Source organism: Castor canadensis, chromosome 1 (genome assembly GCF_047511655.1).
Source record: "Castor canadensis chromosome 1, mCasCan1.hap1v2, whole genome shotgun sequence".
In the NCBI taxonomy this organism is placed as follows: Eukaryota; Metazoa; Chordata; class Mammalia; order Rodentia; family Castoridae; genus Castor; species Castor canadensis.
In genome coordinates, this window is record NC_133386.1 from 151,131,805 (window position 1) to 151,420,162 (window position 288,358).

The window sequence follows — 288,358 nt, forward strand, 5'->3', positions numbered from 1 at the left end:
CTGGTCCTCAGCTAGCTTATCTATAAAATGAGAATTAATAGTACCTACCTCATAGGGTGGCTGTGGGAATTAAATGAAGCAATATAAGGAAAGTACTTAGAACAGTGTCTGGCATTTTTTGTGCTTTGATTTATATTTCAATGGTAATAAACATAGGTCATGAATATGAATCAGAAGGAATTTGGGTCCTGGCTGTACTTTCTCTTGGCTCTGTGACTACAGGCAAGTCATAACATCCCTGCATCTCTACTGGGTAGTAATTACTACTTTACACAGGTGCTGTGAGGATTGAGATGGAAAATGCAAATTGCCAAGTGCTCAGTATGGATGCAATATATGGTAGCCATTGTCATTTTAACAGGGGGCAGCTACTGTTCCTGTCCCCAGATCCTGGGGCTGAGCAGGTCAGGGGCTCTAATCTCAGGTCCTACCCATTGCCCAATGAAGAGTGGCTGAGAAGAAAGACAATGTATGGCACAGTGGTGTGGAGAGATGATGATGAGCCAGTTGCCATTTGTCTGCAGGTCTAAGCAGGTACCCTGGGCTGAATGAGAACCAGCTGCTTTCTAGGGGCTTATGTAGGTGGATCACCAGGAACACAAGATGTCGGTAACTAACAGACCACTTGGTATTATATCTGTAGCAGGGTCCTAGGAAGCTAAGTAGCTAGCCAAGCAGCCTTTCCCAATGAAAACGCTTTTAAGATGAGTATAAAAAAACATGCATGTAGATGGGAGGAGTTGGAGAGAACACTGGTCAGGAAGTTATACATGTCATGAAGAGCTTTGAATCCCAGGCCAGGGAATGTTTCCTCATTGTAATAAGCAATGAGGAGACATTGTGTTGCCAGGTGTATTGGGCCAGCCAAATACTGATTCAAAAGTCCTACTCACTGGCTGGCTGGCACTGCCATCAGACTTTATCTGGTGCTTTCAGGAAATGATATTTAGAGAGAGCTATACCCACGGCAGTTTAAATATCACATTAATTTTGAATTTTCTAATATATTTAAAAAAAACAGTGCCAAGGTGGCTGGCATTATTACTGTGAACCTCACTGTATTACTTATTATTGCATATGAACTAGAGATAAAATTCACTTGTACTTGACTGTGATGGACACAGACACAGAGAAAACTGTATAGAAGTAAACAGAGATACACATAAATGAGTACAAGCAGACTGGGAAAATCTGAATAAAATCCGTGGGTGTCTTATCAATGCCAGCATCCTGATTGTGATGTGGTTTTGGAAGACAAGGAGTGGGGGAAAATTGGGCAAAGTGAACAAAGGATCTCTCTGTGTTACTTTTTACAACTGCATGCGACTCTTCCACCTCGACACAAATTTAAATACAAAATGCGTAGTCAAAGTTATGTTTCCCAGAAAATCACGCTGAAGTGAGTGACATTAGCCTTTCTAAGTTATTCATATTCAGGGATTCCTTGGGCACAAAACAGGCGCCATTGTTTATCCCAAAGCCCCTAATGAAAAGACAGCAAAGCGCCTGGAAGGAACTAAGTCCACTTGTGCAGAAATTGCTTTGCCACTGTCAGTGACACTACAGATGGTAATTACCCAAACCTTTAAGTAGTTCTGTCCATTTTACCCTTGTATTCAGATTTACCTAAGCAGCGGCGTCACTACCTCCAAAGGTAGGATTAAAATGATCCTGTTAATGAAATGAACTTTCTTTATGAAAGAGCTGGCGTGAAGTTGCCGGACGCGTTTTACAGCTGAGGAAGTTTTTGCCGGATCCATTTACATCTCAAATGTACTACCCGCAGGGAGGAGTGAATTTAATTTTCTGGAGTGACTTGAAGACCGTGCCGGCAGGAGGATAGTTACGAACCCTCGCTATCGTAGGTAAAGGTTTCACTTCCAGACAGCAGGACAGACTTCCACTTGCGCGAGAGCCGCGAACTTTTACAAAGTGAAATGGCGAGAAGGAAGAAATGGCAGGCTGGGAATGTGGCCCAGAGTAGGCGTCCACCGCACTCGGGAACAACCACCTGAATTTCCAGAAAACAAACTTCTCTCCCCAAACTTGCAGACTTCCTCGGGTCCCGGAGCGCTCAGCGAGGCCGCCGGAGCTTCTGCATCCAGGATCAGGGAAACTGAGTCACAGCAGGCGGGCCCGGGTCCTGGCGCCCACTCCCCGGAGGGGAAACCCGGAGCTTTGCGCTCGTCCACAGGAACCTCCAAGCAGTCCAGCTCCCGGTCGTCCGCCCCGCCCCGCCCCTGCCCGGGACAAAGCCCGGAGCCCGCGCCGGGAGAGGGAGGGCGGTGCCCGCGCGAGCCCCGCCCCCGTGGGCGCCAGACTCCACCCCGCCGCCCCTCTGAGGGCGGGGGAGGACTCTGCGCCCCAACAGCAAGGCGCCCGGGCTGGGCCCGCCCCGAATCCCCATGACGTCACCGGAGGCGGCAGGCCCCGCCCCCGGCCCCGGGCGGCAGGCCGCATGACGTCACCGAGGCCCCACCCCTCCGGAGCGAGTTCGGTCCTGGCGTTCATTTCATTCCTGTCCTCATTCCGAACATTCTTAGCATCGCTCGCGCCGCGCCGCGCCGCCCGAGCCGAGCCGAGCCTCTGCAGCCGCCGCCGCGGCCCCGCCGCCCGCCGCGGGCGCCCACCAAACACTTTGCAGACTCGCTTCCACCCTGCGGGCCAGTCCGCGCGGCGGGGCCCGGGCCCAGGGCGGCCGCGTCCGGGGACAGGCCATGCAGTGACGCCCCCCCCAATCCCGTCCACCTTTGCCCGGAGCGCGGGCAGTAGCCCAGCGCGCCCAGCCGGCCCCCGGGGCAGGAGCGGTGCTAGGCAGGGGTGGGGTGGCCCAGCCCGGGGACCAGGAGCCAGGGAGGGAGCCGGGCACCGAGAGAGGGCGGGGGAAGCGGCGCCGAAGTTTGCCTCGTACTCGCCGGGCGCTGCGTCGGCTCCAGTGGCCGAGGTAAGTTGGCGCGCGGGGCGGATGCAGGGCTGCGGGGGGCGACGGGCGACATGGGGCCGCTCTTTCTCTGCGGGCTGTGCTTTGTGTGCTGCGGGCGGGCGAGCTCCGGAGGGCTGCCGCTGCCCGGCCCCCCATCCGCCTCTCCGCGCCCCTGCGCCGCCGCGCAAGTTGCTGGGACGCCAAGTTGGGCCGCGCGCTGGAGCCCGCGCGGCAACAGGCGGCTCTCGGCGGCAGCCCTGGAGGCGCCCGGCCCGCCGCGCCGCGCCCCCCGCGCGCCCCTCTCCCGCCGCCGGCACGCGCACCCACGCGCACACGCACACATCCTCGGGCGCTTTTCGCCGTGTGCACGGGGGAGCCAGAAGTTCGGTGCGGGCCGGGAGAGCCGCCGCCGCCGCGGAGCCCCGAACCGGGAGCCCAGAGCCGACCCGATTCCCCCCAGCCCCCACCTCCATTCCTTGGAGCCGCGCCCCCCCCACCCCCCGAAGCCCGCCCGGGGTCCCCGCCGACTTGTGCTGCGGGCGGGGGTCTCGCTCCTTCCCAAAGATGAAAAGAGGGCTCGGTCGTCTTTGCCGCTTCTCCAGGACTGTTGCTGCCGCTGCCGCCGCCGCCGCCGCCGCTTCATTGCACATTCAAGTGGAAAATTTTCAGGAGTCAGCAGAAACATTGTGTCCAAAAAAGACTGAGTCGCAGTTACCACCAAACCCAGGAGGAGACTCTCCCTGGAAAACTTCCCTTCGGTAGGAAATACTGGGGGATTTGTTTGTTTATTGGAAGAGAAATGATCCCCAGGAGGGAAGAAAATCTGAGTACACTTTTAGTCTTTGTTCGTACCAGCAACACTTGTTTTCAAAAGTCCAGAGACCCGTTTTAAAGAAAGTTCAACTTCTGTGAGTTTCCTTTTTTACAAACGTATTTTCTAAAAATCATAACATTTTTAAGGAGTCGAAACAATGAGACGCTCGCTCAGCTCGCTTACCTTCTTCCCACGAAAATAAAACCCAGATTAGAAATTTCCTTCATTTTTTTATTTGTCTTTCTTTTTAAAGATTTATTTAAAGTTGGATGGTGTCACTGTATAAAAATATTTATGAAACAATGAAATACCAGCCACCAGCTTTTCTCAGGAGGCTTGTTAACTTCTTAGAAGCAAGTGGCTGCCTGTGATTTGTAGAAATGAAAATTGACCTCAGTGAGCACTGGAAACTTAGAGACAGATGATATTCCAGGAACTGAGAACCTAAAAAGGCCGGGTTTAAAAACAGTGTCTTGGAAGGAGCCCAGGTTCTGGGACCGAAAGGTCTATCAGATTTCAAAATAGTGAAAAAAATATTTAAAATACTACAGATACTGCAAAGCAGCAAACTATCAGTTCAGGACAACCAACCACATGTTTCCTCTCTGCCTATGCCTGGGTTGTTTTTGGAAGTTTAGGATGTCTGATCGCTTAGGGTGTGTTGAGTACCTGTTGGTAGTTACTAGAGTGGACAGAGCCCTCCCTTTGGGAAGATAGGACCCACCGGGAGCTACTGGTCTCTCTTGACAGGGTCCTGTGAGACTGGGGATGGGGAATAGTCTTCAGGCTTTGCTTTTATCCTTGCACTGTTGGGTTTGTGCCTTTTTGTAAATAGCAGATGTTTGGGCCCAAGCACATTTGAATGCTTACAAGGGCCAGACTTAGATCCAACTTTGGTAGGAATCTTTCCTCTTTAGAAGGAAATAGTAACTAATTACAGAGTGACTTAAGAAAGACAAATGCATTTAGTTGAACCTTTATCAATGCCGAGATTTTGAATTGTTGATTATTTTAGGGGGGAAAGGAGTATTTTTCTAATCTCACTATTTCCATAAATGGTCATAGATATTTTTGTTTAGTATTTCTTTGTATGTGCAACTCTGTGTTGAACTCTCAGGTTTCAGGTTTTAAAGAGAGTTTACAATTCTTTTATTTGTTGTTGGATAAAAAATGAACTTGATAAGCTATATCTATTACTGGGTTTTGCTGATGTGCCAAGTAGACCATTTTATTTTTACTGTAATGGTTAAGTATTGTTTGATACGCAATTTTAGGGGAAATATTAGAATGCTTTTTTTAAAAACAAATTTGGAACAAAAACCAATGTGACACTTTACCTTGACAAAAGAGATTTAAAAAAAAATGATAGGAAAGAATCTTTGTGTAAATTCCTCCTCTGTATGATCCTTTATAAAATAAACTCCAGGGAAGGTGCTTGAGAGAAATTGAAGTTTTTTTGTTTTTTTTTTTTTAATTTCCCAAAACAAAAACCAGGGCTCACCAGGACATTTAGTTAATGAAATTTAATTTAAAGAGCAAGGATATCCTAGCTTAGTTTGAGCCAGACTGAAGTGAGTCTCAACTGAGAAGTGCTTTCTTGCAGTGTGGTACAAAGTATGTCAAACACCATCCCCCTCCGCCCCCTCAGCAAACTAATGACAAGGGAGGGTGGACTCCAGGGCCTTCTAGGGGCAGTCAACTTCTTCCTTCCTCCTCCTTTTCTTTCCTCTGGCTCTTCATTTGCTGTATGCAGCAGAAATTATATATTCATAGACTTTAGGTTTGGAAAACTGGTGTCTCCATTTATTGAGGAAGCGAACAAATAAGCCATAAGGAAGAATATGTTCAAGTTTTTTTTCCTGCTTGAGTTCTAGCAATTTATAAACAGTTTGAAGTTTGCTGGTTCTGAAAATACAAAGCAGCAAGTAGAAGAGAGCATTTCTTAATGGGAAAATTTAGTAGAAATCTACTTGTAGTGTCTTCAGTGTCTAGACCATATTCAGCATACTTCCAGTGCAGAAGTATGTAACATGAACAGTTTAGAGAATGTAGATCCCAAATGCTAGATAGGTCTCTAAGACAGGAGCTGTACCATTAACAGCATTAGAAGGTTGCTTGCTTTAGAAATGGATTGATCTCTCCTACAGGGCCGTTGTGCAAGAGCTCACGCATCTGTGGGATTACTTTCCCTCTAATCTCACATGTTATTATGTGTTAATTGTGAACATAATTATACTGCTTGCAAATGGAAGTTGTGATGTCTTATCACTCAGAAGGTCAGAGCAAATAACTGTATGAAGTGGTGGATTTAAGAACGACCATATTCATACCTAGATAGTAGGTCCATAGCACTCAAGCTTTCATTTTTGGCACTTTTGTTCTGTTTCCAATAAAGAGATTGTGAAAGGAGAAAAAAACAAAAACAAAATACATAGGTTCGTGTTTCTGAGTGAAAGTTGTGTTGAATCTGTCCAATGATAAAACTTTTAGGGTCTGTTTTCTTCAAAGGCTTAAAAATACTGGCCAGCTAAGTGTCCGGCTTTCTTTCAAAAGCTACAAGAAAATCATCCACCCTTTCCGTTAATCAGTGTGGGCATTACAGCTTCTCTTTGGAGTTCAGTGACTGGAATTGCAGACTGCTAATGTCCTATTTCTGAACTCAGCAAGAAAAATATATTGTAAGCTTATCTCCCTTTGACAAACTTAGGCGCTGCTGCTGACTGCTTGGGGACTGAGGATGACTGTCATAATCTCTTAGAGCTGCATGGTACTATTTCTTGTTTTATCTGCAGAAGGTACAAAATCACCTTGTCATATTTAAATTAGGTTCTAAATTGTGTTTGAACAATACCAGGGGTAATATTTTATTCTTTCCTATTCATGAAGGTGATAGAATCGAGCAATTCAGGACTATGCTAGCACTTCATGTTTCATGGTTGGGCTTTTTGACAGCTACCTAATTTAGACCCTGTTGTATTACAACTGTAATAGAGATGCTCTGGATCTATTCTCTTCTGGGATAGTATGCATAATGGTAAGATATTTGGATCTAAATTTTTGGAGTGTTTTTGTGGAGGTTTTAATTCTGTTTTGTTGCAGAGCTGTGAGCTATTGAGAGTCCTCAGTCTGTAATACAGTCTTTATAAGCATCCTTGACTCTGTTCCATATTTGAATTTGGGATTGAAATTCAACCATTTCTTCAGAAAAGTTCAGGCTTTGTAGTGGTGCAGTATAGGAGGATTTTGAAATATGTATTTTTATTTTAGTCCAAGCAAATGGGATGCCCTGGTGAGGGGTAGGGCTGGGTGTCAGGTCACTGTTTCCTTCAGGGTTGGTTACTCTCTGCTCTGAAGTTCTCCTTTTGTTCACTGACTTTTGCATAGTTGGGAGGACTCTTGAAGAATGGTTTCCATAGTCTGGGAGTCTTGGCTAACTGAAATGCACTGGTCTCTCTGATTGGGTAACGGGGGTGGGGGGGGTGTTCTTCCAGAGGCTGTTTTTTCTATTTTTGTGGTAGGCCCAGGGAAGGCTGTGATCCCTCTCACCCCCATTTAAAACCAGTATTTTCTCTCCCGATGCAATGTTTGCTGCATTGTACCATGATTCACATTAGTTTTTCAGGCTCTGTCCTAGGATTTCATTAGCATTTCTAATTGGAAAGGACAGGGCCCTAGAAAGTAAGTTTAGAAATAAAAGCTAACTTACTGCTGAACAAACTAAGCATCCTCATCTCCAGTGGGAAATTCTGGTTGCTGTTAGGCATCTGACAGGTATATGTAAGGTGGCTGCAACACTGTAGGCTGGAGTATACAGCAATGTATCAGTTTTTACCGATATGTAAACTGAAAACTGCTGCTAATGGTGGGAAATGTTAATTATGTGAGAACATATTGAACTTATATTCTCTGGCATGAACTTTTTAAAAAAATGCATCAACTGTGCTTTTTTTTTTTAATAGGCACAGCTTTCTAATTATCATAATTCAGTGCAGCTCTGCTCTTGGATGGAGTTCAAGTGCAATCTCAATTTAACTTGAAAGGAGATTTTTAAAAATTTAAAAAAAAAAAACCTGAGCATGTTTAAGAAAATTTGAGAAGTTCATCCAAGAATGTTGTCTGCTTAGGTGTGGGTAAATTGGGAGAATGAAACGAGTGACTTTCTGTAATAGTTTCATAGATCTGAAAATTAAGGAAGACACTGTTTGCTTTCTTTTTTGCTTTGTATCCAAACCTGCATCTTGTGCATTTTTGGCATAACCTGATACTACAGCTACTAAGCTCTCTTTGAAAACTGTTGTCTTTTCTTTAATAGATAGCAAACTAGACAAATGAATATTTTATTACCATCTGCAAAGACAGGAAAGTCTTTAAGAGACTAGAAAGAAATGTAGAATTCTTATGAATTCATTTGGCAGAAATCACTGTTAGTCTTTTACACCAAACCAGCCATTACAGGATGATTGCTCTCTGTGTTTTTCTTGGCACCTTGACTTGATGGCATTTTCTAAAGGTGGTCTTCTTTGACAACATTCATCCCAGTGCCCCATATCCTTTATAATTTTTTTAAGATGTAATGTCTTTTCAAAGAAAAAAGAAGTTAATGAAGCCCAAGCGCCAGATCTTCTGGGAATCGATTGTAATTATAAGAACAACTTAGATGGACCCTTCGACTTTCGTCCAGTGTGACTCCTACTGCCAAAATGGAAAGATCCTGCAGAAACCATATGACTTCATTTGCTCTGGCACTTAAGAACAGAATTCACTTCCATGGTAGTGAAATAAAAGGAGCCAAGTGTTTTAAATAGCCACTCCCCGAGGCCCGCCCGCCCGAGTGTTTTGAGAAAAGCACATTGTCTGCTTGCTTCTCCAGCCAGGAGCCTGCCTGGCCCGCCCTCCCCCACCAGGCAGCTCCATTTCTGAAGTTGATAATCTGGTTTTCACCTGATCTGTCCCTATACACACGCACACATGCAGTGTGCATGCATGCCTTCTACAGGTAACAGATTTTTGATGTTGAATGTATTTCTCACCCACACATGCATATTTCCTCCTGGGATGGAGGAAGCACAAAGCTAATGGCACAAAATAAAATGTAAACATAGTAGCCACCCCACATGCCCCCGATGCTGGGCTTCTGTCCGATGGTGCTTTCTGGGTAGGCGTGCCTATTGTTGTGGCAGCAACAGGCAGCAGAAGTTGGGCTACCATATGGCGGATGTGGGCCTCAGATAAGCTGTCTGGTAATTTAGCTTATCAATAGCATTTTGATATGCTTGGTTTTCAGATCACCCATCACTGGGACTGGGAGGGTGTGCTGGGGTGGGGGTGGTTAACTGATTCCATAGCCATTGTGAGCTTATGCTTCCTTTGGAGGAATCTCTTTCAGTCCTTCTGTCTTTTTCATCTCAAAGCCTTTGGGAGACAATGGTGGTTAGCCTCAGCAAGGGATGTAAGTCCCATCCTGAAGTCCTCAGGTAGCACTGACAAAAACTTAGAAAACAACCTACTTGCATTTCCTATTGGCGGAGGCAAGAAATTCCCTTAACCCCAAGTATGTTTTTGCTTTACATACTGAAGAGATACGATCATTGTTGTTCTTTCTTATTTTGATAAAAGGTTTCTAATTTTGTTATCTCCCTAATTTACTTTAACCTGTAAATTTCAGCTTAATTATAAAACGCAAAAAACGATAAACATGCATTTAACTTGAAATCTAAGGGAGTGTCATCTGTGATTTGGAGACAAGAAGGGGAATTGTGGGAAATACTTCTAGAATACCAGGCAGGTGTCCAGTGAAACTGAACCCAAATCAAAATCTCTCCCATCGAGGATGAATTGACAGAGGGATAGTACATGAAAGTTTGGTGATGTACATGACCATGTGTGCATCAGCCAGGAGAATCTCGTATAGCAAATACTGTGTTCCAGGCAAGTGAGACTGTCCCTCTCCCAGTACCTCCTCTCTTTACAGGCCCTCTCACCTCTTCTCACATTTTGATATTTGGGTTTGTAACTTAGGGTACGCTGGTCCATTTACATGGCTAATTCAGGATGGTTCTGCTTCATACCCAGGTTAGCCTCTTTCTACTCCTGCTGCCTACACCCTGGGTGCCACCTGTAGAGACGTGTGTGTGTGTGTGTGTGTGTGTGTGCGCGCGCGCCTGTGTGTGCGTGCATGCGCACAGTGTCAGTGTCTCCGAGTTACTGAAAGGCTCATGATAGCATCTTCTGGAGGGAACATTCATTGCTGTAGAGGTCCATTCTGATTTTTATACTCTGATCAATTCAGGTTAAATGTGGCCACCTTTCTGAACTGAATATAATTTTTCAGTTATTTGTGAGGCAGTGTACCTAGGAACTTAGATGGAATCTTTGTGGAATTCACTAAGATAGTCTTGGTCAGTTTAAAAAATTAGGCTGAATAAAAATAAAGTCTAATCTTTCTGAGTAGGAGAAGTGGTAAAATGAGGCAAAACTGGCTTTTCTGTGCCTTATCTGTTATCTGTCCTATGGGAGTACACCAGTTCCAGATGTGATCGAAGCAGGGGTTCAGGTACAAAGTTCATTATGGCTACTTCAGAGGAAATGCAAGTAGGCTGGTTTCTGTTTTTCTGTCAGTGTTACCTAAGCAGGACTTCAGGATGGGGCTAACATCCCTTGCTGAGTAGTGGGGTGCTTCTAGAGGCTCCTCAGGTACATTCTCTGGACACTGGTGAATGACGGGGTGGAGGGTAAGCCAGACAGCATTGTGGAACACAGCTGTGCATAAATCACCGTATTTGGCTTTTCATTTTTCACTTTTGTTTCCCTTCCCCTTGGGCCCTTTGGAATCCAGATGTGCCTGGTTTTTGTAGAGCTGCTGCTTGCCATTGGACATTTAAACATTTACAGGTGCTACTGTGTGCCAGGGATTTGGGGATCAGAAAGAGGTGGTCAGTGAATGACAACTCATAATCCCCTCCCCCTTATGAAGTTTACTGTTCAACAGTTTAGCAGGGAAAGATGCAGTGAGATCAGGATGCAGTGAGAACGTTAGGTATTGTATTTCATGAGTTTTAAAGAGCAGTGTTTCTTTGGTACTGGAGATGGAACCCAGGACCTTGGTGTGCTAAGCACACATTCTACCATTGAGCTATAGCCCCAGCCCAAGGGGTACTTTTTGTTGTTGTTTGTTCTTTTTTACAGTCCTAGGGCCTCAGAATGCTTGACAAGGGTTCTACCAATGAGCCACACCCCCAGCCCTAAGGGGCACAGTTTTTGTTTTTGTTTTGTTTTCTTTGGTGGTGCTAGAGGTTGAACTCAGGGCCTTGTACTTGCTAGGCAGGCACTCTACCACTTGAGCCATGTCTTCAGTCATTTTTGCTTTTATTGTTTGAATAGAGTCTTGATTTTTTGCCTGGGCCAGCCTGGACCATGATCCTCCTATTTATGCTTCTCTTATAGCTGGGATGACAGGTGTGTGCCACCGTGCCCAGCTTTTTATTGGTTGAGATGGTGGTCTTTTGAACTTTTTGCCCAGGCCAGTCCTACTCTTTGCCTCCTGAGTAGCTAGGATTATAGACTTGAGCCACCATACCCAACCAGGAGCACAGTTTTGCATACTTGAATATTTTTGAAACTGGGATGAGTGGGACAATCATGGTTGGCCAGGTAGGGATCATGACCTTTGATGTAGTTGCATCAAACCCTGTAGAATGAATCCAGTGGAGAGGAAGAAAACTCAAAAGTGAGTAGTGAGTATTTCTAAGAATGAGCCTGTCACCCACAGTGATATTGTCTGGAAAAAACATAGATATTAATCACTCTGAGAAGTTATTTTAAATATATCTTTTACTTTGCTTGTATTTTCCTTATGTATGCACAATATTGATACAGGAGAAGGTTTTAGCATATATAGAATACTAATCCTAAGTTATAAAGAAAAAGTCCAACATATATGATACTAAATATAAATGATAAGGAAGCTTTCTGGCATCATTTGTTTCACAACAGGCTTTTTAGAACTAAAACCAAGCTGCATCTTAAAGTCAAGTGGTATCTTAGGGCTGGTGAATTGTTGATAAAACATGTTTTTATCTATAGCCAAAAAGATCTGGGAGATCATACATTATAATGGCAGCCGCTTTGAGGGAGAGAGATGGTGTATTGCGGGGGGAGTCATTCATTTTTTACATGTTTGCATTTTTAGGAATATGTACTTATAGGATATCAGAATAGAGGGGATTGCTACTCAGTGGAGTAAGTGCTCATGATCTAGCCAGAGACTTGTGCTTCTCAGGAGTAGGGTTGAGGAAAACTTTGCAGAGGAGGTGGTGTTTGAATTAGACCTGGAGGGAAGAGGGAGGCTTTTGTCAGATGCCATTTGGGGAGTCAAGTGAAGCTAAGTTGTTAAATCAACCCAGTGAGATGCTCCCCTGAGTAATGAACTCAACCATCAAATGTTGATAAAGGAGGTTTATTATTAATGGACTAGCATAGATTCGATACTTGGCTATGAACAATTAATCGAAAGGAACAAAAGGGAGGGAGGGAAATGATTGCCATGAAGGGTGGATGTGTGCTGATTTTGGTTTGGACAAAGAAGACAGGATAACGTGAGTTTGGAAACACAGACTTGAAGTTGGTTTCACCTTGGCTCCATCTTGGCTAATGTGGTCTTGGACAGATTATTTCGTTTGAGCTTCAGTGTGACCATCTGGTCTATTTCTATAGACTGTCCACTAGATATATTGAACACCTGCTGGACATGTGTAAGTGTAAAGTAAGTGTAAGTAATCAGTAAAACATTACTTTGCATACCAGATCTTTAAGAATATCCCACCAGGTCAGCCTGCACCCTGGAGGAATACCCAAGGCTGAGACAGGTCCTCAGAATTGCCCATCAACTCTGACCTCAGAAAAATGGATTGACATCCAGGAGAAGCTGAGGCAGTCCTATGAAGCCCTTGACCACTCATTGCTTGGAAACACTCATCCCTTCTTCAGTAAGTGGAGGAAATCCATCAGTAAATACATAATATTTGAGAATATTCCTTGCCAAATGGTAGTAATGCATTAATGGAAATGCTTTAAAAAGTAGGTAGTGTGTTGTTACTCTCCAAAAGAAAACCCTTTCCTTTGCTTCTTGCTTATATGCCCTGCTACTCACGTTGGGGTTGGCTTCTGTCCAGAAAACCCTGCTGGGGTTCTTAGGGCACTCAGCTTCAGATGACAAAGAAGTAAGCACCTTACTCCTGTCTTCCTGCCTCTTTTGCTCTTAATTCTCACTTAAGACAGTCTGCAGATTGTCTCTGCCTTCTGTTTCCTCATCTGGAAAACCAGATGAGAGGTTGGAGTAGAATATACGTTAGGTAAGTTTAGTGGGAGCTGCGGCAACTCCCAGGCCTTCCTGTGCCTCTAGGGACTCTGGATTCTCCAGGTAAATCTTTGTCACTCTCATGAGACTTCCTTTGTTTGGGACTTAAACATACAATTCATATGATAGTTTCAGCGAGTGTGTGAATGAGTACTAGCTTCACTTCCACCCATGTATTTGCATATTTAAGAGGGTGTTTGTTAGCCTAAGTGGAGTGTATGTATAACTCTGGGTATTTCCTGGGTAAGTGAGCTGAATCCCAAGGAAACTGGAGGGTAGAAACTTGAGTTTTCAAAGTCAGCTGCTCTAAATTGGTCTTGCTCTGCTCTGATTCTCAGCTATACTGCAGGGTGTGTCTATGTCCCTTTGCTGTCAGTCATGGGTCACTCCTGGTGACCAGTTTGAGCAGTTAGAATTTCCTTTTGTGAGCCTGAGCCAGGGACCACCTGCGTTTTATTGACGTTTTCCTGCTGTCTCTTAAGCAGTGTGTATAGAAGGTATGTTAGTTAATGTCGTTTCCCAGTCTTACTTTAGAAAGTGAAAACTAAAGATTGTTGAGGCAGGAGAGTGATCCAGTTGGAAAGAGGCTTTTAGAAGCCAGCAGACTGACAGCTGACGAAAGATTGAAAAACATTGATTCACTCTGTGAATCTACTGACAGCCATGGCAGTGTATACTTTAAAAGGGAGAGTTTTATGGTATGTGAATTATATCTCATAAAAAAAACAAAACAAAACAAAAAAACACTGAATCTAGTTATTACACTGACCCGCACCTGCTGTTCTCACAGTGGTGTTTCCAGTGCTGTATGTGTGTACTTTTTTGGTGGTCAGGACTGATGTTTAGACTTAATGAAAAGAGCTTACATTTCTATTGGTGTGCTGGTTTTAGTGAGGAGACAGGAAGGCCACAGTGTTTCTCTCAAGGGTGCCCATTAAAAGAATTTAAAATGGAAGATCTTTTGCTAAGTTTCAGTAGTGTGAGTGCCTAGAAAGCATGAGGCCCTGAGGTCCAACCCCAGTACTGCTTAAAAAAAAAAAAAATTATTGTAAGTGACTTTCTCTCTCTGATGAATGCTGGTGGTGCTAGTCATGCTTATGGCCTGTACTTGAAGCAATCCCAGAATGAAACCAGGAAGGATAGACTAAGGGTTGATAAAGAGACACCTGGAAGATACATGGGGGCCACAAGCCAGACATGGTACCTGATTTATAAATGGAGTTACAATGGGGGAAAAGGGAACCTCAAGTCATTTTAATTGATACCTCAAGTTTCAGACTCTGCTCTGCCCAGTTTTTTCTTAATTTTATTGTGGACTTTCTTGGTCCTCCTTTGTCCTCCCACCAGATCCTGACTGCCTTCCTCATAATAACTTTGTGGTGTTCTCCATGTCCTCTCTGAAGGTTGTCCTTCCTTGTTTCTGGAAGCTGTAAACCTGTTTATCTGTTACAGCCCTGCTTTATGCTGCATATCTTAGCATTATCCTTCATGGCAGCCTCTTTACTTTCACAATACCCCAGTTTGAAGGATGCACTGTGTGGCTATTCTGATAGAAAACTGGTCTGCTCCCTTTCATCAAGCAGAATGAAGAGGGGATCCCAGCAAGAGGCCTTTGTGGTGTTGGGCTCCCGGTGGCTCACACCTGTAATCCTAGCTACTCAGGAGGCAGAGATAAGGAGGATCTCAACTCAAGCCAGCCGGGCAAGTAGTTTGCAAGACCCTATCTCGAAAAAAATCTGTCACAAAGTGTTGGTGGAGTGGTTCAAGGTGTAGAACCTGAGTTCAAGCCCCACTACCGCAATAAAAGAAAGGACAGCCTGGGCAAATAATTTGCAAGACCCCATCTCCAAAATAACCATAGCAAAATGGACTGGAGGTGTAGCTCAAGGATAGAGTGCCTGCTTTGTAAGCAAAAACTCGAAAAGTTCAAACACCAGTCCCACCAAAAAAAAAAAAAAAAAAAAAAAAAAGAAGTGGGAGAGAGATTTCAGAAAACATTTCTTACAAAACTGGGCTGGATTCAGTCAAATTGTTTTAGACCTGAGTTATTCTGTGTATTGATTCATACATATTTAAATGAAAAAAGCTTTTCATCATTCATAGGAGTGATTCAGCCTTGGTTCATTTCCTTCCAGACCAACCAGGTTTAATTTAGAAGAGTTTTTCACAGTGGAATTCAGAAAAGCTTGTGTCGTGAGACATTTGGGGATTTCATACTCTCTATCTCAGAACCGTGGTGTTGGTGCAGGAGTGGAGCAAGGGTTCTTAGATTTCAAACTCACCTGCCTTTGGTCTTTAGGAGACTGCACTCATGTCTTACACTGTGCCTACCTGTATAAAGTAGGGTAAATCTGTGGGATCTTATACATTTTAAAAGAAATTTTAGTACTTTGCCCCCAAACCAAGAGGTATTATGAGGACGCTGCTCAATTCTTGGTGGTTGTTTTGATGATGCCAGCATTTATTTAGTTATTTTATCTGTGCTTTAGGCAGCAATAACTTTGTACGGTACAGGGATTGTTCCGTCCATTCTACTGTCTTTCAGGTCCCACTGAAACAATAGCATCTGGACTTTGCCTTTGAAATGTCCAGGGAACATTTGCCTGGGAATCTTGTCCTTGTTGGGGCTATTGATGGGGAAAAGGCATTTCAAGTTTCTCCAGGTCCTGGGGTCCTGGTCACTCCATTTCTGCTGGTGTGGTAGGAAGGCCTGGCTGGGAGGTTCTGCCATGGTTCTCCTGTGATTTTGGGCAAAAGATTTTTTTTTAATGTTTGCGGTGCTGGGGATTAAGGGACCTCACTTCTGCTCTACCACTGAACTGTACCTGGCACAAGTCTTCATGTCTTCCCTTCCTGAGATGCTGCTGGTCTACTTGTCCCTGGAGCTGCTTTTGTGCTGTGCGTTGGATTAAAGAGATAAAGTGGGTGAGCCTAGCAGCTCTTAGGCAGAAAGGTCCTGGAAAACAGGGCTGTTATCTGAGTCATCCAGTCAGTAACCCCCTTGCTCCTTTCCCACAGCTGGATTTTGTGGAGGAAGATTCCATGGCTCTGCTTTTAGTCTTGCTAGTTCTTAGGCCTCTGTGGGAGAATTTGGATGGGAAGGGAAGGCTGACAACCTAGGTTCTGTCTTAAGCCAGTTCTTAAGTATTAATTCCTTTAAACTGAGGGGATCCATTTGTAATTGAGGAAAGTGAAGCATAGAGAGGTTTAGTAACCTGCCCAAGGTCACACAACATTTGAAGCCAGTTCCTAGATCTAAGACTCCTCAGCCATCAGAATAACAAAGAGCTGCTTATTAAATCACCTATCAGGTTTTATTGTGACATTTGAATGAGTTAAGATAAATGATGATGACAGAGGTAGACTTTTCTCTTAGTGGATTTGCCCTGGAAGGGGCGGGGAGCATAATACTTTGTTTTGTTATCTTAGCAGCCCTTTTTCCTTTGTCTTCAATACAAATGTGGCTAAGATCTTAAAAAGTTGGGTGTGACCCAGTGGAGCCTTTCATTTGTCTTGTAGGGAAAGGGCAAAGGTCAACTCTCCCTTCTGGTTTCAGTCCTCGAGGCCTCTGGCAACCCAGTACCCTCACTCCCTGACTGCTTTTGCTGTGGCTGGGTTAATATATCTGTCCTATAAGTGTGTGTGGGGAGTATGGGGGCTGATGTGGTTTGGAAGCTGGAACCAGACCTGCCAGTCTATCTGGTTTTGCTTTGGAATGTGCTTTGTTGGCAGTCAGTCAGTGTAAGTTAGCCCCCTCCACTACCCTGAAGGCCTGGATATGGAAATGGCCTTATGCTAGGGGTAGAGTTCAGGCAGATAACCTTAACTTCACTCTTTGATAATGGGAGTGCTTAGGAACCTTTGGGATGGGGTTCCCTCCTCCCCACCCTGGTGGTGGACTGGAAAATTTGTTTTACCTGTGAGATGTGAAGGGCAGCCCCAGTGGAAGAAGAGTGGAGCTCTGAAAAAGATGGACTTTGAAGTGGACTGGATAATAGTGTTGATACCCATCTTTGACACCTTGGTTGGCTTTTGGTTCAGACTGTCTTCCTTCTGTGCCCCTCCCGCCCCCCCTAGTTCTGGTGAGGGTGGGGTCCCTGATTGCTAATTGCTGGAACTCCTTTCTTGTCCACCTCCTAGCTCTCTTATGTTTCTTTTATTCTTTTTAGGCGCTTCTGCTCTTGGTCATGTTGGTGTTGCCTTGGTTCTGTTGTGTTCTCTCTAGTCTTGGTGTGTTTAGCAAAGTAGCCTGAAAAGCATGGCTTTGAAGTCTGGTTCTGGTTCCAGTCTCAGTTTTGCTTTTTGACTGTGTGATCTTAGGGAAGGCATTTAATCTCTCTGGGTCTCTGTTTCCTCATCTGCAAAGTGGGAAAAATAATACTTCTGGTGTGACTTCCAGTGAAATGTAGTGACAGGCCCTTGATGGTTCCTCCAACCTGTTCAGAAATGTCCTTTTTCCTCTGTCCCGTTCTCAGTCCCAACTGTAGTGGAGCAGTCTGACAGCAGAGTGCCTCCTTATCTTCCTTTAGGTTTAATGTTAAGCTTTCCCAGCTCCCCGTCATGCTGGAGTTCCTGCCCTATTGTTTTTCTCTCCCTCTTTCTTCAGGAAGGTTCTCTTTTGCTTTCATATTTTCTATTGCCCACCCCTCATCTCACCACTTTGAGATCTTACCAATTCTCCCCTGCAGTTCCTCCCTAGGTCTCACCAAAAACAGCCATCAGAAAGGGACCATCTTTCCATTCTGCTCTCTAACACTGGATTGAAGCTCTTGGTTTGTAGCGTTTCTGGCACTCTTGAGTTGTTAGGATTTTGAAAAGGCATGACTCATTAAGCTTATAGATTTGCGGAAGTACATATCCTTCCTTTACTTACCTGTTTGATTAATCTTTGTGAACTTTAGTTTCCTTACCTGTAAAATGGACATAGTAAGTTAGTGTTCTTGTGAGTGATAGTTGTGGTAAATGAGGGTTGGCACAATGACTGGCAGAGAAGCTGGTGTCTCATAAATGTTAGCTGCTCGTTATAACAGGATTGTGATTGCCTTCACCCAGCGGCTAAGAATTACTGCCACGTTCCTCTTCCCCTTCTAGCCTTCTCTTGAAGGAGGGGACAAGAACACTCTTTTTATTTTAATATGTTTAGATTTACCTTATTTGGAATTTCTAAGTGAAAAAGTTTAGTATAGAGTATAGTAGAGGGCAGTGAGCCCCCTGTACCTGTTACCACTCAGTATATCCATCCATTTCCAGCTCATCTTGTTTCTTCCAAACCTCTACCTCCTTTCCTTCCAGACTGTCTTGAAGCAGTTCTGGATGGCATACCATTTCATCTGTGAAGTTTCAGAATGTGTTTTAAAAAACAACTTATTAAAAAACAACTACATATCATCATACCAACACTTGACTAATAAACACCACCTTACTATCAGATTAAGTCACTGTTCAGAAGATTTCCTCGATGGTCTCATAAATGTTTTATAGTTGGTTTGTTCAAATAAGATTTAAACAAGATCAACAGGTTATGCTTACTTGCTGTGTTTCTTTTAAGTCTTTAAAGTCTGTCTTCCTCCTTTCCCCTCTTTGTAATTGATTTGTTAGAAAAGTTCCAATTTTTTTTTGTACAGTTGTAGCTCCATGGTACTGCTTATCATGTTCTGCTATCCCTATAATTCCAGCAAATGGGAATTTACATCTAAAAGCATCTACTTCAGGTTTGTTTTTTTGCTTATTTTGACAGGAAGCACACAAGCAAGGTCCTGAATTCAAACCCCAGTACCACCACCACAAAGGAAAAATAAAAAAAAAGTACATAATGTCCATCATGTCTCTTTTTTGATGGAGGAGGTTGGGATTTTCTGCTGGTGTTGTTTCATGTGGGCTTTGCACACTGATGATATTATAGTTCTCTCTTTTTCCTTCTTTCTTCATTAACCAAAAAACTTTTATACAGAGAAACTCTCTCTCACCAACTATTTGGTGGCAGGGCATGGAAAGGTGCTAGGAAAATGCTTTACCATTGTGCTGTATCCCCAGCTGGTTTTCTTACTTACCATTATGCAATCATGGATTTTAAATTACTGGATGTGTTTGAATCCATTCTAGTTCCTCTTCATGTTCATGCTCAAATGGTCTCATCCTTGGCCAATCGCAGATTCTATAGTTGCTCCTGTGTCCTTTTGATGTGACCCAAATAGTCTTTGATAATTTCTTGTTGCTCAGTCTTGTTGCTCAGTCTCTTGTATATTCTGAGACTTAGGATGAACCATTTCTTCAGTTTTGGTAGGAAATGGTATTTTGATGCTACTGTGTGTGTGTGTGTGTGTGTGTTAGGTCTCTGCCTCCCATCCCTCCATCAGTGGATGAATCCCCTGCTGTTCACATTACCCTTTCCTCCCTTAAGAAAAACCCAAACTGAAGAATTACTCAGTGGAGTAATTCTTTGTGATAGGACTCTCCCTTTCAAGGCTAAAACTCTTTTTAATTTAGATTTCAGATACTGCCTTAACCTATCTGATAGTTTGTTCCACCTCCTGTCTACACAGCCAGGAGGTAAGACATGCCTTATCTCATTACAGCACTGGGCCATGCAGACTGCAGACTTTATTTTGATATTACTGGGGCCATTTATACACATGCATTTCAGAAAGTACTGGTTGAATGATGTTGTGTTCTTTCTTCTCTTCCTAAGTGTTTAAAATAGAATGCATTTAATGTTTCAGACATTTAAAGAATTTGTTACTAATCCATTATTTTTCTAAGCTAGAAAATGTAGTTTTAGGCATATTTATGCATTGGAGTTGTAGATGGAACACAGCTATTGTTTTGCTGCTGTGGGAATAGTACAGTAAGCCTGTAAGTCTAAAATGAGTGTTTTTTTTTTGTTTAACAAGTCTGCTATTAAACTTATTTTTAGTAATTCCTGTCTTTGCTTCTTGGAAATTGTTTTATGCCTGTGTTGGTACATCACAGAATATGCACTTAGGGGGAGAAAGGAAGAAAGAGGCTCATTTTAAAGACAAGCAATACCACCCTGTTCAGATCTCTTCAGAAGTTCTGTTCAGGCCTGGAGTTTAGCTAAAGTAATACTTTTTTGTTTTGTTGGTGAAACAAAGCTGTATGCATTCACAGTGCAGCCAACACAGCCTCAGAGCAGCATGCGTGAATAGTCCCGAATTTAGCATCGTTCCCCAACACCACTGAGAGATTAACCAAAGTCCTGGTCTGTGAAATTTTGGATACACTTTTAATGCCCCTCGCCCCCACCTTGGCCTTTTTTTTTTTTTTTGAAGACTACAATGTTCATTTAATGGTTCCTCTGTATTAAGGAGAGTACAGTATTGTAGGGGTTTGTTCCCTCCCCTTTTCCCCATGGGCACTAAGACAAGGGTGAAGAGTCCTGTAATTCATAAGCTAGGCCTCTGTGCCCCGAGGTAAACTCGGTTTCACAAAGGGAATTTTCATTATGGTCCTGTGGCTCCCTAACACAGTGGAGACTTCAGGAGGCAAGCGGTAAAAGCTACCAAAGAAAAATCTGGACTGGAGCCACTGACGTCATGTCAGTAAATCTGTTGGAGGAGCCCAGCCGTGCAGCGCCTGCCAGCCAGCCCCTGCACTTTGGCCTTGCCTGGTCAACTGTTCTTACTGCTTCCCCCCCCTCACCAAGTCCAGCCTGGGTTCTTGTTTTCTTTTTTCCTCTGTGAACTGGGCTTGCCTTGAAGCCTGTAAATGCTTTGTGGGGGCAGCCAGAGGTACTGGGCCATTTCAGAGAGCTTTTCTTTTCTTTCTTTCCCTTTCCTTACTTTTCTTTTCCCTCACTCCTTTCTTTCTGTTCCTTCCTTTCCCTTCTTCTTTCCTTTCTTTTCTTTCGTGGTACTGGGGTTTGAACTCAGGGCCTTGCACTTGCTAAGCAGGCACTCTACGATTTTGAGCCATCTGACTGGCCTGAGCTTTGTTCTTAAGTACTGGGCTCTGTGTGTGTGTGCTGCATGTATACCTGATTCCTGTGCATGTATGTGGTGGGAGAAAGCAAAGACAAGTCAGCATGTGAGTAGAAATACAGAGTTGCAGTCTCCTGCAGAGGAGGATTTAAGAGAAGGAGTTCTAGTAGGAGTCCTTTACCACCCGTTACTCGTTGGTCAGCTTAACTTGTGCTCGACTGGGTTTGCACTTGCAAACCCAGCCCAGAGGCACGTGCCTCTGTACATCTTGGGTATTTGGAGTCACCATCCCAGATGGGCCTGAATTAAAATATTGCTGTGCTAAGTCTATTTTTACATCTAGGGGAATGACATCTAAAAATAAACCTTATCCCACCTGTTGTCCTCTTTGGGGAACTTTGGAGGCTGTCAAGTCACAGCCCAAGGATTAAGCTTTGATCCCAGCTTCCCGTGTGATGTCCACATTCCACTTTCCCTGCATGCTGTTTTCATTGTTTCAGTAATTTGTTATCCTTCTGTTTATCCTGCTGTGAATATTCATTTGCACATATGAGTGAAGTTAGGTTCACCTTGGTTTTGAAGTTCCCCATTCTTAGGGTCAGAGACATATTAAAAGCAGTATCTTATCCATGAATCATGGGATGAGTCAGTTCCTGAAACCACTACAAGCTTCATAGTTCTTGGCTATAAGCAAAAGCAGGAAATCCAGGCTTCAATAACTTCCTTTCCCAGTCTTGGCTGTAGCTGCCTTGGTGGGTAGGTTCTGCTGCCTGCCTTTATAAGCAGTAGGAAGATGTGTGTCTGAGGAACAAAGGCTCTCGAGTCAATTTACTGAAACTGTTTATAATTTGTGGTCTTGATCTGAATGTCAGGCTGCCTTGGCACACCCTGGGCTGATCTGCAGCCCTCCCTGCATAACTCAGCTGGGAAAGGCAGAGGCTGAGTCCTGGGAATTGCTGCCCCCCCCCCATGTGGCAAGTGGGGCTTTAGTATTCCAGGGAGCACTAACACTTGGGGGCACGCAGGCAGATACTAGGCAGAAGGCTCTGGATTCCAGATGTAGAGCTAAAGTGTTGACTATTTTTGTTTGTTCTTCTAGTTGAGAGAGAGAGAGAGAGAAGAGAGAGAAACTAAAGAGCACACTTGTCAGCAGGCAGCCTGTCCAAGCTATGGTCTGTTTCTTGCTTTTCCTTGCAATCTACTTCCTTATACACAGGGTCTTCTGGGTTGCTGTTGTTCCTTGTGTAGTGTTTCAGTCAGTCTTCCTGACTTCAAAATCAAATGGAGTTTTGTTAAGTTGAACTGTTCATTAAATATTTTAAAGAGTAAGGGAGAAACACAAAGTGGTTGTCTCCCAATGTAATGGATCTGCTGAGACTTGTATTTATTTTTCTGCTTTATGAGTAGCACTCACTCTGTCTATGTTCCCAAATCAGGGTAGACTCGGCTTCATGGGTAACTGTTGTTTTCATGTGTTAAAATTTATGAATTTTCTCCATCTTAAAAAAAAAAAAACTTGAGTGACACATTTCCCTTTATCAACTCTAATGTTCTTTTCCTATGGTAATTGATGTTATCTGTGGGATTTTGAAGAAATGGGACTGAAATGAGACCTCTCCTCCCCTGTTTTTCACTAGCATTTTTATGGAGTCACTCTTGGAAGTTGTGATAGAATTCTAAAAATAAGTAGGTAGACGAGCCTGTGAAAAGCCACTGGGAAAGGAGGAAGAAAACTGAGAAGATGCCTAGCTGTATATTGATGCTGTCTTTCATTGGAACTTATTTCCAACTCATAGCTGGCAATAACTCAGAAAGGTCAAATACTATTTCAGCTGTTGTAAAGAAGAAAATAAAAGCAGATGCAGAAGCTTGCCTGGTTTTTTAATGACATCTGGCCAATTCAGCGCACAATTGGGCTAAGGCCACTTTGTTCTTACCTGTCACTTGTGTTTTGCGGAGGGGGAGGGTAATTTTCTGTTCACCTTCAGTCCAGATTAAAAGGTTCTGATGAGCTATTGAGAAAGATGGGCTCATTTGATTTTAAAGGTTGACTGGGAGTCATAGTTTCTGATCTTGGCTTTTCAGATTTCAGGCTGGTACAAAACCTCTTACTGTTCTTAGGTGAGTTTGTTTGGAAATCACTGTGAAAATATATTCCTTTTATTGACTGGGAAGAGTCACTGTCTAAACTTGAAAGAGATTTTTCCTTATGTTGCTGAGAGGAGCAAATCCAATTATTTTTATTTGTCTTGCATTGATCTGAGAGTTAACTTCTTTTTTATGTAGATTCCAGGCTGGGATTGGTGACTGAGTCTTGAATTGCTTACCAGGACCTAGTTGTGGGGCTGGGGTAGGGATTGATTCATTAATTAAAATCAATGTAAATGGATTTGTTAGCCTCCTGTAACAGATTATCTTATTAGCAACCACACAGGGCAGTCCGTGACCTGTGAGGAATGTGTTTGTTGCTTTAGGTGAAATAGACCTGACTGATGGACTCTTTGGGGTGATTTTATGAAAACCCAGTGGCGTTTTTAAGGAATGGTTCTCACTTAACCTTTACACTGAACAGATTCTTCTTATGAATGGAAAGTTACTTTATTTCCTGAGTGCCCCAGAATGGCTGAGTTATGCTTGCATTTTGAGTGTTTCTTGTGTGTGTCTCCATTTGGATTCAGGCTTTCCAGGACTTTTCATCGGATTAGCTGGGTTCTGCTTCTTCCCAAGCAAGATTCCTGCTGAGAACCTTTTTCTAAAGAGGAAAAAGAAGAACCAGAAATAAATTCCTATTTGATAACAAATGCTTCCCCCCACACCCCCAGCGCAGATCCAAGCATCCAACAAGCAGGCTACAAAGCTGTTTATCTGTTACTTGAAGGTCTCGATGTACAGCTGTGTTTCTTGGAGTGATGATAAGGCAACAGGATGAGAACTTGTGGCTTTAAGAAAGGTCGGAGTTCATTCAGCTGCTGTCATTTATATTGTTATTTTTTGTAATCATACCAGACGGGTAGAGGCTTTCAATTGTAAGACCAGCTTCCCCACCTTTTCTCTGATGTTTGGATCAAAGGGGCACATCTGACCCAAGGTGAATTAAGCCTTGCCTCCTGAGCATTTGGGGATTAAGGCAGCCATCCAGTTTCTTTGATGCTACACTGTATGTAGTTCAGGGAGACACTAATGGAGGAGTAGATGTTTGACCCATGGCTACAGAGAAGCTTGGGTGACATGGGAATCGTCTCATTTCTGTTGGGTTTTCATTTCCTGATTTCATCTCAGGAGGACTGGTTGCAGTTCCTAGTTTGGGGTCTCTGCTAGACCCTTGTTCTTAGGTTAGTGGGAGTGGATTTCTGTTAATTGAAGCCAAGTGGTCTCTGGTCAATTAACCTGCTGGAGAATAAGCCTTGTAAAGTGGACCCTGTTCTCCAGTAGGTATTGGGACAAGAGGGCATCGTTTTGGCGCCTGAAGTGTCAAGGTGACTGGAGGTTCACACTTGCCCTGTGTGTCACACTGGACCATCCCAAGGCCTAACTTCATCCTCTCTGTTGTGCCTGGTGTGTCTTTTGGGTTTAGGCTATGTAGTGCTAGGTTCAGGTGTGTGTGGCAGGTGAGGAATTTTCCCAGTCATGCCTGGGGCACTGATGAGTTCTGATTGGCTGAGCACCTGGATACAGGCAAGCCAGGTGTGTCATTAGACCTGAGTGTCCTGCCTGGTCACTTCTTTCCCTCCCGTCTGTGAGCAATGTGGAAGGCATGTTCTTGGTGGCAAGTGCTTCCTGATAATGATAAATCTCATAAATACATAGTGCACATGGCAAAGCTTCATCTGTCAGGGGATATTGGAAACTCAGTGGACTCAATAGCAAATGCCTCTTTCTAGGCCAATAAGATGGTGCTTACAGGGGCCAGAAGGAAAATGCCTGCGTCCTTCACTGATTCTCAGGTCAGGGTGGGATGGCAGTAAAAATAAGTGGGGAAGAAGACTTAGAGGAGACTTTGAAATAATAGAGTAAAAATTACTGCCCCCCCCCCCCCCGCCCACAGATATGAGGATCGAACCCAGGTCCTTGCCCATACTCAGCAAGAGCTCTACCACTTGGCTACACCCCAGGACCTTAAAAATTATTTCAGAGATAGATGTCTGGTTTTTTTGAAAACCCTTCGTGCACCTTAGTGTGTGTGTGTGTGTGTGTGTGTGTGTGTGTGTGTGTGTACAATCTATTTCTTGGTATCTTGCAAATTTGAAACTTTGGTTTAGGCTTGAGATGACATGCTTTACTTCTGGGGCTTATAAAGTTTAGTTTGTATATTTAGAAAGTAGAAATATGGAGGGTTTTTTTCCTTTAAATTGAGAGGGGCACAGGAAGGGGGGGTGTAGAGTTATTGGGACATAGACATGAGGGGTTCAGACATTGGTTTCTCAGTATCATATGTTTAATGAAATGTACCTGATGTTTGTGCAGTGCTTTGCAGTGTGCGTAGCTTTGTCAGTGGGCCAACTTCTTGGCTCCTTGAAGCCCTGAGGTGTTTGTAAGGGAGGAAGTAGACTCTGCAAGCCTAGAATACTTGCCCAGGGCCACACAGTCCACGAGTGAGGCTTAACTGAAATGCTGCTTTCCAGGCTCCTGTCCTTTGCTCTGCTGTCTCCTTTTGCTGACTTCTCTTGGTGGTGATAGGGGGGAGGGAGGTAGAGGGTGACATGGGGTGGGAGACAGGGCAGGTGGGATCCTGTTGAGGGTAAAGGAATAGCTTCAAACCACCAGTTCAGATGGGTCTCTCAGAGCATAGAAAGAGCTGGAAGGGACTCAGGGGATGTCCACTGCTTTTCATATCAGGCTGAACATATTTGTCACTCAGTAATTATTAAAAAAAAAAAAAAGTGCTGATTCCTACTGTTCCCTCTGGATCTTCTAAATTGGAATCTCCCACGGTGGAGACTGAGTGGTCTGAGACCTTACCAGGTGATTCATAGGAGGTGTCGTGTCTGACTCTCAATTTTAGACATAGGAAAATTCCTATATAGGACAGTGGTATAGGATGTAGCTTCTGGACATGTTCCAAGAGTTGGTTAGAAATACAGAATTAGCCTCCATCCTAGGTCTTCTGAATTAGAATCTGCATTTAACAGGATTCTTGGTGGTAGGTATGCACATTAAAATTTGAGAATACAATGATAAGGATATCTCAGGGAATCTTCTTGTGGAGTGGGTGTAAGGTTTGCACATATTCTTTCCAGGTGTGTTGTTGTCTTCTATATGACTTATTCCTGCAGAAATTAATTAAATCAGATTTGTCATTTCTTCACTTAATGGTTTCTAGATTTTCCATTTGTATACTTAAGACTTTCCTACTTTGAAATTGAACAGATGTCTTCTTTAAAAATAAAATCATAATATACTTTATTTAGTTGGATATGTCTATAATTTGTTTGGAGTGCAATACAGAGTGAGGTAGGGATTGAGGGCTGGTCACTTGCCCTAACATAATTCATCTTTTCTCATTGACTTCTGTATGGATCTATACACTAAAATTCAGGTATGTTCCATCATCTACCTGTTGCATTACTTACTGTTGATCTAATTTTTTTTTTTTTTTGGTATTGGCATTTTAACTCAGACCCTTATGCTTACTAGTTAGGTGTTCCGCTCCAGCCCTTTCTGTTTTTTTTCTTTTTTTTTTTTTGAGATAGGGTTCTGCTGTATGCCTAGGCTTGCCTAGACCACAATCTTCTTTTTTATGTTTCCCAAGTAGCTGGAATGACAGGTACATGTCACCACACCCCAGCTCTTACTGGTTGAGATGGGGGTCTCGTGAACTTGTTCATCTGGGAACTGCAATCATCTCGATCTCTGCCTCCTGCATAGCAAGGATTATAGGCTTCAACTACTGTGTCCAGCAATAACGTATCTTACTACCTAACACACTACTCACTTCTCATTACTCTTGAACATTTCCCCTTGGCCTTTATCTCAGTTTGTTTATTTAAAGAATTCTAGAAACAGTTTATCTGGTTAAAAAGATTCCAGACATTTTTCTTTTAGGGTTTGCATTAAGTTTATAGAGTAGTCTTACTCTAATTTTTCATGTTTTTGCTTTTTCTAAAATTATATATGCTAATACTTCAGAACTTTTTTCAGTAACACACCATCCTTTGTATAATAATTATTTTGAAAATTATATCTTTCGGGGTTGGGTATTGTGGCGTTTGCTTGTAATCCCATCTATTCAGGAGGCAGAGATGAGGACAATTGCAGATTGAGGCCAGCCATGGCAAAAAATTAGCAAGCGGGGCATGGTGGTAGCTTCTGTAATCCTGCTACGTGGGAGGCATGTAGTGGGATCACAGTCCACCTACCACTGTAGGTAGGTGGATCACAGTCCAAGGCTAGCCCCAGGCAAAAACAGGAACCCCTATCTGAAAAATAACTAAAAGCAAAAAAAGGGTAGGGGGTATGGCTCAGGTGGTAATTTCAGGGGTTTCAGTCCATGACGGGCTGGCTGCATTGCTTCTGGGCCGTAGTGAGGCAGAACCTCATGGCAGAAGGGCATTGGACTCACCTCATGGTGGTCATGACGCAGAGAAAGACAGAGGGGCCTAGGACAAGATGTCCCTGGTGGACAGGCCATCAGTGATCTACTTCCTTCAACTTGGCCCCATCCTTGAAAGTTTCTGTCACCTCCTACTTATGCCATTAAATTATGAATCCATCCATAAATTAATTCATTGAGTAGGTCAGAGCCCTCATGATCCAATTAGCATTCAACAATTGGATCCACCAGCTTGGGACCAAGCCTTTACCAGATGAGCCTTTTGGGGAGACAATTCATATCCAGTCTGTAACACTGGAGGCATTTTGAAGTTGGAAGTATGACAAAGTGGTGTGGATTCATTGTGAAGAGTGGAGTTTGATGGCCCAGTACACACCTGGTCTGCAGGTACTTGGGGAAACAGTGCTTGATTATCAAGTCCTGTCACTTTGAGGTTTAGAACATCTCCTTTTTTAAATTGCTCTGCGTTCATTTTGGTGTTTTTTTTAATTAGAGAAAAATAAAATATTTCTGCAAAGTAGTTGGTGTCTTTTTTTTTTTTCTTTTCTGTATGTAGAGCTCCCTTAGAAAAATTCATACCACCTACTTAAGCATCTTCATTTTAGGTACAGATATCAAACCTATGAGCTCCTTATGGTCAGGAGAATAATATCTTCATTCATTTTTATAACTGTGACATATGGGTTCAAAAATGTTTCAGTAGTGAAAGAAACCAAACTAGAAATACATAGTATATTTGAAATTATACGCAATGGTGATATTATATCTGTGAGCTGCAATAGAAATAAGTTTTACACATAGTTTCTACTAACATTCTTAAAAGTCACATTGATTGTAGAAGCTTTTCCTCCAGTACTGGGAGAATCTCTAGAAAGTGTGCTTCTTGACTCTCATTTGTTTTCCCTTACTCTGGAAGGAGAAATGTAGGCTATTTGGATGGAACTGACTAGTCATTTATAATATTGTTGCCTTTTCTCTTTAACTTTCGATTTCAGCTGTGTATCAAAACTCTAAGACCACTTGAGGCCTTTAATACATTCAGTGCTAAGGAGTTTGGCTTCAAAGATTATAAGTAGTGTAGTTGATTGTTTTTTCAATAAAAATTATTTTGCGGTCAGTCACCATGGCTTGTCTGCAGGATTTTGTCTCCTTGCTCCATTTGAGGTTCTAGAAGAGAGATAGATTATCTTGGGCAAGACAAAGCAGGCATCACCTAGGCCCTAGCACAGGCCTGCCTGTAGTTCACCTTTTGAGCAAAACCATAGTGGTCCTTCTCTGGGACCCTGTTGTCCCACCTTTTCATTCTTTATATGTACAGTGTACAGTATTTGGAGAGTGTAAGGCTGTTAGTGTTTTCTTTAATAAAACTGCGTTTATCCTTGTGTGGACAGATTGTGTTCTTAGAGTCTAAATTCTTAGAGAACAGTGGGAACTGTTGACTTAGATATTTTTTCTTTCTTTAAATAAAGGCTTCCTCTGATTTATTAGCTTTAAAAACTATTGAAAGTCAGCCAAAAAAGTTGGTTGAAGGGAGCAAGTAGTTTTCTGGAGTGGCTTGAATTTTAGTATTTTGAGGGTTGATAAGGGTTCCAGAAACCGTAGCAAACAAGACCAAAACCAAGACGCCAAGCCTAAAGTCAGTCTTTACACTGATCTTATGAAGTGGAGTTTTGGGAAACTAAACAGGGTGACCTTGAGTAAATAAGGGTTGCTTGGTTGAAGTCTCTGAGTGAATGTCATAGTTAAGTAAGCAGAGTAGTCATGTCTGTGGATTCTTACTGTCTTTGGGTTCCATAAGATGGTATGATTTTTTTATTTTATTTTTTTGGTGATACTGAGGTTTGAACTCAGGACTTGGTGCTTGCAAAGCAGGTGCTGCACCGCTTGAGCCACATTTCTGACTGTTTTGATCTGCTTATATTGGAGATGGGGTCTTGCAAACTGTTTGTCTGGTCTGTCCTTAAACTGCAGTCCTTCCAATCTCAGCCTCCCAAGTAGCTAGGATTACAGGCATGAGCCACTAGCACCAGTCATGGTGCATAGCTTTCATTCTGTTCCAGGGTCCTAGCTGGGTGGTGGGAATTCAGAGAAGAAAGAGAACTTTACTACCTCTCGGCTAGTCCAGGGAACTTCAAGGAACTCCAGGCATCAGTGCAACAGAGTGGTATTAAAAGCAGGAACTATTCTAGGTCATGGTGGTGAGCAATCTGATGTAGTAAGGGATGTGACAGGGAAGGTGTGGGATCTGCTGGAGAAGAGACTTGGGGCTAGAGGGTCCTGAATTCTTTCTGATGCTAAAATAAAGAAAATTTACATAGGAGAATGTAAACTTCTGTTCATCTACATGACATAAAAATGATGGATTTCTGTATGATATCCTATCTTACCAATGAAAAACTAAAGCAGAAGATGTAAACAGACATTTGGTACAGTTGAGGGCAAACTGCTGGAGGGCTGCCTGCTGTAGCACGGTAGACCAGTTGTCTTGACCCTGTCCCCCAGCTCCCTCTGGCTGGCTCCAGATTCCTCCTTTTGATCTGTTCTCAGGCTTTATGACTTTATGACTGGAGTGCTGGAGGAGACTGAGCCAACTGATGTTATTTTTCTGTGTACTTCCTTTATCCATGCTGTGCCCTGTGATGGTGATGTCCCTGCCAGCACTGGGGGGTTGCCTCTAGAACCAGACCCCCTGTATGTTCTCCCCCAGTGCTGTGGTGGCCTCAGGTGTCAGTGGTACTAGGTTGGTACCAGCCTGCAGCTGTGCAGGGTGAGGGTATGGGAAGTACACACTGGTGTTACTTCTGGGCCACATCATGAGCAAGGTGAAGTGGAGTTTTCTCTCTTTCTGTGGGTTCATTCTCTAGTTCCTCCTCACAACTCCCTCATCTACCTCATGGCTTCCATCTATAGAGTGTATCATGGCCAATTTGAGCATTACAACTGTGCCAAGAGCAGAAGGGCAAGGCTTGTTAGCTCTGTTTTAGAGATGGAGGAACTGAGGCGCAGGGAAATGCGCCCAGATTTGTAAGGAATAGAGACCAGCAAGGAGTTGCTGAGTCTTTTTTTGAAGTGCTTTTGTGGCAGGGTAGCCCTTCCTAGAATATCGTGTTTCTCTCCCAGGCTACAGGCCTTGGGGAAACTTCCATGTTGTGCTTCAAATCAATCTTCTTTCCATTCTGTGTGAATCCAACACTATCCTTCCCTTATGTATTACTCCAGTAGCTTCTAAATAATCACCAATGCCATTGTGACTCTACTGTGTGTCATTTGGTTAAGTAAATTGCTGTATCATCACTGTTATTATCTGATAATACTTACATTGCCATTCTGTGGACTGGCATTATACTTATTGCTTTGCAATTCATTTAGTTTTCACAGTAGCACATAAAGTAAGTAGTATTATCCTCCTCATTCAATAAAGAAGCAACAGGAGACATAAAGAAATTAAGTACCATGTCCAAAGTTATACAGCTATTAGTGGTTGGAACTGGGTTTCAAGCCCAAGCCAACTGACCCTGGGGTTAGCGCTCTTAGCTACTACACTTTGTCCTGGGATTTGCGTGTTGCAAGGCCTCTACTTTCTGCTTCATCACCTGGCCAGAGGCCCCCACAGTGTGATCTCAGTACAGCTTTCTAGCTTAGTGCTCCAGAAAGTCTTCCTCCCATAAACTGGGTTCTCATCATTTCTCAAATGTGCTGCCCCACTCATGGCATTCTCTCTGCCCAGAAGACTTCCTTTAGCAGAAAATGAAGGCTTTGGTTCTCTACTGTACACCAAAGATACACATGACATTGGGCAAGTTACTCATCTTCGTTGAGCTAGGCTTCCCTGTCCAGTTACTGGGGATGGTGGTATCTAGCACACTGTCATGAGATTTGAGTGATGCAAATGCTCAAAAGAGGACTATCCTGTCCATTTGTTTTTCCTGTCTTTTTCTAGAACAGCCTTCTTCTACAGGTCTTCTCCAGGCCTCCTCTGTTACCAGAGGAGCCTTTACTTCCTGTGGTCTGGAAGTGACTCAATGACACTTTCACCATTGAGCATATTTTACTATTCTTTGTTGTTGTCCTGCTTTCTCCTGAACTGTAAGCACTTTCAGGGAAACGGCTGTGGTATGCACATCTTTTTATTCTCCACAGTGCTTTGTATATGATATACATTAAGAATATATTCATGGAATGATCTGGGGGCCTCTGTAATTCAGTTCCTGATCCCTTGAAGAACTCTGTGAGTGGCACCCAGCCAAAGTGGATCTGCAAGATCAGCCGTCTGTTGTTTGACTGGGGTTCTACTTTTTATTTTCTGCTCTCACTCTTGTTAAAGCATAGACTCAAGCATCTTCTAAGGGAATTGCCTAAAATCCCAATTGCGCTGGTAGTAGATTGACCCTGGATATGCTTTTTAAAAAATTGCATGAGTTTTAGAACATGGACAAAGTTATGTTAAGGGAACCTGACTCCTGCCAAGTTAGAAGCATGCATTATGTTTTTCTTCTTTTATGGCCAAGTTGGCACTGTGCTTTGTTGGCTTTGAGAGATCTCCTCCCCTCCCTGTACCTAGCCTAGAGGAAGATGACATGCATACTGGGTAAGCCTGCCAGGCACAGGGAAGATGTGTCATGGCCACCCAGTTTGGCACATGGAACTTGCTGGAGAAGTCACTGTTTCCCCTCTGAGAAGGTACAGACAATTAAGTGTTGGAGGCGAGGTAACTTGAATCATTAAGTATACAGATGAGAAAGGCTTTGTACCCTCCTGGCTTCTAGCCAGCCATTGTCCCCAATATTCTTCCATCTCCCCATACTCAGCCATCCTTTCCTTCCTCACATGGTCGCTTCCACTTGGGATCTCACTCATGACATCTCTTAAGCACCGTCTAGCTCTCCATTTTCTCAAGTGAGGTACATACATCACTTCGCACAAGCCCTTATAGCTCCAACAGCATCAGGTAGCTAAGCCTTTCTTCCATTCCCATGGTCCTCTGTACTGCGACTTTGCATTAACATCACCTACTCCTTTCTGTGTGCTAGATTTACCCCTTTCTCTCCCTCTGTGCCCTATGAGTGCAAGAACTGGATCTTATCTTTGTATCCTGCCTAGAACACAAAAGCTCAAAGTCTGCTTGCACAAGTCAGAGAATTTAGATGTGATAATTGCTTACACTTAACCCAGTGCTGTACAGTTTTATTAACAGAAATGAGTCCTAGTTCTGGTATTGCTCACTAATTTTGGTTATCTTCAAGTTACCTTTATGGGCATTGCAGCTCTCTCAAAAAAGAAAACACAATTAAATTTATGCTAATGAAAAAATTGCTCTGTGGATGGCCAGCCATGGAGAATTTTGGAATGAATGACTAGATTTAACGAATGAATGGGAAGAGTCTCCATCCTCTGGGAAGGAAAGAGGGAGGAATAGACTTCATGCTGGTTTTCAACTAATTTTGTTGCCTGGCTTGAAGGGGTGAATGAGGAGCTATGCTCTTCTCTCTGGGAGTCCACATTTCTTACTAATCATTTCTGCCTTGGAGAACCAACATGTCTTATACCTTCTCACATTTTCCAAGACCACATGTTTTTACCTGTTCTTCAGAATCCTAGAATTCTGCCACCAAGTTTCAGTCTAACATGAAAAATGCTCTTCTGGTGTCACAGTCCTCACTTCAAAGTGTGCTGTAAAAATAGGTGGTGTCATTGTAAAGTGATTCATTGCAGAAAAGAACCCTGAGTATTCACTCTGGTGAATGAAAGCCCCATGCTGGATCAGCAAACATGAGTAAAAGGAGTTCTTTGAAATGCTTGACACATACATAATGAAGAACATTTTGTCTGCTATCATGAGAATAGTGGCAGGAAATAGCTCATATACCAGCTCTTACCAAAAGGTGTGTGTTGTGTATATGAGTTCTGCTTGTTACATAGATACCATTTGAGAATGGTGCCATGTATATAATATATAAAGTGTATACTGCACTAAGATATCTTGATATGGATAATCATTGCTCTGAGTTTACTTTTTCATACCACAGTTTGTTGGCCAAAGGTTGAACTACAATTTTGTTTTTTGGCTTTGTTTTTTGAGGCAGGGTCTCACTGTGTAGCCCAGGCTGGCATGGAACCCTCAGTCCTCCATCCTCAGCCTCCTGAGTGCTGAGATTACAGGCATGTGCCTCCATGCTTGGCTTTGAGCTACAAGTATTTCAAATGAGGTGGTGAGTCACGTTTTTCTAGCATTGGCTTACACTGAAACTTCATTGTTCTGAAACTCTCAAATATAACATGGTTCCCCTCATCTGTGTGTCTTGTAGAATTGTTAAAAATAAACTGAATAAATTCCATTAGGCAATACAGGCTGTGTTCTTGCTATGCTTACAAGGGCTGATAGAGTATCAGTGATGAAATTGAAAGTTTGAACTTAATGTGCAAAACAAATTGGACTGTTTTGAAATTTTGAATGAATATCTGTCAGAGCCTGGTACCAAGTACCCGGGGACAGTTAGAGCTGACTTCATCGACCATTGAATTATGTTTTAAGTTGCATTTCAACAGTATTTTACTTCAGAAATGAAAGCTTCAACTGACTAAGGAAGCCACTCTTCAACTTCTCAGTTGAACATTTCCTAACAAGAAATATTACTCAACTTGAAAATAAAAATTTCCTGCTACCCTGCCTTTGAAAGGTTTTTGGGTTAGTTTAATTAAACAGATTCTTGAGGCTATAAGTGAAAGGTTAGTTCAATAGATACATTTGCAGCTATTTATGAGCAAATAAGGACTTTGTATTATTATGTGCACAAAACAGGATTATATTAGAAGGTACGTTTCTGATTTAATCTATGTTTGTAAGAACGGTTTTGTGTTTATAGTAAGTAGGAACTATCCGTTGTGTGTTTTGGAGTTATGTGTAAGGTTTCCTCTGACAGAGGAGGATACTGCTGCTACACTTGTTTAAAAGCTCTTGCCCTCAGTACTTATAACTGGCTGTGGACATCTTGCCTGCCGCCTGCTGTGGTTGAATTAGAAACTTGTCAGTGAATGTCCCTCTTACCTGACTCTTTGTAGGACTCCCAAGGTCTTCTGTTGTGGTTGGATGTGTCCTGCTAGGATTCATGAGCATTCTAAGGTTGAGTGGGAGGGTCACCTGGCATGCTGGTAATTGTAGTATCTTTTGTCCTCCATTTTTCACTGATGGGAAAACCCAACTGAGAGAGGGTAATTGATTGACCCAAGGTTATCTCTTGACATTGACTCTATTGCTCTTTTTATCTCTTCCTCCTCCTTCTCTTTCTTCTCTTCTTTTTCTTCCTGACTGGCCCAGGGTCATCACCTCTTGACATCGACTTTAATACTGTTTTCTTTTCTTTTCTCTTCTCCTTCCTTCTCTTCTTGTCTGGCCCAAGGGTCATCTGTTGATACTGATTCTAGCACTCTTTTCTCCTCCTCATCCTTCTTAATCATCTTCCTCATCCTCTTATTCCCCCCGCCCTCCCCCGTAGTTCAGGCTGACCTTAAACTGGTGATTTTCCTGCCTCAGCCTAGAATTATGGTGTGTATCACCATTCATGCTTGGCCACTACCACTCTGTAACATGCTGTGGTACACACTTGTATGTTAAATCACTGTGCCTACGAAGAGAGTTCTGATTTGGAACTCTCTCCAAATTGATGGTCAGTTGGAGATTTCCCAGAAAGCGTAAGCAAGGAAAGAAGTACCTCATGTCACTTTAAAAAAAATCATCTTAAGGCACATATTCAGATTTAACAATGACTCCTGGTCAGGCATATTGGGCTGGTAATCTCCTCTGTTATTTCCCAGGTTTGAATGTACCAACTTCCCTCCATTCCCCTCCTCCTGCTCCTCACCTCTTTCTCCATCACAGTTCCTTCATTGGTGCTAGACACAGAGGTATCTTTATAGGGGCAGTTTTCCTGCTTACTGGCTATGTGGCCTTGGGCAAGTTACCTAAACTATGAGGGCTCAGTTGGTAAAACATAGTAATAATGTACTTATCTCAAAGGTTGCTTTGAAGATGAAGTTAAATAATTAGTATAAAGTAGTGGCATATTGGCTGGATCAGATTAAGTGCTAAAATGTTATCACACCACCACCATTTTTTCTGTCCTTGGGAAATAACCTTAATCACTGGAGAGTATTAGGAAAAAAGTAAAAGGAGAGACCAGGTTTTTACTAATGTGAGAATAATCTAGTATGATTGGGGTTGATAAGCAAGCATTATGGGGCAATTTGGAATTCACAACAATTGAGAAACATACTGTGGGAAAACTTAATAGCATTGAACTTGAACTGACAAAAACTAGAATCAAGTTGGACCTAAGGTGAACTGGAAAGGTTCTCGGTTTTCTGTCTAGTTGAAGGATTGTTTAGTTGGAGGCCAAGTACTTCTTGGGGGTAGGGGAGGAGGAGCTGTGCAATGGATGTGAAGGCTTTCCAGCCCATGTGGATACCAACCACTGTCTGCAGGCTCGTTTAATGTAGTATCCGTTGTCTACAGTTACGTGTATTTTAGATGTTCTCAAATGTCTAAAATGCAAGTTCCCTCAAGCATTAATGAAAGTCCTATTAGATTATTCCTTAGACATTGGATACTAAAAGTAGGACTGCTTTTAAGAGGGTGGACTGTAGAATGTTTTGGTAGTAAAAGAAGTTCCCAAATTAGAGAAAGTCTGGGACCATATGTTGTACCTAACAAAACCAGAAGGCTGAGCCTGGCAGCCTTCTAATGCATGCAGTATACCAGAGGGTACAACCCAGCTCAAACAGGTTTTGCAATAAGGAGATCTTTTTGTCTCATAGGACTAGAAAATCCAGTGGTCTGGTGGTCCTAGAGTCAGATCAGCAGTTCAGTGACCTTACCAAAGACCTGGTTCTTCCCATTTTTCCTTTCTTGTCCTTTGCATGCCAACTCCCTCCTGGAAATGACTGCAGCAGTTCCAGGTATCACATCACCACACAGATGCCTAAAAATATTTGTTTCCAACCTTTCTTTACTCAGAAAGGAAATCTTTCCAGTTTCTGGCCTTCCTCTCAGGCCTCACTGGACAGTAAGACTTAGATGAAATGCTAATTCCTAGGTGAAACAACAGCCCATTGAATGAAATTATGCATTTAGAGTCAGGGATCCTGTGGTAAGGGGGAACACATAGACTTGAATTTATGCAAGAAAGGTGGAGTGGAAGATTAGGGTAGGCAACAGTGTTGTCGTGGGCAAGAACCTAGGAAGCTGTCAGACCAGCACAGGTAGCATCCATTAAAAAACAACTAGGAAATTCTATTCAGGACTGTTCTTCAGCCCCTCTTTGATCAAAAGACAAAAGCCTCCAAGTGGCTGATCCATGGAGGTCCTGGAAGCAGGAAGAAAGAAGCAAGAGCGTCTGGAGAGTGAGATGCCACAACCACACCCATATTGCCGTCCCTAGTGACTCTGGGCCCAGTCAGCCTCCAGATGCTGCTCTGGGAAGAAAAATGACTACCTACTTTTGGCATTTTTTTTTTTTTTTTTAGTGCTGGGGATCAAACCCAGGGCCTTGCATATTTTAGGCAAGTGTTGTGCCATAGAACTTCATCCCTAGCCCTTTCAGCCTTTTTACTGGCATGGGAGGGAAAGATGCAACAGAGAATGGACAGGCATGTGCTCATCCGTCTTCCTTCCACTTGTTTGTTCATTCCTGCAGTGGTTTTCCAGAGCTGCCATAACAAAACAGCACAGATTGGTCTGCTTAAACAACACACACTTATTTTCTCACAGTTTAGGAGGCTGGAAACCAAGATTCAGGTGTCAGTACATCAGGGTTTCTGCCCAGGCTTCGTGGTTTGCAGATGGCCATCTCCTTGCTGTGTCTTCACATGGCCTTTCCTTTATGTGTGCCTCTGTTGTCTCCTCATGTCCAAATTTCCTCTTATAAGAACATTATGATATTTTCATACATGTATATAATGTACTTTGGTCATATTTGTACCCCTCCATCACCTTTTCAAAAAGTCTCTGTTGTCATATCTTAAGGTGTTGGCAGCTAGAGCTTCAGTGTGTTTTTTGTTTTGTTTTTTTTTTTTTAATGGGGGACACAGTTCAGCCCATAGCTATCCCATAGTATTATTTAATGAGTGTCAGTAGGCGTCAGGCACTGTACTAGGCACTAGGGATATAGCTGTGGTTAAAACAGATAAAAAAAAAAAAGTACTGCCCTGTGGAGCTGACTGCCAGTAGTAGTAGTCCTAGTTGTCCTCAGTCCCTGCCTTTGGTTTCTGTTCAGGACCATTTAACAGTATGATCACAGACCCTCCTTCCCAGACTTCTCCACAAGACACAAACCCCAGGGCTGGAAATGCCTGTGGTCTACGGTTACCAGCAGAATAGGTCTCAGGGAGGGGAGATCCCAGCTTAGAGAGGTTTCTTGAGAGGTCAGAGAATGAAGTGAGGACTGGGAGGAGAGGTGTGTATGCCTTGGCAGGGACAGGAGAGGGAGGGGATAGTGTCTTTTTGGTTATGGATGGGTGCTGTGCTCCTACAGAAGGCAGCCCTCACACTAAAGAGCCTGGGGAGCTGCACGGGAGGCAGACCTGGCTGCTAGAGGCTAGATCATGCTTGTGTGTTACCAGAAAGGGCTCTCAGTGATTTGGGTTCTAGGTAGGCTTGCCAGGTAAAATACAGGATGCCTAGTTAAATTTAAATATCCGATAAACTCTCTTAATGTATGTTCCATGATTTGAATTTCACAGAAGCAATGCTCGGATCAAATTTTTGCTAAAATTCAGTTTTATCTGACATTCTGCTTCAGTGGGCATCCTGTATTTTCATTTACTAAATCTGGCAACTCCAACTCTAGGGGTTCCCAGAGTAACAGAGATGGCGAGGAGGATGGGGAAAGCAGAACAAAGATAATCCCAAATCATTAAAAAAATAAAATCTTGGTAAAAAATATTGTGCTCACTTTATCATCCCACCAGTTCATCCTCCCTCCCAAACTGTACTGTCATTTGTCATTTTATATTAAGAAACCTCCAAAGGGATCATAGCCTGGCGACTTAGGGTGGACTTCCTGTCCTTCTTTGTCTCTTTGTCTGCTTCTGGCTGAGGACCAGAAGGAGGGGAGCAGGCTGAACTCTGGTGAAAACTCCAGCTAATTCTCTCTGCCCTGTCCTCACTTTTGGTTGCATTGGAGCCACAGGAAAGCAGAATGACTAGGTCTCTGTCCAGCTCATACTTGCTCCTAGGAAAGGTAGATTAAAAAAGACAGCAGTCTGCAAGAGAGAACGAGGCCAAGCATGAAGAGGGGCTCCTGCAGCTGCCCCTTTCCTGCTGATGTGTCTTCCTTTCCCATGCTGAGGGCCAGCTGTTGAGCTTCTGAATCCCTGTACTAGAATCATGTATTGAGAAGTAGTAACCATTTGTATTTTCCTCCTGCACTTCTTTACGATTTTGTCAAGGTTTTGATCCCAGTAGAGCTGTGGCACTGGCTTGTAAGTCAGGGGTCAATAAACTTGAAAAGCCAGATAGTAAATATTTTTGACTTTGCTGGCCATATGGTCTCTACCACCACTGGCCAGCTCTGCTGAGACAGAGTGAAAGCACCCATAGACAACATGCAAACCCATGGCTGTGGCTGTATCCCAAGAAGAATTTATTATGGACACTGCCATGGGAGTTCTAAGTAATTTATTCTTTTGATTATTTTCAACCATTTAAAAAATGGTAAAAAGCATTCTTCCTTCACGGACCATACAAAAACAGATGGTGGACCAGATTTGGCCTGTGAGCCATAGTTGCCAACCCTCTTCTAAGTCATCAGCAGAGAACGTTACAGACCAGAAGTCTGGCTCTCAGTTCCCCACTTATGGGCTGAATGGCTTCTTGCCCTGAGGTCATAGCATTTAGCATTGGTGACCAACTGGGCCAGGATCTTAAGCAGTGTGCTTAACCTTTCAGCTGTCCACAATGCAGGTACAAGTTCACATCCCATAGTTTCTGTACAAAAAAGGTTCGTGTGTGGATCTGTAAATCTTTAGAGAATGAGCCATTAATGGTCCAATCTGATCATACAGTCAGTGTTACAATGAATGTAGTTATAATGATCATGGACTACAATATCCAGAGTAATTTCAGGCTAATAAATAAGTAACCACCAGAATTGAATGTGGTCCAATTGTGTGCCTCTGGTGTAATGCTGCTTTATACAAGTACCGTGTGCTTGCCTGGTATTGTGTGTGTCTAAATGAAAAGATCAGATTAGCGTTGACTTTCTGTCATCAGATGGGGTCTAGCTGTACCTGAAACATGGGATTCGAGGCAAAGCCTTTCATTCCTGAGTATCATGATGAATGGTGGCTTTGCGCTTCATAGATAGAAGATGTGCTGGGCAAGGTGGACAATGGAATTACACCTCCACAGAAATCACTCCTGGACAGAGAATCAAGTTTGCGTGTGTACCCTGTAGCATTCGTTCTTGCCGAATGCTGGGAGATGGGTGGTTATTAGGTTATATCAAAGTAGTGTTTGCCATAATATGCGATCCTCCTTCAGTAACCCAATAATGGAAGGGGGAGGGAGGGAGAGAGCAGAGGAAGGAAGGTGGTGACCTGCTTATTTCTAAAGTGGGAGCCATCTGGATGTCAAGAAAGCATGGGGTAGTGTGAACAGTAGGCTGTCGGGCTTCTGCACCCTCATCCCATCCTTGCTGGGACCTCTAGTGAGGCAGTACAGCTCAGTGGCTCTGCTGCGTGACTCCAGGCCCACCAGCTCTCTCTGCCTTTGGGCAAATTACTAAACCTTATTATTTGCAGAAGTGTCCAATACAGTATGTGTGAAGTATGTGAAGTGCTCAGATCTGTGTCAGCCCATGAATCTTTATTGTGGCGGTGGTGGTGAAGATAAAGGAGGAAGCAGCGGCTTCCTTTCCTCCTGACCTCTGCTGTGAGGCAGGTAAGTACAGCTCTGATAGTAATAAAACAAAATGTGCCTGGAGCCCTGTCCCCTGTCCCTTCTCATACACTGCCCTTTCTCCCCTGGGGAAAGGTATGTCCTAAGTGTTCTTTGCGAGTAGTGACTCATGGAGGTTGCTTGGACCTCTGCTCCAAGGTTCACAGGTTCTGGGACTTTTAGCAAGTTCTTAACCTCTCAGAGCATGAACTAGAGACCACCAGGTGTTGTCCCCCCACCACAGGACTGTATTAGGGGCGTGCCAGAAGAAGGTGGAAGAGTTTGGGAGGGTGGAAAGTTGCTCCTCAGAGGGAGGTGTTATTGCTGCTGTTATCATCACCTTTCTCACTGTTCTCATGCATTCCCTTGGTCCCCTGCTTTCCCCTACCTCCTTTGGGGCCAGGATTGCATGTTTATGAAATTGTGGGTTTTTTTTTTCCTGCAAAGATGTTGATGCATCCTCCACCTTATTTTGGATAGAATTATTGGCATAATTGAAGTTGTGTAAGAAGAGCATTTTGGTTTTAAGTGAGGGTATCATCAGCCCCACTCTTGTCTTATCCCTTTAGGGCCTCAAGTATAGTCCAAGGTTGGTCTGTGTTCAGATGACCTTTTTATGTTAGTTTTTCTGTGACCTCCTCCCCTCAATTTCATAAAATTCCATCAATCTCCATTCTAGTGTGAACTTTTTAAAGTATCTTCTTTTACTTTGCCTGGACTGAATAGTGTAAAGTTGGCTTTCTTGTGCTTTACCTGTGTCATCCCAACAACTTCCATAAGTGAGGCTCTAGCTCTGAAGAACTCTAAAAGACTTTGTGGGGGGAGGGGGCACATGTCTTCCGAATAGCACTTCTTAATGTGGTTCTAGCTGGCATTTCCATGGCCTGGGAAGCTGTCTCTTTGATGGTGGCATTTCCAAGAATCAGGACAGGATTTATTCCTGGTCTAGGTCACCCCGGAGCCTCCTCCTCAGGATGTCACCGAGACTGGGAGCCTCTGTTGAGCTCACCCTGACCAGAGTCAGACAACAGAGCAGTTTGGGGGCATGAGAGAGGATGCCTGGGTATCTTTGAGTCTGCCCAGAGGATGAGGGACTGCGGTAATAACATACTGTAGAGGAATGTCCTTAATCCACAGTGGTAGGTGGGGAAAGTATCCCGCACACTCATTTTAAGGGTGGGGGGGAGGTGAGAGGCTGTCCTCTGAGCTCCCTGAGAGGGAGATGCATTGGTCTGGAGCCTCTTTGAGTGTGAACAGCAGCAGTCCCATTGACACTGTGTGCCCCTCAATCTCTTAGATGCTCTGCTACTTGTTTAATTCCAGGTGACTCTTGGCATATCTCCTCTCTTCCCATTTTTCCCTTCCAGTGTTTTTTTTTGGTCAAAAGGTGAGGCTAAGGACCAGGATTTTTTTGCACTGAAAAAGGCAAGTTGTGGTGAGATAAACCTTAGCAGTCTTTTCAGAATTTGGTCTGGGAGAAGTTGTGAGTTGGGGAAAGGGTAGCAGTATTGATTCAAACTGCAGTGAGCTTTCCCAGCTCTACCAATCTAAGCTAAGAGCTCTGAGAGTCTATGGCTTAGACATTGTGCTTTGGGAAAGAAACACGGAGGACACAGCCTCCCAAAAGAGGGGAGGGACAGAGTAGGAGGAACAAATGCCAGCAGCATGGTCTATGGTGAACATTCAAACTCTTCCACCTTGAAAGCCAGGCTATGTCCCATGTATGTGATAGGCCATGTTTTCCCTATTTGTAAACTTCTTGAGGGCATGACTGAGTTTTGTATCCCCAGGGTCTACTGCTCTGGATATAGTTGCTGGAGTGGTTTGAAAGATGTCTTTTCTTGGATTGGAAAGGACCTTAGAAATCTGACTTCCTTATTTTGTAGGGGCACAGCCAGGTTGTGACCTTGAGATCTCATAGTCAGTAGTTGGCGCTCAAGCCCCAAGCTCCGTCTAGCGAGGGCGTGTCTCACCTCATCACATTGCTCTTCCCCTTATCAGCTGTGACATACTTAATTTCTAATTAGGTTACCTATGGATCAATTGGCATTGAATGTTAACTCTTAAGTTCCTAAGGACAGGAATAGGTACTTATTTTAGGGGAGAGGTTTTTTTTTTGTCTTTTCTTTTTTGGTGCTGGGATCGAACCCAGGGCCTCCCACATGCTAGGCAAGCGCTGTACCACCGAGCTACATCCCAGCCCAAACGTTTTGCTTTTTTTTTAATAGCAGTGCTGGGGATCAAACCCGGGCCCTAACACATGCTAGGCAAGCACTCTACCACTAAGCTACATCTCAGCCCGGTACTTATTAAAAAAAAAAAAAAGTCCATGACCTGTATTAATTCATGAAACTTTTTATAAGGAATGGGAAAAAATTAGTGGAGATGCAGACCATATAGATGGTCTGTGTACCTGTGAATGGGGGGAACTTGCAGAAATACTATTTAATGCAACTTTACTGTGTGCCAGACCCCATGGTAAGGCCTTTGAATGCAGTAATTTATCTAATTTTCAGAACACCTCTATGGATGAACATGATTGTAGTTGAAGAAATTGAGGCTTGGGAATGAAGTTCTCAAAGCAAATGACTTAAGGCTGGATTTGAACCCAGTTCAGTTTGATTTCAAGTTGATTTTGGACTACACTGTGAAGTACTCCTGTGAAGTGCCCAGTAATTATAGTTAGAACTCTACAAAGTGCCTTTTTGTTTTTTTAAATGAAGGTCTCACTGTGTGGCCCAGGCTGGCCTTGAACTCATGCGCCTCCTGAATTGTTGGGATTGCAGGTGTTCACCATGCCCCCCTTTAAAGTGCATTTGATTTTGTAGTGTTTGCTGCTGATGATTCAGGGAGCAGCATTACCATTACTGCTTTGAGAATGAGATAATGGGTCCTGAGGTGGCAAGCTGAGGCTCTCTCCCAACAGCCACAGGATAAGGGGATAGTCCTTAGCAAGTGTGCCCTGCTGTCTGAGCGGTCAGTCCAGGAGCCTCTCTGTCACACTTAACTCACCCAGCACCATCCACCTTGTGTACTGCAGGGTTCCTTTTGGATTGTGTATCCTCTTTGGGTTAGACTTCACTTTCCTTTATTCCCTTATTTTTCCTCTTATGCTGCTCGGTATTTAGTTGGGCTGTAGAGAATGTGGTTTTGAGTCCCAGTGCCCTTACTTGCTGACTGTGTGCTAGGCTGTCCCTGTAATCCTGGTTGTTAGTAGCTCATCTCTGCTTTTGTGTACTTGTGAGGTTTCCTTAAAGACATGTGAGTGGTGCATGGTGGATGCCAAGGGAAGAAACTTCCTTTTTGCTCTCTTGTGCCTTTCTCCTGTAGGAGCAGAAGCTTTTTATTGCTGAGGTGATGGCTCAGCATACCCTCATTTTTTCTGGCTCTTGCTAGTGCCTGCTGTTGTTGTATTCAACTATTCTTTACCTGGGCACAGTATTCCTACCACCTCTTTCAGCGGTTACATCTGCACACCCTCCCCGCACATCCTGAGCTTGCCCTGTAGAGGGAAAGACAGGCAAATCAGCAAACAGGCAAACAAACCCTAAATGCAGTTGAACACAGGTGCTACCTGCCAGCCCACTTGCTTACTCACTTAGTCCCCTCCCACTCACCCACTCACTTGGCCCTCTTACTCACTGACTTGCCCATTCTTTCCCCAAGCATTTTTGAACACCTGTTATGTTCTAGCTCTATGCTGAGCATGGGGCATGTGGAATTGGATAATGTTTTTAACCCAGGAATTATTTTATCAGGAAAAAAAAAAAACGGCTGGAAAACATGCATTCTTCCATTTTAAACATTTTTAACTCTTTGGGGTTAAATGTTCATTTGAGGAAGTACAAGCTAAGTAAACCCTCTTTTCCTCATCCAGTTTGGGGAGGGTTGGGAGGTGACATAGGAGTTGGAGTATTTGGACTTGGATGATTCCTAGACCAGAGTTTCTCTGCTATCCCTGCTCATTTGAGCTGCCAGGGAGAGAGACTTCATGTGCTCAGATTCGAGTCTCACTGTCAGATGCTCTGATCCACTTCATTTGCATTGGGACCTGTCATTTGAGCTTTAACCTGGCCCATAGGTCAGTTGTATGGAGGTGGTCATTTGGCCACATGTGGATGAAACATTGTCAGACCCATAGTGCTGGAAGAAGTTAGGCTTCTTACTTTTATTGAGGAGGAAACTATTTCCCAGAGAAGGGAGAGGCCTTGGAATTAGAAACTGCAGTGGTCAGGATGGACCAGGGCTTTGGAGTGGAAGAGCTTGAGAGTCTCATCCTGTCTCCACCATCCTGTAGCTTAATGCGGTAGCTTTGGAGGGGTTGCTGCCGTCTCAAGCCACTCCTTCCTCCTTCAGCCTTCTTGCTGTGATTCGATGTGGCTGGAGGGACCATCAAAGATAGGATAGAGGCTCTGGTTGTATGCCAAAAAATACCATATTGGTTTCCCAAATTCTTGGTTCAGTCTTTGAATGTGAGTTGAGCAGTTGCATATACACCCTGTGATTTCTTTACTTCATAAAAATATAACCAGAAGAAAGGAAATCAAGCAAAAGTTCACCCACAAGGTCAGTACCCTAAAAGAACTGTTTTCATTTTAACTTTTAGCTCCGTCTGTGTGCAGGCATATTTCTGTAGAGCTGTAATCATATATAGACTCAATTTTGTGTTCTGCTCTTTTTGTAAACCTTAAGTAAATGCTTTCCAAATGGTTACATAGTCTTCAAGATGATTTTTAATAGTCTTACACTCTATCATCCCACAGGCTGGATTTACTTAACCATTCATCTGTTATTGGACATTTAGATTTTTTCCCCTGAAGTTTTGTGCTACTATAAATAATACTTTCAGATACGCCACATACGACTTCATCCTTATTGTAGATTATTTTCTTAGGTGAATTCCCAGATTTCTGGGTTAAAGGGTGCAAATAATTTTTTGCTTCTTAATGGATATTGCTAAATTGCTTTCCAAGAGAGTTGTACCATAGTTTACAATATCACCAGCAGGTACCAGTTTCTTGACCTACATTAGATACTGTAATTTTTACAAAGACTTGACTGAATAAGGTGTATCATTGTTAAATTGATCTTTCTTGGATGATGGAAAGGTTGCATATGGCTTTATTCTTTTTATTTTATTTTATTTTTTGCTTTTTATAGGCAGTGTAGATGGTTGAGGTCAGATTTTTTGTGTGTGTAGTATATTTTAGATTCTTGGAAAAACCAGCCTGGTGTTGGTGGCTCACGCCTAGCTACTCAGGAGGCAGAGATCAGAAGAATCATGTTTCAAAGTTAGCCCGGGCAAATAGTCTGCAAGACTATCTCAAAAAAAACCCATCACAAAAAAAAAAGGGCTGGTGGAGTGGCTCAAGGTGTAGGCCCTGAGTTCAGGCCACAGTACCGCAAAACAAATAATAAACAAAGGCAAACCCAGAGCCCATTAGTGTAATAAATATTTTGGACATATTTTATGGCTGAATTAACTGTTCATGATTTTAACTTCCTTATAGGTCACCAGTTAATACGATGATATTTGGAGAGTAGAGGGTCTTTTCCTCCTCTCCTTTTTAGATTCCTCTTTGTTCTTTTATTCCACCCCACACACCCATTTCCTGTCTCCCTCCTCCCCTATGCACATTGTTTTTGTCTCTTTGGAGATAAAACATAAAAGGATCAGCTTTTAGTCATGCTCCTCCAACTTATAAAAGGCAGGTTTCCTAAATTATGTAGCAGGGAGTGAGGATGGAGAAAATCACAGCATTGTAACAAATTGCTTGGGACTGTGTTGCAAAAGCAAACATCTCCCATGAAATCTTAGGAAGGTGTGTTTGAGGGTGTAATCTTAGCTAGTGGTGTAGGGGAGGCCAACTTGTTTTTCAAGTTGGTCTTGAATAACTCTGTTCTTTCTGGAATGTTCAACATCCTCAGAATGACAGCGTCTGCTTGATGACAAACCTCTCACTCTGCTGTGCATACCGTAGCCCCAGAACTGGTTTCTTCATTTGCTTGGGGTAGATGATGGAAACGCCCTGCCTTTGCAGCAGCAAAGCAGTATTTGATGGGCGGCTGTTGTTCCCCAGGCTCTCAGTGGTGATGTCAGATGCAGGTCTGGTCTCACAGTGGCCCCTGATGTTACATCTGCTCTCTCCCCAACAAGGACCCAGGCTCCCTTGTGTGTAGGTGCTCTTCTTGAGTGAAACTGGCTGGGTGGGCGCCTGTTAAGAGAATCCAAAGTTGGCAGAATGGCTGTGTCTATGTACAGGAGAGAGTGGCGGCAGCTCTGTTACAGTTTAATTTGTTAATGAAACAAGACGGAGCCCATTTTTCCCTCCTGCAACACCTCGGCTGTTTGAGATGAGGCACAATTAATTTATTTGTGCTGTCTGTGGAGGCGTATGCCAGCTAATGCAGTGCAAGAGCTTTTATCTTTACGTTTGTAATGAAGAGGGGCAGGCTGCTGGCAAATTGACAAGGATTACTGATGACTCATTCTCTGTCTGCAAATGCTTTCTTCCGAAATAATAAAATGTGTGCACGTGAGCACACGCAAGTCTAGTTCCTGTTTGAAATGGGCAGAGCTAGTTTGGGAAATTTCAGGGGCCTCTGAACATGCAGGAGGAAGAAAGGAGGAAAAGGCGGGAAGCTCCTTCCCTCCCTGACCTGGCCTGTCCTGGCCTGACTGGACTGGCCTGACCTAGGGCAGGAACTCTGAGCTCCCAGCCTCACCTCCCCTCTCTTCACAAGGCTGGCTCCTTTGTGCTCTTCCTTTGTGTTCCAAACAGCAGCCTTGCCTCACAGCCACCTGACACCCCATGCTGGTTCACCTGGAGAGGCCAGCCCTTCCTCTTGTCTGCTCCCTGAGCAGTGTCCTGCTGGCTCTGTGTTGTTCCGCAGTGCATTCTGGGTGTGTTTGGTCACATGGGGTTCTTCTGGCCTGTTTGTTTGTTCTCCAGGCCTGGGCCTTGGTAGTGGCTGTGGTTGTGAGTTGCTCTGTCACTCCACTTTGTCATGCCTCAGAAGAAGTAGTTTTCTTAGTAACTAACGTGCTTTTGGCCTTTTACAATTTATAAGGTATGTAGGCATTAAAACAGCGTGTGAGTTGGATATTGTGCTTTCCCCATTCTAGAGATGAGAGTATGGAGGTCCATATGGGTTAAATAACATATCCATGATTGCTTGGAGAGGTGGTGGTGATGAAAACTCAGACTTTGGGGACCAAAACTCGGTCTTTTCATGACATTCATTAAGAATACAGCAAAAAATCCTCCTCCTAAGAAATATTTGAATAGATAGCCATATAAGCTCAAGAATTACATGAGAGGATAGGTATATTTCTGTAGTTCAGTAGGCTAGCAGAAAGTCATAGGATACTTTCTGGGGACTTAAAAGCAAAAAAGTCTGCCTTGGCCCAGAGAAATAAACTGTAGTCTAACTAAAGTTTTTTTTCCTAGGACAGGATATTAGTAGAGCTGGTTTTATAGGAGGGCTAAGTGTAAATGTCCAGTGTGACTGGTCACTTGGTATAAATAGTATGAACCACTTTTTATATATCCCAATTCTCAGAGCCATAGAGATTCTACAGATGAGGAAACTGTGGCTTAGTTAGAGACACTTTGTGTTGGGAGGAATTCCATTCATTTATGCATCTCATGTATCTAACAAATAATTATTGATCCAGTGCTGGGTGGAAGACAGGATTTGCGCTGTGAATGGAGCACATAGGCCTGTCTCCAAGGAACATATAATAAGTTGCAGATAATACGCCCAAGCAGGCACAACAAGCATGTCTCAAGGGCAGTGATGAGTGAAGTCAAGATGTGTTGGAGCACATAACTGGGGGGAGGTAGTGTGGAAGGGCTTCCTTGAAGCAGTGGTACCTACCACGATTGAAGGATGTTACTGAGAAGTTACATCAACTGAAAACTTGGACCGCTTAATTCTCAAATGCAGCTGAACCACTACCACTAACACTTTCAGTGCACTGTGTGCACTGAAATAGTGGTATTAGCCTTGTGAAACTCAAGTGTGTGTGAGCGAGTAGTGTACACTATAGGCCCAGGCTGTGAAGTTCGGGAACCACCAGCCCTGGGTGCTGCTGGGCACTCTGAAGGTGAGATGCACTGTGAATGAACAGTGGCCACCGGAATTTGAAGACTTGGTATGGGGAGGGGGTGCAAAATACCCCAGTAACAGTTTTATGTTATTACAGGTCAAAATGATGATTTTTGGAGATGTTGGACTAATAGAAGAAGTGTGGAAGTTCATTTCACCTGTTTAGTCATGCCTTTTAAGATGAGACTACTAGAAAATGTAAAATGATGTACGTGGCTTGTGAGTTTCTGTGGATGGTGAAGCTGGGTGGAGAGAGTGACCCAGGAGCAGAGGTAGGGTTGGTGGTGAAAGAGACAGGTTCTTATATGAACAGGTGTCAGTTGGTCCTGGGGCATGATATGGGAAGCCTCTCTTCCTTGTCTCTAATGTGACCCTATCACCTAGCACCTACCTTGCAGCTGGGTTGAGAATAAAATTAGAATGCCTATGAAAAAACATTTTTTAAAAATGCAGACTATAAATTGTTGTGACCCACTAAGAGCCATGGTTCTCTTTGTAGTAAAAACACAATACATACCATCCTGGATGCTGATAGTGCCACAGTCAGACAAGAAACTTGGTCCATTGCAGAGCCAGAGACTGGTGTGTGGGAATTGCCTTCAGTGCACAATGAATTACAGACTGGGGGTGGGTCTGTGTGAGATGCTGTGGATAAGAAAATTCCTTTTCTGTTGCACTTGGCTTGCTCTGCTCCAGGAATTCCCTCACTCCTTATAGTGAAGTTCGTATCCAAGCTTTCATAATTCTTGTTCCTTGTTTTGTTTGTCTCAAAAGGCCAATAAGAATATCCATTCTTTTTGTCTTCAAGTATTTCACATTGTCTTCCTGAAACCCATTAAATGTGTGATAAATGAATTGCTATTCTGTTGCTATTTCCTGAAAACCTGTATGGATCAGGGATCTTTTGAGCTGCAGGGATGCTATGGTGAGCAGGACCCAGCTCCTACTCTCAAGGTGCTCTCTGCAGGGAGTACAGTGTGGCCAGGCCAAGGTAGGGGGATAGAGAGCATTCCTGATCGCTAAATTCCACAATTCAAAGAATGACTTGATTGAAAACAGCAAAGGAGAGCGCTAAGGGACAGCTGGGACAGTTATAGCTGCCTGAAGTACACTTTCTCGTCATTCCCTTTTGGAGAATGAGACTAAGGGGCTGTGTTTTTACCTCATATCCTACCAGCTCCTGGGGTCCAGCACCGTGGCAGAGTGCAGTATTCATATTGCACCTGTCTATGAATTACACTTTCCTTGCCAGTTGACCTACCTCAGAGGTGGAGCAAAGAGCCCTTTCTGATCAGAGCTGCTCAGAGAACTAGGGGGCAGAGGCAGTTTGGCAGGGCTGAGCTCGGGGTATTTGAGGGCCATGAGGTAGCTGTGACCTGGGAGAGACGGCAGGCGGTCAGACAGTCATTTCAGTGGGAGATAGCATCTGATACTTATTCCTTCAGGGTAGTCTTGTAATAGCGGCAGATAAATAAGCTGCCTCCAGTGTGTTCCCAGAATATCTCCATCTGCAAAATGTCTTTGAGGGGATGTTTGACTTGCAAGCATGTGGTTGATAAAATAAATACATTTAAAAAATGTAAACCTCTTCATGAGAGGTTTTAGTCTCTTCTGTCCCCAGGGAGAAATAAGGCCCTTGGTTAACCTCTTTCCTTTCCTAAGTGGAGAATTCTTGCCATGCTTTAAAAGAAGAAGCATTTTTGGAATGTAGCACCTGCAGAAATAGAAAGGGGCTCTGCTCAAACCATTGGGCCTGGCTATTGTGTGGGTGGTGTCTCTGGAAGTTTTGTGAAGAGGTATCAGCTCTGACACCTGCAAAGCATTTGAGGCTTTGGAATTCAGAGGCACTTAAGTTGTTTTTAACTGAATTCTGAGAGCAGGCAGTCACAATGTGAGTGATTCTAACATTGAGGGAGCCTTACCATTTAGTGGTACTGGGTATAACGTGGGAACTGAATATATAGTTCTTGAATGGGTGATGACTGAATCAGTGGCTGAATGAACCAATGAGACCCTCTTCTGAACTTTCAGTTAGTATTGGGGTTTCCAGGATGACAGGCAGCAGCCACACCACCTGATTAGTACATGTGCATCAGCTGGGTGTCTTGTTAAACTGTACATTCTGATTCAGTGGGTTTGGAGCAGGGTCTAAGAATCTGTTTCTAAGAAGCTCCAGGTAGTACCAGTAGTGCTGGTCCATAGGCTATACCTTAAGTTGCAGGGTTTGTTCTATTAGGATTGAGTCTTGATTAAGTGCCTAGTGTGCACTACAGATTGTGGATGAAGGCCTTGATCCTCCTGAAAATTTGTACTTGTGGTGAAAAAAATCAAGACTCATCCTTGTAAACTGGAGAAAAGCCATTTGTTCCTGTACTGCGTGATAGGATAAGTGATCAAGGTATGCTGAGGGGTAAAGAGCCTTTTCATGGAGGTGGCGCCTGAGCACAGTGTAAAAGCGTGGGATCTTGGAATCAGTTGTATCCTGCTCCAACCCAGAGGGATCCCCGAGCTTTGCTGGTAGTTAGCTTTCCAATTTCTGCTTAAATGCTCTTGCACTAGAGAATGTACTGGCTCCCTCTTTCCCAACTCATGTTGTCTTTTGACATACCCTGAGAAAGGGTTTTCCTACATGAGTAATGCTGTGCTGAGTTGCCTGGACCTCCATCTGCTGCAGATTCATGGTGCAGTATTGTCAGTGGCTCTGCAATGTCTTGCATGAAGGCAGTTGGTTTTAACTTTGTATTACTCAGGGTAAGTGGGTTCAGCATATTTGACTACCACTTTCCTTCTGTTTTATTAATAAATATTGGGAAACCTGTAGTTAGTAGCTCATCGTGTTAAGTCAAAATAGAACTCATTTACTGCTGATAAAACATTAAGTGAACCATTCACCATGCAGGGCTGCATACAAAGAAATAAACCATCTCTTGCTTGGATAGTACTTTATTGTTTGGATAAAGCACCCTCATAAGTTTTGTCTTAAGGTATCAGCAGAATCTTCTAGGATTGTAGAAGTTTTAGTGCCATTTAAAGTTGAGGAAACTGGGGCTCCTAGAAATTAAGTAATGTATCCAGATTATATTCTTTGTATGGATGCCACTGGGATTTGAAACTAGATTTTCAGTTGAGTTTTCTTCAAATACTACTCCATTTGACCCTGACTTAGTTTGGGAGCCGAAAGGGAACTCCTAAAAGCTTGATCCAGGATTTAAAGTTATATGAGAGAAATGGGGAGTGGGTTCTGGAGCAGGGATGGAGGCTCCAGCAGGGTGAAGGGACTGGAGTGTGTAGGTTACAGGGAACCTCAAAGGTCTTTTAAGAGATGTTGCTCTGTAGTGTGTGACAACATGGAGATCTCTCCTACAGTGCATTCCTAAATAGTTTTAATGCATCCCAGAAGCACAACTCTTTTGGCAGGAAGCATGCTACAACAAAGAGCTGTGTATTTCAATTATAATATATATGCATGCTCTTAGCAAGCAGACTGTCCTTGACTCTTTACCTGTTAATCCTAAACCTTTCCTTCCTTCCTCTGGAGCCACATAGCACAAGCTTAATTTCTCTTGTCATACACTAGCCTATTTAGGTTTTTTCCTTTTGAAAAATCTTAATTATTCTTTCCAGATTTGTAATATATGTTCATTATGAAACACTGAAAAACACAGAGAAGAAAAATGAAAATTTAAAACTCTAATTTCACCACTCATAGATAACTAATATTGGTAAGTTTCACACCATATAGTTTTCCAGACCATTTGAAATACAGCTTTTGATATGTGTGTATGTTATTGCTGTTGTGTTTTCTAAAAGCAAAGTGAATCATACTATTTGGGAAATAGTGTGTAATTTTTTGTAAATATTTTATTAATAGCTTTCATATTGATAAATGTTTATAATATTTAAATTAATCACATCATTTCATAATAGGAAATGTAATTTATTCCTTTTGTTGGATATTTGCCTGTTCCCTCCCATTTTTGTCAATTATAAACCATGCTGTAGTAAATATCCTTGTAGGCTAATCTCTGCCTTATAGTTCAGGTAAATTATATTTCTGTTATCTAGTGGTAGACATGGAATAGTAAAACCAGAGATTAGGTGGAAGTGAACTCTTAAGTTACTCATTCTCCAGCATCATCAGCCCCATTCTTCTTCAGATGTGGCTTTATCCATGAATCTGTTTGTTCCCAGTTTTGACCATCCATCCCTCTGCAGTCTCTGGACCCAGATTTGAGTTACTTTCCTTACTCTGAATGCCACATTTCTAATCAGGACACGATGATATGATACTGTGTTAGTGTTTATAGCAGCTTCATCATACTGAGTCATTGAACTTGTGAACGACGAATCCCTTTAAGACTTTCTCATGTGAGCTGCTCCATCCTGTACTTATGAGTTGATTTTTTTTTTTTATTTAAGTGCATGATTTGACATTCATCCTTATTAAATTTCTACCTTGTTGAAGTCAGCTGGTCATTATGTCCTTTGAGATAGTATCAGGAACAGACTTCTGTCATCCTTCATAGTCATAGTTCCTTCCAACTCCCAACCACTGGCAAATTCCAGTTTCAAATGATTCAGCAAGTCCCAGCAACCATTATGTCTCTGTCTTCCCTACTAGATTGTGAATTAGTTCAGGATTGAAACTATATCCTTTTATTTCTCTTTAAAACCCAGTCCCTACTTTATTTTATCACACGACTTGGTCCCCAGGAAATGTTGCTATGTGGGTATTTGTTTTGATTTAACTTTAAGAATGAAGGCTTGGTGGTGTTTGGTACCAGAGTGGATAAAGAATACATGGTGCATGCTTATAATTCCAGCTCTTGGGGGGTTGAGGCAGTTGGATTGTGAGTTTGGGGCCAGCATGGGCTATGTAGTGAGAATTTGTCTCAAAAACAAAAACAAAACAATATAGAGAAGTTTAGGCTTGTCTGGATGAGGCACTTACAGTAAGAATGAAGAGACAGCGTTTTGGCCTGACCTTGGGTAATAGGTGTAGTACTGTATTAAGAGGAATTTAAAGCCTCCTGTGATGGCACTCAGGGTTGACTGGGTATTAGTTAATTCTTGAGATGACTCTTTCAATGAGGGCAGTAGAGGACTCCTCAGGGCACATGGGTGAATGTCCAAGGCAGTGAAGAATTGAGTTGGGTCAAAGTGAATGGTAGGTGAGATGATATTTGCTAGAATTGATGACCAGAAGCCAGCTTCCCAACCTTTGAGAATTGTGTTCAATAGTGGTCACATACAATCATCTTATGTGAATCTGTTCTCTGAGATGTAGAACAGATATTACCCTTTCTTTTTCTTTTTACATTCATTGACCTTAAGGCTTGCAAAGTTAAGACCTACTCATGGTTGATCACTCTTAGACCAGAGTTTGAACTGCAGCCCAGGACCCAGCTCCTTCTCACTTTACCAGTACTTGTAAATCATACCCACTTCTGGGTCTGCTGTGGGCCCCATCAGTGTTTTTGAGTCTCAGGTCCCTTACCTGTAAAAAGAGAAACACCATGCCCTTTACTTTCTGGGATTGTGGAACATGCTTAAGGCAGCATGTTAGAAGTCAGCTCTGTGCACCAGGCTTCAGACACAGCTGTTTATAATTCAATGGCAGTGATCTTTTCTGTATTTCCTACGGTTTGAGTAAGGATTTGCTTAATGGTTGAGGCTGCCCAGAAAATTCACAAGCAGGTGTGTGTCTTGCATTCACAGTTATCCCTTGTCACCTCAGCATTACCTGTGTGGAGCTGCTTCATGTTATGTTTGCCCTAAGTCAAACTTGCTGGAAGTTGTTTGTGGCTTTTTAACCCTGGCAGCTTGCTGCACTGTAGGGTTCCACTATGGAGGAGCCTAGTCTATGCAGCTTTTTTGTATCCTTCTTACTGTTTGTTCAGTAATCCGAGGAAAGAAAAGGAAACATTTTGCTCAGTAGCAAAACCAAAAATTTCTCTTCTGTGAAACATAAGTCAAAGGTATATGTGTATATGGCAGAAATGTGTAGAAGAAGAAATGCTAAACATGTACCAGCTGCTCTGAAGATGGAATTGGTGAAGAAAAGCAGTTACTACCAGTATCTTTGGAGCCGACCTCTAAGTATCGATAAAAATTTAGCAGCTCTAAAGATTGTTTTCTAATTTTAGCCCAAAAAATAGATGACTGACAATGGATCAAACTATAATTTAAGCTTCCGTTTTGCAAAGAAGAAAATATTCCCTTGACCTTAAGAGAATTTGAAGAGGTGATATGTTTAAGCCCCTGCACTCCTGGCACCTGAGTTAGCCCCAGGCTGTCAGAAGATGGGAGGGACATGTGGATTCTGGAAATCTCCCTCATAAATAAATCCCTTTTTCTCTAATAGAGGAGATGGCAGGAACAGGTTAGAAAAGTTTGTGTTTTGGCATTTTCTGTGCTGGCCTGGCAGCACTCAGCTCCCCTCTTTTCCCCACTGTTTATTAAAGGTGATAGGTATGGAGCCAGTTCCTGTGGACACATCACTGTAAACCCAGGGTGCTACCTTCATGGAGCTGGGCATTGGAAAGGTTGAGTCATTGATAGACAGTTTCCAGGGTGTGCTGGTGCAAGGCTATGATGCCATGGGGGCGTGCAGCAGGTCTGTCCAGACAGACTCGGGTATCCTGGAAGGCTCCATGGAAGAGGGGATATCTGTGTTGGGATGGGACAGCTCTTGGAGAGATGCATGCTATGACTGTGTTTGTGCAAGGCATCTCTTAAATGTTATGTGTTGAGAGTTGTTTGGATTCTACTGTCTGTATCATTTGAGTTGATCTGGTTTCTTGGCTTTGAGGTCCTATTTTTGTCTATCAATCAATCTGTCTTTTTAATTGTGGTACAGTAACACATCTTAACTATTTTTAAGTGTATAGTTAAGTGGCATTGAGTATGTTGACATTGTTTTGCTATCGTCACCACCATCCATCCTCAGAATGCTTCAACTTTATACTCAGCCCTTGGCAACCACTATTCTGCTTTCTGTCTCTAGCTTGATTTCTCTGGGTACCTCAGATGAGTGGAGTCATACAGTGTTTGTCCTTTAATGCCTGGCTTATTGCACTTACCATTTTTTCTTCATCTGTGTTGCAGCGTGTGTCAGAATTGCCTTCCTTTTCAAGGCTGAATTATATTCAAGGTCGTATTTTATTTTAACCCTAAGTATATGTGAAATACTCACCAACCAACGCATTCAGTAGCTCCCTAGTCTTTGTGTTGAGAAGTCATTCATGCATTTGTCCCTCTCTGCCTCTCTTACTGATTACATGTCAGGTTCCAAACAGAGTCTGGTTGATGAAGATACAAGGAATACCTATGTCTATTCCCCACCCCAAACTCTGCCTGTGAAAGATAGAGGCTGCCAATTATTAAACACTAATAGTCAAAGAGTGGTTGTATGTATAAAGGTCTGTGGAACTTTAGAGGAAACACACACAGATGCAACATGGAGAGCCAGGGAGGCTTTACCAAAAAGGTAGCAATTGAATTGGCCTGGGCAGTATGTATAGGAACTTTATACATGGTGGAAGGGGAGTGGGAAGGTATTTCAGAAAAGACAGCAGCATAGCATGGCTGGGAGTCCTGTCCACACATACAACAGCCTACTGTGGTAGTTACCAGTTTAAACTTCCATCCCACTGTCATCTTCAAATGCTGGCTCTGTCTCCTACCTGAGCAATTTATTTTCTTTTTCCGTGTCTTAGTTTCCTCATCTCTAAAGTGTTAATAATGACAAAACTTTTCTCATAGGATCATGATGGAGACTAAATGAGTTCAGACACAGAGTATTAAGGGTCAGGTATAGAATGTAGATTCTTTTAAGTGTTAGCTTCTGTAATTATTGCTACTGTAGTGTGTGTGTGTGTGTGAGACATCAAGTCCTTTGTTCTACCTAGACTATAATGTGTGTGTGTGTGTAAAAGTTGTGTGTGTGATTAGATATAAAGTTAGATTGGCTGGGTGGATCCTGGAGATGGGAAGAATTCAAGCATTCACTTATCTCTGACTGCTGAGCTTTCTTCTTGTATTCATGTGTTCAAATAGCTCAACTTACATCTGACATTTATTTAAATCTTCTTTAAAATATTTTGGAGTCTTGCTTAAAACTTGCAGAAGCAGTGCTTGTTAGCGTGCTCAAGCCCCTGGGTTTGATCCCCGCACTGCCAGAGTTAAAAAAAAAAACAACAAAAAAAAATCCAGTTGGTCATGGTGGTGCATGCCTGTAATTCTAGCATTTGGGAGGCTGAGGCAGGAGGATCATGAGTTCATGTTCAGCCTAGACTTCATAGGAACACCTTGTCTCAATCCAACCAGTCAGTCAACCAACCAACCAACCAACCAACCAAATAAACAAAACCCAACAACATTTTAAAAACAACAGAATGAGAAAAAAGCATGAGACATAAACCTGTAATGTCACTGCCCTAACATAAAATTATTTCCTTTTTATTTTAAATTTATGTAGCTATATGCATAAAATTAAAGTTTTGATCACTTTTAGGTAATTTTGTTTTGCTTTTTTTTTTGTAACAAAACAATTCTTTGAAAAATTTCCCTCATGTTTCAATTTATTCTTTTAAATTATTCTTGTGAGTGAATGCCCTGTTTTCTTTTATATTCATGTATGGTGATGTCTTAGTCATTCTCTTAGTCATAGTATTCTAGATGATTCTGCAATGCATATCTTTATGCTCATAATTTTTTTCTTCCATGGAATTTTCTCTTTTTTGGTAAATGCCTAGGGTTAGGGTACAGGATTGAAGCCTTTTGGGACTCTCAGTAAGTATAGCTAGTTGGATGTTCACGTTGACTCCATATGGCATGTTCAGTGCTGCAGACAAAGTTATTGTCCTTAAAGGTTTCCTGATTAGGACGTTTAAAGCAAGTTCGCCTAATTTGCCATTTTTTCCCTCCTGGTGAAGATGCACAGTTAGCCTCCTGCTTATTCTGTTTCTGGTTGTATTCTTCATGTTTCGAGTCAGTATAAATTTGAATGGTTTGATTACCACAAAATACTGGTTTTGTGTGGGAGAAAAGTCCAGGTGCAGGAAATTAAAGACAGAGCAGAAACGATTTCCCTACCCTGCAGTAGGGGATCTCCTGACTTTGGGGTTCTGGAGAAGCAGAAAGAAGCACCAGCTCATTTGCCTTGTGCCAGCTCTGCCAGGATTATAGCTGCCAGTCTGGACTTGGAATAGCCTTGCTTTTGGCTGCCTTTAAAAAATTTTTTTACTGTTTTTCAGTTGCCTCTTTTGGAGAGCAGAAGAATAGTGTGGTAGTTGGTGGTGTCAGCTCTAATGAATGGTGTGCTTACTTCGTTCCCAGGGTCTCACATGCTCCTTGTGTTCTACAGATGCCTAGTGCAGGGCAAGCACACAGTGGGTAGTTTTTCTTGATCATAGATTAGAGGGTGGAATGTACCTTCTCTGATATCCTTCACCCCCTCTAGGCCTCTCTACAACATCTTGTTCAGAGAGCTCATAGTTGTTTATTAAGAGTGCCTCTAGTCATGGGAGGTTTTACTACCTCAACATACAGTTAGACCTTTGTCTCATGGTGAGATGGACTACAGTGTCAATTTCAACTTGATCTGATGAGCAATATGATTTTTGACAAATCACTTAATTTCTTTTTAATTTTATTTGAAAGACAGGTTTTTTTTCTATGTAGCCCAGACTGGCGTGAATCTTGACCTCCTGCTTTAGCCACCTTGAGTGCTGGTATTGCAGCTGTGTGTTACCAGGCCTGGGAATGTTTTTAAACTTCATTTTCTGAATAGTGGAGGTAGTAATAGTATATCTTCAACTCATAGTTATAATGAAGATTAAATATAATAAAAGTAAAGTGCGGGAATTTGATAAAAGTTAAACTCATAGAACAGGGAATAGAATGGTGGTTATCCAGGGCTTGAGGTGTAGACAGACAGGCTGGGAGAGGGATATAGCATTCCTGCAAGGCAGGAGGATTAAGTTTGGGTGATCTGTTGGACAACTTGATGACAATTAAGAATAGGTGTATTTCAAAATAAATAAAAGACAGGTTTTTAAATGTTCTCACCACAAAGAAATGGCCAATATTTGAGGTGATCCATATGTTAATTAGTCTGATTGGATCATTCTACAATGTATACATGTATTGAAAGGTGTACATATATACATTGTACCCCCATAATGATTACTGAAAAATAAAACATTACAAGGCCTAACTTCTGCTCCTTACATTGGTAAGGTGTTGAATATAAGTTGGCTGTGACTATTTATTTTATTAACAACTACAGGGTATTTCTGTAAGCTTTCACCATCATATTTGATTTCACAAACCAACACATCTTTTGATCTATCACTTAGAGTCTTTCTGATTTGGCACAGAAGCTGTAGTTTGGCTCTGAATTTGGAGTATATTCTCCAGCAATGGAGATGTGAGTGGGTATTGTCTTTGAGCTTATTCCAGCTTGGGCCATGACCCAACTGCTGGGCTGGGCAGGGCAGGGCTGTACTGCGTGCAGGTTAGCACCTTCTCGGTTTTCAAAGTCTGATTATACAGGCCCCTTGTTTGTCCCTCTCCCTTTCTTGGCTCATTTTCCTGCCTTGGCATCCTCTGTGATATGATAGACAAAAACATTTGGAGGAAATGAAACTCTGTCCACATACTAGTTATCTGTTCCCTTCCACGGAAATAAGTTAGCGTAGCACAGAGCTAATGGGAGACGTCATGCTGCCCAGCAGTCTGCCCGACCCCCGACAGCGCTCAGTGAATTGGCTTCTCTGATGTTGCAGAAGCCAGTAAGGAGAATGGCTGGGACCTAAGGATGGGGTACCCGACTCTTCTACTCATCCCTAGACGAGTATTTTTTGCTTTAACTTGCTGAGAATATAGTTTGCAGTCTGATTTAACTCTCCTGTGATTTAAGCAAATAGCTTTTATCCTTGGTTTGTCAGTGTCATTGAAAGCTCAGTGGTCATGATTTTTATGATTATAAAGTTCATCTTTTTGTCTAGCCGAACTCGTGCTTCATAGAGAATAACTTAGGTGAAGGGCCCTCAGCTAGGCATGTTGGTAAGTCTTCCTAATAATTACCAGTTTACTTTTATTATTTTTTGAATCAGGTTTCGCAGTGTAACCCAGGCTGTCCTCGAACTTGGCAATTCTTCTGCCTAAGCATTCTGAGTGCTGGAATTATATGCTTGATGCACCATGCCTAGTATTCGATTTTGTTTTTAAAAATAAAATATTAGTAAATTTAAGAAACCATGTTGAAGTGATGCTAATTAAATTTTAAAAGTGGTCTCTGAGGAGTTGGTTGCCTCGGAGGTTACCGCAACTTAAAAAGCACATTTGGGTTAAAAATTGCCTGTGGAAAGAGATGATATTTAAACTATTCAGTAATCAATCTGGAAAGGCACTAGCATAGTAGAAACCACTGGAGGCCCTGTGTGTAAGACCCTTGTTGAATGGGGGGGGGGAGGGAGGTCCTGGGGCACTGGGAGAGAGAGGCAAGCGCCTTCGGGGGACTTTGGCTCTGGCTCTTTACCTGCCCTGTGGAAGTATTGCAGTATTGTGAACAACTACTAAGGCTGTACCTGTTTGGTATGCATGGAGTTGGTGCAGGAGAGCACCACATTGTCCTTAGCGGGTGGTCAGGAGTGCTGATGGAGTTCTTGCTTGTTTCTTTTCTACCTCACTACTGAGTGGACTTGTGTTATGCTGGGCCTGATTGTCTTCCCACGGGTGCTTAGAATTTAGGACTGTCTATTTAGAAAGGTCTGAGACAGGAAGTACTTAATGTAAATACTGTGTGACAGACAGAGTATCTTTTTGGGGTCTCCAGTTCATACCACCGATCTTCAAATTGTTTGTCCTTAGGAAATGAATGCAAGGATGTTTGCCACAAGGAAAAGTTGGGCAAAATCTAAATGTCCAACCATGGGGAAGCAGTAAAGAAATCTTTTATCCATGACTTTGAACATTATACATCTCTTAAAATCATGGGTGTAAAGAAAATTTCAGGACTCAGGAAAATCCTAAGTATGAAATGTTAGGTAGGCAATTAGCTACCCCCCCCCCCCAAAAAAAAAAAGGTGAAGAATCGTAAGTTATTAATGTAAGAAAGCACATCACAGTGCATGGTCAGCACTGGTTAGTATTTGGTGGTGGAATATGGTGATGTTTATTTTCTCCTGTGAATGTTTCTCTGTGTTCCATGTGTTTTTGTCATCTATGGGCATTAACTTTATAATGAGACGTGTTCCAGAAGTACTGTATTTGAAAAATGCAATGAAATGTTTTAAAAATTATTTTACAGCTTATAAGCAAATATGTTGAATTTAAACTTAGAGAAGCACACGTGGAGGTTCTGTTTATCACCTGTAAGGGAAGCTGCTGACTCAGTGGGATAAAAATAAGAGCCTAGGTCAGCTACCCAGTGCTGCCATCCGGCTCTCGGCTCTCCCAGGCCCCCAGACGGCCAGGCTTCCGAGAGGCCCTAATGGGCTTGTTGAAAGGCTCCACTTGGCTTCTTATTAATGTCCCTCTCTGAGCAGTGCTCTGTTCTGCTGGCTAACCTTGTCAGAAGGTTACCCGCAGCTCTCCAGGGCTTGGCTAATTTTAAACCTGGTCGGCCTGTGCGGTGGCATTGCACTGCAGAGACACGAACAAGCTCCCTGGGAGACATGGCTGAGGGAAGATGAGTCCACGGTTTTTTCTCATCCTCGTGTAAGTGACCAGGCACCCTGAACAAGCAAAGAAAGCTGGGATAATAATGAGAGCTTTTATGGTAAAAACCAGGATTATTAAAGATCTTTTAGCAATGTCAATGCCAGTTGATAATTGCACGGTATGATGTGCCCTGCATGAAGTGTGCTAATTCTGACCACATTAGGAGTAGCGAGGTGAATGAGTTCCTGTCTTCTAGGAGCTGGACTTTGCCTGTTTTTAAAGACAGGATGAAACTGCAGTGAATGTCACTATGTACATGGTATTCTTCTAAACTCTGCTGGTAATAGGGTCCTCTGTGAAGTTTCTTACAGATTTCATTGGAAGAGGAGTCTTTCTTAAAAGCTAAAGCAACCAAACAACCAACAAAACAAAACAAAAAATCCCTGCCTGTCTGCATGTTTGCTGCTGGTCTGGTTGCCACTAAAATTATCAGTGTAAAGCCTTTTTTATTATTTTTTTTTTTTGGCAGTTGTACTGGCATTTGAAATGAGGGCCTCGCGCTTGCTAGGCAGGCACTGTATCAAGTGTAAAGCCTTTTTTGAACATCTGTAGTAGATAGATTTTTAATCAGAATAGTATTGTTCCCTAGAATGCTTTTCACCTTGATCTTTTAGAATAAAACATAAATCAATAGCTATCAAATAGCATGGCATTGGGGAACCTTTCCTTCATCAAAATTAACTTAAAAAAACAAACCTGAGCAAATCCATTTTTTCCTGGTCAGATTTATTTGAGGTAGGGAGGCAGGGAGGCCTGCTTGCTTTTCCACACCTTCAGGTTGGGAGTCTAATGTGCTTATTAGAATTAGTTCAGTCTTTCCCCTGCTAAGACATTCACAGCTTCTTTCACACCTGTGGGTTTACAGTGGGAAACTTCGTCTACCTTGTGGATGGCTTGGTCTTGGGATTTATCTGCCTGGCCTGAGGAAGAACATTTTTTTCTTGTACCCGGGTCTCTACCCACCCACTTATAAAACAGTCGCTAGGAGCAAATTAAAGAGGCACTGTATGTGGAGTAAACCAAGATGAAAGAACAATGGCTGGACAATCAATAACCTGCTAACTCCCCACCATGATTAAAGTTAACTTTATTTGAAATAGCCAGGCTGGGCCAGACCACATCAAGCCTGCAACCTTTCTGCACAAGGATAGCACGGGAGGGAACTTTGATTTCATTTTAGGACAAAAAAGAACAGTGAATAAATGCTTTTTATTAGCATTTTCTTTCTTGAAGGTCTGCCTCTCCTTCAATAGACTTAATTAGCTCTGTCATGTTGAATTTAGTTTTGAGAAAATTAAAGCTGAGTAATACCAGGAATTTGTAGAATGGGATACTTGTTAAAACTGTCTTTGACCCAAATCTGACGTTTATACTTAGTATTAAATATGTAAGCTAAAGAAAACCCATCTCCAGTATGCCCTACAAAAGTGTTCTAAAAAGCACATTCAAAGTGGTGAAGTACAAAATAAATACAAGTTACTCTGGGCATTAGTCAAGTGAGTAATTGTAGTGGTGATGCTAAGAGTATAGTTGTGAATTTGAAGTACATTTCTTAAAATCCAGATTGTCTTTTACTCCTATTTAAATGTCTGCCTCTCTTCTCTGGGGCTTCTCTTTCTCACCTCCTGGACACCTCCCTCTTGCACTTGGCACCTGGTGTAGGCAGGCCAGGCCTACTGTTATTTTTGTGGTAACCTGATACTTGGCCATTGTGGGGCGGGGGTGAGGGGCCCAGGCCCTTGGAGGTGAACTGGGCCCAGCTGTAAAGGCTGTTCCCCTGCTGAGCAGCTGCTGAGGCTGGGCTGGGGACCTGGCAGGCTGTGGGACAGCCTGCTGTGGGGTCATCAGTGAAGACCCCAGTTCAAGGCTCAGCAGGTGGCCAGCCCTACGCTTAGGTGGGGGGGTGGGGGCGGGGTCAGTCTGAGATTCAGCAGAAACAGAGTTTGTTATTGAGGCTAGAGGCCGGCTAGTTAGAGTTGAGTTTTTGGAAACCAGAGGAATAGTTCCAAGCCAGTAAATTTTTTTATTTCTCTCTGTGGGTCTATTCAGGGTATGCCTGAGGGGGCCCTTGAAATTGGCCACCTCTTATTTCTCTCTTTTTCTTCCTTTCTCCCTCTCCTCACTCCCCCCGCCCCAGGCTATCCTAGAATGATACGTGATCTACCCTAGATGATCTATGATGGGTAGATCATCTGCCTATGCCTCCTGAGTGCTTGGATTATAGGAGTGTACTACCATGCCTGGCTTGATTTCTTAAGAGACATAAAAATGGTATTAATATTTTTTATTTAAATAAACAAGTTATTGGGGTGGGGTACAGAAATGGATGGGCAGAGTTTCTGCCTTCTGAAAATTGATGTATAGCAGGAAAGAAGACAGATACTTAGGCAGCAATCATTAGCTATAGTTACATGTATTTGTTCAATAATTAGTTGAGAACCTGCATTTTGTCGGGCATCTGTGCACACACACTAATCTGTATGCATTCAGCTACAATAAGGTATAAAATGATGTTAATGACATACCCCATTAATACTTTACCTGATCATCTCATTTAATCTTTACAATTTTGGATTCAAAGACAAGGAAACACAGCTAGTATGTGGAGAACTTAAAATTCAAACTCTTTGGGATTCCAAAACCCTACTTACTCTGATATGTTTATTTACTCTGCCATGTGGGTCTCCATATGCACAGTGTGATCCCTGCACCTGCAGGAATGTCGACCGAGGACAGCATTTAGCAAATATTTAGGAAATATTTTAGGAGCTCCAACAACCTGTCAGGGATTGAGAGGCGTGGAACGTAGAAATGCCGAGGAGCTCACTGATGAGCAGGGAGACAGTATCTTAGGAGAAATTAGAACGGAATATACCAAGTATGTTGGTGGAAGTGTGTTTGAGATGCTTTGAACACAGCTGTGAATGCTTCTAAGGCTTCCCAGAGGATGAGTTTGGTGGTTTTGGTCTTGAAAGGATCAGTGGACACTCAGTAGACAGACTACCAGTGGAGAAGCATCTGAAAGTCCCAGGCAGCAGGTAGCTTGCTACATGTAGGCACCCTGGAGTGGGAATGTGGCTGGAATGTAGGGTTCCTGGACAAGTGGCTGCACAAGCAGGCTGAGATCAGGTATTAGGGGCCAGTTACAGATCGTGTGCAGTTGAGTTCTAAAGCTAGGGGTTTGCTGAAAGATTTTAAATGAATGCATGACAGAAGTCCTGTTTGCATTTAGGAAAACCTATCTGTCTATGGGATAGGATAGGAGAATTTTACTAAAAATACTTGTTTTGGGGATTCCAGTTCAGTTCTAATGGCATTGTTGGGTCTGGAAACCTAAGGCAGATGAATGGGTATCCCATCCTCCGTGGAGAGCCGTATCATTCCTGCATCCTGAGGAGTTAGAGGCCTGCATTCCTGCACCCTGAGAGGGAGTTGTAAACTGCATTTCTGCATCCTAAAGAAAGATGCAGGGTCTGACAGATCTGCCACAGGGCTGATGAGCAAAATGCTCTCAAGATTGTTTCCCCTCCCCCAATAAAGGTGTGAACCAAACCAGTTCACCTAAGAAAGCCCTCGCATCCATGGCCAATGAGAAAAACCCACATAACTCAGAGCTGGGACGTCCATAAAAACCCCAGCCTTCATCTGAGCAGCGAGTTACCGGCTTCCAGGCTGTCCTAAGCTGTAGCCTTTCCTTTCTCTCTAATAAATCCTACATTATGTACTGGCTTTGGCTCATCATTCAGCTGCCTCACGAGCCAGTTCCCTGGCCTGTGAAGGCAAGAACCCTCGACACTGGCATGTAACAGCACTGAAACTGGGTACCTGTGTTTTGAAGAAGTTGCCTGTGTCATCCTCATGCCACCTAGGCTTGGATGCTGATAGTACCAGGTTGCTGTTGGTGATAGTAGAGGAGGCATGGCACAGCCCAGCTAATAGAGAGCTGGTTCTTTCCTTGAGAGCAAAGTTAATGGGATGGAGAGGAGTGGAGGGAATACAGGGAATACAGCTGGGAGATGGAGGCCAAAACCTGGACTGCTTGCCCGACAGGTTTTCTGAGAAGTACAGTCTTTGAGAGCAGTTGTGGGATTAGGTTCTTTCTTCCAGGGATTGAGAACTCCTTTTTTGGGTTTTCATGAGCAAGTTTACCAATAGAACCAAGAAGTGTCTCGGAGGGTGTCAGTGCCCAGATGCCAAGTCTCCATGAAGGTAGGTGAGGGTTTCCTCTTGGCTCTCAGGTCACATGCTCTATTTAGAATCATATTAGACAGTTGGACTGAGAGGGGAGAAGGTAGTCAGCTCTGGCAAATTTCCTTGAGAGGGAGGGCTTTGGTGGCCTTTTACAGGTGTAATTGGAAGTGGATTACATTTTAATTCAGTGTTAGGCATTGAGGGTTCATCTTTGTTCTTCTACAAGAATTACCAGAAGCTGTGGGAGGGAGTGAACCTGGAAGAAAATATGTATCCCCACCCTGTTTTTTCTAAACAGACTCCTGTGCATGTGTGCATGTGTGGGGGAGCTGCAGAGATGTGACTCCAGTCAAAACATGGCGCTTGCACTTTTTGCTTGGTACAGCTGGGGCATGGGGGTCTGAGGTGAGGGATGAGTCTGATGGATGAAGCTGGCCCTCTTTCAGAGCACCCTGGGTGGTGGAAGTCAAGGCAAGAGAACTCAGGCCTTATGTCAGAAGTGGGTGCATTGATGTGTGTGTCCCTCAGCCCCTCTGTCCCTACCTCTCTGCTAGGGGGAGTGCCCCACTGCATACCCTTGGCAGCGCTTGTGGTCTACTCAGAGCAGCTCTGTGCCTGTAGTCGGTGCTCATGGAATATTTGTTCACTTTGATGAGTGGTTTATTGTCCTAAGGGGGGGTCAGTAGTCTTATTCTGCCTCAGCCAGTCTCCAACCAGAATGCCAAGATTATTTCTCCTGCTGAATTTGAACCTGGTGTAAACCAATGACCAGCTTTACATTTGCGGGGCAGGGCTTGGTGTGAGGGTAGGATTTTAATTAGCCCAAGCATTGGCATGTCTCTCAATGTGAGACCTATTTTACAGCTGCTCCATCACTGGCCTCTCATGTGGAGGGTGAGGACTTAGTTCATAGGGAGCGCATGGACAAGCGGCACTATATATTTTTTGTTAATTCCTGCCTTATCTTGTGTTGACATTAGCTGACCTTTGCATACTGGCCATATGCAGACCTGTATACCTCTACAAGCACATTAGCCTAGGGCCATACTGGGCTTGGGCATGACTTCCTTGTCAGTTCACAGCCTCTCTTTAGAGACCAGGGAAATAAATAGACTGAGTACTTGAAGACAAAGTCTGATGAGCATTTATTGGAAGAGCTGAGTGACTGGGCAATGAGCAGAGTTAATCCCATGGCGCTGAACTGTTTAAACAGGCACACCTGTATAAACTGTCACTGGCTCTGAATTGTCATTGTCATGCTTTTGTAAATTTGGAAGGCTTAAGGGATGTGACACATTTTAATACTTGAATTTATCTAGAGAACTATTGTAGCCTTGGATCACACTGAAAATGCTTTTGATTTAAAAATTCTGATTCCATATTTATAAAATGACTTTAGTCTACACACACACACACACACACACACACACACTGTATACATGTGCATTCAGAAATTGTTCATGCAGTCCTGTGTTCTTGGTGTTTTCCGCAGCCTCTACTTATGGGCTTTGAGGCCCCTTGCGGTCCTGCCCAGCTTACTTGTTCAGCCTGTACCAGCCTTCCTGCTTCCACGCCTGGCCGTTTCTTTACCTCATTAAGACTTTTTTGAACAGACTTCCTGTGTTCATCTGATCAACACCTCTAAGGTCCTGTTCAACTGTCAGTATCACCTCACATGCTCCCTCATTGACCCCGGGGACAGAATAGAGTCCCATTTCTATGTTCCAACAGTGCTTGTGTATTCCTTTTTTGCAGCCTGTGACATCTTGTAGTCACCTGTTTGTTAGTGTTTTACTTATTCACTCATTATTTTAGGGATCATTCAGTCATCATTTTGGGAGGACAATTAGCTTGTGCTGGGCATTCTGTTGAATATAAGGATAGAAAAATCACTAAAGGTATGGACTAAATCCTTATAGATCTCACAAACTGATGAGGGTGACAAACACATGGACACATCATTCCCATGTGGTGAATATGTACTGACCAGTCAATGTACCACCTGTGGGAACATAGGAGGCAGGAACAGGTCAGGCCCAGCTTCCAGTGGGTGGGGGTTGTTGAAGTTTTGAAGGATAATTAATGTAGCTATGTGTCTCTTGTGAGATAGGTGCTTGCTGTGGGCAGGACTGTAACATATTTATCTTCTTCCCTAGTTCTTGGCACATTGATGGAGAATTGGGGGGGGGGAGAGTATGCAATAAGTGCTTTTACCACATTAAATTGAAACAGATAACTGAAATAATTTCCCTTTTGTGTTTATATAAAATTTCAGAATGGATTTTAAGGCAGTTTGCAAGACTGCATAATACCAAAATTAAAAGTGGGGAAAAGAAAAGAAATGACAGGGGTAGAGGTGAGGACCTAAGTTGATTTAGGGAGGAAACCAAACTTGCAGAGCCAGATGACCTCTGACCCTTCTCCAAGGAGCTTGCCAGTGTGGCTCAATCAACTGTAGCAGCCAGTGAGTAAAGTTAAGGCTGGTTTGTTGACTGCAAGGTAGAAAACACAGACTGTTTTGTTTGTTAATAGAACTTTCTCTTGAGATCTTTGAAAAGAGCAAAGATGTGATGAATAATGTCCTCAGCAACCTTGGAGTAAACCCAGTGACTAATTTCGTAGGTGATATCTTTTGCTAACCCTCACTATACTGATGACAGCACAAAAAAGGTATAATTCAGTAAAGGCAGATTTATTCACACTCCTGGAATAAACTTTCTCTAGAGTGACTATAGAATCAGAGGTACTAAAGTAACTAGGGTTTTCCTTTTTTTTTTTTTTCTTTTGAGACAAGGTCTTGCTTGCTATTGTAGTCTAGGCTTCCCTGGAGCTCACAGTGCCCCCAAGTACTGGGATTACAGGTATTTGCTACCACACCTGGGTTTTTTTTTCCCCAAAATTTTTATTGAAGTGCAACTAAAACGGAGACAAGTGCATCATCATTATTGAGTCCCTGTATTTTCCCACTGGGAACATACTTGCATCAGAGCTGCTTACCTGTGTCAACATGACACAAAGCCTTCTCATGCTGCTTTCCTGCCAACACTGTCCACTGCCAGAGGGGGATCACCATCCCAACCTCTAGTAATACAGGTTCATTTTGTTAGTGTTTGAACTTGGCATGGATGGGAGCAGAGTATCTTCTTTTGTATCTGGTTATGTTGCTTGACATTACCTGTGTTGAGTTCACCCATGTTGCTGCTTAACAATCCTAACTCATTTATTCTCATTGCTGTGCAATAGCAATGTCCCATAGAACTTTCTGTGGTGATGAAAATGCTTTCTGTCTGTGCCTTACAATACTGCAGCCACTAGCTATGTGAGCTATTGAGTTCATGAAATGTGGCTATGTGATTTACCTTTGTTTAATCTTAGTAATTTACATTTAAATTTGCATGCGACTAATGCCTACTGTATTGGACACTGAAATTGGATATAGCATACTATTTTATGAATATGCTGCAGTTTATACATATTATTTTTTAATAAAAATTTGGGTGCTAGTGGTTATTACAAGTAATGAAGATGGGAACATTTCTGTACTTGTCTTTTGGTGAACATGAGGATGCATCTCTTTGGGGTACATATATAGGCTTGTCAGAAAGTGTGCATATAGTTCATTTTAGTACACAGATACTGCCAGAGTTTCCAGAATATGTGTACCGAGTTATACTCTCACCAGCTGTCTCTGAGGGTCTAGACATTCCGCAACCTTAGCAACACTTGGCATTAGTAGTTTTTTATTTTTAGCTGTTGTGGTGTCACATGTTTTAATTTGCATTTAATTGATAACCAGGTATCTTGAGCACCTTTTTGTTGGCTATTTGGTTATCTTTTGTAAAATACACTTTTTACCTTTTTTTCTATTGTTATCTTATTTCTTACTGTTTTGTGGGAGTTTCTTATGCATTAAAAGATATGAATCTTTGTTGAATAACTGTTTACAAGTTCTTTTTTTTTAATGGCTCCTTGAGCTAAAGGAACTTTGTAACTGTAATATATGCCATTTTGTCATTTTTTTTCTTTTGAGATGGACGTCTCACTATATTGCTGAGGCTGGCCTCGAATTCCTGGGCTCAAACCATTCTCCTGCCTTAGCCTCCCAAGTAGTGGGGACCAGGCATACCTTACCATGTCTGGCTATGTTTTGCTTTTTAAAGTAATACTTGTCTATATGAAGGTCATATAGATGATTCTACTGAGCTTGCTTCTAAGTTATTTATTATTTTGCCTTTTATATTTAGACTGAAAATCCATTGGGAACAACTGTAGAGTATGGTGTGAGGTAGGTGTCAAAAGTTTTTTTTTTTTTTTCCATATGATTATCATTTAACCTGACTCATTTGTTGAAAAGACCGTCTTTTACAGAGCAATGCAGTGTTACCTTTTTTTTTTTATAAATCAAGTGAATGTATATATATATGAGTTTGTTTATGGACTCTAAACTCATTGGCCTATTTTGTGTATCTTTATGCCAATACTATACTATTAATGAATAATTTTTGCAACTTTTAATTTTTTTTCTTTTTGGAAGCATGGTCTTGCTGTGTAGCCCAGGCTGGCCTTAAACTCATGTTCTTTCTGCCTCAGCTCCTGAGTATTACAGACGGGTGCCACCATGCCTGGCTTGCAGTGACTTTTAATATGGGACACTATAAGCCATTCAGCTTTGGTTTTCTTCTTCAATATTGCATAAGAGCTGAAATTATTCCAGTAGGTTAGTTTTACCTGTTGCTTCATCTTGTCCCATTTTTATTTGGTGTCCTAATGTTATGTGATACTGTCCTAAGTTGTAGAGATCACACAGGTTCAGTTTCTGCTCCCTAGGACTTTTATGATCATGTTTTGGGATTCAAAAAATATCCATGTATGATTTGGGTTGACTGTAAGAATATATGCTCAGATCCATTAGAAATGGGTAAAGGAAGATAGGCCATATCTAATACAAACACAATAAAGTGATAGTCCAATTTCTGATGATTGAGTGGATAGGAAGGAAAAAAAATATATTGTGATGAATACTGTTCTTGACTGCTTCAGATTGACAAGAAAGAGGGTTTTTTTTGTTTTGTTTTTTGTCTTTCTTTTTTTTTTTTTTCCTTCTGGGCATGTTGCAGCCCAGCATGTTGCCTGGGGCAAATGCTGATAAAATTCATAGGATCTTTTCTCTAAGTGCCTATGTTCACATACCATCTTGATTCAAGTTTTCCTTGTTGACTGGCTTATGATCCAAAGAGAAATGAACTGTGGATTTACTTTTTAACTCTCTCTCCCTCCAGCATGACTCTTAATAATCCAGGATAGATTGAGGCATAGTCAGGAAGAGAGAAACATCCTAAATCAGAAGCTGGAGAAGACGACCCGGGACCAGTTTTGTACATACGACAGGAGGGCCATTTCTGATGCAACACAGTGGAATTCTAGATCATACAAGGGGGCCACAACTTGCAGGTCAGCTGCTGGGCCCTGGATTGAGCCCAGAGCTAACATATTATTAAGTTGGCTGGTAGCAGACTATATAACATTGGGTGGGTCTCCATTGGCCTTTTGTCAGTAGGGGTGACTCCCTGGGCATTCACCATGGACTTACCACCCAGGAGCCAGCCCACAGATGATATGGGGCTCCTTTGCAGGCATTCCCTCAGCCATGTGGCTGAGGTGGACCCTCCAGAAATGGTTGTTACAGGATTTGACCATAGTATATATTTTTTCTGGCATGTTAATGTCTTTTAAAGTATTAATTTTCTACCTTTTCTTTTCTATCTTTTTTTGAGACTGGGTCTTACTAAGTTGCCCAGGCTGGCCTCCAAGTCAATAATCATTTTCTTTTTTTTGCAGTACAGTGCTTCATGCTTGCTAGGCAGGTGCTCTACCACTTGAGCCATTCCACCAGTCCCTCAGTAATCTTCTTGCCTCAGCCTTCCAAGTAGCTAGGATTATAGGCCTTACTTTTAAGTTATAATTTATAGTCTCTGTCATTTTAAATACTAACATCCTGATAATCTGATGGTGAACCATACCTACTGAGAAAATGACGTTATGCATGGGTTTGTGACTAAGGAGTATTACCTTCCTGGTGTTTGGTTTTTTATTTTTTTGTCTTTTTTATTTTGGTGCTGGGATTGAACCCAGGGCCTCGAGCATATTAGGCAAGAGCTGTACCACCGAGATACGTCCCAGCCCTGTTTCTTTATTTTTAGTAAGAAGTATGGTTGCTTGGTCTACCTGAAACATTTGTCCACTCTTTAGGCCTATTGGAATGGGGGAGCTAATCTTGGAGTTTTCTTTGACTGTTTCTTTTGGGAATGGCTTACTAATTTTCCTTTTGAAATACTGACAACTCCTTGACTTATTCTCTTGGAGCTGAAAAGAAGCTTCTGTTTCTGGGATTGAAATGTGTTTCCCCAGGTTAGTGGACCACCTCCTAGGTATCCATGGTGGTGGTGGGAGACAGGAGGAGACATGATTTCTATTTTTAGTGGCTAATAGATTCATTGCTGGGATGGGGAAGGTAGTTTCCCTAAAGGCTGGAACACGGAGTGGTCTCTTCAGAGCTGCATAGCATGAAATCAATCAGAGCTTTTCTTGAGCTGACACCTGGGCATGTACTTAGGGCTGATGGAGCGGAGAATTAATCAGGGAATCTCAGGATAGTGATGTTAAGTCCTCTAATGGGGTGCTCAGGATCAGAGGCCTGGCAAAGAGGTATTGGCTTGTTGATGGGATTCTGTTGATACAGAAGTGATTTTTGAAAATGAGAAGGAGTAATTATCCACACCTCCCCGCTGAAAGTAGGGGGAAACCCGGAGTATACCATACCAGGGCTCACTGGCTGCTGCTGGCTGCATGGTAGATGTTGCCTCAGTTCTCTGTATCTGAATTCCCTGGGAGTTCTGCTGTTTGACAATGATAAATGTTTGTAGTTCCATCTTTTTCCGTTTGTTTGTTTTGGTGGGACTGGGATTTGAACTCAGGGCTTCACGCTTGCAAAGCAAGTGCTTTACCACTTGAGCCAAACCTCCAGTCCTGTAGTTCCATCTTACTGGTGGTTGCTGGTAAAATCCAGGCTGCTGTCCTCACCTGTATTACTCAGGCCACTTGTTAGCAAGATTGGCTAATGTCTGAAATGGTAGAAAAATAATTAAATGCTCCACTTTACATATGCAAAAGCAATTAACCATCATTAATGCCTGACATTCCTCCCAGCTGCCCAGGGAGGTGAGTCAGTATCATCACTATTCATTAGGAATTCATTAGATTGTGCTTGATGATGTCAGTTGTGGACCAGAGCTGGGAATTCAGCGCTGCCTTCCTCCCACTGTGTAGTGAGGATGTAATGTGAATCTGATATTCATGTAGAATGTGCGCTCCATCTGAAAAAGTGACTCCTGGATTCAGATTCTGCGAAGTGTGTGACTTTGGGCACCTTATTTAGATTGCTGGGCCTCCTAAGGTGGGGAGACTACTCAAGAGGGTAGTACAGTGATTAAATAATGGATCCAATGGGCAAAAGCTTCTATTACTGTGCCTAAAACCTGGCTCACTAGAAGGATGTGGAATTTGGATTTGAGGGACCAGGTCACATAAGAAGTAAAGATTCTTTCCTCCCTGGTCTTTCTGTTGGATGGTAGCTTTTCTCTTATGAGAAAAAATTGGGCTTTCACTAAGATCACAGTGACTTCAAACCATCCAGTGCTTGCTGGAGTTGTGTACTCTACTTCTCCAACTCTGTGACTCTTTCTTTAAACTCTGCAGTGGCTCCCACCATGCCTGCTCCTGCCACCTCCTGAGCTAGTAGAGATCTTTGTTCTTAGCTCTCCTTCCGCTTCCATTCGCTGTAAGTTGTTTCTTCCACTCACCTACTCCTTCAGATTTGCAATACCGGTAATTTTTAAACCCTTTGAATATCTTCCATGGTCACTTGTGTTACTGCTGGTCTTTACATTCTTCATCGTGTTGCCTCTCTTCTAACTTTCTTCTGGTTCTCTTCTTCCTTAGTAGTCAAAGAAAAGGGAAATAGAGAAGGTAAAATAGTCTCCTTAAAATGGGGTTTGCTTGTGATAAAAGAAGTTTATATATTAGAGGGCCCAAAACTTATTTGTCCCTCTAGCCCAGAGCAAATATTAGTTGTTAGCCATAACCTTTGATGTGGAAGGAATTGAACCAGAGAGTCTGTTCTTCATTATCTATCCTGTGCCCGGGTTAAATCTGTCCTCTTGCAAATTCTTAGTGTAGTCATTTCTTTTCTTTTTTTTCTTTGTGGTGCTGGGAATCAAACTCAGGGCTTTGAGCATGCAAGGCAAGTGCTTCATCACTGAGCTCCATCTAGACCTGTGGTTATTTCTTTTAAGGTTCTTACTATTCATGGGAACTTTGGCCAGAGTCATCATGAAGGATGGCAAAGTAGTAGAAATGCTTCCCCTTTTCATGGACGGTTTGGATGATAAGCTGAGTCATGTTGTCAAAGCAGGTTCCTGTCATCTGGTTGATGCTTCATCCTTCCTTTATTGAATATTTGTTGTCAGGTACTGTGCTGGCACTGGAGATGGATGCTGTGATGAGTGTAGTAGTCCCAGCCCTCCAGGACAGCAGGATACGGGAGAAGGGTTCAGTAACAAACTAATTTGCTGGGGTCTATTTTAGGTAGAGTTTATGTGAACACAAGATGGCGGGTGGCCGAGTTGGCCTCCGTCAGGGGTAACAATTGAAATAATTGAAACATGTGTCATGTGGTCCTGTGTTACTCAGGTACAAACCTAGTCCTAACTCCCAGGCCTGCTCCTTTCCTGGTGCCTCATGGACTTGAAGACACTGGCACAAACAAGTTGTAGGGATTTTTTTGTGACTCTCATGTTTAGTGGCATTTCATTAATCATGAGGGTTAGTTAAAAAACAACCTTTTCATTTAAGAGCCTTAAGTAACTGGGAAGTGGGTGAGGTGCTTACATTATGGGTGCCTCACAGGAATTTGGGTGAAGGGAACACTGTGTCCTGCGCACCCCCATGTCTCATCTTGCCCCTTCTGATGCACTTGTAGGGTGGAGGTGGTGTCAGAAGCACCTGCATTCCCCTCCCCCACCTCCAGGCTTTCAGAACAAATGTGTGAGTCCAGTTTACCTAGGATAGCATTTGCTGTGTTCTGGTGATTCTTCTAGAAGATCTGTCAGGGAAGTGTGGCTGTTGGGGTAGTTAACAGGATATTTGAATCTCTGGTAATAGCTGTTTTTGGAGTTTCTTGTAGTGTGGCTGGGAAGAGTTTCAGGAGCTTTGAGGAAAGTGCTAATGATGGGAACTGAGGCACTTGGGGCTACATAATGTACATGTAGTTTTCAGTAAGCACGCCTTCCCATCTGCTCTCTTTCCTCGGTGGTATTCTGTGGAAAAGGTTATCACACTGAGCCAGCCTGCCCAGAAGAACATGAAAACTGTGAAAAAGTGTGGCTTTAGGTGAAGAAAAAAAGCATTTGTTACCAATTTAAATTTTTCATTTACTCTTCTGAATACTTTTAATTTTTTCAGTGCTGGGGAGTGAACCCAGGGCCTCTTGCATGCTAGGCAAGCACACTACTACTTGAGCTCCCCTGGCCCCCAGCCCTTTTACTTTTGTTTTGTTTCATTTTGTTTCTTGGTGGTGGAACTGGGGTTTGAACTCAGGGCCTCATGCTTGCTAGGCAGGTGCTCTACCACTTAAGTCGCTCTGCCAGTCTATTTTGTTCTTTAGCTAGGGTTACTATCTTTGCTCAGGCTGGCCTCAAACTCTTCTTGCTCCTTCTACCTCTACCTCCTGATTACAGGCATGTGCCAGTACCACACCTGACTCATCTCATGAATCTTTATGGCGACTCTGTGAGTATCTCTCCATTCCTTAATAGTTTTTCTATATTAGGATTGAGTTTAATTCCTTATCTCCATTTTATAAGTGAAGATTTGAACTCTCGAGAGATTAGCTACTTCAGTTTGAGCTCCATGTTTTGTTGGTGAGCCAAGTTTGGAACCCAAATCAGTTTGAATCTTTTTATTTCTTTAAAGCTTTTGAGATAGGGTCTCACTATGTAACCCTGGCTTGTCTTGAACTTGCTATGTAGCTCAGGCTGGCCTTGAATTCACAATCCTCCTGCCTCAACTTCCTGAGCGTTGGGATTATAGTACGCTCTATCATGCCCAGCCCCAATTTGAATCTTAATACCACACACACACACACACACACACACACACAACACACACACAACACACACACACATATACACATAACACACACACACCACACACACACCACACACACACACGCACAACACACAACACACATGCACAACACACATGCACACACAACACACACAACACACAACACACACATGCACACACACAACACGCACGCACACACAACACGCACACACACCACACACACGCACACACACACACCACACACACAACACACAACACACGCATACACACACACAACACACACACGCACACACTTTTTCATTGTCATTGACTGAACTGAGGGACAGTGGATTTCCACACTAAAATGATGTGTGGGAAGATGAAGGCATCAGTTCTGCAGGTACAGATATTCTGCACATAATCTATTTGTTGAAATTTTTTTTGAGACAGGATCTTGCTATGTAGCCCAAGTTGGCCTCAAACTTGCAATCCTGCTTCAGCCTCCCCAAGGCTGGGATTATAGGGCTGTTCCACCATGTGCAGCTTGATTAGATCTTAATGTATTAATAAGCAGGTTTGCTGTACATTCAAAGTCAAAGTAGATTGAGTGGTAGTTAATCAGTTCCACACATTTTTCAGATATTCCTACTAAAATGGCCGATCCACTCAGAACCACTAGCTACAAGGACTGTTTCCAGGATGAGGTGGATTTTGAGCTGAGGAATGCAATGCCAGAATGGTTATTTTGGTATCCAGTATGGGGAGCTTTTCTCGGCCAACCCCAGTCTTGTGACTGGAAACTCTGCCCATCGAGGACTTCATCTTACAATTGGTTGTAAAATTAAGACCTGACTAGCTCTGTGGATTATGTATTTGGTGGTTTTGGGACTATCTGCTTGGCCACGTCCAGAGGACGTGCTGTGAGCTCTACTTGAGCAAATTGCAAGAGCCTGGACACAGACTTTTCCATTTGCAGTAAATGAATCAAACAGTGTCTGCTTCCTGAGTGGATGGGTAAGTTAATGTTTCCTAGTGTTGCATTTCTGAACAACCAAGGACTTTTGAGTTTTAGTCCTGGAAGTAACTCAAGAGAGGTTGTCTGCAAGACTCTGCTGCTTATCTTCTGAGTCTGTCCACCTCAGTGAACAGTTAGGTCAGCTAGCAGAGAGGCTTCCTTTATAGTGAGTTGGAGTCTTTAGAACCTCCACAGGATGGGTCTTCCCCTTCTCCAAGGGCAGACAATTCTTCAGAGGTCAGTGTCTGAGGACATTAAGCTTGGCAGTTAAGATTCAGAAGGAGCTAGCCAGGTGGCAGAGGCTGGGAAGGATCAACCTGGGCAAAGTTAGCAAGACCCTATCTCAAAAACAAAAACCGTGGGGGGAGAGGGGGAGTAATGACCCAAACATTGTATCCACATATGAATAAAAAAAAACCAACCAAAAAAAGAACTGGAGGCATGGCTTAAGTAGTAGAGGCTGTGTTCAATCTGCAGTACTGATACCATACCTCCTCCGAAGAGAAAAAACAAGGAAAGATTCATAAGGATATTACCAGCTTTGGGCCATGGGCTAAGGTGAAAAATAATGAAATTTAATGGAATAAATGTAAACTCCTGCTTTCAGTTCTGAAACCAGTTTCGTAAGAGACAGGATTTGGGGTTAGCCCCTGAGAGAGGGGATCTTGGAGGTTTTAGGGATCATAAGTCCAACCCAGGGTGCTATTTGTTGAGGATCACAGACACACACTGGGCAGAGTCATGATGGTGTCTAGTCTGAAAGCCCATCAGGAGCCTGAGGGTCATTCCTGTGATGCGTACATGGGTGTTTTGCGGGAGAACCTTGGGGATGGATGGGTAGAAGTTAAGTTAGGAAATGAGCATTAGCCTAATGGGTGGAATTCAACATGCAGTACTGAGGAGGTGGTGGGGTTTCATTGGTGAGGTTCAGGTGTAGGCTGTGTGACCAGCTGTTGAGACATTGTAGAGGGGACTTCAGACATTGGAGGAGGGTTTTGGTATGTTTTGATCTGGAGACTGTCTTTCAGTTGTATGGTAATGTTCTTTGAAGGCAAAGGTCCCGACCCTTCAGCTTGCCCTCACTATCCCAATTTCATTCCTCAGCTGTGCTGGTTGAGTACTAGCACATCTACTGCATATCTTACAGCATGGTTCCCTAGGGTTAATTCATTCTGCTGTGAGCTGCCCAGAGCTCAAGGCCTGACCCATTGTTCTGTGTGTATGTGTGTGTTGTGTTTATTTCTCGTTTTACTTGAAAGGAGGGTAAGAAGGGAGAAGTTGGGCTAGCCATTGCCAAAGAGTTTCCTCTCCTCATTTCTTTAAGAAGTGTCTGTGGTGCTCAAACAGATTCTAGGGTGATGTGCAGTTCAGCTTGATTTTTATAGGACTCTTAGATCCCAAAATGTAATAGTTTGAGAATTCAAAAGGCCCACACTGCAGGCATTGCAGAGTTCATCTGGGGGTCAATCACAAAACCCTTTCTTGTGGCATAATTTATACTTTAACATTTGGCAGTTTTTGCAGTCCTGTGTAGACAGACGTACGTGTGCTGATAAGGGGTGGTAAATACTTTGCTGACAAGGTCTTTGATGGCTTAGTGGGAGCATTGAAAGACAATCTTTATTTCTGTTATTTATTTGTTACTGTTATTTATACTATTTATTTGTTTACTATTATTGCTAACATTTTAAAATGTTGCCAAATCAAAAAACCTGTCAAGGTGAGAAGCCAAAGGCACCCATTAGTTAGACCATTAATTTTGCAGTATTCGCGTGCCTCACCTGGGATCTGTTGCAATCCACAGGTTGGGGAATTCAGGGGAAGGGGATGTGGTTGAAAGAGGGAAGGAGAGCAGACAGGCTGCTTGCTGTCAGCTGAAGGCCCTGGAATGTGGACTAGTCCACCAGAACCTGCTTTCCTCCTGTTGCCTCTGTTAGAATATTGCAGGAACTTGAGGGGGTGGGAAGGGGAGGAACAGCTGTAACCCCGGGAATCCTTCCTACTCAGGCCCTGTGCTCCCCATTTCCATCAATCCCCAGGGGCAGTTCTTCTCCCTCTTTTTAGAGGATTTGAATTAATAATCTGATGTCTTTTCTACAAAGGAGTATTGATATGTTAGTGTGCAGACAGCAGGGAGTACTGGATTAGACAATTTTCACATTGGTGTTATGCCAGTGTGACATTTGTTTCGAAAGCTTGTCCTTTTGTGACTATAGGTTACATGTGTAATGTAAGGAGAATATATTTTTGAGGAAGATTTCTTTCTGTTCTGAAATCTTTAGTGCTACAGAAAAATACTCCTTCACAGTTTTTCATGTGATCAGGAGTGGAGAGCCGGCTAGGTGACAAAGTGCCTCATGTAGATGGAGAACATTTCCTCAAGTGTGCCAGGCACTGGTGGTAGGTATTGTAGAAAGGACCACAACCGGGACAACGTGGTTCTTCCTTCAAGGTTGCAGTTTAGGAGAGTGGCCAAGTGACCTGACAACATCGGGTGAAGAGCCTCAAAGATCAATGCAGGAGATAGGTCCTGGTTTGCTGGCACTGCTGACTAAGTAGGATGAGTAATTGTGATAACAAAGTGTATCTTTTCCCTCCTTCCTCATTCCTGCCACAATCTCCCCCACCCCCTTTTTCACTTTTTGGTGGTATTGGGATTTGAGGTCAGGACCTTGCTTGCTACGCAAGTGCTCTACCATTTGAGCCATGCCTCCATCCCCTGCCACTCTTGTGTCTTGGGGATCTCATATTGGGACAGTTTGACATTTCACTTAAGATGCCAGTTGCTACAGTGAGGCCGACATCTTTCATTTTGCTTTATTTTCTGCTATGGAGATTTGACTGTCATTGAGCAAAGCGCCTCCAGTAGAGAGTAGGCACTGGTGTGTGGTTGTTGGATGAATCCCCACAAGCTTGCAACTCTGAGTGAGTACTGTTCTTGGGAAAATTTCCTCTCACTGGTGAAGACTGCTGTTGCATTTCTGTAGGAGTGCTTAATATGGTACTTAGAGATCAAAAGCCACATGGATCTCAGAATTCCATATTCTCAGCCAGGAGTTATTCTCTTAATGAAGCTATGACTGAAGAATTTGCAGTAGAGCTAGTAAGAAAGTATGTTTGTGGTTACCCTGTTCTTATACTATTTTGTGATTTCTCTTTTAGGTTTATTTTCTTGAAAAGGCTCCAGGCTTTGGCTTGGAAAATCCAACCGCCAAAATTGAGCCCAGCAGTTGGAGCGGCAGCGAGAGCCCTGCCGAAAACATGGAAAGGATGAGTGACTCTGCAGATAAGCCGATTGACAATGATGCAGAAGGGGTCTGGAGCCCCGACATTGAGCAGAGCTTTCAGGAGGCGCTGGCTATCTACCCGCCATGTGGGAGGAGGAAAATCATCTTATCAGACGAAGGCAAAATGTATGGTAAGTGGCCTGGAATGTTCCTTTGAAATACTACAACCTGCTGTGGTGGCAGGGGATGGATTTAATTGGCTTTGTAGTGATATCCATTTATTGTGCTGTGTTGGATTGGATGATCTTGGTGGAATTATACTTGTTCTTCCAAGGAACCAAATGTGAACTAAAGAGTAGCGTCAATAAAGGACCACCAGGAAATCATTCCCTGAGATTTTCTTCGACGTGGCCAGTAGTGTTCCAGCAACTCTCGGGGCCCAGGTGGGGTACAGTGGTCTCAGTGTATGTGCAGGCAGCACATAGTGGGGATGAGTCCTTCAGCACTTACATTCTGAATAAAGGCAGCACTGCCACTTGGCTCCAGGTAATTGGTGCCATGGAGGAGTGGGGCCTGCTGCTGCCAAACCTTGATCCCTCCCACCCCCAGGAAGAGCTCCCAGTCTAGATATTTATATGAAATTCTAGTCTTTTAAAAACACTTAGCACATTTTCTTTTTAGGGGCAATACTGGGAGTTTGTCAGGGTGTTGTGCTTGCTTGACAGGTTCTCTACCACTTGAGCTGCTCTGGTAGCCTCACATTTTTTTTTTCTTTTTAATTTAAACGATCCTGTACAAGACAAATAAAACACGTGTATCTTCATCAGCATCCTGAATGGCGTCTGCAGCTTTGCTTCCAGTTTGTGATTGAATAACCATTAGAGGCATTACCCTTTCCAACAGGATATTCTCTCCAGCCTCCTCTCCTGTAGGCAGGTGCCTTGCCGTGTGTTTGAAGGAAGCTCCGAAAGTACGAGGAGGGTGAGGCCAGTTCACCAGATGGCCTAGGATGCCAAAGGCAGCAGCAGCAAGTGTCCATCCACTGGTCTGACTAGTCTGAGGCTGGCTCGCTGGGTTGGGGCATTCCCTCTTCCTTCTATAAATGCTTCCACCTGCAGACCAACTCTTTTTGGCTGTTTACCTTTTGGGAAACAGATGGCAGGTGGTTGCTTGTACATACTGCTTGTCTAATTGGGCACATTGAGTTGACAAGAGTTTGCACTGCAGCGGAGTCTGAAGAGATGGAAACAAATAACCTAAACTCAGAGAACTGGCTCAGCAACTACCTGAGGTTGTTAACTTATCGTGGGACTGATTTACTTCTAAGTAGTTCCAACTCTTTTCCATAATAGGGTGTTGTACCTTTAATCCTGTGCTTCTCCATCAGGGAACCGTAGGAGTCTGCAGCTCAAACTAGCACAGGCTGCTGAGGAGAAAGCAGATGGTGGTGCAGCTGCCACCAGCTGTGCCCCCGCCTGCCTCCCCCTCCAACTTGGATGATGTAATGGAAACAAGGACAGTTTTGCTTTCTGTAGCCTTGGAGCCTCTCAGCCTGTCATACATAGGAGAGAGGGAAAACCCAATCCTCATGCATTTGTTTTAGGCCCTTGTAAAATATTTTGTAGCCAGAGAAGCTTCTTTGTATCTAGTGAAATGGAGTCAAGATGAAACACCTCAGCTGCTGTGGGTAGACAGTTTCAGGGCCTCCTGGTGTTCTGTGCTCCTTTCTCCTCTTTGGACTCTGCTTCGTCTGCCTGCCTGTTTGGCTTTGGGACATTACCTTGTACAACTCCCACTTGTTTACCCAGAAATTGTTTTAATCTAAAATAGTGTCATAAGATTGGAAATCCTGGTTGGGAATAACTTCTGTACTCACCAAGATCACCAGGAATGGCACTGCCCCTTGTGGAATGAGGTTTCAGCACTGGAAACAGAATTCAGAGCAAAAGTTAATTTCTGTGAACTCCAGTTTTGTTTTGTTCTCCATTAAGATTTTTCCTTTTAGATAGCTGTGGTAGGTTTAACCAATTTGCCTGAAATGCAATCTTAAAATATTTTTATGTGAAAATAATTGTATGAGAGTTCTTGTTGGGAATTAGGTCTTAGAGGCAGCAGGCTAGGAAATTGAATGGTGAAAAACTTTGGGTTTGAGTTTTCTATCAACAATGAACTTAAACAGTTTTACCCTTGGTCTCGGTCTCAGTGTTTCCCTCCATAAAAAAGATTGTAAAGTAGATGATATCTGTGGATTCTTAGGATTTTTCCTCATTTGATGCTGTGATTGCAGTATTTGTAACTCAGCAAGATAATCAATTATTGGCAGATATGGTGCTGGTTGTGGGAACATGTCTTTAGCACCCGGAATAACTCGGATTCTGAGTGCTTCCTGAGTATACAGTTCTTGGGGTATGGATCCTTTTTCCTCAAGTCAGCACTACATTTGCTGTCTGTATTGATGGCTAGCCTGATTTAGAAATGAGAAAATCCTTTTGAACAGGCACCTTTAGGAATTGTAACTCACCTGGAAAGAATAGTCTTAACTGGTTTTGGGTTTTCAGCAGCCTGAAAGATTTTGTTTCTTGATTAGAGTGCAAGAGATAGGTTTGTTGTGCTGGCCTTGTAGATAGATGCCCCTAGCTCCCTGGAGAGAAAACATTCCCACTCAACTCCCTCCGTTTGGTCAACTTGGTAGAGCTTCTGTTGCTACCTTGAAGGAAAACATGGTAGTCAGCTGGGTTCTGGGAGGTAGAGACTGGCCCCCTTCAGAAGAATTGCCTTATGTATCTGGAAGTTGCCTCTACCCTGCCTTGGGCTCTGAGGATGGGAGAAAGTTGATCTGAGGGCCTCCACAGTGAGGCTCCAGCTACTTGGGGGGTGGTGTCATGTGAGCAGCATGGGGCCAAAGCTACTGTTCCTTGGCTTCTGGCCTGTTCCCCATCTTTCATACATGAATCAGGACACAAACCAGACCAGGACTCAGCAGTTCTTAAGATCTTAAGCGCATACTTTTTCCTCTAAGGGTTTTGAAAATGAAAATATTACAAGCATTTGGGATTCCATGCAGAAAAATAAAAATAATTTAATGTCCAAGTGAAATATCAAGTGTTTTTTCCTTGAAGGGGTTATTCTGATATTTCTGAGCATTTGTAGAGTGCTTTGTGATGTCACTAATCCTGAGCCATTGGAGAAGCAAGGTCAAGTGATTTATTTTGGTAATGAAATTTCCTTCGTGGTTGGCAGTAGAGCAAATGCAATCTCGAAAAAAATGGAAAGCTCTCTTTATGATGAGGTTTTGTCCATTGGAGGAGATGGCTTAATTCTCTCTTTCTGTTATGTTGGTCTTCAGGGCAGCTGAGACTTTATGCAGCTGATCTCTTTGTGGATAGGTTCCTTCTTCCTTGGCTCCCCACTGTGTAACAGTGTTCTTGCGACTGTTAGGAGTGTTTGATTTTGTCCCTAACAGCACGTATGCTTGTGTTCCTGTGCTTTCTCTCTTTCTCCTTCTTCTTGTCATCTCCTTTCATTTCTTATCTTATTTTTACATAGCTGGGTGTTTCTTTTTCTAGTAGACAGTGGGGGAGGAGATGGCAGGAGGACAAGATGAGAGGGAAGTTCTTAGTCAACAAACTTCTCTGAAATTGGATTTCAGGGAGTAGGCCATAGTTGAAAACAAGACAAAACAAAGCAGTGGATCATGGGAATACCTGTATCTGCTTCTTTTGTAGCTGAAGACTCCAGTTTTGCAAAGTGGTCAGATGTCCCCCTAAATCAAACTAAGGTTGGGATAGAAACATGTTCTCACTGATTGTTGGCCCTAGGGACAAATGTAGGACTTTACAGTTTGGACTTTGTAATTTATATGAATCCTGGCCCTGCACTCCTTGACCTCAGGCTTTGGGCAAGCTGTCTTTCCCCTCTGTGTCTCAATTTCCTCAGCTGTAAAGGAGGGTTAAATAAATTCTACTTCATAGTATTGTTAGAATAAGTAAATGAAGTAATTGTGATCTGGGATTCCCGTCGTGTGTGAGCAGCATCTGTATACACTGAGACCTACATAAGTATTTATGAACTGAAAATAAAGATGCGCTCTCTGCCTTCTATTGTTCTAAAGGCTTTACGTGCAATTTCCAGTTATGCTCTTGACAGTGCTCTGCAGTTAGTATTATGATCCCCATTTACAGATGAAGAGGCTGAGGGGTAAGATGGCTTGCACTTGGCCAGTGTAGATGTAGTAGCTAGAAAGTTTCAAATCTAGGTCTGTTTGACTATAACACCTTGGGCTCTTTCCACTGTGCATTTTTGTTCCTTCGTGATAGAGATCATTGCACATTAATCCAGCAAATCAGTATTGAACACCAGCTGTATTGCAGCTCCATACATGGGGTTGTCAGGGAGACAGCAATGAACTAGACATAGTCCCTGCCCTCATGGAGCTGTCACAGGTTCATTTGCAAGGAACTGACCTGAGGTCAGGGCTGGGTGCCAAAGATTTCTTGGAAGCCTGAGGTCTCTTTGAAGATGGTCACCTTCCACTTAGCCTTTTGAAGCCTGTTCTTGGCTACCAAAGTCCAGGACACCTGGCCTAATGCTGGCAGGAAGAAAGCATCTTAAATAACACAGCAGGGAGGGTCCAGATCACAAGGCTGGCCCTGATGGTGGCCAGGAAGATGTCTGGAAGGTTCTAGTGCCCTAGGACCCTACAAGCAGTCTGGGTAGAACAGTTGCTAGGCAGTGACTTCTCCCTTTTTGAGTAGATGCCGTTGCGGAGGGCGGTCCTTACTTAAGACAGCTATGGGGAGGAATCCTTTCTTACTGTGTTGCCAGGCTTACTGGTCAGTCCTTTAGAGCTGGATTGTGAGGACAGATAAGGTGAGGAGGGAGGTGTCTCTGGGCCGGCCCTCCCCAGTTACTGACCTGTGCCCTGCCATCCTGGAGCAGGCCTTCAGCTTGCCCCTTCAGTTGCCTCATAGCAACACAAGAACTGGAGTAGAACTGACCAAGGGGCAGCAGAATGAGAGTGCACACAGCAAACACAAGTGTGTGTCGTTTAGCTAGTGCAGCCAGAGAGCCTGATGTTGCTGGTCCCTAGGATCCTCCTGACCCTGTGAGGTGGTGCAGTACTGGCCTTCCAGAAGAGAGGCACTCACTCTCACAACACCTCTTTGAGGATTAGAAGGGTGGTTGTGTCTTTGGAGCCCCCAGAGGCCCTAGTGCAGAAAATGACTGTGGAATGAGCCCTGCAGTCTCTAAACTTTGGGAGAGTGACTTTTGGGGCCCAAGCTATTCTTCATAGTTCTCCATTTGAACATCTCATGGCATCTTCAACTTCCTCTCTCTTTCTGACTTGTTGTTTCAAGTTGATTGGTTAGAAATATGAAACACAAAGAGCTTTGCTTCTATAACAAGCTGGAAGTGGGGACCCTGTCTATACCCCACAGGCTCAATTGCAGGGCCTGTTGAATATGTGCACACATGACACAAATTACTGGTTAAAATGGAGAAAGTTGTGGGATGTAGCCTGTGAGCCATAAAGGCCTCTACAGTGAGAAGAACTAGCTAGGAAAGGGGAGAGAAAAAGAGAAAGGTGCTTGTTTATTTTGTTGTCTTCTTAGATTAAGCAAAAAGAGCCCCCTGATTTTTGCAATTTTTGTTGGTAAATGTTACTTGAAGAAGTAGGAAGGATTTCTGCTCCAAATGAGGACAAAGGAGAGCAAGGGTTAATTCTGGAATGCTCAGAATAGATGAGTAATTGGGGATTTTGAAACTGTTCGGTTCCTGTGAGAATAGCAAACCAGCACCATAGGCATTTTGATTGGGAAGCTTAATGTGTGGGGGGCATGCAAAGGTTTATGCACAAGGTGGGAGACTTGGTGCAGTTGGGCAAAAAATAGCCAATTAAGGATGGCTCAAGAATGGGTCATAAGGGAGGAAAAGAAAAGAATGCTAAGTCATTACCAAGTTGTACTTTTTAACAGCTTTGCCATGGCAGTGGATAACCTGGGATCTAGAAAGACATGGATTTATAATTACTCTTTGAGGGCTTGTACTGTGCAGACCCTATCTGTCTCGGGGGACAACAGATAGGAAATAATTAAAATGGATGACCTATTTGAACAGTTACCATTAATCAGACATGTTCTCATTGCTTTAGACTATGTTATCTTGTTTATTCCTCCTAACAACCTAATAATAAATGTCCTATAATTATCCCCATTATACAGCAGAGGAAGCTGAGGCCCAGCAGTGTTAAGTTACTTGCTCAAGGTTTTGTAGCAAATAAATTGTGGAGCTGATATGTGCAACTAAGCCAGTTAGTACAACTAACTACGATATTGATGTGGAAGGAAAGGAATATTGGACTAGAGATATACATGGCTTAGTGGTAAAGTGTAGACTATTTATGACTGGAGAATTCTCCTGTGTATGTTTGAGAGTGGATGAGGGAGAGAATCAGAGACAGACACATATGTGGTCTAACTTTGAACTTTGGGAAAAAGATCTATTAGTGTTTTTATAACTTCCTTTGGATTATGTAGACCCCTTTGAGAATCTGCAGATGGCTGTGAATCCTCTCCCCTGGCCAGGCATGGTAACAAAGGTCTGTAATCCCAGCACTTGAGAGGTAGAGGCAGGAAGATGGAGAGTGCAAGGGCAGCCTGAACTACTATATAACAAGACCCTGTATTGAAGAACCAAGGACTAGGAATGTATTTCAGTGGTAGAGTGCCTGCCTAGCATGGTCAAGGTCCTGAATTTAATCCCCAACACTACAGAAAAATGCATATTTGTATGTAGTTATAAGATTGTTGTAGATAACTTTAGGTGGTTTCTGGAGCCCAGGTTAACACTGATGCTGGTGGAGAGAAGAAGAAGGGAAGGGTGGAAGGAAATGGCATGATTGAGGCTCGGCGCCTGAGGTCATAGTTCTGATGTGCTTGGAAATGAGAATGTGTCCTGGGGGGAGGGGTAGTGCAAGCTGGCGCTGTGTCATGGAGGGCATGAGTGCCCTCATTGATGTTCATGAGCTGAGAGGAGAGGGAAGCCATCACACTGTTTTAAGAGAGGTGATATGACTCAGCCTGTGTGTTACAAAGCCACCTCTGCAGGCATGAAGACGAGTTGGGTGACTCTTGCAATAGTCCAGTGGGTGAGCAGAACCCTACACTGGGGTGCTGGTGGAATCAGTGGGAGGAAGTTTCAGAGACAGAACCAACAGAACTGGCCTACTGGATGTGGTTTGTGAAAGAGAAGGAGGAGTTTGACTTCAGGGTTCCACTCCTGGGTGTTGGGGAGGTTGGTGGACTATGAAATGAGATGGGGAGTGAAGACAGGAGAAGCAGGTTTTTAAGAGGAGAGGAATGAGGAGTTGAGTTCTGTCATGTGCTTGGGATACTGGGTGCCTGTCAGATAGGCATGTCCTGTGGGAATTGGAAATTCATGCTCAGAGCTCAGGTGAGCTCAAGATACAAGGGTGATTTGGGGGACTCAGTTGGAGAAGTGATCTCTAAAGTTGGGAGAATGGTGGTTATGGCCTGTGTTGCCCAGGTGCACTGTTAGGGAGGACAAAACGGTTATGGATTTAAATGAAAGAGCTACAGCTGTAGGGAGAGAATAAAGAAAAAAGGAGGGCTGGGATGTAGCTTGGTGGTACAGTGCTTGCCTAGCATGCATGAGGCCCTGGGTTCAATCCCAGCACCAAAAAAGAAAAGACAAAAAAAAGAAAAAAGGAGTAGGTTAGTGGTTTCTGAGACTGGCCACCAACAACAGAAGCACTTGAGCTTTATAAAACAAAACCCAAAACAAAACAGAGATTATGAATACTCAACACTCTGGGAGTATGCTCTGGGAACTTCTATTTTCAAAGATTTCCTGGGTAATACTGGTGACCAGTGAGAGCCACAGACTGGGCTGCAGTTTGGGTCCAAGTAGATAAGACCGTATTTCAAGATGGTAAAAAAACCAAATGAGCAGAGAGTGAGACTAACATTTGAAGTAGTTCTTACATTATTAACTGCATTTGCTTTATTATGCAGCTTGTCTTCCCACTCTACAGACAGTAGCTGTAGAGGGCTTTGGCCATTCATAGAAGAAGACATGATATGTTGACAGGCATAACAAGTTAAAAGACTTATTTAGGACAGGGGAGAGTCTTGGCTATTTTGTTAGTTGGAGAGAGGAATTTGTGAGTTGATATATTTGGTAGAGCAAAAGCCAGAGGAGACTCTAAGTGAATGAAGTTCCTTTTGTTCCCATGCATAATGGAAGAAGATGAGTGGGCCTAATGATTGCTTTCTTCAGGTGAAGACTAAGGCTGTATGGGATGAGATAAGGCTGTAGGCTTTTGAAAAATAGTGCAGGCTTAGTACAGATGTTATGGGAAGTTTGATTGAGATGGACGGGGGTGAGCAAAGAATGGCTGGTGAAGGGCCTAAAGGAAGTTGAAGAGTATTACTTACCCTCTTTCCTGCTAAAGTTTTTATTGAGATAATTACAGATTCACATGCAACTGTAGGAAAAAATATACAAAGAAATCTTTTATATACTTTGACCATTTCTCCTCAGTGGTTTTGTTTTGTAAAACTATAGTGTAATGCCACAACCAGGACTATTGACACAACCCACTGATCTTAGCCAGATTTCCCCAGTAAACACTGTGTGTGTGTGTGTGTGTGTGTGTGTGTGTGTGTGTGTGTGTGTGTGTGTTGTGTACAGTGTTATCTCTGTGTAGGCTCATGTGTCCATCACCACATTCACAGTACAGAACAGTTCCAGTACCACAAGGATCTCCATGGTTGCTCTTTTTGACCATACCCAACGCTGTTCTGCTCTCTCTCCTCTTATCCTTAACTCTTCACACACACCAATCTGCTTTCCATTTCTAAAATTTCATCATTTCAAGCTTGTTGTTTAAGTGGAATCATACATACTGTATGCAACCTTTTGAGATTGGCTTTTATCTTCTCAGTGCGGTTCTGTGGAGATTCATCAAGTGTTTGTCATTATCAGTAGTTTGTTTCTTTTTACTGTAGAGTAGTGTTCTAGTGCATATGTATGTTCCACAGCCTGTTTAACCATTCACCTGTTTGAGGGCATCTGGGCTGATTTCAACTTTTGGTCATTCCAACTCTACCATGAATATTTGTGTGTAGGTTTTAATACAAACCTAAGTTTTGCTTTCCGTGAGATAAATGCCTAAGGGGAGAATTGCCAGGTCATATGATGTGTGTGGGCATGTGTGTGTATTTTGAAACATTGCCCCAGTATTTTCCAAAATGTCAATTCCATTTCATGTTTCTTACCTTCAACCTAGTTTCTCTGCATCCTCACCAGCATTTGATATTGTTACTATTTTAGCCATTGTAACCCGAGTGTATAGATCTCATCTGTTTTTAATTTGCACTTCTATAATGATTTATGATGTAGACCATCTTTTCATGTGCTTATTTGCTGTGCATGTTATATCCTCTTGAGTGAAATGGTAGGTCATGTCTTTTGTCTGTTTTATAGTGGTAGTACACTGTAGTTTTGTTATTGAAATTTGGGGATTCTTCTAGATTACAAGTGATTTATGGGATGAGTGGTTTGCAAATACTTTCTCCTTATCTGTAGTTTATCTGCTTATCTTTTCATCCTTTCCACATGGGTAAAAGTAAAGAAATTGCAAGAGAAAGTTTTTTGGCAGAGCAAAATTTAAAATTTTGATGGGATCCAATTTATTAGCATTTTTTTTGTGAATTGTGTGTTTTTGGTATCAAGTCTTGAGAACTCATTGGGCAGCCTTATCTCCTAAAGAGTTTCTCCTTTGTTTTGTTCTAAAAGTTTTATGTTTTACATTGTACTCTATGATCCATTTTGAATTAAATTTCATATACATGGAGGGAGCCTATTGGTACAAGCATGTAACGTCTTTATCTTCACCAGAGTATTAGTGGGTTTATCCATAGCTTGACAGTGTCAGGGCTTGGGAGCCGGTGAGTGTGTGGTTGCACACATCTAGGTGGGGACAAGGACAAGGTGAAGTGAGAGGGGCCAAGTCATGGGCATACTGCCCAGAGGCCCTGTGAGTGTTGGAGAGGTGGCAGGAGGGGAAGCTGTGGTCATGAACAGGGGTGGCAGTCTCTGAGATAGAGATGGAGAGATTTCAAGTAAAGAGTTTCGAGGTGTGGTCGGTCACAAATGCAGTCAACCGATGCACCTGAGGGCCACTGGAGATTAGGAAATAAAGCATGGTGAAGCTTATCACTGTTGGGTTAGTCAATCACTTTGATGTGAAGTTCATACTAGTAAAGTGTGAATTTGTAAATATGGTACCAAAGTTACCTCAGATATTGGAGGAATATCTTTGTGAAGTATATGATCCCATGGATATTAATGGAAAGAAGTTAATAGTTAATAGTGTGTTATTTAATAAATAGCAGGTGATATAGAAGGAACTTTGGGGTCACAAGAAAATGCTAACATCCCCTGCCTCCTTCTCTTCCAGTTCTTTGGCTGAATGCAAATTGTACTTATTAGTGATGTATTGCTATCATCAGTTCAGTGGGGCAAATAAATTAGGGTTTCCTTCCTACTGTGCAGCAATGTTGACAGAAAATGTAGTCATGTATGGGAAGGTACTTTGAGCTAAAGTGTAAAAGTAATACTTTGGCGTGGTTAAGGCTGTTTAGGGCCTGTTAGAAAGTTAGGAAGGAATATGTTGGAGATGTCAAGCAGGATTAAGCTTGCTGGTTTAGTTGGAGAGATATTTGGTTAAAGGAGTTATTGAACTCCACCCTCCTTTCTCAGAGTTTCTGTCAAAGCAGAGTATAGGAGTAGGGGTGGAGGTGAGATCCTGAGTAGACTTTTACAGAACAGAGTCATTAATGATGGAAGGGACCAGTGGCCACGCAGCTCTCTGCAGCATCAAGGAGGAAGATGGAGGGGACAGACTTTTGTGTTCCTAGTAGCACAGCCTTGGATTATGACACGGTATCTCTCTTCTTCCTCCACAGTCCACCACTTGTAGGGCCTTAATTCCTTTCTTCACTAGCTGTGACCTTCCATTTCACATGAGAGTGTGTCTCCAATTTATTATTATTGTTGATGCTTATTTTTATATTATTCCATTGATGTAAGGGTTTAAAGTGGTCTTTTCCAAATTATTGTTATGATAATGATAGTAGTGTTCTATCGGTCTCTTTAAGTGAAGGTGCTATCTTTGAGAACACTCAACCTGGTAAATTTTAAATATTTAAATGTTTTTCATGGATAGGATCATAGAAAACAACCTGGAGGCTTTTATGGCATACTAATAGTGATTGCTGACTGAAGATGGGATATAGGAAACTCACTTCTATTACAGGGTTCTGTATTAATGGAATTTTTTTTATAGTGAACATGTTACTTTTGGAATCAGGAAAAGAGATAATTATATCAACTTCATTTTTTTCCTCTAAGTAAGAAATACACATTAAAGAAAAAAAATGTGGAAAATAGCAAGAAGTAGAATGTAAACCATAGTTCCTGGGTCTGCTATAGTGAGATGTATCCAGGATTCAGTTAGGGAAGCCCCAGCATGGTCTCTGGGCAGGAGGGTGGAGTTCAGAGAGCAGCTCTCCCTGCTATGCTTGGTGGATGGTGTGCTGAGCTTGGGAGACAGGTGGTCAGAGTGGCTGTGCTAGAGTGGAGAAGCAGAACAGGGTTCTTATTATAGGTTTTAGGACATCCGTTCAGGAGTTCAACAGGTGCCCGGCCACTTGGGTATGTCAGTCAGTTGTTTAGACTAACAGTCACATTATTCTTACATCATTGCTTATGGTAAAATGGTGGTGGGGGAGAGAGGAGAATATTCACATGTGATCTTCAAATGTCTGTAGACTTAGCACAGACAGAGTGAGCAGGAGCACACCTCTGCCTGGCTAATCTTTATCATTCAACTTGTACGTAGAGTGAACATGGCCTGTTTTGGAGGGTTTGGGGGGCTCTTTTAGAAATGCTAGTTGTTTTTCCAAATAGCACGTTATTCTTTGTAACAGATTCCTAGCAAGTAATCTCCTCCTTGTACTGTCTTAGGGCAGAGGTAGGTGGTTTAGAGTGTGAAAACACTCTGGGGACTTTACAGTGTATTACAAATTCTCACTTGATTATAGTCATTAATTATATTTCATCACAGATGTGTTTTGTTTACTTGATATTTCTGTTATCTATACACTGCAGATTATTCTGTCTGCCACCTTCCCTTTCCTCACATGCTTCAATTCTAGGTAAATAATAAAGTGAAATTTGTTCTTCAAGACCCACATGGCTATTATTTCTTTAAAGCCCGTATCCTTAGTCTCTCTCTCTTTTCCTTTTAGAACACAGTCTGAAAGGTGTGACAGTGAAAACTTGCTGCCTGTTTTTAAGAAACTGGACATCCAGTTTTTTTAAATAAAAGATTCTTTTGCAGCTTTTTCTCATAGTGAAATTGAAATGGGTCATTAGCTGAAAATTTTCTGTAGAATATTGTTCTTTTTGCAAAAGCCAGGGGAATTTTTATTTTTATTTTTATTTTTTTGCGGTGCTGGGGATCAAACCCAGAGCCTTGTACATGCTAGGTAACTGCTCTGCCCCTGAGCTACACTCCCAGCCCAGAAGAACTTTTAGGGTACCTAAAAAGAGAATGCTCTAGAGAAAATATAATTGATTACCCTAAAGTTTGGCAGTTTCTGGGGTAATATTTAACATATGTTAATAAGCTATGTTTTGTTTTGTTTTTTTTCCCAGCCATTTACAAAGGCCCCATGACTCCCTTTTGTATGTCCTCTTCCTGGGTCTGCTTCTGTGCTCTGTGACTTTGGGTTAAGATGGGCTTTGACAACTGTCTCCTGGATGAATGACTCTGTAACAAACACAGTAGCTTTTGTGACAGTTTTTGTGGGATTGTTTGTGACTGCTTTTATTGAGAGAGGTTCCGTGCATGTTAATGTTTTGATAAAGACATTTATACCTATAAAGTAGCCACAGCCTTAAACATATTTGATTGTGAACAAGGTATTGGGGAGGATAACATGCCAGATGTGAGGTATCGGATTGCTTGTTTATCCAACTGTTACTACAATCTCTGTACTAAGATGTGTCCTTGTATTTTCTGTCTCACAGCAACACAGAGTGCAGTGGCAATATGACTGATTATGAAAGATGCTGTTTAAGTTACTTGGGTTGTAAACCACCTGTGTGAGGATGCATTCTCTCAGTCCCCATATGCCCGCAGACTGTAGCCGTGGATATTGTTAGGTGAAGGAAATTGCCAGGTGGATTGAACACATGCATTGTGATAGGGACCTTTTCAATGTGTGAATCTTGGTAAGGCCTGGATCAGGCAGGGTTTGTGACAGAGGTTCGTAGTAATAATGATTATTTATCCGGTGCTTGCAACATGCCAGGGACTATTCTAAACATTTAACACTAATTCATTGAAGCCTCTAGCATCTTATGAATGGTTACTATTATTAGTTCCACATTACAGATGAAGAAACAGTGGCCCAGAAAAGGTTAGTGGCCCAGGGTCAAACAACTAGTGACTGCTTGATCTATGCTGTGAGGCACTGTGTTAGTCACTTTTTGTCAATGTGACAAAATACCTAAGAAAATGACTGGAAGGAAGTACTTATTTTGGCTTGTACTTTCAGAAGTTTCAGTTCATGGTTGGCTTACTCCAGTGCTATGAGCCTGTGGTGAGGCAGAACATAATGGTGGCAGGAGGGCAAGATAGAGCAAACTATTCACTTCATGGCAGCTGGGAAGCAGAATGAGACAGGAAAGTACTGAGGACAGCTTATACCCTTCAAAGACACATCCCCAGTGACCTATTACTCTAGCCGGGCCCCACCTTTGTAATGGCCCATTCAGGATGAACTCATTAATCCACTGATGACATTAGGGCCCTCATGATGCAGTTACCTCCCAATAGCACCACCACCTGGGGACAAAGCTTTCAGCATATGAGCTTTTCGGGAGAACAGTTCCCATCTAAACCATAACAGGTACCATCAGCCATCAGTTTGGGTCCAGGGCCTGAGTTCTTGCCTCAGAGTTCTGTGGCAGCACTGGGTCCTGAGGTTCTCAAGAGTTGTCTCCACACTGCTGCCTGGCTACTGTGGAAGAAAGCTTTGGTTCCAGTTAACAGTGGAGAAAGGAGCATGGACTTTCCTGGTGTCTGGTGCACCCTTCATTCTGCTTCTGCCTTTTGAACATCTACTGGACCTTGAAGACCTTGTAAGAAACACTCCATTTTCTCTGAAGCCTTCCTTCATCTTCATAGACAGAGCAGGGCTCTCCCTCTTTTGTGTTTCTGTAGCACGTTATTTAACTGTCTGTGAAAGTGTTGTTAAATTCAATTTTTTAAAGTTGTGGTAAGGACTGCAAGACTCAAGTTTTCTTTTTCTTTTCTTTTTTTTTTTTGTTGGTACTGGGGTTTGATTCAGGGCCTCATGCTTACTAGGCAGGCACTCTACCACTTGAGTCACTCTACTAGCCCAAGACTCAGGTTTTAATGTATGTCTGTCTTTCCAGCTCCCTGAGAACTCTCCAAGGGCAGGTGCTGTGACTTGGGCATCTCTACCTCCGGCCTCTTGCAGAGTACCCAGAATACATCATATACTCAAAAAAGCTTGAGTTGGTGGAAGTTGTTGGTATAATAGGTCCATCTTTTATCTGTAGAGGGTTTTCTTTATCACATCTTACTATTTTTTAAAATCATTTGTAACATTCTGATGAAATAATGAGGGCAGCTATTTAAATTTCATAGATAAGAAGAAGAGTTAGAGAGCCCAAAATGTTTTCTGCCAGATCATCTCTTGCAGAAACAAAGTTTAGGGTAGGACCAGCAGCACCTACCTCCTGTGTGTACCATTTTCTCTTATAGCTAGGCTGACCCTGAGATGTTATGACCAAAAGCAATTTATTGGCAATAATTAAATATATCCCTGATAGGCTAGTCTTTGACAGTTATTTTTTGCCTTGTATGTACCTGAAACAATATGTTTGTAAGCTTATTTGAGATATTTTTAAATAGTTAGGGCCTGTAGGGAACACACATGTGTGGGAATTTGTGCACATTACCTTTTTCAGGTTGACTGTGGGTTTAATTCTAGTAGTCTGAAAATCATTTCCACCACTGACTATTCTAAGATGACATCATTGATCCTGAATGATTCATGTCAGTGGAGAAATGAGCTAAGTTCAGCATCACTGAGGAGGTCCATTGGTGTTACATGGTGGTGAGTTACCATGCTACAAAATTGGATATGCCTATTGGCTGATTTATAGGGGGCTTGTTAGTCATCTTTTGGGAGTTAGTTCATCATGAGGGAACATAGGCTGGGGAGTGGCTATCTAAATTTAAATTTAGATTCTGGCTCTGTTCTTTACTAGCTGTACAACTATGGGCCAGTTAATATTCTTGGACATCCATTTCCTTATATGATAAATGAGACTAATACAGGTGCTCATCTCACACATTTGTTGGGAAGATTAAATGAAATAATGTATTGGAACACTCGGCGTAACCAACTCATTCTTTGAGAGCCATGTTACCCTGATAACAAAACCAGATAAAGGTATCACAGGATAAAAAACAAGTAAATCATAAACCAGTAGCTCTTAAGGATACAGATGGAAAAGTCCTCAATGATATGCTGACAAACTAAATCCAGCAACATATTAAAAGAGTTACATATCATGACCAAGTAAGATTTATGCCAGGAATGCAAGGTTAGTTTAATAAATGAATATAACACACCATGTCCATCTAATAAAAATCAGAAGCCACATCATCATCTCAGAAGATACAGAAGCAGAATTTGACAAATCCAGCAACACCCTAAGATAGAAATACACAGCAAATGAGGATTAGGAGGGGACTTGTCACATGATAAAGGGCATCTAGGAGAAACCCACAGCTCACATCATATGTTATGATAAGATCAAGAACAAAAAAATGATGCTTGCTTTCATCCCTATTCATCATTATACTGGAGGTCCTAGCTGAAAAATTGATGAAGAAAATGAAATAGAAGACACCTTGATTAGAAGAGAAGAAGTAAGATTGTCTCTATTTGATCTTGTGTGTAGCTGAAAAGCAAAACAAAACACAAAGCTGTTAGAACTCAAACAATTTCAACAAGGTTTTAGGATACAAGATCAATGTGTAAAAGTTCTATTTCTGTACTCTACAATGAAGAATCTGAAAATGAAATTAAGAAAGTTGTTTCACTTACAATAGCACAAAAAAAAGAACAATATTCAGGAATAAGTGTAACAAAAGGAAATTTGGCCGAGTGCTGCTAGTGGGTGCCAGTGGCTCATGCCTGAAATCCTGGCTACTTAGCAGGCAGAGATCAAGAGGATCATGGTATGAAGCCTGCTTAGGAAAATAGTTTGGGAGACTCTATCTTGAAAATACCCAAAAAAAAGGGCTGGTGGAATGGCTCAAGCAGAAGAATGCCTGCCTAGCAAGCAGAGTTCAAACACCACAAAATTTGTATCTCCAAAACTACAACATATTATTTAATGAGATTTATTAGTATGTAAACAAATTAAATGATGTTCTGTGTTCATGGAATGGAAGACTTTGTTAAGACATCAGTAACCTTAATTGATGTACAGATTCAATGCCATCCCTATTAAAATCCCAGGTCACTCTTTGACAAGCTACTCTTAAAATTCATAAGGACATTTAGGGGACCTAGAATAGTCAGAACAATCTGAAAAAGAACAAAGTTGATGGACTGAGACTTCCTGATTTCAAAATTTCCTACAATTCTGAATGAAGTACTGGGGTAAAATAGCCGTATACATCATTAGAATAGAATCAAATATCCAGATGTAAAAGTAATCCCTTATATTTATTGGCAATTGGTTTTCAACAAATGAACCAAATAATTCAACAGGGAAACGATAGTCTCTACAACAAATGGTCCTGATAATATTGGATAGCCACATGCAAAGGATGAATTAGAGCTCTTTCTCATACTTATAACACAGTTAACTAAAAAGCAAATCATAGGCAAAAGTATAAGAGAACTATACAACTCTAGAAGACATTATTGGAGTAAGTCTTTTTGATGTTGGGTTAGGCAAAACCTTCTTAGATATGAAATTATAAGAATAAGTGATAGAGCCAGGCATGGTGGTACATGCCTATGATCCCAGCACTGAGGCAGGAGGATCTTGAGTTTGAGGCCATCCTGACTATAGTGAATTCAAGACCAGCCTGGTCTACATAGCAAGACATTGGGTCAAAAAATAAAAACAAGAAGTGTAAATGATAAAAGTGAAAACAGGTAAATTGGTACTTCATTAAAATTTTTAAAACTTGTGCTTCAGAGTATATTGTCAGCAAAATGAAAAGGCAACCTTGAGAATTGCAGAAAAAAAAATTCAGGTTATAAATGTGATAAGCAGTGTGTCAGTGAGCTTTCTGTCACAGTGACAAACTCCCTGAGGGAATCAACTTAAAAGAAGTAAAGGTTTACTTTGGCTCAGTTTTAGAGGTTTCTGCCCACCATCACTTGGCACTGTGGCTTTGGGTCTGTGGCAGCACAGTACAGTCATGGTGGAAGCACAGGCAGTGGAGGCCTAGTCACTGTGTGGTGACTGGGAAGAGAGACAAGGAGAAGATGGGATTCAATATCCCTTCAGTGACCTCATAGCCCTCAGTGACCTAACTTCCTCCTGCTAGGCCCCATCTCTTAAAGCTTCCATCACCTTCCTAAGGTGCCATAGGCTGGGGCCCAACCAAGCCTTTTCACATAGGCCTGATGGGGGACATTTTAGATCCAAGCTATAGCAAGCAACTTGTATCATTTACTACTCTAATAAAAAGGTAAATAATCCAGTTAAGAAGTAGGAAATGATCTGACCTGGACATTTTTCAAGGAAGATATGGATGGCCAGTAACACATGCAAAGATGCTCAACATAAGTAGTCATCAGGGAAGTACAAATTAACACCACAATGTGATGCTCCTTCCCATCCACTAGGATGGCTGCCATCAAAAATGCAGACAATAGTAAGTGTTGGCGAGGACATGGGGAAATTGGAGCTCTCATACAATGCTGGTGGGAATATAAAGTGGCATAACCATTCTGGAAAATGGTCAACATAGGTACTTTAAGACTCACCAGTCATACTCTTAGGAATATAACAAGAGAAGTGAAAGTGTCTGTATAAAACCATGTACACAAATATTTATGACATTCTTTTTTTTTTTTTTTTTTGTGGTATTAGGCTTTGAACTCAGGGTTTCACACTTGCTAGGCAGGTTCTCTAACACTTGAGCCATACCTCCAGCCTTTTTACTATGGTTATCTTAGAGATAGGATCCAACTTTTTTGTTCAGGCCAGCCTGTATTCTCCTATTTTTCAGTTTCCTGCTATAGTGAGGGTAACAGACTTGGAGAATGATGCCCAGCTTTTTTCTGTTGAGATAGGGTCTCAAGACCTTTTTGCCCAGGGCTGGTCTGGAATAGTGATCCTTCTGAACTCAGCCTCCCAAGGAGCTAGGATTACAGGCGTAGGCACCAGCGCCTGACTGATAAACATTGTCTTAATGGTCCCAAAGTGGAGACAAGCCAAATGCCAACAACTGATGATTGGATATATAAGTGTGGTCTATCCGTTAAATGGAATATTAATGGGCAATAAAAAGGAGAAGTAGTAACACATGCCATAGTATGTTTTGGAAACATCATGATACATGAAAGAAGATAGTCACATTTACGTGAAAGGTCCTGCATAGGCCAGTCTATAACAAAAGGAAGTAGAATAGTGGTTATCTGAGACTGGAGGAATTGAGAGAAAATAGCAAATGACTGCTATTAAGTATGGGGTTTCTTTCAGGGGTGATTAATATGTTTAAAACTGGTTGTGTGCATGCATAACTCTGAATATACTAAAAAGCATTGAATTGAAACTTTACTTAGTTTTTGGGAGTACTAGGGTTTTGAACTCAGGGCTTTGTACTTGGTAGGCAAATGCTTTACCACTTGAGCCATATATCCATCCCTTTTTGCTTTATTTTTTCAATTGGATCTCCTGCTTTCTACCTGGACTGGCTTCAGACTAATATCCTTCCTATGCATATCCAACTTGCTTTTTGAGACAGGGTCTCACTGACTTTTTTTGTGGGGGGGCGGGGAGAGCTTGGGCTGCCCTCAAAATGTGATCCTCCTATCTCTACCTCCCAAGGAACTAGGATTACAAGTGGAAGACACTGCGAATTGTACACTTGAAACAAGTGAGTTGTATGATGTGTGAATTAAAGCTCAGTGAAGCATGTGTATGTATGCATTTGCTTAGCATTATGCCTGGCATTGGAAGTGGTCAATGAACATTAGCTACAATTGTAGTAATAACTTTCTTCCTTCATCTGTAGCGTGCCTTTACAGCAGTAAAGATGTTATAACAGGAGGAGGCTGAGAAGTTGGTAAACATATGGATTAATTCAGATGCCAGGTGAGAGAGAGGGTAACTCTTACCTGTGGCAGCAGTACTAGGTGAGGAGCTGCATGCTCATTTTGGAAAACTAATGTCAGAGCTAATGAAGTTATGGCACAAGTGCCTGGCATGTGGCAGTTACCCCAAAACTGTTCAGTAAATCTCAGTGTAGTTACCCTTAAAATGTGCTTGAACTTAGCTCAGGATTCAGATGTTGTTAGGCCAGATGTCACTACACAAAAGAGTGATCATCTTCAGTGATAAAGGCCTGGAATTATGTCTAGGAGAGAGAGAAAGGGAGGGAGAGAAGGAAAAAAGGAGGGGAAGGAGAAAGAAAGAGGGGGAGAGAGATTGTTTTCTTTTTAAATCACAGTAATTATGGCCAAGGCCAGGGTTTTAATTCTGGTGCTCTGTTGTTTTCAAGATGGCATGTGGGGAAACTCAGCTTTCTACAGTCAGTCCTTGCTGAAGAGGTTTGCTCTTAGCAGGATCTTTGGATCTGAGTGTTTGAACCCCTTGAAAAGGGCCAGCAAGAGCCCCTCCTCCACCCCTGAACAGAAACTTTGCACAGTAGATGTCCCATGCCAGTTGCCAGTGGGTCCTCCGTTAGAACTCGGAAAATACGTGTGAGCCGGGCAGGAGGGTTCTCTGCTCAGATGCCTTTATTGGTGACATATCTTATTGTTTCTTCCAAAGATGTACCTATGGAGGGAATTTCCCATTTTGGAGATAACCAAGTTAGCTTCTCTCATGCTTAGGCCACACACTTAACACATGGGCACATTATTACTGAGTGTTGGAGACCAGATTCAAAAACCCCTGGTGTCCAAAGGGACCACTAAGTCAGTTTGCTTCTAGTTTTAACCACTCCGGTGAAGTGCCTCTTGGGGTGGACAAAGTGGGGGAGGAAGAAGGTTAAAGGCAGAGGGGTGTGAAATCAGACAGGCTCTCAGGAACAGAAAGCAGCTGGTAGAGTTGGAGTGCGGGGTGTGTACAGGGATGGAGCAGAGTGGCTTATGAGCTGGACGACTGGAGGGGAGTTAGTGCTGAGATTGTGTGAACACACATCCTCAACTTGTCTCTGTATGTAGCACACACAAGAAGGAGGCTGGGACCCTTTGTTTTTAGGATACCAACTATTGTTTAAGAGAACTATTCTGGAGGCTTCTGCCCCAATAAGGAAGCTGTCACTGCAGTACTCCTGGCTTGAACCAGGGCAGTCTATAGGAATAGCAGGGAGGGGATAGGATGGGGAAGGATGTTTAGATCAGAATGTCAGATACCAGGTTTTTAGGTTATGTGTATTAGAGACCAGAGCACTGGGGAGGGTTTGATGGTGAGGGAAAAGATGAAGGTTTTTGTGTGCATTGATGGCAGTGCCATTTAAAGACTAGCCTACAGCATGAAAGCACAGTTTTAAGGGGTAAGCTTGTAGTGATGTGTTTGAATTAATGGAGTTTATGTTTGGGGTTTTCAGTGGGGAGGGTGTCCACAGGCACTTGGCAATTGAGCGTTCTGTCCTTGATTGCAATTTGGAAGACATCATCATCACCTGCTTGGATTGGAGACTTTGGAAGTGGGTGAGATTGTCTTGGAGGCAGAAAGAGCAGAGAGAAAGGATGAGGGGAAAACCCACTGGTAGCATCCAGCTCAGCCTGGGGGAACCTCTTAGCAAGCATCTTGCATGAAACCTTACAAATGTGGGAGCTAAGGAGCCTGGCTCACATGTTTTGACCATACTAAGTGTGCTGAGATAGTCAGATTTTTCTCCTGGCCATGTGCGGATGGAAGCATATGGATGGTTTTGTCAGCTTTAGGATGTGCTGAATGCCTTGCCATGTGTCACTCTGTGGCTCTCTAGGGTGTGCAGCCTTCAGTGTGCCATGAATAAGAGGGCCAGGCTGAGGCTCTGGGTCCCTAAGATGTCCCAGGGTGAGGAACCCTGGAAGATGGCCTCTTTTCAGTGTCTGCTTCAGTTTGCTCTCTTGGCCAGCCCTAGGGTAGAGTAGAAGGTGGAGAAAACCCAGAGATGGTAGGTATGACCTGTCAGAGGAGCAGGGCCTGCCCTCTCTCTGTGTCAGATCAAAGATCTGGCCTTTTAGTCATTTGACACCCTAATGTAAGGATGTGTCTGAGCCAGGGCTGGGGTTCCTGGTGGCCTGCGCCTGTGAGCTCTGGGGACGTGTGGGTTTGCATGTGCTCTGTGGGCTGGGTTGGAGCGTAGGACAAACCACTCTTGCAGCTGCTCTTAGATCTGGAGAGTAGCCTGGCCTCCTCAGCTTTCAGACTGGAAGCTGCTGCCCAGAGATGCCCTTTTCCTGGTTCCAGTTTTGGGGGCAAACTGGCCAGCTCCATTGCAGCTGCTCTTGCTGTTGCCTCCTGTCACACAGATTCTGGGCTCCAGGCTGCAGAGGTCATTCCCAGTTTGCCCTGTACCTAGGATGACCATTTTATTTAATGTCCAAACTAGGACACTTTGGAGAAGAAATGGGGCAGTATTAATAATGACACCAAGATAACAGAAATAAACTGGCACCATCCCAGGCAAACCAGAACATGTGAACTTCCTACCTGTGCCTCCCTTTTTGGTTCAACTTTTATCTCTGCCAGCCCCCAGGTTCTGTGATCCATATGACTTTAGGTACCAGGGATGTATAGATCTTGGTATTTTGAGGTTTGGTCTGTAGAGCAGAAAACTCAGGGTTCTTCCATGTTGGAGGTTCAGGAGGTGGGAAACCTGGGAAAAACTAGGGTGAGCAAGACTGTGACTACTCAGAACTTAGGTATAGAAACTCTGGATTTCAATGGCTAATTGATAGATCTGTCCTAATTAATGAGCGTATTTTTATTATAAGCATACATTCAGTGTTCTCCTGGTATAGCACAAGGAGGCCTGCTGGTGACATATGAGTCACGACACGTCCTACTCTGAGGGCCTACTGTCCTAGGTAGTTCAGAAACTCAGCCACACACAGCTGGAAGGGGAGCCCAAGGCTGTGGCTCTGGGTAGAAGTGGGAAGCTAAACCATCCATAGTACTCCTTTTCTTCAGTTCATTTGCCATTTATCAAATGCACCAGACACTGGGGAGATGGCAGTGAGCAAACGGTGGTGGTGGGGGGGTGAAGGGGGGACAAGAGGCTCCTGAATTCATGGAGCTTATGTTCTAGTGGTAATGACACACTATAAAGACAGTAAGTGAGATGTCAAAGTGGTAAGGAGGAAATGAGGCAGGGGAAGGGGATGAGGGAGACAGGATGGGGAGAGTTACACCCAAAGGAGGTGAGAGAGAGGGGATGAGAGAGACAGCCAGTTGGGTAAGAGTGTTCTAGGCCTGGGTACCACAGAGGTCAGAGCCCTGGTGTGCCTGATGTCAAGATCCAGGTCTTTCAGAGCCTCATATAGTCTTCTCTGAGGACTGGTTTTCGTGTGAATTGGGGAAGGCCTTTGGAAGGTTTTTAGCAGAGCAAGGTTAGGATCTGGCCATGGGCTACTGGATGGGAATGACAAAGCAGGCGTGGGTCTAGGTCTCCCACCCAGTCCTTAGTGGTGGGTGGTGGGATTTGAGACCTCTTTGCCATTGAGAATAAAGGACCATTGCCATCTGGACATAGCAGCAGCTTGCAGGATCTTTGGCTTCGCTTCTAGCTGTCTCTCTTCCACATGGAAGTGAAATAGTCCTATAAAGAAAGGGGGGGACATGTTGCAGTTATGCAGCCATTTTCTCTGACATCTGGTTCCAGGGGTGTGCCTTAGTGTTTCCTGTTCAGCTTTAGTGACAGTGTGACTGGTATACCACACATCTGGGGCTTCAGAGCCTTCTGAAGTCCTAATTGTAAAAATGCATCTGTTTTTGGTTGGTGTAAATGGAAGTTGTTCTTGATGGACCAATTTTAAATTTAAATTGTTTGAGAGCTGAGGAGTTTGAAAGCTTATCTTTCTTTTCCAATCTGAGAAGAAAGCCAACTACAGAATATAGAACTTTCTCTGCTTTACCTAGCCAAAGCAGTCTGATTTAAAGTCAAATAGTTGGGCTCAGTAGCTCACACCTATAATCCCAGCTACTCATGGGAGGCAGAGATCAGGAGGGACATAGTTTCAGGTGAGCTGTGGTGACAAAAGTTAGTAAGAACGCCATCTTAACAAGCAAGCTTGGCGTAGTGGTACACATCTGTGATCCCAGCTATGTAAGAGGCTGTAGGTAGGAAGATTGTGGTTTGAGGCTGGCCCAAGTGTAAAACCCAAGTATCGTCTCCCCAGCCCCCCCCCAAAAAAGAGTGTCAAACAGAGCCAGTATATTACATATTTCAAGAGTAAGGATTATATATATTTAATTTCATAAAATGATGTGTTCTTTGGAGAAAAATACTGAGTCTATAAAAGCTTGGCTTTTAAGTAACGAAAATTATTTTAAATGTCAGCCAGTTTTGATGATGAGAGAATTCTGACAGGAGTGGCAAATATTTTCTAAATATCATTGGCAAGACTGCTGATTTAGATGGTATACTGGTAACTGAGCTCTGCTAAGAACTATTAAAATAGTTTCATTTGCAGAATACCCACAGTTTGTACTGCAGAAGCTGCAAAAAGGAAATACTCCACAGATGCATACACATTTCACATATGAAAATGGACTAGTGTTTCACCAAAGTTGCAAAGAACATCTGAAGACAGTATTTAAATTGAGAACTGAGCTCACTTTCCTGAGGTGGTGTTCTGTGCACCTTAGTCACAGGTCACTGAAAATGCAACATTGCAGGAGTGATCACTATAAAAACATCAAAGTTCACATTGCGCCAAGATCCTATTTTATAATTAAAAAGGAGGGCAATCGCTTTGTAAAGGCTTAAACCTGTTGCAGGCCAGTGATTTTTTTTAGCTATTTTTCTTAAGCAGGAGATTAAAATTTAATTTAAAGTTCTTAAAATGTAATTGAGGTGCTTTATCATGCCAAGTGATGCTCACTTTTCAAATCAGAAAGATCTAGCTACTACCACCTCCACCTGTATGGCCATGATTTCTCTTAGTTTTTTCTCTGTAAAGTGGGAATAATAAAACTTACTTGGGAGACTGGTTGTGCCAATTAAATGAGATAGTTTGCATCAGTCCCTTAGAGTCAGGTATTCAGTAAGGTCTCAGTACCTGGCAGCTGGTATCATTCTTACTGGCATTGCTTTTATTATTTTCTAACCAAGACTATACCTTTTATGTTAGCTAATTTATCTAAGGGCATCCCAGGGCAAGTTTTGGGTGCACAGCCAGCACTTTTTGAGTGCCTAGAGAGAAAAGGAAGAGATGGGACAGAGTTTGGTGCAGAATGGACAGCATCTCCCTCCAGATGGCTGCTCAGCCAGGTTGATAATTAGCATCAACAGATGCAGGCTGAGAGGCTCCTGGGCCGTTCTTCACCCATGTGGAGCACGTGGCATGTGGAGGCCCGAGCCTGGCTGGACTGGGCATCTAGGCTCAGCTGGACCAGTGCAGGCATTGCCCCGAGTTGGGCCTGTCCAGGGCTCAGCTGGTGTGCAGACACTGTCACACAGTCTGGGAAATGCCCAGCAAGCTTAGGGAGCAGACGTGCCTCTGTGGGGGATGGGAGGGTGGGCTGTGGTCTCCAGCTGCTCTGAAGCCTATGAAAGGCCAGAACTGTTTGAGCCCTGCTCTGCTATTTAAATCTGCCACTCATTGGTGACAGCAGTCTGTGTGCTACAGGTTTCAGCTCATTACCTCTATAGGGCCCTGTCCCTGGGCCGCTGGGGAAAGGTAGGCACTGCAGCCAGAGATGCCAGTCTAACTCTCTGTGGGCAGTTGCTGAATCTAGGTGCTGTGTGTGTCTGCTGTCCTGCAATGCCTGCAGGATCCCTGCCCACAGGGGATCTTTCCCTCAGCAGAGCAAGAGCTTGGGGCTTCATTCTCTTCCACCGTGAGGGGACTGTGACATGGGCATAGACACTCAGATGTGGGCTTTGCCAACCAGCTTAAGTGGCCTTGGACAAGTCAGCTTACCTCTTGGGCCTTGTTGCTTCTGTTAATTTAAGATTTTTTTTCTAGAGCTGTTAGCATGTTTTTGTCATCTCTGTATCCCTTGGGCATAGCAGAGGCCCAGTAAACAACAGGCTACATTTGTAACATGAGGGTAACAGTGTCCTTATCCCTGTGTTCTGCTAAGGAGAGACCATTTCATATAATTTCATTAAACTGTGGCAAAGGGGAATCAGATGAAGGGACCTTTGCGTATCCCCAATATCAGGGAAACTCAGACAGATTGAGTCTTAAAAAGAAGCCTGTATGGATACCCTCATTTATTGATTCAAACTTTCACCGACTTTACCAGTGGATCTAAATAGGCATCTCTCCAGGAAGGCACATAAATAATTGGAAGGCACATGAACAGATCCTCAGCTTCATTAGCATTAGGGAAGTGCACATTAAAACAGAGATACCTCTTTGCACTAGGATGACTGCAGTCAGCAAGAGGGGCAGGAACTGGTGTGGGTGAGGGTGGGGAACGCAGGAGCCCTCACACATTGCCAGCAGAAATGCAAAGCAGTGCAGCGTCTTTGGAAAGCAGCCTGGCTGTTCCTGTGTTAAACATAGAAGAACTCTCCTTCTACGTATCTGCCCAAGAGAGGTGAAGCACATGTTCACGCAGACTTGTGTGCTCCTCCTGATTGGAGCATGCTTCTCACAGGCTGCCTCTGATGCTCTGCTCTGTCTTAGGCCCTGGGAGTGAGGACGCTGCAGCAATGTTCTAGTGACATTGCTGTCCTGTTGATTTTATGACATTGGGTTCATAGCTACAAAATGCCAAATTTTTTGGCCTCGTTCATTTATAACTTTCAGAGCCAGTCTTAAGTTTGGTCTCTTTCTCTCTCTATGTAAGTCAACTAAAGGTATGTAATGCCTCCCAGAGTTTGGTTTGTTGTAATCATCAAGGGAAGACCCCTTATTATAATGTGAGTTGCTCCCAACACTGCAGGCTTTTGAAGATAAATTCCTGTCCATGGACGTTTCTAGCAGTACTGGAATACCTCTGTTAGGCACTGATAAGGGCCTTGTCAGTTTCAGGGGTGGCAGATACTCCTAGAGAAGTTTCTTAGGACTAAGATACCTGATCAACAGGCTTTTCCTGGTTCTGGCCAGTGATAGGTTGCTGATGGGTGTGGGATGGGGTATGTTAGATGTGTCTACAAAGCTTAGGACTTAGTGAATGTCAGACTCTTGATTGAGATTTGGGGTCAGTATAAGCCTATTCTCTACTCAGATATTTTCTTGCACTTGAGATATAAGTTCTCTCTATAAGAAAATTGTAAGGGACTAGGGGAAATGCTTCAGTAATAGCTGATGAAATAGAGCTAGATGGGTGCAGGGAGGCAGTGAAAGCAGAAGGAAGTAGCTTTGTGTATTAGTAGAACATAGGTAAAATGTTTATTATATGCCAAATAAGTTAACCGAGACCTTCTAAATGAATGGACTATAGCCGTGATTAAAAGATCTAGGAATGTGGAGAATTCCAAAGGCACAAGTGAACTAGATATGGATTCCAGTGTTCTTCCCTGACACTGAGGGTGGGTGGGCACAAGAAGTACCTCTCCTGGGAGGTCAGGCTGCAGAGCTGTAGACATCAGGCATGTGCTCAGGGCACTCCTTCAGGTGCACAAGGATGCTGGGAGATACTTCCCTGATTTAGAAGGTTGCTAGGTGAGTACAGAAGTAGGATCAAAGTAAATATTTTAAAGGGAGATTTCCATCAAACTCTGTTTGGTAGATAAATAGTGCCTTTCTGCTCTGGGGCATTTTCTCTCAAGGCAACTGTCATGGACCCATCAAATGTTAGGTGGGGGAGGGTGGTTCTAAAGATTTTACAAGAGTAACAAGAAAAGGAAAGTGAGGGGAGAGAAGGAAAACATGTCCTGTGTAATACTATGAAGAAAGTTTTGGGCTAGACATAAGAATACAGGCCTGTCTGAACACTTGCTTTCTCTTTGGTTTGCCTTCATCTATGTAAGCCTGTTTATGTCCATGTCTGTGGTGCTCACATCTTACATGTGGAACTGTTCTCAGGACCCCACTGTGCTGTTCTCTTAGAAATCCTGGTGTTTAGGACATTAGACATTGGTGTGCATGGCCTCGGTTTTGGCTGAGCAACTGTGGGCAAGCTCTCGCTTCTCTTTAGCTTCAAGGTAGAGCAGTTGTAGTGACACCCATGTGGCTGCTGTGAGGATTAAGTGAGACACACAGCAAAGTGTCCAGCATGATGTTGGGAGCACTGTGAACTGCTCGATAAATGTTAGTGCCATTACTTTACATGTAAGCAATTCTCCTCATGAAAATTGTAGCTGTGAATATCGAAGTTTGAAGTACACTTGCTTATTGTTTTTCTTTTAGTTGTAGTAGTAGAAAAAAACTGAAAAGCATAAAAAGTACATCCAATTCCTATTATTTGGGAATTAGTCATTTTCATATTTTATTATATATTTTGTTATTTTTTTCTGTGCCTGTATACCTTTTTCTTACAAAATTGAGCATTGATATCATAGCTTATATTTTTGCACATCCTTCAAAAGTTATTTAATATAGAAAGATATGTATATATTTCTTTCTATATATACTTGAATGGACTTTATTCAGCTAGTTGCCTATTTTTGAGCAATTAAAGTGGTTTTTCCTTCCATGAACAGCTAAAATGAATGCCCTTGAATAATTTACCTCATTTTAATTTTTTGGGTGGGACTGGGGTTTGAACTCAGGGTTTTGTGCCTACAAAGCAGGCACTCTAATGTTTGAGCCACACCCCTGGTTATTTTGGAGATGGGGTCTTGTGACCTATTTGCCCAGACTGGCCTCCAACCACAACTCTCCCTATCTTAGCCTCCAAGTAGCAAGGATTACAGGTGTGAACCATCTGCTCCTATTTCTTAGGATCAATTCCAAGAGTAGAAAGTCATGGTATTTTCTTTAAAATCTTTGATAATATTACCAAATTATCAGCGTCTACCCCACTGAAAAGAAAAAGTAATACACATACTAATTTCTCCAATCCATGTGATCAGTGCTGGGTATTTAATTTTTAAAATGTCTTTGCTATTTTCATAGTTAAAGAGTACCTTATGGTTAATTCGGTTTGTATTTGTGATTACAGGTGAACTCAGATAATTGCATGTAAATTATGTGTTTGTATTTCTTTCTTACATTAGTTTAGTACACTGTTGATTTTTTCCTTTAGCTTGTAGGATGTAGACCATTTCTGTGCATGTTACAGATGTATGAAGTTTGGCATTTTACTGATATTTTAGAAAACATTTTTAGCTGCCAGGGACATGGTGAAGCAAGGACTTGATTAAGAGGAGGGTATGTAGGATGTTGAACACGAGTTGTCATGGACGACTTCTGTGTCGCTGAGCCCCAGGGCTTGGTGGTATTTGACTGAGGGCTGAACACACAGGGTGCACTTGTTCTCGATTTCACACAACTCCATTATTCAAAAGCCTTTTCCTCCTGGGAGAAGGCGGAGCATGGGATATTCCTTGATAACCTATGTGGAATGCGTTGCTTTAAAGAATCAGTTTTGGAACCCTAGAGGGTATGATGGAAGCAGGCGTCTCATCCGGTGGTTCTGGAGGGAGTAAAATGGCCATGACCTCTTACTTGCCCCAAACCGATCTTAAATTTGGCTTGCACTGGTCAAAGCTGATGGAGAATAGCTGTGGTCTGTAGCCAGTAGTTCATATCTTACTCCTTCTAATTAATAGCCGTGTGACCCTGCACAAATATGTCATAACACCTAGACAATTTACCCTGTGAGATAGGTGGTTAATCCTTGACTTTCCTGTTCTTCTCTGGGACATCTTTCATAAATTTATTTTTTCTTGCAATTCCCACAATCCAAATCCTTATTGCCTGATATCTAGACAGTCTTCTAGCTATGGTTATCCTGCAATAGCAATTAAAATTACTTTTTATCACATAGATTGATAGTCCTTGCATAAAATGTAAACTCTACCTATATTCCCTCTTTCATCTTCCACTACTATGCTGATGGCCTTAGCTACAGCCACTCTTTTCTTTCTGCTCTTCCCTGTGTTTGCCTCCCATACTTGTACTCTGTGATTGGTGTATAAAAGGCCCTCCATGAACGCTTGTTGACAGCTGATTGGAGGTGAAACATGCCTGTCATCTGGAAAGCCCTTTTCTTTCTGCCCATGATACTTTCCAGTATTTGAGTACTCCTGGTTCCCGTTACATTTTCATCAGGTCTTTCCTGATCATGTCATATTCTATCTCAATAATTTCTCTCCCTCCACATCCCCTCCCTCCCTCTCCTCCCCTCCCCTCTCCATCCATCCCTCCCTCTCCTCCCCTCCCCTCTCCATCTCTCCCTCCTTTCTTCCCCTCCTTCTCTCCTTCTGACTTGCAGAGTACTCATCTTGTCTAGCACTTTACATTAACTCTGTTGTGATTTCACGTTTGTTAATTTTTAACATGTGAGTGAAATGCCAGTGTTCTGTTTCCTCTGCTTCCAAAAATTAGGACTCAATTTGGTTAGACTGTTTTCTTCAAAGGCTAGAATTTGATTTCCATCTCCCCCTCCTCCACTGCCAGGCATTGGTCTGCACATAGTAGGAACTCTGTGTTTTTGGTAAGGTAAATTCATGAAAGGAATTGGACCCCATGGTATATTTATTTAGACATGTAAACCAAGAATGTCTTATGCTTTGAATGCAAAAAACTAACTTCTCATCTGTGATTACCAAGGGAAAAACACCTTGTATTTACAGTTGAGTTTGGCACAAAAGCCACACTGATCTTTCCTTCTTTGGCACAAATGTTGTAAAATCCTGAATGCTCTGTCTCCATAAAAGGAACCTGAATTTCTGTGGAGGTGGTGATTAATGTTGGATGTCTCAAGTCCATGCTGGTTCATTTACGAAGGAAGCAGTGCCGATCTAGGCTTAGTTAATGAGTCGTTTTGTTTTCTGTCTCCTTCCTTTACCTCTCCACAGCATAAACCTGGCATGCTGCTTGCTGGTACCATGTTAGAGTAGAAAGAGACTGGGACACTTGGTGTCTGCCCACTCTCTCAGGTGCATTTTGTCCCAGAGAGGCTTCCCTCACCTGCAGGCCCTGATTGGGGGTGGGGGGAGGGGGGGAGTTAAAATCTGATAGAATAAGGACTGGGGTGTGAGTCAAATATAGCATGCTTGTCTCAAAAGTGCAAAGTCCTGAGTTCAATCCCCAGTACTGCCCCCCTTCCCCCCTCCCCTCTGCCAAAAAGAAAAAAGAAACATAAAAAAAGTGAGAAATACATGTTTGTCCTCTATTTGCTTGCCTGCCTATCTTTCCACTATTTGTCTAGTTAGTTATGTGCTTTAAGTTTCACAAGGCTGAGGAGTGACTGGATTCTTATTATCCCCGTTTCAAAGATAAGAAATCTGGGAAAGCAGTTAAGGGTTTGTTACCAATCACTTACCTAGTTCAGGGCAATTTAAGAAATAATCTTAATCAACTCTCCCTCACTGTGTATATATATATATATATATATATATATATATATATATATATATATATATATATATATCTATTTTGACCACTAATAATTATTCAAATTATTCGGGCTAAATGTCTGTTATTCCCAATTATGACATCCTGTTCTATGGCTTTAATCCTCACAGATAATTCTGGTTCTCTTTCTTTTTTGTGTTTCCTTTTTGTTTTTGAGACAGGGTCTTGCTGTATAGCCCAGCTGACCTCAAACTCATGATCCTCATGCCTCAGCCTCCCGAGTGCTGCCGTGTACCACCATACCCTGCCTACTGTTCATTTTCTGGTTGTGTCTGTATTCTTATTTCCCCCTAAAAGCCATCTGACAACAGGTGGTTCTTTGTCCATACGTGTGTATCCCTGTGCAGGCACACACCTGCATTTTAACATTTAAAAAACAAACAACTCCTGCAATGCTTTACAATTTGTAGTTGCTTTTTCAGATATTATGTCCTTAGTTTGACAACCTTGATAAGAAGATTTGCTGTTTATTTCTGTTTAACGAATGAAGCCAGTGGCTGTAGAGCTGAAGACACTGAACTGAATGCTGAGTTTGCCTGTCACACTGCAGTTCAAACCCTGGGCTTCCCAGCCCTTGCCCTTTGAACACCATTATGTAGTACGTGCCTTGTGAAAGCCCTGCAGGCTCTGGTTTTCTTGATGTCCTTTTCTAACTGGATCAAAGGATGGTACTTTTTCTCCACATACATAGAAGGTGAAAGAAGGGGGATTGAGATTGCAGTCTTTCTGAAAGAAGGGAGATTATCAGATGCCAAGAGAAAGTCTTTTCCCTGTTTTTCTTTGATAACAAAATAGTGAAAGTTATTTTGCAAGATATTTCATGCGATGTTTGCTGATTCTCAGAAGCCCCAGGAGAATCAGCACATAATGGTGATAACTAAGTATACTTTCCAATAGGAGTTTCTCAGTTTTACCCACAGAGGCTTACCAGTTTGGGTGAGAGGCTTCAGGGAAAGATTGGCAGCTGGAGAGCCACGTGCCAGATAAACGCACCATGTCTGAAGATGATTGCCTCCTCCCTTCCAGAGCTAGACAGGCTCCTCTGGGAAAGGTCTGCAGTCAGCCAGTGCTGGGGAATGAATGAGTCAGAGCTCTGGGTTCCCATCCAGTTTACGCTCTTACTTTCTGATCTTGCATAAACCACCTGAGGACTTTAGGCCTTAGTTTATTTTGGTGTAGCACCTTTTATTGAGCAGCTATGGTAATTTGAAGGGCACTCCAGGTAGAAAAGCAAATTTATGCTCTTGGCTACTTCTCAATTCAGTGGGAAGAATGGGCAGTGGGGAACATTGAATGAAACCTGGCTATTGTTCCTGTTAGGAATATGTGCTGTTAGGCCCAGGGAGCTGATTAGGTGACTAGAGGCAATAGGTCAAGCTGCAGAGCAGGGTGTCATTGGGAAGTACCCCTAGTATGCCCACCAGTGGTCACCTTTCCTCTTGCCACCTTTGTTTTCCTAGCAGTATGCCCCTCTTTGCCCCTGTACTTAGCATGTAGATAAGAACAATACAGAATGTGATAAACATGTATGGTGACACCCTAAGGAAAAAGGACCTCAGGAACCATAATTTTCTTTTCTGGGCATCTTTGTTCCCATCTCTGCCCACGGGCAGCAAGTACTTCTTGCACAAGGCTGATCTTGTGTGGAGTCTATTCCATACCATCTCTAGAACTCCCTGTGAATGGAGTCAGTTGCATCTTTGTGTTCTCAGTGTCAGCACCATGTTTGGCGTACATTTGGTGGCTGATAAATTCTGTTGAACGTGTGGATGGATGGGTCCTGGGAAGGTGATTGGGAATTGCTGGAAGCAGCCTGGAAGGAATAGAGAAAAAGATTGAAATAAGAAAAGGTAAGATGCCCCTTGGCAATGGCTGATGAAATTTAACCCAGGCAAGGAGGGGCTTGGGCTGAAAGCCTTATTAAAAACCTTCCATCTACAAAGCAAGAATTTAACTCCTTGCTTTCCTAAGAAAGCACTAAGTTTATACCAGCACGATTAGGCCCCGTCCCTGCAATTCATATGGTATGGAGAACTCCTTATGTTCTACATGGTGCTTGATTTAATGGGCCATTGTGGAGAAAGGGTACCTAGTGGGGTAGAGGGAGTCACAAGTCAAATGGAGAAAATCCTCCTTCCTCTTTTCAGGAGACAGGCTACAGAGATAGGAACAAGAAACTGGTAGTTTTACTCCATTTTAAAGAAAAGTAGTAAAGAAATGGAGCTTTAATTAGTAACTGGACTTGTGAATAGTTTGTTAAGATAGGCTAGGGTAACTTGAAGTCACTGAATTATCTCAGTAACTCTCTGAAGCAGGTATTAGCATCCTTATTTTTCAGCTGTGAAAATGTAGTTCAACCTGTGCTCTTAAGTGATGTCAGTGAAGCCAGAAGACCGCTGGACCTTCCTGAAGGTGTTGTGTTGCTGCCACAGAATCAGACTGAGAATCATATTGGTGTATTCCTTGAGAATCATAACACGCTTAATCCAGATTCTGCCTCAGATAATGAAAGGGGTTGCTCACAGGCTGTATCGATTGGTGATTCTTAAGAGGTTTTTTTTTTTTTTTTAATCCATTTGATGTGTTCTGGGAGGCAGAACTATTGTCACACAATAGCTTGGTTGAATTTGACATTTACTTAATGTGGATATGTGTAGCATAACCTGAGATTAGACTGAGGGCCGACCTACACACTGTTGGGTGGTTCTGGAGGAGACAGAGTCCTCATGAGACCTGCTGGTCAGTAGAGGTGATGACGCTGAGCACTGTTGAGCACTCTAGCTCCAGTTTAAATATTCCTGGAGTGATAGAGATCTTTAGTTTTAACTGGTTGTAGCTCAAAGGTTAGCCCTCAGAATAGAGTACTTCAAGTCTCAGTGTATCAGTTTAACCTTGAGATGAGACCACATTTGAACCATGGATTCATCCCATGTATGGATTCATCCCATGAATGGATTTTCTCCTCCATCACCATGCATGGGATGGTGATGGAGGAGAAAATCCATCAGTGATAAGTCAAGTTACAGTAGAAGATTTTCTAATTATTTTATTGAGTGTGTGCAATGTGTGGGACTTAGAAATGTGGGATGATTCTGGGTTTTGTCGTTGGTCTTGGAGAAATAGCCAGTCACTGTTTTATATGACAGAGATGAATCCCAAACAATGGGAAAATTGTCTGTTCTTTTTCAACTTGTGGGTTTTTGTTTTGTTCTCTATAATGAAGCATGTAAAATAAAATACGTCATTAAAAAATTGTGTCTCTGTGTTTTTGTCTCAGGGTATAGCAAGGCCTTGGGTTTGAACACCAGTACCAAAAGAATAAGTTTCTCTGCCTAACCCTTCATTCAGACACTTCAGCACTGTCTGTAGGCAGGGATGAGGATGCTCTTTAGACAAGTGCCTGGCTTGTGGTAGGTGGTGAGTTGCCTGTGAATCTGCATTCCTCTTGTTTCCTGGTCCTCTGAGAGGTACTGGTGGCCAGCTACTATTAATTCAGGTCATGCTGAAGAAAATGCACTTTTGTCATTTCTCTAGGCATCTAGCAGACCCATCCAGGTCTCAGGTATTCCAGATATGAGCGACCTGCGGTTGCGCAAGCTTGCAGCATTGCTCACTCCAGAGATACCGAGGCCTGCCCGCCCTGAGCCCTTTGTTCTCCTGGTTGAAAGCAGTTAATTAGCAACTGTCTCCATAGCAACTACCTCATAGTCCAAAAACATTGTCTAGTTTTTCAGTTTAGCTTATCACACTGTTTACCTGAAGGGCTTTTCACTGCTCTGAGTCTCATTTGAGTTGGCGCTGTGCCTGTTGGGGAAGTGAATTGTCAAGATAGAAAAACACCATGGTAGCCAGAAGCCAAGGAGCCTTCTCCTGACCAGGGCCATCCTGGGTGCTGGATTCTGAGAAAACAAAAGTTGCACATGCCTAACATTTTCACCTGTATTTTTCTGTTTGCCAGAAAACTGACATTCTTTCCTCATGGTCCTGACTTGTGAGGATTTCCCTTCCCTTTCCTGAGAGACTTTCTAAGCTTTTAAATATTCCCTGTTTATAGCACATTTCATTATTAGTCATCTTGAAACCCCAGTGTTCTCAGCTACAGTACATTCGAGGAAATCTCATTACCCCAAGGGTCTTGGCATGTCTGAAGGCCCTTGGATGACAGATTACGAGTCTGTGTATGAATTAGTCAGAGTGGCTTTGTTTTTAGTCCTAATGAGAAAAGACTTCTCTTTCCCACCTGTAGGTTAAGTTGATAGTGTGTGAGAACAAGGTGACTTCAGATAGCTTGTTGATAAACTAGGAAGAACTATAGCTTTTCCCCAAGCCACGCTGCCAAGGTAGCCATAGTTTTCACAACTTGTGTTGGTTGAGTACTGGTTGTATGGCCCACTGTGGGACTTTTAGGTGCTTTATCTCACACTCACAAAGGGAGGGTGGGAAGCATCTGTATTTCCTCGGTGCCCGCCATTGCTGAGATGCTGGGATCATAGAGTGGGGTCTTTGAGCCCCTTACAGCAACCGTGGCAGGCTAGGCTCTGTTATCAGTGGGAAACCAGGGTTCTGAGGAGGCATTGCCTACTCAGGGTTACAGAATTCAGTCCAGAGTGGTTTACAAGGCATAAACTCTTGCCCCAGAACCATACAGCATCATGGATTTGGTGGGGTTCTGAGGTGGTCATCACACTGCAGTGTGCTGGAGTGCTTTGCCAAGGAGACTGGTGAGAATTTGGTGGATGATATGCATAAGCAGATAAACTTAAGTTATGTCTAGGAAGACCGTAGCCCGGCTGTTTTGTGGGCTTTTCTTGGGTCCAGTGAAAAAGAGAAGAATTCACTTTTTAAGCACATGCACTAGAGGTTATATACCTAAATAATACTCGTTGCTTTCTTAAAGATACTAACTTGCAAAAACTGTACTGATGGTATTTCAATTCATCAAAAGTTTTATAGGAACCTTTGTTGGGGAAAGAAGCAACTTGCAACACAGGACTTTGAATTCAGTTTAGTGGCTCATTCTTGAATGTTGAAGTCCTGTGAAGATGGGCTGAAAAGCCTGGCTTTTCCCTCGGAGAGATTGCCTGGATCTATCATGAGCTCACGAAGAACAGGTCAGCTCAGACTAGCTTAAAACTTACTAAGCAGAAAGCTGTAGTATTGTAGTGGATAAACAAGATATTTGATAGGATTTGATCATATCTGCCTTGTTAAAAAGAGATATATTCTGTCGGTCGCATTCAAGGATCGTGACTTTAATTGTGACTGGTTTAAGATCTAAGGGTTAAGGCAGGTGATGAAGTGGAGGATGGCCACACTGGCTGAAGGTAGTTCAGAGGTTTAGAGGGATGAAGGTACCCAGAAGCCCTACTGTAGGACATATTTATACCTGACTCTTTTTTTTTTTTAATTGACTGTGAGATCACAGTGAGTTCACACACATGACTCGGCTGTGTAGCTAGAGGAGAGGACACCAACCAACATAGACCACATCTGGAGCTGGGTGTTCTGATCTCCCTACCATGTACTGCCTGCCAGGTACTTTCTGTGTGTTGAGGATACAACAGTGGACAAAAGAAAGCCCTCTTTAGAGAGAATGCAGAAATCGTGGAGCTTCGTCAGCTGAGCATGACTCAGATAATAAAAACAAGAATCATACAAAATCATTGAAAGTATGGGGGACATTGAGTCAGGCGTAGCAAACTGAGCAAAGACACAAAGCTGTTTCAAAACATCTGCAAGGTGTTCATGGGTCAAGAAAAATCAGATTAATTAAAGTTAAGTACAGTGCCTCACTTCTGTAGTTCCAGCTACTCAGGAGATGGTGCTTGAGAGGATCTCTGTTTGAGGCCATCCTGGGCATAAAGTTAGTGAGACACCCCCCCCGCCCCATCTCAACAAGTAAGCTGGGCATAGTGGTGCACACTGTCATCCCAGCTATGCAGGAGGTATAGGTAGGAGGATCATAGTCTGGGGCCAGCCCCTGGAAAAACCCGAGAACCTATTTGAAAAATAACTAAAGCAAAAGAGGACTGGACACATGCTTCAAGTGGTAGAGCACCTGCCCAGCAAGTATAAGGTCCTTTAAAACCCAGTACCACACACACACACACACACACACACACACACACACACACACACACACACACAAACCCAAAAAACATATTTATTTTCCTTGTGGATCCTAGATGTAGTAGAAGCATCATAAAAGGCACTCAACTTTTGACTCAATTATAAAAAAGATTAATTTGGGAAGTGTTTATGCAAGGGTCTCCTATAGTTTGCTGTGTTGTGAAGCTCAAATGATACAGTGAATCTTCTTTGAAATTTGCAGTCATAAAAATTCTATCACAGAGCAGGCATGACGTGTGAGAGAGACAAATGGTAGTAATTAAGAAAGACATGTAATACAATTAACATGTCTGTTTCATGCTTTTTACTGTCTTTTGAGGTACAGCTGAATACATTAATTTAGAAACATTGGGACACTTAGTGTGGTTTGTGAGGTGGGTATTTTTCCTGCAAGAAATCCTTTTATTCAGAAACACAGCCCAGGTCCAATTCATTGTAATTGTTACATCATAATTATGTACTGTGGATGTCTAATATCTTTTTGAACCTAGAAGTAAAGATTATGTAATTTATCCCAGACATCAGAAAAGCATTTTTTGGTTGATTGATACTGGAGTTTGAACTTGAGGCCTCATGCTTGCTAGGCAGGTGCTTTTTCACTTCAGCCACGTTCCTGAGCCCTCCTTTTTGTGTTGGTTATTTTTGAGCATCTATGCCCTGGCTGGCTTGGACTGTAATCCTCTCTTTCCCATGTAGCTGGGATGGCAGATGTGCACTACCATGCCCAGTTGTTTTTTTTTTTTTTAAATTGATTGAGATGGGGTCTCAAACTCTTTGTCTGGGCTGGCCTTGAATAATGATCCTCCTGATCTCTACCTCCTAAGTAGCTGGGATTACCAGGGTGAGCCACCAAGCTCAGCTAAGCATTACAGTTATTTAAAACACTACCTCTGATGTAGACCCACTAAAGTTGGAGCTTTAGATCTACCCATGTTTGAGTTCTTTTTATTTGCAAAATGCTACAAATTGTAGCGAGCCATAGACGTAACAGTGATCTGTTTGCCTTTGGTAATTATGTAACCCATGGAGCTTTAGAAAGTGGCTACCTACAAAATCGTGTGCTATGTGATGAGTAGGCACGGAGACTTGTTGAAGTATTGATTGATACACCTTGTACCTTCCAAAGAATTGACTTATTTAAATCAAGGTAGTTTTACAGCTCCATTGTTGCTTCTCAAGTTGATTAGATGGTTTTATGAAGTTTAATTTTTTTAACTAGAAATTCTGCTGCGTGTTCTTTTTAATGCCTGATTGATAGACTGGTGTATAAGTTTTTGAGGGTCTTTAAGCTTCTCATAAGTCCATTTACAGTGGCAGCACTCTTTGTGTTTGAATGTGGCAGACCTGCCACATTTTGATAGAGGCTGAGGCAGAAGAATTAAGTTCATATACTACATGTTGAAATATTTAAAAGTCACAATTCAAATTAGTAAGCTTTATATAAAATCTTCTAACTACTGACTTTGACAAGTAGGCGTTTCTAATAACTAAGAACGCAGGTTCAGATTTAGAGGCCTATCCCTTTGTCTCCCCACCCCTGGTAGCATCTTATAACGTGCATGTGGATGCTCCAGATTACACAAGGAGGCTCTACTCTACTTCCTGCCCCCTAAGCAACTGCTGCTGGGCCGCTCCTAGTACCCACAGGTGCGCACACCAGTGACATTAGCTGTCTTTTAGGAACAGGCTGAAGGAGCTGTTTGCAGAGGCTCTACAAGTGGAATGGAGTTCTTGGGCTGGAAATTCTAGAGCCTTAGGTCCTTGGTCCATGGTCTGAAAATGGAAGGGGAGGACCTTGAGTGGGTGTTCCCTTGATTCTCAAACCATACCTCAGAGGAGGAGTGTGACTAGAAGAACATCAGGGCTGTCTGAAGTGTTGAGCCTCCAGGCCCAACTATGAGGACTGTACCGGATATGGGCAAAAACATGACCAACTTCTAGTTGGCTTTCAAGATTCTAAGTTTGAAACTCTATAGTTTCAGCCAAGTAGTTGGAGTTTACTAAGTAACTTTTGCCATTTAGCCTTATAAATGATCTAAACATCATCATAGTCTGAGGGTTCAGTTAAAAAAATAAAAAGTGATTATCACCAGATCAGGTTTGAGTTCTAACATATTCATTAGTTTGTTGAGATGCAGACATGTACTATAAAATCCTTGCAGCTGTGAAATTGCATGTAAGAATTGCAGGTTGCGCCAAGCAATCAAACCAATTGGTAGGTTGGCTCCCGTAGGCAGAATCCTGAGGCTGTTTTTGGGAGAAAAAGTCACAAAATTTAACTAGTAATACGTGGGTTGCAATAAGAATCAAATGTAATACAGTTTTCTGGGAAAGCAAATTGCATTGCAGGTTGTTTTAAAATATGATGTGAAAATACTGAGCATAACAGCACAGTCAGAAATGTTATGCTAATTTTCACCATAAAACCCCCAAATGAGAAAGTGCTTTCTTTTTGCAAGGGTATTTGGAAAGCAGTGGTGGATGCAGTGATGTATGTGTGCGTTATTGAGTTCATCAGAATGATTTTTGTTCCAGTTGTTGCCCCAGGAAAATGCAAAGGGCCAGTCTTTAGTGGTTCCTTTGTGATTGGGTGTAGGTCTTTTTCTGTGAGCTCTAAATATATTCTTTTGGAAGCTAATTTTCCCTAGGATTTCTTTACATGTCTTTGAGTGTAACACACAGTAGGAGGCAGTATAGTATAGAGGCTTAGTGTGGATGGGTGGTACTGGTTTTTGCTCCTGGCTCTGCCACTTTTTGGCCACCTGTGTGACCTTGAACAAGTTACCTATCCCCAAGTCTCAATTTTCTGATCTGTAAAATGGGTTAAGTAGTAGTGCTTGTGTTACAAGTACAGGGAGGCCTAAGGGTTTATGTAAAGGTATCATTTGGTGGCAAAACAACTCTGCATGTAAACTGCAAAGTCCTGCAAGGAAATTTCCATTGTGGATGGTTGCCTTCTCTTGGTGCTCACCTGTTAAGGTGGATTAGGTAATGCTTTGAAGTGTTTGGCAGAAGCCATTCCTGGACGGTTGCTAAGAGCTGTTCTGGGTCCCATGGTTGGGGCATCTCTGCCTTCTGTGCTAGGCAAATTGTCATCCTCATCTGTCTGCAAAGAGTCCCACATAGCCACGGGCCCAGGTGTGATTTATTACTAATCCACAAAGTGGCTTTGAAGCATAAAATGTAAGAAGACAAGAGGAGCTAGAAGTTTCTTTTTTTCTAAATGAACACAGTATTCAGCCTCAGAAAAAATGGGGAGAGGAGGAGAAGGAAAATTGCTTTTGTTTGTAAATGCACTGTTCATCCCACTGTGGCTATTACGATTTTTAGTGATTTGTGTTTAAATAGTTTTCCTTCAGATAATCAAATATAAAGGCCAAGAAATTATAGGTCAAAAAAACAGGGCCTAGAGTGAACTTGGGTTGGCAGTGGAGAGGGGCAGTAGACTTTCTGCCAGGATCCACTCCTGCATTCTCAGTGCAACCCTGGAGCCTTCTCCAGTTGGGGCCAAATGAACCACGATAATGAACAGCACTGTTTTTCTGGAGTAGCTACTACCTAGCAGGTTTCTAGCAGCCCAGAATGTCATGCTTCCCTGCGCCTGCTTTTTTCTTAAGCCTCCATTTTCTTCCGTGTATCAAAGGAGACAGTGGTGCCTATCGTGCGGAGGTGCTGTGAAACCTAGTCCGGGACTGGAGAGTTGTAGCCACTGCCCCTCTTATTTGTAGAGAGGTGGACTTCACCAGCTCCTTAAAGAAGAGAAGCTTGGAAGTGATTAACAGAATCTCCCCGAGCAGGATTTCAGCTTTTTCTGCCCTCACTGTATAGTTGTCCACTATGTTTCTTTCTCATTCTTGGTGTTGAAAAAATTACCCTCTAAGTTTCTATCTGTGAAGAAGAACAGCTCCCACCTCCTAAGTTGGCTGTGAGACTGTAACAGCATAGGCAAAAAGACTGTGCTATTCTAACATATGCAGTCACAGGGGCTGAAGGGGGAGGAAGGGTTGAGATATCCTGCTATGAACTGGAAATGTGAATTCTGAGCCTGCTAAGGAAAGATATGAGGCCTGTCCCTGTCCCAAAGTAGAATCAAAAATGTCTTTAGTGAGTATGGCATAAATACTGGTTTCTGTTCTTAATGTTAAGAATTCCCCTTCTCAAGCTGGGTGCCGGTGGCTCATGCCTGTAATACTAGCTACTTAGGAGGCAGAGATCAGGAGAATCGCGGTTCAAAGCCAGCCCAGGCAAATGGTTTGCAAGACCCTATCTCGATAAAACCTACCACAAAAAAAGGCTGGTAGAGTGGCTCAAGGTGTAGGCCCTGAGTTCAAGCCCCAGTACTGCAAAAAAAGAATTCCACTTCCCTGTTAGCAAGCATGAGTCAGTCTGCAGGCACCAGGGTGCCAAGGGTCAGGCTTTGAAGGGGAGCAGTGGATCCTCAGTGACGGGTCCTCTCATAGTCATCCCTAGCCCTACCAGGTCCTGTGGGCCCATGAACTTTCTTTCTGCTAGTGAACTCTTTACCATCCCCTTTACACAGTGGTGCTGGAGCCTTAATCCCACTTGGCATGGAGGACATTGAGTCTGGAAGTTTGAAGCTCCTTACCCTCCCCATTGACAGTGAGAAGTTAGGGTTAGGGGCTGTGTTTCACTCATCACTGGCCCCAGTTTCTGAACCTGGCCCTGTTATCTAGTAGGCATCAAGAAATGCCAGCCAGAGCCGGGCACCAGGGGTTTATGCCCGTAATCCTAGCTATTTGGGAGGCTGAAATCAGAAGAATTACAGTTCAAGGCCAGCCCAGGCAAATAGTTTACAAGATTCCCATATCCAGAATAACCAGAACAAAATGGACTGGAGGTGTGCCTTAAGAACAAAAAAAGAAATGCCAGCCAGAGAAATGTCACAATGTGCCATTGCAGTCATTAGCCTCGAACTGGAACTGGAAATTTGAATTCTGAACCTGCATTAAGGAAAGGAATGAGGCCCATCCCAGAGTAGAAATTAAAAAGGCATTTGCGCTTACTTTCCCTTCACATCACCAGATCTTTAAAGAACATATTTCTTGATCTAGGCACAGGAACCCGCCCTACCTCTCCAACCCAACTCCATTCCCAGAAACCTTAGACACAAGTAGGGATTCTGGTCAAACATTTCTTTGGTCTGTTTTCTTTCTTCATCCTCCTCCTTTCTCCTTCCCTCTTTTTCCTCCCTCCCTTCTTTCTCTGTGCTGGCAATCAAACCCAGGGCTATACCCCTAGCTAGTGTTTCTTACCCTCCACAGCACTGCCCCTCTTTATGTCAAGCATAAGATGACAGTGCCGGCACTTACTCCTAAGAAGGGGCTGCCAAAATCCAGCTTCCTGTGCTTTACCACTGGAGGCTGGCTGGGCCTCTGCCAGGTCCATAGAGACTTCTACCCAGGAGAGGTTAATGAAAACCTGTGGTTCCAGCACAGCCTGAGGAGTGGAGCTTTACCTTGTTCGCTCTGTGTTAGGCAGGCCGGTCAGCTTGTGGTTATGGAAATGCTCCTGAGGCCTGAGGAGGCTCTGTAGACCCACCGGTGGGGCGGGGTGGTGAGGAAGGAACTGTGAAAATGCTTCTTTCCTAATGCTCAGTAAGCAGTGACAGATGGTAACTTTGTTAGGCATGCAGGAGCTTGGACATGTGGGTGCAAACGTATGGCTGCATTATCTCTGTGGGGGTCTGAACACTGCAAGACAGTTCCCCATGTTCTCATATCGGTGGTGTACTGAGAGAGGTGGGGCCTTTGCTGGTGGAGAGTGGCAAAGCTTTTGCCCTGGCCTCTCTGGCTGAACATGTTCTTCTGCCTTACAGTCTTCTGGGTGTCTTTGTAGACTTGGCGTTCCTGGTGACCTGAACGTTCTGAGCTTCCTGCTGTGACCAGGGACTGTGCTGCACCTCTGGATCTGGCAGTGTCACCAGCAGTGGGCTTCTGCCCAGCACTAGGCCCTTCATGATGTGAGCATGGTAGATAATGTCACCTTGGGGGTTCCCTATCCCTGGTGGGAAGTTCTTTCCATGACCTTGGGCCATGGAGCTTTTGGTCTGTGTCTGTAAAGAAACTGTCTCGACATCTCTGACTCATCCTGAGATGAATTCCCTGGACTTTCACCTCTTCCTTGTCCATTGGCCGCTGGCAGTTCTCCTTCTCTGGACTAGTGAGATGCTGTTTTTTGTCTCATCCTGGGAGGTACAGAGGCTGCCTAAATGCTTCCAAGTTCTGGAGGACATTTAGTCACAATGTCCTCAGCATCCATTCTACTCTGCTTACCCAAAGGACCTAGACCAGCCCTCTTCCTTGTCTGCGTTGACCTCCCTTGAACTCTAGAGGTGTGTCATAACTGACACAAGCCAGAAAGCCATGGCCACAGTGACTGGCAAAGGGATAGTGCCTGCCAGTCAGGGCTAGTGAGGAAGCAGAGATCTTGCTGGGGCTTCTGAAAAAGCAAAGCTTCTGTCCCTGGAGCTTTGGGAAAATAATGTTGCATCCTATAGTGGTGTGGTGTGAGGAGTTGAGGTCTGTAATTATGGCAGTAGTTTTCCTTCATAAGGAACTGGCACATGTGCAAGCCTGGTCACTGGTTAGAACCAGGAACTAACCTAGTGGAGGGGAGATTTCTGATGATATCACCTGAGCTGTTGGAACAAACCTTCTTAGTTAAATGAGCCACTTAACCATCTTTCCCCAACCATTGCTTAAAAGCCAGCTTTATTACTTTTTCTTGGAACATGGTCACTTGATAGGAAGACCCTTTCTGCTGGCAATTTGCTGAAGATTCTCCTGTAAGGGACTCTTCAAGTCCTGTGCCGTAGCTGGGCGTCAGCATCTACAGGGCCAGGGGTTCTCCATTGATGCAAAGCATGCTGCTGCCCCTTGTCATGGGGGCTGACCAAGGAAGAGTCAGGGCCAGAGAGGCATGTCTAGGATTCCTGGGGAAAGGCTCAACTGAGGTGGACATAGAGAATGGATTTGGATAGATCAGCAGGATGTGGGAGGGGGCCTTTCCCACAGTGGAGTAGCCCCAAATCAACTAACAATCCCAGGATGGAGACTTAAGGCCTTGGTTATCCTAGGCTTTGTTTGTGAGGGAGGAAAAGGATCCAAATTCTATCATGTCTGGGGAAATTGTGGGATGGTGTTGTGTTAGAAGCATACCTTCTTCCAAGCTGGGTTAATAATCAGCAAGACATGTTCTTTGCCAGTTTTGTTTATGGTGTTTTTGCCTGTCTCCTGAAAATACCCAAGCTACTGTTTTGTTGCTAGTACTGATACATGCCTATGATTGGATAGATTATCTCACATAGACCAGCTCTACACCAGCTATTGCTAACTTCAGGGATAGGGCTGTGCTCAGAAATGCTGTCTTTATGATGCACATGGGTTTTGAGCTTGTGGCTTTTGGCTTGTGGTTGTGGACTGAGAAAATTGCTTCCTGGGTTTACAGGGACGGGAGGGGAAATGACCCTCTTGCCACCACTTACTCAGTGAAGCTTCCTGGGGTGGGCATTTGTGGATAAATGTGAGCAGAGGGCAGGATTTCAGTGGTTAATTGGAAGAGTATCTCAGCATGCATGGCTAATCCCTACCTGGTATTGTAATTAGAATTCCAAAACACTGACAATTAAAAGAGCACTTAATCATCTGTTGGTCACTGGCAGAGGGAAATGATGGACATCTTTGTCCTTATTTTGCAGAAACTTACAGCCTCATACAGACCACAGATCACTGACAGATTTGATAAGGGATAGTAGAGGGACAGATTCATATTGGCCCAAGTGTTTAGAAGACAAAACTCTTGAAACAGAATTCTGAATTATTATTGGATTATTATCTTCCAGGTAGAGTATCCAATATGGAATATGTGAAATTTGGTTAAGAGAAAGCTCTCCCTAGGAGTTGCTGGAAGCCTACGGTTTTTCTTGAACGTCTCTTGTGTCAGGAGCAGAGGGTGCCAGCCATGCATCTTGACCGGATCATTCCCTGTGGAAGAGTGGAGCTCTTCTGGGTTCAGGAACATGGAGGTAGACAATCCCTCATGGGCATCAGTTGCAGGTCATCTCTATGCCCAGTGAGATTTCAAATGTAGCACAAACTCAGCAGAACCATGCCTTTTTGAAGGGATGTAACTAGGAAAGGGTCTGTGGCTAGTGATCCTGGTCTTTGGTGAGTGACAGTCAGGACACCTGATCTGTGAACAGGGTATTTACACGCAAAATAGCTGGTGTCAGATGCTCCTGAGGGAACAGTCATCAGTGGGCTTCGTTAGGCAGACCTGGCCCAGGAGGAGCCGGCAAGCAAGTGCCAGGAGGGAGGAGTCCAATCCTGGTGAGGCTTGCTGCCCTGCGGGTGGTGGGGCTGCAGAAGCAGTCAGGGCAGGCTGGCTGGTGTTTCTTTATCCTGTGCAATTACAGAAATGTCTTTCAGTCAACCATTGAGAGAACTGCCTTTAGGAAGCCTCAAGTAGTCACATTAGGGGATCAGAGGGAGGAAGAGCTGCAAAGGTGAACGAAGCCTGCATGTAGCATGTTTTGCTCTCCTGGCATCCTTATGAACTGTGCATCTGAAGTTTGAGCCTTGTAGAATAATATTTCCTATACTGTGTGCGTGCACATGTGCATGCGTGCTTTTCATCTTGCCCCAGTGGTGCTTTCAATAAGCAGTGTACCTGATAAGCAGTGTACCATTAAAACCAAGAACTGAGCTTTTCCTCTCTGGAAATAAGGTACCTCTGTGCATGGTAAGAGTTGTGTGACTTTGTGTGAACTACTTCCCTTCTCTGAACCTCAGCTTGCATCTTTCTGCAAGGCTATGTGAAAATGCAATGAGATGATGTATACCACACACGTGGCTTAGTGTGGATGCTCTGTGTGTGCTGCCTCCCTTCCTGTCTCTAGGTGTGGTGGAGCTAGAGGTCAGTGTGCTTAGCTCTAAGTTCTTTTGGGATCCCCAGGTTCTGTTTAGATGTAGCTGGGGCAGGTGTCACTGTCGAGGGTGGAGGAGAAGGGATGGGGGCTAGCTGGGTCGGACTTTCCTGGACATGGTTGGAGGTGCTGTTCACCATGCCGAGGCTCTGCACAAGTGCTACAAAGACAGTGTTTCTTCCCTCCCACCCAGGCACCACATCCAGGTTCCCTACAGTCAGTCACAAATAGACAAACCATTCTGAGAGCCATCTCTCATTCCCTTTCACCATCTGCCTGCTGCTTCCCCCATACTGGTTACCAGGGCTGACGTGTGGGTGGAGGGAAAGTGGCCTCACTAACAGTGTAGGTCATTGTTTGGTCTCTGGAAGGAGGATGTGTGTGTATCTGAGGCCAGAGACCACACTCTGCCCATTCCAGAATTGAGGCCTTCAGGTCCTGGAGGCTCCGGAGTGCATCTGAGCTTCTGTCTTGGGTGGGCAGTATTTTGGGCTTAAGTGCTGGTTCCACTCTGGCTCTTGAAGACTGAGTTTGCTCCCTTTGAAACATTTGTGTATATAGCCAGTGGGAGCCTTAGAAGGTTTTAGGGGCCAGCTTGAAAGTGTACCAAGAGAGTTCTAGTCTGTACTGGAATACTTAACCATTTTGAGTCCCTGTTGGCCTGGCTAGAGAACTTGGCATGGAAGGGGGACTTGGTGGCTGTGTAGGGGACTACCTGTCTGTGGCTTCAGGGAGTCTGTCATGGAGGCCAGGACTCTGCCTCAATGTCACAGAGGGAATACCAGATTAGAAGCCAAATGAATGAGGAACATAACCAACCCAAGTCATCTCATTTAATCCCCTCACAGCAGGATGAGAGGCTAGGAAACTCCTCACACAGTTAGTGACAAAACCAGGAATGCTGACCCTTAAGTTTATCCACTTCTGATTGTGTGAACCACAATGTGTACCACTGTGTGTATACATGCCCATCAGGAGCACAGTGCACATCAGGAGCAAGGCAGGTGCTTTTTGCTTTCATTCCTCATAGGAGAGGCACCTAGCACAGAACTGGGCCCTCTAATGGTTGCTGACTAAGTGCTTAATGGAGATGTTGCTGCTGATAAGCCTCAGTTAGAAAGGGAGAGATGCAGGCAAGCTGGCCAACATCAAAGCCAGCTTTTGTTTACAGCTAAGGGGAGGTTTCAGTCTGAGGCTCCAGAGTCCCTTTCCCCAAATCTCAGAGAGGATGAGTTTTAAAAGGAAAGCTGTGTTTCAGTCTCCATGGACAGCCTTCCTTCTTTTTTCCTTCTCTCTGGCATAGTGAGGTCTCTGCCCTCCTTTCCAGTGGAGCCTCTGAGGGAAGAAGGAGCAATGCTGCCCCTGCCCCAGTAGTTTCCATTTGGATTTTGTTCTTAAAAGTTTTTCAGTTCATAGCTGGGGGTGGTGGTATGTGCCTATGACCCCAGCACTGAGGCAGGAGGATCATGAATTTGAGGCCAGCCTGGGCTACATAGAGAGACCCTGTCTCAAGAAAAATTAAAAATAAAATTTTCAGTCCTATTTGATTGTAGGACATTTAAAATAATTCAGAAAATATGAATATTAAATAGAGGAGTCTGGAGAGAAAAGAGGTCCTAGAAATATAACCTGCCCAGGCTGTAACAATGTAAAATGCACATATGTAACTATATGTGCATTGACTTTCTTTCTTAATTAATACTGGGCACAGACTCCATGTTGTGTCCCTGTAACTAATTCCAGGTGAAAAATTGAGATAAATGTAACCAAGTAACTGCAAAAATTGGATGATGATTGGATTAAATTGTAATCTAGACAGAAGCGTAGGGATTAGACAGTTTTATAGTGTGTATATGTGTCTTATATGTTCTTCAGACATAGATGGGAGCAAAGGAGATATTTCTTGTATGTTTTTTTAGTATTTTTTAGCAATGGAGTGCAGAAACAAGCAGGTGCTGTCCACACCAACACATAAAAGTTGTCTCCTACCTTACTTATAGAACATGGAATTCTTTCTTGTTACCTAACTGGGTCAGAGAAAAGAAGGAAAGCAGCAAGTCAAGATTATAAACTCAATCCCTTTAAAATTACTTATTATAGCACACCTGAAAATTTAAGTCATCTTAATTTTTCAGATTGAAGATTCTTACTAACCTAGGCAGGGCCTCTATTGAGGTTGAGCAGGCTGGGTACTGCTCTGTCCTCTGTTGGATAGCCATTGAGGAGCTGATGCCACCACTCCTGCTCCCTTTGAACTTTGCTTACACTTGGGTAGTTTGTAATCAACCCAGTACCATTGCATCCATGTACCACTTGGGACTGGATGGAAGGCAGACTTCCCACCTTGCTACCACCCTTTTTCTCCTTAGTGCCTGTGTGACCACATTCCCTCTAAGCCCTCTGGAAATCCCTGTAGCATTTTGGAAAAGCATTGTAAGAATGGTTGTCATACCCATGGTCCAGTTTTCAGGATACCTGAGTCAAAATTGTCTGCCATTTGCCCTGGATCCCCTTTTCTTCTGCATGTTTATTTTCCAGGGGATTTCCGGCTTAGTCCAACAGTTTAACCGCCCCCCCCCCCCCCTCTTTTTTTTTGGTTGCTCATGTTTAGTCCTGGTGATGCTGTGGACAAGAAGAGAAAATAATTAGTTTCTGTACATAAGACTCCCAGAGTAATAGGGGGAATGCACACACTCTGTGGCTGGCTGCTGCTAGTTTATTGCATCTGCACTAATCTCCAGTGCCAGCGAAAGCAATTGTAGGGTGAAGAAGATCCAGTCCATGCTTTCCAGTGCAGTGGAAGAGAATATAGCTAGACACACAGGCCACTCCAGTGTTGTAACAAGAAAGTAGAGAACATACAGCTGCTTGTCTCTTTATTTTTCATGATGCCTTCTGGACACCAGGGCAGCGTGACCAGAATGCTGCTGGTGTGAAATAGTGTTTGTCTCCATGTCTGATGAAATGTTCTCCCAAAATCTATGTGAGGCTTATACATACCACATGATTAAAGAGAAGTATGTACATCTCATGTTCACTTGCTGCCTGGTCAGCAGAAATTCAGACTGGCCACTCCTTGGGCTCATGCTAGCCAGACCTTTACTGTGTAAACTAAATTATGTTCTCTGCTATACTGATAACATTGTACCTCTTTGAAATTAGGGTTTATACTAAACTGTGAATGTTCTTGGATTAAAGGAACTTCAGAGCAGGAATAGCTTGAAGTCATTTCTCCTATTATCTAGAAAATAGTGAATTTTACCTTTGAGCAAGGTCTGGATCCATATACTGTGGTTGGCCAGAAGAGAAAGAAGTTACCAGCATTTGAGATTTTCCTATTCTTACTTATGGGGAGAAACTGGCATAGATTTAATTCCCAACTTGTTGATCTGTTATACCCTATTTTAATTATTTTGCAGATGTAAACATTTTCTCTCTTTTGTGGATGGCGTGTTTGGTCCATCTATCACAGTTAATGTATTCTGTGCCTGAGTGCCGACCTCTTCAAAACTGTCGACTTCATCATTCATGTGCCGTCCAGAAATGAGATCTCAATGCCCCCCAAAAGAATTATGAAAAGCTTTTCATAGTAATATAATTGATCCACTGTTGGCCACACTTATAAAAAAAATCAATGTATCATGTTAATATTTCATGAGTGCCCACGTTGCCAGCTCTTTGCAATGGGACTGAACTATAAAGAATGAGAATTGTTTCCCAATAGCTTAGCACATGGACAGAGTGCCAGGAAAGAGGGTTTGGGGTTGACTTTAAAGTTGGAAGTGCAGCAGGGCCATTGAGAAACAATCCTCTGACTCATGTCAGATTGTTATAATTATTTAATGCCCACAATGCAGCCTTGTCCCCATGGATTTATACTGGAGAGGTTTCTTACCCACACATTGTGGTTATTAGCAGCAAAGAAAGCGGCATTTGTTTATAATGACATGTAGTATATCTGTATGGCAAAGAAAACACTGTAGATTCTGTCTTATGAAGGAGGCAGGAATTTGGCAGGCAACCTATAGGAAATAAGGAGACATGCTCTCATGACTTATTATATGTGGGTGGTTGCATCAGGTAACCATTAGACACTTTATTTTTAACCTTTGTCCCAAACTCTTGTTGTAACAAAATTGCATGCTTACTTTTCATCCATACACATAGCTGGTATGCTCGCAGTATATGTTGACCTAAGTCTTTCTAATGTGTCCCCTAAAACTCCCATTTTGTAGTCTTTGTGTTCTGCCTTCATCAAATTTGGGGTCACTGACATTGTCTATGGAACTGCTGTTGACATTTTTTATAAAAACTTTGAACATAGTTTGAATACCTCTCGTATGGCCACATCTCATTAAGCTCTTTCAGAGACAAAAAAATAAAGTTGAAGAGGTAAGGCTTTGGGGTTTTCCTGGGGACAAGGGCTTCTAGCTTCTTGGAAGGTGAAAGCCCTTTGCATTGGAGAGGGTCAGTCAAATCCATCTCTGTGGAGCTGCCCTTTCGTGTGTGCCTTCCTTGTGCTCCCCCACCCCCCTTCCCTCACATGGAAGTCTCGTAATTGCTTTTGCTGTCAAAAGAGATTCAATATCAGTGGGCTTCTCAAGCTTAGAGGGCAACAGGGAGACATTGAACCAGAGTAGTGTGAAATTGTCCTCAGGCACTCACAAGCTGGGTTGTGCAGATGCAATTTATAATTGCACCGGAAATACTTGTAGCCTTTATCATGCTTAGTGGTGGAAATGAGAAAACCTATGTGAGTCAGCCTAGTACTGACTTGGGGCCAACACAGAACAACTGAATCTTCTCTAGTTTTGCAAGAGAATATGAACAGAAGCAGACACAGAACATAGACTAGCATTGAATGTATTTTGAACCTCATGTTAGGGCTCCTCATATGTTTGAGGCTTTGCCATTGCTTTCTTGTTCACAGGAAGCCTGGGAGATATATAAGGTTTTGGTGGTACTTTTGATTATTTATGTTGAACAGAAACCCTAAATGTTGGAAATGGGATTGTTCTGGACAATCTGGAATATACATTGGCCAAAAAATAAGCCCAGTATTGCAAGCAACACAGATGATGAGCTAACTAGTTAAGAGAAGGGCTTGTGTTTTAGATATCGTCTCTCTGCTGGGGACTAGATTATCATTATCACAGATGCTTGTGCAGAGGGGATGTTTTTCTTTTTAAATTAGCTACCTATGTGAGCTTTTATTTTATAATCCTTCATTTAAACAGTATATTTATGTCTTAGTGTACCTTTTTTTTTTTTTTTTTTTTAATATTGATCCAGTAGTAGGCTATTTGACCTCATGGGTTAAGAACAAGTTGTTGTTCCACAGACAACAAAATGGCATAATGGTTTTCAACTGATGAAACATACACTCAAAGCCTTTTTTTTCTTATTCTGATGGTGAGCTCCTGAGGGCAGTGACAGCTTCTCTGCTGGTGGAGGAAGCGAGAGAGCCAATGGCTGGGAGGGCAGCGACCTGGTGGTGGGAGGTCAGGAGAGGAGAAGAAGGTAAAAGGCAAGAGTGGCAGGTCATGAAGGTTGCTGGGTGCTACACCAGGGAGTATAAACTCCATTAGTGCAGAGACATGTAGCAGGGGGTCTTAAGCAGAAAAGTGTGTATGGAGGATGTAATATGTTTCAGTTTGAATACAGTGTGCTCAGGGCTCTTGCCGTACAGTAATTTTCTTCAGTCCACAGAATGCTGCTGTTCTGGGGAGTGGAGAGTGGGCCTTATCTTCATGGCAACCTCATGGCTGTGTGTCACCTCCGCCCAGCTCACCCACGGCTGGTCCACAGCTCTAGTCCAATAGCACTTTGTCTCCTGAAAAGAAAGGAATAGTTGTTTTTGCTTTCTTCTTTTTCTCCCACCCTAAAGCATTTTCCTTCTCACCCAAACCATGATCTCAGAGAGTTACAAGACAGACATGTCACGGAGCTTGTTTGAAATCAGTTGTACATTAGTGATGAAATTGAAACGCCCTAAAAGAAGGCTTTGGAGTAGGAACTTGCCAGGGTTATTAGACATGCTTGGGTTGAGAGAGGAAATGCAATTATATGAAAAAATGGAATACAAAGTACTGTCTGTTCACAATCATGGCTACTGTTTCAGGGGCAAGGACCAGAAGGAAACCCAGACAAATGAAGACCCTTGGATTGTTCAGGCTGTAGAATTGTAATGCTCTTTCCCTCAACTAAACTATGTTCATTATTACTGTGGTTTATTACTCTTGATGCATATGAACTCAAAGAAATTAAGCATGAGTAGTTTTAAGATGACAGGAGTAAGTCATAAGGGTCCCTGGAAGGTGGACTGTATGTCCCAGTCTGTCCTGACTTCACAGAGATGCTGGCCAGTGGCGGAGGAAGGGCTTGGAGGTGAGGGAGTGGTTGCAGCCCCCAGGGCGCTCTGTTCCTTCCTGCCTGCTTTGTTTATTTAGTCTTTGCCTTGGCTTGTCCACTAGTCTGTCTGCCCTTACCTTGGGGGAGGTAGATCCAGTGCTGGCCAGGCCTTTGGAAAGCACAGCCTCTGTGTCCACTCCTTTGCTGTTGTCCAAGTCAGGTACTTCATAGCTCAGCTTCTTTGAGAGCCTGGCCTGATGAACCACTGACTGGAAAGGTCTACAGTGAGGCTTTAGTAGCACCTGGTTCTTTCAGGTCTGTGATTCGCAAACAGGGAGTTCAGATTTTAACGTTCTTGTTCCGGTTCCATCACTTTCTGACCTTGTGACTACAGTTTGGTTCCCAGACACTTCTGAGACTAAATCTTACAAATTACCTAATTAGATCACATGAATTTATACATGTGGAAGCATTTGGAAGTTGTTAAAGCTGAATCTTCCTGTAAGAGAATTTTTTCATAGTTGCATCATAGTGTGGACATAGAACTCTGTCAGAGCTCACTTTCTTCGTCTTTTCATCTGTAGAATGGGAACACAACTGAGACCTTCCCTGGGAGTTCCCTCAGAATGTGAAGGGCACGGCTTGAGGGTAGGTAGAATATTTTTGGGATGGAAGCAGGCTGCTTTCTGTCTTTGCATGAGGAATATGAATGGTGCTGAGGCACATGGATAGTAGTGGGTTTGCAGCAGGTACCTGTGCTCTGCTGTAGGCAGTCTCTGGATGGATGTGCAGTCTGCATCTCATGTCATTCATGGCTAACTCCTTGCACTCCATTTGGCCATGTAGGCTGGGGTTGTAGTTATGCAGGAATAATTATCACTTAGTGCCCCTGTTATCTTTCTGTGATGTATCAGAATGTGTCGCTAAAGACCCGAAATTGATAAACAGCGTGGGGATCCTAGCAGGAACTGGAGAGCCCTGATGCCATAAATCTAACTAGGTCAAGTTAGATTCACGTAACAGGAAAGCCCTGTTTCATGGGGAAGCGGAGGAACACAGTGCCAAGGAGACCATTGAGGGTCAACACACTAGTTGTGTGATGAGTATCAAGGTGATCCACCGCTTTGTAGTTAGGGTTTTCATCCAATAAGTTTAATTACAAAATAGGATTAAAGAAGAGCTGGCAAAATATAAGCAATTACTATCTGTAGGGATCAGGGCTGGGCAGGCTTCTCATGCACATCCACTAGGCTCCCACAAGCTAAGGCAAAAAGCCCGAATGACTCCCTCCCACCTTGCACCATATGCAGACTGATGTCTGATGGAGCTCTGTTAAAAGAACTTCATTTTCAGGAGCGCCCTCATTCTGATACCAGTGTGGCTGAACAGACAGAATTAGCATCCATATTAGACACTCCCAACCCCGAGAACCATGCAATTATCTCATGATTTTATCTAATGACTGTGCTCTTTTCAAAGCTTATTGGGGTAATCTTTAGAGCATGTGCTGATTACATGTTGTACAGACAAGTGAACTAAAAAAGCAATTCAGAACCTAGCTCCAGCTTAATTTGTAGTTTTTACATTTCAAGATAACATTCTTAGTAGGTAATTGTCCAGTTTTTGGTGTTTTTTTTGGGGGGGGTTGTTTGTTTGTTTTGTTATATGCCAGGTTTTTTCTTATTTCCCCCTATGCCTCTCATCTTCGATGGTAACAGTGAGGGGAGGGCAGTTGTGCTGGTTGTTCTCACTTTGCTGATCAGACCGTGGCTCTGAATTGTTTAGGAAATGTTTAATGAAGAAGATGACCTTGTAAGACCTGTAAGACCCCAGTCTTCTCTAAATGGACAGCCAAAGTAGTGAGCACTTGCTAGCCAGATAAACTGTAATCTGTAATCTTGGAAAGGTTACTTGACTTGTTGAGCTCTGCTTTCCTTCCCTATAAAAGTTCCCACTTCATAGGCAAAGCCTGCCTTGCAAAGCTGTCCTGATGCCTCCATGAAGTAATTGCAGAAGTACCTGTCCTTCTAGAAAGCATTTGGAAGTTGTCCCCAGGGCAGGTCAAAGACAGACACTTCCCTGGCTGCTGCACAGGTAGGGGTTGCTGGGAACTTTTTAGGAGACCTTGGCCTCTGTACCTTTCCACATAGAGATGCTTTCTCTAGTGGGGACATACAAAAGTAAGGGAGAGCAGGTGCTTCCTTGATTTATTTTTCTCCAGACCATTCTGATAGAACCAAGCTGTGCGTAGGAAGAGACAAATGTCACCCAACAAAAACTTGAGGGAAAAGGAAGATGGTATGTTTCTTTGGCCCCTTTTAAGTCCTAGGCACAGGGACTAGGGAGACATTGAGGAGTGCAGAGGAATGAGGCTGGGGTTGGGAGCTGAGGAGTTATTTTAGTTCATAAAACACGGAGGAAAGCAAAGTGCTCTTGGGGAGCACCTACATGTTGTCAGTTTTGCCCTTGAGCAGGTGGAGGGCCACCTACCCCACTCCAAAGGCATATTTATTCTGGTTCTTGCAGACTCTTAAGTGATTGGGGCTATTCCTTCTCTGAGACAGTGAAATTAGGGGCTCTAGTTCTGACTATATTAAGTCCCTTGAAGGAGTCTTTTATATTTACATTTGTTTTCTATAAATCCCTCACTTGTAATGACTAGTTTGTTCATCCTTCCATATCAGATTTATTGCACTGTAAATAGAATATATAAAATTAAAAATAAATACACACTGTGAGCCCAAGGTTCTATGTCCAGTAAGTATTCAGCCATCATCTACAGTTTGTCTAATCATTCTATGCATATACTGACTGGGCTATAGACTGAAAGTTTTGTACAGGATACAGTGTTAGGGTGTGTCAGAGCAGGCAGCTACATCCAACAAGTCAGATTCTGAGCACCCAGCTGTGCCTCTTGCTAGGACATCTAAACTTTCACCTTTCAGAGCAAACAAGGTCTTTGGAACCCAGTCAGTGTTCTTTCAAACAGCGCTGTTTGCTGTTTCCATCCTGGAACCAAGTTTTTTTTTTTTTTTTTTTAAAGTCTGGTTGTTTTGTTAAGATAAGAGACTGTTGTGTGAAAATTGCTGAGTGAGGGTTCCTACTGGAGGCTCCTTGTCTTCCAGATCCCTGCCGGTTCACTGCCAGATGGCTTGTGGGGTGATGGGAAGAGGCTTTGGGTTGGACATCTAGAGTCTCTTTTCTACTAGCCCCTCTCACATATGGGCACCACAGTGAGTGGAGAGTAGAGATTATTGGTGAGGCCAGACTCCTGCCCTTGAAGAGCCAGACCAGCCTGGAGCCTGTAAGAGTCTGTAGGGAGGGCAGCTTCTCCTAGGCTATAGTTTTCCTGTCTTGCCCTCCCTGAGGTTGCCTTTTTCTCCATGTCAAGCAATCATGTGAGATGCTGCTGCTTCTTCATATATTTAGTTGTTGGTAACTTATATTTTTAATCTATTAGGTGACATTTTTGATTCTTAAATTAAAACTTGCATTGATTTTTTTAAAAAAAAGTTTGCAAGTATGTTTTTCATTTGTGTGTGCTCATGGGTCATCAGTATGAGAAAGTATTTATCCAGCTCTGTTTTGTAAAGTCTTCAGGGAAGATAAGTGCTTTGGTAGACTGCTTTCCCAAATTATGAGAATGGCCTCTTCTTAAGATTCTGGAGGGCAGGAAGGGATGTCCACTCTTACCACTTCTATTCAAAATTATACTGCAGCTCAGAAATGAAAATCATCCAGATTGTAAAAGAAGTAGTAAAACTGCCTTCATGTATAGACAAGTTGAGCCTGTATTAGAAAATCCCAAAGAACACACATGTAAAGGAAAAATGTAAACATAAACCATAAACCTACTAATAGTTAGTTCAGCAAGCTTATAGGATATAAAATCAATATATAAAAGTCAGAAATACTTTTACATGCTATCAATGTATAGTCTGAAATAACATTAAGAAAATAGTTCTGCTGACAATAGCATCAATTAAAAAAGATTCTTAGGAATAAGTTTAACAAAATAAGTGCAAGATTTGTACACTGAAAACTTTAGAACGCTGCTGAGAAAACTTAAAGATCTAAATAAATGAAGAGATATTCATGGATTGCAAGAATCAGTATTGTTAATTCTCTCCAAATTGATTTGTAGATTCTTTGTGATCCATATGAAGCTTTTTGGTAGAAATTAGAAGTCATTTCTAACATTTGTACAACAATTCAGAGAACCTAGGATAAATGAAATAATTTTGAAAAAGATTAAAAATGTTACAAGATTTACACATCTTGGTTCAAAAACTTACTACAAAGCTACGGTAATCAAGACTGTTTACTGGTGTAAGGATAGAGAAGGAAAGAGAATGGAGAGTCTAAAAATAAAGTGTTACAGTATTGTTAATTGATTTTCCTACAAAGGTGCCAAAGCAGTTCAAAAGTAAGTTCAAGTTGGTAGTCTTCAACAAATAGTGCTAGCACAATTGAATATCCACATGCAGAAACAAATTTTAGAACCTTACTTCATACCATACACAAAATGTAATTCAAAATGGATAATAGACCTAGATGAAAAACCTAAAACTAAATCTCTCAGAGGAATAGTTTAAAAACAAAAAACTTCACAGCCTTGAGCTAGGCAGAGTTCTTAGATATGAAACCGGAAGCACAGCCTGCCAAATTTCTTTCTGGAAGGTTTGCTAGTGTTGAAGATTGTCTTTTAAAAAGCCTTTGCTCATTCAGTGGGTGAAAAGTAAACATAAATGCTCTTGTTTTTAATAAGGTTGAATTTTTTATATAATGACAATCACGCAAAGCCATTAAAACTTTCTAGACTATTTTAGATCTCTGCCATATTTTCTACTAACCCACCAAGCCTTTTTGGAGAAATCATTTACTTGGAGGAGAGCCTGAAGTTGTGCTGTTTGTGCCTTTGCATATCCCCTTTCCTTCCTCTCATCTGTGGGCTGTGGGGCCTCAGGAGTAGGGAATTCATGGTATTTTTCGTCCTTTTACAGAGAAAATTGTGTGAGTGGCTTTCAAGAAATGAACAGCAGAGTGGGAAATGGGCATAGACCAACAAATATAATAATCAGAGTTTTGAAATTAATGTGCTTGGATTCCAGTCATGGCTTACCACTTACAAGCAGAGCAGACCGTGGGTCTGTCACTTAATGCCATCAACTCCTTTACCTCATCTGCAAAAAATTAAGGAGATTAATTTTTCCTTGGGGTTACTTTCAATTCATCAAATGGAAAAAAATGTGCTTAAAGGTGTTAAGTTAGTGTTTTGCATGGCATGTGAATATTATTAATTAATGTCATTGTAGTTTGTTTTTTAGGCTTGTGACTTTAGGGCTGAAACCTAGAGGTTGCTTTATCTAGGTTCTCCTAGGCATTGCATGCAAACTTCCTTTTAAAACGCAGTTTGATTGCAAGGTTGGAAGAAAGTTTTGTCACTCTAGATGTGATTGCCTTTGGGGCTGCTATGCTCCCATCATTGAGTTCATAGAGTAACTAAAGGGCTAGAGGGAATTCCCCTCCACTCTGTATCTCTGAGAACCCTTCTGGGAATTGGTGAGGTGCCACTGGCCAGTTCTGTTGTTACTGTTTTGAGGGTTGTAAGCTTCTGGATAGAACCTGGTGGATTTTCTTGAATGTGGAAGAATTAAATGAGGTGAAGGGAGAACATTAGACAAGCCAGGCCTAATCTTGCGTTAGCCCTGAATGTACACATTCTGGCTCTAACATAGGAGTTCTTCCCAGTCAGAAACTGCCTCTCCTAGGCAATTTTCCTAGTGCTAAGCAAAGAGTAAGTACTCATGAGATGCTGAGATTGTGCCCGGCATTTTCCAAGTTTCCAAGTAGAGGAAGCTGTAGAGTCACATTCATGTCAAATAAAGTTCCAAGGCCTAACCTTATTTTATTTTCTCAATGACCCTGGGAAAGGGTGGGTGTGAGAAAAAGTAAGGCCCTTGTAAGTCAGTGGTTTACTAAAAGTGATACAGCTCTTGAGGGAGAGCAGAGATTTGAACTCAGATCTGCTGATTTTAGGCCCTGTGGCCATTCTATTGCAGGCATCAGACACGTCCAATTCAGTGACGTTTCTACCAGTGATAGTCCATACATCCTGCTCTCTTACTTTCACATTTGTAGAACAAAGAAAAAAAGTTTTTTCATATTGAAAAAAAGTGAGGAGGATACTTCCTTTTCTCTGAACTCTGGACAAACTTCTTAGGGACTTGGTATTGTGTTGTGACCCCCTTTGTGTCAGGACAACTCAGATGGATGTTCATGTCCATCCCCCCACCCCCCCAAAAGCAAGGCTTGGTGTGTCCCTAGCCTGTGAAAAAATAAATGAATGAGAGAAAATAACATTTCTTGGTAATGGAAAGTAGCATTGGTGAATCTGGAAGAGAAGTGTATGTTCCGGCAAAGGAGTGAGCTGCAGGCTTATTTGGCTGAAGAATTTTGTCTGCATCATGGCATCAGGACTGTCAATAAAAATCTTTAAATCCCCCAGTTTGATTCTCAAGGGCCAAGGGTGCTACCGAGCCACTGCCGGGATGGAGAACTCTTCCTGGTAGACACTTGATTCACAAGGACGCTAATTATTCATTCTTCTTCTAGCAGCCAGCTAAAACAATTGCCCTGCTTGTTTGGTGCTCAGGGTGGCGTCGGACAGTCAGGCCTTTTTGTGTAACTGATGGCACTGTATGTTCAGATTGTTCTTTAAGTACTTATTTTATAGCTTATGCAGCAGACATTGGAGTCAATTGGCTTCTTGTCCTGCAAACTGGGCGCTGCTGGTCTTTCTTTTTGTGCTATGTGGGTTGGTTTCAAATTACAGCATTTTCATTGGCTCCTCTTTGCTAAACCTTAGTTTCAAAAGCTGGTGTTTATGAGTTAGATTTCTTAAAGCTGTAGCTTTTCTTTTCTTTTTAACAAAATTACAATACACATTACCTACAGTAGTGTGTGTGTGTGTGTGTGTGTATTTTAAACAGTGAATGATTTTTCAACTCACTTTTTACTGGCGCCCTATTTAGAGTGCTTGTTTCTTCTTGATTTGCATTTTTCCTATGTAACTATACTCCTGTATTTTTTTTCCTGATTTTTTTCCCTTCATACTGGACCTTTGAGGCCTGCCACAAATCCTTTTAGGAATAACTAGAGGTTGAAATAAATTAAATTCTGTTGTATAGGTCCACAAACTGATTGTGCAGATGATGATGTGTATACAATGTACACAGATTTGCTGTTTTAAGCTTGTGACAGTTTTTGAGTATCAGAAAGAAAATTTCCTGTTTCTTTCCATCTCCTTTTCCATAATTTTAGCCCATGATCCCTTTAAGCCATCACTTTATTGTTGTTGAAGAACACCATGGTAGTATAAGTACAGGTGTCCATGTCACAGGAGCTCCCCCAAGACAAAAGTGAGGCAAGCAGGATTTTTATCTGGTGTATTTTGAGCCAATAGATCTTAAGATTCTGCATGGCAGACTCTCAGGTGTACCATTGAGTTCTCAGATCTTCCGAGGGTGCCTGACACAAGGTAGTTCAGAAAACCTATGTGAGAATGATGGGTTACCCACCCAGCTAATGTCTCCCCGCTGTGTGAGCACAGACTTGAGCATCATGCTACCAGAGACTCTGCCTCGCCCATTTGGTTTTGCTCTGTACCTGGGATCACCTGGGAACACCTGGGAAGGTGCACAGCCCTTAGGGAGAAACTGGATTCTTGAAAGCAGTTACTGTCAATTGTGATTAATGCTTGTCTTTAGAAGCAAAATCTAAACCATAGGAAAGGATCTTGAGTTTCTTCTAATTCTTGCCAGTTTTGAACAGTGATTGATACTATATTGATCCTCTGGCTGAACAGTTGTCTGTCTTTACCCATCTACTTATTCAACTTCACTGTTAGCATAAGAAGTGAGAGAACATAAACAGGTGGTGCATTTCCACTAACCCTTTACCGCTCATATGTAGAGATTAGGCTCAGGGAATTTAGGTGCTTAGACTAAGTGTACTAATCCCTAAAGCTACAAGGGTAGCTAGCATACATGGAGCACTTGCCTTATCCTGGAGACTGTACCTGGTGCCTTACTCTTATACGATTCTCCAGACAGGATACATGTATGTTGGCATCATGAGACTGCTGAGGCCACTTTTAGTTCTCCATAATATCCAACACAAGACATTTAAGGACTTTTAGTGGGTGAGTTGGGTAGAGTGAGGGTGTTTAGCTATCCATGTAGGAGGCATTTCAGGTTTGAACCTAGGGCTTCCTGCTTGCTAAGTAGGTGTTCTACTACTTGAGCCCTGACCCCAGGTTAGGGTCTCACTTTTTGCTTGGGGCCTGTGGCATAGCTGGATTCATAGGTAAGTACCACCCCACCTGGCTTTTTTTGTTTTTTTAAGTGGTGGTGGTACTGGGTTTTGAACTCAGAATTTCTTGCTTACTAGGCAGGTACTCTTATCATTTGAGCCATGCCTCCAGCCCCCTCAGATGGGCTGGGGTTTTTTCCCTCTTCCTTCTTTTCCTTCCTTCCTTCCTTCCTTCCTTCCTTCCTTCCTTCCTTCCTTCCTTCCTTCCTTCCTTCCTTCCTCCCTCCCTCCCTCCCTCCCTCCCTCCCTCCCTCCCCTCCTTCTCCTTTCTTTTCCTTTGCTTTTTTCTTCCCTCCCTCTCTTCCTTCCTTTTTTCCTTCTTTTCCTCCCTCTCTCCCTTCCTTTCTTCCTTCCTCCCTTCCTTCCTTCCTTCCTCCCACCCTCCCTCCCTCTTCCCTCCCTCCCCCCTCCCTCCCCTCCTTCTCCTTTCTTTTCCTTTGCTTTTTTCTTTCTTCCCTCCCTCTCTTCCTTCCTTTCTTCCTTCTTTCCCTCCCTTCCTCCCCTCCCTCTTATTGATTGAGATTGGGTCTCACTCAACCGTAATGCTTCCTATCTCTGCCTCTCCAGTAGCAGGGATAAAATGTGAGCCACTGCACTCAACCCTACTAGAGGCATTTCTGAGAAGGTCAGAGGTTGTGTGACCTTCTCAGCTTTTGCTGAGCAGGACTTTGGGGATAGAGGTGTGGAGGGAGGGCTTGGCACAGGGACATAGAAGCTACAGGAGCACTGGAGAAAGGACTTGGGGTTGTGGGAAAGCCCCCTGTGCCATTGGGAAACAGAAGGGCTTAACCTTGTGAAATTGGAGGAGAATCCAAAAAGAGATGAGATAATCGAGGGTAACAGAGAGTAAATAAAGAATGAGAACATCCTGAGGACTGAACAATACCACCCCTTGTTAGGCAGGTGAAGTCTGAGGGCAGCCTGCCCTGCAGAGTTCCACCCAGGCTAGTGGTGGGAGCATCTCAGTGGATAGATAACATGGGGATGAGCAAGGAGCCTACAGATAGGAAGCCCTGGAGGAGTTTTAAGGGAAATCAGTTCCCATTTACATTTCTCTGCAAATCCCTAGATGCTCGGTTCTTCTAGTGAGTTCCTGGGCATTTCTTTAATATCTACCAGGAGTTCTAAAACATTTCTTTTTTCTACTACATTGCTTTAATTTCTGAACCCCTTGGAAGGTCAGCACTGTTCACCTTGTTACTTCTCAATTTATATTGTATTTGTCTTGGCAGGAAGTGTAGCAGTCTCTGCTTGGTTGGCTTGGTTGCCCTTCTGAACAATTTGTTGCTACCGTCCAGGACTGATATCACAGCCCCTGAGTCCTGGGCCATAAGAGGACTCAAGCCAGCCTTGGCCACCCCTTGTAGGAAGCTTGGGACTTAGAATCTCCACCTGTTATTCAGGTGTGGTTACAGAGTGATGCCCCAGCTTCCTGGGCCTCATCTCCTCTGACACAATGCTGTTTCCCCACACAGCACAGCCCAGTCCCTTTGTTCTTAGGTGCTTGCTGCGGGTGTGGGTTTAATAAACAAAATCCAGACTATGTTCATTCTTTAAAAAGAGATCTGTTAGCATGTGTATGATACATATAATCATGTTTACATATATTCATTCTATGAATATATGTACATGTATTACTGATTTTGTATTAGTTGTATTTATAATTCAAGACACACACACACTTTAGTTTCTATTGTGGCCAGTTCAGTATGGAAACCCAAGTAGCAGGTGTGGGCAGAGTGAGTGTGGCACCCCTCCCCACACCCTCCATTGGGCCTCCTCCCTTCTCTGTCCTTCCTCTGGCTGAGCTCAAGACAGGCTTTTCTACTTCCTCTCTTTTATCTATCCCAGGGCCTAATTCTGCAGCAGGAAGCTCATGGCTTTCCTTTTCCCCATCCTCCACTGTCCAGAAAACTTGTTCCTGCCATTCAGGTTTACTAATGAAGTCAGTTCTCTCTGCCTGGAATTCCCCTTTGTTCTTTCTTTGGCTCCCTGTCAGCCAACCTCTTTGTGGTCCCTACAATAGGAACCCTGCCTGTCTGTTTCTCTTCCTCCTCTCCCTCCCGGTCCTGTCTAAATTTTATCTTTCTTAAGAACTCCTCTCAAGTATGGTGTCTTCCATGAATTCTTTCCTGTGGAGCTGATCCTACCTGCCCCCCACTGCCAGCTGAGACTGTTTGCTTTCCCTGAATTCCCCCAGTACCCTGAGCTGATCTGAGATCTGCCTTGTTTATCATTAATTGGTACATATTCCCTTCAAACTCCTTGAGGGCGGATGTTCTGCCTCATTATCTTTGTGTCTCAGAAATTTTGCTCTTGTGTAGTCAAGAGATCCTGTTTGAATTAGTTTTCTTGCATGTTCTGGAGGATTTGGGTTTTGCTTTTTTTTTTTTTTTTTTAAAAGGAAAAGGAAAATATTGTAGAGTCTCAATTTTGCCCATAATTAATTATTTTGGCCTTTAGTTTCATATTACACACCTATGCATTTACTTATTGAAATATAACACTTTGTTTTAAATAGGATGTAAGATGGAAGCCTTTGCATGTCTAATTGATATGCCAGACAGGAGATTTACCACTCTCCCAACAGGTGTGAGAGAGAAGTACGACATCTGCCCCACTTCGCGTGCTGGGTGATAACTGATCCCAGGACGATGGGAGCGAATGGAAGATCCTAGATTTAGACAGCATCTCTCTGACTTCTTCTGTTGGACCACACTGTGTGTTTCCCATCCCACCCCCAGTGATTCGGATTACTTTGTACACACAGAATGCAATAGGTTGCAAGTTTTATTTGCTTACAAAGCCCTCATTGCACATGCTGAATTTTCATAATTTTTGATCTTTTGAAGGATTGACCATCCCCAAGTTCAAAGCAAACTAACAAAAAATGAGATGGAACATAGTCAGAGATAGTTGTTCAATCCAGATATTCAGCAAGGGTTACAAATATAGTATAGAAGACTGAGGAGAAAAATCAAAGTTTTTGGTAACTGTCCTCACGGCAGAGAAAGTAGTAATGTTCCTGAGACTGTGCTTAATCTATACATTCTGGTAAGATTTACCCCCACACAACCCAATCCATTGAGTTTAACATTTTCTTCTGCTTCTTGCACTAATCGTTAATAACTATACTGTTGTCACAGCCAAAACTTTCCTATTGACACTTCAATCATTTCTTAAAGATCTTGAATGTTCAACCTTTATAGAACTAACCTTTTGCACTCTATTAAAATTTAAGAACTGCTTGATTCTCCATGAATGCCCCAGCTACAGGATCATGAAAGTATTACCTTGTGCCAAGGGCATGATGCACTGCACTCATTCCTTTTTAACAAATAATAAGAAGTTTGACTTTTCATTTACACATCCTGCCAATTGCTAACAAGTTTCCATCTCGTTCAAACACCAGATTGATCCTAAGAAATTGAAAATATTGATTTAACCCTCTGTCTGATTTGTACTGCAGGCACCTGCTAGTGCAGTCTTAGCACATTACAATTGCTTGGCTGTAATTCCTCAGGGGACCACTAATAACTACCACATCTGTCTTTTCATCTTCTGAAATTATGCTAGCAGTTGTCCAAGTCAATTGTGATTCATTTGATACCACTCTCCTTCAAGACATATTGCAACCAAATAGACTTGCTCACCAGTAATATATCTGATGACATAGTTAGTTCTTGTTAATTGACAGAATGATTCAGGCTTTTATGGATGGCATTAATTGGTCCCTTGTGTCCATGCAATAATTGACCAAACAGAGGAGGCAGCATCGGCTTTCACCCAGTCAGGAGAGTTTGGAGATGAGGTAAATGTAGTAAGGATGACAAAATCTGTATTGTTAATCAAGACTTTTATCAATGAGTTGAAAAAAAGATTTGGGGGGAATTCGGATCATCTTAATTGTGAACATTACATTCTTACCTGTAGAGATGTGCTGAGATGCAGGTTTGCATTCTCCCTGGCCTGCATGTGCTGCAGTGTCTTGTACAACTTGGATCCAGTATGTGCAGAGCAGGATATTGCTGTGCCTGACCTAAGGGAATGAAAAAGGAGAGCTGAATGCAGGCAGCTCTTTTTGACATTTGTCCACAGGAGCCCAACAAACTGGGCATGTAAAATCTGAAAATGTGCAATTTGTCTTGCCTCTTACTTGGAAAAAGAATGAGAATGTTTGGATAAGTTGTCTCATTTTCTTGAAACTTAAATTTACTCCTGTCACCATGCTACTGGAGAAAACTTTGGCTCTTTTTTATCCTGCAGGATAAAGTTTTTCATATGTAAAAATCTTTTTTACAACCTGCCTCTGCTGTTTATTTCCTCTGCCTGTTTAGTCACAGAGACTTACTGGATATTTCCAAGTGATAATTCCAATTTGTCCTCTTTTTGTACTTGGCGTGTTCTTTCTCCCATTAGTCATTTTAGAAATTCCCACTCATTCTTCAAGAGGTGCCTCCTCTGGATCTTTCAAACTAAATTAGCTGCCCACTCCTTATGTTTACCCTTGGATTTCTTGTTTCCCCAAATAGAAAGACCTGGAGCTTACCTTGGGAAAGGTCTGTGTCTGAGTGCTTGACATATATAATTATGTAAGGGCTTAATAAGTATTTATTGAATTGAGTTGTGATAGTTGCATTTTGAGGAATGAGCATTTAAACTTTGAATTCAAGAAAGATGACTTGGATCAAATTAGATATTGTGCAATACATATCAGGCTAGTGTGAATAAGTGACTGGTGACCAGCCCTAGGGGATAATTACAATTTTGTGTAAAAAAACCATTTGCGGTGTGGAAGATAAATTACTGAGCTCACATTTGAAGAGGGAAGGTGAATATTCTTAGGAGGAACAGATTTCTGGCATTTGAGTTACTCAGATTGTGCATCCTTTTTTAGTCGTTTGTGGGCTCGATGGTGGCCGGAACAGATTTCCATGGACACCTTGGACTTGTGAACATCTCACAGAGCCTCCTTTTAAAGGCAGTCTGTCTGACAGACATGGTAAAATCTGAATTCTGCTGCTGAGTAGATGTGCTTTGAGTGAGCCCTGCCACCCATCTTAGGCTAAGCTTCCTAACCAATAAATTGGCAATAACAGTAGGCAGGCGCCAGTGGCGCATGCCTGTAATCCTAGCTACTTAAGAGGCAGCAATCAGGAGGATCATGATTTGAGGTCAGCCCGGGCATATAGTTTGTGAGACCCTATCTCGAAAATACCCAACACAACACACACACACAAAGGGGAGCTGGTAGAGTGGTTCAAGTGGTAGAGCACCTGCCTAGCAACCTTGAGGCCTTGAGTTCAAACCCCAGTATTGCCTTAAAAAAATGTCAATAATAACATTCCTGTGTTTAGATTGTCATGTTTGTGAAGAGAAGTGTATGTGAAGTGTGTTCCCTGATGTTTGGTGGTATTCAGTAGATACTTGATAACTTACTACTGATTAAAGATGAGTTCTGACTCTTCTACCCAAAACTTCAGAAAGAGTAAATACAACTGTGTATATAGAGAAAATGCTTTGAAGTTTTGTATTTTTCTTTTAATCCTGCTTCTAGTTGCATGAGGCTGCCGTTGTCTGACTTTTCCGTGGAGTAAGAGCTGCTGCTGCAGCTCAGAGAGCTTCAGAGAGAGGATGGGAGTGAATGCTTTAATGCTGCTATTATTTTGGGGTTTATTTGAAAGCACTAATAATCTTCTTTGGGGGAGTGGTTGGAGAAGGGGGGATGTTAGTCACAGGGTACAAAGTGTCAGGAGGAGTAAGTTGTAATGATCTGTTGCACAGCATAGTTAATAATCATGTGTGTCTCAAAATTGCTAAAAAGGTAGATTTTAAATTTGCTCGCAACAAAGAAATGCTAAGTATGTGAAGTGATATATTAATATGCATGTGAGGGTTGGAGGCGTGGCTCAAGTGTACAGTGTCTGCCTAGCAAGCACAAAACCCTGAGTTCAAACCCCAGTTCTGCGCCCCCCCCCCAAAAAGCATGTAGTGTATGGGGGACAGTTTAACGGGTATCAGTGGGAGGGGGAAGGAAAGGATACTGAGGGATGAAGAGGAGCAAAGTATAACATACACACAAAATACATGATATGAAGATAGCAAAATGAAATCCATCAAACACTTTGGAAAAGGGAGGAGAGAATGAGAATATCATGGAGGAGGTGAACTTTTTCAAGGTACTGTTTGCATGTGTGGAATTATCACAGTGAAACCCCTCACATCATTAATGTATGCTAATCCAAAAATACAATAAAACTTCAAAATAAATGAGCTCACTAAAAAGAAATGAGATGTGATGTGCTCATTCCTACAGCATTCATCATATGCGATTACATTGTACTCCACAAATTATTATTTATCAATTAAAAACAAAAATTTTTAAAAGAATCTCCTTCTAAAATGCTACTCTTCCTATAGCAATGACTAAAGGGATCACAGAGTATAGGTGAATGAGTTCATTTAGCGTGTTGCACCTAACCCCGAACTGGAATCCTTATGTTGGGAGAGCAGGAGTTTTACTTGGAGCAAAGAGAGGGGCCTAGTGATTGGAACTTGCCAGACTTCTGGAATCTGGAGAAAAAGGTACTAGGATTTGGGAAAGAAGCAAAGCCAGGAGAAAGAGGACAGAAGAAAATCTCCCTATTAGATTTAAGGAGAATGTGCACGAGTTTCCCTCTTCCCTGCAGTGCCTGGGACATACAAAGTTGCTGGAAGTCGATGGGTCGCATAGATTTTTGTGGACTAGCTGGAAATTAAGCTGTGTATATTGTTTTTGAGATAAAGTGTATGTATACTACCTTCCTTTCCACCCCCTCTCTCTTCCTTCCCCAGCTTTATTGGAGCATATTGACAAATAGAAATTGCATGTTTAAGATGTTTTGATACATGTAAGATGTTGCCTTGTAGAATGATTACTACAATCAAGCTAGTTAACAGAGCCATCTCTGCACATAGCTACTTTTTTGTCCTTTGTTTTTAGTGGTGGCAGTAGTAGCACTTAAAATCTATTCTCTTAGTAAATTTCAAGTGTACAGTATAGTGTTGCTAGCAGTAGTCACCGTACTGTATGTTAAATATCTAGAATGTATTCATCTTGATACTACTTTTCAATTTCTAACTTCAAGCCATGGAAAACAATCCATCTTTATGCCAGTTCTCCCTGGCTGGCTTCTCTGCCTTAAAGGTCATTTTGTTAAAACTGCACTATGTCCTGGGCTTGATAGAGTAAAAGATTGAGCATAATGCTACATTTGTTAGAAGAAGGAAAAAAAGCAGATCTGTTTTTCTTTGCAGAGATCACCTTTGGAAAGCATTGTATTAGGAAATGCAGTTTCCTTTAATACAACTAACTCAGCCTCAGTGCATACTTATTTATGTTCAGCAACTAAGCACAAGCTAATTAATGCTGCACAGCCTATAGTGACTCTTTTACTCAAACCAGGCACAGCACATATACCCTAGTGCTTAAAGGCAAACAACTTAATTAACTTACTCTCCATCCATAATTATCTTGAATTTATCTATTTATAATGTCCAGGAGTTTATACTACAAGCATATTTTAAAATCTGTTTAGAGTTAAAAGGAACCAACATGGTTGTTTCCCCCCTCTTTCCTTCCTTTGCCTACTTATCTGTTAATTTGAAATGTAGCCATTCCTATTATACTTGGGCTGTGTGCTTAAAGTTTGTAATTTCTGTAAATGCACAAGTCTTCTTGTTTTTTTTTTTTTCCCCCTGAGTCTCTATATTGAGCCAGAACACAGGGTCCTGAGTAGTGGACAGGGCAGTTTGAGCTGCTGCCCTGAGTGAGGTTAGAATCTTTGTGGAAGTTACAGACAATGTTGTGTTAGGCAGGGGTGCCACAACTGAAGACCATCGATTGGATGGCTTAGGCAACAGACATTTATTTTCTTCTACCTCTGGAGGCTGTAAGTCTTAAGATCAGAGTATCATTAGGTATGATTTCTCATTGAGGCCTATACCCCTTAGATTGCAGCTATGTTATTACATGCATCCCTGATGTTTCTTCCTCATCTTAAAAGGATACCAACCTTACCCTTGTAGCCTCTTTTAACCTTCATGACCTCCTTCAAGGCTTTGTCTCCAAATGCAGTCACACTAGGGATTAGGGCTTCAGCATATGAATTCAGACCATAGCATTTGTTAATAGTCACTGACAAGGGTGGGGATTAGCGCCCTGTGCACCTACACTCCCCCACCACGTGCCATCAGAGCAGACTTATAGACCAGGCTGTCTAGGATGGCAATTGATGTATAGGTGGGAGTTGGCCAAAGAGGGAGGGGACAGGTATCCTGGGCTTTGTGTTTGACGGTCCAGAGGACAAGAGCAAATGTAGTGAGTAGCTTACTGTGAGTGAATTTAGAAATATCTTCCTTTTCTTAGGCCCTACATGTATGTGCACAGGAATTGGAATCCCAAACTATACCGACTCTATAGAACTCAGTGATACCTGTCCTTGGGTTTGTGAGAGGTGTTGAATGTGAAAATGGGATGTGGAAAGTCAGAGTAACGAAATGGGATCAGTAGCACTCCAATAGGAGGCCTCCATGTTTGCTGTCCAGTTCACCTGTGTTATTCCATTTTGGGTTTCTTGTCTTCAACTCTGTCTCCACTTACAGGTGTGCCTCTGCAGACCATGTGTTCAGCAGGTGAGCTTAGAAGTGAGATAGATTTGTGCAAATAAGGCATAGAAGGAGAAAGAAATTGAAAAATTTGCCTACATACCTCCTACCCAGAGACAGCTACTTGTTAGCATTTTGATATATTTTCTTCAGGTGATTTTATTTTACCAAGTTCTGATCATACTCTATCTGTGATTCAACTTGTGTTTCTTAATTTAAATCTTTCCTGCTAAATTAATGTCTATTTAATGTACAACTCAGAGGGAAGTTTATTTAACAAATCTTTATTATTTATTTTGTGGTATTGGGGCTTGAATTCAGGGCCCACCTTGAGCCACTCACCAGCCCTTTTTTGTGATGAGTTTTTTTTTGAGATAGCATCTCTCAAACTATTTGCCCAAGCTGGCTTTGAACCTCGATCCTCCTGATTTCTGCCTCCTGAGTAGCACAGATTACAGGCATGTAATCCACCAGTGCCCAGCCACAAATCTTTATTTTTAGTTCTTTAATTTTACTTTCTTTCTCTTCTCTTTCGTCCCACAAAGATAACTGAGATAAACATCTCTTAGCAAGTGTTTCTCTGCTTTCCAGATTTCAGATTGTTTTCCTAAATTACATTAGCTGTAAAGGTTATTTTTAAGGTTTTTGATAAATATAATCAAACTGCCATCCAAAAGGGTTGAGTCAATATATTGCTCCACAGGAGTATGTGCACGGTCTTGGAATTATTTTAAATGTGATCTTAATGCAATTACTCCCTCTGTCAAGCAGTGCACGGTCTTGGAATTATTATAGGCAACCCTGGGCATTTTATTGTTTTATGTCGCATTGGCTGACTACATGAGAGGATAACCCTTTTCTCATTTTAATCACATCATTTATGTTCCTCCTTTTGTGAATTAGCCTTTGATGTCCTTTGGCCAGTCAGCCTATTGGTGCAGTGGTCCCCTGAGGAAAGCAGAAGGTTTCAGGGGCATACATACTCTTTCGTTTCTCTCATCCTCATTTCACTGGCAGTGATGAGTATTAGTTAGAGAAGTGTGAGCCTGTTTCTGCTTGACAGAGGGAGTAATTGCATCAAGATCACATTTAAAATAATGTGATTGGGAAATTATAATGGTGTTGAGAAATGAATTTATTTATACCTAATTTGGGATTCAACTAATATTTATGGTGTAATTGCTATGTGCTGGCTGCTGTGTCAGCTGATGTCCTAGAAATGTTCTTTACTGATTTTCTTGATAGTTCTGTAAGGGAATTTTCAACCCCTTTTTCAGATAAGAATACTGAGGTTCAGACAAATTGAAACTGGAATTTGGACTAGATTGCTTGACACCCAGGTAGGGCGGGAAGTGGAGGGGTTGTCTTCTAAGCCATTGACCCTGCTTTTTATGGAAGGTTCTCTGTATTGGCCCCTGGGATATTATGCACAGTCTTGTGCAGCTCCTGAAGAAGTAGTATATGGAAATGATGAGCACACTGTCCGGCAACAAAAGTGACCCTGTAGTAAGTAAGGAAGGATGTACTGAAGACATTAGGCTCCTTCTGTCTGAAAAGAACAAAGTTGAAGAGAGCAGTAATGGAAGTTTAAAACCACAAGGATAAATATAGATTAATCCAGTATTTTCCTGAAGGCCTCAATGTAGATATGAATAGAAATTATATGGAAGGACTTTTAGGACAACCAGAAGATTACATGATACACTTTGAATTTTTTTTTACTTTGTTTACAAGGAAATATAAATGATTTAGACATTTATTTCTTTTGCCTCTGTTTTATCATCAAGCCAGTTAAGAAAAAAGATTGTCATTATTGCTCTTTAGAAGAGTTTTTTAATCTATAGAATTGAAAATATTGTCAGTTCATAACATATAACATATCCTTATATATCCTAAGGCAAAAGATCTGGGTTCTGTATTATGTTCTTCCCTTTGTGAAGCATTCAGGAGGCATGTGTGACAATTAAGGGGTATTTGAGACACTGAGGTATTGTTTTGAGGTGATACTGAACAGTTAGTTGCTACGTGGCCTCCTGGAACATGCCTGGCTTCTACTACTATCAGAGGAAGTACAGGCTCTGCTCTTTGATCATGTGATTGTGATTAGAGTAAGCTTGGGAACATCATTCCAGATATTCCTGGATTAGCTTTCTCTGTCTAATTAAGAAGAATTTGGGGCTTGAACTTTATTAAAAGCAAAGTTAAGAGCATGTTTTGCCAGTTTCCTTAAAGTTAATAATAAGATGCATTTTTAGGATAAATTTTAGTGTTTTAAGTAAGAAATCCCCACAAAGGTCTGTGATAGACTGAATCTAAAATGAACACTGATCCAGTGTAAGGTCTCAGCTCTTCCAGCTGTGTGCCCTTGGGCATGTCTTTTGACCTTTTGCTGTAATTTTCTCATCTACATAATTGGCATTGTTAGATGAAATTACCCCTGAAGTATCATCTAGAGCCAGATATTCCTGACTGTCTAATATTACTGTCTCTAGAGAATTCCTCTCAGCCCAGGCAGTACAGTCGCACATATTTTCATTGTTTACTTGCTGGTTTCAGAGTGATAATATTTTGTAATTAGGAGACTTGGATAGATGAGAAACCACACACATGGATTACATGGGTTTCTCAACAAATTCTGTGTGGCTCAAACTGGGTAAATGGGCTTATAAATTTCTTTTGACAGAAAATATGTCACCACATAGGCAACTCATAAAAGAAGTCTGAACATTGCTTTTCAAAGATGTGGGAAGGAGGCTGGGATGGAGCTCACTGGTGAGCAATTGCTTAGCATGCACCAGATCCTGGGTTCTGGCTCCAGCATTTAAAAAAAAAGACATGAGGAAATTCCCCAATAATTTTTTCCAAAAATAATATGCTCCACCTCTTTTTTTAAAGAAACTTTTTTTGAGGCTCATAAGTTTCAGAAGAAATACTGCATACACTCTGTGCATATTTCTGATACACTCATTCTGTCAACAGTTAATCTGCCCTGTCCTATATGCTAGGCAGTGCCTTAAAGGGCTTGAGGATGTAGAAATGATAGGAAAACACCCTAACCATGTAGTACCTCAAAAGCTGGTAAAGGTGGCTGTGGGAACAAATGACAGTAGAACATGTCATTTGTTAAGGTTATTGAACCAGGAGAATGTGAGAACATTGTTGAAGAATCTCTAACTACCTGTGTGTTGGGGTGGGGGGGGGGCTTTATTTCACCTGGGTATTGGTAGATGGATAGGGATTTGCAGGCAATGATGCAAGCAGGCCTTCTAGGTGTTGGGCATTGTGGGATGGGAGGCACTGAAGGTAATGGGGTCAAACTTACTCTAAGGAAGATCACTCTGTAGCCTTAAGGAAGGGTGAGAGTGGGAGGCAGTAGAAGATAAATAAGGAAAGCAATTATAAACTTGCTTCAAAAGACCAGAAACAAAATGGGAAGGGCCAAGGGCAGCCAGACTTGATGGTGGGGTTTCTGACTTACAGGACTTGGTTGACTCGCCCTTGAGGAACCCACTGGCAAAGGAGTGAGCTTTGGGTATTCAGTGCAACATCATTTGCTGGCTTAGGAACCTGCTTCCTTTTTGGTGAAACTTTAGAAGCAATGGCTAGAATTAAAAGGCTGTAACCCATGATGTGCTGATAAATATTTTACAGCCATGTGTACACGTGCATGTGCATACCTATGTGTTTGTGTGTGTGTGTGTATATATATATATACACACATGTATATATATGTATGCATACACATGCTCTATATTGATTAAAATTTCACTAATATAAAGCTTACATTTCACGGTGTTCAAATATAAAATATGTAATGATTTTTTTTTTTTGTAAGCTGTATGTAAGCTATTGATTCTAAAAGAATATTTTTATTGATCTTCTTCTCCCAAATTCTTTTATTCATAGCCTAGCTCAATAGTTACAATACTTGACAAGTGAGTTTGATCACTCTGTACCATAGCCCTTGGGAAAGGAAAGTGGGCCCTATTGCCTCCTTTCCTTTCCTCTACTGATGGGCCCTGACCACACACTCAGAAACTTCTCTTGGACTTTGTTTCAGTTCATTCCTCCACACCTTTCATTAGCAATCCAAGTTCAGGCATATGCAACCATTTGTATCATATCAATCCCAAAGGGGCTCTTGATCCTTAGAATCTCTACTGAGAACCCTCATCTCCACATAAGATTTAGCTTAGGTGAAGCTGATGAGTGGGTAGCCCGTAATGCTACAACTGCTTTTATTATAGCATTTGGGAAATGTTATTTAATGGGTCCCCTAATATAGCCTCACAGCTTTCATCCTCCTTGAACTGCTGCTGACTTTTTGAGCTAGTGCTTGCTTGGTCTTGCATGCCACCTCCCCGCATCCCATTCTGCCCCACCCCCAGCCTTTCCGTGGGACTGGCTTTTAAATTCAGGGCTCAGTGCTTATGAGTCAATCCTCTAGTGCTTTGAGCCATGCCTCCAGCCCTTTTTGCTCTGGTTATTTTTGAGATAGAGTCTCACTTTTTACATGGACTGGCGTGGACCATGACTTGTGTCTTTCATGCTTCCCTCTATGGCTTCGATGACTGGTGTGTGCTTCCATGTCTAGCCTTTTCTGGTGAGATGGCTGGCCTGACCATGATGTTTCTAGTCTTAGCCTCCAGAGTAGCTCAGTCGAACTCTCTGTTTTTAAACCTTATCTTCCCTTTCATGATATTACTCGATCAAGTACATTTCTTTTTTCTGTTTCTCAGCTCTACTGCCAATTCCTTTTCCTGTTTTCAAGCCTCTCTCCTCCTCACTCTTTTCCTTCTATACTCTGTTCGGATGTGGTTTCTTATTCTCAAGGGTTCTGATGTCAGCAATATGCCCTTGACAGCTAGGCCAGGTGTCTTGCTCTGCCATACTAAATCCCCAGCTCTGTGTAGGCAGCTGCCTTCCGGAGGGATTCACATGGACATTCTTTATTTCCTTAAATTCACATACCCAACGTAAAACTTACCACCTCTCTTGTTCGCTTGCTCTTGTCTCTTGCTTTTCCTATAGCTTTCTATGAGAATATGTTAGAAAGCCCTTGATTCCGTCCTTTCCTCTCTTTCTCTAGGATTACTTCCCAATTTAGACTTTCATTACCCCTCACCTGAACTGCTGTTCTCCTCTCCTTGCCTGTCTCTCTGCCTCCAGTCGGCCCTTTCCAGTTAGCCCAGCCCTCAGTCCATAGCTAGATTTCTCCCTCTAGCATCCAGGTGATTAAGTATTCCCTTTCTTGAGTGTATCTGATGGCACTTTCCATTATTATCTGCAGAATATAACCTAAACTCTTGGTGTGGCTTTTTGTAGCTCATCTTCTGTTTCTTTAGCACATGCTTTTGCTGAGATGCTCCATGAGTGACACAAACACTGGAGCAACCTAACTGCCTTCCTGAACCAAGCCAAATAAATGCTCTCAACTGCTTGCACCTACTACAATTAAATTGTAGAGAAAGGTCAGTCAACCTTCATATACTGGGTGATTGTTCCTATGTAATAGTCTTTGCCACTTTTCTATATTTTCATTTTCATCAAATAAACAACCATCTATTGGTCTCTGATGCCTGCATCTAGGGTTTGGCTGTATATTCTTCATGAGTTTGGACGGGCTCTCTAATATCTGGCTGTCTTGCAGGTCTTCCCTCAAGGGTGAAGGAACCCCATTCACATCACATACTCTTATACCCTCTGAGTTAGAAAAATGAGACAGACTTCATATTAAGGAAGTTGATGTGTAAATGGTGGCTCCCTGCATGTGGCCTCCTGAGTGGAATGGAATTAGATATGAAGTGGCTTTCAGAGTTCTGGTAGATATTTGATTGCTCCTCCTTTGGTAGCAACTTATGGCTTTTATAGAGAGAGTTGTACTGGAAATTTGCCCTCCCTGTCCTTCAGCTGGTTTTTCTCTGAGCCAGATCTGTCTGAAAATTGAAATGCAATACTTCTTCTCTTCTCAGGTTATCAGCTATAGTTGTCAGGAATTTGTTAACTGTCGCTAAAGCTCTTTAGCATGAAAACCCGCTGAAGGCAGTGCATGTGTGAGAGTGTCATGTGAGATGTTGCCTTATTTCATGGCTGCATTATTAGATGGATGCTGAGAAGGACCTAGAACTAGGTTATTCAGAGGTGAAGGGGCTGGGGGTATGGGGGCGCAAACAAACAATTAAGAAGGAAGATCCAGCTGGGACTGTGCCTTTTCCCTGCTCCATCTCTCATGCACCCTGGCATGGAGAAGCTGTCTGCTCAGTGGGTACAGAAGTGCTACCCTTCTTTCCTCCTCCAGTCCTCTCAGCTGCCTTCCCCCATGTCAGCAGCCACTGGCATTAGACTCTGCTCAACACAACTTTTGAGATAGTGGGATGGAAAGTAGGTAAGAAGTGGTTTGCTCCCACAGCACACAGCCCACACTTGTTCTCCTTGATCACGTTTCAAGCCTCAAGGGAAACTCTGCTCTGTGTTGGTTTCTGTACTGATTTTTGTAGGGGTTGGTTAAGAATTACCTCTGTCATTCCCAAGGATACCTCCATGTGCATGTGCCCCCTTTAGGCTGTTATCATGGTAAAAGCTGCCCTCCCTCAGTCACATTTCTTAGGCATAGGCCATCTTCCTTTGGTTTGTAACCTTCAGACTCAGCTTCAGTGTTCAGAAGGAAACAACAGGGAACACCAGTGTTTTCTGGTGTTGCCTGCTTATGTTTGGAAGGAATATGAAAGAAGCTAGATCTCGTTGAGGTATCATAGTATTGTTTGGTATTAGAACTTTGGGGAAACTAAGGCTCAAAATGGCTAGTAACTTTCCCTCAAATCAATAACAGAGCTGTACTTTCTGAAACTTTCCTCTTCATATGAGGAAACTGGAAAGGTTTCTTCTAAAATATATAATGAGCTGGGCGCTGGTGGCTCATGCCTGTAATCCTAGCTACTCAGAAGGCAGAGGTTAGGAGGATCGTAGTTCAAAGCCAGCCTGGGCAAACAGTTCAAGAGATCCTATCTTGAAAAATCCCGGGTACAGTGGCTCAAGGTGAAGGCCCTGAGTTCAAACCCTAGTACCGCAAAAAAAAAAAAAAAGTATCGTGACCTTATGAGGTATAAACACCAAGGTTACCTATATTAAAGAAATGTAGTCAAATTTCTGTAGATGCTAAATTCTGGTAATCAAACAGACCCTAACCCCCGAGTCACTCCTACTGAGCACAAAAACAACAACAAAAAGCTAATGTTAATCACAGGAGCCTATTGTAATGAGAAATAGCTTGTCATAACACATTATAGTATTACAGCAAATATATTTAACTCACTGAACATTCTCACGGGACTCTTTAACTCCCTTTAAAATCATGCTTCAAGCCTCTGCAATAGGGGAGAGCTGCAGAACCAACGTTCTGAGGATTCCTTTTGAAAATCCTTGCACTGTTAACCTGAGCTTAAAAGTGTGTTTGGTTTTGTCAGCACCTGCAGACAGGAAGTTGAGATTTGAGGAGAAATCTTTGGCAGTTGTGCAATAAGCTTGCTGGAGAGGGAAGAGTCTTTGTTGCCATGGAAACCACACTGCTGCCTCCTGTATTAATGGAGGCTTGGTGAACTTCCGGAGCTTCTCTTACCCGGTGCTGTAAATCATTCTAGAGAAATGCAGCTTGACTTTTAAGATATTTCCTTGTCCTTTCTCAAGCATTCCCTCCTGGGTCTTCACGAGCTCAAGAAATTGCTTGCATGCAGTTTCAGAACCTTTGATTTTTATCTGGCAAGCATGTCTGAAGGTCATTTCCTTTCTTTCATGCTTAAATCACGTTTATGCCTCCCTGCCTTGTTCCATACATGATTTTTTTTTTATTCTGCCGTTCTGAATTATATGGATTGAAAATGAAGGAAGAAGGGATGGAAAAAGGAACCAAACAAGTACATTGAAAATCTTCTGGTACTAGCTTTAAAGGATTGAGAAGTTTCTAAGCCTTTCCTAACTTTCTATAATTTTAAACTTTGCTTTTTAAATCTAAAATGAATGATTTCTTCTTACTCCACTGGGATACTTTAAGGCAATGTCTCAGACAAATGTTTTTAGGTAAAAGTCTAATTTCACTAAACTAACTCTTCCCTGCCAGGCAGATTAACAGCCCTGGAAGTTGCTTCCAGGACCACCCCCCCTCCATCCCCCCCCCAGCTAATTGTTTATCTGGGAGGATGCAAATGGTGGTTTTATATCCTTTAAGTCATCCATCATGCCTGGCAGCCTCTATTGTCTCATTTTTGGGTTTGAGCCAAGCCAGACTCTTTCTATTGGTCTTGGGAGGGAGATTCATAGATTTGACTCTGCCAAAACTGTGTTCTTGGGGAGCTGAGCCCTTCTCTGAGTGAAGGGAATGCAGCCAGAACTACAAGTCCCTCAGATGATGGGTCCTCATCTTCTTAGGTCACATTCAAGTAGGAAATAGTTCTCTATTCCAAGTAGAAGTGACAGGACTTGTTCCTCAGTTCTTCCAGTGTCTGTTAGCTTTTAAATGCATTTTTGTGGATGTAATAAAATACTGTTTATAGTCAGCTACAAAGTAAGTAATTACAATGCGGCAAATGAAATTCAATATAGCTTTGTCGTGGTTTTTTGAATTTTAATTAAACTAGTCTTAGAGTAAATTATAAATGCTGCTGCTTTTGTTGTGACAAGTGACATTGACAAAATATTAATCTGATGGGTTATTCACAGAAGCTAAGCATCTTCTCTGTGCAGGCTGTGGATGTTTGTTTTGTTTTAGTTTTCAGTTTATTCTTTAAAAAAATCCACAGAGAAGAATAAAGTTTAAAAACCACATGAAATAAGAATTCCATGTATGGAATATTCCATCATTGATATCTTGCCAGCCACAATTGCGTGTGTCTCATTTATGGCACGGAAAAATTTTATTTTTTTTAAACCAGATGTCTCTGCGGTCATTTTTTTAGTATCATTAAAACTGTAGCTGGGATAAATAACCAACTATTGACTACAAAGCCTAATATTAAAAGAATAATCAGCCCATGTTCCTGTTAGATCATTTCCTTTTTATTTTACTTTATAAATTACTTTGTGGCTTAAAAATGACATTTCATTAGTTGTGAATTCCTTTTATGGCTAAATTACTCTAGTTATTTTCTTTGGAGATTCTTTTAACTTGAATTTATATAATCATTTGTACGAAATGTACATTAAACATTCAAAAATGAATTTTTCTTCCCATTTTCCCTCATCATGACATGATTTTGATGCTTAAAATGAATGTGAATAATTTAATTATAGGATCTTTATATTAATTCTATAGCAGGTTTTAATAAAATGAATTTTAATCCAAAGGTAAAATCTTCACATTTGCTCATTATTTCCTTTTATTCTTTAAAACTGACCTAAAGTCCAAAGGTTAAGAATAAAAACAATTTTACTTCCTATTTTTTTCTTCAGTATGTTAGAAACTCCTATTTGATAAGTAGAGCCAGCCATTCCCCTTTTTCTGTGTTTGTGGGGTAAAATCACATTATTCTGTTTCCATGTACAATTTTTGTCTGTATTTTTAATCCAGAGATTAAATTGTCGCCTCCTCCACCACCACTCAGATCATGGGGGTCAGGGGTGGGAGTAGGGTGTGAGACAGTTGGTTATAGACATCCAAATGGGACAGCAGAGAAATCTCTAAGAAAACAATATGGCAGTGGAGCATTTGCTGACTTTAGAGTGCCAGATCAACCCCAATATTTTTTCAGGGATGCTAAACCTCTTGTAACTGCTAAATTGGATTTGTCACTGAATGAAGTATCAGCTGCTGTTGGACAAGGCCATAAAAGCCAGCCGGCTGGCCCTTTGTAGGCAGGGTTTACCCACCGATTGATATGTTTTAGCACTTTGGGGATTATTGTGATTAAGAGGAAACCATTCTGAAAGAGAGAGAAAAAGGGGTAAGGACACAGGGCCCACAGCTGGTGAGCAGCATGTGTTTGCTTGGAGGAAGTCACCATTACGTCTCTCTCCCAGTTCCTGCCCTGATTGATGGGTGTGAAATCTGTACAGGAGGAAGCCATGTCCCTACTTCCTCCACTCTCCCTGCAGCAGGGCAAGAGGCATTTGGAATGTTGTGGACTTGAGAATTGTGAATGCTTTTGGAGCACTGTCCCAAATGTGTGAGTACGTGAGTGCATACACACGCACACACAGTGGCTGAATGCTTGAGTTAATTGAGTTAACATGTAGGGATTTCAATAGTTACAACGGAGTGTCTTCTTTCATTTCCCAGACCTGAAAACTATGTGATATGCATTTAAAATATGCCTCCGTGTAGTTTGTGTTTGAGTCTGCTTGTGCTGGCTGAATGGAAACACACAGCCAGTGGATTTGAAACTTGAGCACCTGGCTGAAGGTTTTTTAAGCATAAGATTGGTCCAGGCTTTTTTTGTTTTTTTTCCCTCCTTTTCTTTTCTTTTTCAACAGGCTTGTTTTTAAGAACCACCTGGCCCCATGAGCTTTTGCATGGATCTTGCACCAGCTGAGAAGCAGCATGTTGAGTATATCGGGGTTTGCAGCTTTCTCACTACTCACAAATGCACATGGAATTGGTTGCCGCACTGGCTGTCCCCGGGGGCACCCTGTTCATGTTCAGAGTTTGCTCAGCATACCACACAGGAAAGAAGCCGGCTTGCCAGGTCCCGCGGAGCGTCTTTCCAGCCGGTGAAAAGCACGAATCATCCAGCAGCCGAGCATGCTTACAGCTGGCCCTTTGCTAGCTTTGATCTGCAAATCAGGCCGCGCCATGAATGCCCTTATTGTCATGTTATGTGTACACAGTGTGTGAATTATTGAAAATAGGGAGGCCTGAGCCTCATCTGGTAGAGATTACAGTGCAGGCATGCTGGGCGAAGGTCTGTAATTGAAAATCCCCAGATGCTGTTTATTTGGCCTTTGTCACATGACCTGCTGCAGGAAGATTGTCTGAACAAAACGTTGCCTGCATGGAGAATGGAGCCCACCCTCCCCCACCCCCAGAGCCTCCACAGGCACAGTCTGTACACAGCTTAAACACCTGCCCAAAGGATTTTTAAAGGCTTAAAATAGATTCACTCATAGCATTTAAATAGAGGGCATCTTGCTTGTTGGTTTAAACTGCTTAAGCGGTTGTTGACTTGTGGAACCTTCTATCCACACAAGGGTTTGCTGGATAATTTCACTCTGAGATATCTTTACAAAGCAACATTCAGGGCTGTAGCCATGTAAGGATATGTAGTTTGAGCTCTGCCTTAAAAAAAAAAACAAACAAAAAAACCATGTCTATGTGTTGAATGAGTTTGTAGATGAATCCACATTGACTATATATACCCCTTATAGCTTCAGAAAATATTGTGGCTACCAGGAATACAGCCTAGTTAGCACATTTGTCTGCGTTTGTTTAGTTTATTCTTACCCATTCTACCCATGAAAAAGGAGAGATGTTGCTTAGAAAAGTCCCTTTTCTCAATTAAGTGCTGAGTGTTATCCTTTATGTTGGTGGTGAATTGAGACAGGATGCTAAATCTGAAATTGATGAAGATCACATGAATTGAAAACAGGGCGACTGGGCCGTATAATACACACCCAGCTACTCAGGAGGCTTAGGCAGGAGTGTTGCCTGAGTACACAAGTTCAAGAGCAGCCTGGGCAACATAGCAAGACTCTGTTTTCAATCAGTAAATAAAGAAAAACAAGGAAGACTGGGTGGATTTTGAAAAAAGAAAGGCTTTAAGTTTCCAGGTTCATTTCACTGAAGAATAAAGTGGGTGAGACTACCCTGCCTTTATTGCCTCTTTCTCAGTTGTGATTGGCAGTGTCTCTTCTGTTTGGGGGAACTTGGGGAAGGAGAGGAAAAGTTCACAAGCATTTCAGCATTTCATGAATTTCCTCCTAGACCCTGAATTTCTCAAAGGCAGGAGCACCATTTTATGCTCCTTCTGCCCCCATGCCCACCAGCACTGGGCTTTTTCTCTTTTTCTTCTCTTCCTACCTCTTCAAACACAGGTATCATCTCCTGTGTGTCTTGATGTCACTTCCTCAAAAAACAAAAAAATTTTTTCAGGGCAAGGCTGAAGTCATCAGCACTATGATGAAGTAGCACATTCTTAATGCAGTGCCAAGAGTTTGGAGGACAGAGAACTACGAGAATAGAATGTAGCTCATGCTTTCTTGAAGCTGCCAAGAACAGTGGTCAAAATGACCTGTAGACAGCATTTAACACCTTCAGTACCAGAACCTCACTGGAGGGTTGTACAGAGAGAAAGTCCCTGTGCCAAAGTGTGGAGCCAGCTCCCTGCCAGGCAGTGAGGGTATACAAGGCACCAGGTTCTTGGCAACTCAGAAGTAATTGTTCAGCAGATTTGAGCAGGATGGGTGTAGGTGATGGCAGGTCATTTCATGCAATGAGAACAACACTGAATGGAAACTGAGGAATAAGGATGTTTTAGGAACAGTGAGAAGTGTGTGTGGAGAGTGGCAGGAGAAAATAACAAAGGTGGTCTGTACATAGACCATTTTAGTTTTCACAGGGATCATATGTTTACGTGGTGTCCATTAGTTAGAAATATGAAGGAAAATAAAAGTGGTTCAACTCTCCTGAAATTGACAGAGGTGGTTTATTTGTTCTGGTTGGCTGTCATGTAAAATGGAAGGACATTTCACAGGCTGCTGCTTTTGCTCCAGCCTGGTCTACACAGTACTACCATTGCTGCTCCTGGGTTTGAGAGCAGCAGAAGTGGCCAGGGCTTTGGGTCAAATGAGCCAGAGCACAGAACACACAGGAGGAGACGTCTGCTCTTTAGGTGTTTGACATCTTACCTCACTTCTCCTCCCAGATCCTTAGCCCCTTGAGGGCTGAGAGTGTACTCCAATGTGTATCGCCTACATAATTCCTTTCATGTAGCAAATGTCTATAATGGGCAGATTGTGAAGGCCTTGGATGCCTGGAGAGCAGTTGTGACCTTACCCCATACTGTAGGTAGGGAATACAGAGCTAAAATGGAGCCTGTGCCATTCACTATATTTCAGAACCCAGAAGGAGGCTGGATTCTGCCTCCTTCTATGATTCTGCTCTCATTCAGCCTTATTAATGGTCTTGTGAGAAGGTAACATGACAAGCTGTTTTCAGAGCAGTTGGTCTAAGGCTAAGGAATAATGAACTTAGATAACAAAGCTGCATTTATACCCCAGCTCTGCCGTTTAACTAACTAATTTGGGAACTTGGGCAAGTTTTTCAATTTATTTGAACCTTAATTTCAGCATTTATGAAGTGGGAATCAGGTGGGTATGAAGGTTCCCCATATGAGTATATAAGCACAGAATTTTGCATAGTGCTGTCATATAGTAGGTATCCAGCACGTGTTACAGTGTAGTTTTCTACCACCTCACACTAGCTCTGCCTCCACACAATGTGATTGCATTTAGCTTAACCCCCAGCTTTCATTTGCTTCTGTTTGAAGTGCCTTTTTCAAAGGTTGTCCTATCTGGTCATGATTTTCATACTATCTTTAAAAGATTTACTAAGTGCCTGGACATTTGGCTTTAGTATATTTTCTAAGCAGCAGGTAATCCCATGCAAGTATCATTTTGATTTAAGGCTAGTGTGACCTCCGAGTAGCTGTTGTTTTTTACTAGCAGAAGTTGACTGTTGATTCTTCTGATGAGTGTTACATTTTTATACTGAGAACCAAATTCTGGAAATCCAGTGAGGGTTGTGCTGTTTAATGCAATTCCTGCATTAAAATCATGGAAGTGATTTTTACAGTTTGTCACAAATCATAAGAAATTTGGTCACACTCAGCCCCTGGTAAAAACCTAATTTCTGCTATTTTATTCAATGAAGAATCTATTTCAAATTAAAACATCATTGTACCAAGCAAGTAGCTCGCACATTGTCCTTTTAACATTAAGATATAGTAAAGTGCTCCTTTTTCTTGAAAACAATTTTTATACCCATATAATTTTTGAAAATTGTGGTGGAGAGATTTTGAGAACATTTCCTGTGTAACATGGAAGATATGTTCAGTTTCAGTGACTTTGGAAGTAGAATCATTGTAATAGCATCTTTTACACCAGATGCCAAGTGGGATAGTGTCCCCAGCAGAAAACCTTTCAGCCCTCTTTAGCTACTTACATATCAGTTGAAGTGATGAACACATATAAAACCAGTGCAAAGATGCTATGTGGTAGTTGTAGGACTCCTTTAAAGCATCTGGAGGTGCCAGAGCATTCCTGTTCTGCTTGTTAATGCACCTTCAGAGGAGGTGCTGTTACCTCCATGTTACAGAGAGGGGAAAAAAGGTTTAGAGTTCAGCTGCCCAAGTTCACTCAGCTAGGAAGTCCAGTTTCCAGAAATACCATCATCATGCATCTGAGTCAAAAAACTGGCTAGCTGTCTAGCTCAATGAAGAATGCATCCCTGACATGCATGAAGCCCTGGGTTTGATCCCCAGCATGCGCGTGTGCACGCACACACACACACACACACAGAGCCTACAGCACTACCACTGTTAAAGGTTCACTGTTGAAGGCCAGCACTTTTTAGCGCTTCTAATAGGTGGATTTCACACTTCTCTAAGGCCAAATGATTAATAAACAAACAGAGTGTTCTTAGCAAAGTTTTTCATTAACGAAACTTGCCTAGGTTAATGTTGAGATTGAGATTAGCTTTTTTTTTTGGACCAGGTCCCTATTCCTGTAGGGGGAGGGGTGTGAAGAAAGAAAGAGTACCTGTTGACCACACTTGTGCCAGGCTAAGAGACCAGAACAAAGATCTGGAAAATTGTGTGCCTCTCACTGAAATAGTTGTGGCATTTTTAAGCAGTTATAAATTTAGGTGATATTGGCAGTGCTGTTTAGCTTTCATGGTTTCTTTTTAGTTCATTTCTTTTGATTTTCTTTACAAACACAAGAAGGACCTCATTTATCCATTTATTTATTAAAAGCATTATTGAGCACCTACTTGGAAGGTGCCACATCTGAGGTCAGAGAGAACAGATGGGTGCTTTCCTTGGACCAGGGGGATGAGAAATCTCTTGGATATGTACTGTGGTGCAGCAGCAGTATGTGTGTGTGTGTTGGGCGGGGGGCAGATGCTCTGACTTTAGGACACAAAGGAAGAAATGACTGACTCAATTTCGTGTGATTCCCAGAGGGCTTCCTGGAGGAAATACTCCAGTTGGGGCTTATGGGGTGAATAGGAGTCTGTAGGTAAAGGAGAAGAGAAAGAACATTTCAGGACATCTGGCTGCACAAAGGCATATAGGTGTGGAAATGTGTAGGGATGATTGGGGGAATTCATATGAACTACAATGGAGGAGTCATGCAGGAAAGGACAGAGTTTATGTTTTCCTTATACTGAATGGGGTCGCTTGACGTAGGAAGGCAACATAGTCAGATGTGTATCTGAAGGAAATGAGTAATAGGAACTGTCAAGACTGAACCCTGTCCTGAGACCCTATGAATAGGGCCCTATTGAGGTCACACAGTTGGGGACAGTGAGTTCAGATTCCATTAAATCCATTCACATCTTGAGTGTATGGGACACCAAGACACTGAAGATGCTGAGCATGCCTTTTTAGAGGTGTGCGGTCTGTTATGCAGTGCTTCTAATAGAATCAGATTGTGGGCAGCACCGTGATGCATGCAGAAGTGAAGAACATCGGGACCAGAGCAGGATGGTGACTTCATGCTGCTTTCCTAGTCAAGCCATCATTTCTCTTATTTGCTAAGTGGGTTGTTTTTAATGGAAGGCACCTTGTGCTTCACATTGCTTTTTAATACTGTGATCTTTTCTAGCCACTGGTCTGTGAGGTGAGCTCTAGGCAACTGGCTCCCTGACTCATGCCTTTCCATGTGCATCAGGCATCCTGCATTTTCCAAGCACATTTCAGTTGGGGTTTTGTGAGGGAGACACCTGGAGGGATTTCAGTTGATAGTCTTAAGGGAAATTGTATCTGTGAGTTAAACCTTAATATGGCAGGATGGGTTCTGGGAATTGGAAGCTAGGCTTGCATTTTGATAGTAAAAGGACTTATTGATGGTGGTAGTGGTGGAAGAGTGTCATGAAAAATAAGTCTGGAGCCAGATGGTGACAACATTGAACACACATTGAAACAGTTTATTCCTGTAGACTGTAGGCAGTAGGAAATCATTGAAGGTCTTGAAGCAGTAGAGTGGTGAACCCAGAGCTGTGTTTTAAGTAACTGTTAGGAGGTGTGAAGAATGACTAGAAGCATAGTTGAAGTAGAAGCTCTCATTAAACTATTCATTTGAGGATTAAAAAGGTGGCTATATGGCATATCTTTATTGTTTCAAAGTGAGCAAATAGGAAATTTCATATTTATTTTTCTTCTAGAAATAATTACAGCAAAAAGAACTTCTGTCTGACATGAGAAGTATTGTATACAGTACATAGTCTTAGACATTTTTACTTGCTTGTCTCTTTTCAATTCTGTAATTCAATGCAAATGTATTGTAGACCATCCTGCTAAGATGAAGGAGAACACAGTGTTTTATGGGGCTGTCACTTGATAATGTTATCAGGGTGGTTGACTGGTAGAAACTCCCAGAAAGGTGGAGCTTGAATTATTGCCAAGCCGTTTACAGGGATTTGAGGTAGGAATTCTGAGTAACCAGGGGTTAATATTGCCTTCCTCAGTATATGCTTCTAGAGCTGTCTTCATATACCTCCGTGTGAATGCAGAGTCGGTCATTTCAGGAAATTGCCACTGTTCACCTGAAGGCCATCAGTTCTTTTGTAAACCTTTAGCTCGGGAACATGCAGTACCAGCCCCTGACAACCCAGAATGGCTGCCTGGACCTTCCTGGTGATTTTCCACGTTGGTGCTGAGTTTTAGTCAATGATTTATACTGGAGGTTAACTGAGACACTGGCCTCACAACTTCCTCCTTGGCAGTGCTCAGGGACTAATTCAAATGCCTTTTTCATGTTACCCTTCTAGCCTCGTGGCCCCACTCCTGCTCTGATTCTCCCTCCCAGCTGGTCATCCACTCCATCAGTTTGCATTTACTGAGGACCTGCTGTTGTCTCAGCACCACGGTATAGTGATAAGCAGAAGTCAAGCTATGCTCTGTGCTCCCATGGAACTTCCTGTCTGATGGGGGTGGCAGGGTAGCATCATGTAATCATTCAGGTATACACAGCATGGTACATTGTGGCGTGCTGTGACTGACACATGGGATATTGTGAGAGCCCACAGTAGGGCTTCAGACCTTTCCTTATGGGTGAATTTTCCACACAGATCAAGCTCCCAGAGCTGCATCATTTTGCCCCCATAAGTCTAGCATATTGCTTGCACTCCACCTATGCACAGTAGGGGTCTGGCTAGTGGATGACTGGCCAGCTCTGCTGGACCTCCCTTCTTCCCAGTATTGCTAGGACAGGTTGTAATGGCTGCAGTGTGGAATAAATGGCTAATTATTAACTCCTCACATGTTAGCTAATAAAGACTGGCTGTGACCTCCTGGCTGAATCACAGACACCCCACCACCACCACCACCACCATCACCAAATAGTCACGAAGACAGATGAATCACTCAGCATTCCCATTATATAGACCTCTCCTGAGCTGGTGACTCTTGGTTCCTATAGTGTCCCCCACACCTGTGCATTTTGATTAGTTGGACTTCATATTCTAAGTTTGTTTTTTTTCTTTCAAATGAACCCCAGCTGATGAAAATGGATCTTGTAACAATTTTGCCAACACCTTGCAGCATCTTACTTGAAAAAAACCTGTATAAACCACTCTGTGTTTTGTACAGCTGCTGGTGTTGGAGGACAGAGCTACAAGGGCCTTCACATCCTGAGAGCCAATGTGCTATGGTAGTATCACTTTGTGGAAGGCTTCTTTCTTTGCCTCTTCCTACTGGGTCACCTTTTTCTCCCCTTATGATTCAGTGTCAGATTTGACTATAGGGATATAAGAGCCTCTTTCCTGCCCTGAACAAGGATGCATTCCACAAACTCTGAGCTACTTGGGAAGGGGAAGCAGAAGAGGCATGCAGGCTGTTGTACCATGGGTGTTTAGGGAAAGGGGAGGCCCGGAGTCCTTTGCTAGCTCAAAGCTTCATGGAAGATGAGGTATTTGAAAGTGGGCAGAATCTAGACATGCAGAAATGGGCAAGGATATTATAGGCCATGAGGGAGATTATTCACACAGTGGAGAGTTTATGAAGCTGAAGGGATTTACAGGAGAACATTTCAGTAGTTCCCTTTGGATTGTGTCAGGATTTGGCTGGGTGTGGGGATGACCCTACAGCTGCAACCATAATATCAGTGCCTGTCTGATACAGCTTTGGTTCAACCATCTGGAGAAGCTTGTGTTTGCTCTGATTTTCCTTTAACATTGAAGGAAAGGGTGGAGAACCTTCACACAGACTGCCTAGTGAGGACCAGCAGCGTTTTCTGCAGAGTATTCCCAGGCCCTGCGTGGATATGAGTTTCCTTAAGACTGGCTGCAGCCACAGAAGAGGAACCTTCCATTTGTTGCTTCTTTCTTTGTGGCTCCTGACTCCATTCAATTACAAAGTAGCTCTCTTACACTGTTAAAGCTCAGTGTCTCTGGGCTACAATTTCGAGCCACAGACCCTGCATTTGTTGTGCCTCAAACATGACCTTGAGGCTTCTTCCCATTACACACACAGCCCACAACAGTGTTAACCAGTCTTCTGTCTGGGTAAGAAAGCCCAGTGCAAGCTATGCCTTTCTGCCAGTGTCTGTATTGCCCCGTAGCAGGAAACAACATGGCAATCTAGGATGCAGGCAAGCCAAGCCAATGGTAGGCTCACTTTCAATGGTGTCATGCTATTTAGGAGAAAAGAAAAATCGAATCAAATCACAGCAAGATTTCAGTGCCTGGTGAGAATCAGAGTATCAAGGGCTGTGTTGTGTCCTGCAGCTGCCTACTGCCTGTGGGAGAAGCAAGTAGCCACAGTATCTCAGACTTGAAGAGGGATGTGCTGTGCATTTCTACATGAATGTTTTTGCTCCAGAGAAGCTGTAGTATAGTGACACTTAGTGGTGAAGTGTGACATGGCCACTCAGCTCTATAAGCTATTACAACCATTCACAGGGAGAATGAAGGATAAGTGTCAGGAAGGCTGTGTGTGTGCCCAAGTGTGACCTACCGTCTCCCAAGTTCTGAAAGAAAGTATGTGTGGTGGATTTGCAAGTGTGAGGGTCACCAGGGATGGTTTTTAAAAGAGTGCCAGGCTTCTGCTTGTCAAAGAAATGCTACTTCTATCTAAAGTAGGCTTCAGCTTACCTTGCTCCATTCTGCCTGTCAGAGCAGTCTTTGTGCTCCAGTTGATGATATATACCCTGAGGTATTTGGGAAGAGTGTTACCATGCCTGCAACTCATCTTGTGTGGTGGATGGATAGAGTGGGTAGACTAAAAGAAAGGTGATAAAGACAGAAAAAGCAATCCTAATCTAAAAATTCAAAATGCTCTGAAATCCAACTTTTTTTTTTTTTTTTTTGAGCAGTGACATGACACTGCAGTGGAAAATTCCATGATGTCTGACCTAATGTGACAGGTTGCAGTTAAAACACAGGTGTATTTAAAAACAACAACAACAACAAAAAACATTGTATGAAATTACCTTCAGGCCAGGTGGGAAAGGTGTATCTGAAACATATAAATTTCATGTTTAAACTTAGGTCCCACCCCCAAGATGTTATTATATATATGCAAATTCTCCAGAATCTGAAAAAGTCCACAATCCAAAGCATTTCAGATTAAGAGATGCCAACCTGTAGTTGAATCTGTGGGGGATGGAGTATTCCTTGTAAAATTCTTTCGTAAGAAATTTTAAACTTGTTAAGTCATTTTTATAATGTGAGGGTTACTGGGTCAAGCACACATGGAGGGGGAGGGATTGAGGGAGGGCGAGAGAGAATGCACAACAAGAACAATAGAAGCAAGGCATAACAGTTTCAGTATGTGGCTACAAAATAAAAATGGTCCCGTGTGCTACCTGGAGACCTTCCTACTTACATCAGTGCTGACTGGATTGCCGAACTCCTGATCCTTGGTTAGGGAATTAAGATGGTCCAAATTCAGGGCCATAGATTATATGGACCCTCTGCCTTACTTGGAGAGCAGGGCTATAGAAATGCAAATAAAGCTCAGGGTTGCAGACAAAACTCTAAGCAGCACTTAGGTGACAACCCCAATGTATATGCAGCCTCAGGCAGCCGAAAGACACTCCAGAATTGTTCAGAATGCCGTGCTTGCTTCTCTCATGGGTTACTGTATTTTTATTCTGGGAATGTTTAGAATTAAATGTAGAAAATTTTAACAATCAAAACATTTCTACTTAAAAGATTTCTGTATATTTGATATTTCAAGTAATTAAAATAATTTGGTCTAGGCTATAGATGAGTCTGTATTTCAAAATTCTAATGTGCAGTGAAGTAAATAATTGCTCTAGATTGGGAGAGTTGAAATGTTGCTAGGTTTATAAGCAGTATTAGAGCAGTTAGAAGAAATTGTTGGGTTTCTAAGAGGTGTTTAAGGGAAGGCTCTGAAGTTAAAGCAGACAATTCTAATATTTAAGAGTTCCATAATTACCATTCCTGAAACATGTTATAAAAGAAGGAATACAGGCTTTTTGAAAGGCAAGAGAGATAGGATACACCTTTGGTGAAATGGTGGCTACAGAGTCGTGCTCAGCACAGCACTCAGCAAGGACCTGCTGTTGGAATGATTTTGTAGAAAAAAATTCTATTTGCATTGACTCCAGGGTACACTGTCAGCTGTGGCTATTTTGGATATTGATCTTACTCCTTCAGCCAAATGCTGTAAGAAATTGAAAATAGGTATATAGGTTATATTTTACACCTATCAAACTCTTCTGTCTGCATTCACAGGAAATGAGCAAGTTTGGGGCAGGAGACCTATTTTTCCCTGCAGTCTGGACAAGGTTCAGAAAATTGAATGTCATACAGAGCCCTGGATTTATTTTGTCTTGGCCATTCAGACAGCCCTGAACAGGGTGTACAGTGAGGCTCTGAGCTGGAGGATGCTTGGCTTGTCTGCAGACATTGTCTTTTAGGTCTGGCTTCTGGTAATTAGGCACTCCTAGCTGGGCTCTGCTGTCAGCGAGATTTGAGACAAATTGCAAAATCTGTACAACCATCTGAGAGATGGACAAGTAGACCCAAGGACACTACAGGGGATATTGGTAGTTCTCAAAGTTTGAAAAAGAATGCTTAGAGAAGCAGTCCTGAAAACTGAATTTCAAGGTGCTTTTCCTCTAAATGTACCTTAAAGAGTGTATTCAGTTACAGAATCAAGATCTGAGAAGATGATAGGCTAAATTTAATAGGATGAAGTAGAGTAGAAATAAATGTAAGGTTCTGTATTTGGGTCTGAAAATCGCAGCTGTGCATGAAAAGACTGGTAGCAAGGGGAAAGGATGTATCTGAGGAGTAGCCCATATGAACAAGATTTAGGAGTTCAAGTTGGTGTAAATTGACAGTTTGTTGTGATTCTTAAAAATTAAATTGTGATATTAAGCTATGTTAACAGAAGTATTTAGGATGAAGAGGTGATAAGCATACTCTGTTGTCATACCAGGACTATTGTTATAGTTCTAGATTCCAGGCCCTGAAAGGAAAATGGATAAAAGATAGTCTGGAAATGTTCCAAAGCTTGTCACAGAGAACAAAGGAACAGGGGAGATTTAGCTTCTGTGTAACTCCGGGGGTATCTGGAATCTTATGCATAAAGGACTAACATTGCTCTTGCCAAATTAAGAGGAATGAGATCTGTGGATGAAAATTACAACAAGCCCCTTTTTATTCTTAAATACGTTCAGAGAATAATAGGCTGCTTTCTCAGTTCTAGACATGGTGGCTTAGGCTTATGGGGGCTTAGAATTTCAGAGGTGGGAATGGATGACCCAGAGGTACTTTCTTTTTTGTTTTTTTGGTGGTACTAGGGTTTAAACTCAGGGCCTCAAGCTTGCTAGGCAGTGCTCTGTCAGCTCTCCAGAGGTACTTTCTAGTCCCAAGATGGCTTGATGCCTTTGCCTTCTGGTGATAGCCATGTCTTGCACATTCCTAATGGGCAAGGATGGCCCAGGAGCACCATGATGACAGGAACATTCTAGGCAGTGATGAGAGAGACTTTAGAGTCTAGGACACAGTTTCATTTAGTATACACTTGCATTGGTCCTCATCAGCACTGCAAGGGAGGTCTGAGGATGTGGTCACTCTCTCACCAGAGGCTGTGTTACCTCTTCTTTCATTCTTTGTGTTCTTAGGAGGGTACTGGATGCTAGGAAGACTTGGGAAAAAGCCAGACAGAATTCTTCCCCTCTTTGGGTGTGCATTGTGTCTGGGAAGCTCAACAGCAAACACAAACCATGACGCCAATGCTAAGTTCTAACTGTTGTGCAGTTGGCATGTGCTATGAAAGAGTGCAGTTGTGTGGGTTGTACGTACAGGTAGGAGACCAAACCCAGTCAGGTGGGGCGCTGAAGGAGATGTACAATCTAGCAGTCTCAGGGTGGCAAGAGCACTTGAAGGAATGTCATAACTGTTGGCTTCAAACTTGTTCTTGACCAAAGGAGTTCTCATCCGGATGAAGCTGAGTTAAAGGCAGCCCAAAGCAGCCTTATGAAGCAAAGGTGCCTGTTTACCACATAGTATGTGTAAATACTTTTTAGTTCCTGAAGTCACAAATCAGATTCTCTCAAAAGGATAGTGGGGTTTTCATTTCACATGGTGTTTTAGCAATGTTTCCCTGCTTACCTTCTAGGGATATATTCCTTGTTGTATTACAGTTCTTTGACATCCTGGTGGAGTAAGAATGGATAGATTTTGTTCACTTTCAGGTATTTTCTTTCCCACAAGGTTAGAAAGGTTGAGTTATACCCCCTACCCCCACTGGCATGGTCTTATGTGCAGTTAGTTCCTAGTGCAAAGACCACCTTTCAGGGGTTCCTGCTTTCGGGCCACTCAGCTTCCTCCCAGTGTGGGGCTGTTGACCATAGGCAGTTCATTCTCTTGTAGCTGTAATGACTGTAACTGGAGGTATCTATAGGCACAAGCTTGGATGAAGGGGTAAATTAGTATTAAAAATAAAAGGAGCTGAGTTTGTTTATTCCCAGACCACCCTTCTTTGTATTTGTAGCTTTTAGGAGTGACCACCCATTTAGGTACAAGCAAGCAAACAAATAAACAAACACAAAGGCACATTTAAAAAGATACATTTTGGCCTGGGGTATGTCTTAAGTAGTAAAGCACCTGCCTAGCTAGTAGAGTGAGGCACTGAGTTCAAACCCCAGTACTGCCCAAAAAAATAAAAGAAAAAGATACATTTCTATCTTTGATGGGTAGAAAATTTAAATTAAGTGCCCTTCCTTTGAAATTTCCTTAGTAAATGTTTTTTCAAGCAATCGTACTGTTTATTTTTCTGTCATGAATAAGCACATAGCTGCAGTTTAAAATTCTTGATTCTAAATTCTATTCTTAGCTTTCAGGGGCTGCTGTTTTGTTTTATTTGTAACCCACCTTATTGTGAATTCTTCTTTCTTTCAGGTAGGAATGAATTGATAGCCAGATACATCAAACTCAGGACAGGGAAGACAAGGACCAGAAAGCAGGTATAGTAGCCGGCCTGGGAGTTATGCATGTCCGTGAATGGCCCCAGGAGGCGTTGGGCTGCCTTGGCTGCTCTGCTTTGGCTCTAGGAGCCCTGTTCCAGTTCCCTGTAAGGAGGCAGCATCATAGGTGCTCTGGATTGGCTCCTTTCCACTGTGCATCATTTCAGTGACCCTTGAGAGTGTAGCCTCCTGTTTCTCCTCACAGGCATGTGTGGAAGTTTCACTGCTAAGGACAGTGTCTGAACTGCCCCATGCTGTGTTTCAAAGCTGCCACTTCTTTCCCAAAAGTACATCTGCCAACACAGCAAAAGCTGCAGGTGCAGCTGCATTTTCAAGCCAGGAGATTCTGAGATTCTGTGCCTGTAACATCCTGGAATGATTATGTGTTAGTCATCCTTTCAGTGAGGAAGTCATGCTAGCAGTCTTGAGTGAGTATTGGCCTGAATATGGAGCTGAATGATGTGCATCCAGAGCACAGTGCTTCTTAAGCCATGGCTTTTTGTCAGTAGCTGCCGTGACTGAAACACAGTTATAACTTAAATATCTCTGTGTAGGGCAGGGGCAGAACTTCTCTGCCCTTGAGCAGGGTTCTGTCATCACTGGTTCTATCAGATGTAAAGCAGTCCAAATCTCTGATCTGACCCAGTTCACAACTAAAATGTATGAGAAATTAGTGTTTAACTAAAAGTAGAAAAGGAAAGGTAAAGGAAACAAACCAACTCATCTGATAGGTGAGTTGTTAACAGAAAGACATTTATTTTTTTAATGTTGACCTATGCTAAATGATACAGCACCAGACCTTAAAAACTACAGTCAGTGTCAAGAACTGGTAGCTCACACCTGTAATCCTAGCTACTTGGGAGACTGAGATCAGGAGGCTAGAGGTTTGAGGCCAGCTTGGGCAAATAATTTAGGACACCCGGTCTCTAAAATAACCAGAGCAAAAATGGACTAGAGGCATGGCTCAAGCAGTAGAGCATCTGCTTTGCAAGTGTGAAACCCTGAGTTCAAATCCCCATCCTACCTCCCCCGCCAAAAAACCCCAAATCAAAAACCATACAATCAACCGGTGTTATAATATGCACCTATGTTGTGGGAGGCTGAGGCAGGAAGATTGCTTGAACCCCAGAGTTTGAGACCAGCCTGGGCAATGTTTTGTGATTTTGTATCAAAATAGCAAAAACCCAAACCAAAAAGTTATAATCAAACCCCAAATGCAAGCTAACTTTTGGTCACTGTAAGACTGAGCCAACGAAATGGGTTCTCCTCCCAGGGAGGAGTTGTTTCTGTGAGTGTTGATTGGGGGCTGGGCCTTCCCCCTGGAATGCTGCATGTGTTGGGGCCTGGTGCTGAGTCAGCACAAAGGGGTGGCCTCCTGCCAGCACAGAGGCCAACATTGTCTGCTGGGAGATGCTCCCCGAAACATGGCCCTCATCACAGGCAACAAAATTGAGGTGAAAATAAGTAACAGCAGGAGCTACAGATGGAGGGGTGATGTGGACTGGGGAGTCCCTGCTTCTTTGTACTTTAAAAAAAAATAGTACAAAAGCAAATTTTTTTAAAAAATCGAATAATTGAAATTCAAAGACAAATTTAAAGATCAAAGGATCTTTTATTATCATAAACCCTGTTTTTAGAGTCACTGGAGAGTTTGAAATGAGGTAATTGCCATGAAGTCCAAATCACTGAACTTGTAAATGGAAGGTTCTAAATTCCCAAAACCGACAGAGCTAATCAATTACCTAGTACAAGTGCTGAACCTGGGCTGTCTGCTGGCCAGGGAGCTCTGGTCATTTGCTGGGTGACCCCTTCAACTGGGGGACTCTTCTAAATTTAACTAAGTCCCACTGAAAGAGATGCAAATTTGTTTACAGGGTGGAATCATTGTATTCCAGAAGCCATCTTGGCAAGACTTCCACACCCTAGCATCCTGGGGGTGCTTTTAGGCAGCAGTTGGTGATATCTCTCAATGTGAATTTGTTGTTCAGCAAATCCATGTGGTTTTCAACCCAGATTTTCAACAGGATGGCTGGCTGGCTGCATTCACACATTTCGCTTTGTAATAATATGCAAATCCACTTGGCACCCAGTCAATACCCAAAAGAGTAGAAGGATTAAAGATATTTATAAGGGCAAAAAAAAAAAAAAAAAAAAACTCTGCTAACTGGGTCTTTTCCATTTCTCTTTGAGATGTAATTTCCATGTGAGTATTATTTTAACATTTGCTACAGAATCCAAAGCTCATAATGAGATCAGAATACAACTGACAGCTTCAGCTTTTTGATTTTGCAGAGTGTGCTAATTTATGGATAGTCTCCTCTAAATTGAGAAAAAGGGATTTTCCCTCCTGATATGGAGAAGCTACAAGTATTTTCATCTACCTCTACTCCCACTTTTTTTTTTTTAATTTGTAAAGAAAACAATCCTATTCTTCCCCCTCTCATCCCTCCCAGTGCCCATGATTTCTCCAGGGTAAGAAAACTATGATGAGCTTAAACTTTTGTCCTCAATCAAGTCACTGCAGTGATGACCCGGTCTGAAAGGCTTAAAGCAGTGCTGGGGGCTTGGTGTCTGGCTGGGACTGTGTATTCCTAACTGCAGAGCTTTGTTGAGATGCAAATAACCTCCCCCCACCCTCCCCAAACCCTCCCAAGGAGCAGAGATTTTATATTTGATTTCCTTTTTTTGTTTTGTTTTGTTTTGTTTTGTTTCCCTTCATAAACCCGAACAATGTAGGTGTCTAGTCATATACAGGTCTTAGCAAGAAAGAAAGTTCGAGAAATTCAAGCCGCCATTAAGGTACGTCTGGCTTGCCCAGTTGTAGGGGGCTTTTCATCTCCATGGTTACAGGCTTTTCCTTTGTTTTCCTCCCTTCCCCTACCCTGCAGGTGTCTAGTCACATTCAGGTTCTTGCCAGAAGGAAATCTCGTGATTTTCATTCCAAGCTAAAGGTATGCGCTTTTCTGCTTTTTGGCTTGTGGTTGCTATGCATCTCACTTCCTGTTTTCCATGGTGACTGGTGAATGCCTGGTGCTGGGATTCTCGTAACCTAGTTTCCTTGCATGTGAGAGCTGTTTACATTTCTTTGTGTCTAATCTCTCTGTTTCTGTACTAGCCTCACATTAAGCTCAATGTGCGTGTGTGAGTGTGCGTGTGTGTGTTCCTAATAACAATGCAAATGCAGCAGAGAGCTGGTCTTGATAACTTTTCAGCACAGAAACATGATTTTTTTTTTTTTTTTTAACTACCTCGAATGTCCACCAAGCAGACCTGGGCTAGCAGAGCTTTGAAACACACATCCAGATATGCAAAGTGATGGACACATTATTTTTCTTTTAAAAGAATCATTTCCAGAGTTCTCATGAAATTATTTTTAATATATTTAGAAATTTTAATTTGTGCTTTTGATATATTTTCAAAAACACTTAGAAAAAAGCATCTTTTTCATGTTTTTGTCTTCCATGTTTATTTCAGTCAGATTTCTTCCACATTACCTATGATACTGTTTTTTAAGTGAATATGGCTTCGTTATTAAAAGAGAAATTTAAGTGTGGCCCTAACAACCTTAGAGATGGGAATTACTCTTGATGGTGAAACTCATATTTACACTTCCATTTATACTTGAGTTTACTCAGAAAGTTTTAAAAATGTGCCTTACATTTCACAGCACAAATGAAGGCATGGGTAATTTTTAAATACAAGTTCTTACATTTTCGTTTCTAAAATTTACAGTAAAACATAGATGGCTTTTATTTTTTTCTGTGATGCCATATTTTAGAGACGCAAAAGGATTACAGTTGGCTTGGGGGAGTCTTATTTATGATAAAGTAGATTTTTTTAGACCATATTGTTGCCTTCCCTCTGTGCCTTTTTTCCCTCGTGCACTAATTAAACTTGCGGTTTTGTCCCACATGACAAACCAGTGCATTTCACAGCACTGGGACCCTCCCCAGTCCTTCCAACTTTTTTTCTTAATGCAAACCAGGCTGGCTGTGGAACAGTACTAGGACTAGGAAGGAGCATTTGGTGTGCCCTCTGCAGTGGGCAGCATGCTGGCTCGCTCGCACGTGTGGCTGATGGTGGCTGGCTTCGAGCTGCACTGGCTGAGCAGTTGGAAGGCTAAGATAACTTCCTAGACCCTGCTTTTTAACCATAGGTGCCGTACTCTCTGTGGATGTAACTACCCCAGTGTTTGCTCAAGTTCTGACTCTGTTTCTAGTTTCTCTGAGCTAATGAATTAATGATGTACAAAGAAGTTTACATATACCAATTTTGTGTTTCCATCTGTGATGTTACAAATTGCTCTATATTCTGTGTGTTTCCTGTTGACTTATGGGGCACAGGCCTAGACTCAAAGCCTTGTAAGTGACAAAAAAAATGCTGTCTTGTTCCAAAGGGACCTCTATGGGATACAGGAAGATTACTTGGTGATTTCAAGAATTTTTTTCCGTAAAATAATTTTGCCATTGTTTTATATGTATGAATGTATTCAGACATAGCTGTGTTTATCTTTGTTCCTAAAAAAATAAAAGGAAGCTCTCCCCCACTTTCAGCCCTGGCTCTTCCTCAGTGTGGGCATAAGGAAGAGGTGGAAACAGGTTGTAGGGTAGCATCTGGCTCAGCATTTAAGCTCCAAGAACCACCTCTGCCTGATAGGTCCTTTCTTCTTCCCTACCACATCATCCCAGAAAAAATGGAGTCAGTTGTCTGTTTTCCCATCAGCTAATAATACCAGCTAAGTGTCTGGGTGTGGCATTCATCATGGTGAGCAGAGCTGACCATGTAAAAGAGAATGTGAGATAAAGGGCACTTCTGAGTGAGTGTAAGCAGGAAGAACCACAGTGAAACATGGAGTCCCAGGGACAGGCTATTGAGGAATGTACTTCTGAGTTTGGGAATTACAAAACTTGTTTTTCTAATGTGGAGCCTCCTGCATGGTCTCTGAGTTAAGCTTGCTTTGAACACAATTCAGGAAACTAAGGTTCAAAGAGGGTAACTGATTTGAAAAAAGGCACCAGCCTAGTTAGTAGCAGAGGCAGGACTGGAACTCAGCTTTTTCTGAATCCTAAACTGTTCTCTCAGGAAGGGTCTCATTTAGTGGAGATCAAGCAAAAGGCTTCATGTCAGCACACTCACTGTACAGAACCCATCCGCCTTCTCGTTCCCTAGAGCAGAGCACAGAGCTCTTGCTACCAGCCCTGCATTAAGCACCCATGTTTTACCTCTGAATCTGTGGTCAGAATGTAAACTTAATTTGGTTCTGACATTGTGGGGGTCATTGGTAACTTAGGGGGTCATCTGGTCCTGGATGCAGAGCTTCTGTGTCACCACTCTGAGGGTATCACAGAGTGTCACCTCTCCTGCTGGCTGGTGCTGTTGTGCCTTCATTCTCCCAACAGACTCAATATCTGTACCCTTCCTTTCTAGCCACAACCAGTATTTGTGCTTTCCTTCTGGGCTCTGTGAGAAGGAAGGAGTAGTGTCTTCATTGAGTGGGGTTGATGATAACACTGGTCTTCTTGGCCTTCCACCCTAAATGAAATAAACTCATTACAAAAATTTGAAGGCGTCCTAGAAGATAAAGGTAGCTTCTGAGTCGGTCACTGGAGGGGGGCAGTCAAGATTACACACTTTGCCTGAGAATGAGATGTAGGAGGCTTCTCAGAGAAGGTGACCAATGACTGCCATCTCCAGGCTGGTTTTGCTGGCACTGCCTCCACCAGGCTGGTCTCCACATACTCCAAAAACAAAGGGATAGGAAAGGTCTGTGGTCCTCCTGTGAAGACCACAGTCAGCTTGCACTTCCCATCTTCCCATGGAGTTTTAAACAGTGGCTTGCCCACTGCCAGCTATGGCTGTCTTGTGAGCTTTCTTCCTTCTAAATCTTTCCATTTTTTTCCCAGGAAAAGATTATTTAGGCTACTGGTTTTCCAGCCTTTTTTTTTTTTTTTTCTTTTTAAAGCATCAAAACTTGTGTTTTTTAATTGAAATCTTAACTGAAATTGTCAATATAGGAGTGAGTAAAAAAGTATTTTGATTAAAACTCACCTTCTTGCATCCTTAATAGTAGACCCTTTGCCTGTTCCATTGAACACAGTGTAAGAAACCACCCTGCTTCAGGAAGAAGGGAAACGGGGTTGACCACCTCTCTGTTTCCCAGCCTTTATTGGACAGCTCGTGTGTCTCATTAAAACTCATGTTTCTCACTTCTGTAGTCTGCTCTGTGTTCCTCAGAAGAAAACAGACTCACAGAGAGATAGTGGTCATTCTCATGTCACATTCACAAATGAGTCATCCTGGATTTAAAGTCACTTTCTACAGTCTGTTAGAATGAGTTCCAAAGGTCAGCTCTGAGTTTCTACTGGTTCTCAGGATGCTGGTTTGAGGGCCAGATCACTTTCACAATGTGCTGACTTTAATTATATTTTAATTTTAGCAAAGAAAAAATTATTCTAGTAAACATGTAGTATTTCCACATGGATTTGAATTTAAAAGCAGAGAGATGATTATTTGCCCACTGACATGTCATTGAGGATCTTGCAGATGTTCAGCTTATAGAGTTGTATATGCAGAGTCCATGTTCTTTCTGTTACTTGCCAGTAGGTTGTCTGTAGTTAAGACTCAGCAGTAGGAATTAAACAGGGTCTGAAAAGGCTGCCCAAAAAAGAATGATTAATTCTGAGAGTGGGAGTTTGAAGAAAGCTTGTGGAAGAGATGCCATTAGAATTGACCCTAGTGAATTTCCATGGAGATGGGGTGTCAGAGGCATCCTAAAGAATACCCAGGAGGCATGGGATGGGAGAAGACTGGAGCCATCTATCTGGTAGGCTCTACCTCATCCTGCTGAGCAGGGAGGATTGGCCTTGGGGTACTGGGGAGCATTAGGAGATCTTCAAATGTATCATTTGGAAATACCTCTGCAGCTGGTTTTTGGAAGATAGTTAATAAGAGGGGAGACCAAGCTGGAGGCAGGGAGTCTAGTTCCTGGGCTGCTGTGAGTGGGTAAGAGAAGTGGGGACCTGGACCAGGGACTGACCCCCATAGCCCACTTTGCTCTGATGCCCTCATCTGTCCTCGTGGTCACCCTTAGCTGTCCCCCCACTCCAGTCTTCTCTGACTGCTCTGTGCTCTTTGCTCCTCATTGTTTTTTCCTTGTTGAGTTATGTTTGCAAGTTCTATCCCTGTTAAGCCTGAAAAATGTACACTAGAACTTTTAAGAAAGATTTTCAAAGACAGCATTGAAAACTTAGCTTAAACGTTGGGTTCTCTTCAAGTAACTAAGGGGATGTGTCAAAATTAACTTGATGTTTTTGTTGTACAGGGAAGACAATTGTAAACACTCATGCTTGTACTATGGAGGCATGGCTACCGAACACATCTAAGTCACCCAGTACAGCCAAAAAACAAACAAAAAGCCAGAAACGATCATCTTCATTGTGACATAATTCCTTTTAAGTTTCTTTAAGTGAAAGAGATCAAATGATAAAACATTATTCTGTACTTTTTCTGATTTCCTCTACCAACCCTTCTTTCCTAGCCAAAATTAATTTCTCCTTCTCTTCCCACTCTAAGAGTCTTTCTTTGCTGTTTCCCTGACAAAATCAAGTCCAGTGAAAACTCTTCTCCTTTTGCACTGTCTTAAAATTAATCTAAATGTTTAGACATCATCAGCCATAAGTTTGTGCTGTAGCTATTGGCATCAACATAAGACTTTTTCTCTGCAAATATACAGAGTCTAAGAGGATAAACTTGGCTGACAATTTGCAGTGACCATCCATACAGACCATGAACAAATGGGAGAGACGCAGAGAATGAGAAAACGGGGTGGTTGAAATAGTGCAGACCACTGGGGTATAACTCAGTGGTAGAGTGCTTACTTAGCATGTGAAAGGCCCTGGGTTTGATCACCACATCACAAAAAATTTTGAATAAAATAAGAGAAGAAAAGAAATAGGGAGTGACATGAGGAGATGATGACCAGGGATAGAGAAACTAGAGAGTAGACAGAAGGAGTCAGCAGGTTACAGTTGACACTCAAGATTCTTTGACTATAGAGAAGGGAATAAAAGGGATTTGTGGCCAGAGCACCACGATGTTTGGAATTAATATATATTCGGGGGTTTGTTCTTGGCTAAAATATATTAAGAGGGAAGCAAGAACGCCCATTGCTGGCCCAGAAAAGGGCTTAACTTTGAGTCATTTCTTGGTGATGAGTGCCACATGTGTGGGCCCTGCTTAGACAAAATCCTTCTGACCCACTGCTCTTCAGGTGGTAGGTGTGTTTTAGATGACCCACAGCTTTGAAGCTGGCCTGATTCCAGTTATAAAATAGAAGATGAATCCATGCAATTACAGCAGGCAAGTGGCTTCTATGTCTGTGGAATACACACTTAGGAATTCCACAGATGCCAGGTTAGAGCTGTCTTCTCTCTGATTTTGTGTCACCAGCTGCATCTGTAGCAGTGTCACCACATTAGTTTCATTTGTTGTCATCCATTGCCCCCTTTCCTCTCGTTTATTTAGCCTCTTACTGGCATCTCTGATTGAGTTGTAAGAGACAGCCACATGGTCTGAAGATTAGCTTATAATGTTAGAAATTACTCTCTACACTTTGAATGACTTCACTCACCATTAGTTCATCAAAAGTCATTCGCTTTTTTTAAGCTTGAGGGTTTTATTATCCCCAGCATGAAGAAAGAATGCTGAATTATTCTCCATGCATTGAGCAGTCTTTCCTACTCAGAGTTCCTACATTGAGTCTCCTGCTCTATGTCCCTTTCTCCACATGTTCAGTTGTCTTGAAAGGTTATCCAGACCCTTCAAGGGGCTTCTTTCCCCATCAGCATAAAAAATGTAGTCCTTTATTTGCTGATGGCAAAGGTTTATAGACGCCACAACCAAACTCTGCAGACCCACCTTCATCTTCATGGAAGATAAAGCAGTCCACTTTTGTGTCAGTCACATTTGTGTTTGGGTGAGTGCATGATGTGGGACAATAATACCAAGAGGAAAGAAAGTCTTCATTCTTCCATATGCTCAACAGAACTGTGTCTTGGGCAGAAGACATGTTCATTTCTGGCCCCCAACAGGTAATGAAGAAAAGCCAGTACTTGCTGACAGTGCTTTATCCCAGCAGAGCAGAAACAACCTGAGCCTTTCTGGTTGTGTCCAGTCATTGGTGACTAATTTATGAGCTGCTGTGTTCCCCTAGGGCCATTTTCTTCATTTCTGCCCTGTTGGCCTTCGTGATTTAATTTCTGAGCAGGCCTTTCTTTCCAATCTGCCATGCTTTCCAATAAGCAGAGAGCTTAAAGTTCACATTGTTGATTTAATTCTCTTGAGTTCAAGAACTTCCCTGGGGCATTGCTAACATCCACCCTCCTATGTCTAGTTTGTGTCACTACTAAAGCCATCCAGGAGTGAGCCTGCCTCATGGAGGGCAGATATGCTTCATTTCTCCCTGTGGAGCTCCCTGTGGCCCCCTGTGCCACTCCTCAGGAGTAGACAGTCAGTAGAACACCAGACAGAGAGCCAGTCAGCAATCTCCTGTGTCTGTGATGGCACCAAGATTCTTGGCCATGTCAGTGGCTTGGAAAATGAATACATAGTCTGTCCTGGCATTTCCTAGTCTTTGCCAAGTTCTTTTCCATTTGTGACATATACCATTTCTCCTTCAAGATACTGTTGTTACCTTCGTTTTAATTTAACTGAATTAAAACTCGGAGAGAATCCCTTGGTTTAAATGTGATAGAATTAGAGCCTCCATTAGTAGTGCAGGAAGTTGGAGCATTGTGTACCATACCTTTCCATGACAACTGAGCCAGGCCTGGGTTTTCATTTAAAGGCAACAGAAACACCCTTGGTATACAATTTCATTCCTAAATAGATAAATCTCACTGTTATTCAGCCTTTGATGTAAATAATCAGCCTCCAGTGTGGAGATTGCCCTAGAATAGCACTGACCCCAAAGATTAATGTAGTAAGGACCAGGGCCTCCTAAGCATTTCAGGTCCTGAGCAGGATGAATACCGGATGGCAGGCAGGCAGGTAGGTCAGTAGGTTGATCAGTTATGGGTCCTGCACGTTTTAAGTGCATTAGATGGCAAGACTGAGGGCACCCTGCTGAGTGCATAAAGCAGTCCTGAGCAGGGCTGTTCTTATCCCTGCTTTATAAAAGAGGAAGCAGAGGCTCAGAATGGCTATGTGACTTGCCAAGGATTACAGATCTGAACCTGATGCTAGTGTTTGTTGTCTGGTACTGAAGCCCCAACTCTGCATAGTGATGCAGAGAGTGCTGGTCAAGACTGAGTGTTCACTTCCCTGATTGAGGTACTGTGCATCTTGTCCCTCCCCTGAACCCATCTCATCTGTGTGCTTAAAGAAAACAGAGATGACCAATGGGGCCTAGTGCTCACTCCTTCAAGCCAGCCATTTCTTGGGTTCTTCTGACCTCTCCATAGAGTATCACCTCCTGCTCCTTGCTGTCACCTCCCAGAGAAAAAGGGACTAAGGTCAGAGGATGCCTTCTCCCAGACATACAGCTGTGACCTAGAACTGACCTAAATTGCCATACCTCTACCTCCCATAAGGCACACCTACCAGTCCTCTCATTGGCAATCCTTTATGATGCTAAGGCCCACATCAGAACTAAAGGAAATGCTGTTGACAATTATAAAATACTAAATATAGCTCAGTACATTTAAAAATGAACAATGGTAAAAGGCCTTGAAATTTTTTTCTTTGATGTGAATGGAGTCTTTGGCATTTGGAAATACAATAAGATGAATTAATTGCTACTCATTAGGCAGCAAGTCAGGAGAAGTATGAATGTGCTTTCTCTCCTCCACATTAGCTGTGGCCTGACCGGAATAGCCCTTTTGTATTTACTCCTGCCTTCTCTAATAATAAGCAAATTAGAGATCGTGGCTAGAAAAAATTCAAGTGTCCTCCATCCTTTCTCCAAAACCATCATATAGTTTTGTGATGTTTAGCTTCTCAAGGGCCATGCTAGTAATTTCAAAGGCCATGTGATTCTACATAGTGCAAGATTAGAAACAACATCTGCAAAATCACTTCTTAGGGAGGTATTTTGTGTTTTGTATTTTTCTAAAAAAGTGATTTTCACGCAAATTTCTTTCTTACCTTGCACTGTTTATCAGGAGGAAAACATTTAGTAGCTACTGTGAGTTTTTTTAATCCATTGTCTTATTTGACTTTACATATTTTTCCTGATGCGTTGATAGACTTCCAGATGAATGAATCAAATGGGAGTCATTTTTAAATCCTGGAATTCTGGGTCATGAGCAGATTGTTTGGGGTATGTTGATTTAGTATGCTGTTCATTAACATGGCAGCTATAATACATTGTATATGCAGACATGTGGCCTTTTTACATTACCTTTAAAGTCTGTGGATAGCGCCTAAAAAGTGTAAAATAATTGATTTTGCAAAACAACCAAAAGCTGAGGAAGTAGAGGGGAGAAAGGAGGTAAGGTCCAAGTAACATCCAGAGCCTGATTCATAAGATAACCTGGAGTTTTAAGAGCTCCTCACTCTAGCCATGTTCCTTTGTGATAGAGCTGCCCTCCTGTTATGTGTATGACATACAGACATTTTCCAAAACATTGTGTTCATTTCACTCATAAAGAGGAGGCAGTCAGCAGAACAGAGCTGCACCGCAGCCTTGCTCAGCTTCATGAAATATAAAAGCCTGTTTACTTACTAACAATAACAATTTGCAAAGCTTGGGGCTGAGGAGTTTATGCATGACACAGCCTGCTGGACCGTGTGGCAGGGGCAGTGAGGCCATTGATGGTATGGTATGCCAGAAATTGGATGGTGGAGAAAGTAGAATAGGTAATGAGACATGCACGTGGAGCCAGAGTGCTTTGTCCACCCTCAGTCTTAGGTAGATAGGCCACTGTTCTTTGCCTCTATCGCTTCCTTGTCATCAGTCTCGAAACTTGCAATTCCTGTTCCATAAGTGTTTGACACATTGCAGGTCATGGGCTCAGTTAGGTTCAGTTGGAAAAAGGAACTTGCCATTTCTTTCCCCAGCCCCCCAAACATTCAACTTTTTGTAGTCTCATTCTTAGTAATCTTTAGGGATAGAGGAACTTAAAATCCACAAGGAGGAGGCAGTGTGAATTTGTCCAAGGTATTTTCTTCTTGTGCTCATATGCTCACATCTACACACTTAATAAATCTAAGACATTGTAGAGAATAACTCAATATTGACTTAACAGTTTTTCAAGATAAAGCAGTGTGCTCATCCTTTGTAAATTTCATCCACATCTCAGAAATGTTGAAAGGTGCAAATACATCTTAGAACAAAATTAATTTGGTGTACAAATGTAGCACATGGTTTGAGATGTACTTCACTTACTGGATAGAATTCACCCCCACTCCTCACCTTTAGTGTGGGAGTAAGAGAAGAGGATACAGTGGAATGTGTAAAAGGCCAGGATATTAAACCAGAGTGACACAGGGAAGCAATTTACTCGGGTCTGACACTTAGACTTATAATTTTTCCATAGCCAGAAATGTATCTCTGGGCTGAAAATGACAATTGAGAGATCTGTCCATTGAAATCTCTTAGCTCGACATCTTTCCAAACTCCATCTCAACATAAGTGGGTCTGTGTCCAGGCTCTCTTTCCTGGTTTCTAGGTATTAGATATTTATTATCTAATATCTCCAGGGTTACTTTAGATTTTAAACAAAAATTTTAATCCCTTTAATTTTCACATGTATATCATAGATAAAGGGATGATGCTGTAAAATTAAATGAATAGTGTAGCTCCATTGATAAAGGTAGAAAATCACAGATATAGACATTTTAGTCCATTTGCAGAAAATTGCCTATTCTCACATAGGTAGGTCAAGTGCAGAGAGAACCACTACTTGAGCTAAAATTCCATGCTTGACTTTCTCTGTAACGATAGGCAGCTAAGAGATGCTCCAAATTTAACATCCTGCTATCTTCTTACTAGTTTTTTGGGGGGGCTATATGCATTAAGATGTATTTCTTTGTAATGGAACAGCCCTCAATAGCTAAAATACTTTTAGAACCAGAATGTTATTACAAAATAAAGTACAATTCTTTACTTTGTAGATGAGGAAAATTAGAGGGTGTGAAATAGTTTGCTCAAAAGTAGTAATAGCCCACTCATGCTGGGCAAGGGCAGATATGGACCCAGGCCTCCTGACTCCCCAGCAGGTGTGCTCTTTACTGTCACAGAACACATGGTGGTGTAGAAGCAACTGATTTGCTTTCCTACTTTTGAACTCTTGATTTATTTGGGTGCCTGATAGAGTACTGGGTAATAAGAGGGCCCTACTGTGAGCAGATGAAAAAGAACATGACCTGAAGCTGTGTAACATAAACAACAAAGATTTTTACTTCTTCTCGTTTCCCACATTGACTGAGTTCTCTATTTCCAAAAAGAAGAATATTAAGTTTTTGTGACCATTTTGAAGAACATTTTAATAAGCCTCACAAAGGGAAATGTTGCGTAATCCGTGGCAAACGGATTATGGAGAGTCAGGGAAATCATGTCCACTTGGACCTGGATGTACAGTCCATGAGTTGCCCCGCCCAAGTGTGCCGGATTCTATACTTGGGCATTGAGATTTTGTAAACCCAGAACTTGCAGGTCTGTGAGAGGCCTCATGACATTCTTTTGGAATAGAGCCAGGCCCACAGCTCTTTTTGTAGTTATTCCCCAGAAGTCTTACCAGCCAGGTGGGCAAGAAGTCTAGGCTGCTTTTTTCCAAGTTCCTCCAGCCTGGGACCCAGAGAAGTTGTATGGCTTGTTCAGTGCTGAGGAAGGCGCCTGTGGTCATACATATGCCATTACCTCAGTTTCAGAAATTGCCTCCAGAGCATTTATGACCTCTTGTTAGGGGTTAAGTAGCTTTGAGGCTGAAGTCCAAGTGACTGAGCCAAAGAGATGCCAACAAGCTTCTTGTCCACGAATGGAGTAGGTGTGACTGGAGCCACGTTTTCTGTCCACAGGCTCCCCTCTGAGGGAATGGGTGGGGCAGAGGGTAAGTGAAACCACAGGACCATCTAAGAGTGGACTGAGTAGTACCTGCACATGTGTGTGTCAGGCTCCATGAAGTTTTAGGGCATATGCATGCTCCCAGTCAGTTTATCAGAAAATCCCATCTCCTTCAAGATTGATACCCACCCCCACATTTATAGTTCTAAAATGTTTCAGAGGCTTACAAAAAAACTTACCCAAGGAAGCTGGCTAGCGAGTTTGACAGGTTAGCAAATGGAGCCTCATCTGAAAAGAATGCCAGCTGATGAAGAGGAGATAACAGGCATCACTTTGAGTCACCCAGGGCCATTCAGGCAGGGACCAGCAATCCTGCAAAGCTTCCAGGGCCCTCACGGTGTCATTCAGCTCTCGCACCCACCATTACAGATGTTCCCAGTGAACACATACTCCCCTGAAAGGCACAGTTTGAGGCTCATCGTTTTTTCAGCTTAGAGAAATGTGTAAATTATAAAAATTGAAACAAGTTTTATACTGTTTTTCTCTCCTTCTTCCTTCCTTTTCCTCTGCTCCCCTTCACTCCTCACCGTATCATTTTTAAGGGTGAAAAACTCCTATGGTGTTCCTGGTGTCATGGGACATAGTGGTATCCACACTATGGGAGAACTTATGGGTCTTTTTTAGAAGCCCCCAGAATTGTCTTACAGGTTTTAGTTTTCTTAAACTCCTCTTGGCTTTGCCTTTGGCACTTCAGCCTGTTTATTCCTCACCTTTGGTTAGATCTGTAAACATGGAAGCCTCAACCCAGCTGGCACTTAATGTCTTAGCTGCAGCTGCCTTTGACTTGTCCCTCACCGTGAACTCTTGAGTGGCAGCTGAGGAAGTCACTTCATTTATTTTGGTATCACCATTTTGTTCCTGCTTTGATGGTGTGTGGACCCAGAGTATAGACCCTCTCCCTGAAGCCTGGAGCTTTACATGCTGGGCAAACATACAACACTGCCTGCCAGCAGCAGGCCTCCCACATGACAAATCTGACCATTGCTCCCTGCTCCATCTGTTCTGGGAGCCATAGAGACAGCTCAAGGGGGTTGGGTGGGGGTGGGTAGCTTCTGTTTGTGGTGGTGGTTATTTCTAGATAGTAATCTGGATCATACATTCCTACTAAAGGGGGGGGCGACACTATGCTCCTGTGTATTTTCTCACGCCCTGTTATTTTATTTGTATACATATATTTAACTGAAGAAGAAAAATAACCGTGCCTTTGTATGCAACCCTTTTAACAAATTGTTTATTATTGTATCCAGGTTACAAGCATGGTAAGTATTTTCACCAAACTGAGTATTCTGTATTTTAGCTGTGCTTGGCAGACTTTTTGTTTTTTTTTTTGGCTAGCTTTGTGTTATCATTCTTGGCTTTTCTAGAAAAGACCCCTACTTAGTCAAAGGAGAAGTCTCCTACCTATAGCGTTCCCTGCTTCCGGGGGTTTCCTAAGAAACCACATAGCCTTAGACCTAGGCGGGGATTCTGGAGAAAGCATGTGCCCTGCCAGCATGCTGCTTGGCCCACTCCCTGCCCATGCCCTGCTGCTTCTGAGCCATTCCCTGCAGGTGACTGCCAGGGCTTCTGGCCTTGCTTGACTCCAGCAGTACCTGGTACCATGGTCCATGACAGCAGGCATCCAGATAGGGATCCCTGTGGTCTGCGGTTGGTCCTTCCCCAGTCCACAGCCATTTCTCTTGTCTTCCAACCTCTCATCTATATACTTAAAAGCAGAGCCTCCTTTGCCCCTACTGTGTTAAGTAATTGGAGAAATCTCCTGAAAACTGAAAAAATAATAATTGTCTACTGTTCTGAGATGTTTCCTATTCTGTTAGAAAATGGATTAAGATTTTTAAAACAAAAAACCTTGCCACTGGGTGTTCTTAGCAAGCATTCAGATTTCCAGTAGGCTGAGTGTTTTCGCCTCCTGGCCGTGTTTATTTATCCACGCATGTTTGCTTTTCCCAGCCTCTGTTGTGGCTCTGTATTTTAGTCCATGTGCTCGTGGCTGTGCCTGTTTCACCTGCCTGGTAGCTGTATGTTCTGTATTAAGTCAGTGTGTCACTGTCACCTTCAAGGATCAGACTGCCAAGGACAAGGCCCTGCAGCACATGGCGGCCATGTCATCAGCGCAGATCGTCTCAGCCACTGCCATCCACAACAAGCTGGGGCTGCCTGGAATCCCACGCCCCACCTTCCCAGGGGCTCCGGGGGTAAGAACCTGCGTCCAGGAATGATAGCCACTAGGTTATGGGGTTGGCGTGGGTCAGTACCAAACCTCTACCTGGCACTTATCAACCAAAGGACAAAGACCACCTTTGATGAACCAGTGCTGGGTGCAAAATGGTGAAAGAAAAAATGGGAGGGAGGCAAAGACTAGAGAGAAAAGGGAAGAGAAGAAGGAGTTGAGAGAGAAAAACAGAATGTAGAGGAAAGAGAAGAGGAAGAGGGAGGGAATCTTCCGTCCCTCAAGTCAATGAAATTGTCACTTTTCTGGTACCCTTTTTTCTGGTCCTTGGTGTCTGTCCCTGTGTTCTCAGGGTCACTTTATGGTAACTAATCCCTAATTAGACACCTAGCAGCAAGAGCTGAGAAGTATTATGTTATAATCTCATTTAATCCTCAGGTCATTTAAATACCTTGGTCATGTTGCCATTTTACAGATGCAAAAGCTGAGGTTAGTCAGTGGCAAAGAACGAGTGTGGGTAATTTTGTTATTGTCAGATGGATAGTGATGTCAGGATTCAGTTCCAGGGCTGCATGACTCCCAAGGCTGGGGGACCACAGGTGCCAAAGGCCTCTGGGACACTCAAAGAAAGTGCCTGTGTTGCTTCAACAAGCTCCTGACCCTCTGTTTTGAACTTTGTCCACTGCACCACTGGGCCTTGGTTGCTACAGACTGCGGAGGCAGTTTGAAGTACTCAGGGAGTACTTGGGGTGGGAGAGGAGGATGAACACATCCATGGGTAAAGCAGCAAAATACCCAGGAGCCCCTGCCCACAATGCACCAGTTCTCTGTGAGGTGTAGCCAGAACACTGAAGAGCTGCCACCTAGTCTCCTGTGTGCAGGATTTTCAGGTCACCCAGGCCAGGCCAGGAGTATTTTGTGATCCTTTACACAGTGGTAACCATGTCTGCACAGGGGAAGGTGATACCACAGCTGGTGGGTGATCAGAACCTCCTTTGACAGAAGTTGCAGTGTATATTCATTCTGATTTGTGCTTTGACATGAATTCTAATCCTGAAGTCTTTGCCTTTTGCCTTCCAGTTTTGGCCTGGAATGATACAAACTGGGCAACCAGGATCCTCACAAGAGTAAGTCTGGTGAGGGACACTAACCAGGGGGTTGGTTGCAGCCTACCCTTGGGGGAAAGCTCTCAACACCAGAAAGAAGGGATGAACTGGGATCTCAGAAACCATCCCCTTGAGTGTCCTCCTGAGGCCAGGAGCAGGAAAGGGATAGACCTCTCAGATCCAGATGGGGTATAAGTACTGTGCTGCTACGTTCAGTATTAGCAGTCATCCAGCTAGAAACAGGAGGTGGGCCCCTGTCCCTTCTGTCTGGAGGGCCGAGCCTGGGGTCCTCCTTGCCTGAGAGAGGGCAGCAGAAGTGTTCCTATAGCTCCTCCATTCTGGCTCCCTGTGGTAGGAGAGAAACAAGATGCCTTGGGGCAAGGGAGACAAGCTCTGTCAACCAGAGTTAAGAGCAGTTTGGAGATAAAGCAGGAAGGAAATACTGCCTATGTATTATTAAAAGGTCTTGGACTATTTCATCTGAAACAGAGAAGGAAAGCCTGAAGCATGTCCCAAACCTTGCTTGAACATGGTGATAGCTGATCTCCTTGTCTATGGGGATGAAAAGAGAGGTCCAAAGGTAGCTATCATGGCACTTGGAAGTCAGGCTGACTCCTTTTCCAGCTCATTCTATTGAACTGGCATGGGGCTTGGGGGTTTGATCCCAAGCATCCTGCTGGCTTCCAATTGAGAGCAACCATCCCTAAGTTGTCAGATTCCTGTCAGGGATGTACTACCCCCTACAGACAGGGAACTGTGTAGAGGTCAGGAGGGTCACAGGGCCAGGCCTGGGCAGTAGCCAGTATTACACCCATGATTTTTGACTCTTGTCACCCATTTGTCTGCAGTGTCAAGCCCTTTGTGCAGCAGGCCTACCCCATTCAGCCAGCAGTCACAGCCCCCATTCCAGGTGAGTCTTTGTGATTCTTCTTCTCTGGGGAATGAGTGGTTCCCACAGCAGGCAGACAGGTCAGTTTTGTTCCCAAAGTGGGTTGTACATTTCCTTTCACTTGTAGAATCATGGCTGCCCCTCCAGCCCTGCTGTTCCTGAAGGGTGGGGCCTGGCCTAAAGCTCAGGGGATCCCCTGTCAGGTCCAGAATCCCTTCACTCATTTCCTAAGAGCTCTTTAGGTGGGCTTGAAAGAAACAGGAAGCCTAATCAGATGCCAGTGGCTCACACCTGTAGTACTGGCTACTTGGGAAGCTGAGATCCAGAGAATTGTGGTTGGAGGCCAGCCTGGGAACACATTTAGCAAGACCCAATCCCAACCAATAGTATGTACCTAACATCCCAGCTGTGTGGGAGGCTCAAATGAGAAGACCATGGTTACAGGCTGACCTGGGCAAAAACATTTACAAGACCCCATCTCAACAGAGTTGGGGTGGTGCATGCACCTGTCAACCAGGCTATAGCAAGAAGTGTAACAGAAGGATCATGGTCCAGACCAGCCTGGACAAAAATCAAGAGTCTATCTCCAAAATAACCAGAGCCAAAAGGGCTAGGGGTGTGGCTTGAGCAGTGAGCACCTGCCTAGCAAACACCAAACCCTGATTTCTAACTCCATTATCACCAAAAAGGAAAAAAAAAAAAAAGAAACAGGAAGTCTGACCACTTTTACTTAAGACACTGGGTCACACTTAGAAGGGAAAGCTGTGGTTCCCTCCTTCACATAAACTGGCTGAATTGGGTAATCCAAGTCTTGAGTGGCAAATAGGGTTTTAATCACTCATTTTTAGAAAGATTTCAATTCCTAGAACCTTTTCTGTAAAGAAAAGCTTACATTTAAGGAAGGCATTAAGGCATTTTGGTCTGCCTTCCTTTCTCCCTCATCCCCCACACTCACACATGTGCACAGTCTTCACTCAGTGACTGCTCAAGGTAGTTTGTAAAAATTATTGCTCTGTGCTGTACAATTGCTCTCCAATGTAGATGCCCCAAACTAAAAATACATACACACTTTGTCCTCTGCTCCAATACCATGGAGCATCCTGAGGGAATATTCTAGAATGCTGCCAGCCATAGACTTAAGAAAGAAGATGAACCAACACAAGCCATGCATGGCACATCCAGGTATCACAGGAGGTCTTTGGAAGCATTCCCTCAGACTCTTCAGCTATTCTTGGCTTGGTCCCCAGCTTGGACATCTTTGTCCGGGATGAGATGACCTCTTACTATAGCCCTTAACCTTAGCTCAAGTTAGCTTCATAAGGAGCTAATGCATTGTGCTGGTCCAGCTGGTCACGATTTCTAGAAGCCTCAGCCAGAATGTCACCACAGTCTAGCTGAGTTTGCCCCTAGATGCTGGTAAAGAGGGGGCGCTTGGTCCTTCTGGGCCACCTGTCTTTAGAGTTCTGCCCCAGTATTGGCCTGAGGTTTAGGTGTAGGCAATGGCCAAGGTGTAAAGGTGATAATTGGTTTTTTTCAGGATTTGAGCCTGCATCTGCCCCAGCTCCCTCGGTCCCCGCCTGGCAGGGCCGTTCCATTGGCACAACCAAGCTTCGCCTGGTGGAATTTTCAGCTTTTCTCGAACAGCAGCGAGACCCAGATTCGGTGAGCGTGCCCAGATATGTGTGTCTTGATCTAGGATTTGCTTCCTAACCCCCTTCACCTTCTTGGTGCTCTTTCATCCTTTTCTTCTGTCCTCATACCTGACAGATGTCCTTTGTGGAAACAGACTTGGAACAGTCATGCAGCCCCTCACCCAAGGAGAAGGGCATTCCTATTGGCAGATATGTCAAACTTCAGAGCTGAACGTTTAAGGCCTTTGGTAGGCTCTTGTGTCTAATAAAATATAACAGCAGGTAACTTAGTGAGCCTTGCCATGTGGCTGGTACTGTGCAGAGGTATTTAGATATTTGGTAACATTTTGTTTTCACAGAAACCCTGTGAGGGTAAGTACTATCTGATAGATAAAGAAACATACAAGTAACTTCCCCAGAGATACATAGTTGATATGGTTAAAGACTGAAACTCAAATCTTCAAAACTCTAAAGCCTACATAGTCAGCCATTATTCTGTATGGCTTTTCCAAGTCTGTGTTTTCTCAAAATAATAAATTATCTTTTTGGGGAAAAAGTAACAGAGTGCCACTTTGATAGCTTAAGATAGAATGCAATGCATTTTAATATAAATACGAGCAACATTGGCATCTGGGCTCTATTTGTCATTTTCTTCTCCCCCCACTGCCTCATCTTGTACCCATGGTCCCATCATTTCCATGCATATGTGATTCTCCCTTTTTTCCCACCCCATGAGCCCATACCCTTTGTTCACACCCACTCCTTGGCTGCAAGTATGAGTGCTGCATCTGTGTGTGGGTGAGTTCCAAGCAGAAATCGAAGGAATCATGAGTTAGCTTTTGGGAGCCTCACCAACTCCTTTCCACACTCCCCATGTCCCCACCCTGCCCATCTCAGGAGCTACTCAAATGAGTCCCAAGCTCATTGTGTGTCACCAGCCTTGCCCTCATTCCATTATCAAGAGAAGTGTTATGAACACGCTCACAGTCTGCTGTAAATAACCAAGATACCATGCATTGGAGGTGACCTCCAGAGCTCAGCAAAGTTTGTGCTCTACTTGGTGGAAAGCCTCTGTGGTGAGTGGTGGGGAGGGGCCCTGGGCAGAGGGTCTTGGCCAGCCGTCACTACAGTAGAGATAGGGGAACCCATGTGGGACCCACTGATGTCCCCGCCCATGAACTCTGAACTCTGAACTCTGATTGCTGGTGGAAAAATAGAGCTGCTTCAAGTTAGGGAAGAAATAAGGAAAACGATATAAAGTAGGTCATTGGGCCCATCAGGGCAGGTACAGAGAAGTAAAGCTCTTATTACCAGGGGAGAAGACTGTTCAGACTGCTCTTCACCATGGGCTGAGGGCTTTACAAGAGTAACACTGGTGGGTTGAAATCCACACACATTGGGGGCATTAAAATAACAACGAAGGGCTACCTCTGATCCTCTGCTTCCTGTTCTTTCTGGGTCCTTTGGTTGAAGGCTGGGCCCCGCCCTTCTGCTTCCTGTAACTCATGTTTGTACAACACCCCATTGTTTGCAGAGTACTTTGTTATTGATTATTGCCTTCTGTCTTCATAGTACCCCAGAAGATAGGTGTTGTTTTCCTCATTTTATAGATGAAGAAAGTGAGGCCCAGATACATTCAATGACTTAGGGTATTTATTTAGTAAACAGAAGAACTGGGGGTCCTCTTCTACTTCAGTATACTCCTGCCACTATTGTAAGCTGTGCTAGTTTTCAAAGTCTTTTGAATTGCTTGTCAGATCTGAATATCTCCTGGGTGAACAGAACTCCAAAGCACTGGATACAGGAGCTCCAATATGATTTTTATTTCCCTGGTTAAAAGACCATGCAATGTTTTTATCACAATAAAGAGATGTTTTTAATGAAAAGAGATTGTTGCTGTGCTCTCCAGTGATGCCCCTCATTGTTGCTGTGCTGTCCAGCTGTGGACCTGTCAGGTTCCATTTCCTTTTTGTTGGTTCCTGGTTTTTGTTGGGCTTAACATTCTGAGTCACTGGTAGACTCATGCAGTCTATCCTGTAAGCATTTACATGCAACTGCTGTAGGTGAGAGGGGCTGCTGAAGCCCAGGCAGCCATAGCCTCTGCCCTTGTGGAGTGGCGTGTCTAGTAAGGGGGACAGTCAATCATGTGTGAGATCATTGTGATAGATAGTGACTGCTAGGGAGAGAGGATACTGAATGCTGTCAGTGAGTGATTGGGAACAAGAGCAATCTTCCTAGAAGAAATAATCCTTAAACTGAGGAGTGGAGGATTAGACAGGGAAAGAACAAGACAGAAGAACACTCCAGAGGTGATGAACCTAAAGCAGTATATAAAGCAGTAAATGAAACTGGTGACTATTTTAGTAAATCCAGGGTTTACCAGAGTAGAGTCCAGAGATACATGTTTCACGTGTGTTCAGGAGGACATATACCAATCTGTCAGTTCAGTTGGATTTGGCTTTTTACTGTTGAATAAAAAAACTTGGCCATAGTGCTGGCAGCATGGTTCAAGCCGTACAGCGCCTGCCTAGCAAGCTCAAGGCCTGAGTTCAACCCCAACAATGAAAGAAAGAAAAAAAAAAAAGGCTTGGCTATGTAGTTAGAATCCAACATGTGACTTTAAAGTTCCTTAAATAAATGAAAAGGCTGGTATGAGTCAATACCCTTTGGCCCCTGGAGAAAATAATTATTCCATTTTAGGGGCTATGAGTGAGTAACTGGAGACAATTGGAACCTTTTGAACACCTACCACTTGCCAACTAGCATTTAACCTTTGGGATTCAGCAGTAAAGGAGACAGAGACGACAAACAAAACAAGCAAGTGCGTTCGCGCGCGCACACACACACACACACAAATATATATAATATAAATAAATAGTTGTTCTTTGTGGAGCATGCCAGGCCCTGCAGATGCAGAGTCCCTTTCATAAAATGGTGTAGTATTTGTGTATAACCTACAGACATCCTCCTCTGCACTATAAATCATCTCTAGATTACTTAGAATACCAATATATGTAAATGCTATGGAAGTAGTTGTTACACTGCGTTGCTTAGGGAATTATAACAGAACATCTGTACATGTTCAGTACAGATACAGTTCTTTGTGGGGGAGCATTTTCAGTCTGTGCTGGTTGAGTCGAGGTGGTAGATGCCATGGATTTGGAGGGCCAACTGTATACAGTATGCCAAGGGATGCTAAATACTAATATAGAATAGCAGCCCTTGCCCACAATTGAAAGTTATTTGTTGTTTGATTAAAAATGTATAGTTCCAGGACTAGGAATATAACTGAGTGGTGGAATGCTTGCCTAGCATATGCTTGAGTTCAATCCCTAGCACCACATACACACAAAAATAATAATTTCAGAGAATGATAATACCTCTTAATGCTTCAGTTGATAGTTCTGACTGTTGTTTAACGATATCTACCACAAAGTGCCAACCAAAGCAGTATCACTATTGTGAAATTATTTTGATAGACCCTGAGTCTCAATTGCTGGTCTCACTTCTAATATTCTTATTTTATTAGCAGTCGTTTTACAATTAAACACACACAAGTTAAATGTGTACAAATGGATGCATGGCAGGCAGGAAATAGGATATATATTTTATTTTAATGGAAATGTGAGGGCCCAAAGCATGGTTTTGTGCTAGAGAAGAAAAATGGCAGTTGGCTAACTCAAATGAGGGAGAATTAAGAAAATTATTTAAAGCATTTAACAATATCTCAAGCACCGACCAGCCTCTCAAATGCTCTAATGTGTTCTTTGCTGTGCAAACACCCGGTGCCGTCACGGTGAAGGTTCAGTAGCACTTTAGGACCAAGACGATGCAGAAATATTTGTAACATGTACACAGTTTCTTTGGCGCTGAGACTTTTTATGACTTTGCTCCAGTGACAGACAAGTTAAAGCCATTTAAAATGGCTCAGGTACTCAGCCATTTTAGTACTCAGGTACTACATTTTAACACAGTTGTACATACTGCAGTTAAAACTTAACATCAGACACAAAGCTTTGCATTTTGGTTCTCCAGCTCCTTGCTACGTATTGACATGTACTGCATTTCTCCTCTGCTTCATATAATGGCTTAGGCTCTTTGGAATCATGAGGTTATAAGCTCGTTTTAGTAGGATTTCAACTTATAGGTAGTGCAGACAACAAAGAAATTAAGCAGCCAGCTGTTTTTCCTTGGCGATTTCATTAATCCTCAGAACAGCTCTATGAGGTAGGTAGCTGTATACGCTTCTACAGAAGAGGCTTGAGAGAAGCATCACTATCTTACAGTTAGTGGCTATAGCCAGCTTTGAACCCTAATCTGCTGCATCGTCTCTCAAAAGGAGAGAAGACATGATTGCAAAGCCAAGAACCAAGAACCTACCTAGCCTCCTCCTCAGTCTAGGGCTGCCTCCTTAGCATTACTAGCATTTCTTGAAACTCATTTTTTGGATCACTGTGATTAAAGACTTCTTAATTCTGCCACAGTAGTAGTAATAATATTAGGATCAGTAGTAGTTAACAGCAACATGGTTTATACATTTTCTTTGTGCCAACATTATGTATTATCTTATTTAATTCTTAGGAAGTAGTTTGTCCCGTATCAGACAGCAGCTGACATTGGAAATGGAATTCAGATCCAGGTCAGGTGACTCTGTTCTCATCCTGAGATTGTGACCAAAAGGCTATATGGTCCATTTGTATCTGAAGAGTGGCCTGTTTTTGTAGTCCTGGGCTATAAAGAGCTATTGGAAGAATAATAGGTGGGTGCATGCCCCCTGCTGGCTCCGTGTCCTGTGTACACCAGACGGCTGCACTTTCCCAAGTGGTGGTTGTTTATTTTGGTAGAAAATCAGCAAGTCAGTCCCTCTGTTACCTTTGGCTCCACTAGAAGCTAAGAGAAAAACAGCAGAGGGTGAAGAAAGGAAGAGTCTAAAAAACAAAACTATTTCAGAAGTGGTTAGTAATACTTGAAAATACATTTTCTATGTGACTTCAACGATGCATATCAAAGGACTTCAAGTGTTAGGTGCAAGATCGTTCACCTAGGGATGGGCTATTTAAAAAGGCCTGAAATTAGAGTCTATTTCCTTGAGGCTAAGTTAGGCAGCTGTGTCTTTATACACACAAAAGTTCCTCTTCGGGAGGGGAGATAGGCTACCTGGAAAGTGGTTTTGCTAGTAAAGCCTAGATGATTCTGGGCCTCAGCCCTGGGACTTGTCAGGTTTCTTCATCCTGCAGCTCAGTCCTGTCTGCTGCACAGCCTGCAGCCCCTGCCACCAGGTACCAGGCTGTATGTTTTAACACCTACTTTGGTCTAGATGCCAGAATGAGTAGGAGCCATGAGCAGGAAGGGAGCATGTGAAGTGATTACATAGGTTGGAGTTACACATTGGAGAAAAGAAAAGTTTGGGAGAAAGAGGGAGAGGCAAGGAGATGGTTTCTCTTTAGATTTTGAAGAAGGACTGTCTTGTGGAAGGAGGAGAAAAGTTCTGTGTGTGGTACAGGAGCCCAGCAGACCAGGAAAGGCACTCCTCCCTTCAGGATAGATGCTCCTTTATGTGTAGCAGCTGCGGTGATCATCACCAGCACTTTTTGAGCTCCACCAGGAGCATTGTTAGCCAGGCACATTGACTCAGTGGTCACTGTGTCCATTCTGCAAGTAAAAGCTCAGTGACTCAGCAACTTTATCAAGAACTACCACTAAGAGTGGTGGCCATGCCAAGTTTGGCTCCACTGTGGATCCTTAACCGTTTCACTGGACTTTGGAAGAACAAAAGACATTATTCAAAAGTAAAGTAGTCACTTCCAAAGTATAAGCTCCTCTGAGCATGGGGCAGGCCCTTTGCAGTGGGTGGAGGGATGGACTGGACTTTATTCTCCTTTTCCTGGTCTAAGGTTCTGTGATTATTCTCAGGGCCTGGGACAGATAGCAGGAGAAGCAACCAGTGTTCCTACCTGTCCTCTAGAATGTATCGTCCATCATACTTTATAGGGCTGATGTAAATTATTTCCAGCTATGTTAGGAGAATGGGGAAAATAACTTTACAGTTCAGTCTCAGTTGCCAATCTATGAAGTGGACATAATAGGGCCAGTGTCACTATATTATTGTGATAATTACCTTTGGTACTATCTCTGGGTATATCGAGCACTTCACAAGTGTGTCTTACAGTAATGTGACAAATTGGGCCAGTTGATAGGTGATGAGGACCAAAAAAGCCTTGGGGATTAATTAGCTGTAAGAGGCAGCTGAGTTCCTGAGGCTGAGGACGCTGATACAGTCTGGAGAGTCATGGAACAGAGAAGGCAGGATTGCTAAGTGCTGCCTTGTGGTAAGGTGGTTTCCTTTCATCCTCAAAATAAGCAATGTGTTGCAATTGGTATTGGAAACAGCAAGGCCAGAGAGTTTAAGTAACTTAGCCTGGGACCCGTTCATAGATGGTGGCAGAGTTGTCTATTAGAACTTTGTTTTGTCTGAATTAAAAGCCTGGGGAATTGTAGGCAAAATCAGAGCAATTATCAGTATGCAGGGAGGTCTTATGGTTACAAGTGTCCTTCTGTGCATTGCCTCAATGTGTGAGAGCTGTACTTCCTGCTACCTTGAGGAAGTAGGAAGGCCAAATGTACATTTCACCAATGGACATTTAGAGAACCAGGAAAAATCAGGATACTTGATTTGGGTTCCAGGAAAGGGATGAATTCCTGAAGGTGCCCAAGGCCTGAGTGACAGCAGCAGTTCAAGACAGCAGTAGGAGTTTATTTCTCCAGTGGTATGTGGCTCTTCAGCCTCATTTCTAAGAGAGACGTGAGTTAGCAGTCCTCCTAGTCTAAGGTAGGGGCCTGAGTTCTCCCCAGCCTGCCCTGAAGTTCTGCAAATACATCCTGCACATAACCTGTTTCTTTTCCATCAAGGAGGTGGTCAAATATGGGCTCAAGGATGATTTAATTTTCCTATCTTTATAGCTTCTTTCAAAGGGCTAAGTTTCCTGATCCACGAAAATTCCTTTGTCAGGCCACAGATCTTGACTTTGGTTTGTAAAATGTAACCAGAGCATATCAGAGGAAATGTGACATTGATGAGGCCTGTGTGAGAGTGCAGGGAGGGTGGTCGTGTGTGGGGAGTAGACTGAAGAAGGTAGAGCAGAAGCAAGATTTCAGTTCCCATTGCCAGGAGGCTTCTTGCCTGTGGCCTGGACAGGCTGCAGGAAGCACAGTACTGGGATGGCTGTATCTTGCAGTAGGGGATGGCTGTCTGGGTAGATCGGGGTTCTGGTCCTTTGGAAAACAGCTTGTTTCTCTCTCCCAGGTTCAGGGCTTGCTTGGGGGCCTCCAATAGTAAGCCAGCACAGAGCATTCACATTTACATTTCATCACCCTGGAGATGATCAGACCCCAAGTGTCATCCCTGACTCAGATAAAGGAGCCAAGGCCCAGAAAAGTTAAGCAACTTGCCTCAGGTCACAGGACTTGAAAATAGCAGACCCAAATATGCATCATTCACATGTCCATCACAGAATAAATGGTCAGAAGTTACCTTGACCTTGTAGGTTCTTAGAGGAAGATTACAGCTGGTTTGATGATTGGCTGTGCCCAGACTTTGGGCCTTTCCTAGATTTTTCTCATGTATGTTCTACCAGGTATGGTCTTCCAGTTAGGACATGGGCGGTGGCATATCTTCCAAGGCTGTTGGAAGGGGGGGTGGCAGGGTTTGGTGTGGTTTCCCAGCTCCCTGAAATCCTGCATAATGCTGTATTGTCCCTCAAGCTTGTGTAGTCCTAGCACACACTCTTCCCATGGCAGCAGCTAGTCTGCTGGGTGGTTTTTATACTCAGTGTCTCTGAACTAGTCTGGAAACTCACCCTCTTTCTTCATTGGCCTTTGGGGAGGAGGCAATTGGAAGCATCTGGAAATCCTGGTTTTATAGACATTTCACAGAGGCCCCAGCTAGGCTCCATCTGCTTTCCTTGGCGGGTTAGCTCCCCATCCACCTGCCTTCCCAGTGACGGTCCTGCGCTCAGCCTGTGGGCTGTTACAGCTGCACTTCTCCTTCCTAAGAAAACAGCAGCCCCTCTGTGGTAGAAGTGGGAGGCAAGCAGGGTGCACCCTGGTGTGAGATACTGGCAGTGCTCTGAAGATGTTTCTTTCTGGGAAGAGCACACAGCAAGTGATGCAGCAGCCTGCAGAGCCAAGCAGGAAGAACAGGGCTAGTGCCCTGAAGAGTTAGCAGAGGGGAGAACTCACTTCAAATTCACCTTCTCCCTGACATGAGCACTGAGCACAGACAAATAACTCCCCCTCTATCCAACGCCTCTCCCCCCACACCACCCTCCCACACACTCCCTAGCTGAATATGTAAGTCACTTTCTTTCTTGGCTTGACTCCATAGCTATTCCCTAGCCCTAAACGGCCTGGGGGCCATCAAAGTCTGCACAGGCTGCCCTGGGGTAGCTGGACAGATTGTCCAAGCAGTGACAGAAAGCAAATGTAGGTGATTTGTCCTTGTTCTGTTTCAACTTGTACATTAGCATCCTTTGACGTGAGTTATTTGTCTTGGTTTCTTTAAATTCCTAAGTGGATTATAATTTTTCTCTCGGTATTATTTGACAGCAGTCATTTTTCAAGGATTTACTACGTTCTTCAAATACTTGGAATTTTTGGTACAAGTTTGGGAGAAGACTGCCATCTTCAGGTCAGACCATGAAATGCAGTGCTGGGTCATCTGCAAGGGCACAGATCAAATCTATAAGGCTTTTCTTTATTTTTCTGAAAGAAAATTCTGTTTTAAATTTTAATATTTCCATTTTGTTGCTATCGAAGGAACAGCATGGATTTCAGATGATTTCACCCATAATTATTTGGGCAAATAATGATGACAAATTCTAGGTATAGTGTTACATATTTTTCATTTGTCCTCTATTTATCCAATCGACAGTCCTGTGAAGTAGGCAGTAGTGTCTCTGTGTTATGGCTGTGGGAATTTTGACAGGGTTGAAGTCACCTGGTCTGAATGGCTTAGCTAGGAGCTGGCACTCAGATCCTGGCTGACTCCAAGGTCCACATCTCCTCACTACTTTCTGCAGCCTCCCTAAGCCAGGAAGAAAGGAATAGTTTTCAGGGAGGAAGAAAATCCTTTGTTTAAAACACACACACACACACCCCACCCCCGCCCCCCAAGGAATCTAAAGAAATGCTTTGCAAGCAAATGCATTGAGTTTTAGGATTACATTCCCCTTTATTGTTATTTACAAATGCTGTGAAGCAGCATAACAGGAGAAAGAGAAAATGAGATTTCTCTAAGTCACAGTAGACATTGTACTAAGATTGTGTCAGGTGCTGCTGAGTCACAGGGTGGTCTTGGTCCAGGTGGGTTGCTGGTGCACCATCTGTCTTTCTGGAGAGCCCTACACACACATGGGCACCCTGGTCCCTGTGCAGTTGTCTTTGGTACTTGAGCTATAAGAAAATTTTGCAGTCTGACCTAAGTTCCTTCACAGTCCAGGGAATTTGTAGCCAACGTAGAGTAAACATCCTGAAGTCATATTTCTGTTCCCTTTTATAGTTCTTTCTTTTCCTCAAAAACTCCATGATGTACCAAGATAGTTTAATTTATTGTTGTTTAAGTTAATAAAGTAATAGACATGCATTGTATATAAGCCAAGCTGAACCATGTAGCCCATAAGGCAAAACAGCAATCTGAGCCAGGAGTGGTGGCTCATGCCTGTAATCCTAGCTACTTGGGAGACTGAGATGGGAAAAATTGCAGTTCCAGTCCTCAAAGGTTTCTATTTTTAAGGATGTCACCTCTGTGCCCAAGTAGCTGATGGAACAGGCAAGGGACAGACTGTCTTTGCCAGAGGAAATGGGACACTGCTGCTCCAAAGCATCTGAGGGGCTTTATTCATGCCAAGAGGTGACCTTGTTTCTAAGAATACAAAGAACTGAAGAAGGTGTCCTGAAGACCATAGGACTGAAACAAACAGAGCTCACTGTCCCCTTAATTCAAACTGGATATGGCGGGAACCCCTCTGCCTCCAAACTTAAAAGGCTGAAAAGAAGAAATCTACATGATATGTTTGCATTTCAAGTTTTAGTGAAATTAAAACTCTTAAAAACCAGTTGGTGAAGATGCCAGTTCTCGTAAGGGAAGAAGGCTAGAGTGGACTCTTTAGTTGCCTTACTCTTTCCCAAATGAATCCCATTTTGTCTCCAGTAATTGTTTCTTTTCCCAAAAACTATAGGTGGCATACAAGACCAAAAAATGGGCCAATTCTGTTCCACAGGGCAGAAAACAAATACTTTCCAAAGAAAATAATTATTTGGAACAATGTATGAACAGGAATAGAGCAAATGTCAATGAGTTATGTATATATACACCAAAGCCCAAGACTAGATTTTTCAAAACAGATTATGTCTCTTAGGCACTCAATAGAGACAAAACTGACCATCAACACATCAAAGGCAACAACAGAAATGTCACTCACTCACACACTTTTTTAATGAACTTTTAGTAAATAGCCAGTTTACCTGTCATCTATTAATTATAGGCCAGGCTCTGTGATAGGGACAGAAAATCCACAAGTTAATACTATAAGGTGCTTGGTAGGCGCTACAGAGCGACTCTGTGCTAGCTTACTGCCTTTTTAGTCAAAATCATTTATTGCCCATATAAACATACATTCTTATAGATTCCTATAGGGAAGATGGGGACAAGGAGTTAACTCCATCTCTCCTGAATGTCACATAAATCAGAATTTACCTGCTCTTTCAATAAGAATGACCTTGTTCTCCATCACTAAACAGTGTTATTCATTACCAAGGAGAGCATATATAGAATGCACCTAGGAAATTGAACAAAGCTTCTCAAGTCTAAGACAGAAGGTACAGTGAACAAGTTAGTCATTACATAAGACTAACATTACATAAGTAGGGTCCACTCAGATGGAGAAGGATTCAGAAAACTGACCTTCTTTGCAGCTTTTCTCAGGTAGCAATAGGAGAATATGTTTTTAAACAATGAGAGATTAAATAAAAAAAGAGGGCGACAGAAAGAAGGTAAAGGAGCCAGCAGGTTAACGACTGGCCACTGACCTCCTGGAGGGAGAATGGACATGAGAAATTCTCTCATTTACCTGAGCCTCTACAGAGGAGTTTTAGAGTCGTGTCAGAAACTTCAGGGATGAATTTTTGTAAGTATATAAAAACTGAACCATAACTAAATAAATAAAGGCAATGCCGTATGCCAGGAAAAACAAAAGTGTTGTAATTAAGAAAATGATTCTAATATATCATATTGCCATACATAAAATGTACACAGGATGGTAATAAAAATACTAAATACTAATTAAACCAAAAATTGTGATATAACTACACTGGGTGGTAGGAAGGAAGAGAGGAGGGAGGAGGAAGGTAGCATATGCTAAATTTAGAGAACAAATCCTAGACTTCTATAGTCAAAAGTCAATGAATGATGTCTAAAACTCACAACTCAGATACACAATATAAGCATGTCACTTACGTATCTAGAGAGAGATACACAGTGGTTGGAAGGGCCTTGTATAACTGTCCCTAGAGAGTGAGACTGGAAGGCAAAGAGACACAGACAAGGTGGCAGACTGCTAGTTTTTCTTTATTTTGAGGGGGGAGGGGCAATACTTGCTAGGCAAGTGCTCTCCTGCTGAGCCACGTCTCCAGCCCTTTTTGCTCTGGTTATTTTTGACATAGGATCTTATTTTCTGTGTGGACTGTTGTCCTTCTATTTACACTTTCTGCCACATGCCACCATGTCCAGCTTTTTCTGTTGAGGTGGGGTCTTTCAAACTTTTCTGCAAACTTTTTGTCCTGAATTCTAATCAGTTTCTTGGGATCTTGGAAACACTTGTCTTTTGTTTTTTCTTTCCTTCTTTTTTTCTCTAATATTTTTCAGAAAATGTTGGTTGAACAGAGTTGGAAGGGTTTAAACATTTTCTTCTGGGAAGTAGTGTGGCAAATGCAAGTGTGGCATTGACAGAGGGAAATTTTATTCTTAACTCCGGGACTGTTCCTGGATGTGTGACCTCAGGCAACTCAGTTAATCTCTAAGCCTATTTCATCTGTAAAATGATTTTTTTTTATTTTTATGTTTTTGTAAAATGATTTTTAAAAAATTCACCTATAGCTCTGTTGTGCTTCAGTCTTTCCCAAGAACTCACTGCTTACAGAAGGCAGCAGAACTAATGGAAATGGTACCTCCCAAAACTGGTTGAGGCAAGGAGCTAGCTGAAGTACAGGTTATTAATAAGAGTTGGATAGATGGACTCACTGACAGCCAGGCATCTGCCTTTTGCCCTTAGCTCCCAAGGCATGACTCCAATTCATCTCTGATTGCCTTTGTACCAGTGTCCACGCCTCTATCTTTACCCACTGAAACATGGTGACACCTCTTACTCATACTTTTACATGACTTTTCTTTGCTTTAATTGAAAATATGATGTGGCAACATTTGAGAAAATCTGTAATATGAACACCAAAGACCAAGACTATAACCTCACCTTTCTTGCACATGGCTTTGACATCAGGCACTCTTATCTTCTTCTGTAGTGGGCCACAGATTCTCAGTCTTTGCTGAAAGACACCAGGCATACAGTCCCTGTGCTAGGTTTGTATAAGAACTGGGTAGATGCTTCTTTTTCTTTTCACCTGGAACCTGTTAGGGTTTTGGAAGCTTTGATAAAGATACTACTATGAGGTTGACTAGGAGAAGGGCTTGACTCCCCCAAAGATACCAGCCAAGTCTTATTTAAAAAAGAAGAAACCATCAGCAGCTAGCATTTATTGAATGCTTGCTCTTCATTGACTCTAAGAGCCCTGGTGAACTTCTTCGATGTAGTGCATCTAGGAAGCACTTGGTATCCATGGATCTATGGTTCCCAAAAGACTGCTACTGAGGAAAAAACCTGAATGCTCAGGATGCGTGGAGTTCAGTACTGTACTGTGGATGCCATCTTTCAATAAATCTAAACTTTCTACTTTATCACTTAAATTAAGCACATTGAATCTTACCTGGCATTTGGGACATCATTTGCTTTTTGAGAGGCATAGTTTCATAGAATTAAGGGCAAGGAAACACAGGTTACCCACGCAGTGATTTAAACGAAGCTGGCGGTAACTGACCAAGAGCTTCTCCCCATCAACTGAATTGCAATGTGCATGCAGGAATTGAAATGTTTTTTTATTTTTCAAATTTCTTTTATTAATTATTGTTACTGTCACCACACTTGGTCAAAACCACATGTCATAAATCTGTGAATAAGATGGGCTTACTGTATTTCATTTTACTCCTCTTAACAACCCTACGAGCTAGATGTCTTCACTGCTCCCATTTTAGAGACTAGGGAGGAACTTGCCCGCTGTCCAGCTCATTTGCACTTGGTACAAAGTCGAACAGACTTAAGTCTGGATCCCACTCCGTTAACCAATATTCAGTCTAGTAGACAGCTTCCACCTAACCTCGTGTTGTTTTGGGGGACTCCTATAGGAGTAGAACTCAGAGAATAGTAATTGGTGAACTGTTGATTTAAACTTAGAAAGTGAAGTAGGGGCTACTAGATGGAGAAGGGAAATGGGATTTCTCTTTTACGCCGTATTGGATTCTGAGTAGCCTGGAGTTCCTGTGCCCCTGGCTTCTTTGTGTCACTTTTAGTTGATGTCGTTGCCTACCTATCAGGAGAGGCAGCCTTAGAGGATCTGGAGTAGTTTTGAGGTCTCAACCTTGGCTGCACATTGAAATTCATCCACAGAACTTTAATAATTACTGACGCCTGGCCTCATTCTTAGAGATTCCAGTTTAGTCTGAGTGGGGCCCTGGTATTGGTGATGTTTAAGTGCTTTTGGGGGATCAGGATGTGTCTGAACCATTAGTTCAGACACACTCCTTTGTGGTCCAGTTATCATATCTTACCCCAAAGCAAGGGAAAAAAGGGGTGTCCTTTGTAAATTAAATGACAACAAACTTTGAAGGTTTTGTTTTTTCATGCATGAATGACCTGTGTTCTATTTTTATTGGCCATATGTGGCCCTGTAGGTCCTGTCTGTTGTGTTCTTATACCTATGACCTCACGGCACTGACAATCACACACTGACCAGTCCTTGATGCAGAAGCTTTAGTGGGTTACTAAGGTGACTGGTAACACAGAGGTTCAGCACTTTTGTTCCTGCTCAGAGTAGTAAGTGGGTACCGTTGCTTAGACTTCTGTGTCTACACTGTGGCTTAGGGAGCTGGAGCTAGAGGTACATGCTGGGTGATGACATAGTCAGCCACACAAATATTTCTCATTGGGTTTACACTCAATAATCAGCTTCTAAGAGTATTGCTGTATTTTCAGTTGAGTCAGGTAAAGCTGGGAAATTGAGCTGTTCCTTGGGTTGGTTGTTTGGCATTTTAGGCTGTCATTTATTACTACATCTGAAATGGCATTTGGGAAACAAACACATTTTTATTTCCAGTAAAATAAAATGATTGTTTTGACCTTAATCTCTAATGGCTTTTTAAATTTTTGTATTTTGTTATTAGAGAGTACATTAATTGTACAAAGGGATTTCATATATTTCCATATATGCCTATAATGTACTCTGATCAAATTCACCCCTTCTGTCACTCTTATCCCTCCCTTTAAAAAACAATTTTAATGAGTTTCATTACTCACTTTTCATATATGCATATTGAAATAATTGATCATGTTCAAGCCCCCCCCCCAAAAAAATACTCATCTTTTCAGAGACATAAATCTATTCTAGGCTTAATTCCAGATTTTCCAGATTCCTGCACTTTATCCAGTTCATGACAGGTAAGCCCCAACTTGACCAAAGGGTTTGTAATGGGAATGTCTCTCTTGTTTTTTTGCAGTACAACAAACACCTCTTCGTGCACATTGGGCATGCCAACCATTCTTACAGTGACCCTTTGCTTGAATCAGTGGACATTCGTCAGATTTATGACAAATTTCCTGAAAAGAAAGGTGGCTTAAAGGAACTATTTGGAAAGGGGCCTCAAAATGCCTTCTTCCTCGTAAAATTCTGGGTGAGTAAGACACTGCTGTGATGTCCTTGGTTTGTGTCTAAATGGTTGTGTCTCACTTGTGAGCACAGTGCAGCCCACCTGGCCTTGGGTTCACACTGACTACACATTTGTGTGCTTCTCTGGACTTGCCAAGGGATCACAGGTTCGCACCCATGGGACTGTCCTCATGCTGACTTTCAATGTCCATATGGTGCACCTGCCAAAGGGCAGGAAGGCCAGCGGCTCTTTGGGCCTAGAGCTTACTCTTGCAGTGACTCAGTGATGACTGGAGTCACAATGAAATTGTAGGGCCCTATTCCCTTTATGCTTCTTTTCACCCCATTGAGCAAGGAGACCTAAAAATTTCATTGGCGTGGAGGACCTAGAGTCAGGATGAAGGTAATGAAAATGAAGCTATGTGCCTCAAAATTTTGTAAGTGTAAGGTAGACTATGAAATGGCTTTGACCAGTAAATACTTCATTCTTGCTTTAAAAGGACATGGGCCAACTCTCCTGCCTGCTGGGGCTCTGCTGATTGATGTTCCCTGGCCTCTGGGAGATGTTTACTGCCCCTTCTTCACTAGGCAAGGGTGGAACAGGGGATTGCTAATACATCAGAGCAGGCATAGATACAATGTATATATACTGGGGGATAATTCCTCAGTCTTAACAAGAATAAAAAGAAAATATCTTTAAATGCTTGTGTGCCTTAGTTTGTCATTCAAGGACCTAAGTGATCTGGTTCCAGGGTGCTTTCCTTTTGGGTTCTGCCAGGCCCCTTAGCCCCACCTGTCCATTCTGCACCCGCCTCATGTATGCTTGGGTGCCACTTCCTTCTTTTCCTCATCTGCCACCTAGCCAGCTCCTCCCTGTTGCAGCACCCTCCTCATTCAAGCAGACTATTGATTTTTCCTTTAGTCCCATTGTACTTAATTAGTTCCCATGCTGGGTCATAATTATTTGGATGTGTGTTCCTCTCTTCTTTGACTCTGACTGCCCCCAGGGGACCTTATTTGTACAGTGGCTTCCATTTATTGGATGCCCGCTGTGTGCTAGGAGCTGTGCCAAATGCTCAGTACTGGGGTTTGAACTCAGGGCCTCACGCTTGCTAGGCAGGCCCTCTACCACTTGAGCCACTCCACTAAAGCTTTTCATGCATTTCATGTAGTCCCCGTAGTTTAAGTGGAATTTGCCTCATATCTGAGAAAGCAGGCTCTGAGATGACAAAGGACAGGCTACTTGTAGACTGCAGACCTGGGACTTGAATCAAATCTGTTTTTAGTGCCCCTCTCTGTTTCCTGCCTACTTAGCATTTTGGCCACAGGATTTGTCAATGTTAAAACTCTCCGTATGTCTAATACCAAGCAAATGCCCTACATTAAAAACAAAATAAAACATTTAGAAATAAACCAGTAAATGTGGGAATAAATGGATGAATTAAAGAAAAATTCATATTTTAAATTCCTTGGGGGGATTTATATATTCAATTTGTTAGTTTCTCTATCCTTCTATGGTAATTAGATTTCATTTTTCATGCTTCTCTATTGAAACTTGGATAGAAGAGCCTTTTCCTTATACCCATGTTTATGGAATTGGTAATAAGGGAAGCACAGTGGCCAGATGGTTAAGATGCTTGACTCAAATTGGAAATAAACAAGGACAAACTGAAAAGGCAGTGTCAGTGACTTTCCTTTTTAAACTAGTGTCTGCCTTCTAGTGATGTGAGTAGCAGTTGGGGGGGGGTCATTTATTTTATATGACCCCCGCAGTTTCCAAATGCTGCCAGTGAACCCTTACGAGGTTCCTCAGTATTCTTTTAATGGATTCATGTGGTCAAAACTGTTCTTATTTTAATACTTGCACTCTGCTGATACTCACGTTGATGGTACAAAAGCAGTGAGGTAAAACTGCCAGCACCTTTGCAGGAACCACAGCCGTAGCTCTGCTACTGAAAGGCACATGCAGTTTAGGAAAGAGAGTGAGTCAAGCCAAGTGTGTCCTTCATGAACTTTCATCACACCGGGGAGCTAGAGAACACGTTGGAAATGAACACAGTGAGTCACCACATTACAGAAGACAGCTGACTTACTTGCTTTATTTGCTACCAAAGATAAAATTTGAACTTGCTAAGGAAAATTAGAATTTGGGGGAATTTATTTCCACCACAGTGAACATGATAGCTTCTCAATACTTCAGACTTTCTGATGAGGTCCACAGTGGTATTAAGAAATGTGACCTGGTATTGTGCTAGACAGACAAATGGATTTTAATATAGCAGAGAATGAAAAGTTTATTGACATAGTTTCAGATTACACATAACCTATAAGAAACTATGACTTGTGGATTTTTGATGTAGTATTGAAGTAAAATGACCATTGCAAAATGCCTGTTGCAAAATATACAATAGCATACTGTTCTTCTCACTATTTTTTAGAAATATGAGCATGCTTGATTTTTAAAAAGAAGATGTATATTAGCATGTATCAAACTTATTTGAGGCTACTATTTAAAGTAATAAATATTTTGAAATTTTCTGTTTCAATTTCCAGTACAGAAAATATAGATAGATATAACCTACCATAAACCAAAGTTCTTTGAGGCACTCGAGAATGTGGATGCATCCAGTGGATAAGGCATAAGATCAAAAGGTTGGAGAGCCACAATTGTAAAACATAAAAAATGAGGTTGATTAGAAAGTCAAATAGAAACTGATTAGAAATTAAAAGATATGATGAGCAAAATTATCTTCAGTACTTTCAAATTAAATATTCATTTAATAGTACTTTTAATGATAATAATATTTCTTATTACAAGCATTTTTTCAAGATAAATTGGTAAAGAGGGCACTTAGAAAGTTTTTTTGTTTTGCTTCCAAAATTGCCCCTTGGATTCAGTGGATGATTTATAATGAGTGCTTTCAGCTACAAATCTCCAAATGAGATCTAGATTGTAGATAGTGTGGGAGACTGTGAGATGTGCAAATTTAGAAACAGGTACTCTGAGATGAGATTCTTATTTAATAAATTAAGTTTTATAGGATTAAAATTGAACACTTCTATGACTATGACAGAAAACATCACTCCAGCATAATTGTTGGGTGTACTTAACCTTTACAAGGAAACTCAGTCATAACTGTATTAAAATAAAGGAGAGAAGGCAATTTAAATTAGGTTTGCAAGTTGGAATCTCATTGGCTCCTCTAACATCTCAGTGAAAATGAATTATATTGGAATATCCATCCTCGGCTATTAGCAGGTGTGTCCTATAGATGATGTTTAAGTAGGCTTAACACTCCCATTAAAATATCTTTTGTATTAACAATTTACTTGGCAGATTTTCTTATTTTTGTGTGATTCAGTAAGTTACAACAGAGACCCCATACACAGTGTCTTTCTTCTCCTCTTTCCTTTTGTCTTTTTCTAAAGTGCATGCAGTTCCAGGTTGTGAAAATAAAGCAGACTCTTTAATTTGCTCATTTGATTGTTCCTAAAGTTCTGTTTCAAAGTGTCTGTCCTTTCCAATTGGATTCAGCCAGGCTGGACCAAGTGGGTGGTTTGCTATGGAAGAAATACTGAGCGTTACCTAAAGTATTCAAACTTACGCTCAAGTGAGACGCAACCCTCAGCTCTTTGCAGTGAATGAGCTAAGTAGCAGTCACTTGCTGCTTTCACAGTAGAAGCTTCTAACTAACCCCAAAACATACCTGAATGACAGAATCAAGGATGCAAGCATGGATGCCATGTGTCAGAAAAGCCTTACAGTTTCTCAGGTCTTAATGGTGTGAGAAACCAAACAGCCCTTCTGAGTGGCTATGTATCTGATAAGATCTTTTTTTACAAGAATGCTAACAAGGTATAATTTACATGTCATAAAATTCATTCACACTAAGTATACAGTTTAATTATTTTTTTTAATGCTTTTTGCAGAATTCTCAGGTGGTAGAGCACCTTCCTAACAAGCGCAAGACCCTGAGTTCAATCCCCAGTACCACTAAAAAAAAAAAAAAAATTATAGAGTTGTATAACCAACCATACTAAAAACAAATCTTAGAATATTTCTGTCATTCCAAAAAGATCACCTGTGCCTATTTGTAGTCAGTACCTGTTTCCACCCCCAGTCCCAGGGAACCACTTGTATTCTGTACAAATTTGCCTTTTCTAGACATTTCGTATAGATGGAATTACTTAACGTGTGGTCTTTTGTATCTGGCTTCTTTCTCGTATAATAACATTTTTGAGGTACATCAATTTTTTTAAGTCAATAGTTAGCCCCTTTTTATTACTGAACAGTATCCCACTGGATGGATGGATGGATGAATCGGTTGACAGGCATGTGGATTATTTCTGCTTTAGGCTATTATGCTATTATGAATGATGCTGCTAAGAAGTCTTTGAGTGCAAGTCCTTCTGTGGGCATGTGATTTCATGTTTTGGGGGCTAGCTATCTAATGGTAGAATTGCTAGGCTGAATGGTAACTCAGTTTTTAACATTTTAAGAAACTGACAAACCATACATATATTCATATATATGTGTGTGTATATATTTATACGTAGAGAGAGTACTCTCACCATTTTATATTTTACATTTACACCAGTGAAATTTCAGGTGTTCACCTCCTCCTTCAACTATTATAACCTGCAAATATTGGGGTTGGAAGAAATCAAAGAGAACATTTTGGATAAGTAAAGGCACTAACTCAAGATGCAGGTGTAGTAAGTCCCAGATGCATTGAGGTGTATTGCAGCTGGATCCTTACCTGTATGGGAAAGTTAGTTGGATAGAAAATTTGGAACTTCAAAGAATCCAGGTTTGGTTGTACCTGAAATCAAGTGGTCAGTAGTAGGTTTAACTATTTTCAGCCCAGAGAGTGATAAGATTCTTGTTACAGAGTGTTGTAAGACTTACTGCATGTTGCCTTATCTAATTTTATTTTTATCTTTTCCTTTTCTTGGCAGCCTTCTACAAGTTGAGTATCCACTATCCAAAATGCTTGGGATTGAAAGGGTTTCAGGTTTCAGGGTTTTCCAGATTTTGGAATATTTGCTTAAATTATTTTGAAATATTTTAAGCATCTCTGATTCAAAATACAAAATGCTCCATAATCTGAAACTTTTTGATCATTGTGTTAGTGCTCAAAAAGTTTTGGATTTCAGATTTTGGTTTTCACATTAAGGATGCTCAACCTGTACCAGCCAATGTAGGTTGGACCCTATATCTTAATACAGAAGTCACTGAAATTCTGTTATCTGCCTTGGAGGAGGAGGGATGAGGGGAATAGCATAGTTTTTACTTTATAATTACAAAGGCAACAAAATAATATTCTAGATCATCTTGGGAATAATTTTTAGTTCAATTCTAAATGTACCTTGAATACAACTTAATTTGATATGTGTGTATGTAGTTTAAATGAAGAGTATGTTAACTAGACACCCTGCTTGCCTCCCTTATCGTACCCCCTTCTTTGTAGCCATGTGTCAGTATATTTCTAATTATAATTTTCAATGACTGCATAATATCCCATTTACCAGATATATTGTAATTTAATCATTCTTATTAGATAATATCGCTTTATGTGTGTGTATGTATGTTTGTTTATATTTTTATGTGTATAAATAAGCAAGTTCCTTTCTGAAATAGTTGTAGCTATTACTCCCTCAAGCCATGAATGAATAAATCAGGTATCTATATTAGCCTTCCCTATCATAATTATGCAGACAACTTCCTATTATCACTTTGTTTTTTCAATTCCTTTACATCTATAGTTATTTTTTTCTTTCCAGACAAATATCTTTGATCTTTCCTCATCCTCTACAGTGAGGGTTAAGCATACCAGACCCCCTCGATGCTAAGACATAAGTTTGTTCCCATGTCAGTAGCTCTAAAGCTGGAATGCTTCGTACACTGACATCGTAAGCACTTTGCCAACCCCTGGAGGAACACTGGTGCAGTCATTCCTGACTGGCCCCTGCCAGTACAAAGCTATCTAGCATTCCCGTCACCTGGATTGAGCTGTTTGTACTGGTGGTAGATAAGTACCACCAGTTTTTGGTTTTGGTGGTACTGGGGTTTTAACTAAGAGCAGACACTGTACCACTTGAACCATACTTGAGTCTTAGCTTAAATTTGAATCCCCAATTAAAATATCTCAGAAAAATTACATGTTTAGGTAGCACTGAAATTGTTGCTGTGATTGAAGAGGAATGTGGAATCAGATGTGCTACAAGTGAGGCCAGCATTGTCCCTGGCAGAGAATCATCCTTCTTTTCTCCTTATGAAACTATGACCAGGTGCCATATAGGCGCTAAGAAGGGAGGATGTCCACCCCCAGGTAGACTGGGCTGGCTTCATTGCAGTGTTAAGCCAAGCCATATGAAGTTTACTAAGGAAATAAAATTATGAATTTAACCAAATAAGGAATTTTGACTAAACTGTTATCTTTGGAGGGGCCTCAAAATTCTGCTTTCTGTCTTGATAGTACTCAAGAGTGTGAAGATCAGAAACACTGGTCTAAAGAAAGGTGTATGTTTTTAACTTGCTATCCTAGTAATATTTACTATGATAAAGGCTCAGTGTTAAACTTTTAAAGAAGAAAATAATATAAAAATGAAGTTGTATCAGTATATATCTTGTCAGGGTTTAATAAATTTTAAAATACATATTTGGTATTTTTTCTTCCAAATCATTAGTAAATGAGTTATATCTTAGAAAGTAAGATAAATGGCATTGCACTGTAGTTATTAATAATGCTTTTCTTTGTAAAATTTTTAGAATTGTGTTCACTATAATCACTTAATCTTAACCTGTTTTCTTAAAGGAACCAAAAAAAGTAATGTTAGTTTTACTAACCACAGCAGATGTGAGAAAATTATAAAACAGAAAGGAGAAACAAGTTATCTGGCAAGAGGACAGCCTCTAGAAGATGCTTTTATCTTTGTAAGAATGAAATCATCTTTGTTCAACAAAATGACAGCTACTCTAAATAAAACAACTGGACAGTTTCTTTAAAGAGAAGAAACTGGGTACACACGTAGAATGGCAGAATGGACCCCCCCACTTTGGAATTTCAGCCTGTTTCTAATTGGATTCTGCATGATTTAGGTTGGAATTGTAGACCTGAAACTATCATTTGGAACCAAATATCGCCACTGCTGTTCTTGGAAAAAGGAGTTGACAGTATAGAATCATTTGTTCCCCACCTGTTTTGAACTGCCATTAGTAAGAAAGAGCTTTCAGTTCAATAAATTTTCCATTTCTCCCTACTTTTATCTCACCCCAAAAAGGTACTAAATTCTGAAGTTAACTGAGTAGTGATGGAATGACTTAAGTGGAAGAAATATCAGCAGAAAATAGCACCATATTCAGAGGTGGTCTGAGTAGCACCATATTCAGAGTATTAACTAATACATGTTAAAATTTTATTACCTTCACCCAGGGTCTGTATTTTGGAAAATCATCTCTGACAGGCAGGCCCTCCTATTTCATGCACAGGAATAAGAGAGTCAGTACATTTGCACATCCACACATTTGGGTTTTTCCTTTTTTTTTTTCCTCTTTGGGTAGTACTGCTTTTGGTAATACTGGAGTTTAAACTCAGGGCTTCATGCTTGGAAAGTAGGCATCTACTGCTTGAGCCACATCACCAGTCCTTGGGCTGTGTGTTTTTTTGTTTTGTTTTGTTTTGTTTGCAGTACTGGACCTCTATACCTTGAGCCACTACACCAGCCCTTTTTTATGAAAATGGTGGGTTTTTTCGAGATACGGTCTTGCAAACTATTTGCTCCATCTGGCTTCAAACCATAATCTTCCTGATCTCTGCCTCCTGAGTTTCTAGGATTACAGGCATGAGCCACTTGGGCTTGGTTTTGTAAGAAAAATGCCCAGAACTTTTTATCTGGTTCCATATTGGCAGCTGCTTTGTGTTGTTCTCTTCTTGCTGCAGGCTTCCCCAGGAGAAAGGGACTCTCTGTCACCTTTGCTTGTCCATCAGTGTAATGTACAGTATGGATTCTCAAGTTTTTTTAAAAAATTAATTAGCTGAAAAGTTACTTTATTTCATAAAAAAATAAAATTGCTATATATCGCACATGCCACCACTTAGCCAGCAAATTCTAACATAAACATAATTAGTTGAGGAATCATCCTCAAGGGATTACAGAGGGAGGAGGAGGCCTCAAGACACTCACAAAAGCTTTTCATGGCCACCTCATTCTTGAAAACAGATATAAGAGGTTCTGGCTTGTAGACCTCAGGGATTGGAGAGGTATGGTGGAGACACACAGTAAATGACAGTTCTGTGGGATAGGATATATAATAAAAATATGGATAGAAATTCTTGTGGAAGAACAAGAATTTTAGCCTGAGAAGATTGTGGAAGACCTCACCAAAGACATGACATTTGAACAGAATCGTGAAAGAATCAGGTAAGTTGAAGAAGAGGGGAATGAGTTTTCAGGGAAAATGAACTTGTGCAAGGATGAGTACTTCTACTGGGAGGTAGCAAAAAGCCCCTGTGCTGCTGGGAGAATGGTGAGAGGCACGGCTCACGGAGCACTCACTTTAAGAGATCATTCTTAAATCTACTACATTGAACATGGTAGGAATGAAATCACAGATTTCAGAAGACAGATCATTCTGGAAGACAGGCACAGAAGTTCACTCTGCTTTCCCCCAGTCCCTTTAACCTCTCCCACGTCACAGAAACATTTATTTTAAAATCTTGAACTATAAGCCCTTAGTGCATCTAGGCAGTATCTCTCAAATTTGAAGTTGCCTTGATCCCATGGGAGAGTGCATCTAACAGCTGTTCCTAAAATGCTCTCTCTCTGGGTCATTTGGTTCAGTAGTTGCTCACAAAACCCAGGTCAGGGCTGAGCCTTTCTTTCCTGTGTGTGGCTGTTTAAACTGCAATCTCTGTCCTGATTCCAGACTGACCCACTGTTCCCTAAGAACTGCTGGGGAAAGCAGAGGTACACTTGCCCTTCCCAGCACCTGCTCTGTTGGCTTCACCCACCACCTGCTGCTGTTCCTTCTGGAGAAGAGCCTGGGAAGGAAAGAAGTGATATGACACATCATGGGTGGCTGCTTATTTCTAGACCCAGTTTTGCAAGGAATAGGTGGATTATCTATACACTTGGCTAGTTGTTCAAAATTGAAACTGGACCCAAGGGTCTATGGGAGGCCCCCTCTCTGTACTGGTAAAGATCCAAGATACATCCTATTCCTATCACCCCATTCTGATTTCAAAATAATACAAGTGTGTTATGAATAGTTAAAGCAGATTAAAGAATATACAATAAAAAGTGAAAGTCTCCTCAAACACATACTTGTCAGTCAAATCCCATTATGAGGAATGTATGCTTCCAGGTTTTTTATGAATGTCCATGAACATTGTACATATGCAGATACATACTTTCTTTAGTTAAAAAAAAAAGATTACCCTCCATGTTATTACTATGCAACTTCATTTTCTTGACACTTGAATATCGTTAGTGTAAGATGTTTTGTTATAGCAATCAATTTGAGGGTAAGTCCTAATTTCTGTTGTTCTTTTTGGTAAAGATGACTTACTAGTAGAGCTGTCAAATTTAGTATCTACAATTGCTGGATGCCCAGTTAAATTTGAATTTCGGGTAAGCGATGAATACATATGTCCCATGTCTTATTTAATCATTGGGACATACATATACTAAAAAACTCTTTGTTGTTTATCTGAAGTACTAATTTTGTTGGGTAGTCTGTTCTTATCTACATATAATTGTTATGTAACTATATATAATGCAGTTGCCTTGGAACTGTCCTAAGAAAGACATTTCATGGGCAAAAACTCCAAACCAGAAAAAGGTCCTGGGTAGGCTGTAGGGGGTGGGGATGGGGGTGTCTGGTGTTCATACACCTGATGAACATGGAGTGGTCAGGGCCAGCTCAGCTGGGCATCCAGTACTCAGCTTCCTCAGTTGGAAAGAACTGGTCTGAGCAGCACCTTTGTACATGGCGGCTGAAACCTTGACTTCCATCCCAGCGACTGTATGTAGTTCCCAGTGGTTACCTGGAGTTATGTGTGTGACGCTAATTGAATTTTTTTAAACAAATACTAGTATTGGTAGAAATTTGCAATGCAAACAGGCAGCCTTTCAAACAGTGCATTGTAATTAGAGCAAGCTTTTAAGATTCTTTGAAGTATTAAATGTTTATGAAATTCAAATGGGGTGCCAATCTGCACAATAAAGGGGCCCTTGGTGGTGTTTTTTTAAAATCATCTATTTTGTAGATGTAAATATATGCCATAATTAGTGGGAAGTAACTTGAAGAGCTGGGCTGGCCAAGTTTATTCCTATTATTCTTATTTAAAACAGCTGTGGCCAGAGAGCGCTGCATCTGCTGTCCGTTATGTTGGGCAGGGCACAATGGCTCAAGTGCACAAAGTGAATAAATGTGCTTAGAGACCCACTTCTTTGAGGGTAGCTCCTTCACTTCCCCAAAGGCTGACTGTCTAGCTGGGGAGTGTTCACCATCACCCCAGCCTCCCCCACACAGGCTCAGAAGGCCTGGGGAAGCCGGGCCAGGGTGCAAATACATGCAAATGAAGCAGGCTGGGAGGGCTTAGGGGCCGCCAGCCTTCTCCAGACCCCCCATATAGGCACTGTCTTTTAGGGCCCTTCTGCCTGACGGCTCACTGCCTAGTGCAAAGCAATTGTCCTTTGGCGCCTGCAGGAGCAGCTGCGAGGCCTGTGCAGCCTGCCCTGCCTAGCCAAGGCTCACCATGTGGCAGGCAGGCCTGGACAGCCGCCCATAGCAGGGCCCAGTTCCCAGTGCCGCCTGCCAAGCAGCCAGATGCTGCCATTGGAAAAAATTACTTCACAATTTGAAATCTTGGTCCTTTGATCATGGCTCAGAGGATGCAGAGGAGAGGTTCAAAGTGGTGGTTTGAAAATGCCTGTCTCCTTGATCCATCAGTGCCTATTATACAGTCTCTTGTCAGGGACAATCCTCTGGATATTTGCATTTTTGCAACCAAGTAATACCTGCCCTGTCCATCCAAGCTCTCATGGTGGAAGAGAGAGATGGGTAGGAAGGAAGTCTACAGTCTGCTCCTGACTCTGGTTCCTGCCCTTCCCCTGCCTTAGGGTAATCTGTTTCCTTTTGTCCAGCAGGCTTTCCACCTGAAGTCTGTGACAAAGTAGTTGTCATCAGCCAGTGCTGCTGCTGTGTGAGCTGTACACTCCCAGCCCTCACTGGCAACTATGGCCTTCACTTCCTGATCCTTCTGCCTCCATAGCCAGGTCTCCAGAGGCTTGGGGTTTCGTAGGGATGACCATTCTGTCCATTGGCCCAGACCTCCATCTCTGGCCCTGTCTATCCTCTAGAATCTGAATCCCACATACCTGGGCTAGGTTTCATTTTTTTCTTACCCATGAAATGGGAAGAATCATTCTTTGAAGGCTATTATGTTTTTAATATTTATTGAAAGAGGGCAAAACATAAACAGTGGAACGAATTCTTGAACAAATGGGGTTACTGGATGAGAGGTTATTTGAGGAGAAAGACTCTCATCTGGCAACTTAAATGTTTCCATTGTGAAGTATTGAGTGTAAAGGAAGGGTGATTTAGGGAAGAACCTGGGAACTTTTTTCAGGGTACTTCTTTTGTTTTGTTTCCTGAATCAGTCCCCTTCCCCATCCTGCCTCTGCTTCCACTTTGTTTCCCAGGACCTGCCTGCAAATGGACCCTTAGAGTCTTTAATTCACTCAACACACATTTCTTTCTTTTTTTTTTTTTTTTTAATAATTTATTTTTATTATTCTTAATTTTGAAATTTCCTTGTGATACTTCCATAGATGAATACAGTGTACCTTGAACAAGTTCATCCTTCCCCACCCCCCTTTTACAAATACTGTTTGGTGGTTTCCCACTGACCCCACCTCCAGACAGTCCCTCACATACATTCATATCACGTTACTATTATTATTATCATCATTTTTTGTCTAGGTTCCACAAATGAGAGAGAACTTGTAGTATTTGATCTTTTGAGCTTGGCTTGTCTCTCTCAGCAAATTGATCTCCAGTTCCATCCATTTTTCTGCACATGACATAAGTGCATTCTTCTTTATAACAGAGTAATATTCCGTGGTGTATATATATTGTATTTTCTTTTTTTTTTTTTTCATTTTTCTTTTATTATTCATATGTGCATACAAGGCTTGGTTTATTTCTCCCCCCTGCCCCCACCCCCTCCCTTACCACCCACTCCACCCCCTCCCGCTCCCCCCCTCAATACCCAGCAGAAACTATTTTGCCCTTATCTCTAATTTTGTTGTAGAGAGAGTATAAGCAATAATAGGAAGGAACAAGGGGTTTTGCTGGTTGAGATAAGGATAGCTATACAGGGCATTGACTCACATTGATTTCCTGTGCGTGGGTGTTACCTTCTAGGTTAATTCTTTTTAATCTAACCTTTTCTCTAGTTCCTGGTCCCCTTTTCCTATTGGCCTCAGTTGCTTTAAGGTATCTGCTTTAGTTTCTCTGCATTAAGGGCAACAAATGCTAGCTAGTTTTTTAGGTGTCTTACCTATCCTCACCCCTCCCTTGTGTGCTCTCGCTTTTATCATGTGCTCATAGTCCAATCCCCTTGTTGAACACACATTTCTTGATGATTGCTTTTTTTGTTTCCAGAAAGAATTCTCTAATACCTCTAGTCATGTCTCTGTGGAAAAAGTGGCAGTTTTGTACCTGTTTGAGCAGTTTTATCCAGTATGTAAGACTTACCCAAATCTCAGAAAACAGAGAATGTTCTACTTTCCTTGTTGGGAAAGACTCAGTGCTTGTGTTTGTACCATACACTCAACACATGCAAATTGAAGCTAAGCCTGGCTGTATCGTGACAAATCTTCATTATGTTTATGGATTATAGACCATAATCCATGGTCTATAGAAAGTCTGTGTAGATGGAACCTGAGGCTCTGCCCTGGTCAATATTTCAAATCAACAAGTTAATAGGAGTGACTGTTGGCATTATTAACAGCTGTCACTTACATAGCACATTACAGATTACAGATGAGTTTCATTCATATGCATTAGCTCCTCCCCTCACCACAGTGGCCTTTGGACACAGGTCATATTCTTGTGGTTAATGATGAGAAAAATGAGACCCTGCTGTTTATGCCAGCAGTCAGATGTTTGAGATGAGGTAATGACAGAGAAGAGATAGCATGTACAAGATGAAATGGGGAGTCTAAAACCAGGATGAAGCTTAATGAAAACAGATGCAGAACTTGAATCCTGGGGAGCAGAGCTCTGTGGATAAGAAGGGGAGAGAACAGGTGAGCTCAAGGGGGAAGAGGAGGAAATTGCCTTAGAGAAACGTTCTTGGGTCTGCAATGCCAGAGGAGCTGGGTGGAAGTTACAGGGGAGCAGTTTCAACTAAACAGATGAGGCAGCCGGAATCATGGCTCCCCAGAGATGGCCACATCTGTACCCATGGTAATTGTGAATATGTCATATACACAGCAAAGGGGGTTAAGGGTACTGTTTCACAGGTGGAAGAGTATTTTACATTATCTGATTCTAGTGTAGTCTCAGGATTCTTTAAAAGTGGAGGAGTGAGGCAAAAAGACATCCAGAGAGACAACAGCTGACAGGAACAGGACTCAGCTGACTTTGAAAATGGAAGCAAGGAGTTGTGGACAAGGAATATGGTGATCACTTGAGACTGGAAAAGGCAAGTAGACAGATTCTTTCCCAGAACCTCTAGCAGGAAACAGCCCTGCTGATCAATGAATACCTCGGCTTTAGACTGGTGAGACTCAAGTTGGTTTTCTGATCTACCCAAGTGCATTTTAAATAACATTTTAAGCTACTAAATTTGTAGCAGTTTGTTACAGCAGCTATAGAAAGCACATTTGACAGGAAAAAGAACTATCCAATAGTTAACTGTCTCCTCCAACGTTATTAGAGTAACAATTTCCCTGAGTCTGAAAATACTGAGATATAGGACAGCACAGGCCAGGTATTATGGATAGGATTTCTGTATGGGGAGTTAGAGAAAGGTTGATCTCTGAACTGGGTTCATGCTTAAGGGCACAGGGAGCAGATTTCTCAGAAGGACCCATTTCCCTGGACCTCTTTCCCTAGCCACATTGACAAGTGTTTTTTAACATGTCAGAACCTACTCTGTGACCATCTTATTATTTTGGCTAACTGAGAGTATGGCCATGGTTTGAATTTGACATCTCTTGGTTAAGTTTGGTAGACTTAATCTGTTTCTTGTACTTTTGTATTTATTTGCTTTTAGAAAAAAAGCAAGCTGTGGTGATAGAAAAGCTGATTAGACCAAACTAGTTTGAATCTCTAAGAGCAGTGCATTTTTTTTTTTCTTGCCTTTAGAACTCCATGAAATAGGTTTGCTTTTACACCCTGAGTTTTTGCTTAGGGGGAGATGTGTCAGTAGGGTGGGTAATGAGCTCTGTACGAATCCCAGACTCTTTACGGTTCACCTCCTTTGTTGTTGATTTAATACTAGCATTCTTTCTTTGGTATTACCTTGCTCTATGTGAGTTCAGTGGCCACATTTCTTGCTGGAATAGTTCTGATGCCATCAGCTGACATAATTATCTCTCACATCAATACCTCTTCCTAGAAAATTCCCAAAGAACAGCTGTGATGTGGTTGGATGGCTGCATTATTATTTTCCATGTTCAAGGGTAATTGCAAAGCAGTTGTGACGTTGGTTGCAAATTGGTTGTTAGTTGGGAAGACTTTTAAAATCAAACCTATTAAATTTATACTAATAGTTAAATGTAAACCTATTAAATTTATACTAATAGTTAAATGTAAAGTGTTTTCAAAAATAAGGTAGTTAAAAAATTATTTGTGCCTCCTATCTAAATGGAGGCTAAGATGCACATAGACCTTATGACCCAGCAATTGCCACCTTGAGACGCCCCAAAGACACATATCCATGTGCTTATCAAAATCAAATCCAAGAACATTCATAGTAGCACTCTTCCTAACAGGTTCAATTTGGAAACATCACAGATGCCCATCAGTAATAGAGTGGCTAGATCATGCATTTTACACACAGTGAAATACTCCATAGTAATGAAGATCAGTGAACTGCACACAACCAAACCACATGGATAGATCTCACATTAAAATGCTGGACAAATGAAAACAAATGCAGGCCTGAACAGTTACTCAAAGTTAAAAAAAAAAAAAAACAGACAGACTTAAGGTATAATGGTTTAGGATCATGGTCAGCCTTCAGATAAAGGGTGATTGACTGGAAGGGAATATGTTTATGGGGACTTAGATTTTTCACTTGAAAATCAAGCTGGAAACTTCTAATTCATGCATGTCTCTGAATGTGTATTGTGCTTTAGTTTTATGTAAAAATTTTCACTGACAACTTTAAAACTTGTTAGTATAGTTTCTGAGGTTAACTATTAAGAATAGCTGTGCTTTAAAAACTTTATATTTGATTGTTCATGTCAGTATAACTACAGATCACCCATTCTAAATTAAAAGTATTTTTAAATTATTTGGGGAGTTCTAAAACACATCAGCATCCCAAAGGTAAAGTGGTGGCAATAATCTGACTCAGGTGCAGATAAAAAGGAGGTTGCTTGACTATAGGGAATTTACAAGCAATGGCAAAACCATCAAAAAAAAAGTTTTCCTTTTATTATCACAATGTACCCACAGTTCTAAATAATGTCATTGACAAAGTATTCCTCAAAAAACACCCAAAAACCTCGTTTGTCTAAGTCCTAAATAGTTGGTGAAGTTAGAATTGAACTTTTATATATATGTATGTAGATACATACATATATATACACACACACACATGCACACACAACATATACACACATGCTTCCAAGTTAGCACACATAATGCTTATTGGTAATATTACTCATCCTTTGACAGTACTCATGGATGCAGTATAGGATTCACTTCCGTTTAAGCTTGCTTCAGAATAATTTTGAGTCTGTAGTGCCCACAGTGCCACCTCTTGCATTGGTTTCACTGGTCAGATTTGTAAGTGAGCAGGGATTACATAGTGATTATGAAGACGAAGACATGGAGCTTATGTTACTTCACTTGTGTCATTCTCTGTTGCTACTTGTAGAGTCTTCGTTTTTGAAATTTTAAATAGCAGAAATAAAGTACTAATGATTAATACTGGAAATAATTTGGTCAAATAAAGAACAGCCCACTATTTCCCCAGGAAGCTTCTCTTTTGTGAAACCAAATAATAAAACCTTTGAATGTGAGGAAAAGGCACCTCTGGGTATTGTTATTTATTTATGATTTATGCCCCCCATATAATGTGAAAGAGCAAAATGTAAGAACGCTTACTACATTTATGAATGGTATAAAAGTGGACACGTGCAAGTAAAAGCAGCGTGGAAACCAGTAAATGGAGTTTGCACTGGTTGTTAGTAGCTATGAGAAGCACCTGGGGAAAGTTAGTTACAGAAGTCAAAGGCTGAGTGAAGCTTGGAATTTCTTGGCATATAAAGTGAAAGGGGGAATAGAGAGTATATGGTTCTCTTTATCTGAAGTCAGAAAATATGAAGTTTTGCCCAAGGGAATGAACGTTTTCCTACTATTCCATTTAAAAAGGAAATCCAAATGTAGGTCTTCATTACAGTAGATGACTCAGATCTTCACGAGTACCTCTCAAGGTATTAAAATTAGCTCAAAATCTGCCAAACATCACAAAGTATAAAATCTCATTTGAGTATCAAACTTACCTACCCTTCAAGAGCCATTGTGGTAGTCCACGTTTTATCTATTTCTTGGTGGTTGGATGACTTCAGTAGCCTCTTCATATATTTCTGCATTCACTTGCTCTCTTCCCAACAGTGCTCTTTTGGTGCCTCTTTGCATTTGATGATACCTTGCTGCTGTTCCCATCTTATTGGCTTAGAACTCCCACATACCTGTGTTCTCATGATATAAATTCCCAATCCTCCTCTCCCCCTTGCTTTCCTTCCATACTCTCTCCTTTGTTGACTTACCCTGTTTTCAGTCCTTTCTGGCTGTGTGCTCCTGAATACCTCTTCTCTTTTGGAGATTGTCCCTTTTCCTTAACCACTTCTTTCTTTGGATTCCAGCTGTAGTTGCATCAGCGCATCCTTGGATCTTGAGAGTCCTTCCCCACAGGCGTTTGTTTCCCTATCCCTCTGTACCTTTCTCAGTGGGACTTAACTCCATTTTTATTTCTTCCTTGCTAAACCAGAAGTCCAATGAGAGCAGGCACTAGTTCGGCTTCTGCCTCCTCTTATCCCCAGTTCACAGTGTAGTGCCTGGCATTTATTAGGGAGTCAGTAGATCCTTGGGGAAAGGGAAATATTAATCAGTGACTGCCTTTGTTTTGGACCACTAAAATGGGATACCACAGAATGAGTAATTCATGAAGAACAGAAATTTATTTCTCACACTTCTGGAGGCTGGGGAAGCCTTGCTACAGCCTTACATTGTGGAATGCTGAAGGGTAAGAGAGCCATCTCACTCCTGAGAGCCCTATTTTGGCATTAATCCATTCATTAAGGCAAGAATCCTAAACACCTCCCCAAAGGCCCCACATCTCAACACTGTTGCTTTGGGGATTGTGTTCCCCAACACATTCAGAACATAGCAATGACCTAAACACCGTGGCAGTCTCCTCCTCTAGTACACATTTTTCTCTGAAGCACTGCTGTGAGCTCTTCCTGGAACCAGAATTTTTGAGGGGTCCCTATTTCACACAGGATACAGTCTTCACCCCTTATCTAACCCTCCATGACCTGGGTTCAAGTTGCATTCCAAACTTGTTCTCCTGGACTCCTTAGTTCTTGCACCAGAGCTGCATTGAGGCACTGCAGGCTCTGTCCTCTCTTCCCTCAGCCCTTCCTTGCCTGTGCCAGTCCTGACCATCCCTGAACTAAGACCTGGTTAGAAGTACTACCTTCCATTTTCTGAGCTCTGAATGCCCTTACCAGTGTACTTACTCTCTATCTGCATGGTAGTTATTTTATGTACCTGTCTCCCATGTTAGGTTGTAGCCAAGTCCTATCTAGGTCTAGAATGAGCCTTATATAGTAGGTAGTTAATAAAAATGTGTTAAATTAGTGGTAATTAGCATCTTGGTAAGCAATCTTTAGTAGGAACCATTACCTTTCCGGATGCTGTAATTTCTAGTAAAGTTTCTGTTTATGATGTCAGCTGCAGAGTTTCCTGTTTTTAAAATCTCTCTAAAGATCAGTGAGTATAAAATCAATTCATGTCTTGCTTTCTGCACAGTTCAGAGAATTCTGGATCTTTGTTGGAAGGGAATAATGGAATCCTAAGACTGAATGCAAGGAAGTAAAACAGATGGACATATGTAGTGTGTCCTTCCAAGGGAAGACCGCCCAACTTAGCACCCTCTTCAGAAAATGGCTGTCAGGCATTGACCTTGATGCTAGCAGGGCATCTCCTCACTTTCCTAGCTATCTTCCTGCCACTGAGATAGCTTGCCCTGCTCTTCTTGACTCCTCCAACAGGAGAATAACCCGTCCCTGTTTCCTTTCCAACAGGCCGACTTAAACTGCAATATTCAAGATGATGCCGGGGCTTTTTACGGTGTGACCAGTCAATATGAGAGCTCTGAAAACATGACAGTCACCTGTTCCACCAAAGTGTGCTCCTTTGGGAAGCAAGTAGTAGAAAAAGTAGAGGTAAGTTGTCCTTAGACCATAAACTTGATTCAAGGGCAGCCCCCTGCCTTCCCCTAAACTTCCATGGGACCGAGTTACACTTCTTTGGTGTCTCCTGCTTCTCCTCCCTCTTTCTTCTTTTCTCTATTCTAAAAGGCAAAATGACTTGGAAGCACCAAAAGCAAGTAGGAAGTCTCATGCCAGCCTCTCTGGAGTTGGCCCTGACTGGCTGACCAGTTCTGGTCACCTTGGCAAGAGGCCTCCTTGGTACCATGAGAGGGAAGCTGGATCAAGATGAGCCCCATCCTCAGGTCTAAGGCATGTCCAGGCCCTGTGGCTAACAGTCAAGGTGGTCTGCAACCTTCCAAAACACCTTGAATTTGATGTTTCTTTTGCCCCTTTGTTTTACTTGTCTTAAACAAATACCATTCTATATTACAATCAAATATCTACTTAAAGCTTTGTATTTCATGCCTCCCTCCCTTCAAACAGACATGTTTGTTTATTGAGTTAAACTGCTTTGTGTGAATAATGTTTGCAACTGGTATTCCCTTTAAAGTTGTACTTTCCAGTGTTTTCTATCCTCCCCCAGCAGTTTGTGTTCAGTGAGCAGTTCTTATGTATTGTATATCAGAACCTCTCAGGTTCAGGAGCCCCGCCTGACTATGGCACTTTGTGCTTTGGAGTGAGGGAGATGGCTTGGGGGAAGAGAGGAGGGTATTTCTATCAGGATCTTGAGCAGAGCAATGAGGATTTGGGATGCTTTCGGTCCTCCTACCTCACTGAGCACAGGACCAGTTTGTGAAAATGATATTAAGGCTGAAGAAGATATAGGTGAGTTGGCTTGATTTTCAATTTAAGCATAGGGGTTATGAGTTTTCCTGAAATGGTGGCAATGAGAATAAAAGGTGACATTCACATTTTATGTGTGCCACTGCCAGCAATAAGGAAATAAAGTGTTCAAGAAAAAATAGGGCATGATTGTAGATGCAAGACTAGAGTTTGGGAGACAGGCATAGTCTAGAATTATCAGTTGGGAATCCTGAGCATTAAGAATAATTAAAACTGTGGGAATGGAGAGCTAGCTGCCTGGAGAGAGTAACAAGAGCACAGGATTAAATATGGGGAGTAGTAGCCAGCCTTGAGGTGAGGACAGAGGAGACAAACAGAAGAAAAGTTGTAAAGAATGGGTTCAGCGTGATGTCTGGGAGCCCAAGGAAAGGATATGAAGGTGGTTGTGTGATCAGATAGGGCTGGGATAACTGGCACTGGGTGAGCGCCAACTCCCTGAGGAGGAGGAACCACAGTTACCAGTCAGTCAGTGGTTGGAATTGGGGAAGGTTGGTGTTTGACGGTATTAATGAATAGCCAAGCTGTCAGGGATGGTCTTCAGAGATGGACTGCCTGCATGCACAGGTGCATACGAGAAAAGGTGAGCCAGACAGGTTACTTGTCTTCCTGGTGTCCTCAGATGACAGCTTTGTGCAAGCTCTGGGGGCAGAGAAAGGTTGCTTTTGGCCAATAAAATCCCAGAAATTTTCATGGAGAAGTTAGTATGAGTTTTAAAGCCTTTAATCTATTTAGATCGTCTGCATTTGGTGTGAAATAGTAAGTTGCTTACATTGTCTTCCCAGTAGATAGGTATTTGTGTCAAATAAGCGACTCAGCCTTTTCCTGTTGAACAGATAGGTACTGGAGCTGTTCTTGGACTTTTTTCGGTCCCACTCTCTATTTGTCTCTAATATTTCCCAATACCCTGTGAATTTAATTACAGTGACTTTTTAGAAGGTTGTGCTAGTGGATGAAACAACTCAATCTTGTTTTCCATTCTAGTCTATTTCTATTCTTTTTCATGTTTTCTAAGCTAGTAACCAAAATTGATATTTCCCAATAATGAGAGCATTTAAAAAAATGTAAAGAAGAATAAAAAGTTTGTGCACTATAATTATAATTACATTAGATTCAGATATTATTTTGTGAAAAAAGATGTATTTAATATTAAAATCTTCTAATCAAGAACCTACTTGCATTTCTATCTCATTTTAGGTATTTTAATAAGATTTTATAGTCTGTTCCCCCATTAAATACATGTCTGAGTATTATGTAATTAGTGGCAGTTTCTTATTTCTAGATTCTTATCACTAGAGCAGAAAAAGGTTATGGGATTTTACAATCTGTCTATATTGAACATCTGTATGGAAGATCAGTCTTTAATAAGGCCATCTTAGCAAATCCTTCTAGCTCAAGTACTTTTTTCCTAAATTATTCTGTTTTCTTAGTAACAACAAAAAAAATCTTATTTTATCTCTTTTCCAATGTTTATGCCAGTTTTTAAAATTTTTTATATATTATTTGATAATAACTTCAGTGCAGTTGTATGAGAAATAGGTATTCTAGTATAGTTCCAATGTTAGCAGAAATAGTGTGGATGTTTTGCAAGTTCAGGTAACATTTGCTGTTGGTTTTCATAAATGGTTTTATTGCATGTTTTCCTTAGGATTTTGATTATGTTATCAAATGCCTTTTCAGCAACTCTTATGATTTTTCTCCAGTTTATTGACATAAGTTGAATCAGTAGGATTCCTGTGTATCACCCTCCACAGCATTCCCAAAAGAAGTGCCCTCAGATAATGTTGCTGGATTCTGCTTGTTGGTGTTTTATAGAGAAAATTCACATCTCATTAAGTGATACTACTCTACACTTTTCTTTTTCATATTCTGTGAAATTTCAGTATCAAATGTACATCATTTTATAAAAAGAATTGGGATACTTAGTGATTTTGTGGCATAGTATAACATAAACAACAGTAGGAGTAACTGTTCTTTAAAGGTACAAAAAACTTACCTGTGAAACAGTTTGTTCTTTATACCTTTTTTAAACTGTTTTTATGACAAAAAATTGTATACTTTTATCTTGTACAACACAATGTTTTTGTAATATGCATACATTGTGGAATGGCTAAATTAAGCAAATTAGCGTATGCATTGCCACACATACTCTTTTTTTTGTGGTGAAGACCCTTAAAGTCTTCTCACGGCAATTTTCAAGTGTACAATAACTGTATCATTATTAACGATGGTTACTGTGGTGCATAATAGATCTCTTGAACTTGTTCCTCCTGCTTAACTGAAAGTTGGTGTCCTTGGTGCTCTCTGGCTTTTCCAGTGGTAGATACCTAAATAACTTTTAACCCTACTCATGTCCACAGCCATTGGTCTATTGACATTTACTACTTCTTTCTAGCCCACTTTTAGCAATTTGTATTTAGCATTCCTGTCCTGTAGGGTTTTTTTGCTTTGTTATTTTGTTTTGTTTTGTTTTGTTGTTGTTTTTTCTCCCTTAGAGTTATGATACGTATGTGTGTCGGGGAGGGGGGCTGTTGCCAGGGATCAAACCCTAAGCCTTGTGGATGTCATTAAGGATGTGCTTTTACTATTAAGCTACACCCCCAGCCCTTGTATATCCTCTAATCTCTACTGCAGTTGTGGCTTTGCCTCTTTTCTTTCTTCTTTTTAAGTGTGGAAAGGGCTTATTTTATTTTGGCTTTTTAAAGAATCAGTTTTTAAATTTATTCTGTCTGCATTTTAAATTTCTAGTTCATTGATTTGGGCTTTTATCTTTATTAGTTTCCTATTCCTGGTTTCCTTTGGTTTCTTTGTGGTTTGAGTTTTTGTGGGGTTCTTAAATTTTTTTTTAAGATGTGTATTTAGTTCTGCAATTTTTCATCTTTAATGATGAAGACAGATGAGACCGCTTCGTTAAGTTTCCTTCAAGTAGAGATTTATTATACCCCATAGTTTTAGATGTAAAGTATTTTTCCTTTTCAGTGCTCTTTAGATAGCTTGTCATTTCCTTTTTAACTCCTTTTTCATCCAAGGTGATTTAAGTGTTTCTTATTTCTGAGCACTTCCATGGGATCTTCAGTCCATCAGCACTTCCTTCCTTCCTTCCTTCCTTCCTTCCTTCCTTCCTTCCTTCCTTCCTTCCTTCCTTCCTTCCTTCCTTCCTTCCTTCCTTCCTCCCTTCCTCCCTCCCTCCCTCCCTCCCTCCCTCCCTCCCTTCCTTCCTTCCTCCCTCCCTCCCTCTCATCCACCCATCTAGGGGCTCCTGATCATTGAGAGGTAACCAGTTTCTCCTCAGGTGCAGAATTGTCTGTATCATTTAGTAGCCTGTGTAGCCCCATCACAGTAGAGAGATTTCTCTGGGATCATTGAAGAATTACAACTTTTGGGGGTTTCATCTCACAGATCTCATCCAGGAGGTAGAGAATCACTGAACAGGCTGTCCTGTTTTTTTAACCTTTTCTGAAAGGATCTTTTGAATTCTTTAAAGTTGTCATCTTTCCAGCAATTTTTTTTAACTTCCAGAAAAAGAATGGGTTCTATGTGGCAGTAAGTTTAGAGATAAGATTTGTTTTTAATTAAGTAAGCTTCATAAACAGCATAGCATATAACAAACAATTCTTGTTACAAAAGCAACTGCTTATAAAAGCAGTAATACCTGTGTCTTGTATTTCGAAGTATAAAAATGCTCAAATCCTCTTTTTCCTCACAGACGGAGTATGCAAGGTTTGAGAATGGCCGATTTGTATATCGAATAAACCGTTCCCCAATGTGTGAATATATGATCAACTTCATCCACAAGCTCAAACACTTACCAGAGAAATATATGATGAACAGTGTTTTGGAAAACTTCACAATTTTATTGGTAATGGTTTTGTCTCTTTCCTGTTTTGCCTGAGCCTGCCATGAGGCTTGTTGTGGACAGGGAGGAAGGTAGATCAGGGAAGCACTGAAGCCTTGGCCAAGGATGTTGGATAGGGTACTAGGTGATCAGTTAGCAGTTGAATCCACAGCATCTATCAAACAAACTTGGGCCAGATTTGAGGTTGAGTCAGTAGCAGAGAAGGGGCTTGGGTTTCTAAGCTTAGCAGAAATGGAATTCAGGTGGGTAGTCAAAAGTGGTGGCCTTAGGTCCTCAACTCTGGCTATACATTGGAAAGACCTGGAGAGCTTTTAAAAATCCTGATGCCCAGGTTGTATCCTAGGCCAATTAAGTCAGCATCTCTGAGGATAGGACTCAAGACATGTTTAATCCCAATATTGAGTCTTGCCAGCTATCTGGTATGCAAATCAGAAAAGAGGCAAAAGCTGAGTCATTAGTTCTGTACTTCAGACATACTGGACTCACTTCATGCAGTATTTTCAAGGCCTTATAAAAGAAGTAGCAAGCTAAAATAGGAAAATATATGCTGTCAGGTCCAAGAGAAATACAAATTAGAATAGGATGCAATGACCAGGAAGGAGAAGAAAATGTTCTTCATAGACTGAAAAATGTCTTCATACTTAATGAGCAGGCAAAGGGAAAGAAAAGTCAACAGTGTTCCAGGTCCATGACAGGAAAACTTACCAGTGCCCCTAAAGCTTCATATGTGTGTTCCTCTGATAGTTAATTTACAGGTTTCTCCTGGGGTGTTCATACAGAGACTAGGAAAGGTTATTAGGAGCAGTGTTGTCCACAGTATACTTATAAAATTTGCAGTAATGAATTTCAGAAGGCTCATTTAAAAAAATTACATTCCTTGATTAAGGGAAAATACCAAAACAAAACTCGGTGGAAACAATTTTGCTAAAAGGGGCAACAAGGATACGTTGTGGTCAAACACTCAGTCCTCTGAAAGTCTACTTTATTGTTCTTTGTTACTAGGATTAAAAACTAGAATTCTTTACAGCAGAAATTCTTTATTTGGCATTCTGGTTCCATTAGGACAGTGGTTCTCAAACCATGATGTACTGTTCTTGCTTTGTTGTTGCTGTTGTTGGAAGTGCTGGGGATTGAACCCAGGGACTTGCACATGCTAGGCAAGCACTCTACCACTTGAGCTATGCCCTCAGTCCTTTTGTTTTTATTTTGTTTTTGAGCTAAGGTCTCACTTCTATCTCTGCCTGGGCTGGCCTTGAACTCCCAAGTAGCTAGGATTATAGGCTTGTACCACCATGTCCAGCTTATACTGGTTTAAAATTATTTTTAAATTTTTTTTCCCAACTTCCCCACCCCATTCTCATTCCAAAGCCTGATTTTGCCTATCTCCATGGAGTAAGTATGCCTTTCACGGGCAATATGAATCTACCAGTGGTTGTCCAGCTCACAAAATTCCTTAATATTTAACAGTAACTTTCATAAGCCAGTAGAAGCTAGCTTCTATATACCACTGTAAAAAAATAAATAAATAAACTTTAAAAAATTATAGTCTTTTGCATATTAGATTCATCCAGCCAGCTTTTTAAAAACCTGAGGGATGGAGTCCAGCATCATGTTTATTCCTTTTTAAAGTTCTCCAGAAAGTTGTATCGAACAGCCAGGACTGAGAGTCACTGCTATAGGGGTCTGGTAAATGACCTGCAGGAGTCTCAGAGCTAGGAAATACATGATTGGCACGCAGCCAGCAAACAGAATTTTGTCTATCAGTTTCACTTAATTCTACAGAGAACCACCAGATTCTTAAATGTGCCCAGGTGCCTCCAGAAACTGGCAGTCTGGGGAAAATGTGGAATACCTGTTCTTTAATAACTGTTCATTAGTATCCTTTTCTCTAATGGTCTTTTGGCGAAAGCTGAGCAGTTCATGATATGGGTCGGCAGGGAGCAGGTACCTGTTTTACAAGTGTTCTCCACTGCTGTTTACGAACAGACACAGTGCTTTAGCACTCAGGTGAACTGGCCAAGAGTGTGCATCCTGCTGTGGACTTCAAACAGCCTCAGAACTGAGTGGATGGCTGCCCACCTCTCTTGGTGGGAGTCTTAGCTGTTGCTTAAAAGCCAGTCCTGGATCTGTTCTGCACATTAAGGAAGATGACATCCCCAGTCACTGACACTTTACCTCAGTGAGCTCAGTTGGGATAAATATGGCCAGGAGATGTCAGAACATCTGTTTCCCACAAAGCCCAGGAACCTGTCAGTAATGCTTCTTTGGGGCATGTGATTTCATCAAGCATAGATGTCCTGAGAATTCATCAGATTAGATTAACTTCAAAATGTGTCATAAGCAATTAAATAATTCCTTTGATCTGAGGAATTAATAGCTGTCAATAAATATCTGCTATAAATAATATTAGGGCCTTAGGAAAACTGAAATTAAGCCAGGACTCTGCATTATAAAAACAAAATTATCTAATTGCTGAACAGGAGAAATTGTACTTTGCGCTCTTTCTCAGGGCCCAGGGTGCAGAAACTGAGCCACTACGGCAGCTGCTGTATGAGTTGGAGATACTTAACTGATACTTCAGATGTAAAGCTCGTTCCTCCAGGCCAATTCCAACCACACTGACTGGTGGGCTAGGTTATCTGATTGTATCAAGATGATTCAGGAATTGAACTGAACCTGTAGATGTTTAAATTGCCTTGATGGATAAGCAGATGTTTTTCAGATTTACCAAAAAAAGGTCCACTCTATGGGTGTATAATTAGGTGGCAGAAGCTGGAGATGCTATGGTGAATTGGACAGGTAGGACAGCCATCCTGGGGTCTGATGAAGGAGACAGGCATTCATCATGTCCTCACTAAAGAATGGAAACTAAATCTGTGGCCAGTGTCTGGCCGAGGGACATGGTGCTATGCAAGCGTATAATAGGAGAATTTGACCTAGTTTGGGAGGTTGGGGAAAGCCTCCTGAGTCACACTTGAGAGGCCTGCTAGGTGAATAGGCACCTGCAGTGATCTAGAGAAAATTGGCCCTCAGTCCTCTCTGTCGAGGGAGTAATTGTAGCTTCCATTCTGAGAGCCATAATGTCCTGTGAGACAAACCGTGTAAAAGCATTTAATACCCAAGTACATGCACAGTAAGTACTCAGTGTATGTTGACTAGTAAGTGAATTTTCATTCACTCAGCACTTATCAAATGGCTATGTGTGCCATGCACTATGTTAGCTTCTAGGAAACATGATCCCTGTTCTTCTAGAATTGATAGGCCAATGGATGAAAATTGATATTTAAAAGAAAAAAAAACCCACACAAATCTACATGAATCACACAGGTTCTGTAGGGAAGATCAGAAGTACAATGAGGCTTTATTCTTTAGTCAAGGACCATAAGTTTGGATGCCATAAGGGCAAGGAAATCTTGAAACAGCCTGAGGCACAAGGGAAATTAGGTTTAGGACAAGCTAGACTAGCCTCTCAAGTTCAAAATGTTTCCAAACACAAAAGTCTCAGAGTCATTGAATGAAGCATTTTGAGTCAGTAAGTTTGAGCAGATTTACCTTCAGAAAGCTCATTCTGAACTGAGACCACAGTGAAGAGGGAAACAGCAGGATGCAATGGGGAGGAGACTCTGGGCACTTTGGTCAGAGAGCCCAAGATCTGAATGAAGGCTGAGGCACAAGTTTAGCAATAAGATAGGAACAAGAATAGATTTTAAATACTCTCACCACAAAGAAAGGATAAGTATATGAGATAGTGATTTGGTTTAACCGTTCTCCAGTATACCATAACATCACATTGTACCCCATAAATATACACAGTTATTATTTGTCAATTAAAAATAATAAGATAGGACACAATCCTAGGACACTTGATTGTCCTATTGATCCAATAGGACAGAATAACAGAAAATTCCCTTGGTTGTAAAGAACTCAGCCCAAACAGACAAACCACACCAATTCTTGTGGTCTCTTAGGCTCCAAAGATGGGCAAACCTCTATGTATAATGTCTTTCTTGCACAGGGAACCTGCTTAGATGGGATTCACATGAGACCTGTGGTCTTCTGACGTGCGTGGGAGATTGCAGAGTGAGGCTGAACTGATCTCTAATCCGGTGATCAGATTTAAGACTGCTTCTTGAGGCACAGGTGGAATGTGTGTTCATTTTTGTGGCATGATTATATGTATATCCTTTTTTTTTTTTTTTTTAAACAGGTGGTAACAAACAGGGATACACAAGAAACTCTCCTCTGCATGGCCTGTGTATTTGAAGTGTCAAATAGTGAACATGGAGCACAACATCATATTTACAGGCTTGTAAAGGACTGAACATGGTTATTTATATATATAGATATCTGTATATACACACACATATGTGCACACACACACACTCTCTCTCATTCTTGAACGACTGACTGTAAACCTCACCATACAGGGTGGTGCCCTGTCCCTGAGGTCACCCCAACTTTTCTAAATCCTGTTTGAGTGAAGTCATTTTTTCCATGTGTTCATAACTATCATTGTAGCTGTGAAGTTCTGATAGAGTTGTAAAAAAGAGAAATCAAGTCGTTTCTATGTGTTCTTCAGATCTGCAGCCCACAGTTCCTCGGGAAAGGTGAACCTTAAACACCAAGTCTCTCTCTGCAGAGACTTGTTTCTTATTGTGGTAGAAAATCCTGAGACAGAGCATTGGCCTTGGAACATTTACTGCCTTTATACAAATGTACTTAGTTCTCTTTTTTCCAACATAAAATTCTTGTTTTAAGATACAAGTAAAATTAATCTTTAAATATAAATGTAAATTAGTACACAAAACTAAGAATCTTTAGACTTATCTTTGTAACTAATTAGGGTGGAAGTTATGAAAGAATGTAATTCACTAAATTATTTTTTAAATGAAACCTTTCTTTCTTTTTGAAACCAAATGTTAAACTATAGCCTTAAGAAATGCTTGGTAGAAATATTCTAATGAGACAAATTTGTACTTTTTTCCTCAAGGTTAAAAACTAACCTCCTAATCCATTAAACTCTTGAACAGGTATTACAAAGGAAGAAAACTTTACCCCTATCCTTAACATATATAGTATATTTAAAAATGTAAAATTGTATTGTACTAATGTGATGATTGATTATTTAATGAAAAAGAAAAGATGGCTCTTTTGCAATAAGTAGATAAATACTGAAAAATCTAAGCTTACAATGTTTATAGTCTTGTGTGTGCAGTTATATTTTATATGGACAACCAAATTTTTTATGAAGATGAGTAAATATTTGAACCACTAAAATTTAATAGCAAAAGTTTAAAATTGGCATGAATACTGACTGCACTGTGAGCTGCAAAATATAGAGAATCCTGTGGCTGGGAGAAAAATTTCATTGACCAAACAAGTAAAAGGCTCATCAGTTTAGATCCCTGCTCTGCAGACCACCGTGAGCATCCTCACCGACTTGTGGATAAATTCTTTATTTCCGGTTACCCAGTACACATAGGAACCTGCTGTGACTATAGCTTTGTATATGTGGACTACGTATGTACATGTACACAGCTTTTCAACTCACATTGAACGTCTGTTTAGTGTTTCTCAGTTTTCTAGGTGCTGATGTATGTGTATCTCAGTCTGTGTCTGTAGATGTAGATACATTCTGTCTAAGGGTATCCATTTCCTTGGCATCTCTCAGTAAGTTATAACGCCGTTGTTTGACTTAGGTCATCTTCTGGCTTTTTCAAACAGGCTCATTCAGGAGGTTCTCTTTCCAGGAGAAATTCAACTTTACAATCCAAATATTCCAAAGTGTTGCCTGGGCTTAGTTGGTTTGATATGACCACATGTCTTAGGTAATTTCCATAAGTGCTTCACTGGGGAGAGAGGAGGAGCTCATTTTCCCAGAAGAAAATGAGGTTTTTGTACCTGTTAGAAATATGTGAATACAGTAGAACACAAAGTAAGATTTGTAAGTTGTAAAACATGGCAAGATTTTTCACCAAGGCTAGAAAGTAAAAAGCTAAGTTCTACCACACCAAGTAACTTACACATCCCTTCCTTGCCCTGCCATCTGCTCTGATCCTCTTGTACATTATTCAGCATCCTGTGGTCATGAGTGTGGAGTTTGGCTGATTTATGTCAAAAAGAACAACTCTGGACCAAGCCTGACCTCTCCCAGGTACATCCATTGTCTCTGGGAAGACCAGAGAATGTGTAAAACTTTCCCATTTGGAACATATCTGCCTTACATAGGCCAGTATGACAGTGCTCTTCTTCCTTCCAAAATTAGACTATCTTTGTTCCCTGATTCCAAACTGACCATTGAAGGACTGCCCTGGTTTTCTGCCCTTCCATCTGGTCTTCAGACCAAGCATTTAAGCATCTTTAACAGTCATTAAGTTTACAATAGCTTGTTGAACACCCCTCTTAGGGGATGTTTCTTTGGCTCCTATTTCCTCAAGGGAACCCCCACTCTCCCAATATCAGGACTGTACAAAAAGGTACAAATGATTTCATATGGCTAAAGCCAGGCCATTTTAGAACTTGAGGGGAGAGCTGTCTGGTTCATGTTCCCACCCAAGAATAGGGCTTTTCTCTGCTACCAGGAGAGGTATGGGGATCCAAGAAGACAGGCTAGAGGGTAACAGTTGGCTGCAGAAAGTACTCCTGGCCTGCTAATCTCACCAGGTCAGGCTGGACCTTCCTCTTCCTCTGAATACCTTTACAGGTGGGTTTGGTGAGGAGAGAGGGTTTATATGAATGACCTCGAGGATTACTTTTTGATCCTAAAACATTTTTAAGATTTTTTTTTAACTTTTAAAGCTTTCCCCTGTCTTAATCTCTGATCCAGTTATCCCAAACTCTTGGGCTTGCTTCTCTTCATCTCCCAAATTGGACCCTTAGGGTGGGAGCTGAGTCTGTCTTTGCTCTTTCTTCCTACACAGTTCTTTGTTCTGTCTTCAGACCTTCCTAAACCATAAGGAAGTTTTTGCCAAGCTCCATCCTCACTAGACTCTTTTCTGTGCTGTCTTCTGCTAGTCCCCTGTACCACATTTGTCACTACCATCTTGTGCTTTCTCTGCGGAGTTTGTAAGGCAGCTTTCCCCAGGAAGGTGCTGAAGAACAGGGCTCTGTTCTGTACCATTGAAGGACGAGACCCAAAGTAAATTCAGGACTTCTCAAAACATGTCCCACGATCCTCAGTATGCAGGCTTCCTGAGAGCAGGCTTTCTCAACCTCAGCACTAGTGACATTCTTTGTTGTGTGGGGCTGTGCTGTGGTGTACTCCCTTCCCCAGTTATCACAGCTCATTACATTACTAAATGTCCCAGGGGGTGCAAAATCACCCCCAGTCTAGAAGGAGTGCTCTGCACCTTACAGGTCACAATAGCACGTTGTAACAGTTCTCTTTCTAAAACCTTCTCTCCTGGGAGACTTTTTTCAGGATATCAGGAGGCAGAGAGGAAGAATATTCATCAGATGACATTCTATCTTTGTTTCTCCTGCTTTGAAACTTCTCTTTCACAACAGTCTCTCTTGCTACAAGTATTCTTTCTTATGGCTGAGGAAGGTGGAAAGCTAGTCACCATCATCCCTGGAATCAAGTGACACCCGTTTAAAGAACATTTCTGATTTGACCTTCAGCTCCTAGTTTGCCAAGTTTTCAAAAAAGAAAAATCTCAGTACTTTTCATTACTTCTCATAAACACATGGTCCCTTATCAAACCTTTAGTCATTTTAGTTTATTTCCTCTGGGCTGCTTCTACTTTCTGCATTTCCTTCAATACCTTTTGTAGAACTTACTGAATCCTCTGGAGCATTTCCTTTTCATCTTTAGGGTTGTGTGGGGAGGGATCTCTTCCAGAAGAGGACTTCTAAAGATTTTTGTTCTTAAGCTAAAAGAGAACACAATCCACTGCCCTTCATTTTGTGAACAAGAAAGTTGAGGCCAGAGGGGGATGAGATGACTTGCCCAAAGTTACCCAGCTGGCTAGTGACAGAATAAGAGGACTTTTCTAGGGCTCCTAACTCTAATCTTTGGCCATTCTTCTGATGGAGGCCATTCTTCTTTGGTGCTCTATGCTTAAATGATCCCTAGAATGCATGGCCAGGGTCAGTTCAGAAGAGAGGGGGAGACTGAGAGTTCCCTGTTCAGAACCCCAGCATCACCACGATGCACCCAGCAGAGTGCTGGGCTGTGGCTGTCTGCAGCCTCCACAAGCACATAGGAAAGCTGATGAGCCTTTTCCCTTCTGAGAACAATTCACCTGCCACGGGGTCCGAATCAAATTTCTACTTGCTAAGCATCCCAGCAGCCAAGTCCTGCCCTTGGACCAGCCAAAAACCAGCCCCTGTTCCAAGCACTTGGTGTTAGAAGTCCCCAAAGACTTAGACCCAAGTCTTCATGAGGTTTCAATACTGTGGTGGCTTTAGCCATTGTTTTTGTACAACTGTAAATTATTTAATCATGTGAGATGACAGTTTTACAAACCAGGTACATATAATTTGTCTGATTTTGTATATGCTCTGGTACACTACACCTGTCCTAAGGAAGGGTAGAACTAATTCTGTTTGTTGGTGTTCACATCTTTGACATTAGGAGGACATCTGCATTGCTGATTTCTTTATGTTCATGTTTCTGTGGCAAAGCCCTGCACATGTCATTTCTGAAAAGCCTTAAATCTTGGAGATGTTGCATGTGGGGTGTGCAGTGCAGACGGCTGCCTCAGAACTGTGAGCCCTTTTGTAAGCTGGAAGCGATTCTCTTACTGCTGTTACTTTTTTTAGGGAGTTTTCAATCCAGAGCTGCCAAAGCGTTCCAGTAAGCAGTGCCTTAGTGATACCTTAGTCATGCCGCCAGCCTTTTCTCACACCTGTTTTCAGTTCCATTCACTAATTGGCCCAATCTCTGCAACAAGACAAGCAAAAGTTGTTCTCACTTTTGTTTTTTAAAGCCCATTTTTATCCAGCTCTATAGGAAACTGACGACTTGGTCTAAAATCGGAAACTGAACCCAAGTCAGTTCTTTGACCACACTTTCAAATGTATATACCAAAACAAAAGGTTGCAATTTTGTAGTTTACTCTGAAAAGCAAATTGTACTTTTCTCGTTGCCTTTTAAATTCATGACCAAATACTTAGTTATTTGTGAAACTTCTGCACTCTAGCATGAAAGTGCCTTTGGTTTGAGATTCCAGCTTAGAAAAGTGCTGCCATAATAACGACAATTTGTAGAGAGACCAAAAATATTTTGAGATCACCGTAATGCCTTTGGTTTACCGGGCTGAGTTACCAACCACAGGCCTCTGTTCACAAGAGCACCACGTGGTCCCTGCCTGCAGCTGCAGCGAGTCTGTCTGTCAGTGGGGTCCCCACCCTCCACTCACCCATAGCACACTACAGCAGGAGGGACCCCGGAAACTGTTGTGTTTGTGTGTGCCAACGATCCGGCATGTCATGTCAGCTTGTCACCCAGCCCTGCATCGTGTGAAGGAATTTCCACACAGACAGCGGAATCTCGGCCGGTGGACAGAGACTACAGCTTTCGCCTTCTCCTCGTGTTCGTGTTCAGTCTCTGGAGACTTTCTTTTCCATTCAAATGACAGTGCGCACTTATCTGCTTTACACGATGATACCATTTCAAAAGTTGGAAGCCTCAAACTGAGATGACAGTGCAGAGCAAAATGTGTTAGGGTCATTATAATTGAAGTGTTCTTCTTAGGGCAGAAACTTCGGCTCTGAGTATTGTGTTTGAATGTGCCATGAGAAACTTCCAAAGAGCATGATTCGTAATTTGGCATTTTCAAAGAGTGTTCCAGCCCTCAGAGGGCCAACTTGTTATCATATGTGTCAGCTTCTATCAAAACCTTGTATAAATTGAGAAAACTGATAGAGGTAAGGAACAGGAATAGAAAGGAGAAGGAGGCAAAAAAAAAAAAAAAAAAAAAAACACCAGCCAAAAAGAAGCCAGGACAATGGTTTTTCTTTGTTGATTGTAAAAATAATATCAGACAATTTTGAAAGTTAACCTCTAACCTCTTACCACCTATGTTCTGTCTGTCTACCTGGTGTCTTTAGGACTAGCCTCTCTGGGCTCTGAAATTTCAGGAGTGATTATCCACTCTAAGTTATGAGTGTTTATAAAAGTTCTGTTTAAAAAAATAACACTATCAAATGAAAAGGAAAATTACTCAACACAAGTTAGAGTTAGCTGCTGGAAGTCTTGACTCATCTTGTCAGGACTATACCACATGTTGGAAGGAATTAAATACATGTGTTCCTGATTCTCTTTTCAACTGTTACTGTCTTTTGTTTGACAATAGTTTTCTCTCATAAATTCTTTGCTTCTTTCGTTAAGAATGAAGGTTTTGTGTTTCATTTTACTGTGTTGCAAAGGGTAGTTTCGCTGAAGTCCTGTACCATTAAATAAGATGAAATATTTGTATTTATTGTCATACTTCCTAAGCCCTAACTTGGTTTACTGTGTGCATTGCATTTGAGTCACCTCTTGACACACTACATCATTTTACTATTGGAAACAGCATTTATGATCCCCCACTCCATCACATGGGGTCAGATTCCATTAGCCTCCACCTTGCTCGGGCTGGCTTGCCAGCCTTTGGAGATGATGTGGCCCTGCTCTGCTCTCTAAAAGAGGCAGGCGGAATACAGGTGTCAATCAGTTGGAAATCAGTCCCTGAGTTTTCTCTCTCTTTCTTTTTTTTTGGCAGTAATCATTTTATGTGATTAGTTTCACTGTGTAAATTCGGTATTAACTGCACTTCTTTTTGTACATCTCCCTGTTACCTCCTTGAAAGATTGACTTCTGTAGGCCTTTTTCAATGTGCTTGTGACTGCGGACAAGGAAAAAATGTCAAAACAAAAACAATACGTGCCTAAAAAATGACAAAAAAATTTTTGTAACATTTAAAAAACCTGAATAGCCTTTACTTCCTTAATATGCTCAAAGTTTATGTAAATTGGTTTTTGCCACGTGTGTTTGTTCACATTCTAAATGACTTAATGGGTTCTCGCAGTCTATGTCTTCGTGTGCTGTGTATAGAATGGGCTTGTGGCGTAAGCGTTTCTTCTGGTCAGTGGTTCCTTTGATATTGTACTGCTGCTGGGACTGGGCCGGAACTTACCTTTGGGTAATTAGGTTCCTGTTGAGAAGATTGGAGAAGTGGGAGTGGGGTGGGCAAATTCACACACATTTCCTTAACCTGTTTGCAGAAACTTTCAAAAGGCATTTGGTTAAACCTCTTGGCAGTACAGTATTCTTGTATTCGTTAACGTTTGTGTTTAGGTACTGGTACCTTTTTGTTTAAAAATGTTCTAAGTGTTGGCTTTAAAGTGAATTTATCTTTAGTATGATAGTTATATGAAAACTATAGGGTTTGTGTGCAGAGAATTTTTTTATAAAGTGCTTTGTAAAAAAAATGTATTCTAGCTTTCGCGGTACATATGTGTGATAACTTTAATATCCATGACAGTTAAGTGCAATTATTTCATCACTCTAAAAATGCTATTTTTGTGTCAGTTCCTGCAGGTGTTTTCATGTCTTTGCAAAGTGACACATTTTGATGCCTTCTTGATAAAGTGGTAGACATTTTGTAGCTTTCTAGAAACTTTGTATTCATACGGTATCAATGAAAAATAAAGAAAACGAAAGTGTGGGTCACTTTTCTTATCTGCAAAAGTGTGTGTTGTTGAAAGTGAAGTGTGCATTCTGTGCTGTGGGGATTGTATTGCAGGCCAGAGTAAAACTTAGACTCTATACTTTGTTTGATGGTGTCCACCAGGCTCCGTAACTGGAACTTTAGGTATTATATCTGCACAGGTCCTTTTTTTTTTGGTGGGACTGGGGTTTGAACTCAGAGCTTCACACTTGCAAAGCAGGCACTCTACCACTTGAGCCACACCTCCAGACCATTTTGCTGTGGTTATTTTAGAGATGGGGGTTTCACAAACTGTTTGCACAGACTGGCCTCGAGCTGCAATCCTTCTAGTCTCAGCCTCCCAAGAAGCTAGGATTATAGACATGACCCATCAGTACCCAGTAACTAACAGGGTTTCTTAAAAACAGCCACCAGTAAGTCTAGCTTTCTTTAATGCTTCATTAAAATTAATAAAATTAAAAAGCTTGCAGAACAGTTTGTTTGTGGATCCCAGACATGCCTGAGAAGACAGATCCCATAACAAGGTCTTAGAACAAAAAACACACTAGCCCAAGCATTGGGCATTTGTTGTTAACTTGGTATACACATTCTGTGAACCAAGAGTAGAGCACAGGGTGATGGTATGGAGACAAATACGTGTTCTTACTGCACAGTGCCTGTGTTCTCTGGTTGGTTGCTGTTGAGCAGTAAGCCCTGGGCTCAGCATCACCAAGGGGTTTGTGATTCATGTGTGGGCATGCACACACATGTAACAGTAGATTACCAGGTGTTTACTGGAGGCTGAGCTGTGTGCCCTTTGTATTGGTACAATGTATTAGTGTATACATTGTGTCCTTTAAGTCTCACAATCTCAAGGAAGTTACTGCCTCCAAACTGAAGCTCCTCCAACTTCATGACTAGTAAGTACGTGATGGAGACTTAAATACGGTCACTCCCATCCTTCAGCTTGTACTGTAAGCCTTGCATCTTGGTTGACTGCACTCCAGGAGCAGTGCAAGGTTAGGGAAGAAACTGCTGAGAGAAGGAACTTTTCTTAAGTCATGATGACTTTGTACTTCTGAAAATGGAATGAAATGTACCCTGAGATCCTTCAGTTTGGGAACTAGACCTCAGTGAGTCTTGCTTCTCCCCATTTCTTTGAAATAAAAGCCTGCTTGAAATCCCAGAAAGCACTAGAAGAAAGCATGAACAGAGAACTAACATGCCTGTTTCTTTTCAAAGAGACATGCTTGCAGCGGGTTGCTTACAGCAGGTGGGGACAAGACTGAGGAGCATCTTCTTGAAGGCCTGTTATATGCTAGACATTTTCATGATTTCCTTTAACACACATACTCTTGAGAAAGAATCCTTTCAGTTTTTCTGTAAAGAAATTGAGGCTGAAGGAATCTACAAGCCCTTGTTAAGGTCTGAAGAGCTGGTGAGTGGCAAGGCCTAGAGGAGGAAAGGCCTCCTCCCTGGCAGTTCAGCTCTGCCATTTCCTGTGTGGCATCTTTCAGCCAGTTATGTCAGAAGCATGTTAATGCTTGGGATTCCAGCCACCTGGAGTTCAGCAAAAGTGATGCACCAGGTGAGCCAACCTCACAGAATAAGGAGAAGAAAGGAGGGTGAGTAAAGTTTTCTAGAAAAGTCAGGAAACCCCTGGTTATGCCTTACTGCTGTAGGCCACTCACAAGCATAGCTACTAATTATTGAAAGCCAAATCAGCTGTTGTTAAGGAATCAGGGTAAGCAACTGATACAATTCCAGTGAGGAAACGATGCTGTGTAAGCTTACGAAGTCACAGAGTTGATAAAACTGCCTTCAGTGGCAGCTGTTTTCTGTTCAATGCCCTGTATGTCAAATAAATGTTGTCAGAATGAGGCTACTGACAACCTGACTCCATCTTTTCAGTAAGTATTCTTCCATTCACTTCCAAGAAGCTGAGACTTCTCATTTGTGCTCTGTATTACTGATAAAGAACCAAGTAAAATACAAAGACACAGAAAGATTGAAACTAAAAAATGAAAAGTAGATGCAAGTAAATAAAACACCAAAAGAAAGCTGATGTGGCTTTATTGATCTCAAACCAGTATAGCTCAAGGTAAAAACTACTGCTAGACATTAAGGTAGATAATATTAAGATGATACAAGTTTGGATTAACTAGGAAGAATAAAGATACTAAACTTATATGCACCTAGTAACATAGCTTCAAACTACAGAAAGCAAAATTGGACAATTTCTTGACCGTCCTTGGAGGAGGTTAGAGAACTGAACTCATTCAATTATAAGTAAGGCAGACCCCTCAAAAAAGGTACAATATCGAGATTTTTGAACACCTTAACTTGATGTGTAGTTTAACTTGCTAAATACAAAGCCGTGAACCCCACAATTGGAACTATGCATTTTTTTTTCTTTTTCCCCCACCCAGTACTGAGGTTTGAACTCAGAGCTTTGAGCTTGCTAGGCAGGTACTCTGCCATTTGACCATGCCAAGTCAAGTTTGCTTTAGTTATTGTTTAGCTAGAGTCCTGTACTTTTTGCCTGGGGGCAGCCTCAGACTAATCCTCCCATCTATGCCCCTCCAGTGTAGCTGGGCTGAGAGGAGTATACCGTCATTCCCAGCTTGTTTGTTGAGATGGAGATCCCATTAACTTTTTACTCGAAGTGTATAAAGTTTTATAAACACAATCACTATGCATTTCCTCCCTGTGGCTGAATTGCAGGGTTGATTAGTTGTAACAGAGACCCTATAGTCTACAAAATCTAAAACTATCTGACCTTTTACAGGAAAAACAAAAATTACCAACCCCCACCTTATGCTAAAAAGCAAAGTCCTATATCTAATCCTAAACAGCAACAAAAAAGTCTTGTTTCCCTTTCCTTGCAGTATAGATATTCTGGTAAATGGCTATAGACCCTTTGAAGCCCTTGTATGGCATCACACTACCCTTCCTCAAGACTCCAGCCTCAGGCTGGTGAAGTGCCTTAAGTGGTAGAGTGCCTGCCTAGCAAGCGTGAGACCCTGAGTTCAAGCCCAAGTACTGACAAAAATAAGCAAAAGACTCCAGCCTCTTCTTTGATCAGCAGGCTATAAGAACAGGCTTAGGTCTGAAGAGAATGGGTGAGGAATAATGACACCTGTTCACCCAGTCTTGACATTTTAGTATTAAAGCAGTCAAGCAAAACCTTTGACTACCCATCTACTTTGTCCTGATCTTGCCCTGGTCTACCTAGCCATCTCCACCAATACCCATGGGATTGTATTCCTCAGCTACCATTCCTCACTGCCTGTTGTAGTTTCTACTCTGCCTCTGACAGCTACGAGTGGGCACCTGGCTTCTGCTGTTGCATAATCTTAACATCTCCATTCACATAGGGAAATGCTTCCATATCCCTACCATCAACCCTGACCTGCAAGCCACCCCTGAGTTTCTCAACAGTGTTGGTGCCCACTCACTGGTGCATTCATTCTCTATGTTTTCAATGAGTAACTTCCAGGACACATAGGCAGTGAGTGCTCTGGTCTTACATTCCACCTGGTGAGTCCTGTCTGAGTCCTCTGCCCTGCAGTCACAGCACCTCCACCTCCACCTCATCTACTCTAACTACAGTTTCCTCCAGGCTCCAAGGTGTTGCCCAGCAGCACATTAGCACCAGCTGCAGCATCAGGTCCCTGCCAGGATAGTAAATTCCTGAATTCCAGAAGGACCTCTTGTATACCATTATGCTCTCCCTAAACTAGCCCAGTCTCATATTCTCAAGGCATGTTCTCCCAACTCCTGCTAGAAATAATTCAGACTTGCCAAATGCTCTAGCTTTCTTGATGATCCTCTTCCTCCTGAGGCACAGATACAACATCTCCACTTGGACCAGGTTGAGGATTTACACTTGGTCTAGAAGCAAGTGTAATTTGGGGACATATTTAAAATTGGGATGAACTTAACAAAATTGCCATAGAGGACATGAGACAACGAGAAAAATGACAAAATTATCAAAAATCAAAATCATCTCAGTAATTGGGGAAATAAGCAAATACCAAGAAATATATAGAAAATTTGAAGTAGTGAATATATATACCTTATATCCCCAAATTATCAGGTTCATATTTTGTCAATTACATGTGGAACAAAATGAAAATCATACATTTGCAGATTAAGCAAATCCCTATTTCAAAGGATTACTATAATAAAATGTTCTCTAACTGCAATGCTGATAGGTAGAAGACAATATAAAAATATATATAGAAAAAGTCCATATATTCTGGGATTAGTCAATATCCCTAATTAATTCATAAGAAAATTTATGGAAATTAAAAAACCCTTAAAGTAGATTAAAGAAATGCTGTATACTAAAATATGTGGACTGTACCTCAGTCAGTCTCTACAGGGCATATAGACTGACATGCTTAGAAACAGGGAAATGAGAAAAGGAAGGCTAAAAATGAACTAGGCATTCAATTCATAAAGTTAAAAGAAGAACAAAATAAATACCAAGAAAATAGAGCTAACAATGATGAGAACAAACTAATAAAGTAGTAAACATACATAATAAAGATCAAAGCCAAAAGTGGCTCTTCAAAAATACTACCAGGATGTACAAAACATGGGCAAAGCTAAAGGGAGCCAAAATAATAGAATGAAATGTCATCACTACAGACCTTAAAGATAGATATTCATAAGAGTATAATAAAAGCCTACTGTCATAGCTTTATGCCAAAAATTTTAAGTACAGATAAAAGAGTGGGTTCTTACGAAACTGTAACTTCAGAAAATTGTCTCACAAGATGTAGAAAAACTTAATCCTAGTCTTAAAGCCATGAAAGGAAATGAAACAGTAGTTCTCAATGTTTTTGTGCAAGAAAACCTAGGCCTAGATGATTTACTAGCTGTATCAAACTTTAAAGGAACAAAATCTTGCAATCTTACAAATGATGTTCTGATGAATAAAGCAAAAGAGACACTTCTAGTCTTAGCTTTCTTGGGTCTTCTGGAATGCAGAGTCTGGAGCAAGCATTAAGCTGCTAATACTTTGACAGATGCAAGTTCAGGAGAGTATGAAGGAGAGGGAAATTGAAATTAGTTAAGGGAAATCCAATGAAATGTGTTGAGATGTGGTTTGATACTGACTGCCACTTCACAATAAGTCTAAAAGACTCATTAGATTGAGTATCCCTCATCCAAAATGCCTGGGACCAGAGTGCTTCAGATATTTTCAGATTTTTGAATATTTGCACATATAGAGCAAGGTATCTTGGGAATGGGGCCCATACCTACACATGAAATTCATTTTTGCTTTCATATACTGCTTATTCACACAACCCGAAGGTGATTTTATTCAGTATTTTTAGTGCATCTTCATTTCGATTGACCTATCACACGAGGTCAGATGCGGAATTGTCCACTTGTAACTTCATGTCAGTGCTCAAAAACTTATAGTTTGGAGCATTCCAGGTTTGGGGATTTTTGAATTGGGGTTGCTTCACTTGTTTTAACTCACTCAGCATGTGTGATTCTTGGCATGTGAGTTTCTCTGGAAAGGCTTCAAGGAGGAAGGATGTCTTGCAGTAATCAATGGAAGAAAGAAAATGGGGGCTGGACGTTCACACCTTCCAGCCTCCTCAGGCCATATGCACCCTACAAGGATATTATTGCCAGCCACTCTGTCTCAGCATCTACCTCTTTGAAGATGTTGGGGAACTCATACCATGTCCTGTGGTGTAGTATTTCATGAAAGTCAAAAACTAGAGGGAAAACTTAGCATGTGTCTTCTCAGTTGGTGTGAGGGAAAGGAGGAGGAAATGGAGGTAATCTGAGAAGGTAGACAAAGTTTGTTTCTAAATGTACTTCCCACTTATACTGACAAGGACAATATGAAAAAGGAAACTTACACACTAATCTCACTTGTGAGCATAAAATTAACAAAATATTAGCAATTTGAGTGTGACAGTATACATAAAGTATACAGCATGATAACAAAATTGGGCTTATTCCAGGAATTCCAGGTTGGTTTAGCATTAGAAAATCAGCCTGTGTAATTCTCCTTATCAGAATAAGGAGAAAACCTAGAGATCATCTCAATAGATGAAGATTGATACATCTGGTGAAATTCAACATCTGCTATGGACTGAAGGTTGCGTGTGCCCCATTATTCACATGTTGAAGCTTTAATCTTCAATGTGAGGATATTTGTTGGCAGGCCTTTGGAAGGTGATTAAACTTAGACAATGTCATGGGAGTAGGTCCCCAGAATGACATTAGTGCCTTTATAAGAAGAAGAGACCAAAGCCCTCTTTCTCTTTCCACCATGCAAGGACACAACAAGAAGGAAGACAACCTCAAACCAAGAAGATTGTCCTCACCAGACAATCTGCTGGCATCCTGATCTTGGACATCCCAGAAATGTAAGATAAATATTTGTTGTTTAAACCTAAGCACCATCTACTCATGATTTAAAAAAAAAAAAACTTAGCAAATTAGGAATAAAGACTCTTCTGAACTGATACAGGGCTTAAAATTCAAGCAGGGTGCAAGTAGCTTATGCCTGTAATCTTAGCTACTCAGGAGGCAGAGATTGGGAGGATCTCATTTTGTGACAAGCCAGGTCAAAAAGTTGACAAGACCCTATCTCAACAAACAAGTGGGACATTGGTGGTACACTCCTGAAATTCCAGCTACACAGGAGGCATAGGTAGGAGGATTGCAGTCTGAGACAAAAAGTGAAAAACCGTGTCTGAAAAAATAACTAAAGCAAAAAAGAGGCTGGGGGCATGGCTCAAGTAGTAGAGTACCTGTCTAGCAAGCACAGGCCGAGTTCAAACCCCAGGAACACAAAAAATTGTTTTTCTGTTATAATGAGAAAAGGAAAAAGAAAATAATGTATAGTCTCCAATTGGGGGGTTCATGACTTTGTATTTGCTAAATTAGAACAGCACATCAAGTCATAATGTTCAAATTCTGTATATTGTAAATTTGGAGTTGTCTGTTTTATCTATAACTGAATGAATTCAGTTGTTTAAAAACCTCCCAGTATGATCTTGAACTTATCAATTTTGCTTTCTATATTTTGAAGCTATGTTATTAGGTGCATATAAGTTTATCATCTTTATTCTTCCTGGTTAATCCAAACTTGTGTTATTTTAAAGTTACCCACATTAATATCTAGCAGTAGTTTTTCCCTTGAGCTATACTGGTTTGAGATGAATGAAATGGAAGAGTACTTACTAACTAAAAAGATTGAGTCAGTAGCCTCTTTTCTAGTTCTGACAGTACAGATGTCAAAGGGGAGAACCAAAACACTAAGATGGTACAAACACTCCAGAAGGAGCCTGAGGTAGTATGCACTCACAGGAGAAGGCAATGTCCCTTGACCATCTTGAAGTGGCAGAAAAGTTTAAAAACAGCAAAGGACACTAATAAGCCCAGCTTCAAATTGACCTGATCTCAGAAAATGTTCTCCAAACCTACATTCAGGTTGGCATCTGTATTAGAAAGTCCAATATCCAAAATGTTCCAATGTTGGAAACGTCAGCAACACCAGCACGATGGCACATGGGACACTATCTGATGGTTTGATGTACACAAAATTATCAAGTCAAGTGATGGAGACATCTAGGAAAGTAGATGAGTGTAAGGAAAGTAGCCAATGTGGAGACATCCATAGCCAGATTCCAGATTGCATTAGGAGAAAAAAAAAAGTCTCCTGGAGTAAGATCACATAAAAGCCTTATATGTGGGGAAGTCCTGACCAGTCATTCATCCATAAATGTGCCTCTCAGAGCTCACACTGGACATGAACTACTAGAGTACCATGAATATGGAGAGAAGCCATATAAATGTAAGGATCACTGGAAAACCTTCAGTTATCCCCAGTTCTTTCAAAGCATGAGAGGACTCACCCGGGAGAGAGAGACAGCCTTTGGCAAAGTCTTTAGTCATTCCTGTCCCTCCAAATATATGAAAGAACTCACACTGGAGAGAAGTCCTATGTATGTAATCAATGTGGAAAAGGTCTAGTTCTTCCAAAATATGAAAGAACTCATACTGGAGAAAAACTTCATGTGTATAAGCAATGTTGGAAAATTTTTTGTGTTTTTGACAGTACAGGGGTTTGAACTAAGGGCCTTGTGCTTACTAGGCAGGTGCTCTATGTCTTAAGGCATGCCCCCAGCCTTTTTTGCTTTCATTATTTTTCAATAGGATCTCACATTTATGCCTGTGCCAATCTGAACCACCATCCTTCTATTTGTGTTTCCCTCCTTTGCTGGCCTGGAGTGTAATCCTCCTATGTATGCTTCCCCCATAGCTGGGATGACAGGCAAGCACCCCATGCCCACCTTGTTGGTTGAGATGAGGTGTTGCAAACTTATTGCCCAGGCTGGCCTTGAACCACACCCCTCCTGATCTCTACCACCTCCAAAGTAGCTAGGATTACAGACGTGAGCCATTGTGCTAAAAAAAGCCAAAGAAAGCTTTTCATAGAGTTCCTTTTATAGACTTACACTGGACAGAAACACCCTGAAGGTAGGCAATGTGGGGAAAGCTTCAGTTCCAGTCACATTCAAGTACGTGAAAGAACTTACAGTGGAGAAAAAACATTTTTATGTAAACAATGTGTGAAAGCCTTCAGTGGTTCCAATTCCCTTTGAAAACAAGAAAGAATTCACACTGGAGAGAAGCTGTATGACTTTAAACATGGTGGAAAAGCCTTCAGGTATTCCAGTTTGCTACAGATACATGAAAGGATTCACACTGGAGAGAAAACCTATCTATTTAAACCATGTGGTAAAGCTTTAGCTTTTCCAGAACCTTTCAAAAACATGAAAGAACTCATACTGTGAGCATAAGCAATGTAGGAAAACCTGCTGTGATTGCAGTTCCTTCAGAAAACATGGGAAAGCTCACAGTGTAAAGAAAGCTTGTATAGGAAAGAAATGAGGGAGAGCCTTCAGATGTTGCAGTTGCCTTTAAATACATGGAAGAATTCACAGGGGAAAGAAACGCTATGTGTGCAAGCAATGTGGGAAAGTCTTCAATCACCCCAGTTTCACCCACAGCCTTGAAAGGACACATGCTGGAGGGCAGCCCTTACTATAGAATATGAGAAGTCCTCATTACCCCACAACCTTGGTTTTTTATTTTAATTTTTTCGTTAACGACATGCATTGATTGTACAAAACAATGAATTTCGTTTTAGCAATTTTGTACATGCATGTAATGTGCTTTGATCATATCCCAGCCTTCTAAGTGCTGGGATTACAGGTGAGAGCCACCATGCCTGGCTACACTCTTTTTTTTGTACAATAGTCCTTATTCAAGAGGGGACATGTCCAAGGACCCCCAGAGGAGTCCTGAAACTGCAGATATGCTGATCCATCATATACTTTGTTTTTCCTAATATGTCCTGTAGCATTACCACACAGTTGCAGAGTTCATTGTTCCACCATGTTTTATGCCCTACTGCCTCTTTTGCATCACTTCTTTTGTGTTTTGAGCCAGTTAAGCAAAATTAGGGTTAGTTGAACACAAGCACTGTGATGAATATAGGGGGTGAAGGTGGCACCTAGTGACTAGGATTCCTCCAGGAAATTCCATGTTGGGAGTGAAGATGGGCCAGCTGCAGCAGCCCTGAGGCCAGAAGAAAAATCATCTCCATAAGCATAGTCACTGACTTTAGTTTCACTTTTTCTATAAACTGGGGTCAGGCAGAGACAGGGTGAGGATTTCTCTCTCTCCCCAATTCTGGCAAAAACTACAAATAAATATTTCCATTTGTCTCAAGTCTATGTTGTTTTCTCTTAATGAGGGCAAAGTTTTGAAACTAGAGCCACATCTTATAGCTGCGGGCTCTGATAACAACTTGGTTCCCTGACTGAAAATCTCTGATGACATCTTTTGGATATAGGGCTCCATGTGCCTCCATGGCCCTGAAAACTTCCTTTCTTCCCCTTTTAGCTTTGATGGCCCCATACTTCTCATGGATTAAAAAAGAAAAGAAAAAAATCTATAGCTTCAAAGTTTATTTTCTTGGTAAACTCTGGGCATTTGTCCTCACTGGGCCTTGTTCTTTCATTTGGCCTTACAACGTGTGGCTTCTTGGTCAATTTGTGATGGAGTTCTTGAACCATTTGCTGGACAAGGAAATTTGACCCTGTCTTATTCCCAGTTTGTGGAAATATTTTAGGGTTCTTTGTGCTTTTGGTGTCAGCTTGTGAAGACATTTAGAGGCTTGAAAAAAAGAAAGGTATATTTGGAGATCTCTGTTGTGATTCACATAAAAATTAAACACACTAACTGTCTTGGTGGCCTGTGGAAAGAATTCTGAGTCGTCTACTTATAACTTTGGAAACAAAAGATGACTTATCTATGAGTGCACTCTGAATTAATGTAACTGTCTTCACTGGTCATTTGTGGGATGGTCAATTAGTCTGTGTCTGATGAGTGACTTGATTATGGGCTGAAAACCCGACAAGCTGCAGCACTGATAGTATTACGGATTTATCAGTATGAACGTCCCAGGACTCTGAGAAGAGACACGTGGTCCTGCAGGCCCACTCTGGGCGACGCTAGGTGGCTAGGTTCTGCAGAGGTATCTGCACCTGTGATGAGCAGTGGTCTCCTAGGGAACCACATGGAAAGAACTTGTCCCTTTCCTGGTTGGAAGACACTCCAGCAGCAAGTCCGGAAGTGCACAAAAGGATGTGGTCAACTAGCACCTTGAGTGCCCCGCACTGCCTGATGTCAGGGCTTTCTGAGATACACAAAGGGGGGACATCTGGCCATTGGTGGCTCTCTAGGAAGAAATCTCCATTAGTAGTATACTTTATGACCCCAAACACTTCCTTAGCAATGACTTTTGGCTTGGTCCACCAAGATAAGCTATTTACAAAATAAGTCCTAGAACACCATTGGGAAAAACCTGATCTGCCTCTGTAATTCCCCAAAATAGCTTACCAGCATAATGTGGGTACTCCTTTTTTTTTTTTTTTTTTTTTTTCTTCTAAGGATTGAACGTGCTTTACCCCTCAGCCATGCATTCAGCTCTTTTTCAATTTAGTTATTTTTCAGATAGGGTCATACATTTTTTAATTGGGGTCCTTCTCAGACCAGGCTCCTCCTACCTATGCCTCCTAGGTAGCTGGGATTATAGGTGTGTCCCCCAATACCCAGCTTGTTTGCTGAGACAGGGATCTCACTAACTTTTTGCCCAGGCTGGCAAATCCTCCTGATCTCAGCCTCCCACATAGCTGAGATTATGGGTATGAGCCATAGTGCCCTGCCAGTTTTGCATTTTTTAAAGCTCATCCTATGTATGCTTAAACTGATAATTTTTTTTTTCCTGGTGGGACTGGGGTTTGAATTCAGGGCTTCATACTTGCAAAGCAGGCACTCTACTGCTTGAGTTGCACCTCCAGACCATTTTGCTCTGGTTATTTTGAAGATGGTTCTCAAGAACTATTTGACCCAACTGCCCTCAAACCATGATCCCCTCAACCTCAGCCTTCTAAGTAACTAGGATTACAGGCATGAGCCACCGGTGCCTGGCTTTAAGTTTATATTCTTGGCATGCCTAATTTAAAGCTTTTTTGGTTCATGTATGTGTGCCTGTGTATGTGAGCACCTTTAAAATAATTAAATTATAATATACATAGGCCTATGTATAATATACATAGGCTTTTGTTAGTCTGGGGTTTTTCTCTTTTTTTTCCTCTTCTGCTGCTTGTTCTAAGAAAACCAGTTATTCAAGGTCCTTATCTCCATCACTCCTAACTGAAATACAGGTATTCAAGAATTAAGTTCATTTGGGACTAAAAATTTTTTTTTAATTATCAGGAGGTTTTTTTTAAAAGGAGTCATTGTTGTGTGACACTGTGTGGCTTAAAGCTTACAATTAAGATCTTAAGGTTTAGCCATAGAAGCAAGTGGCCTCAGCTTATTTCAGTTTGTCATGAATACAACTTGGATTTAACTGTCTGCTTATAGACCTGGTAAATGCATATTACCATACTGCTTTGTCTTATGAGTTCAAGTATTCTTGGCTTCTTAAAATCTATGAAAAGATAATATATTTGGGTGTGTTAAATGTGTTTCATAAAATGTTAGTATATAAAAATACTTTGGTATACCATTAAGAGATATTTTGATCTAGTAATTTTGGAGAACATGTATTTCAGGTGATGTTATCTAGAAATATTTAAAGGACATTTTCATCTAATGTAGGCCAGGAGTTTGAAGAAAGAAGCTTTAAGCAATAGACCTTTGAGATGATCGTGACATTTGTCCAACAATTTACAATACTTTAAAGTCTCTAATTTGTGTAAGGGCAATCCATTTGAATTTTGAGTTATAAAAATAGTCACAATGAAAAAAAACAAAAACAAAAACAAGCAAACAAAAAAAAATAGTCACAATGTATAATTGTTACTGCTTTAAACTTTTAGTCTTTGACTTGTAAGGATGGCTGACCCACACAGCATGTGTGTATGTACAGGCTTATATACACACATATCTCTGTAAAAAGCAGCATTCATTAAGTCAAAGGATAAAATATGTGTTAAGTTGCCAGAAAATTTTGTTTGGTTGCTTAGATAATATAGTAAATAAATGTTACTTTTGTGGATTTAATCTTGCTTGAAATCTATTTAGCAAAAAAAGTAAATGTCTACATTTTGAATATGAATCTATTAAAAAAATTTTAAATGCTTGCTGTGTTACAATACCAAGTTTCCTGGGGAAATTTCTAAAAATGTGTTCGATAAAATTTTTCTTCTAAAACAAATTCTTGAAAGGAATTTCATTTTGCAATTTTTTTTAGCAGTTAGGGTAATAGAGAACAAGGGGAAATGGGAGATATTTTATACAACAATCAGAAGGCATCATTCAAGCACATTTGAAAATCCACTGTGTAGAACTGTCTTAATATACAGTCATAGAAATGGACGTAGGATACCTCTAAATAATGTACATTAAGTATCCTTTTATTGGATCATTCCCATGGGTTTCTTTTCCATGTATACTTAAGTTGTTAAATATGAATTTTTATGGTGAAGATCATGGAGGTAGGTGTTTGTCAGAGATCTTTATGCTAATTTACAAGGCTTAAGAATTCTTTTCATGATGAAATCATAGAAGAGGCCAACCTCTATGAATATATTCAGGATTGGGTGGGCTTTTTTGTTGCTCTGCATTTAATGGACAAAAGGACTATGTTATTAAATCTTACCAAGAAGAAAGATGGCTGATATTTTGCATTCAAGGAGTAATTAAATTGCTAGATTATGACTTTGTTGATTGCCTGGAGAAATTCGTAAACAGCTTTGTATTAGGCAAAGTTAAGATGTGGATTTAGGAGATAAGAGGATGGAATGTGGAGACTGGGCCTGTCTCCCAACAGTGTGGACAGATTTCTCATGGCTTCTAGGCATCACACCATGTGAGAATGCTGAGGAATACGTGCTAGTTTTTGCCGTGGGGTTGATAGAGTTGCTGTTCGACATTAATTCATTGCTGATGGATATTGTTATATATTTTGTTATCAGCAATGCTATGAGGTTAAATATCTTAATATCTAATTTACTATATATCCAGAAGTAACAAATACCTACAATATTATAAAGATGGGACCAGTATTGCTCACAGACAATCATATTAGATTTTCTGTGTTCATTGGGCCACTGAGCTCAGTTTTTGTAGTTCTGGGAATTGAACCCAAGGCCTCATGCATGTGAGGCAAGAGATCAACCCCTGAGCCACATCCCAAGCTGGACCCAGTTTTTATGTTGTGACACATATATATAAGAAGAAATGTGGTTTGATATGTGTAGTGTAACACATGACCTGCATATAGACAGTATGTATAATGTAATAATATGTCAATGAGCCTCTGGCAGGTGTAGCATGGTGAATATGCCATTAGAAATTTTTGTTCACATTTTTTATGATTTCAGGTATGTTTGTATACAAATATACTCAGTTCTTCATACACCAGAAATATTTCCATGTTATCAAATAGTGTTGAGTAAAAGATTTAGAAACAAAAATTTTTAAGCATTTCTCACTCCAGATATATTACACTTTAAATGGACATGCAGTGCTGCTTGCATCCTCAGTGGTGTCCATAGCTTATCTGGTGTGTAGATAGATAGATGTGAGTATCAGTTGGCCAACAAATATCTAGAAATCTACAAAAGAGTCTAGACACTAAATTTAGACATAAACTGGATTCTAAAGCGATTATAATTTAAGTGTTGTTTTAGACATATTATCAGAATTATTCTATCTTGTTTGGTAGTGTTGGGGTTTTGAACTCAGAGCCTCGCACTCACTAGGTAAGTACTCTATTACTTGAGCCACATCCCCAGCCCCATAGTATCAGAATTCTTGAGAGCTTGTTTGGAGGTTCTAGCAGGGGAGCGCAGCTACTCGTATACCCTTGACCGAAGAACGGTCCTCCTCTATCGGGGATGGTCGTCCTCTTCGACCGAGCACGCAGCTTCGGGAGGGACGCACATGGAGCGGTGAGGGAGGAAGGGGACACCCGCCTAGCCAGCCAGATCAGCCGAATCAACCCTGGCGATCAATGGGGTGACAGATGTTGCAGCCAGATCGCCCTCACATCCAGTATCAGAATTCTTAAACTCAGGAAATCTAATTTTATTTGTTCTTTCTTTCTCTTATCCCAAGCCTAAAAAACATGGGAAGAAATAACAGAGGATTTATAAAGGTACTGATATCATAGTACTTTAGGATGACATCATTTTATAACAATCTAAGCATTATGTTTTGTAACTAAAGATCTAAATAATGGTTAAATGAGCTACTATTGCTTTTTTTTCAGAGATTTATTAGACTTTTTATTATAAAGGGCTTTCACCTCCTTGGTTGAGTTTATTCCTAGGTATTTTTTGAGGCTAGTGTGAGTAGTATTTTTTTTTCCTGGCTTGTTTCTCAGCTTGTTTACTTTTAGTATACTGAAAAGCTACTGATTTTTGTGTCTCTCTTCTAAATACAGTATCAGATCATCTGTAAATAGGGATAATTTGACTTTATCTTTTTCTATTTACATCCCTTTTGTTTCTTTCTCTTGTTTTATTGCTCTGGTTTAGAATTCAACCATTATTTTGAATAAGAGTGAAGAGAGTAGACACTCTTTTCTCATTCCTGACTTCAGAAGAAATGGTCTCAGTTTTCCCATATTTAGTAAAATGTTGGCTATAGGTTTGTTGTATATAGCCTTTATTATGTCGATATATGTTCCTTTTACTTCTTGTTTCTTCAGGGATTTTTTTTTTTAACATGAAGGGATGTTGAATATTTTCAAAGGCTTTCTCTGCATCTTTTGAGATGATAGTGTGATTTTTGTCCCTAATTCTATTTATGTGCTCTAGTACTTCTGATTTGCATGTATTGAACCATTCTTTCATCCCTAGAATGAAACCAACTTGATCATGGTGGATGATCTTTTTAATGTCTTGTTGAATTCAGCTTGTAAGTATTTTACTGAGAATTTTTGTGTCTATGTTCATCAGCGCCTTGGTCTATAGTTCTCTTTGTGTGTGTGTGTCCTTACCTGGTTTTGGAATCAGGGTAGTACTGGCTTCAAAAAATGAGTTTGGTAGCATTTCTGCCTTTTCTATCTTATGAAATAGTTTGAGAGCCATTATGTTGGTTCTTCTTTAAAGATCTGGTAGAGGGCTGGTGGAGTGGCTCAGGTGGTAGAGTGCCTGCCTAGCAAGTGTGAGGCCCTGAGTTCAAAACCCCAGCACTGCCAAGAAAAAAAAAAAGATCTGGTAGAATTCAGCAGTTGAATCTGTCCAGTCCTAGACTTTTCTTTGTTGGTAGACTCATTACTACTGCTTCAATTTCATTGCCCATTACAGATCTGTTGAAATTTATATCTGCTTGGTTCAATTTTGGTAGGTGCTATGCATTCTAGAAATTTATCCATTTCTTCCAGGTTTTCTGATTTATTGAAATAAAAAATTTCAAAATATATCCTAATAATCTTTTGAATTTTATTGTTATCTGTTGTAATATTCCCCTTTTCATCTCTAATTTTATTAATTTGGGTCTTCTCTCAGTTTCTAATGGTTAATTTGGCTAAGAGTTTGTCAATCTTGTTTATCTTTTCAAAGAACCAACTCTTTGTTGGCTGAATATAGTAATCTTGGTTGGTATTTACTCTCAGAGCTTGAAATGTCTCATTCCACAATTTTCTGACTTTTAGGGTTTCTGCTAAGATGTCTGATGTAATTCTGATGGGTTTGTCTTTGTAAGTAAGTTGGAGTTTTTCTCTTATAGCTTTCAATATTCTTTTTTTGTATTGTAGTCTTGGCATTTTAACTATAAGGTAATATAGAGAAGTTCTTTTCTGGTTATGTCTATTGGGGGTTGTAAATGCCTCCATTCTTGGATGTCTACATCTTTTCCTATATTTGGAAATTTTCATTGAGTAAGTTTTCTATGCCTTTAGTTTGTATCTCAGCTCCTCCTTCTACCATGTGGTTCTTAGATTTGGTATCTGGATCATGTCCTAGAGTTACTGAAAGATGTTCATGTTTGTTTCTTTATTTCTGTCTGAATATAATATTTTTCCAACTGTGTCTTCAGCCCTTGATTTTCTTTCTTCTGCCTGATCTAGTCTATTGGTGATGCTTTCCACTGTGTTTTTATTTGATTTACTGAATTTCTCATTTCCAAGATTTCTGACTTTTTTTTCTTTCTTTAAAATCTCAGTTTCCTTGCTGAATTTCTCATCATTCTTGCTGCCTTTTTCATCCAGGTCTTGAATTGAGTTCTTTATTTCATTCATCTATTTGTTTGAATCCTCTTTGAGGTCATTAGTTATTCTTAAAAACTAGACTTTTGAATTCTTTGGCATTTCAACCTTTTCCATACTTTGGATATTGAGGAGTCATGGGCTTTTGGAAGAGTCATATTGCCTTGCTTTTTAAATATTTCTTATATTTCTAAGTTGAGATTTATTCATCTGTTGGGATGGATATATCTTCTGGTTTTATATGTTTCTCTTAGTGAGCAACCTTCTCTTCAGGGCTCAACCTCCAGTACCACTCAGAGAGGAGAAAACAAACTATTGCAACAGCAACAACACTTCAGGCTGGTGCTGTATGTGGACTGGACCTTTAGGACTGCATTCTCTTTGGAAGCTTCTCTTCTTCACATACCCAGAGCCTCTGTGGGCTCCAACTGGCTTTGCAGCCTGTGGGCCAAGCAGCTTCCCAGTCTCTCCACAGCCCCCTCCTTCCTATTTGTGCAGCAAGCATTCAAACATTGGGGTGTCCCCTAAGTACACTGGAGAGTGGGACGGGGAAAAAAAGTACCGAGATCTGCACTGGAGGGAGATAACTGAGGGAACCTGGTACTCTGTGTGCCAATCTCAGTGATTTTAGTTCCCATCCAGCAATAAATCACCCTGTGAGAGGAAGGAGGATGAGAAAATCAAACCATCCACTGAACCTGAGATCACAGTTCTTAGTCCTGCCTGGCAGCACACCACACCTCCTCCTGGAGGCCAGATACTTCTCTGGCCAGGGGCTGAGGCTCAGAGATCTTAGTCTCTGTGGTGACCCACAGGTAACGGAACTCCTTGTATCTGCCTCCCACTCAGATGAAACCAGTTTCGAACCCAAGGCCCAAACTCCTGGGATTCCACATTGTTGTCACTTGAAGGGAGCAATCTGGTTCCCTTGAGATGATTACTCCTACTCCAGGGGGCAGCCTCATCATTATAGGTAATTGTCCTCATTTAAGTGGTGGTCTATCCTGCAAGACTTCACTGTTCCTTAGGGGTAGTTTCAGTCCCTTGTCATGAAGATATTAATCATTCCTATCCTTCCTTGATTCCAAGGTGGCAGCAGGAGAGAATGGCTCAGAGTAAAGGACAACAGATATAAAATGAAGATAGAGATGCTAGGCTTTTCTCCTGTTTTTAGTTAATTCATGGGTTTAGATAAGGAGTCAGTGCTTTTCAGCAAAAGCAGTTTAAGCACCTCTTATACAGACACTATAGCAGAATGTACCCAGGCTCCCTAACTTGCAATTGTTTTCAGGTCCCTAGCATAGCTCAGTCTCAAATAATAGGCCCCTTTCAAGATGGTTCCTGTTGTTTGCTCTCTGAGATTTGGGGATTTCTTGTCCAGTGTTGACTTGCCACACAGGAGTCACTGTTACCCCAGATCCCTGCACTTGATTGAAGGCTTATAAGAACTGTGGGCTCTAGGACTGCTAGTCTTGTCACTAGGGTTTCCTGGCTTATCTTGTAAATGTGGCTACTGCTCAGTCTCCCCCACACCACCTTGAAGCTGGGGTTGAAGATGTGGGCTGTTCCCTACTTTTCTTCGTGTCACCTGTCTTTCTGTTTCTCTGTGCTGTTCAACTGTTCTGTCACCTCTTTTGTGATTCCTGATGCTCTTCTTCTCTTCCTGTCTTTGGAATATAGTCTGCTCTTTGTTTCCCTGAGTGTTCTGATTCATGGAGTCAGTCACATGGAAGAACTTCTCTTGGGCCATCCTCCGGAAGCATGTTTAATTGATAGAAGTTTTATGAAATGTAAAAGCCTAATAGTCCTAATATAATGCAATCTATCATGATTGCTGTCTGTAATGCTGTAAAAGTAACTAAAATTGGGTTGCTGAGTTTGTTAAACACTCCGTATAGTTATAGTTATTGTACATTACCTGAGTCATGTCTTTATATAATAAAGGACAACCTTGTTTTATTCACCCTCATTTCAAAACAAACTTAAAGTTAAGATTTTAGTGTAAGATGGCTATTTTAGAGTTTTTCTCAATTGTACTATCTGTAAATACCTGAAAACTAAGTTATACAGGGGCTGTCACTTTCTGCCCACTGCTCAGGTTTCCACAGAGAGGTGTTTTTTTCTAAATCCTCCTGGCACTTTGTTCTGCTCCTTTTCCACTGGAAGTGTCTTGAGTTATCTGCACAAGGTGACAGTGGACCCACATTCTCTTTCAAATGGACCTCTCCTGATGGAATTTGCAAGGGAATTTTAGCACTCTGTGGTTATCAATGAGGTCTGTCCTCTAGTGTAGCCTGATCTGTAATAAAGATGACATTCGAACCTCCATCTATCAACTCCTGAGACTGAATTGGTTCCCAAATCCAGGAAAAGGAGAACTGATTGTTCTTTTGTGGTGGGACTACGGTTTGAATTCAGGGCTTTATGCTTGCAAAGCAGGCTCCCCACCACTTGAGCCACAATTCCTGTTGTGGCTCTTGTTATTTTGGGAGATGAGATCTCTCACACTATTTGCTTAGGCTGGCCTAGAACCTTGATGGTCCTGCTCTCAGCCTCCTAAGTAGCTAGGATTACAGGCCCGAGCCACCCTCGCCTGGCTGAAGAACTGATTGTTTGGCTCACTCAAACTCCAAAGGTGAGTAGGAAAGAGATTAGGCTTGTGATACAAATGTAGCAGAGCAAGAGAAGCATATCCACTCCAGACTGGCATACAATGGGAAACTTTACCTCCATCTCCTCTCCCCAAACATGTTCTGCTAAGTTGAAATCCTGCAGGGGACTATTGAGACTATCATAGACCCAGAAGTTTAATATGAGGAGCAGATAAAAACGAGGAAAGGCCAGTATCAGTGTAAGACACATGTGGCTACAGAGGACCCCACTCGCAAAAGTGCCCAGAACTTAGCTTACTTCTTAATACATTGAACTTGAGCTTCTTAATACATTTTAACACGGTGCTCAAAGTTTCAATTTTCACTAAACCTCTAGGATTATATATCATGTCCTGGTACTAACCCTTTTCTTGGGGGCAACGTTTTCAGAATGGTTGGACAATTTCTGTATTGTTGGGCCAGTCCTGGGTGCCTAAATCCTTGGGAAGTTTTAAGGCTGGCAGCATAGCCAAAAGCATTCCTGGAAGTTCTCAACGTGGACAGCAGAGGGCAGCAAACTGCCACACCAGTGCTGCACTGGACTAGCTTGAAGCCCACTTTTCTGATGGTTTATTTCAGGGCACGGTGGGCCATAGGGGTGGGGATGATGTTGGTTATCTGCATGATTTTAATCACTGAAAGCCAGAAAACCTCAAACAAGATGGTGCATGGAAGGCACTCAAACTACTGTAAGCTTGCACATCCATTTTGAATTCTAGAAGTTCCTTTGACCTTGACCATACAAGCTAGATCTGTTACAGAGTCTTCCAAGGTGCCCAGCATGGAGTCTACCACACACTGCCTCTATTCCTTAGAGCTTCCAAGTAAGGTCTGCATCTTCATCTGCATTTTTCTGATGAGGAACTGGACCCCCAAATGTAACTTGATGCAATTTTTCCAAGGTCACACAACTATGATAATGGAAAAACATGGATTTGAACCTCATCTATCTAGCTTCTAAAAAGAATGTGCTTTCTACAAACCCAATTTGCCTCTATGAAAGAAAAATGCCATTTTGTCTTGCCTTTGCTTTGTCAGTGGAATTGTTTGAAACACCTGGGCTGTTTGGAAGACACAGTGGACATGGAAAACGAGACATTGCAGCCACCTAAGGCCTGTGATCTGGTGCTGTATCTCTCATCACTCAAAAATTGGCATTTTTCATCTTTTGGTGGTGTTATAATCACTCCAAAGCCTCTCTGCTCTCCCCTGAAGCACTGTGTTCTGAGGAGAATCTTGGCATTGATGGGCACCTGGTGAAAGCCATCTTAGGTGAGTGCTTTCCCATGTTTCCAGTCGGCTTGGATTAGTTTAGAAGCTATTTAGGGGACTTCTTGCCTCCTAAGGCAGCCCTACAGCACACTAATGTCAAAATAAGATGGCTGAAAATTTTCATATGCAATGGAAATGTTGTAATCCAGGAATTGCAGACTCACAGGCTCCTGGAGATCAGGAAACATTCATTGAGGAGAGCAGCAGAGTCAATGTAAGAGACAGTGCATGCTTCATGGATGGACTTTCCCAATTAAACAAAATCCTATGCTCCCTCACCCATATGAGGAGCAAGGTCTATTTAACCTGTGTATACTTTGTTTTGCCTTCATAGCTGAGGATGGACTGAAGATGGTGTTGTAGGTGGAGAGGACTGTGCAGGGCTAAGGCTTAGGGTTCTAGAACCACCCAGCCTAGGCTCATGCCCTGCCTTCACCACTGTGGGGTTTGGGCCATTAACTCCAGTTCTCTGGGCCTTCATTTCTTCCCTGAAAATGGTGGCAACAACATTTTCCATACAGTGTTGTGAAAATGAGCAGGACAGTGGATGCCAAATGTTGACAGGACTCGCACAGGGGCCCTCTTACATAACTCCTCTCCTCCGTCCTCAGCCTGGCATTTGGAAAACAGGGGTTCTGCTCTGGCCAGAGAAGCTGCTTCATCTCATAGTTAGATACCTCCTGCATCAGGCTTTTCCTAACCCCTTTCAGATGTTTGCAGAAGAAAAGTATACATTCTAAATCCATGAACAACCAAACAAATGAGCAAAATACCCTTTCTTAGTCCCCATTGTTCTCCCTTAGCACTGTGGGCTGAGGACAGGGCAGATCTTGCCTGGGTCACTTTCCAGGGTGAGTTGCACATGGGTTTTCTTAGGGTTCACAGAAGTGTGGGCCCAATAAATGCAATCTGTGAGTGTGAGAAAAGGTGCCTGCCACTTTCCCATGGTGTGGGAGCTCTGAAGGGTGGGACTCTGAAGAAGTCCCCCTTCCCCCAGGACAAAGTTGGACCCCTGCACCCACCACCACCACCACCACCACCACCACCACCGATCTGGGCAGTGACCAAGGCCAAGAGGCCTCTTAGCAAAGGATTCCAGTTCCAGTTCTGATCAGTTGACCTCCTGCAGGCTGGGATGCGAGTTTGGCTGGGAACAGGTACTGCAAGGTCCCAAAGAGGATGGGAATCCCTTCCTTCTCTATCCTGTCCTCCTGTTTGAACAATCTCCCTCCACTGGAGCCTTTGTATCTCTTTTATCTGCACCTAACAAAGGAAAGAACATCAAGGAGGCCATACTTCTGTATGTCCCAACCTCTGAAACCAAACCCCAACCCAAGGATCTGTGTCACACAGAGAGGGTCATGCCTGGGGGAGTCCACGATGTCCCAGACAGCTCTGAAATGAGCACCCCGAGGTCACTCCCAAGATGGTTTTCTATGACAAAGGTGCCCAATATTCTCTGAAATTCTGCAAGCTACTAAATACTCTGCACATATTTTTCATGGTATGTGATTTGTTTAATGTGTGGTTGAATTCAGTTTCCTGTATATATTTTAAAACTTGGAGCCAGGCTTTCAAGGTGCTTAGAAATCAGTATTATAATTAGGCCAGAAAGAGCATCTGTACTTTGTGGAGGTGGATGTGTTTGTGGAAGGGATGGCAAACCAGATTTATCAAAGCCGTTATCACCGGAAACTTTAGAGGCTGCCTCCAATACTTTTTGGAATGAGGCTGGAGATGAAAATCATAGATAAAAGCAAATTTGATTAAAATACTATCATGAAAAGTAGATCAGTGTCAACTGGATCCAAGATAAGCACTCCGAAGGCAGATTTATGCAGAAAACGCTAAGTGGTACGAGTTAGAAAGCTAAGGCAGTGATTCCTAGATTTGGATGGGAGATCTGTAAAACACTGGGTTGGTTCTGGCATGCATTCCCTCTCAAGCTACAGTCTCTGGGTCTCTGTCAGTTGGTGGCTTGGGCTGGCTGAGGAGCCCCATGAGGTCAAGTCCACATGGGAAAGGAGCCTTAAGAGGACTGAATTTCCCCTGAGAAGAACCTCTGTTCTCAGCACAGAAAAGGACAACTTGAGAACTTAACCTCTGACTTTTCTCTTCCTGCTCTTTCTTCTCCAGCTCCTTGCCTCCCTTCCCATACCCTCTTTGAAGCTCCAAAGGGTTCAAGTGGCATTCCATACCTCCCTTCTGTCTCCCAGCCCTCCACCCATAGGTCAGGAGCCACCCTCAAGTGGAAACTTGAAGCTTTTTCTTCTGCCTCTTGTCTTGGTCTTTGCTCACCTTCCCACCTCCAATTTAATTTTCCTTTAATAAATATTTTCTGAATTCCTATGCCATGAGTTCTCTTTTAAACTTGAACCTGTGTACAGAAGAGCCAGACCTCAGTGTCCTTGGTGATTGGCTGGCACATATGCAGTCCCCTTGGGGCTGTAGGAGGAGCTGACATCCTTAAGATCCTTGGGGCCTTATTGCTGATGCTACTTTAGGATTCCTATCTCTTACAAATCAGCCTGGGGGCTTATGTATTTTCTTAGAACTGACACTTATTGGACACCTTGCCATATGAAACACTATCTGCATCTGCCCTGGAGGCAGTGTTGGCCTTGCTTTTCACGATTGTCAGATGTCAGAAAATATTTATAAAGAGAAAAAGCAATACTTAAAATAGAGGCAGGAGTTGGGGATGCAGTTCCTCAATTTTCCACTCAGGATGCTCGTGATGTGGCAGCGCGATGAGAAGGTAACAGTTCCCGGTTGAGTTTGCTGGGAGTTGCAGCATGTCATCATCCTTGGACTCCAGCCTCTGCATCGCGGACTTCATCCCGCAGACCTTCCACCTGCAACCCAGACTGTGGCGCCTCCACCCTCCACCCTCCATGATGTGATCTAACCTGGAGTGATGATCCAGAAAGTAATTCACAAGCCAACTCCCTGCCATAGGCTCTGACAAGTCCTGGCGGGTGTCTGCTGGCTGTGGTGGTGGTGGTGGTGGGGTGTGGGGGAGGTGGCAGCCCCCTCTGGCTGGCACAGGAACAGAACTGTCCCCAGCCCACCCTCTCCAATACCATGTTCATCTCACGTTCCAGCTCAGGGAGATCAGACATAAACTCCAGGGGCTGAAAATTCCTCCCTCAGGGCCATCCCCCAACCCCCATTTCCAGTGAAGCAGAAATTTTAGCTCTTCAGGGCAAATTTTCAAAGCTGAGTAACTACCTATTACACACTTAAGTCCTGTTACTTGTTAACAGCATTTAAATAAGTAACTTGCTCTCATTGCTTTGAAAATGTCTCTTGTACCAGGGGAGCAGGAGTGATTAGAGATGAAAAGAACTCTTGCTGTGCCTTCTGCAATGCTGTTGCTGAGTGGTGTTCCCAGGCCAGGGCAAGTGACTTTCCCCAGGAGAATGCAGGGGGAGATTACCTGGGGGTGGGGAAGGAGGAGGAGACAGGGAGCAAAGGGTTGATGTAAGGAAGATTTGGGGTCACTCTTCTCGACCACTCTGTGCTCTTCTAGGACCTGTCCAGTGGTCACCCGTTTCAGGTACACACAAGTGTTTCTTGTGTCCCTGAAATTTCCACATTAGAGAAACAGGCCTGGCTTTCTAAACAAGACAGAGGTGTCAACCAGAAGAAAAGGTTCAGAATGCACCCTGGGGCATTCTGCTTCTCTCTCAGGAGGTCACTTCCCACAGCCATGCCCACTGCCCTTGACTGTGTGCCAGTGCTGAACTTGACTGTGGGACCCATGGCTTGGTTACTGCCTCTCAGATGCACTTCCAGGCACCCTGAGGTCTTTGTGCCCCAGATGGGGACTGCAAAACTGTCAATCAGGGAAAGATGCTCCCCATAGCCAAGGAATGATGCAGAGACCTGGGATATTTTGCATGTGGCTTTGGGGCACAATCCTGAAAGTCACAATTCCAAATGCCAGAATTCCAACTGTTGAAATCCTCCCAAATCAAAACCATTTAAGTCTAAATCCCCGAAAGATCCAAATCCCCAAAATACAATTCTGGAAAAATATAATTTAAAAGATTACTTAAAAGATTTTTATTTATATTTAAGAAAGGACTTACGTTTTAAAAAATGGTTCACATTTAAATTTTTATATCAAAATTGATTTACACTTAAAAAAGGATTTGAGAAACAAAATCATGATGGAGCATCTGACCACTTTACACGATAAAATCGGCAATAGCCCATTTTTTTTTCGCAAGTATAAACATTTAGGTGTACCAATGAGTCACAATCTAACAATTAGGAGTGGATCTGTTCATAAGCAGGTCAAAAAGTGAAGTGTGTATCACTACTGTTGTTATTCTGTGCACCAAGCTTTATAATTGCAGTCAGTCATCTGAAATACTCTCATGGACACCCTTTGTCTTTTGACAAAAATCAATTATAACCCAGGACAGATTACTTGGATTTTCCTTCGCTGGAAAAAGTACCAATACAGACAAATGACACTCTTTGTTTATTTATTTTATTATTATTATCATTTTTTGGTGGTACTGGGGTTTGGACTCAGGGCCTCACACTTGCTAGGCAGGTGCTCTACCACGTGAGCCTCTCCATCAGCCCGACAACATGTTTCTAAAGTGAAGTTTTGTCATTGCTGCATTGCATGGTCTATCCCTTTTCCAGAATTTGGCTTTCTCTCCCTTTTATACAGCCTTTTCCTCCAATAGGAACTGAGTTTCAGGTTTTGGCTTTCAGGATTTCAACTTCTGGGATTTTAGTTTTGTAGGATTGTGACTGACTTTCAGGACTTTGATTTTATCCAGATTTTAACATGCAGGATGGTGGCATTTGAGGATGTCTTGAGGGATTATGATTGGCACCAGCCACACACCTGGGACCCCACTAGGATCTGAGCTCAGCTGGGAGCAGAGGTATTGACATAGATCAGAGCTTCTCCAACTGGCTGCACAGGAGGACCACCTGGGGAGCTTTTAAAATTTCTGATGGCCAGCCACACCTTTGTCCCTACTTCCTTCCCCTGCTCCATGCTCCACGCGGCAGAACCTGGGTGCAGGACACACTTATCGGCCGTTTCTCCAGTTTTTTGGATGTTGTTCAGTTGCAGCAATGTTTGAGAGCCAGAGGTATCTGTGGTTGAAGCAGTCTGGATTCTCTGCACAGCAGGAGTAGGTAAGTGTACTAGTTCTGTGGGAAAAGGACAAGAAGAGAGGGCTTGACGCCCCCTTCCTGCTCTCTGGAAAGGGGGATGTCTGTTAGGGATGTCAAGGGGACTCTGCAGCTTAACCAGCTTGACTTGCTTTAAAAAAGAAAAAAGCAGAAAAACAAAAAACCCCCTTGATTTTGGACTATTTATAAAACTTTTAAAAACTTATTAAAATTTCAAATATAACAGAAGTTTCAAAAATGATACATACAACTCCTGTAGACTTTTTATTCAGAAGCACTAGTTGCTAATATTTTGCAATATTTGTTCTTTCTCTCATATATATACAATATACACATATGTATATACACTTATACATATTTACTTTTCAATATATACACATGCATACATATATAATCTTTATAAGTACATACGTAGCTCACATATATATGTAAATTATGTATATATATTTTTTCTGAATCATAAAATTCTTTTTGTGCTTCTGTGTATATGTGTCCCTTTATCTTTAATATTTCAGTGTATTTTTCCTAAGAGTAAGAATATTATTGTCTTATATAAGCACTCTCCAATGATAAAATTTAGGAAATTTGGCATCAATGGAACATTATTATCTAATCCACAGCCCACATATCATATTGCCAGTTGTTTCAATAATATCTTTTATAACCCTGCCATTTAAGGTCCAATCCAGAATCAAACATAGTATTTTTTTTACATCTTAAACTGCCTTGTAAGGAAGAGAACTTTACACTAAAACTGTCTTACCATGTATTGTAACAAGTAACATAGGAGACTTACATATATTATTTATCTTTTTCAATAGTCCTAAGCCAAAGCTTTTTATTATAATCATCCTCAAAAGTTAAAAGAGTACCATTTTCTCACGATATTTCAAGTCCTCAGCTCTTCGAGCACTCATATCTCACCACACGATGGTAATTATGCTTGTCTTCCATAGTACAGATACAGTGCTGTCTTTGAGGGGAATCCCCCACAATACTCTTGTGAGTGAGAAACACTACTCTTGGTAATGTCTCTTGAGCAAGGCCACAAAATGCTTGTGTATTTAGTGAACACATGAATGAAAGAGTGGTATCCTGTGTGGATTACTGCAAAAGATTCTTGGCTGGTCTTATTTTTAATGGAGTGTACTTCCTCCACTTTTTTTTTTTCTCAGACCAATAACCAGAATGGTCATTTAAAAAATGTAAGTCGTCCAGACAAGGTGGCTCAAACCTATAATCCTAGCTACTTGGGAGGTAGAGATCAGGAGGATTGCAGTTGGAGGCAAACCTGAGCAAAACGTTCACAGGACCCCATCTCAACCAAAAGGTAGGTGCGGTTGTAAGTACCTAGCTACCCAACTGAGCATGAAGCATAAATAGCAGGATCTCAGTACAGGCCTGCCAGGCAAAAAGTGAGACCCTATCTCAAAATAACTAGAGTAAAAAAGGCTGAAGGTAGAGCCCCTGCTAGCAAGTGCTAAGCCCTGAGTTCAAACCCCAGTACCACCAAAGAAACAAATGTTCTTACTGCCTCCTCAAGCCCTACCATATTCCATCAATTGTATATCAGCATAAACCCTGACACATCCTCTGCCATATGTTTTTACCTTTCTGGTTTTGTTCTTACTTATTTCCATTTTGGAGCAATTTGTTGTTTTAGGACAAAACTTTACTTACATACCTAATCCTCTCATACCACCCTTTTTTACATCCCATCTACTACTCACTGGTTCCTTTTTACCACATTACCTGTCCACACTGCAGATATTACAGACTTTACTGTCACTTAGAACTTTTTGTTTTTAAAGTCCTTCTAAACATTTTTTCCCCTTTATGAGTCTAAGAGTTACATTTTAGCTAGGGCTGGCTAAGATAACAAAGCATCCAAATAGTTTTGCTGAATAGCAAAACTATCTTAGTACAAGCAAGAAGGCAGAGGGAGAGAAAATATTCAGGGAGCTTAAAGTATTTATATGTTAACGCTGTAGTTACAGTTTAAGAAACAAAAGGCAGATCAGTGGGCAATTATTTGGTTTGTCACCAGGTTTGAGGTCAGAAAGTTCTTGGTCTTCATAGGACAAAGAATTTAAAAATGGACACAGAGGAGACTTAAACAGGAGCAGGTTTATTCATGCAAAGCAACGTGAAAACAAAGCAGAAAGTGCACCCTCCAGACATGAGGGTGGACAGGCTCAAGAAGGAGCACGTCGCTGGAGCTCCCAAGACTTCAGAGTCTGTAGACATGGGGGTGGCCGGTCCTGGAAAACTGGTTATGTGTCATTAAGTCTCAGAGACTGGGCTGTGTGTCATTGAATCCTCCCAGATGTCGAGTGGGAGTTCTTTACCTTGGATGGTTAGATGAGGGCTATTATTTTTATTTTTGGTGGGAGAGGGGGCTCCAGGGGCTGGTGGATCAGCGAGACCCTGCTGAATGTCACAAGTCTTTCTGTTAATGTCAGCACTCTAGGATGTGACTCCTTATCAAAATGCAAGCCATGGATTTTAGCTGTCAGGTTTCCTAATCCCCTGACTAGCCCCTATGTCAAGAGCAGGTATGTGTGCAAGAAGGAGAGATGGGAAGTCAGAGATTTGTTCAGGGTCAGACTTTCCCTTTTAATAACCCTTTCTTGAGAATACCAGGCTGTGTTAGTCAGATGTTTTGTTGTTGTGACAAATACCTGGGAGAAACAGCTTAAAGGAGGAAAGACTTATTTGGTTCATGGTTTTGGTCCATGGTTGCTTGGCCCCATTGCTGTGGGCTTGTGTTGAGGTAGAACATCAGGGTAGGGAGGGTGTGGTGAAGCAAAGCTGCATCTCATGGCACCCAAGGAGAGAGAGAGAGAGAGAGAGAGAGAGAGAGAGAGAGAGAACGAACATACTTCATATTCAAACCATACAAAGTCCTCTGAGAACTGCATCAATTCCTTCCAAGAGCAGCACCCCTGATGACCTCCCACTAAGCCCCACCTCTTAACACCACTAGGGACCAAACTTCCAACACAGAAACTGTTAGAGACATGCTCAAGCAATAGCCCAACCATAGCAACCTGCAAGATTAAATCTAAGCTTGGCCTGATAGGAGGTTGACCTTGGAGGATTCCCATGAATCCCAATGGATCCCCATTCCACAGCTTACTCCATGGGATGCTAGAAGTCTTTCTTTATATTCATCCAAAGCAAGGAGTTTCTTTTGTCTGGAAGTCTGTCCTCACCAGTAATAGAGGAGGGAAATGGAGAAGTGTTTTGACTTCAAGTCAAAAAAGAAGGGGAGCCAGAAGAGACCAAAGGTCTTCAGAAGCCTGTGAACTGCACTGCTTTTTAGAGCACAGGCACCATTTAAACCCAAGCTATCATTATGACTACAAAGCTATCTGCTTATTTTTAATGTAGTGAATCAGGCATTTTATGACTTGAAGTCACTTCAAAAATAAAGTTTGGCTTATCCATGTCATTGAAGAAGAGTTCAGAGTTCATTTCTGCTTAATAGATCAAGGCAGAATCATATTTTCAACCGAAAGGGAATGTTTGGAGAGCCATGAGGGGAGGGCTGGGTTTTTGGCCTGACAGACAGGAATTTGGGCTCAGTGCCCATCCAGCTCTTTTTTTTTCTGACCTTGCTCATGACCTTAGAAATCACATAAACCTTGTTGGAACCTCAGTTTCTCTCTCTGAAACAATCACCACTTGCCTTCTTAGGCAAGCCAGATGACTAATAATGACACAGTGTGAACAAAATTTCTTTGAGGTCTTTGGATGAAAGACAACCTATAAACTGTGCTGAAGATTTACTGTCTTATTAAAGGAATAGCTGCATACAGTATCCCACTAATAAATTTTGACAAAGGTAAACAGCCTTCATCCATTCTAGAAAAGACAGGCAAGTCGTCGACTGCAAGTACAATGAAAGAGGGTGTGTTCCCAGGTCATAAAAATTTCTATTAATATTGTCTGGAAACTTATTTTGGACCTGCACCTACATTGTCATCTGGAATTGTAACTAACAGAATCAATTGGACTTATACAGTAACCATAATAAATAAAACAGGCATTAGCATAGCTTTGTCCCTTAACTTGTGTACAGGAATGACAAGGAAAAAGAGAGTTAAAATCAAAATTCTGATAAAACAAGAAAAACCTGTGAGAGGAGTGTTAGGCATTGTTTGAGGACTGGCCTTGCAGGGTTTCCTCACAAATTAGCCAGGAATGTGTATGCTGGCCACATGAAAAGGTTGCAGAGAGATTTCAGAGCTGTTAATTCCTGATACCTAGGTTCCTCATCATCTCAGTCTGCAGAGGCTTGAACACACCTGCGTCCTCGTTACCTGGGCATTGTAGAGGATTTCTCTGGTTATATGGGAAAAATAAAGGAATGTGAGTCCAAAGACTAGTTATTATATGTCAGTAGCTGTGTGGCCTTGAGTAAACTATTTTCTGGACCTTAGATGCCTTGTCTATAAAACGACGGCAGTGGAACAGTAATAAAACCCCATTTACTGAGATATCCCAAGTACCAGGTCCTTTGCTGTGCACTGTATGTGCCTTATCTTATTTAATCTTCTGAACCTAGGTGTGATTACTTCCACTTAGTAGATGGAACTGTGGCTTAGAGAATTTACAAGGAATTTTGTGCAGTCATTCATTTATTTGATAACTTTAGCTAATCATCTACTATATATCATGTCAAGAGTCAAGGACAGTCATGTGGTCTTCACCTTTAATGAACTTACAATTTAGAGGTCGTCCATGGAAGATGGAGAAGACTGAGCATTTGAGCTGAGGAAAACCTAGATCTTAGCCTTCTCTAGGTACCAGATCAGTATGTAAACAGCTGATGTTTCTTCCATGACAACAAGTAAATTGCTTCTCTGGATCTCACTTTCCTGGCCAGCTGCTGTGTCACCTTGATGCTTCTCCTTATAGCACTTCCATGATGAGTTGTCTATACTTGAGTCTCCAATACTTCTCCTTCTCTTCTGTCTTAAACTTGTTCCTCGGGCTTTAATCCTCACTCATAATCAAAGTCCCATCATGGTCATCAAGGGTGGAGACCCTTAATGCTAAATCCCATACTCTAAATCCAATGAGTAGGTCTCACTGTTCATCTTACTTAACAGTATTTGACACTATTGAACATTTCCTCCTCCTTGTTATTCTTTCTTTGCTTGGCTTCAGAATCCACCTCTTCTCAGATTCTTTGTGTTGCAATATTCCACAGCTCATACCTAGGTCCACCCTTAAAGAGCTCTCTGGGTAGGAAAAAAATTTCCTATAGTAACCAATAGCCAATTGTAACTAATGGGTTATCCCCTTAGATACAGGGATTTGAATTTCAAATTTACACTACCTAAGTGTGTGGGGGGAATCACCAACAATTCAATATAAGACATGTCCTGAGCTGGTAACAAGAATGACAGAAGTACAAAACTCCCACAGTCAAACCCCATCCATCACACATCAACCCACAATCCAAAATTATGAACCACACAGGAAACAGTCTCACAGGAAACAACAGAAATACACAAATAAGCAAACAAACAGCATCCATAGAAGCAGCAGAATAGACACAGGTTGGCAGTATTTACTACATTGGTTGGATCCAAGCCCATCTTTAAGGAGCATCTGATAGGGCTGAGAAACAATTTATCCACAGTTCAAGGAAATGCAAGCAAGTGCCACTTTTGAAGTGGCTTGTGCTGCACAAGGTGATTTGAATATGTAGAAGGAGAAACTTTATTGTGCTTCCAAGACTCAAGCCCAACTGTGCAGAAAGTTTATAAACAAACACAGTTTGCATCAGACACACCTCCACCTCTCTCCCTGCTGCTTCTGGAACTTTCCCCCACTGGTCCTAAACCCAGGACTTCATGGACTCTTCAAGGCTGTCCTGCCCCTTCCCCAATACTTCCTGCTCTTAATGTCCATCTCCTCAGTTCTGAGGGGATCTTGGCTCCCTTTCCTAGGAGAGCAGGTAAAGTGAGAATCAGGGCACAATATGGATATCCATGGACCCCCAGAGACATCTGTGATTGTAAAGGACGCTCATTTCCCCAAGAGTCTCTAATTAGTGTGACAAAGTGAAATGAATACATTCAGCTATGTGGCCAGTTAGAATGGACTGGGACAGAAAGCCTTTGTCCAGGTCCACTTTCCAGAGAGTCCATCTCTTGGGTCATCTTCATTCAGTTACTCACTTGGTAAACAAATGTTTATCAAGCATCTGCTTCTGCTTCAGCTCCAGGCTCTGGAGACACAGAGCCTTGCTCTCATGGAGTTTTCACTTTAGGGGAGGAGATAGATGGTAATGAAAACAAAGACAAGCCAAATGCAGAGCCATACATCTTATTTGAGCGGGAGAGCACACAGAGGGGACACCATACGTGTAGAAATGTCTTAACCTGCAAAGATCACTGCCATTGCTCCCTGATTCCTTTATGGGTCACTCACACACACACCCAAGCAAGTTCTGTCTCTGAGTTTTAAGGTTCTGCTTACCAATGGAGTCATCTCTGCCTTCCTGTTCATTTCAACATAGAGAGGGAAGTTTTCCCACGTTTCACCTTTAAAAACAAAGGCAGAGCTTGAGCCTGGATCAAGGTCATGATTAAGCAGTCGCCAATAAAACGTGAGCCTGCATTCAGCTCTGCAGGCAGCACCCAGGCTTCTTCCGGAGACTTCGGATAAAAGTTCACATTTGCTGGTGACAGATGAGTGGCTCCCTCTTTGTGCTCACTGGAGCGCAGAGAGCTGGTCTGCTCTCAGCTCTCTGCCCCCAGCTGCTGAAGCAGCTCAGTGGGCAGCTCCTGCCAGCATCTTCTTTCTGCGGGCCTGCAGTCCTGGGGAGTGGGAATACACAGATTTGTGCAGCCTTCTGGAACCTGCAGGGGTGACTGCTCCCCTCCTCTCAGCTGCCGGGGAGCCCCGGGTTGCAGAAGCCTTGGTCCAGCTGAGATCTCTGCTCTCTCTGCGCTTCCCTGCCCTCTCTTCCCAGCCTCAACCGTCCACAGGTGTGTCCGACATCCCAGAACAAAAGTCTTTCATACCTGCAAACTCGTAGGGAGGAGAGCTTAGACTTTCTCCTGCACAGAGAAGACATGAGGGGAAAAAAATTCTATTTTTAAAAGGTCTTCTTTATAGATTCTTTTGATATGTTAATTAAAAGTCTTATCCTATGTCTTGAGAATAAAATACCAACAACTCAATATCTCTTCTGCCAGGACTCACTCTCTTCTTCTTCTTCTTCTTCCTCTTCCTCTTCCTCCTCCTCCTCCTCCTTCCTTCTTTCTTCTTCTTCCTCTCTCTCATTCTCTTTCTCTCCCTCACTTCCCTTTTATCCCCTCTCCTTTGCATTGAATCCACATTTTTTTTCTGCCAATTTTATTTTATCTTGTCCCCTCTTCCCTACCCCCATCATCTCTGCTCAGGTTCATTGTCTCAGCTTCACCTACTAGTGACTAAGCAGCCTAACAACATTCCATTTTTTTGATCTTATACCTGAATCTTTTATTAAAAAAAAAAATCTATCCTTGTCACTGCCTTAGCCATTATTGTGACTTGTCAGCATTTCCTTTTTACCTTTGGCATAAAGTCCCATCATCTTAAACATGAAAGGAACCCTATCCTGCAAGGTGGCCCTGCAAGCCTGTCCTGGCATATCCTTCTGCTTCCTAAGCCTCTTTCCTGGTGCTGACCCGCAGCCACGTGGTGCCCATGCTATGCCCTTTCCTCTTCTTTCCAGGTGAGCTCAGACCCATCCTTCAAGGCCCAGATTGGAACTCTGAGAAAGACATTGGGCCCCTGAGCTTGTGTTGCTATTGTAACACCTTACTGCTCATCTATTTCTGCATAATGAATTGCCTAAAAACTTGGTAGCTTAAAGCCAGGAGCTCCTTTAATTAGCTTGTGGTTTCTGTAGGGCAGGAATTTGGGTGTGGTTTAGCTGGGTGGTTCTGGCTTAGAGAACCCCAGGAGGCTGTGGGCAGAATGTCAGGAGGGACTGCAGGCATCTGAAGGCTGGCTGGGGTGGCAAGACTGGGTTCCAAACTCACTCTTGTGGCTCCTTGCTGGCCTGGGCTGAAAGCCTCTGTTCCTTACCAACTGGGCCTTTTTTCATGATGTGACATATGCCTTCTGCAGAATGGGTAATGAGAGAAAGAGAGAGAGAGAGAGAGAGAGAGAGAGAGAGAGAGAGAGAGAGAGAGAGAGAGAGAAACCACTACATCTTTCTTCTTGGATTTGGAAGTGCCACACTATCACTCCTGCCATATTCTAGGGTCACACACACACACAATGGGGGAAGAGACCACATAGGGTGAATACCAGGAGGTACAGAGCTCTTTAACTCTGGGGCTTCAGGTCTCTCCAAAATAACAAGTTGCCAACCTAATATCTTTTAAATTTCATTTCTAAAATGTGATTAGCTTCTTGCAGATTGGCAGGTCACTGCCAATTGTGTCCCGGACCCCTGGGAGACATTCATGCCAATCTGCAGATGTTGATCCAGGGCAGTAGCAGAGCCTCTCAGGTCCTTTGTTTCTGTCACCATCATTTCCATTCTCTGCCTTTCCTTTACTTCTCTGGGCCCTTGATTCTGACCCTCTGGAGGCAGCTCTTTTGCCCTCTGATTCCCTTTGGAACCAGGGAGCACTGGTTAGGGTTCAAAGATCAGCAAGAAAAGGAGACCAAAGTATTTCTTTCTCCAGTCCTTTCTGCTTCTGTTTGTGCCTCTGACAATAGCTGTGACCCTCTGACCCAGGGTGGCTGGGATGGTGGTTCCCGCTCTGAGTCTTTGGCTGTCACTTGGCCCAGAAACACTATTTCTTCCCTTGCTCGTTCAGGCTTATGGGTGCCAATTCCTTCTAGCTGATGCAAATTATGTCCAACACTGGACTACTCTCTCAACTGCACTAACTTGCAAAATACATTATTGGCTGTCATGTTTTTCTCAATATTAATTCTCATCAAGGAGCACATTTCACAGCAAAAAAAGTGGAGCAATGGGTCTCCCCCATGCCCATAGGATCTGCTATGTTTACCTTGTAAGAAGCAGCAGATAGAACGGCAGAATGGAATAGTGTACTACAGACATTTTCCTGGCACCGGTTGGGAGACAGCACCATGAAAGTTCAGGGTTCTGTTTTATAGGTTGCAGTAGATATTTTGAATCAGCCACTGATACATGCTGCTATTTTAGCCACAGACAAAATGCACAGATCCAAGTATCAAGGAAGGAAGCAGGTAGGGCTCCTTTTGTTCTCCTAATAACTCACTCACAGCACTTTGCTCTGATGCTTTGATGGTCTGAATTCCCAAGGAAAGAATACTTTCTCTGGGGACACATGTTTCATTAAATGGAGCCATCATGGGCTCCTCACTCCACTAGATGGAAGACAAAGGAGGGAGTTTCTCTACCTGCTGGGGTGGTTGCTTCTGATCACCAAGGATTGGAAATTTTGGACTCTTGACACATCATGAGAGCATGAGAAACCTCCATGTGGAGCCCGGGGGATTCGGATTCTGGGAGTACCTCTTGGCACGTCCGTGTCTAATAGTAGAACTTTAATGAAAAGGCGGGAAGGACCACTGAAAATTCAGATCCGTAACAAATGAATGCTGGGGTCATCCTGTCGGGTAAAGTAGCCACTCCAGTGATGTCATGAGTGAAGGCAAAGGAAGGAAACATGGAATGAGAGAGAAGGAAGTTACAATATGAACTCTGCCTGGGAACCAGTTGTAGGAACAAGAGCTGTAGCAACCACACATGGTTTCTTCTGTGCGAATTGCACAAATAGTCATCGCCTCTATTTCTTCCCTCCTTATAGTTTACAGTTTATATATGGCGGTGGTTAACTTAACATTTAGAGTGAGGCCCTAAATCCAGGATCTGTCTTTGGATAGTGTGACCATCAGTCTCTCCTGAATGCTCGCTTGCAATCTCACCCAAATGTCCTCTGACCTACAGACTAAATTTTGTTTTAAAATAATTAAAATGCATTTGAAATCAGCAGTAGATTAATTTATGCACTTACTAGTAACAAAATAAAATTTAGTAATCTGTTTCATCTTCTAAATAGTTCTAAGGTTTTTTTGTTTTTGTTAATCATTCACCCCTGGCTACAATTAACCACAAACTCCCTAATTAAGATATGTCAAGACTCTCTTATTAAAAAAACAAGCAAACAAATCACGTTTGGGGATGTCAATGTAAAGTTAATAGAGGATAAATATTTGGAAGAGAACAAGGGAGGAACAAAGAGGGCAGCCAAGGCATAAACTCCAGCTGACACTCCAAAAATTCACTAGATAGTAGGCTTTAATAATGTATGATGAGCCTTTCTTTTGGGCTGCTGATTTATTTTCCTAAATATGATTATAGATCATTAGCAAAAATACTTAGTATTCCCTGAGGAAATTATTTCCCTCTGAGGAAATTTTTAAGGTGAGACATAGAGCAGGTAAGGGTGAGAGATGGATTGTTGGCTCAATCAAAACAGAGTGCAGAAGAGGACTGAAGACGATCAGGGAGACACCCTGGGGATGGACAGTGCATGGCTCAGCCTGATGACTCTGGAAATCCTGGGGACAACCCCAGGACTAATATGCCCAGAAGTTTGTGTGGCCAGGAAGAGGGATCCTAGGGGAATATATGGTTAGCATTGGAATGAGATCAAATTCCTGATTCTGCTACACCCCTAAATAAGAGCAGTTTACACTCTCTCAGGTCTTTCTGGATTGTGCTTTTGAACATTTCAAAACGTTTTTATGCATATTGCCTTATTTGAGCCTGACACAGAGCTAGTGAGGTAGGCAAGAGCTGGTTCCACCCTGCTCTGTGTGAGGAAAGTGAGCATCAGATGGAATGAAATCAGGAAATGTCAGGGCTGTGTTTGGGGACAGAATTTCTGACTTCAAAGCCAAGATTCTCCTTACAGAGAAAGGACAGGAGGACAGCAAGGGGGAGGAGAAACAAATGTAAGGACTCAGTTTTGATGAAGGAAAGGCACCTACCCAGGAAGATCAGTGGGGCCTGGTGGTCCAAATTCTGCTTCTGACCATGACCAGGAGACCCCCAGACTGAATACAAAGGTGTTGATGAACAAGTTCCTGGTCCTCTTCTGACTTGTTCTCGTTCCAGCTGTGAGTGTGGAATCTCCATCCTTTTACTCCCCTAATGAGCCTGGAAGACTGTCCACATGTCCAGCCATTACTACACTTGCAGTGGCAGGGGGAAAACCTTAAAAAGTCTTTTTTTACTGTAAGGTACCAGACAGTTGTCACAATTATTGAGTGAAAGTACTTTTAAAAAATATTTTTATTAGCATATAATAGTTGTACAGGAGGATACATTGTGATATTTACTTATGTGTTACAATGTATATTAGATTTGCCCTCTCTGTCATTCTCCCTGAAATTACTTTTTAAACCGTCAAGTGCTATTTCGATTATGATGATGACAGTGATGGGCTTTCCTTCAATCAGAGAGATGCTCATTCAGTCACCTTTTCTTCTTCAGTTTAAGTAAGTCCTCTCTCTAGAACCAAACAAATTTTGTGCTTCCCAGTGACCCTCTAGGGACACTTCCGTAGGCCATTTGTAGACCTTGGGAAGAGGGGCTGGTGAGACGTCAAGGGAATGCATGGTGTGAATCGATAACTCTTTTGAGTTTCTTCAAGTTTTCATGGACCAGCCTTGGAATCCTGAAGATTTGCCTGTTTTGGGTTATGATGAGAGAGAAGATTCCAACCTTGGTGGCACATTAGATCCACTGCAGGTCTTTTGGAAAATAAGGATTCCTGACCCTCATTTCCAATCAACTGAGTTCAAATTTCTGGGGAAAAGAACCAGGCATTGGTAGATCTGAGACGCTCCCAGGAGATCCTGGGGATATAGCCAAGACTAAGAATCAAAACTTCAGAATCTAGGGACCATACTTATGTATCTGCAGAGATCTGGTGTCTTTAGTTTGTCTATCTCAAAGTCTACCTTTGAATCCATTGTTATATACTCATGGGATGGTCTCTTTTCCTTATGTTCAGGTAAACCTACAGTCTGCCCCCATGGAAGAGTTCCAGCTGCTCAGCACCTGTCATCCTCAACATCGATCCCTCAGACAGATGCCTTTGTCTCCTGGTGAGGCTTATCAGTCACAGACTGGCTTCCTCCAGCCCCAAATATACCCATCTCTAATTGAACCCTAAATCTGCCTCCTTACCTTCTATAAGCAGTTTTGTTTTGTTTTTTTCTCTAGGCAACTGAATATGGTAGATAGACATCAGAGGATAGACCAGATGTGATTCAGGTCAGATCTTCTGGATTCATAATTTGTCCTTTTTAACACTGCTTTGCTCATCCATCCATCCATCCATCCATTATTTGTGGAGTGCCTTTTGTGACCAGATTCAACCCTTTCCCCTCTGAATATCTTAAATAATCCACTCGGGGACACCATCTTTTCAACCACCAGACATGTCACTGTACAAACTCAAATATATGGCTATGGATTATGCCTGGTGAACCTATTTGCAAGGCAGCACTTCCTGTACCTGTTAACCTGTGCCTTTCCTTGCCTGGCATCTCTATCCCTTCAGAGAGAACACTGACTATTTCTCACTGTTTGTTCAGGTACCATTCTGTGTCTTTCACAGAATCACTGAGAATTAGCCTTAGCAGTGCGATATGAGTTGGTTCCTCTAAATGAGTTTCTATAGAGGGCAGTGGTCATGTATTTAAGTGTGTCAGCACTGGTCTGGAAAAGGATGCGAGCATGCTACCCCAGTGTGTCCATACAAAACGGCACTGGCCAGTTGCGGGCCCGGATGTCTCACCTGCTCTGGCTCATGCTTTCCCTCCCAACAGACAACAATTAGCTGCCTGACTTTGAGTTTTCTCATATATGAACTACAAGTGCAGGTGAGCTCCGGTGACTCATAACTGTAAACCTAGCTACTAGGGAGGCTGAGATCAGGAGAATCGCGGTTTAAGGCCAGCCCAGGCAAATAGTTCACGAGATCCTGTCTCTAAAATAACCACAGCAAAGTGGATTAGAGGTGTGACTCAAGCAGTAGGATGCCTGCTTTGCAAGCACAAAGCCCTGAGTTAAACTCCAATCCACTGAAACCAAAACAACAAACAAATAAATAAAAAATCCTACAAGTGCTAAGCAAAATCATTTCCCCAACAGGTTCCAGTTAACAAAGTTTATAGCTAGATTCCCTGCTGCACCCATCCTTCTTCCTGTCTGTGCCACGGGCAGGTAGAGATGTGAGGAACATGGTACGTGGCTTGTTACCTCCCCTCCACAAGCTTGGCAGACATCTCTATTTTCCTTTCAGCCTGGATGAAGTCTCAGCCTTATCAACACTAGATGCAGGTGGTCATTATCATTTGGAGCTCATACAAAATGGGCGAAACCTACTCCCAACCCAGCAGTGGAAGGTGTCTTTGGAGCTGTATGTGCTGAGATTTGGAACTCAATCCTATAGCTCTCCTAACTGCAGCTTCTTCATCTGTAGAATAGGACTACTACCTAATCCTATGTGTTTTTGAGAATTAAATGAGAAAATATCTGTAAAGCCTCCAGTACCTCTCCTAGCACAATAATTGTGACTTCCCCTCTCTTTTCTTCCCCTTTATAAGGCATTTCCTTGGAGAGTTAATGAGCATTTTCTTAAGTAATTTTAGGGCTGGAGGTAGATCAACTCACTGTTTGGGTGAGGAAGATAGTATGTGTAGATAAAAATGGAAGACTTTTCAGAATCACAGATCAAGAGCCCACATCTGCAAAGTCTAACTGTGGAGGGAGCCCTAAAGGTCAGAAGATAAGGTAGCAAGACTGCTTTACCAAAAATAAGAAATGGCAACAAGGGATGATTACCAAGAAAAAAAAGAGCATGAGAAGTTTAGAAGAAAATAACAAAGCAATGTTAGTAGTTAAGCCTAAATTGCTGGCCAACTAGCTACATATTAAATTCTTAAATTATCTCTTTTTTTCTTGAGAATCATGAGGGCCCGCAGCTGTAAAGTAATGAGATGGGTTGCCAGAAGTCATTTCAGAGCCCATCTGATGGATGGCTAGTAATAAGGAGAATTAACATTGTATCACTATAGCCAAGCCCCTCACAGCTCCTCACAAACATGCTCTAGATGGTTAGAACAGCAGAAAGGAGAATCCTCTCAGCTAACCATGTAGCAACCCTAGCAACTCATCTGTAAAGAGAAAGGGGCATTTGGTGCGGATCAATGGTGCTGTTCTAAGTAACAGAAAATCTGGCTCATTGTGGTTTAAATAATGAAGGGAAGACTGGACGCTCAAGTGGTAGGTAGAGCATCTGCCAGCAAGAACAAGGCCCTGAGTTCAAATCCCAGTGTTTCTTCCAAAAAATAATAAAAGGAACTTACTGGCTTATGTAATTGAAAAGCCCAAAAGATGAAAACGCTTCAGGGATAGCTCAAATAATTTACCAGAAACAATATCCCCTTCACCATTTCTTGGTTCTGCTTACTGGGTGTGGTCTCTCCTTAGGCAGATTTAAGCAGAAACTTCTGGTTGCAGAATGGTTTCCAGCTGTTCCCTGGGGCTACATGCCCCAGTCATGCACAGCAAGAAGAGAAAATTTGTGTATAGATGTTATCAGCAGGACTCCTACATTTACTCTAGCCATACCTTCTCAGGTCACATGCCCATGTCTGAACCAATCACTGGGCCAGGAGATGAATGAGAGGATTGGTCAGTTTAGATCATGTGGCGAGAAGCCCATTCCCAATGGTGAAGGTGCACTCAGCATAACTGAATTCCCCCAGAACTACATGGATTTCTATATAAAATTAGGACAGTTGGGAATCCAGAAGGAGAGAAGGAAGGTGGAGAGTCAAGCAACACATTTTCATGGCTGGTGGATGTTAACCTTTTTGGAGATAAGTAGAAATCAAATATAGTCAATGCTATGTGCCACCTAACAGAGATTTGGTCAATGACAGACTGCATGTACAATAGTGAATCCATACGATCTTAAGGGAAATAAAAAATTCCTATTGCCTAGCGATGTCTTAGCACACGCATTACTCAAACCTTCTGCACTGTCAGTTGTATAAAAGTGTAACAGTTATGTATATGCATTTACCATACTTCTCATCATTGTTTCAGAGTGTACACCTTCTACTTAAAGAAAAGTTGGCTGTAAAACAGTATGCCACATTAAGCAGCCTCATGCATTTCATGTTTAGCTTGTCTCTTGATTGGATCAGAGGTCACATCCAGTGATTGACTTAGGCCATATAGTTTAGTGCAAGTACAGTCTGCAGTGTTCACACAGCAACAAAATCACCTACGGAGGATTCTCAGACCGCACTCTTATGGTTAAACAACACCGGACTGTATATAAAACATACGTGGATGTTTACTAGCTGAATTAGAAATGAGGGCTCAGCTTTGTCTTTTGTCACTCTGAGAGACCTGCTTAGAGATCTAGTACTTGAGGGGACAGAGATTAGGAGATCTCTTTGGATGCATCTGGCTCTAATTTTTGCTATTGCTTAACAAGTAAATATCTTCTAGGACCACATGTGTTCCTGTCTGCTGTCTTCAGGCACTGCAGTAGGTCCCGTGCTATTGATTCTGTACACAGCTTAGTGAACTTGGAGGAACATTAATCTTATGAAGGCTAAAAATATGTTATATCAGTGTGGAGACATGCAGACTCTTCAGCGTAGACTTACTAGACTTAACTATCATTTTTCAAGCTTAACAAAACTTGCAATTACTTACCTACATTTCTGATAAAGACCAGAGCAATAAAACCACAGACAGCAGGCATGGATAACTAAAAGCTGACCATTGCACAGAGCTGGGGGGAAATGATGTGAAAAGAGAAGGAAGACAAACATTTCTTCAGACAGATCAGAAATCTTACTCCCTAAAAGACCCAGGGAATTAACAAAATGTTGTATTTACTTTGAAAGCCATGTACAAAGCACTTTGTATTTCCTTGAAAAAGTTGAAGGTTCCCTTCATAAGAAATCTGGCATAAAATCTGAACTACTTTAAAAAAAACTATTAATTTTAAAAGGCAGTAAAACATGCCTAATATAAACTTTACTATATTCTCCATTTTAAAATGTGCAGTTCAATGGCATTAAGTTTGTTCACCTGTACAACCATCACCACTGTCCCTCTCCAGAACTCTGCATCTCACGGACGTGAAGACCTATACTGTTAAATGATAATTCTCTATTCCCCCCTTCCTTCTGACTCTGGTAACCACAATTCTGCATTCTGGCTCTATGAATTTGATTATTCTAGGTACATTGTATAAGAAGTCATACAGTCTTTGTCTTTTTTGTAACTACTTTATTTTGCTTAGCATAATGTTCTCAAGCTCATTCCTGAATATAGGATGTGTCAGAATTTTCTTCCTTTTAAAAGCTGAGTAACAATCCATTGTATGAATATACCCGTGTTATTTATCTGTTTATACACCAAACTGCTTCCACCTTTGGAAGTGTGTATCATGCTGCTATGAACACAGGTATGCAAGTACCTTTTTCGTTGTTGGTTTGTTTTCTTGTTTGCTGGGGACTGAATACAGAGCCTTGCACATGCTAGCCAACTGCTCTACCACTGACCTATGTTCCCAGCCCCGAAAGATCTTTTTGAGACCCAACTTTTAGTTCTTTGGGGTACATGCATACTCAAGGAGGAATTTCTGAATCATATGGATGAAGTGCTTTGTAGGGCACAGTATTGCTTTGTACAGTTCTTAAGTGTATATTCTAAAGTAGCAAATACTTAAACTGATAATTCAGTGATTTCATCATAAAACTTAACAATAGGTACAAAAGAGAAAGCTACCACTGGAAAAGCTTTTGTCAGATCAAATGACTTCTTTCCTATTCATGGAGATTTAAGCTAATAAGGGTCCAATTGTGTTCTAGGCTTGCATTTGTATAAGTCTCACAATCACAAGATCAAGTGTAAGGGATCCATAGTTTAACCAGGTTTAACTCAGAGCACAGACCCAAGAAAACAAGGCTGTGCTTCAGGAATGGAACAAAGAGGAGCTTCTTCAGCAAGCAAGGAAAGACTGCTGGGATGCCAGATGTAACCTATTTTTCTTATCTAGGCTACAGCCTTCCTCTTCTACCCGGATGGATGTAGCGACAACCGAAAGACGTCTCCATTTCTTCCTCAATAGGAGAAATCAGAACATCTTGTGACTATGGTTTCAGTGTTATTCACATCAAAGTTTCCACTTAGTCAAATTAAATTTCTTCTAAATAATATTTTTTTACATGGAGTTATTATGGAGTTCTTGCAGTTCATATCAGTTACTAAAATAACTGCACTTTTAAACCAATAAATAAGGTATTGACACTTCTGTCAATTCAATCAACTTCACTGGAGAAAGAAAGCTAGCATTCTGCACGTATAAAATGGCAGAAACTCAAGCACAGAGCTCATATTGTGTTCTGAGTGGCAAGCAGCTGACACACAATAAATTGGTGTTGGGAACTTGGAGAGAAAGAGTAGTATTTCCCTACAACGAAGAAAGGCCATACTTTGGGTCAGGACTATTTTACACTGAAAAGGCTGGGAATGTTTGAGATGTGGCAACGAAGACACTGTCTCGTTCACACACTCATTAATAGTATCACTTTTCATTAATTGGTGACCCAGATAATGAAAATTAATCAAACAAAACCCCTTTTGACATAATCTCCAATGGCGATGTCATAGACATTGAATAGGCCGTGTATTTTGCTCCAGCGGTTTCTCTCTGACCATAAGTATTAAGTATTATACATTCCCAGGATGATTTGTGAATTAGACACTAGGCTGATGGTTGGGACAAAGACTAAGAATGCCACTTTAGACCCTCTTACCTAAACCTTACCTCAGTAAGCATTTCTATGTTATCACTTTGTGACATGGCGTCTACCAGGCATACAAGATTCCAAAGGGGATAATGAGTGGCAGCTCCTCCCCTATCTGCCTTGTCTATTCCTCGCTCCTTCATCTCTGGGGCATTCTTTTCTTTAGTGTACATGGGAATCACCAGGGGAGATGATTTAAATGTAGATTCCTGGATGTACACGCAGGTATTCTGATTTACTAGGGCCCAGGATTTACTAGGTGCATTTTAAAAAGCACCATACCAATTCTGGACAGGTGGTTTTTTGACTTGAGTTTAAGAAACCATGTTCCTGGGATGACAGCTGGGTATCTATGCTCCATCCAGTGCTCTGGTCTAGTCAGGGATGTGCTCCCTTGGACGAGAGTCCCCAAATTCCTCCAGTGCATTTGGGAGGAACCACAAGTTTCCATCAACACAATTTGCAGATTATTTTAGGGGCTAATCATTACAAGGACCTGATTCAGGCAGTAACATTTAGCCACACTTTTGCCTGGCTCCACATAATGAAGGCAGGGAGTTCCTGTTTTGGGTGTTTCAGCTGCCTTGAACCATGACTGACAGATTGGGCAGGTAGAAGTTCCAGACAAAATGCCAACTTCCACAGGACTTTGTGAGCTGGGAAGCTGGCCAATCCCTTCCCCTTGGCCTCAATTTTCTCGTGGGTAAGAGAGCTAGGTCTTACCTTTCATAGGTGTTAGGAAGACAAATGACTAAACGCACACACACACACACAAGGTCAATTGGCACACCATCTCTGAGATCCAACATGGGAATTTAGCAAAGAAAGGACTTTGCCACCTGTGAGAAATGTGCTGTCTTCTAAAAGCTTCGTTGAAAAGAAAGGAGTGAAGCACACACTCAGTCAGTTGCTGCCCTCCGCTTCTCAGCCAGGAGCATCTCCACCTTCGGGAGCCTTTGGGATCAAGTCTGGGTTGCATCGAGTCCTTCAGGATGCAGGGAACAGAGTCATAGAGGTGGTCCTCGTGGTTGGATCCCCAGTAAGGAGACAGGCAGGTAAAGCAGTAGTCTAAAGAACCAGCATTTAGCCATTGTCACCCAAGTCTGGTCACTTTTAAAAGGTACATGTTGCATAAGTAATAGATGACTAAATTCTTGTAAAATCATTACAACATGAAGCTAATCTTGGTGCTTGCTCTGCAAACGTCTCTGTTTGTCCAGGAGGGTTTTGCTGCTTTAAGTTGAGTATTTGATTAAAAAAAAAAGAAAGATCTTTATGCACGCAAATACAGCTGTCTCTAGCCTGGAAAACATACTGGGCAATTTTACGTCTATGCACATGTGTTGCAAACATGTGTTTTTAAAAATATAAGTGGGGCCCCATCTTATACATCGTGCTGAAACTTGCCTTTTACATTGAATAATACATCTTAAAGATTTACCGTTGTCTATTTGTATAAATCTACTTTACTTGATTTAAGTTGCTTCCGAACCTTCCAAGTCGGGCATCCTCCAGTCTCAGAACTCACTAGCGTTCTGTCCATTATTTTGCTAAAAGTAGAACAGTGGATGCCTGTGACCATGGCTCCTCGTGGACACTCATTTCTCTAAAGTGGATCCTATAAAGTTGACGATATACACGTTTTTATTTTTAATAGATCCTATCCAATTATC

The 288,358-nt window shown here is 42.1% G+C and overlaps 1 protein-coding gene across 8 annotated transcripts; it reads left to right on the top strand.

Annotated features, from left to right (window-relative positions):
- Window positions 1-2,597: 2,597 nt before the first annotated feature.
- Tead1 (TEA domain transcription factor 1) lies at window positions 2,598-242,995 on the top strand. Of its 8 annotated transcripts, XM_074041655.1 has the most exons (14): window positions 2,807-2,944; window positions 3,526-3,681; window positions 79,881-80,136; window positions 172,989-173,053; window positions 175,790-175,852; window positions 175,942-176,004; window positions 189,176-189,310; window positions 190,366-190,412; window positions 191,240-191,301; window positions 192,818-192,942; window positions 207,790-207,963; window positions 226,497-226,637; window positions 231,172-231,324; window positions 235,529-242,995. In XM_074041655.1, exons 3-14 carry the CDS (start codon window positions 79,980-79,982, stop codon window positions 235,640-235,642), a joined length of 1,299 nt encoding a protein of 432 aa, XP_073897756.1. In that variant the 5' UTR covers window positions 2,807-2,944; window positions 3,526-3,681; window positions 79,881-79,979; the 3' UTR covers window positions 235,643-242,995. The 8 variants fall into 8 exon arrangements, with proteins under 8 accessions (XP_073897781.1, XP_073897756.1, XP_073897770.1 ...); XM_074041680.1 differs by lacking the exon at window positions 3,526-3,681 and having other exon boundaries at window positions 2,598-2,944; XM_074041669.1 differs by lacking the exons at window positions 2,807-2,944; window positions 3,526-3,681 and adding an exon at window positions 3,725-3,831.
- The last annotated feature ends 45,363 nt before the right edge of the window (window positions 242,996-288,358 follow it).

Excerpts from the sequence above, each read along its gene's own strand:
- Tead1 (XM_074041635.1), top strand. Across the intron at positions 191,302-192,817 it reads AGTCACAGCCCCCATTCCAG|GATTTGAGCCTGCATCTGCC; the intron begins GTGAGTCTTTGT and ends GGTTTTTTTCAG. Across the intron at positions 207,964-226,496 it reads TCTTCCTCGTAAAATTCTGG|GCCGACTTAAACTGCAATAT; the intron begins GTGAGTAAGACA and ends CCTTTCCAACAG.